We start from the raw sequence: 288,358 nt of genomic DNA on the forward strand, positions 1-288,358 counted from the left end.
GGAGATGTGGGTTCAGTCCCTGGGTCGGGAAGATCCCCTGGAGGAGGAAATGGCAACTCACCTCACTTTAACAATATATATAAAGCATGTCATGATAGGTGCATTTTACCAAGGGCAGTGTTACAGAGGTCATTCTGTATTTCAGTGTTTGCAGCCCATGGAAATTTCAAGGATGGAGGAGCCTGGCGGGCTACAGTCCATAGGGCCACAAGGAGTCGGACACAACCGAGCATGCATGCATGCTATGCTAGAAATTATTCTTTATTTGTCTGAAACTCAAATTTAACTGAGCATCTGGGATTTTTTCTGATAATTCTACCAGGACGGTAAGTTTTTGTCCTTGAAGGTATACAAGCCGAGTCTGGAGCACCACTTAGAAGACCACTGGTTGAGATAACAGATGGTGGGCTTGGGTTGAAGAGCCCCACCCCACCTCCAATCGGGCATCCAGTTTCCCCAGTTTTCCTGGGACAGAGTATCAGGCATGGGGCATCCTCTCTGCTCCCCAAGAAGGATTGAATTCCCTGTCCCTGAGCCTGGCAGCTCCTTGTTTAGAGCTTGTCCTTCAATTGCCTGCAGCAGCATCCCACACCCTGTAACCCCATCCAAGAGCAGCTAGCCTGGGGCAGGGGTGTGTGTATGTGTGTGTGTGTGTGTGTGTGAGCTTGCACACGCGCGCTGCCTTAGGTCATCTCTCCGCTGGGCACAGACGTGGACCCACTCACCCACCCCTCCCACACCAGGGCTGGGCTCCCTCCCCCAGTGCACCTGATTGAGCCCCTCTCCTGGGTGGCCAGCCGTCACCCACCCCTGGGCTGCCCCCTCGGCCTGCCATCACCACGAGCACTCGATTAGGGGATCTGAGTGACTTACAGGGGCTCCTCTTCCCCAGGGTCGGTATTTGCATTAGGTGATGGATGTTGAGATGTCATCTAAACACATCTGCACTTTGCATTTTAAACAAAGCAATTTCCAGAGGAAGCTGGGGGAGCTTTGTCTCCTTCCAGGAACATTTCCTCTGAGTCAAATTCTTTTTTTTAGGGGGGGTGGGCGGCAGTACTTTTCCTCTACTGGTCTCCTGTTTACTCCCCTCCCCCACCCCACCCTCCTGGTAGTGACCCTGGTGTGGAGCAGGAGATTACTTGTGTCAGAGGATGCAGAGGACATAGAATGAAGGGCCAGGCAGGGACCACCTAGCTCCTCCTCCGTGGCAGACACTGGCACCCCCTCCCCATGTCCACGCTGCAGGAGACCTGTGACCAGGAAAGTGACCTTTGACAGAACCAACCACACACCAGGCATGATTTGAGGGACACAAAATACCTGCTCCCGCATCCCTGTCCACCTCCACCACCCAGGGTACCCTCAGATCCTCTATGTTTTATTTGGGAACATAAGATCCCTTCTGTCTAAGCTCTGACCTCTGATAGCATATAACCAAGGCTTTTCCTCTGATAAATGAGTCTACCCCTTCCATCCAGGGATCTTATTCCTGGAATTTTGTCCCTAGTAGTATTGCTTTCTTGGTGGCTCAGATGGTAAAGAATCTGCCTGCAAAGCAGTGACCTGGGTCTGATCCCTGGGTCAGGAAGGTCCCTTGGGGAAGGGAATGGCTACCCACTCAGTATTCTTGCCTGGAGAAATTCCATGGAAAGAGGAGTCTGGCGGGCTACAGTCCCTGGGGTCAAAAAGAGTCGGACACGACTGAGCGACTGACACACGTTCACGCACACAATGTGGTCAGAAGGCCAGCAGCATCACCCCAGCTCAGTGACCTACAAGGGGCGTGATTTAGGGCAACGTCACTTAACTGGCAAAGCAAGGGCCCCTCCAGAGGCCCCACTGTGATCGTACACGTGGGCTGCACGGCACAGAAGCCTCCCTGTCCAGCTGAAATACTGAATATTAGTGAGCTGACCTGGCTGGGCAGCAAGCTGGCCCTGGCGGGGGCGTGGGGGGAGAGCAGACATCTGTGGTTCACATGGCTTCTGTGAGGTCTTGTGGCTCTCTGATGTGGGAGAGATCGGGGAAAGGACACTCACTGAGTGCCTGCTATGTGTCTGGCCCTTAAATAATCAGTCTGAAATATGGTGTGGTGGTTAAGAGAGATTTTAATTGAACTCAATACAATGAAAAGTGAAAGTCACTCAGTCGTGTCCGACTCTTTGCGACCCCATGGACTACACAGTCCATGGAATTCTCCAGGCCAGAATACTGGAGTGGGTAGCCTTTCCCTTCTTCAGGGCATCTTCCCAACCCAGGGATTGAACCCAGGTCTCCCACATTGCAGACAGATTCTTTACCAGCTGAGCCACAAGGGAAGGCGCTAACTCAATACAGACTTGGATTCCACTCTGAGCTCTGTGACCTTATGCGAGTTGATGAACCTTTCTGAGCTTTAGTCACCCACAGCATGAAAGCAGCAGCATTCACGTCAAACACCCATCATGAAGAACAAACAGGGCAACGTGTGTAATTGGGATGTAGCTGTGGTCCCACTAACATGTAACCCGTTAGCACCTTTACAGGGTACGGTAAGCTCCGTTGTGCAGATGGGAGGGGAGGTGCCTCACTGTGACCACACTGCCAGTGAGAGCAGAGCAGGGACTTCTGAGCCTGGGCCAGTCTGAATCCAAAGCCTGTGCTTCATGTCCATTACAGGTCCATGGAGGATGGAAAGTTTGACCCACAGTCTGTAATTGCAGAGACAGACCTGACAATGGCCCTTCCCTGCTTGGAACACTGCCACACTTTCCCACTTGTTCTGGGATAGACAGCAATGTCCTCAACTAGACTGACTGTGCCATGTGCAGTCTGGCCCCTCTGATTTCCAGCCTTCTCTCTTCTGCCCCTTTGCCACCAACTAAGCAATCAATCCCTCATAGCTCAGTGGGTAAAGAATCTGCCTGAAAGGCAGGAGACTCGGGTTCGATTCCTGGGTTGGGAAGATTCCCTGGAGAAGGAAATGGCAACCCACTCCAGTATTCTTGCCTGGAGAATCCCATGGGCAGAAGAGCCTGGCAGGTTACAGTCCATGGGGTCTCAAGAGTTGGACATGACTTAGCGACTCAACCAACCAATCAAATGATCTTCCAGTTGCTTGGGCAAGCCCAGAGCATATCAACCTCTCTCTGTGTATGTCTCTCTCCCGGAAATGCTCTCCCCAACCTCACCTGGCTTCCTCCTCTCCTATAGATCTCAGCCTCTACCTGCTCCTGAAGGATGGTTACTTATACAAACCCTGCTCCTCCAAAGACCAGGTTGGTTGCCCTATTACATGTGCTCATATATTGCTGAAAGTCTCCTGGATAAGATGCCCTCATAAACCATTAGTTCGATATCTATCTTCTCTGCTAAACCAGGGGTCCCCACCATACCCCAAAATCTAGTCCTGTGCCAGGTGATGAATGAGTAAAGAGAGGGGGCCAAAGTCATTAGAATTTGTCAGGCCTCACTAAGAAAAGATGGTACATCCTGGATCAGAAAAGATTTGCCTTTCTGGGTGTTCCCCTAAAATAGTCACTGGCCTTTGAGTTTGGAGGTGGGTCCTTGGAAGGGCATTTCCTGGGTCTGTGGAACCACAGAGTGTACAGTGGAACCTCAGGGCAGCTTAGGGTCAGCTCTCTGAGATTCCAGGTAGCATCTGTTCTTTGGGGTGAAGTGAATTTGCATCTGAGGCAAAATGAAGTATATGACATGGTGAGGTTTTCAGTCTTCCTCCACTGCACTCCGCCCATGCCCTCTGCTCAAGAAGAGACTCTGCTTATTGGATCAGCTTGTAGGTCCTCTTTAGCTTGTGCAGGAAAGTGGAAAGAAACTGGAGAGGCTGAGCTGATCTAGGTAACAAAGAGCTGAATCAGGGACGGGGCAGCTGAGAAGGGGCACCCCGAAGGTTGAGTTAGGGGGAGCTGGGCTGGGACAGAGTGCACAAGAAAGATTTCCATCAGCAGGTGCTGCCTAGGAGAGAGAGAGATGAAAAAAGAGGTTTCTGATGAGGTTTTGCTGTGCATTGATCATTTAACATCCCACTGGTGGTGGTAAGGGTATGCCAAGGGTAAGACTAATGTCACTTTTTAATTATTTGTGGTTGCTGGACTGTTGTTTCTTTGGAAGTGACCCAAGAACAGGCACTGAATGTGGCATTGTGGCTTCATCTGTAACATGTAATTTAATGAGTCTTGAGAAGGGGGCCAGTGTAGTCCGCGTGGCCCATGTGTTGCTCTGGAATCTTCTCTCCTGTATGTCAGACCCTGGCTCAGCCTTGCTCCAAACTTGATGTAGAGCTTGTCATGTGCGTCTGTGGGAGGAGGGGATGGGAGGCCCCTGTGGTCCATCTTCTCCATAGGGGAGGTGGGGAGAGACTCCTCAGTAGCTGAGTGCAAGCCACAGTGTCCTGGCTTTGGCTTGTGACAGCTGCCAATGGGGTCTTTGCACCGATGAGCTAAGGACTGGGGCTGAGAAGCGGGGAAATGGCTGCAGAACTTCCTGGGAAAAATAAGTTGGAAAAAGGTCTCCTCTTGTAGAGAAGACTTGCCTTCCAAACCGTAAGACATGGGACTTGGGCTATGCCCCAGGTTCCCAGCCCATCCCAGGCCAGGGAAGGAAACGATAAGCCCACAAACAGAGCCAAACATGTAAGGACAGTCATGGGGAGGGTCATGTGGGGCCAAGAGGAAGAGGAGGTGGAGGCACCTACGTTCTTGTTCTTCATCCTCAAACAGGGAGCACGTGGTCTACTACAAAGGCTCCCCACTGCTTCCAGACTTGAAGCCATAGGTGCTATCTTTCTTCCCCCCAAAATGTTTGCTATTAACGGCAACCAGATCGGCCTGACTGCAGAGACTGCAGAACTGAAGCCCTCTTTCCTCGCACCTCTAGGTTGAGTCTGAGTAGGAACGGTTCACACAGAGTGTGGGATGCTTGCCCCAGCCAGACCTGTTGGGGTCAGAGCAAGACCAGGTAAGGGAGAGGTGGCATCTTGGGGGCAGGAAGAGCTTGGGAATGACAGTTGACACCTCCAAATTCTGTTCCCTGCAACCCTAGGGTTATTTATTTTTTTTCCTGATAATGCCCAGAATATATGTAAATCACAGTTTCTCAACCTCAGGACTCTTGACATTTGGGGTCAGATTGTCGTTTGTTGTGGGGCTGGCCTGTTGCAACCTGTGATGTCCAGCAGCATCCCTGGCTTGCACCCGAGATACCAGTAGTGCCCCCAGTGTGGCTACAAAAGATGCAGATATTGCCAGATATACCCTTGGGGGCAAAATTGGCCCCATTTGCGAACTTCTAGTCTAAATCGAGTCAAGCAGTCCATCGCCCCACAGTTTTTGAGATTCAAGGGTGAGATTATAATTTAGGCTCATTTCTCACAACTGTCAAGTAGGGATATAAAATGGTAACTACTAAGCCCCTTCTGCTCCCCCAAATCTGTGTTTCTAAGATGAATTCTACTTTACTGCCTTTGAGGCTAGGTAGAGAGCCAAGGTGGCTGTTGGCTCGATGAAAGAGAGCTCACGGCTGGTGAAGATGGTCAGTGCTGACATCTGCTCTCTAGGGAGCCGCATTCTTTCTTCCCTATTTAGCCGACCTGACACCTGGCACCTTCTTGATATCTCCCCTGGATCTTCAATGGCCTCTCAAAGTAACAGAGTTAATTCTCCCAGCCAGCCCCTAGAGTTGCCTCCACCGAGTATTCTCACCTTATTGGATGACAACGCTGTTTCTAGTTGTTGGGGCTAGAATCTCTGAAATCACAAGTCCCCCTTTTCCCACACACACTCCATATCCAACATTATCACCAAATTCTGGCGGCTTCAAAACTGATCCAAAACCCAAGCATTTCTTAGCCAAGCTCTTCCCATATCCTGGTCTAAGCCATGGTCACCCCACCTGTGGTCTCTTAATTGGTCTTCCTGCTTTTATCCTTGTCCTTCTCTGACCTGTCATCAACACATCAGCCAAAGGCTCCCGTTGAAATGAGATCATAGCTCTTCTTTAATCAAAACCTTCCACTTAAAGTGAAAGCCACACCTCCTGTGGCCCCAAGCCCCCAGGTGGTTTGTGCTCCCTCCCCCATGCCTCTCCCATTGCTTCCACCCACCCTCGTTTTCTTGATGTTCACTGAGCATACCAGGCATACTCCTACCTCAGGGCCTTTGTACGTGCTGGTCCCTCTGCTTGGAGAGTTCTTCCTACAGATGCCCACGTGACCCTCACCTTTCAACTTTCTATTCATTGAAACATTCTCAGTGAGGCTGCCCTGACCACTCCTTTTAAAATGATATCACCACTTCCTTTTCTTGTTCCATCCACCCCTCCCCTCCACAGCCTGTCTTTTTCCCCTCATGGAACTTATCACATCCTGCCCAACTTAGAACCTGGTTATTTTTGCTCATTGTCTCTCTCTTCCTCCCACTAGACTGTGTTCACTATGAAGATAGAGACTGTGCCTTTTCTCTTTACTAAGGTAGTCTCTTTGCCCAGAAAAGTGTCTGGCACAGGACAGACCCTCAGTACATATTTGTTGAATGAATGAATGACCCTTCCCCTTTGATGCTTCAAATCCTTTGCTAACACAAAACGGGGATATTTGGGTGGACAAATTAAGAAAGATAAAGAAATGGATGAAAAAATGAGCTCTTAGCTAGCCTGATCACAATTATCTAGGCAAATTGAAGTACAGAAAATCCTAAAATACAGCCCAATAAAAATTTCTATTTTTATTACATTATATAATGCTATGGCTGACTGTTTTTCATAACTGTTTAATACCAGCTGTGTGTGTGGAAGGGCCGTGGGTATACATACATGTGCACATGCACCAGATGTAGGTGAATTGAGAATTTACCTAAAATAATCCACATCGGGTACTTTCACTTCCATGAATACTTAACTCATGCTCAAGACTTGCTAGGTGTTGATTCAGAGACTGCCATGTGTCTTTTCTCTTCCAAGAGCTTCAGGGAACTTGACTGCTCACTGAAAGTTGATCAGACCTTGAGCTGTCTAGGTGTGTGGGTTCTGTGGGTATCATAGCTGGTTGGTTGCCTCCTAGACTTTCAAACCAACTCTTTTTTGAGGCTGCTAGACTGATGTCTGCTACTGGCCTCACCCCAAGGTGGTCACAGTGAGGACAGGCACAAAATTCACTGGGATTCAGAATGAAGCCCAGATATTTTCCATGGTTGTAGGAAGATTTTTTTCCCCCTCTCTATCCATGATGCAAAATAAAAAGTTGGCAGTCTTCTTGTTACTATTAAAGAGGTTAGTGTGAAGACAAAGCATACAGACAGAAGAGGGCAGAACTGAGAGAATCAGAGGCATAGAGCCAGGGTTCCATTGACTTTGTGAACCTCTGGATCAAACCCTACCTGATGCCTGCCCCCATTTATAGATTTCACATCTATCCAATGCAGTGAGTCCAGGAAGCCCATATAAGCTGGGATGTTTTTACCTGCAACAAAAAGCATCCTGATACAGTCCTCTTGCTTTCTTTCAGGCCCTTCCTTCTGCCTCTCACAGGACCTGAGTGTGCGCTGAGGGTACAACACGAGGGTATCCTGCACGGTCTGTGTCACATGCATACATACAGACGCACTTCAAAGTCCTAAGGCAATGGATTGTTTCTGGTTCACGTATATCTGATGCTCCATTTTTCTGACACAAAGGAAAATAATAAAGGGCCTCACTTTTATTGTTTCAAAGCCTGAAAAGAAGTAGACGGGATTTTCAGACCGCTTAATTTACATCCCTGAATTTTGCCGCTGAACACATTTTAATGCCCATTTGAACCCCCAGAGAACCCCGAGGCCAAGTTGGTTCTCCCGATGGCCTCTCCTAGCATCAGCCTGAGACCTGCAGGCAGTGCTGTCCAGCGGACAGCCCGCCAGCCAAGATAATGTGTTAAGAGACTCTCTTGATAGGCTGTTCCTTATTTATTAGATTCCAGATACATGGGACCAGGATGGGAAGACTCCTAGGGCATTTGGGAGAGCACATACAGAGGTGGGAGTATGTACAGGGTGGTGATGCAATAAGGGACCGTCATTTTAAAAAATATATACATCTTAAGAAGCCATTCCAGCCACATTATCCTTATTAGAAAATAAAACAATCTCCACATAGTGCTTTTCTTTGGTGCTCTTCCGTGGCACGGGCCTCTGTCCCCTCGCCACAACCCCCTCTGCCTTCTGTTGAGGGGCTGGGGGGACCCTGGAGGGAAGGGTGGCCCCTGACCCAGGGGGCGGGTGCAGACTCCAGCTCCTCTAAGGCCCTGCCACTGCCTCCCACCCAACATCCTGCTCTGGTCTTCCTACTCGGTTCTTAAATTGTGCCCTGGGGAATCACTGAAGCTTCCTCTGTACCAAAACTGCGAGCCCTTATCAAGGTTCACATGTGCCAAAGCCAGTCTAGAATCTCGAGAAAGTGTGGGGACACGGGCACCAAACAAAACCCAGCCAATACCACCTTCTCTGTGGTTGGATTTTTTTTCCATTTTATTTCTTGGTTCATTTCAATGACCTGTATCATGAGAGTACAACTGAGAAGGGTTATGTCCTCTTTACAGATTTCCAAGGAACAGTGGATTTGGGGGGAAAACTTCAGTTTTGTTCTGTTTAGGTGGGATGGGGTGTCCTAAACTCTCCTCGCTTCACATCCTCCGCTAAGTCACCCCCCTCCCAACTTCCTCCCCACTTCCCAGGGAGGTCCCAAAAGCTGGCTAGGCTCCCAACTAAGAAGTTGGCCTGTAAACTTCTCTGAATGCCAATGGATCCATCAAGTACGCACCAGGGCCTTCCCCACTGAACAGACTTCTCATCGTTCCCGGTACATTTCCTGTTGCCATGAGAGTTTTTTAATGTAAAAGCAGCAGCCACCTCAGTGGCACCAAGCCATCAGGATCATGGCCACCCTCTGGTATAAAGGGGCTCTAACGCTGGCACACTGGCAGATGCATGAACTCCGGCAAGGCAAAGCTGCCCTGTATATGCAACAACCACCGCCCACAAACCACCTGTTGCACTGTTAATCAGAGGTGCTTTTTCTAGAAAAGATGGACAGTGACGACCAGTTGTGAACTAGCCCCTGCAGCGGCTCACAGCTCAGGTCCTCACGCTCGAGCAGTGACTCTAACACAGAACGGGGGTGATGAGATGCGACCCTCTGCTCCCTGCCTCCTTGAGCACACAACTCAGTGAGAGGCTAAGGGAGTCAATGAATGGCCCCCAACAGCTAAGCAGGCCTGGGTTTTACCCCTGGTCCCTCAGAGGCACCTGCGCATCTATCCGCCCAGATCAGAGACTGCACAGGATGCTAGCAGCACCCTGGATCATTCCAGTGCTGCCAGACAAATGACTCTGGCCTTGAAGACTCCATAGACAAAAAAGGGAGGGAGCATACTTCGCTGGTTTGGAACCCCTGACATTTTCTCCATGAAGGTATCTGAGAGCAGCAGATGGGATTTAGCCAGCTCTCATGCCTGGGGTGACCTTAGCACATCCTGGAAGAAAAAGTTCAGAAGGAGCCGTGTCTGGGTGTGGAGAGGCAGAACCAGCTGCTTCCCTCGGAAGGCTGCGAGGCTGTGGAGGAGGATGCCTGGCCTCCTGGTCCTGGGGCTAGGTGGGTGGAGCTGCCTGCCTTTCAAAGTGACAAGAGGTCGGGGGTAGAATGTGTTGGACTCCCCGGGAAAGTGTCCCTGGCAGGACTGCTCTGATCTCTGCTTTAGAAGACAGCTGATTGGATGGATGCTTGAAACTCCTTCAGCCATGGGAGGTCCTGTAAACTGCTCTCAGCCAACCCCATGAGCCCCAGATGGTGTGTTCAAGTTGCCCTCCCCCCAGTCCGAGTGGGTTATAACGAACTTTTATAGCCGCTCACTGAAATGGGTGACCCACTGTTCCCATTCGGCCAGGACTGGACGGTTTCCTGGCAAATAGACTCTCAATGCCAAAACGGGTCCTGGGCAAACTGGGGTGGTTGGCACCTTACACAACAGCCTGATGGACTGGTAGGGGGTGGGGGTCTCCTGCCAGAAAGCTGGCATCTGAGCACCCGGGGAGCTACGCTCTACCTCCTTAGTCCAAGGATGGCGGGTGCAAACCCTCCTGCAGCACTGGCTCACCCTGCCCTTTGGAGGGCAAGGGAGGGGGCATCCTGGTGTCCACTGATCAGGCAGGCTGGTGACCTCTGTGGAGCCCCTGTCTTCAGAGTTCCCTTGCCTGCTCATCTCTGCTTCTGGGCCTTTCTGTGCTCAGCAAAGCTTGGTCTGGGCCTCTCCCTATTCCACCCGGGTCCTCCTAGAGCTGCCAGCCTAGAATCAAGTGCCCAGGGTGCCCTCGGAGGGGCCAGGTCCCTGCATATCCCTCAGTACCCCAGGCCCACCTGCTCTGGACTGCCCCCAGGGAGCGGGAGAAGCCTGCAGAAGAGGGGGCGCTGGGGCGTGGTATCTTGGACCCTGCTCTGCTCTGAGCCAGCACCGTCCCCACCTGTGGGCCCTGAAGTCTTGGCTGGTGGAACCCACAGTGGGGGTGAGCTCTGAGGTCGGGCAGGAAGTTGCAGTGGGGTTCCTGGGGTGCCGGGGTGGAGAGGGAGGGGACCCTGGGGCAGCAATGGAAGGCGGGTGGGGGGCGCACCAAGGGGGCGGGGTGACTAGGAAAATCCAGGAGCTCTGGCGGCTAGTCCCTGATGGTGAGCTGGGCTGGCCTGGGAGCCTAGGTGAAGACTGGAGGGAGGAAACCTTCTGGACTGCGGAAGGCGTGGGGCCTCCTGGGGGGCAGAACCTCAGAGTAGGCAGGGCCTCTGGAAGAAAGTACCTGCTTTCTGGGAGAGGAAAGCCTCCGAAGGTATACCCCCGCCTGAGTATGCCAGAGTCCTGGCACTAAACACTGCCCGCCCAGGCCGTGGGTGGAGGCTGGGATGGGTGGGTGGGGATGTCGGAGAAGTGGTTACGAAATGTATGTGCTGCCTCCTGCTGATCAGGTGGGGAGAAGTTGCCTTTCCTCCTTGGTGGTCTCCGGCCTCAGGGGGGAGTGAGCTCTGGCCCAGGCCTTGGCATTGCCATGGCGGAGGAAAAAAACACAACATACCAAATGAAAAAAAAAAAAAAAGAGCCAGTTACAGATGAGCCCCGCACCTGCCTTTCCATCCCCGTACCCCCCGCCCCTCCAGCACCCGGGACTCTGCACACAGCCAGGAGGCGAGGAGCCCCTTCCGCCGCGACGGCTCACGGCCATGATACAGGACTTGAATGTTGAGGCTGGTGGCTGTGGAGGTGTTTGCGTCGGTCCATCCGACTGTCCTTGGGCGGGAGTCCGTCCGTGGGCCGGGCCATCAGACCTTGGCCTCCAGCATCTCCAGGAAGAGTTTGTGCATGGGCACCTTGCCTTGCAGTTTGATGCTGTAGAAGTGCTGCACCGCCTTGGCGGCCGTCTGCCGCAGCAGGGGCAGCGTCAGCAGCAACTTGCCCGTCCTCCGAGGCTCCTCGTGGCGCTGGCTCAGCTCGTAGTCCTGCAGCGCCTCGTGCAGCAGGTCCTGCAGCTTCTGGACCGCCTCCAAATCCTCAATGTACATGGAATCTGCGGACACAGTGGGGTGGGCATTAGCGGTACGACTGCGGAGCGCAGCCCCGGGTGTAGGGGGCCCCCATCACTGCTTTCAGAGCCTTCCAGACCCTCACGTTACAGAGACAAAACCAGGCTCAGAAAGGTTAAGAAACAGGTCTGAAGTCTCAGAAGCCAGTGACTAGAGCTGGGGTTCACACCCAAGGAGAGATCTGTGCCTATGGAAGACTTTTCTTAGATAACCACCAGGAGGCGGCAGTGAAGGGTTTGAACAGGAGCAGTGAAGGGTTTGCCCCAGAGGTGGGGCGGGGTGAGGGGGAGAACCTCTGGCGCCAAAGTGGTGGAATTGTGATCTTGCCCCCTCACTTGCTAGCTCTGTGACTTTCAGCAAGTTGTTTCATTTGCACCTCATGTTCCTCATTTGTGAAAGGCCATAATACCTAGATCTACCTTGAGAGGCTAAATGAGTTAGTACCCATCAAGGGCTTAAAATAGTACTTGTCACAACTATGATACCATCATCACCAGAACCATCACCACTACCACCATTATCTTATACCTTCACAATCGTCAGCTTATCACCACTGTCATATCACCACCACCATCACCATACCATCACCACCGCCACCACCATACCATCACCACCGCCATAACCACCACCACCACCATAAATACCACCACCATCACCATCTTATCACCACCATCATCAACTTATCACCATCATGATCATCAGTTTATCACCACTGTCATATCACCACCATCATCATCACCACCATCACCTCCATCATCACCATCAGCATCTTATCAGCATCATGATATCAGCTTATCAGTCATATGATGTGATCAGTCATATCACCGCCATCATCATCATTATAGTCACCATCATGATTTTATTGTTACTGCTCCCACTCGGCACCAGCTCGAGTCTTCAGTGCACTCCCTAACCTTACAGAACAGTTGTTACAGTTGCATGTACACAGATAAAGGGGCTGAGTTCTGCGTCTGGGTGCCCTGAGGTGGGGCGTATGGGGGAACTGAGATCGCTTGGCTGGACAGGTAGGGCACAAAGAAGGGAGATGCTATTGGGAGTTCTAGAAAATCCTGGGGAGGGCTTTGGACTCTGGCCATGAATTCCAAGTGAAATTTACCTAAATCGCAGAGGGGCAAGGAGGTGCCGGCCGATGGCTGGGTTACAGGTGGGTCCAAGTCAAAGCAAAGTGGAGCCCACTTCCTGGCCTCTGGAAAAATAACCCACCTTCTTCTGACATTCCTTAAAGATATTGAGCCTCCACCCTGAAGTGCAGCACCCAAGGCCTGTCCAAGGTGGGAGGATAAGGGTGCATGTGGGTCAAGTGAACTGGAAGCTCGGGGTGGGTCACCACGGACGGCTGAGCAGGTTTCCCAGACTCCTCAAAGGAACAGCGCAGTTCTTTGCATGCTGTGTTTGCTAATTTTTTTTCCTTTCTATGCTGTGTTTGTTTAGCTACCAGACTGCTGAGGGCAGCTGTACCAACTGGCTGACCCCAGTGATGCCCTCTGACCTTGTGGCCCCTGCACTCAGCCCATGCCTCCACAGGCCCTGCCTCTTTCTCTTACGAGAACAGCAGTAGAGTGAGGTGGATGAGACTCTGGAGCCTTAGATGCTGTGTGACTTTGGCCAAGTTACTTAGGCTCTGAGATTGTTTCCTTGTCCATGACACAGAGCACATGAGGGTGCACGCCTTACAGGTGAGGGCTAAATGAGCCAGCACGTCATTAGGCACTCAGTAAGCAACTAATAAATGTTGTTATTATCGTTACTTTGAGAACTCAGAAGGCAGGAGATGCCCTTGAGGGGCTGGCCCCATACCTGAGATTCCCCCACAGTCTTCTGCTCCTTGTTGCTAAGGCAGTGAGGACTCTTCCTTTTGGCAGTTGGGGGAGAAACCTGGCTCCATTCCTACACTCTTGGCTGATTTCAGAGCATGGTCCCTGTAAGGCTGTGACCTGTCCATCCAGACCCCATGCCTCCTGCCAGCTTCCTCTCCCCATCACCCCGCCCTCCCCAAGGAGGCCAAAATTGGCAGCTGCCTTCGACCGAAAATGAAATAAAATAACATTGCAAGATTAATTTCTTTGCAATCTATCAGCGAGTCTGTATTGATGGCATTGATAAACTGTTAATTACAAAATCAATGGCTATGAATTTTTTTCTGCTGTCAAGGAGCCTTGGAGAGGCCAGGAGGGGGTGAAAGACAGCCAGCTGGCTCCCGAGGGGCTGTGTTTTGGGGCAATAGCCTCTGAGGTGCTCCGGCCCACGTAACCTCAGCAGAGGCACCCACAGTGGGTTGCCTCCAGGCAATGATCTCCTAGCCCTTCTCTCCTCCAGCTAACACACTATCTGCCTGGATGACTTCCCCCTGGCTGCTGGGAACAGGCCATGTCCCCGGAGGCTTTCAAGGCTCCCTATACCAACCCCATTCCACTCCACTCCCTTCACAGTCCTGGAGCTCCGGTCTAATACCAACAGCTCTTCTAGCCTAATCTCTCAACAGGCCTGTTCTTTCTGTTTCCTGCCTGCACCTGGTCACTCCATGACTCAGCCAAGGTTGTGGGCATCACAAACTCCTCTTTTCCCACTTAGAGCTCTTGGATCTGCAGAGAGCTGCAGGATGGCCTGGTAAACACCACGGGGCCAAGAAGTCCAAGTTCCCGGCACTCTGTCGCTCACGACAAAGCATGTACTCAGGTAAGCTTGATGCTAGCTGAAGTTCCTGATGGGCTCTGTCAGTCTTTGCATGGGTGCTCAGTCACTTCATTCATGTCCGGCTCTGTGACCCTGTGGACTGGAGCCCACCAGGCTCTCCTGTCCATGAGATTCTCCAGGCAAGAATACTGGAGTGGGTTGCCACACCCTTCTTTCTCCAGGGTATCTTCCTGACTCAGGGATCAAACCCAGGTCTCCTGTGTCTCCTGCGTTGCAGGCAGATTCTTTACCACTGAGACACCAGGGAAGCCCGTCAGTCCTTAGGAGTTTCATGTGTGTGTGTGTGTGTGTGTGTGTGTGTGCGCATGCATGCACTTGGATATGCATGTGTGCATGTCTGTCTGTATGTATTGAGATCAAGACAAGAGTAGCTGGCAGAGCTGAATAGTCCTCGGAGAGCCCTTGCAGTTTGTCCGTGGGGGGTGAGGTGACCACTGAGCGGCCTCCTACCTCTTCACACTCCTCTCCTGGTCCGGGCAAGCTTGAGCTCCTGGTCTCTTTCATGAGAAGTGGTCAGGAGACTCCAACAACAAGGATGTGCCCTTGAGGGTCTGGCCAGCCCTGCTGCGTCTCTCTGTGCTCCCCAGTGTCCTCTGCTCTTATTGATTTCCTCTCCTCCTCTGCCCTCGCAAACCCCCAGCCCCTCTATGACCACTGACTACAATGCCTCCCTTTGAATAGGAGAGCGTGCAGGGCTGTGAGGGTGTGAGACTCGGCTGTATGACGTGTGATGACCGAGATCTGTCCCCTACATTTGTCAAAACAGATAGAACCGGACAACACAAAGAGTGCGCTCTGCTGGCAACTCTGGACTTTGGTTAATAATAATGTATCAACATTGGCTCATTAATTGTAACAAATTACCACACTAAGCCGAGATGTTAATAATAGGGGAAATGGTAACAGGGATTGGAGGACATGGGTGGGCTGGTGTGTGGAACTCTATGGAACTGTACCTGATCAGTTACTCTGTCAACCTGAAACTGTATGAAAAAATCCCAACAGCATTAGCATTCTCTAACAAAGACTACATTGCAATTTTGGAATCCCAAGGTGTGGGTAAATGGTCTCTACAGAGGTATGTAAAATGTTTAATTCTTATTTTACATTAGTTTTTTTTTTTTTTAATAAAAGGGATTTGAACTAAAAAAAAAAAGCTTCCCTCTGTCTATTAGGTTGGGTTTCTTAGAAGCAGAGACCGACACAGGGGTTCAGGTGCAGGGGATTTGTGGAGAGTGTGCTTTCAGGAGAAAAGGTGGGAGGTAGGATAGAGCAAGGGTAGGAGCAAGCAAGGTAGGGAGGCAGCCTGCTTGGCTCTGATCCCACTCCAGGAGTCCAGCCTTTTGTTCTCCTGTGTGTGTCTGCCATTGGCTGAAGGTGTGTGTGGGGTGTGGGGAGTTGATGGAATCCTCCAAACAAGGCAGATAAAGGTAGGTCTCTGGTGAAGGGAGAAGCTATGAGCTATTAGCAGCAAAATTCAGCAGCTGGGGCACGGGTGTGTTAAGCTAGTGAGGGGGGGTCTGAGTGGGGCACCAACGGCAACCCCTGCCTTCTCCATGAAGCCATTTGTTAGGGGGCCAGCTGTCCTGCTTTTCCAGGAACTGCTGTTTCTCAGGACATGGAACTTCCAGTGAAAGTGCGACAGCATCAAGCAAACCAGCTGGTTATCCTGTCTGTACATCTGGAACCAGCTCTCCTTCTTCCACACACTGATAACACTTGTTTCCTCAAATATTAATAATAATGACAATAATTGATATTTATTGAACATTTCCTCTAGGCAAAGCACAGAGGTAAGTGCTTATTTAAAAAACATTTAAAAAACAAAAGTGCTCAGAGGAGGGACAGAGATGTTCCCACTTTACACACGGGACAGAGCTACGGAAGGTTGCCACACTGCTACTAAATATCACAGCTAGAATTCAAACTTGGGTCCCATTTCCACTTGACTGAGACTTGAGCAATTGACTACTACATGCGCCCAGCAGCAGAATTAAGTGTCTGCGTGCCTGACACTCTTTCTTTAGGAGAGGGAGCCTACCTTTCTCCTTCTTCTGCAATCCCCACCCCAACCCCCGGCACTTGGCCTGGTACCTGCAGAGGGCGGACACCTTCTGAGTGTGGACACAGGTTATATTTAAGCTCCCAGATAGTCTAGTCGGAAGTTGGTAGGTAGAGGCTAAAACAACTGGAGTGAAGCCTCCTTTTTAATGCCAGGAGGGTTTTCTCTCTTGGGCCTGGGCAATTTGAGCAGGAGATTTAAGGAGCCTGTATAAGCTTGGAGTTGGTTTTGGAATCTGGGGACCTGGGCTTAGGTCCCAGTACTCTTTGGCTGTGTGACCCTGGGCAATGTGCTTCAGCTTTCCAAGCCCCCAGTTTCTCCATTTGTAAAGTGGGCTTAAAATGATAAGACCGTTGCTCATAGGGTTGAATTGTAAGACAAAATCGGTTCACGGCTAATTGATTTAATAGGCTGCATACTTAAGTGCCAGGCATGTTGTAAGCATAATTTTACAGAAATAAATCCCTTCCATAGTCTTCTGGGGTGGAATCTTCTGGACTGTTTGCTATTCCCATTTTACTGATGAAGAAACTGAGGCACAGAGTGACGTGAGGCACAGACTTGCTCAAGTGACAGGATTTGACTCTTAGCAACTGGGTTCTGCTCAAACGGTAAAGCATCTTTCTACAATGCGGGAGACTACTCGAGCCCTGGGTTGGGAAGATCCCTTGAAGAAGGAAATGGCAATCCACTCCAGGACTATTGCCTGGAGAATCCCATGGACAGAGAAGCCTGGTAGGCTACAGTCCATGGGGTTGCAAAGAGTCGGACACGACTGAGCGACTTCACTCACTCACTCAACTGGGCTCTAGAATCTGTGCCCTTAACCCTCGTGCTGATCTGCATGGCAAGGGCCCAGCAGAGGGCTTAGGAAATACTGAACCAATGCCAGCCTTCGTCACCACCTTTGCGACTCCGGGCCACCTCATGCACAACCTTTGGTGGCAAGAAGCTCTAGCATCATCATGCCACTCCTGCTCCTTAGAGCCACCCTAATCGCTGGCCCCAGAGCTGTGCATGCTCCCCTGGGCCCCAAGACCTGTCTGAGCTCCCCTGCAGGCCCCACCCTTGCCCGTACCTGAGTTGGCCAGGGCCAGGGCCTTGAGCGTCACGAACTCCTCCTTCTCCACCTTGAGCTTCTTGTACCTGCGCACCAGCTGCAGGATGGCCCGGTAGAGCTCCAGCAGCCCCGCGAGGCGGGAGTGCTCCTCGTCCATGATGTAGTCCTCCGCATACACCAGCTTGTCGTCGTAGGGCAGCGAGCGGTACACGATGCCCAGGATAAGGATCTCCATCCAGGCGCTCTGCAGCAGGCTCATCTGGTCCCCCAGCGAGAGGTTGGAGAAGCCTGCCGGGAGAGGGGGCCAGCAGGGTGGCAGCGGTCAGGTGGGTGGGCTGGGGTGGAGGGCAGAGGGGGAGGGGAACCTCTGCCTGCCCCTCCCTTCCACCTGCTGGACTCACGGTCCTTCCTTGGTGAATGAGTCAGATGCGGAATTCATGGAAAAGACTTATATAACGAGAGCTCAGTCAACGTTGACAGTTGTTATTGTCCTTGTCCTTGTTAGTTCTATATATTTTTCAAATGTGCGACGAGGCTTTTTGATTAACCAAAGGCATTTGTAATTTAAGGAGCTCCTGAATACATAGTAGAATCAGGAAGTGGCAGGACAGGGTCCCCTCCACTGAGAAGCTTCCAGATCCCCCTCTCTGCTCAAAGCAGGGGAGGCGTGGGGGTTTTAGAGTGACATCTGATCCTTAAGGTGGAGTCTCAGCTGTACGGAAGCAAGGGGCCCAACCAGGAAGGAGGAAATCACCTGCTCCCAGCCAGTGACCCCCTAGTGACCACAGCTGGGGCTGCTAAGTGCTCAAGAGCCCTCGGAGTCAGGGGGCACTTTATCACGGGCAGCCTATCCTCCCAGAAGTCAGCCCCGCTGGCCTGGCCATCACTCTTCACCTAATGATGTCCTAAGCAGTCCTGTATCCTGTGAGCTTGGATCATGGCCGTTTCCCCTTTGGAAAAGACCCTGATGCTGGGAAAGACTGAGGGCAGGAGGAGAAGGGGGAGACAGAGGATAAGATGGTTGGATGGCATCACCAAACATGAGTTTGAGCAAAGTCTGGGAGATAGTGAAGGACAGGGAAGCCTGGCGTGCTGCAGTTCATGGGGTTGCAAAAAGTCAGGCACGATTTAGCGTTAAACAACAAGCATGGAGTCCAGAGTGAAAGAAGGTTAGGGGCGGGGATGGCTCCAGAATTATGACACCGTCTTGTTCAGTGTGCTCTGGAGATTGCCTGGGCTTGAATCCCCATTCCTCATTTACTACCTGTAGGCTGACCTTGGAGGAGCTGTGCTACTTCCCCAAACCTCAGCTTGCTCATCTGTGAAATGGGTACAACAGTAGTGCCTGTTTCAGAGAGCTGCTGTGAGGCCTAAATGAGACGACAATTATGCAACATACATTTACTGAGCTCTTGCTATTATTAGTGATGAGATGAAAAGTCTTTATCTGCGAAATGAGAAGGATACACTGGAACTGAGTTACATGTGCACTTAACTTGCTGCTGCTGCTGCTAAGTCGCTTTAGTAATGTTCGACTCTGCGACCCCATAGACGGCAGCCCACCAGGCTCCGATTTAAAAGAAAGAAAAACTAAAGGAAGGAAAGAAGGAAAAGAAGGAGGGAGGAAGAAAGCTGATTTTCAAATATCTTGATTACTAAACGCAAGGCAGTAACTTCCACCGAAACTCAGGAGTGGATTCCAACACCAACTGCGCCAGACACACCAAAAAGGAAAGGTACCCACAGAGTCATGGCACCCCACGTCTGTCACGGACAACTGAGATTAAGAGATCTCCCTAGGAGTAACTCTTCTTGCGTAGGACTCTTGCTGACCTAGAACCTCAGCCCGCTTAGATGCAGGGTTCTGATTTGGGGTGAGAGAACAAAGAGAGATGGCATGTAGGAAATACTTAGCACCTCCCCCCTGTACCCCCAAATTCCCCTGCCACCCCAGCCACACACACAATCAGTGCTCAGCAAACCTGAACCAGGAAGGTGGCGATGGCTGTAGCTGTCACTGTCGTTGTAGTTGTTGGCATGCTACTGACACGACTCTTCTCCCCTAAAGCCTGGAGGTCCTGGGGGTCCCAAGCTTCCAGACTGGCCCACTGACCTGGGTTTCCACGGAGTCTACTCCACTCTCACCTGCTGTCCTGTCTCTGAGAGCCACTGTCCCTCCCTACTTTCCAACCAGTGTAACCAACCAGTGCTCAACTTTAGGGGGTTCCCAGGGGATGAAGCCCCCTTCACTAGCAGGTCCCCCGTTCCCAGTGAACACCCTTCTTAGTCTGATCACTGCGGTTCACAGGCTGATCTGTAGCCCTGGGGCCTGGGATCACCACCCGGCTGCTGGCACCCCCAGGTGACCGCCCACAGAGCTGGAGTGATTACTCTGAGGCCACGGGGCAAGCGTGGATGGCTGCGCCTTCCCGGGGGACAGGCTGTGGCACACAGGGGTCGGGGGCGTGTGCTGTCGTCCAGACCCAGCGTGGGAGCAGAGGACGTGCGGCTGCCTGCAGTGGTGGGGAGAGCCGGGAGGTAATGAAAGATAGATAGAAATGGACATCCAATTTCCCTTATCGAGCCTCTGAGCGGGAGAGGCCTGGGGTGACATTAATTAACAGATACCAATCAGCCAGCATGGGGGTGTGTGTGTGTGTGTGTGTGTATGCACGGACGTGTGGACTGCACTGGGGGTGTGGGTCTCAAGGCAGACAGACTGGGAGGGAAGATGTAGGAGGTGGATGGGGCGAAATTAATAGACAATTGAATTGGAAGGTGGCAGAGAAGGAAGGCGAGCTGGGCTTCTGGAAAAGAAGGAGAAAAGACCCGTACGAGGTTCATCACTAGGAGACCATGAGCTCTGCCCCTCTGTTCACCCCACAAATACTTACTGAGCACCTACTAAGTGCCAGGCCCTGTGCTGGGCACTGGGGACAGACCGGCCAGCTTGAACCAGGGCCAGGCCCTGCCTTCATGAGCTCGGTCAAAAGGGAAAGACACACCCCAGTGTGTGTCTTGTGAGGTTTAGGGCTGTCAGAAAAGCTACCCCGAGAGGAAGGGCTGAAGATATGCAAAGGGGGAGTTTGGCCCAAATGAGAGAGAGTCCAGGCGGCTTTACAGGAGAGGAAGCTTTGGGGCCGAGCTCTGAAAGGCAAGTGGGGTGTGTCTGCGTGGACGGCTGTCACCTCTGGGCTCCTGAGAGCATGGTCTCCCCCACTGCCCAGCACCTGGCCTGCGGCAGAGGGGCTCCACAAACATTCCCAGCACAGAGGAGGGAACGGACAGACGCCACTGGGCCTCGAGTCCCGGGTGATGAGAAAACAGGCCAAAAGAACAGGGTTGGACCCTCTTAGTCCTCTGGGCAGGATTCCAGGTTGAGCTGCCTTTGCTGATCCTGTGTGAGTCAGAGACAGGCCTGCAGGGCAGGGGGTGTGGTGGAGGTGTGGTGGCGGGATGAGTGCCTCCGGGACGTAGGGTCAGCACCTGAGGGTGCCCTGGGGCCTGTGCACACACCCCCGGCTAGGATGGTTTGGGGAGTGACTCAGCCCCTGACTCTCTTTCTCCTTCAGAAGGAGCTGGAAATAGTGTTCAAAATCCAGCTGCATGCTCCGAAGTGCTGCCCGGCGGACAGAAGCGGCTTCATGTTGCAGGGATGTGGGGAGGGGGGAAATAGACTGGATATTTTCTAATATTTGAAACAGTCTGAATATTTTCTAATGTTTGAAAAAAAGAAACACTAGAAAAAAAAAAAGAGAAGTAAAAATGACCTCTAGGAGACAGGAGGGGGAGGGGGTGGGGATGGACCTAAGAGTTCTCCATACACATTTTTGCCTAGTTTGATTTGCATGTTGAAGAAGTAAGATTAAATTAACCGTAACATAAAAGGCATGTTCCTATCCACCTAGCCATCTCACTATTAGGAATTTCTCCTAGAAAGAGAAGTATGTATAAACACACAAAGGTACATGTGGAAGGGATGTTGGCTAGATCCATTTGTAAGGACCCAAAGCAGGCAACAAGCTACACGCAACCCATGTCCTTAAATAGAAATGTACTAAATGTAATTATTAGCTAGGTGAGTGGTACATTAGAAGCCACTAGAGAGAACCACTTGTGCAGATGTGGAAAGATACCCATTGCCCAAGAAGGATGCAACTGTTAAGGGCGTAGATGCCAGAGCCAGCCTGTCTGTCGGAATCGCAGCTCTGCTGACCCCTTGGCTGTGACCCTGGGCACATTTTTCTGTGCCTAAAATGGGAATAATACTACTACTTACCCCAAGGGTTTGTTTGGGTTAAATGAGCTAATGCATAGACCACTTAGAAGAACACGTCTTAGCACACAGTAATGGCTACTAGTTCATATAACTAAATGAACACAGCAGAGTGTAAAGCAGTGTTACAGGAGGAGTCACGGTGGGGAGGGGACACACACGCGCGCAGGCACACCCACATACACATACGACGCTACTTAAGAAAGATGGGTATTTGGAATACATCACTTCCACCCCTCTACTGGAAGCAGTATTCTTTTATTAAACCCAAACAAAGGAGCTGAAGCTCTCTTCCCTGCCCTTCAGCAATGCACCCTTCACTTCTGCATTTCTGTGCTGGGCTGGGTCTGCCCCTCCATCAGGTGACCAGCAATACCGAGGCAGAGGGGGCTGCTGGGGGAAGCTGCGTGGGGGGCTGCCCACTGCCCCTCTCTTCCCATCTGTCCTACCTTGAGCTCTGCTGCCCCCCCGGAAAGTTGCTTTATCGGCACCAACTGATCTAATAACATTCAGGCTCTTCCCAAGACCCCATCCCCCAGTGATTTGACAGCATGAGCTCCTAGAATTAAAAAAAAAAAGAGCACATAATTTGTGGCAAGTGGAGTTCATAATCTGTTAATTTATTATCGTTTCTGTCGACCTGGAGGGCCATTAGCAGAGGTAATAAAGGGAGATATAATTATAGGATCTGAGGCCACTCCAGACACAGCTGCTGTCACTCGGCAGCCCATATTTCATCGGCCGCTGGCGTTCTTTCCCCAGGGTGAGCCAGACGGTGGCTACCTGGGCGCAGGGCAGCCCAGGGACCCTCTGTGAGGAGGCCTTTTGGGGGGCTCCCCTGCAGAAGTTGTGCACATGTCAACCTGGGCCGGGCAGGGCCGGCTGGGGGGAGGCTGTCTGACTGGGGCACCCTTGGGGCTGCCTGAGCTGGGAGGATAACAGTTAATAACATCTGGGGGCGGCAATTCATCAAGTGATACCCACTGCCTGTGCTGCCTCTTGTTCTCATCTCTCCCTGCCGGGGAACCAGAGGTGGACACTCTAAAGACTTGGGCTTGTCCTCTGGGCAACCTAATACTTGGAAAATTCAACTCAAGGGGATGGGCAACTTCAGACTGACTTAAACAAAAGGACAGCTGCTATTCTGAAGGAGTCTGAATCACCCCCAAGCTAATCCACTGGACACACCCTTGCAGAAGAGTGTGTTCAGAACCACCACTTCGTGGCAAATAGATGGAGAAACAATGGAAACCATAGCTCCAAAATCACTGCAGATGGTGACTGCAGTCATGAAATTAAAAGATGCTTACTCCTTGGAAAAATGCTATGACAAACCTAGACAGCGTATTAAAAAGCAGAGACATACTTTGCCGACAAAAGTCCGTCTAGTCAAAGCTGTGGTTTTTCCAGTAGTCATGTATGGATGTGAGAGTTGGACTATAAAGAAAGTTGAGTGCCGAAGAATTGATGCTTCTGAACTGTGGTGCTGGAGAAGACTCTTGAGAGTCCCTTGGACTGCAAGGAGATTCAAACAGTCCATCCTAAAGGAAATCAGTTCTGAAAACTCATCGGAAGGACAGATGCTGAAGCTGAAACTCCAATACTTTGTCCACCTGATGGGAAGAACTGACTGATTGGAAAAGACCCCGATGCTGGGAAAGATTGAAGGCGGGAGGAGAAGGGGATGACAGAGGATGAGATGGTTGGATGGCATCATTGACTCGATGGACATGAGTTTGAGCAAGCTCCAGGAGATGGTGAAAGACAGGGGAGCCTGGGGTGTTGCAGTCCATGGGGTCGCAAAGGATTGGACACTGAATTGAACTGAAAACTATGGAGGAAATGCAGGGAGGTGCCAGCAATGAGTTTATGCTCAGATGACCCTTCCTTCTGGCTAAGCTGGTGGCTCAGTGCCGCATGAGTATGTCTGCTTCCGTGCACAGCACCTAATGCCCTTCTGGACTTTTCCTCCATGGCCACTGCCCATCAATCCTGAAGACCTAGCTCAACTCATGTGCTGAAGCCCGTGGCATCCCTCCTGCCTCTGTGTTCCATCCTGTGGTTTTTCCTGATGCATTTGATAACTAAGCCTCTTCCTTCGCATGAGTGAGATACAGGAGGTGGGAGATGGGTGAGTAGACAGGAAACAAGATTGGTCTTCGGGGGTAATTGTTGAAACAAGGTAATGAAGGTTCATGATACTATTTGGTCTACTCTCCCCTTGAAATTTTCCGTGAAAAAAATCTTTTTAAAGTTATCTATATTATTCCCAAAGGAGACCCTTAGACCCTTAGGGCTCCAGAGGTGGAGCTTAGGGCAGAAATGAATGGAATTATTTGTATCAGCCACAACTCCAAGCAAGAGTGTGTACGTGCATGCTAAATCGCTTTAGTCGTGTCCGACTCTGTGCAACCCTCTGGACTGTAGCCCACCAGGCTCCTCTGTCCACGAGGAGTCTCCAGGCAAGAATACTGGAATGTGTTGCCATGCCCTCCTCCCGGAGATCCTCCTGGCCCAGGAATCAAACCCAAGTCTCCTGCATTGGCATGTGGGTTCTTCACCACGAACGCCATCTGGGAAGCCCTCAAAAGAGCTCACGTACAGTTCATGTGCAATGTGTGAACATGCAATTTCGCTTCAATAAGTGCAGCAAAAGCAGATCTGAAGCACCCTTTGTGTTAGGCTCTGGACCAGACGACACTGAGGCGTGAGGTATGGTTTCCTGTGCTTAATTCAGGGCAGCGGGTTGGGTTCCTCTCCAGGGCACTAAACTGAGCCGATGTAAGAAGCCAGTCCTTCTGTCTGTCCAGGAACCAAGATGGACAGTTGATGACTCAAGCCCCAGGATGGGGCCCTGACTTGTATAAGCCTGCTCTTTCTCATTCTAAGGGCCAGTGAGCAGGTCTTCAGATAAGTTTTCCATCTAATCTGAGATGGGATTAAGTCAATTAGTTTAACTGAATCAGGTACTTGATTATGTCATCACCCTTAATATGAAGTTTACATGCAGTGGCAGAAGACCCTATTAATTAATTTTACCTTAAACACTAGAAGGTCAGGCCCAAATAATTCAGCATGCAAATGTATGCAAAATAGGCAAATTAGCATTTGAGACAGACAAATGAGCCCCTATGTTTATTTTATTTTTTAATCAAAAGGAATTCAGCTCTGGACAAGGAGAAATGATGTGAAAGGAGGCTTTTAATACTATTAGCAACGACAACAACCATGGTCATGGTCTCTGCCATTTATCAAGTGCCCACTATGTGTGGGGGCTGGGCTAAATGTGCCATAGCCTCCCAGCAACCCAAAGGAGTGGGGGGTTGGGGGGCTGTTATTCACAGGTGGGGACTCTGAAGCACAGAAAAATGAAGCATCTCACACTGGGGCACCAAGTATCTCTCTCTAAACCAGTTAGGACCGAGCTGGGAGGAGGGCCCAGGTCTGCCTGAATCCTCAGCAACCATCCTGCTCTGCTCACTGCCCTCTTGGCTGGGCACAGACAAGAAGTGGAGCTGGGGGGGTGAGAAGGAAAATGGGCGCAGGGGACGCAGTGACTCCTGGTTCTTCTCCACCCCTGGGAGGCACTGTGGGCATGAGGTGGTCAAAAAAGGAGGCAGTGACCTGCGGGTCCACCAGGAGCCACTCCTGAGCCATTGCTGCGATGCAGTTATCTGGTCAGGCTGGAAGAGGAGCATGTGATGGGAAGCGGGGTGTGCGGGGGGGCCGTGCCCCATTTGGCCCTGGGTTAGTGGAGCAATCCAGGCTGAGGTGTCTTAAGCAGTGGCCTGACCCCACATTGTTGCTGAATCAGCACAGGGCAGATTCAAAAACTACTGAGTGTGTAATCCTAAGAGGCTGAGCTCCTTAGTAAGGGCGCTCCAGCCCAGATCCCCGGGGAGCCCAGCCCTGAGTCAGGGAGTCCCTGCTGAAGGAATTCTAGGCTTCCTGCCAACGGTGATACCAGCAACATCTCTGAGCTGTTATCCGCAGGAAGGCTCACTCCCATAAGTTGTGCACATAGCATTTTATATAAGGACTTTCTGACCTGCCCCAATCAACTGTGGGCCTTGGCATCTGAGGTTTAGGACACCTTTGCTACAGAACCACGAATGCTGTATTCATCTTTCAGAGCCAGTGGCAAACACAGAAGGGATCTACAGACAGGAAGATAAACTGTCCCATGTCACATAGCTAGGAAGAATCCGAGTCCACCATAGGTCACTGCCAGAGGGGAACAGGCTGTTTCCCCGACATTATGAACCAAGCCGTGAGAACTGTAAAGGAGCAAACTGCACAGACTTTAGAAAGCCCCTCAGCAAAGGTGTGATGTAGAGGATGTGGGTATCTGTGTCTACATAAACAAATTATAAAAGTCAGCTCCTTCCTTTTATCCAGTTTTAAAAGGCTGAAGGGAGGGTCTGGAGCCACAGGCAATGAAGAGAAGTCTGGATCACCCAAGACCTGTTCATTACATATACTTCTCATGCCAGAAATGATCTTAAAATCACAGGATCCAAATTAAGAGACTGGCCTCCCTTAAGATCAGGCAAAAGGGAATAGCGAGCATATGGCAGATGTCAAGGACATATCAAAAGCATCCCACACCTGCTTGCATTTCATCCGCATGTCAAAGTGCACGAAGGAGGTAGTGCTGGTATTCCCTGTGTGCAGAGAGGTCAGGTGACCTGCCCTGGGTCACGCAGCTAGGAAGTTGCAGACCTAGAACTCGAACCCCAATCTGATTCCCAAGCCCACGCTCTTAACCACTCCACTTCACTAGTAGGAAACAAGAGAGTCAATGCCTCTTCTATTTCCCAGTATATGATCAATATGGAGAAAACCCTGTTCTTTGGCCTTTAAGGATCCAAAGAACTTGCTTTGATTGTTACCTAATGTAGAAGCAATCATAGCCCCACTAGAATGCTAATCAGGAGCATCACTGGACCCTCCAAATGCCTGCTCACCTCCAATCTCACAAAGAGAGAAAGGATCCCAGAGAAGAACAGGCTTGCCAAGATCCCACATGGCTCCTGGATTCCGGGCTCCCACGCATCAGAACCAGAGCCATGGGGAGAAGAGCTGCTAGTCTCTGCCTACACCCTCCCCCAGTCCCGTGTCTCTGTGGGACTCACCTGGGATGTGCTTGGCCCAGCCAATGATGACCACGAGCTCCCTGTCTGCCAGGTCACAGAGAGTGGTCAGAGCCTTGATGTCGCCCTCTGGCATGCCGGGTGGAGGCATGGCATACAGTTTGTCCGGCTCAGCCACCAGCAGGTAGGAGACGATTTTAGTCACTGCAAAGACCAAGGGGAGAATGTAAATGCCTGGGGAAAGAGGAAAGAGGCCAAGGCGGAGCCTGAGATGGCTCTGGAAGAAAATCTGGGTCCCAGGGAGCCCTAGGAAGGTCAAACATGTCTCAACCCTACTCCCTCCCTCCCACCCTGCCTCCCCCTCTCCCTTTCTTCCTTTTTTTTTTTTTTAAATTTTACTGATGTATAGTTAATTTACAATGCTGTGTTAATTTTTGCTGTATAACAAAGTGACACAGTTTTATGTATACATATATATATATATACACACATATACATACATATACACACACACACACATATATATATATACACACACATTCTTTTTTATATTCGTTATATTGGTTTATCCCGGGACATTGGCTATAGTTCCTCGTGCTTACAGTAAGACCTTGTCATCCATCCCCATTCGATGTGTAATAGCTTGCATCCCTTCCAACCCCCAACTCCCTCCGTCCTTCTCGCACACCCCCTCCCTTTCCGACTCCATAAAGTTGCTGGCAGTGATGATTTGGGCTGCTGGGAAATATCCCAACAAGGGAAGCTGCCTGGTAAATTCTCTTGAGAGGACCCTGATTCAAGTGGGAGGTGAGGGGACATGCTCTGGAGACTGGAATCATGCTGCATTTAGAATCCCGTTCTGTACTTCCTGGTGACTCAGATGGTAAAGAATCTGCCTGCAATGCAGGAGGCCCGGGTTCTATCCCTGGGTTGGGAAGATTCCCTGGAGAAGAGAATGGCAACCCATTCCAGTATTCTTGCCTGGAGAATTCCATGGACAGAGGAGCCTGGTGAGTTAGACTGAGCGACTAACACCTTCACTTTCTATAAATCCCATAGGAAAGATCTTCTGAATGAAGCAATGAAGCCTAAAGTACTTGATGCCAAGGCCAGACCCTGGTGCCCCTCCTCGGTGGTCCTCAGTGCCCCCATAACCTAGTGATGTGAAGGCAGCATTTCCCCAAAGGACGCCAGATGTTCCAGCAACAGAGGCTGGCAAAAGGGGTGCGGACTGCCCTGCACTCACATGGCTTTTTAGCAGGAGGAGAAATCTGTAAGCTCAGGTATGGGCTGCTCTCTGAGTCCAGCCGTCGCTTGTATTTCTGGCGGCCTCCACGCACTCGGTCGAGGCGCACACCTGTTGGAGAGGAAAAGAAGGTCTCAGAGTTGTTCAACATCACCAGCAGTGTCAGCGCTGACTTCAGAATACCAGTAATGGCTAAATCTTTCAGGGCTACATCCCGATGGCTGTTTGCACCTGTCCCATGGCCAGCCTCAGGCCAGGTGGTTGGACAATCCTAAGATAATCGTCTTCACAGTAATGACCCATCCCGGTTTCCCCTAGGCCTGGCCTGCCTTTCTGGAGTCAGCATCCTCCTGAAATCCCTTCCAAGCAGACTTCAGCTCTTGAGTCTTTCTGTCCAGAAGGCAAAGCACAGCAAAAGCACTCCTCCAAGTGTTGGGGAAAGACAACGCATCATTTTAGATCTGCTGTGAATCCAAGCAGGACTGAGTTAGCTTGCCAAGAGAGGAAAGAAATCCCTGCCATGAGTGATACATCCAAAGAGCTAAATAAAATAATGACCTTCAAACTTTTCACACAAGAAGCGTCTAGATGGAAGGCACTCATCACAAGCGTCAATTTCTGGATCCTGCCCTCAGAAATTCTAGGGTTCAGTTCTGAAGTCTGTCTTCTACATAAATGCAGACGTAAATGTCTTCTACACAAACACCACCAGATGGGAATCAGGTGGTCCTGGTCACACCTGGAACATCAGTGCCGAGAAGGATGTGAACAGCAAGTGCAAAAGCAGGTGTGGCCACACCACACTGACACCCGTTTCCAGTGGAGTAAGGCCCGACCCTAGGGAGACCCTTTATTGTCACCGAGTCCATACCACCTTCATGAAACCCACCCCACTCCCAGCTCCTGCATTCTGGATACACATATTGTTACCACTTGACACTCCCACCAGCAGGCAGGGCGGACAGGCCCTCCTGTGGGTTCCTCACCCAAGGGCACACACACCTACTTGTAGCCACCAACTTGTATGGCCTGCCCTAAAAAGATGGCTGGAGCCCATCGACTTAGCTCCAAGTGAGAACACCATAAGCAAAGTGGCTCTCCTTGCCTCACCACGAGACGGACCGTGACTGGAACACGCAGGAAGTCAAAGACAGAGTCCAAGGCCCCAGAGGAGCAAGCTCGGGGGCTTCACCTTCTCGTCCTTTCGCCAAAGGTCAACAGCATCACAATACGGAGCTCCAGCCAGTTGGTCTTCAGGGCCCTGTCTTTCCCTGGTACTTCCTCCTGCCGGTCCTACCTTCTGCCACCTTCCCGGCCCACAGGGGAGTGCCAAGGGCCTGGAGGCTGCTGTAAGCACACCCAGCCAGGCTGCCCAGAGGGAATGTCTTTTAGGGGGCAGTCACTGCTCGGCATTTCGTCAGCAGTGTCCATTTTACTGCACAACTGGCGCTTTTGTATCTGACGATGAACATGGCTGTAGTAAGTTTTTCCTTTTCCAGGACAGGGTCTACCCAGCGTCCCACCCCTGCTTCCTATTTCAAGGCAGCTCCTCTCTTGTCTTCTTATTAAGGAGGCCAGCAGTATTACACTCAGCCACCGGGGTGTGGGCAGCCCTGGGCCAGACTTTCTTGGTTAGGGCATCTCCCGTGCCTGGGCTCTCAGAGGCTTTCCTTGGTCCTTGTCTGGCTAAGTGTGGTCCTTAAGCCTCCTGACGAGTTTCCAATGAACTTCCCTTCTGCGTCAAGAGTCAGAATGGTTTGCAACTGGCCACATCTATAGTGGGTGCTCCAGGACCAGATGCTGAGATAAGGCGGGCAGTTTATCTGGGAGGCGATCGCAGGAAGGAAGTCAATACAAGTGTGTTCCTGAGTGGACCACTGCTGTGGGCAACCGGCTCAGCCTCACTGCAGACCCGGGGAGGCAGTGTAGAACATGCCTTAGCTACGGTGCTGGGGACAAGGGCCACTGGGGCGTTTAGCCACTTCTCCCACAGTCACTGGCAAGTCACAGGTCCGGGTTGAGCAAGCTCTGGTGGCCAGAGAAAGCCCTGGGCAGAGCCGCAGTCATGAGGTGGCGGGTTAGCACACAGTCGATAGAACCCTATGTAGGTGTGTGTGGGGCACCAACCGCTGCCTCCTTCTCGAAGTGTGGTCTGTGACCAGCAACAGCAGTAGCAGGGCAGAGCTTCTTAGAATGCAAGCTCTCGGGGCTGGCCCTGGGCGGAAGCTGAGCTAGCATTTCAGCAGGGTGATTCGTAGGCACAGGAAGAGTTTGAGCTGGGCTGCACCACAGCCTCCGAGCAGACGTGGCTGAATAATCCACTTCCATCAGCACCTCGGGAACTTGAAGGGGCAGCTGAATCCCATTCAGCAAAAGACCAAGACCCGTGTGCCAATGGGACTCACCCCTCCCAGCCCCTTCTGGGAGGGCAGAAGGAGCAAGAACATGAAGGCAGGAAGGATGGTCCCCCGTTCCCTGAAGAGTCTTCCTGACCCCGTCCTGTGACCCAGCCTGAAGGCACCTCAGCCCTGCCTACTACCCCCGAGGAGAATCCAACCCTCCACCAGGCTTCTCCGCCTGGAAAGCTGGCAAGACCGTGAGTGAAAACGCCAGGCAGCAGGCACAGAGGACCGTGAGGACCCCCGTCTCCTGAGCACCTACTATGTCCTAGGGTCTGACCTGGAGTCCAGAGTGGGCCCCTTCTCCACTTCACTGGCTTTCTCTGCTAGAAGCCAGTCTCATGAAGTCCCCCCTCCCACCCAAGCTGCCTGATCCCAGACAGCTGTCAACAGGACAGGGAGCTGCTCAACAGGGAGAAAAGGAGGCACCCACCCCTCAGCGGGGCAAGGAGCTGGGCATATGCCACCTCCGTCCCTGCCTCCCCGTCTAATACACTCTGTCCTCACACAGGGCCTGGCACTTCGTGGGTGTTCAAGAAAATCTTGATACATGCATGAATGGACCTGCCTCCAACCCCCACCCCCCAGCCCCCATCCAGGCTGGGTGCTTCTTCCCGGGCTCCAATAACACACTGGGCTTCTTCTAATTAGGCACCCCTTACGACCAGGGGCCGCTCACCATCCTACTCCAGGGGTGCCATGGCACCCAGTGCACCACGTGGGTGCTTAGAAAACAGAGCTGTTAGTATGATCATCACCATCATTAGTACTCTTCCCCCAAGTTGTGTGCAGCCCTCTGGTAAATCACATCGACAATGAGAATGTGAACAACCAAGCTTATGGTGGAATTTCTCTATGTGCTGCCATATTTAGCCCACAAGGTATACAGCTGGGGTTATTATCCCCATTTTATAAGACAAACTGAGGCTCACAGAGATTTAGTAATTTGCCCAATAAATGAACCAATACCCAAGCTCTTTGCCATTCCAGGGTATGACATCCTAGGGCACAGCAGGTATAACTTCTCTAAATTTTCTCCTCTAGATCTTGACAGCACAACGGTCAATAGCTGCAATCAATAAGTGTATTGATTATCAGGTTATTCTGTTTAAAAAAAAAAAAGGAGCCTGTAGGGTTTGATTATGCACAAATTGATATCTGGCATCGAGGTTTGTTTGCTCTCCTTGCTTCCCGTCTGCTTTTCCAAGTCGTGCTCAGCTCACAAACCCAAATCCCTCCAGCCCACAGGATCCAGTGATCGAGGTCCCACGCCGGCTCCGCCCTTACAGGTTGGGCAGCCTCAGCCACGTTGGCTCTCACGGCCTTGGTCTCAGTGTAGAGATGGAAGCTGTGGTTATACCAACTCTGCTCGCAGCATGTGGCTTTTGCAACAAGAGACAAAATAGTGGGGAAATGGTTGGTAAATCGGAAAGTGGTTTCAGTAGCCGAGCGAGGCCATTACTCCCATGGCTCTGGGTCCCAGCACTTCACGTGCCACCTCCAACTCAACAGGCTTTTAGTGGCCAGGGTCCCGTCTGCCCCAGTTCTGAGATCTCCCTTCCCCATAACACTGCCCCACAGTCAGGGTGTATCAATGACCATTTAGGGTAGAGCTGTCCAGGGTCATAGATCCTGGTTGGGGTTGGGCAGATGGGCCCCCATCTAAATGAATAGCCCAAACCATCCCAAAGGCAGTTCATATCCTGGACGCACCTTTGAAGGCCCAGTTCAAGTATTATCTCTACTGGGAAACCTTTCCAGACTCCCCTGGCAGAGCTGACCATGCCATTCTTGGGCTCCCTTTGTCCTTTCTGTGGTACAGCCACCAAGGTCAAAACAACTCTTCACCATTGTACACCATGCGCCCATCTCCCTGGTGGATTGTGGGCAACTCCTGGACAAGGACTTTCATTTATCATTGCAGTCCCGGTTCAGCACCCAGCTTATGGGAGGCAATCAAGTGTCTTAGTAAAGTGATGTGCCCGTTAAAATGAAGCCCTTCCGACTAAAGAAACAAGAGACTGTCCAGGTCTGATCCTTTCCCAGCTTCCATTTGTCTCTCCAGCCTCCAGAAATTCACTCTCTCAAGGCAGCCCATTCCTCCTGAAAATTTCCCCTGGTACTGACCTAAATTCTGTCCCCAGATCACTTCCTACCCTGCATTCCATCCACAGGATTAACTCCCTTCCACAAGACAACGCTTTATGGACTTGAACATCCTTGGACACCCTCCTTCCATTAAGCCAAGCGCCCTTTATTTCTTACATTTGTACAGTGTTTTCAGACCAGTCACCTCCTCACCTTCTATGCATTTGTCTTTATTGATATGATCTGCTCTGCCCTGAGAAGGTTCAGCCCCTCAGGGGCAGAGACAGTGCACAGAGATCTGCATTCCTTGGCACTCGGCCAAACAGACATTGGTCTGTGCTTATACTTACTATCTGCCAATGTGCGTGTTTTTTTCCTTGACTCTGCTGCACATATTTAGTGAACAAGAAGCAGCCCCTTCCCAAGAGGTAATGGTATGGACTGGGTTCTCATCCAGAGAGATACAGCAGCATCCTGCTGCTGCTGCTAAGTCACTTCAGTCGTGTTCAACTCTGTGCGACCCCATAGATGGCAGCCCACCAGGCTCCCCCGTCCCTGGGATTCTCCAGGCAAGAACACTGGAGTGGGTTGCCATTTCCTTCTCCAATGCATGAAAGTGAAAAGTGAAAATGAAGTCGCTCAGTCGTGTCCGACTCTTAGCGACCCCATGGACTGCAGCCCACCAGGCTCCTCTGTCCATGGGATTTTCCAGGCAAGAGTACTGGAGTGGGTTGCCATTGCCTTCTCCGAGCATGTTGTATCATGAATCCTTTAGAGGTGGATCACCAAATTCTAACCATTGGGTCTAATAGACATTCTTAGTTGTCTACCCAATTTTCATTCCATTCCCCCTTTTCCATGCTAACAGGATCCAGATTTTCTTCATACACACAATAAGCCCTAGCTAGTCTGAGCAATTTTGTTTCCTACATTTTCAGTCTCCCTGGTAACCGAGGCTGGTCATATGGCCTGGTTCTGGCCCATGGGATATAAGGGGAAGCCCATGGTGGGAGCTTCTGGGAATGGTTTTGCTTTTCTGATAAAAGAGACAGACATTGTTGGTGCAGCTCTTTTTGCCTTTCTTCTGCCCTGACCTGGAAGATGAACCCTAGAGCTGTGGCAACCACCTTGCAACCATGAAGCAGCCATGTGAAGATACCAAACACCAGAGAAGAAAGGCAGAGCCTGAGCCCCTGATGCTGTGACCGAGAAGTCCATGCAATCGCCCATCTCTGGACTTCTTGTTTGGCGGGGAAATCAATCTCATTTATTGATGCTTAAGCCACTAGCAGTCAAGTTCTCTGTAACTTGCAGCAAAAAGCAATTTTCACTGATACGATGTGCAATTACTTTTTAAATTAGGATACTTAAGTCTTAACAAACAGCAAATGGAAAGAAAATAAAGGTGGGGATTCGAACCTGAAATGAGAGTAGACTTATTGTTTGTGTTCTTATATTAGTGAAATATATAAAAGGCAGGCTTAGGGAGCATATTAAAATACTAAGTAATTTACAGTTACTGTCTGGGATTATTACATTGTATCATCTTATTGATACTTTCTGAATTTAAAGAGGCATCAATAATATTCTCAGGTAAAGTATACCAGATCTCCAAATACTATAATAAATACTTATCCTTTGCTTTAATGACTGTTCAGTACAGTTTAATCCCTTAACATGTGCAGGCCAAAATAAAGTATTCATAAGTGTGTCATTTGAATACAAAAAAGGTTGATAATTGCTGGAATACATGTACCATGAAGACTGAGGCCTTTAGCTGAGCCCAGGCCCGGATAAGAACCTCTCCTCCTTCTTGGCCAACATGGTAACCCCCTTAAATCTAACAGACATAAGTATAAGATGAAGTTCACCTCTCCTGACCAGTTGCTCCCTGGTGCTGCCCCTGCTGTAAATGCTGCATGTGTATTATTTCATTTAGGGATTGCAACAACCCTATGAGGGAGCTTCTATTATTATCCCATTTACAGATGGGGGAAAATGAGTCACTTGCCAAAGCCTCATAGGAAGGAATGTGATCTGACGCCAGAGCCCAGGCTCTCAACCACTCCTGCATGCTACGTCTCTCAAGGGGCCCTGAGTCACTGTGGTGGTAGAAGAAATGCAGTGGGGGGCCAGGGCCACACTGCACGCCCCTGGGGACCATTCACCTGCAATTCCATCTGAATGTGCCCTGGAGCTGTGCCTCCCAGCGCCCTGCAGTCTGTGTGTAATACACCTAGAACCACTGAATTGTACACTTTACCTGGGTGAATTATATCTCAGTATAGTAATCATATAATCATATATAAATATATAATTACTACCTGCTTTTTTCATTTGAAAAGCCCCTGATGCTGGGAAAGATTGAAGGCAGGAGAAGGAGATGACAAAGGATGAGATGGTTGGATGGCATCACCGACTCAATGGACATGAGTTCGAGTAAACTACAGGAGTTGGTGATGGACAGGGAGGCCTGTCCATGGGGTCGCAAAGAGTCGGACACGACTGAGTGACTGAACTGAACGGATAGTAATTGTATCTCAAAATAGTAATATGCCCGGTACGCAGTAGGCACTTAGTAGGAATCTCTTTCCTTTCTTTGCCTAGGAAAGTGGTAGTGTCTGCCTTGAACTGCCTCATGGGAAGAGAGAGAAACACACCCCCTTAGTTATAACTACTGTGGGTCAGATGTGTTAAACAAAACCTCTCAAGAAACCAAGATTCAGAGACGCAGAGTACTGTGCCCAAGGGCACACGGTGCCAACACAGGTACCCCCCTGAATGTGCTCAGCTGAGCCCACACAGTCCCCAACCCCCAGGAGCCTTATCCCTGGGCTGGTCTCCCTACACTTGCAATGCCCAACCCCACTTCCCAGCTCAGGGCACAGGAAAGAGCAAAGAAGCTGCTGGGCTGCTCTGGGAAGAAACTGCTTGGAGGTGGGGGGGATAGGGGGGTGCTCCCCCAAGCCTCTGCCCCATCTGCTGACCTCTCCAACCGACCACAGGCATGTCAGAGCAGCCAGGGCTGACGGCTGCTGCGCCCTAGATCAGATGACCACTTGCTGACTTGTAAGATCAGGCTTCTGACTTTTTTCTTAATGAAAGTAAATAACTCCTGCACCCCCCACCCCTCAACTCCCCGCTTTCTTCTCCAGTGCCCTCCCTAAGCTGGCCGAGATCCCAGCCTTTCGGAAGTAAAAATAGCAGAGTATGCAGGGGCGGCAGCAGCTGCGGGGTAGGGGTGGGGGGCAGTTTAAGTTTCTTTCTTTTATCCCAAGAACTAAAAATAACCAGGTAAAGCTGGGGAAAGCATGGCCCCGCACCTGGCCCACAGCCTGTCCCTGTGACAGGCACTGAGGGTCACATTTCTCTTCCCACAGGAAACGCTCAGGCAAGGTTCTGAGCCTGGGTCTTCTCCTGTCCTGACACTGCAAAATTGTCATAGTCAAGACCCTTCTCTTCCCCCTAGAAATCCCCCCCCCAACCCGGCTCCCACCCACACCCACCCAATTGAATGTCCTTGGTTTATTAATGATGTATACAATGCTGTGCAGTTTGCAAAGCTCTTTCCACATCTCATTTGATCTGTGTCACAAAATTGAGGGAGAGAGAATATGTGATTATTACCATGCCCAAGTGAGAACTGAGGCTCAGAAAGGTCAGAGAACTCTCTCAGGGACGCACAGCCAGGAAAGGTCAGAGGGAGGATCTGAATCTTGATCTCCAAGGTTCTATCATCTGCTCTGAACTTGAGACCACCCATCCCGTATGACCATCAGAATGTCCTGAGAGCCTTTGAACGACACAGACCTTAAGGGCTTACCCCCTTCAAGGTTCTGAGTCAACTGGTTCTAAGTTAATAGGGGAGATATACAGGAAACGGTAATTTTGCAATCACTCCTCTAGTGACTCAGATTATCTACCAGGCCTGGGAAGCACTGCACTAAACCTGTTTTACACGGTACTTTTGTCTAAGCAGTGTTCCTTCCAGGAGGCTTCGATGTTGACTCTGTACCTATAAGTTCTACCAAACTATAGCTGACCCCTCTCCAGAAAGAGAAGCAACCCCCTCTAAAGGTGATAGGAGGACCCTGGGCTCCGGAGGGCCCAGGGACTGTGGGTCACGTGGACATGCTGATGCCCACCTAGCAGCCTAGAAGAATGCCCTAAACACTCATCCACAGCCCCTGCACAATCTGGGCTCCCTCCAGCCACCTGTCCTGCAGGGGTTTCTGGGTGACAGGTGAGCTCACCTTGCTGTCTCAGGCAGGACAGCTATCTTGGGCTGCCTTTCACCCTGCTGCCGTATCATAATATGAAGTGTGCCTCGCACTTGGCCCCCTACAAGCTCAGAGAATGAAACCTTGCAGGTGGATAAACACACATGCCGCCTAGTTCTCCAGGGCTTGTGCCAGCTGCTCCAGAGTGGGTGAGATGGCACTGGGGGATGAGGTCCTAGCCTTCTGCCTTTTAAAGAAGTGTCCACTCTCTTGCTGCTCTCTCCTCCGGACCCTTCCCACCCAGAGCACTATGTCCCCAAAGACATTTTGGCAGGGCTGAGTTATCCTTGCATTCCCACCTACCAAGAAGTCTCTAAAACTGAACACCTAACCAGGAAAAGCTGTTTCAGCCCAGTCTCTCTTTCCATTCCCTTCCTCTTCTTCTCATCTGGGGACAGGCTCTAGGCTACTGGCCAAGGCATCTACAATGAGTTGGACTGGGCTTCTTAGGAGGAATTCCTGGGACTTCCCTGGTGACCTAGTGGTTAAAACTCTGCCATGCAATGCAGGGGACAAGGGTTTGAAGCCCGCTCATTGCAACTACTGAGCTTGTGCACTCTGAAGCCTGTGTGCTGCAATTACTAAAGCCCAGGCACTCTGGAGCCCACACAACACAACTAGAGAGCCCGAGAACCACAGCGAAAGATCCCACACGATACAGTGAATATCTCATATACCACAACCAAGACCCAACACAGCTAAATACATTTTAAAAAAAAAGAATGAATTCCTGTATAACCAAGGAGACTAGATTCCCCCCAACTTGATTATTTACTAGCTGTGTGGCCTTGGGCAAATCACTTGAACTCAGCTGCACTAGATCAGTCATGGCAAAAAGCTGTGAGCTACACCACCACCCTCCATTTCCTAGTCTGTGGCAGACATTGCTAATCAACCACGACACTCTTGCCTACTGATTCCGGGTTCTGCCTAAGAAGCCTTTCAATCACGCATTCTAGGCAGCTGCCCCACACCCTAGAGTTGACAGTTCACCTAAAAGCAGTTTGCCATCCTGGAGCCAGCTCACTGTACTCAAAAGTCCAGTCCAGCAAAATCCAAGACCAACATGGGGAAGGCAGATCAGGTATGCATCTTTACAGTAGCAGGTTAAGAAAACACATTTAAAAAAAAAAATTGACACAGAAGTACAAACTGTAAAGGAAAAAACTGATAAATTCAATTTATTAATATTACTAACTTCTGTCCATCAAAGACTCCATAAAGAGAAGAAAGCTGCAAATGAGAAAAATGACTAGTAAAATGGCCAGAATATATGGAAAAATTGGGGACAGGCTCAGATAAGCACCTCGTGGAGCACAGCCCTGTGCTGGGAAAGATTGAGGGCAGGAGGAAAAGGGGATGACAGAGGACAAGATGGTTGGAGGGCATCACTGACTCAATGGACATGAGTTTAAGCAAGCTCCAGGAGATGGTGAAGGACAGGGAAGCCTGGCGTGCTGCAGTGCATGGGGTCACAAAGAGTTGGACACAACTGAGCGGCTGAACAACAAGAACAGCATATCGTCTGTGGCCGTGTTCACATTACAACAGCAGAGTTAAACAGACAGAGACCTTGTGGCCCACAAAGCCAAATGTGTGTATCCGGCTCCTATAATACAGAAATGAAAATAAATGAATTACAGAACCACACAAAAAGAAGCATTCATCTCAGAAATACTGACTAAAATAACCAAGATGCAGAAGAATATGTACAGTATAATTTCATTTAAAACTAAAAAACATGATATGATTCAAGATACAAACCTATGATAAAACTACAAAGAAAGGCAAGGAAAAATAATGTGAAATCAGGATAATAGTTGCCCCTGAAAGTAATGAATGGGGGCTTAGACACAGAGGGAACCTCAAAAGTAAGGGTAAAATTTCTTTTTCTTAGATCGTATGGACAGGACCAGTAGTCTTCCTACTTTACATGTGTTTTTGGCAAATAACAATGCCTGTCCTTTAAGATACGTTCTTTTCTTTTTCCATGCTGACACAGTTTTAGTTGGACACATGGCAGTCCCAGCTAAAGACTACAGTTCCCAGACATCCTTGCACAGATGTGTGGCCATGTGACTAGATTCCACCAATGGGCTGTAAATGGAAGGAACTTGTGCCACTCTGGCTCCAGCCATTGGAATGATTTGATGTAATGATTTATCTCCCAGACATGGGGATAACTGGGTCCACTTGCTAAGGATGCTAAAGCTGCCTAAACAGTCCTGGATCACCCTTGGCTCTTTGGACTATTTAATGAGAAAGAATTAAAATTTCATCTTGCTTAAGTCTGAGTTTTTTGTTTTGAGGAAGGCAGTCTCTTTGTACAGAAGTTTAGACTTACCTTAACTAATACAATATACTGTAAATATTTTTCTGGATCTACTAGATGCTTACTTTTTAAGGGATTGTTTTGCTTGTTTTTGTTTGTTTTTATTTTTAAAGTGGATGGATATACTAAGTGCTGTCAACTCTTCAGGAAAGTTGCATTGAGAAAGGCAACAGGGTAAGACAGCAGTAGCTGAACAGAGATAAAGTCTGGATCAAAGTCCAGATGTGAAAGTGAAAGTTGCTCAGTTGTGTCCAGCTCTTTGCAACCCCATGGACTATACAGTCCATGGAATTCTCCAGGCCAGAATACTGGAGTGGGCAGTTCCCTTCTCCAAGGGATCTTCCCAACACAGGGATTGAACCCAGGTCTCCCATATTGTAGGCGGATTCTTTGCCAGCTGAGCCACCAGGGAAGCCCAAGAATACTGGAGTGGGTAGCCTATCCCTTCTCCCACAGATTTTCCTGACCCAGGAATCAAACAGGGGTCTCCTGCATTGAAGGTAGATTCTTTACCAGCTGAGCTACCAGGGAAGCCCTAAGTATAGTTGTGGGTTTTTTAAATTAAATTTTGTTTCTGTGCCGATGAAAATGATCCAGCAGTGAGGAAGGTTTGATGGGGCTGGAAGCAGACATGATACTATGTGAAGTCCCTGATAAAGAGGAATGCAAGTTAGAGCAGAGGTGGGGAGATTGACTTTTGATAGGAATAGAAATACTTCTAACAAGAGTGAAGATGGAAAACAAGTGGGAAGGTTTGTGGATTCAACAGCAGGAAGTTTAGAAATTCCCTATTTAACTGTTTCTATTTTCTCAAGCAAATATGAAGCAAGGTCATCAGCCAAGGAGCAGGGAGGGAGGCTACGGGAGATTCAAAACTGCCCTCTGGAACACAGAAGAAATCAATGATTTAGCACAATGTGGAGTCTCTCAAATCAATGACCGACATCTTACTTTGTGGTACAACTCTAGGGGCTTTCTCCAGTGAATGGAGAGCAAGATGAATCAGGCGCTATCATCATTTCCGTTTTACAGAGGAGAGGGAGGCTTAAGACGTAAATCACCCAAGGAGCTGATAGATGTGCTACTGGGGTTTTACAGGGTCTATATGACCATTGAACCTGTTATCCAATGTCCAATGAGCCAAAGCCCTGAATGAACAGTAAGAAGAGCTCAGCACAGACAAGACCATCCTCTGCGACTTCGTTCAATCAACACAGTTCCTCACCAGAGTCATCAAGTCATCGAGGCTGAGTGGCCCCAGGTGTGAGGCCACACGGGAAGATATTGGGAGCCATCAGCTAGCTGTGTGTGCCTGTGCATATGTGCCTGTAGGGTGGAAAGTGGTTCAGGGCGATACAAACATCCATCAGAGTTCTTGGGCTCTAGTTCAAAACTGTTCTCTGAAGTGCTCAAGAGTTGTTTTGTTTCAGGACACTAATGTATTTTAGAAAAGAAAGAGAATTTTTAAAGGCAAGTCATCTCTCATCCTCTTTCTTCATTCATAGGGCCAGAGAAGTGGTATTTCTGGCATGGGCTAGAGGCAGGAGACTATAAATACAAAGCCATTAAATCCCATGCAGCAGGAACCTGATCGGGGCTGCCTTTTAATTTCCTGACATGAGCTGGCCACTAACCCAATTACCCAGAATCCCTGGAGGAGCCCTCTGCCTTCCCAACAAGCACAAAGAGAGTGAGAGCGTATTGCATGGACGGCAGCCCAGCTTTCACGGAAATCAAATATCTTTTAGAAAACACTTGGGGAAAGGCAGGCCAGGGGCTGAGGGGAGGAGGAAAGGGAGCAGACCTGGGAGGCTGGGGGCCTGAGGGAGGTAAAGTGAGCTGAGGAGAAGAAGTGTGCAGGGACAATCTGTGCAGGGTGATTTGCTGAATTTCCAGATGTGGGGGTGGGGGAGGGGGGTGCTGTGAAATGTAGCAAATGGTTTTCCAGGTACTCCTGGCTTAGGGGCCATGAGGCCACACCCTCACCCATCAGGGGAGACTGTCTCCACAGTCGTCCCAAGGGAGACCCTCTCATCCTCATTTTAGACCCCAGATGGGGTCCGCCCAAGGCAGATGCCGCCTCTAAGACTCCCACGAGCAAATCCAGGAAGAGAATCAGGGCAGCTGGACACCAATGTGCCCCGCCTAACACAGTGGTTGGATTTTCGAAAAGTTGAGACCATCTTTGAATCAAATACTGTTTGAATGTACCAGGGAAGCTGACCTCTTAAAGCAAGCCCACAGTGGATCTTACCAAGGAATTGTCCCATCTGGGCCTCACCTTGGCCTGGTGATGGAGAACAGGTTTCAGCATCAACACCCCTGCTCCACAGGTGAAGAAACAGGCGTCAAAGAAACAGCAGACACGGCAAGGACACCTCAGAGTCAGGAGAGGACGTGGGCACCAACTCAGCCCAGAGCAGATTTTGTATTCAGTTTCTTATAAAGAGAACCATCACCCTTTCCCCTGAAGATACAGATTTTCAAACACTGGGTTAAAGTGAGACAGACCCTTGGACATCACCTAGGTTCCACAGCTGAAGCTTCCAGAGCCAACAGCAGCCTCGAGGCAGAGGCTGAGCCAAAGAAAGCCCCACTTCTGACTTCCCTGGCAGGTGCTAGCCACCCACCCCCCGGCCCCACAATCACATGGCAACCTCTCAGTCATTTTACTTAAGAAAGAAAGACTGTAAAAGGCAACCAGAGCTGCTAGATAGAAGAGGGAAACGGGTGGGGAGGAGGGGGAAGGTGGCCTTCCATTCCCCACTTCCCCGGACCCCTCCCCCAGAAGACCCAGGAGCCCAGAGCCTGGCTCCCCAACACCCGAGGCCCGCCATGGAGCCTTGAAGATGGCAGGCCACCTTGGGGAAGACTGGAGTCTGCATTTCAGGGGTCAGGTCAGAGTCTGAAAGGAATCAGAGGGAGGCAAGGAGTCTGTGCTGACTCTGGGGACCTGGGCTCCCTGCTCATGGTGGGGGCCAAAGTGGAGGGGGGTGGCACCCCCCAAACAAAAGTAGGAGCCAGGGTAGCTGCCAAGAGCTACTGCCTGGCAGAGACCCAGGCTCGGCAATAAGGTACGTTCCTCCTAAGGGACCGGTCCCCGTGGAGCTCCTGATCCCAGCACCTTGCCAAGATTCGGCACCATGGGACAAGCTCAATGAGCTAAACGGAAGCCTTGGAGCCTTTGTGTCACCTTCCCTCGCCAACTACGGGGGCAGGGCAGAGCGGGGAGGGGAGCGTTCTAGGGTCCGCACCTCCTCCTGGGGCCCAAGCTCCTGAGGGGCCTAGGGCCGGACCCCAGGAAGCTCACCATGCTCCCCCACCCCCCAGCAGCCCATGCCAACATCCCGGGGCACACAGCATCCATCTCACTCCTCTTAAATGGCTGGGCTGCTGTTGCCGATGGATTGCGCCCTTGGCATCTGCTTCCTGGCCTGTGTGGATCTCCCTCATCATTCCCCTTTTCTGGAGGTCACTAGGAAGTACCCCGACTCTCTTCCCATCACTGGGTAGTCCCTAAAAAAAACTCTGTTCAAGGGCTGCCAAGTGGCCTGGGGACTGAGCGGCCATCCCCACTTTTTCCTTCTCTCTCTGTCCCTGGGACTGGCAGCCTCCCCAAGCCCTGACCTGTGCCATGGGGAGGAGACACAGCAGAGCAGAGAAGCTCCAGGCCCTAGGCTCCGGGACGCACACCCCTCAAACCAGCGTGAGTCCTCACAGGACTTGGGTTTGTACCCTTCAAATTCAGGAGTATATTGACAGCAATCAGCTTCCTTCAGCTCCCAGTTCTTCGGATGCTGTGAAATATGCTGAGAAAGGCTATGCACCCCACCCAGGAAAGGCTGCTGGACATTTGGTCCCCAGCTTGAGTCAGGACCCTCACACCAGCTTCCCAGAACATCCTCACAAGCTTAAGTGCAAGGAGTCTCTCCAAGGCTGAGAAAGCCTCTGATAGGTTCCTTGCAGGATGCAGGAGAGAAGTCAGGAGACCAGTGCTAAGGCGCGCCTCTGTGGACATTTGTTCACAGTTTCCTCATCTGTGGACCCCAGGATGCTTTGGAGGAGCAGAAAGAACCTGGTGCAGAAATCAGGGGACCTGGTTCGGCCACTAGCTTGAGTCCCTCCTACGGAGGGGTGGACCAAAATTGGGTAGAATCAAATAGACAAGCCTTTCAGCAGGTCCAGTGCAGCCTGTTTCTAATCTAGAAAGAGGACTGACTCTGTGGTCGATTCCTCCACTCCCACTTCGCAGAGCAGCTGGCCTGTGAGTAAGAGTTGAGTGGCCTTCTCCATCTCAAAAGTGTTACATGAAGCAACGAGTAAGACACGCAGTTTAAAAGCTGATGAGACATGTCGACACTGGGGTGGTGGAAGAACTGGGCTGGGCCGAGGTGAAGGAGAAGCCCAGATTGGAAGACAGAGGGAGGGAGTCCCGATTTGCACATCACAACAGTATCCAAGTCATCCTACTAACAAAGCACCTCCAATTTGGGCCCTCTGGCCCAGGGGGCGTGGAGAAGAGGCTGGGAAAAGGGCCCTGGTCTCCTCAAGGCTGGGCTGTAGAAGCCTCTTCCAGCAAGGGCCTGCGTTCCTATCCTGTCCCTTCCTCTTCTCTCCTAGCCCCTCAGGATCAGATCATCTGATCATCAGCACACACCGTTTTTCCTGCCTCCTCCCATTTCTGGAAGGATCCTAGGGCCCCAAACCATAGAAGCTAATCTGTAAGAATTGTCACTGGTTCCCCTTCAAAGCGGAGGAAGGAGAGAAACACACACAGACCCCATTTCCAAGTACGCTACTCAATGAGGGTCATCAGCCTGAGCAGATGGACGGGGAAGGTGGTGGAGAGACCGAGAGCTGTGCTGTCCTAATAACGAGAAGCACGGTCACTTTAAATTTTCTACTCGCCACCCTAAAGAAGGTTAAAAAGAAGCTGGTGATGTCAATGTCATAATATGGTTTGTTTAACCCAGTATACCCGGATTATCATCATCTCAACACGTAACCATTTTTAAAATTGTTACTGCCGTATTTCATAGGCCTTTTCACCATCTTAGTGAGTTTTCGAAGTCTGGGGTGTGTTTTACACTTAGAAGGCGAGGCTCATGCCGTGTTGGATGGCACGGTGCTAGAGGAGAAGCGGAGGCATGGGTCAGAGAAGGGGAGGGCAGGGGACAGGGGAGGGGACCACACTCGCCAGGTGACGGCCACGTCCAGGGCACCTGCCGAAGCAGAGGCTGACCGCGGCAGGTGAAGAGTACAGGACTTGCCATCCTCGGTCTCAAAGTCTCTGCACCCCCACACTCCATGGGCCACTGAGCATCTCAAGCCTTCCTTCCCTGGGAGAAGAGAGAGGCTGCCTGTTCCCGAGGACAGCCTTTCCCAGAAGCACCAAGCCAGCTTTCTAAGGGCCGAGTGGGGCTGTGATTCCCCAAAGGACCGTTGGTGGAGAATGTCCAACCTCCTGCCTCCCAAACCCCTCCACCCGAGGGCGTGGAGAGCTCTGCAGAGGCTGGGGGGCTGCACATCTGCCTGCAGGGGATGTGAGATGGCAACCCCAGGGACGGGGCCCTCACCTGGGCTGCAGGGAGAGACCGGTGTCTGGGTGCTGCCCGGGGAGAATGTCCAGAGCTTGCTGGCATCTCCCAGGGGATCTGAGCCTCCTCAGGGGAAGGCGAGTTCACCCGCGACCCGGGCCTCGGTTTGGCCCCATGTGGCCGAAGAGGGGCTCTTACCTTCCTTCAACATCCCCACTTTGAGGCATTTCATGAAGCGACAGGCCTGGCAGGACTTGCGCCTCCGTTTCGTGATCTCACACTCGTTGGTGGCCGGGCAGCTGTACTCGATGTTGCCTGGAAGCAGACACAGAAGGGTTGCCGGATGTGTCGGGGCCCCCCGCCCCAACCCACTGGCCACAGGCTAGATGGGGATTCACTGATCAGCTCACCATTCCCCCCACCACCCCGAGGTCCCCACGGGGCAGTGGCTGTCAAAGGATAAAGCACTCCGAGGCACTTTTCAGGGTGTTTCCAGCTCTCTTAAACACAGAGACCCCAGGGCCAGAGGTCAGGTCGGCCAAGCAGCCACAGCTTTGAAGAACGGTCACCCAGTTTCAAACAAGCTCAGCACAAGATGTGAGGGTTTTTTTTAATGAAAAAGAATTTTTTTTTTTACATGCACTCAGTGCTCTATTTATTTATGGCTGCGCTGGGTCTCCACTGCTGCGTGGGCTTTCTCTAGTTGAGGCCAGCTGGGGCTATTCCCTAGTTGCGGTGCAGGCTTATGGCTGTGGGCATGTGAGATGGCTTTCTCTTGTTGCAGGGCACAGGCTCTAGGCATGGGCGCCTCAGTCGTTGTGGCTCGCGGACTTAGGTGCTCCGCAGCACATGGAATCCTCCCAGACCACGGCTTGAATCCGTGTCCCCTGCACCGCCAGATGGACTGCCATCCACTGTGTCACCAGGGAAGCCCTGGTCACCCACAGTCTTGAAGCCACCACTGACCTGGGACCTCGAAACTCACTGAGCTGACATTTTATCCAAGGCAAAGAAATTTTATCCCCCTGCTGACTGGTCCTCTGCCCTCCAGCCTGGGCCCCAACTCATGGGAAAAGCCTCTTGGCAGCTCTGAGCCCTCAGGTGCCAGGGGCCTACCTCCCACATCCCACGGCTGAGGCCCAGGCCACCCAGCTTGGCTGACCTTGAGAAAAATCACTTTTCTATCACCAAGTCACAGTTTCCTCATCTGCAAAACAGTGTAATAACTGCTAAATGAAGGATCAAGTAAGACCATGGATATAAAACTGCTTTAAAAATCGTAAAGCGCGATTCAACGGGAGCTGGTGAATTTATAAGCACAGTTCCTCACTGCAGAGGGAATTTGTGATTAATTTTCCATGTCACCCCTTAAATGGGTGATAATGATGAGTTCCATGAACCTGGCCCCATGCCACAGAGGCTGTGAACCCCCAAAAGACAAGAGGTGTGCTGCTCACCAGGTCATTACAATGGCCTGAAACCAGCTCCTGCCGCACAGAAGGCAGGCAAGACAAACTTGCGGAACGAACGATCGACCAAATGCTCACAGCAATTCCATGAAGTCAGTGCTCACACCATCCCGTTTACAGATGAGAAACCAGAGGTTTCCAGAGTGGTTCTGAGCCAAGTAACTGTATAAGTCTTGCTCAAAATGAAAGTGAAAGTGTCTGACTCTTTTGCCACCCCATGGACTGCAGCCCGCCAGGCTCCTCTGTCCATGGGATTCTCCAGGCAAGAATACTGGAGAGGGTTGTCATTCCCTTCTCCAGGGGAATCTTCCCGACCTAGGGGGTCAAACCTCGGTCTCCCGCATTGCAGGCAGACTCTTTACCGTCTGAGCCAATTAACTGATGTTCAAATGCTCTGGGAAGGCCACTATTCCTCTTCAGGCCTCTTCCTGGGAGGGCTGACAGCACAATTAGGAGAAGCTGCAGCTGCCTTTCTTATTTATTTTTTTTCCTTAAATTTTTTTGTTGTTGTTCATCATGAATTTTTTGCATCATTTCTTATTTTTATTTATTTTTTGGCCACTTCTCGCGGCATGTAGGATCTTAGTTCCCCAACCAGGGATTCAACTCACGCTCCCTGGGCTGGAAGCATAGAGTCTTAACCCCTCGGCCACCAGGGCAGTCCCTGGAGCTGCCTTTCTAACGTTGGGGGTGCAGCCTCTGTCCTGAGCACCCCCGTGGTCCACATTCATCTCACTAATGTGCACTGTGCAGCCATAACAAGCCTCGAGGCCAGAGGAAAGGCAATGGGGTTGGGGGGAGGGCAGGCGGGGTGGAACTGTCAGAGGAGCAGGGGAGGCAGGCACGAGGAAGACACAGCACAGGCCCGTGGACGGCAGGGGACCGCAGAGGACCGCAGGGGACCGCAGCGCTGTTTTGTGCCTATTTTGCCTCCTCAGCACCCGTCCCCCTTCCCAGTTGGTGCAGTCTGCTTGAGTCTGTGGTTTTCAGAGAACAGACTCTGAACTGGTACAGACCGTCCGTCCCCACCCCCATCCAGGTGCCACCTCCTCATGGAGCAGGGATAAGTAATGCCCATCACACCACCTGCCCGGATTTCCCTCCGGAACCCAGCTCGCCCAGCAAGGATGCTGCCTGGCACAGAGCAGCCTCCAAAAGGCCACACCCAGCCCAGGAAAGGGCTCAAAAGGGCAACTCCCAGGCCTGCCTGTCCTCGTAATCCCCCACGCATAACCCCCTCCATTTTAGCAGTAATAACAGCCACTTTTATTGTGCACCTACTATGCGCTCCCTCCATCCTCACGATGACCCTCTGGGACCCACTGGTGCCCCATTTCACAGATCAAGAAACTGAGGCCTGGGGAGCTGAAGTGAGTTACCCGAGGCCACACAGAGCCCCTGTGCCACCCCTGAACCCCACAAGGAGCTTGAGCACCTCAGACAGGCCCCTGTACCAACGCAGCAACTGAGCTGGTCTAGAGACAGGGGGGACTGCCCTCAGGTGTCCCTCAGTCTCCCCAGGTTGCATTTGGAAACCACTTACTATTGGATTTTCTGAGAACAAGGATGAACCATTTCCACCACCAAAAACTGCTTTGAGTAATGACACTGAATGAGTGAAACTCGCTCAGCCGTGTCGGACTCTTAGCGACCCCATGGACTGTAACCCACCAGGTTCCTCCGTCCATGGGATTCTTCAGACAAGAATACTGGAGTGGGTTGCCATTTCCTTCTCCAGGGGATCTTCTCGACCCAGGGATTGAACCCAGGTCTCCTGCATTGTAGGCAGATTCATTATTGTCTGAGCCACCAGGGAAGCCTGACCTCCCCAAGTAATGACATTATTGAGCTGCAATTACAAGGTGCCTAATATAGAGTACTCACCACAGCTCAGTGAGGATTCTGATTCCCATTTTTCACCAGTAAGAAGACTGAGGCTCACAGATGTCTATTTGCCTGGAACACCTTACAGATCCCTCCTATTCTTTTTTTTTTTCCTTAATTTTTGGCTCCAATATACGGCATGCGGGATCCTGGTTTCCTAACCAGGGATTGAACCTGCACCCCCTGCATTGGAAGCATGAAGTCTTAACCACTAGACCACCAGGGAAATTCTTCTCATTCTCATTCTTAAGTCCAGCCAGCACCATCTTTCTGCAGGGAGGGGGTCCAAAGGTCATTCTCTGTGGAGGATGGGAGGTAAAGAGGATAAAGATTTTGTGTGCCCCTCCCTTCTGTGACTTCCATAATCATCTCATAGGTAACTTGTGTAACTTCAGGGGAAATAACTTCAATATTCACATAAGCATGATAAAGTTAAAAGAGAAACAAGGAAGGGATAAATCAGGAGCTTGGGATGAACAGATACAAACTCTTATATATAAAACAGATAACAAGGACCTGCGTATAGCCCAAAGGACTATATTCAATACCCTGTAATAACCTATAAGGAAAAGAATCTGAAAAAGAATATATTTGTGTATAACAATCACTTTGCTGTATGGCAGAAATTAACACATTGTAAAAAAGAGAGAGAGAAAGGAGGAAACCCCATATATAAACCAATTCATCTGTCCTGGCTTAGAAGGCTCTGCAGAGTCTGTCCCTGGCCTCCATCCCACTCCCTCACCTCACCTCCAGCCTCACCTTCCAGTGCTCTAGTAACTATCAGTTCAGGGACTCCCTAGGCCCCCAGGCCTTTGTGCCGTAGAACAAGCCCACCCTGATCCCTCCACCCTCCTCCCTCCACCTCTTCGCCTCAGCTGCCCGCACCTCCAGGACCCCCTTGAGAAGGTGCTCCTTCTGTCCATCACCCGGATCACTGCTGTCTGTCTCCTCCTCCCAGACCACTCCTCCCCATAGTCCCCGTGCCTGGCACACAGTAGGCGCTCAACATACACTGAGATCTGACACTGACGAGGGTTTGTTATGAAGCAGCTGCAGTTCTGCTTTTCATATGTTGAATCTTTCCCTTTCCCAAGGTGAACATCTTCCTCTCCTATAGGTGAGAAGCTTGAGGCTCTGGTTCTGCTCTGCTCCACTGGGCTGTGGGCTCACTGGGCCTGGGGCATGGGGACTCGGGCCACCTTGAGATGTCACTTCCAGGCAGCTAAGTGTTTGCATTCACTGGTCTCAGCCCCTCGGCCAGCCCTGTCAATCCCTTGAAGGACAGATCCTGGGTTTCTCGGGGTTGTCACTCTAGCCTGGGGTCAATAAGTGTCTGTTGATTTGGTACCAGTGTTCTCCCTGGACAAGAGACTAAGCATTAACAACAAGAACCTAGAGATGTTCTTGACCCTGTGTGTGTGTGTGTGTGTGAGAGAGACAGAAATCTAATTTTATTTATTTATTTTTGTTCTCTTCAATTTGTTTTATGGCCCCAGCGGCTGGCTGCCAGCAAACCCAGGCTGGTGGCCTTGCCTTGTAATTTCTGTAAGTGCCTTCTCGATAAAGTGATGAGATTAATTCATCAGAATTCCTGTGGTCTCTGGAGGGCAGTCTAGGAGAGCACAGGGGCAGGGAGGGGGATACACACACACTCACACACACACACACACACTCATCACGGCTGAGGGGTAGCAGGGTTGGGGGTGGGCTCTCCCAAGACACGGACACGGCCAGCATCCAGCATAAATTCAGCATTCTGACTTGGGAGTGTGCCCAGCATAGACGCATGCAGACTCCACCTCGGGCAAAATCACTCGACTTCTCTGGGCCCCAATTTTCTCATCTGTCAAATGGGCACAGTATGTTCCCATCTCCTAAAGTCCTATGGATTCAGTGACAGAAAGCACATCCAGGGCGTGGTGAAATGCATGCACTGGGTAGCAAGCAATCAAAGTGAACACGCTCATTTTCACATCCATCAGGGCTGTCAGGGTACATGTAGACAGAGGACTCCAGGATGACTCCTTTCTAGGTGTCAGACCTGAGGCTAGCCACCAGCTCTGACATCTAGAACATGAGGACCGGGTCTCCCATGGATAGATCTCAGAGCTGATGCTGTATGTGTGCCTGTGGGAGGGGGCCAGGAATGATCTGGATTTTCAGTGAGATCTCGAGTTAAAGGGGGACCCTCCACCATCGACTCTCTTTGTGCCCCAGGAGACAGAAAAGCCCAGGGGCAACCCCATCAGCTGTCCTTAAACAGTTGCAGAAAAGCGGGTAAGTCCTCTCCCGGGGCTCAGGGATGGGGGCTGCAGGGCTTAGATAAACAGTTCTTGAGGAATTTATGGGCTCGGAGTCTGCTGGCTAAAACCAGAGCCTGAATGGCCACCGTCTTCAGCTCTGGAGTGATGGGGCTGGGCTGGTCCCACTTGGTCCCACTCCCTTATTTATATGACTCCTGAGGGACAGAGATTATCCCTGCCATCGGCATGGTCTTCAGCTCTCCACCCTTCCCCTCCTCCTTACCCTCCAGCTGATGATCTGATTCATGCCGCTGGCTTCAGCTGACGTAATTGGCAAGGACAAGGCAGCATGAAACTCTTACATCTACCTGCCTGCCGGATCCCTCCACCTGGAGTTCCCTTGGATTTCTCATACTTCCTCCAGCTGAACCTGTCCTCACCCAGACTTGCTCATACTCTGTCCCTTGTCTCAGCAAAGCCATCACTAAGCCACCTGCCACCTGGGTCAGAAACTGAGGGGGCATCATCGATGCATCCCTCTCTCTCTGTTACTTCTAAGGTCTTTTTCATCCTACTTGCCTGGTACTTCCTGCCTCCTTCCCCTTCTGCTGCAGGTCATTTCCATGACCATCATCTCTTGCCTCACCTTTGCACTTGCCTCCTTTTTTTGGTTGTGCCATTTGGCATATGGGCTCTTAGTTCCCCAACCAAGGACTGCACCTGTGTCCCCTGCAATGGAACTGCAGAGTCTTAACCATTGGACTGCCAGGGAAGTCCCTTCACTTGCCTCCTCCTGTTTCCGTTGTCCTTTCCAGTCTGTCTTTAGAGGAGGAAATGGCAACCCACTCCAGTATTCTTGCTGGAGAACTCCATGGACAGAGAAGCCTGGAGGGCTACAGTCCATGGGGTCGCAAAGAGTGGGACACAACTGAGCGACTATCATTCACTCACTTCCAGTCTCTCTACCCCCACACTGACCCTGGAGAGATGGAATTAACTTTCCTGTGCAAAATGCCTCACCGGATCTCTGGCTCATCACACACACTGACACTTAAGTCTGCAGGCCTTCCCAAGAGCCCACTAAAGGGCAGTCGGGGAGTGAGAATTGTCACCAAAGAATGAAGGAAGTTGAAACCAAAGAAGCCAGAGGGGATTCCAGATAAGAAAGAAGCCCTTTGTACTGCAGGACCTCAAAAGCCTCAGGTGTTGAACACACAGCAGAAGATGGAGGGAGGTATGGGATTGAAAATGGGAATTTGCTGGAAGTCTGTATTTAAGGAGCACCACTCCATGTGGCCACCAAGAATCTCCCCACAGCCTGCACAAGAGAAGCCAACTTAATTTCTGGAGAGCATAAGTAAGAGAATCGGGACTCAGGAATATGAGGCTCAGCAGAGGGCAGAGGGAAGCTGAAGCTGAAAAGAGGATGACTGAATATTGCAGACCAAACAGTGAGACCACTCAGCCTCACTCCCCAAGCCCACCTCCAGAATTCTAGCAGCCAGATGGACACTCCACCCACCACTCCCATCCTCCACCTCCTACTCTCCGACCTGAAGATGGGAAGAATGAACAGCATCAGAGGAAAGACAAGCAGATAAAAATAAGCCAAAGGAGAGCTCCTTCTGTACTTTTAATCCCTGTTGGCCAAGGATCATCACTACATTTTGGGAAAGCCTTCACTATAAGAACCAACTGGAATAATCAGGAGGAAAAATATGTGGAAAGAAACCAGGACAAAGCAAAGAGTATTAAAACCTCTACAAGCAATCGTCAGTATACTGTTTACTTGAGAAGGTAAAAATACTGTACTCAGGGATTCTCTGGAGAAGGAAATGGCAACCCACTCCAGTGTTCTTGCCTGGAGAATCCCGTGGACAGAGGAGCCTGGTGGGCTGCTGTCCATAGAGTTGCACAGAGTCGGACACGACTGAAGTGACTTAGCATGCATGCATGCATTCTTAGATAAGGAAATGGCAACGCACTCCAGTATTCTTGCCTGGAGAATCCCAGGGACAGAGGAGCCTGGTGGGCTGCTGTCTATAGGGTCGCACAGAGTCGGACTGAAGTGACTTAGCAGCAGCAGCAGCAGGGATTCCCTGGTGGCACAGTGGTAAAGAATCCACCTGCCGATGCAGGGGACATGGGTTTGATCCCTCGTCCAGAAAGATCCCACATGCTGTGGAGCGACTAAGCCTGCATGCCACAAATTTTGAGCCTGTGCTCTAGAGCCCAGGAGCAACCACTGAAGCCTGAGCACTCCAGAGCCTGTGCTTGGCAACAAGAGAAGCCACTGCCATGAGAAGCCCAAGGTCCACAACTAGAGCATAGACCGTGCTCGCCAAAACTAGAGGAAAGCCCACGCAGCAACAAAGACCCAGTACAGCCAAAAATAAATTAATTTAAAAAGTACTGTACTCATGAAACAAGAACAGCATGTGATAAAAGGGAAATATAAAATGGAGGGTATAGAAATTAAAATTATAAAAAATTTTGGACAGTAGGCTAGAAAAGATGTAGGAATTAGAAGATTGATCCTGGAAGCTGAAGATCCGACTCTTAGGAGTTTTGGAAAGAGCAGATAGTGGAGAGGAAGTTATTACCAAGGGAGAAAGGGAGGGAGAGAAGGAGGGAGGGATGAAAATGTTTAAGACCTAAAGAATATGTGTTTCTAGATCAAAAGGCCTGTTGAGAGTCCAAGAATGAATGAAAAAAGAGCTTGACAAAATAATAGAGGTGGAGAACAAATTAGTGACTGCAAGGCCAGGGAGGGGAGAAAACAGAAGGTGGTGTGCCTGTAGATAAAAGGGTGGTGCCAGGAACCCTGTGTAATGGAACTCTTTTGTGTCTTTTTTGTCTTGAAAGACAAAAAAAAAAAAAAAGATACTAAAAACTTTCAGTGAGAGAGTAAAAACAAGTCAAATACAAAGGATCAAGAGTAAGATTGGCCATCATATCTCAAACCACAAGGGGGAAAACTCTCTGTGCATACACAAATGCAAAAAACTCACGTGCACGTTCCCCACTCTTTTTTTCTACTCAGCACTCATCACCTTTGTTTATTTAGGTTGGTTATTGTCAGCTCTGTTTGCTGCTATTTTCAAACACCTAGAACCATACCTGGGAAAGAGTGAGGCTCAATATACACTTTCTAAGCGAATGAATCAAACTTCTTGACAACAGCACCAGAAGTTAGAAGGCAAAGCAGCAGTGGTATCCAAATTCTGGGGAGAAACTAGTTTCAACTAGCATCTAATATACGGGTTGAAGGATTGAGTAAAGGCATTTCTGCACTTCCAGGATGTCAACAATTTCCCCTGTGCTGTGCCTTCTAGCATGAGCCCCCTCCCCCACCCCCCAAAAGGGAAGGGCCGAAAAGAGGAAGAGCTACGATCTGGAGAAGAGAGGGTCCAACCGGGAGGAAAGACAAGGGAACATCCAGGAGGAATAGGCAGTAGGCAAATAGATTGACCGAAAAGTGTGATATAACCACATTCAGACAACGGGGAGATGGGGAAACGTATGTGTGTTGGGAGGGTTTGTATAATCGGAACTAACTCTTCATCCTCCATAACAGAAGTAAAGAGAAAATGGGAAATTGCTAAGTCAGTAAGTAAAGCTGTAAAGTCAAACTAGTAACTAAGAAGATAAAGGGCTGGAAGAAAGATTTTCTTAAACGACTAACTTCAGATTACAGGGGAAGGGGAGAGAGGTAGGGTCAGGGACTGTTATTTTTCATTATGAGTTATGCTTTGAGTCTTTTTAAACTATGTGCACGCATTATTTGGATAAAAGTTAAAAATGAATTTAACACTAATTGTAAAATTAATTAAAATTAAGTGCAAAATTAATTGTAAAGATAAAATATAACCTCCAGGGAAAAGCGCATGAGGCACTTTATGGTCTGGCTACCTCTGACCAGTCCACTCTGACTTTGCTTCCACCTAAGCCCCAGTCTTTCGGCTCCAGGAGACCACACGAAGCCTCTGAGCTGTTTCATACCTCCCTCCAGCTGAAACCCCTCCTGGTAAAGTCTTCCACATCCTTGGAGCCTCTGCACTCCCAGGGCCTTTTTTGGTGAGACCCTCTTGTTTTCTGTCCCAGGCAGGTTTATATGCCCCTTCCTGTTCGCCCCCAACAGGCCTCACCCATCACTCCCCTCCCCACCCCACTCCCAACTGAAAGCAACAGCTTAATGTTTCATCCTCAGGATTTTGCAAGCTGTCCTCCCTTCCGAACCATGTGCTTACTGGAGATAGAGACAGGTAGGTCTTTTAATTCTGTATCTCAAGTACAGTGCCGGCCACCTGAAATACCTGTTAATCAAATGAATTTAAAGCAAGAGCCCCCATGCAGAGAAACCTAGAATTCAAGGGTGACCTCCCAGTTGCCAAATGCAATCCCCTCCCCGGCCCTCCCTTCCTGGTCCTTCCTGAAGCAGCAGACGCCCATCACACCTCTTAAAACCCACTCCTCTGTTAGATTTCATCTCCCTTCTCTGCAGGGACTCTTGCAAGGTCTCTGACCGCTTCTGTTTTTATTGCATAGAATCTAAGATGCTTTCAACAGTAAGACTGCACCATTATTTTATATACCACCAAGAAAGAGAGAGAAAACATCTGCCAATCAAAGTTTGGCTGAGCTTCCTTGCCACTAGCATTTTCTTTCCCCCTTATTAAGAGCTTTCTGAGATTTAGGTTCAGATTTAATCATATAGCATTCTTGTGCATACATGAAAGGGAATAGATAAGAAAAGTAAATTGAAGATATTGCTAAAATTTCTCAGTGTGACTCTCCCGAATGAATCATTTTTGACCAAAGTCATTATTTTCATGTTTTTCCACGGAACTGTCATCTCTGCTAACAAAGGAGCTGATGATGCTGTGCTTTTCAAGTGTCCCTTGTTGTCTTGGGGCTTTCATTCCAGGTCACTGGCCCCTTTCTGCAAGTTTTTAAGGCGTTTGTGAAGGCAGTGACAACCCATACAGTTATCACGTAACAGACAGTAATCGGCCCAATTCAGAGATGTTATATGGCGGGAGGGCTTCCCAAGCGGCTCAGTGGTAAAGAATCCACCTGCCAATGCAGGAGATGCAGGTTCAATCCCTGGGTTGGGAAGATCCTCTGGAGAAGGAAATGGCAACCCACTCCAGTATATTCTTGCTTGGGAAATCCTATGGGCAGAGGAGCCTGGTGGGCTATGTCCATGGAGGTCGCAAAAGAGTCAGACACAACCGAGTGACTAAGCAACAACTAAGTAGGCTGTTAACTAGATCTCCTAACTGGACCATTAAAATCACCTCTTATCTGGTTTGCCTGACCTTAAACGCTCCCACTTCATTGCCAGAATTACCTTTCTAAAAGGAGATGTGATTAACTCCCTGCTCAGAAACCTTCAATGGCTTCTCATTGCCAAATATAAATAACGAAGAACAAATCCTATTTATTTAATACCAGGCACTAAGCTGTCATATACCAGACGCTAAGGTACACACTGTACTTGCCTGCCTCGTTTAATTTCTACAAGAATATCCTGGAAGCAGGAGGTATTTAGTAGCCCCGTCAATCCCATTTTATTGACAAGAAAATTAAGGCCCAAAGAAACTCAATAACTTGTCCAAGTTGACACCACTAAGAAATTATAAAGTTGGGAGTCTAAACCATCTGAAGCAGCTCATGCCAAAGTATTCCTCTGTTTCTGCCTCGTGGCTCAGAGGTTAAAGCGTCTGCCTGCAATGTGGGAGATCTGGGTTCGATCCCTGGGTCGGGAATATTCCCTGGAGAAGGAAATGGCAACCCACTCCAGTATTCTTGCCTGGAGAATCCCATGGACAGAGGAGCCTGGTTCATGGGGTTCGCAAAGAGTAGGAAACGACTGAGCGATTTCACTTTCACTTCCTTCACTTCCTTGAAGCCCTCCCATCAAAGGGTTTGTGAAGCCCTTTGACATCCGGTCTGACGCTCTGTTTCAGCCCCTTACCTACTCACTTCCTGAGCAGAGGGCACTCAACTCCTGTGGGCCTGTTTTGCTGTTCTTTCTACCAAGCACTTTCACTCCTCACTCCTGCTTAGCTGCCCCTTCCTCTGGGAAGTCCTCCCTGCTCTGCGTGGCTGACTTTCAACCTGTGTCTCACCTGACTTTCACCCTGGCTATGCCTCTGAAAAAAGGATCTGTGATAGTTCTTCCTCTCCCTCCCTCAGTGCCTTGAAGATAGTAACATTTTTGTGGGTTTAATTGATTCTTTTTGTGCACATGAGGAAATTGTCCAGAGCACCCCAGGCCCTGCTCAAGGTCAGCTGCTGGCTGGCGAGTGTCAGGGCTGGGCTGGGACAGCACCCCACTCCCAGCTCCTACTTACTCCTGGCTTTTTCTCTGCATCCTTGTCATAGTCTCTTTCCCCTGGGATCGCAGGCCTCCTTCTCCAGGACAAAAGGCCTGGCTGCCGTCCAAGGCAGGATAACACATCAATCACCCCCCCGCCCCCTCCCCCGCCCCCGCCCCGCCCAGTCTCCTCGGGGAGTTTCCTTCCAGGCTTGCAATCTGGGCCCCAGGTGAACAGAGGAAGCTTGGTTCCAGGGCCTCTTTCTTGTTCCTCCCCATCTTAAGGAGCTGCTCCAGGGGCCTCCTGGTGACCTGCAAAGTTGGCCACGTGCCCTGGGAACGCAGGGAGGGGACAGGGTGGTCGTACCCTCCGCATAGCCCTCATGGCCGAGCAGCGTGTGTTGTCAACAGCTTCCATTCCATCTAGAAGGAAATTCAAATGCGACTCTCACCAGGGCGCAGAACTGTGTCAGCCTCTCAGCCTCTTCTGCTTAGCCCTCACTCACTCACAACAGCCACAGTGGCCCTCCTCCTGGTCCTGAAACAAGCCTGCTGGTTCCTCTGCCTGGAATGCTGGCTCCAGGATTCAGTCACCTTCTGAACGTGGCCTTACCTAATCCTCAGACTAAATTAGGCCCCCTCTCTCAGCCACCTTGGGCTTCCCGAGTAGCTCAGCTGGTAAAGAATCTGCCTGCAATGCAGGAGACCTGGGTTCGATCCCTGGGTTGGGAAGATCCCCTGGAGAAGGAAATAGCAACCCACTCAGTATTCTGGCCTGGAGAATTCCACGGACTGTATAGTCCACGGCGCTTGTCTGGGTCTGTCATAATGCTCAAAATTCTCCAAGCCAGGCTTCAGCAATATGTGAACCGTGAACTTCCTGATGTTCAAGCTGGTTTTAGAAAAGGCAGAGGAACCAGAGACCAAATTGCCAACATCCGCTGGATCATGGAAAAAGCAAGAGAGTTCCAGAAAAACATCTATCTCTGCTTTATTGACTATGCCAAAGCCTTTGACTGTGTGGACCACAATAAACTGTGGAAAATTCTGAAAGAGATGGGAATACCAGACCACCTGACCTGCCTCTTGAGAAATTTGTATGCAGGTCAGGAAGCAACAGTTAGAACTGGACATGGAACAACAGACTGGTTCCAGTTAGGAAAAGGAGTATATCAAGGCTGTATATTGTCACCCTGTTTATTTAACTTATATGCAGAGTACATCATGAGAAACGCTGGACTGGAAGAAACACAAGCTGCAATCAAGATTGCCGGGAGAAATATCAATAACCTCAGATATGCAGATGACACCACCCTTATGGCAGAAAGGGAAGAGGAACTCAAAAGCCTCTTGATGAAAGTGAAAGTGGAGAGTGAAAAAGTTGGCTTAAAGCTCAACATTCAGAAAACGAAGATCATGGCATCCGGTCCCATCACTTCATGGGAAATTGATGGGGAAACAGTGGAAACAGTGTCAGACTTTATTTTGGGGGGCTCCAAAATCACTTCAGATGGTGACTGCAGCCATGAAATTAAAAGACACTTACTCCTTGGAAGGAAAGTTATGACCAACCTAGATAGCATATACAAAAGCAGAGACATTACTTTGCCAACAAGGGTCTGTCTGGTCAACGCTATGGTTTTTCCTGTGGTCATGTATGGATGTGAGAGTTGGACTGTGAAGAAGGCTGAGCGCCGAAGAATTGATGCTTTTGAACTGTGGTGTTGGAGAAGACTCTTGAGAGTCCCTTGGACTGCAAGGAGATCCAACCAGTCCATTCTGAAGGAGATCAGCCCTGGGATTTCTTTGGAAGGAATGATGCTAAAGCTGAAACTCCAGTACTTTGGCCACCTCATGCAAAGAGTTGACTCATTGGAAAAGACTCTGATGCTGGGAGGGATTGGGGGCAGGAGGAGAAGGGGACAACAGAGGATGAGATGGCTGGATGGCATCACTGACTCGATGGACATGAGTCTGAGTGAACTCTGGGAGTTGGTGATGGACAGGGAGGCCTGGCGTGCTGCGATTCATGGGGTCGCAAAGAGTTAGACGTGACTGAGCGACTGATCTGATATGATCTGATATTTACTGTCTTGCTTACCCACAGCTCCTGGCACAAAGGTTGGGACTCCATAAAGTTTCACGAAAGAACCAAACAACTGCTTCACAAGCTTCGATGTAAGGCAGCAGGTCCCCTCAAACATTGCTCTTTAGAAAATAGCAAGTTGCTTTATATCTGGGTCTTTGTGAGGTGTCTCTCATATCAGAGGTGCTGTGTCAGTCACTTCATACTGAACAGCAATTTGAGGAGACCCATTGCCCCAAGAAGACCCCAATTAAGGCCTGTCACCCAACTAAATCAATAACAAAGGCAGGAAGAAATTTAAAACAATTTTAGTTATTCCCAGGAACAGGAGTCACGATAGCAAACACTGAGAGTGAAAAGCAGTAGGTACCTGATATGTTGTGGAAACCATAATTATAAATTGACTCAACTACTTTTTTGCGTGCTAAGTCACTTAGTCATGTCCAACTCTGAGAGACCCCATGGACTGTAGCCAGCCAGGCTCCTATGTCTGTGGGATTCTCCAGGCAAGAAAACTGGAGTAGGTTGCTGAGCCCTCCTCCAGGGGATCTTCCCAACCCAGGGATTGAACCTGCATCTCTTACGTCTCCTGCACTGGCAGGTGGGTTCTTTACCACTAGTACCAGCTGGGAAGCCTAACTATATAAAATACGTAACGACAGACTTACTACCTAGCACAGGGAACTATGCTTAATATAATCACCTATACTGGGGCAGAGGAGAAGGCAACGGCCCCCCACTCCAGTACTCTTGCCTGGAAAATCCCATGGATGGAGGAGCCTAGTAGGCTGCAGTCCATGGGGTCGCTAAGAGCCAGACACGACTGAGCGACTTCACTTTCACTTTTCACTTTCATGCATTGGAGAAGGAAATGGCAACCCACTCCAGTGTTCTTGCCTGGTGAATCCCAGGGACAGGGGAGCCTGGTGGGCTGCCGTCTATGGGGTCGCACAGAGTCGGACACGACTGAAGTGACTTTGCAGTTAGCAATGGGGAAGAATCTGAAAAAGAATATATGTGTTTAACTGAATCATTTTGCTGTACACTTGAAACTAACACAACATCATAAATTAACCATATTTCAATTTTTTAAAACTGACACAACTGAAAAAGAACTATCCTAATGATCTAGGAAATGTACTTAGGGCTCCAAATAGAACTTTGAGAGACGGCAGCATATCCAGGCTCACAAAATCTCCCATAACAGAGATGGAGTGTGTGGAACAGAGGTGGAAGGAAGTATGCTCTGAAACACCACGCTGAGCAACTCGACCCAGAAAGTGGCTCTGGAGAAGGCAAAGACACTTTCATCAAAGAGTCATGCGAAACTTTGGGTAAACCCTGCCTTTTGAAAAGGAAAAGGTTTTTCAAAAAAGAATACATGGTCTTACAGAATGTGACTGAAAATATGCAAGCATAACAAACAAGCATGCTTATAAGTAAACGTGACTATTTTATCTAGATCCTAAAGGCTTACATACACACATTAGCCAAGTGTCTTTGGTTTGCCCTCATTGGGAAAATGAGAGATCACTTCAGGGATTGCCTTCTACTCAGACACATTGAGAACTTCCTACAGGCCAGGTACTGTGGAACGGCATGGGGCTCGGCGGAAAAATCGAGATAAATGTAATGCCTCAGGAGATGCCGGGGAAGCAGATGACCAACAGCAGTGACGGTACAGTGTAGGAAGTATCATCCGCGTGCAGAAGCTTCGCAGGAGCACACGGAGGGGCAATCAGCGGAACAGAAAGCAGGGTCCTTGCTGAGAGGGTCAGGGTTTGGAGGTACAGCTTAGCATGGACGCCTGGGTGGTCCCTCAAAAGGGCCCCTCACCACTGCAGTACTCATGACAAAGGTTTTCACTACTGTGGGTCAGTACCACAGCCCAGAAACCTGTGTGGGCCAGCCACAGAAAGGGGCTCCATCTCTCACAGGCCGACTCATATTGTCCAAATTCAGGGACTTGATGGATAAGCCTGGGGATGCCAGCACACTCAAGGAAAAATTGATCTGTCCAACCAGATTCTGCCTAACCATCAAGTTCACAGAGCAGAAGACCTATGAGGGACCTAATGCCAAAGTGCAGGGGGTTGTAAGTCCCCCCCACCGCCCCCCCCACCCCGCCGCAAAAAGTCAGAAAAATGTAAATCCTTTACGCTTTGTGGCCTGAAGGTCTGACTACTACTCTACCAAAGCACCAACACAGAGACAATATGTAAACAAACAGGTGTGGCCCTGTTCTAAGACGGCTGGATTCACAAAAGCAGAAAGCTGCCTGCAAACTGCACTTTGCCCACCTCCCCCATCCCCAAAGAGGCAGCCCCAGCACGGCGCAGAGTACTGAGAGCCCAGTAAGCAGTGAGCGCTCAGTAAATATTTGTAGGCAGGGAATGGGATTCTGAGGGCTTTCTCCCTAAGTCTCTTGTGACTCCTTGGTTCCCATAAATTTCTTCTATTGTCCAAATTCAGTGTAACCACTGAATGGAGCACATGGAAGGAACCTAAAGAGGGAAGGGAGGCTGTGAGCTAGCATGATTTTCAGACCTGTCCTGGCATTTACTTTGTAAATGGATTATTATTGCATGTGACTAAAGGCCCTGTTCAAAATGGCCTGAACATCCTCCTTAACTAGGGAGGTGCTTAGGAGACTACGCCCTGGGCTGGCAGCCTAAGGCAATGCCTGTAGCCTCGCCTGCTCTAAACCTTTGATTCTGGCATCTAGAGGGCAGGTACTCTGTGTCTCTCCCTGAAGCTCCTTACTCAGGAAAGTAAAGTCAAGTCGCTCAGTTGTGTCCAGCTCTTTGTGACCCTATGGACTGTAGCTCACCAGGCTCCTCTGTCCCTGGGGCTTCTCCAGGCAAGAATACTGGAGTGGGTTGCCATTTCCTTCTCCAGGGGATCTTCCCAACCCAGGGATTGAACCCGGGTCTCCCACATTGCAGGCAGACTCTTTATCCCTCTGAGCCACCAGGGAAGCCCCTAACTCAGCGCAGGGACTCAATTAATGCTCTCTTGGTTCTAAGCTCATCTCTGGGGTTGTCCAATTGTAGGTAATTTGTTTCCTCTTTATATTTTCCCCATATCTCTAAATTTCCTACAACTGTTATGCTCAGAAACAACAAAATCAAAATCTTTGTTAGAACAAAATCAAAGAATTGATGAAATAGCCAGAGCAATCCATCAGCTTTAGATGGACAGTCCCTGTTCCAAACATATATGTCTTTCTGGTTGAAAATGAATAACTCTTCCTGTGACTAAGAAAAGGGACAAGAGCAGGCCAGTTCCGATGGCACTAAATGCTCTGTTTGTCTTTGGGCTTCTAGGAAAAGATCGTTATCCTATTCGTGGGAGCAAATAATGAAGACTATTTACAAATCCTTCCTGTGGGCCCTTGCTGAGAATGTTCTTAACACCCAGGTTGCTGTCGAGGGTGTAGCAGGATTCTTGAGTCGACACCAGCCTCTGCTTTCAGAAAATTTGATCCAGAATTCTCCAGCACATTAAGGAATAAGGAGAGAAGAAAATGTAATTGTCTCTTAAAAGACAATTTTTCAAAAACTGACCTTCAGGAGTCTAAAATAGTGGCAATCTTACCAAGATTACATCCCAATTTTAGAAGAAAAACACTGCTCTTTCAGTGGCTTAAATTGTTTTAAACATCTCATGTTTATCCTTCCAATATCCAATGATATTAATTGGATATTGAACTGGGGGTTTTCAAGCCTGGCTGAGACTTAGAACTGCATATAGTGCTTTTCACATCTAGAAATTCCAGGGCCTCTTCCCAGACTGGGGGATGTGAAGCTAGCAGGGACCAGCATACATCCATTCACGGTGCTGAAGGCTAGCGCAGTGCCGGACAGAAAAGGGTTCCGTCAGTATTTGCTGAGAGAAGTTGGTACCACGCTCCTTCTGGGAAAGGTACAGGGAACTGGGGGCCTGGGGTTCTAGGAAAACTTACTTTTTTACTGTTGGAATAAAACAGTAAAAAATTCCTATGTACTATTTGCATATTTGCCATGCTTATATTTTTAAAGGGTCCATTTAATAAAGAAATTTATCTATAGCTAAAATGGTTTAAATCCTGTTAAGTTAAAATAATAATTGTACTCTTTAAATTAATGAGATCACAAAAACCTGCTTTGTAAGATAAAACAGATTATGTCTGTTGTCTAAGTAATAGTGTCTTAAGGGATACTAGGAAAGTGAAAATAATAACTGCAGACATTTATTTAGTACTTACTAAGTGCCAGGCCAAAACATAAGTGCTCTCTCTCTATATATATATATATATACACACACACACATATATATAAAATGCATTACTTACATATGTGCTTTATATATATATAATGCATCATATATAATGTATTTTATATATATAATACATACAATGCATTATATATATATATATAGTATATAATTAAGCCTCTTTTTAACAGCTCTATGTGAGGTAGCCATGACACCATCTCACCTTTCCTGGGAACAAACTAAAGCAGAGAAACTGAGGCAGCCCCCAAGGGCACTGAGCAGTAAGGTAAGGGATGGAGCTGTGCGACCCAGAAGCCCACCCAGCAGTTGGACAGGTCAACACACCGTTTCAACTAACACGTTAAACTGGAAACATCCTAGGACCCTTAATTAGTTTAATAAATAACTTCTCACAAGAAATTTAAGCAAATACTTGTTGACTGAACAAGCGAAGAATCATCCATGGAAGCTCAGCTTGCCTCTTCTAAAAGAGAAATAGGGGAGGAGGGCAAGGGAGGATACCCCTGGACCGCCAGGCAGGGCAGGGACAGGAAAGCACCCCTGAGTTTTCTCTAGTCTGGTCTGCAGTCTCTGTCCCCAGGGGACAGCATCTGCTCATCTCAGTGACCTCCACGAGCAGGGCTTTTGGTCTATCCTAGCGTCAGGCTGGCACTTAGTAGGAACTCACAGATAGTCAGTGGGATGCATGAAGCAAGGGCTCTACCTGTGACCTACTGTAGTAAGAATCTTGGTTACCATGCGCAGCCATCATTATCCCCTATTTACCTAGGACTCACTTCTCAGCCCTGGAGGGCTCTTTCCCACCCATTGAGAGAGGCAGCTACCCCATGGCCTTCGGAACATGACTCAGCCGATAAGCACACACTTTGTGAAAAGCCCTCAAAGATGGGCCACTCCAGGATGGGACAGGATGAGTGGTCAGGGTGCAGTGGGGGGGTGGGCGGCAGGGGGAGATCCCCTTGCTCTTCCCTGACTCTTTAAAGATGAAGAGGGTAGTCACAGTCCACTTGCGCAATTACAAAGTGAAAGTGAAGTTACTCAGCTGAGTCTGACTCTTTGCAACCCCATGGACTGTAGCCTACCAGGCTCCTCCATCTGTGGGATTTTCCAGGCCAGAATAATGGAGTGGGTTGTCATTTCCTTCTCCAGATGATCTTCCCAACCCAGGGATTGAACCCAGGTCTCCTGCACTGTAGGCAGATGCTTTACTGTCTGAGCCACCAGGGAACAAAACGAGAGACCCATTACAGTTCAAGAGGTCTGGAATTGCAGGGCAAATAGGGCTGCTAACATTTTCCCCCCTAAAATCAGCTCTTTAGGGTCACACATTGGACAGTGTTTCCCATCCTAGGCACACCTAGGCATTTGTGCAGATCTTCCGGGGTCCCCTAAGGGGCGGAATGCCATTTCAACAACAGCCTGCTAGTTAGAGCCCACATCCAGAATCCCAGGATGAGAAGCCCTGGGGAGACCGAAAGGAGAGTCTCCAGAACCTGGCATTCAGAGGCGCCCAGCCCTGCGCCGGCAGCTGGCTCTGGGGGATCACTGGCTCCCTGCCGGGCCGTACCCCCACCCCTCCCCGGCCCGGCCGGCGGCCCCGTACCTTGGATGGTCCTCTTGAAGAAAGCCTTGCAGGCCTCGCAGGAGGCCACGCCGTAGTGGTAGCCGGAGGCGATGTCCCCGCACACGAGGCACAGGCGCTTGGGGATGGCGTTGAGCATGTACTCGCACTTGATGGCCGAGTCCTCCATGAGGCCTCCGGCACAGTCCTCGTAGCCCTTGCGGCACGGGGTGCCTCCCAGCCCGGCGCCCGCGAACATGGGCGGCGAGTCCAGACCGTTGGCGTGGGCGCCCAGGGCTAGACCGAAACCGCCGCTGGCGTCCGACGAGCCGCTGGGGCTGTGGTGGCTGAGGGCATCAATCCCCGAGGACGGGCTGGACGGCTCGGTCTTGATGAAGGAGCCGCAGCTGGAGCCCAGGTGCCGGTCGTCTGCGGACATCCTGTTCAGCAGCCTGGGGACAGAGAGAGCAGGAGTCAGCTCGGAGAGGGTGCGGTGCGTGTGACGTCCCCAGGAATTAGCTCTGGGCTCCGGGCACCGGGTGGGTGGGGTGGCTGGGAGGGGCCTTATGCTAGGTATTGGTGAGATAAAATGCTGGCGGGGGTGGGGGAGAGGTCAATTGGGCTGGGGGGAAAAGGAAAAAACGGCACAGGCCACAGTGAGTTTCTGGCATTACCCCCCAGAACCTTCTGAGTCCTCAAAATGAAAACTCTGTTTGATCAACTTCAGATGAGGCACCCCACCCCTCTGCAAACTGCTAGTCTAAAGGGTGAAAAACGTGGTAACCTTCAGCCAAAATATCTGGCCAAGCTTCCCACGCAACAGTAATAGATTTGAAGTCCGAAGGCAACAGCTCTCGGACCAGACACCCTCAGAACCAGATCCGATGACCCAGTTCACCTGATCCACTCCCCATCCCCACCCCGACCCTGGGGCAGCAGGTAACCCAGCCTCGGAGCTTCCCCCGAAGGCCACCATCACTGAGACTGGGACCAGAGGTGCCACGTCACCTGACCAGGGCAAGAGGCAGGGCTTGTGGCTAAGGCATCAGCCAAATTGGCTGCCCCCTGGGGACCCCCTCTGCACCGGGGCACATCTGGAGGGTGGCCCCAAGGCCCCCTCTCTCATTCCCCTCTATCGCCCCAGAAGAGGTTGGCCTCCCCCTCAAGAGACTGTGCCTCCATCATGCAACACGAGGGAGCCCTCCAACCCCAACTCTGAGCATCACCTCGCTGATTCTTAACCGTAAGTTTCCACCTCTAAGCGCCCCTGCCTCACTGGAGAGTCAAAGGAGCAAGAACAGCAAGGCAGGATCACCACAAAGGGTCATAAAACATTTCCCATAAGGAAAATCCCTCCTCCCAGAACCACGATGGGTGGGTGGGAAGGCAGGCGAAGTATGACCCCCAGGACCAGGGGAGGGGCTTCTCTCCCATGTGAGCGAGAAGAGTGAAGGGCAGGGAAGTGCACTCAGGGAAGCCCAGCCACAGCCCACACTCAAGAGCTCTGGGCCAGGCAGGCCCTGGAGTCAGGAGGCTGGGTCAGGGTCCAGCTGTCCATCTGTCCATGTCCTGGCCTCACCTGGTGGAGGTACAGAGGAGGCCACGGCAGATGCCTGAGCAGCAGGTGGAAGTTAAGAAGGAAAGGTCCTGGAGAATGAAGGGGGCTGGAGAGGGTGGGAGTACAGCCCCGTTCATGGGAAGATGTCCCGGCTGGGAGGGAGGGAGGGTCCCAGTGCTGGAGGAGCTGGGAGTGCCAGTGCTGGAGTCCTACCTCCAGTGATGCTCAGAGGGAGCCCCCTGTTTTCTGAGCAGCTCACTGAAGAAAGCATTGGTCCCCGAGTGGGGAAGGGCTCTCCTATCACACCCACAAAGCCCACCCTCACAACACAACCTTGGCCACACTTAGCCACAACACCCAAGGCAGTCACAATGGGGAGGGGCCTCCCTTGTTCCCGGTCCCACCAATGATCTCATAGTCACTGCCCCTCCCAGAGGGCTGTTCCATCCGTCTACACTTGAACGTGTCCGGAGGCATTGCCCCGCAGACAGTTCTAATCAGAAGCTGGGAGCTCTCTCTGATAAGGATAAAAGATCCCTAAAAGGCTCCTACTGTCAAGAAGTTTATTATCTACTGGAATGTAGTGTTTGAAGATAGAGGCTCTCAGGTCTCTCTGGTTTCAAACTGAATATTCCTGAGTCTTCTGAGACACTTCTTCCGCTAGCTCCAGGTTCCCTTACACCTCTGACTGGTGCCCTGTCATGTCCCCAGGCTCCACATGGTCACCTGCCTCCCGTCCATCTATCAGCAGGTCCCTGGCGTGTCCTCAGGAAACCCCATCGGCCTGAGCAGGCACAGAGGCGCCTGTGGGTTCACCCCCTATGATGCCCTTGCGCTGGACCTGCAGGGAGAGTGGACTAGGTGCTCTTACCTTTATAATCCCCTCCCACTGCTGCTTTGTTGTTCAGAGGCTAAGTCATGTCTGACTTTGCGACCCCATGGACTGCAGCACGCCCGGCTATGCTGTGCTTCGCTATCTCCCAGAGTTGGCTCAAACGCATGTCCACTGAGTTGGTGATGCCCTCTAACCATCTTATCCTCTGTCACCCCTTCTCCTCCTGCCCTCAATCTTTCCCAGCATCAGGGTCTTTTCCAGTGAGTCAGTTCTTTGGATCAGGTGGCCAAAGTACTGGAGTTTTGGCTTCACCATCAGTCCTTCCAATGAATATTCAGGACTGATCTCCTTTAGGATGGACTAGTTGGATCTCCTTGCAGTCCAAGGGACTCTCAAGAGTCCTCTCCAGCACCACAGTTCAAAAGCATCAATTCTTCGGCACTCAGCTTTATGATCCAACTCTCACATCCGTACGTGACTACTGGAAAAACCACAGCTTTAACTATAGGGACCTTTGTTGGCAAAGCGATGTCTCTGCTTTTTAACATGCTGTCTAGGTTTGTCACGGCTTTTTTCCCAAGGGGCAAGCGTTAGGGCCCTGCCGTTCCCAGAAACATCCCAGGCCTGCTGTGACGAACACTGCAGGACAAGTCAGCTCCCAGACCCAAGCCCTCCTCCCTCAGGCTTACGAGTGCCCCAGAGGTTTTGGAAGACACATTTGAAGTCAACAGAAATTATTGCAACTGCTACTTAGTGAGCACATTTTATATACCACCCACTTCAGGTCTGTCTCTCGGGTGTACAAGAAGCTCGTGCCCAAGGGAAGCAATTGGAGAGCTCTACAGCCACGTCCAGTGAACAATTTTCCAAGTGTCTTCCCCAACCCCACGGCTCAGCCAGCCCTGATGGACACCCAGGCCAGGCAGCGGTTTCATGCCCTAAGCCTTGGTTTTCCCTCCTAGCCCTCTCCTTGAAGGCTTCAAGGGGCACAGGCACAAAGCAGTCTTTAGTGGGCTGAACAGCCAAGATGCACCCTGTCCAGGCCACCGCCTCCAGGCCCTGGCCAAGTGACTCTAGGACTGAGAAGGAAGCAAACTTGCCCCTCACCTCAGAGTTGGGACAGAAATCCAGCCACTAATTTAGAGCCTGGGCTCCAGCTGAGAGTCTGATGATTTCATTCCTGCAGGCTTCTCCTTTCGTGACCCTTATTTTGGCCCCAGGAGGAGACTGGTGGGCTGCAGTCCATGGGGTCGCTAAGAGTCGGACACGACCGAGCGAATTCCCTTTCACTTTTCACTTTCATGCATTTGAGAGGGAAATGGCAACCCACTCCAGTGTTCTTGCCTGGAGAATCCCAGGGATGGGGGAGCCTGGTGGGCTGCCGTCTGTGGGGTCGTGCAGAGTCAGACACGACTGAAGCGACTTAGCAGCAGTAGCAGCAGCAGAATGTCTATGCCAAGGAGCTTCAACATGTACTCCGGGCACCAGGGTGCCAAAGGCTGACCAGATAGGAGGACATGCCCAGCGCAGCTCATGATGTCAAGAAGCTCATCCTCCCACCAGGACAGACACTAAACAAACACATGTGTGCAGAGCGCCAGCAAGCCCGGGGGTGGGTGGGAAACTGCACTAATAGGGGCTCCCCGCTGCCCCTCCGGTCCGGTTTCATTCATTCGCTCTTTCATTTGCATTCTTTTTCCCTCCAGGAAACCTGCCCCTCCCCCCACCCATCCTTAACCTCTCTTTAATTCAAAAGCAAAACGTAAAGACAAAGGGAAAGAAAAGGGCCAAGAAGTAGTGGCCAGAGGAGCTGAGAAGAGAGAGTGAGTTGTGGACGTGCAGTGAAGACAGCCCTCGAGAAGGGGGTGGCGGCAGGTACGTGCAGCCGCAAAGTCAGGGGAAGTCAGGAGTGCACGTGTCCCCTTCAGTGAGCCGTCAGGATGTGGCTGGTGACGTCCCCAGAGCAGTGTCCTGGCATGGGCGGGGGTCGGGGGGGGGGGGCGGTGGTAGGAGCCACACAGGCCAGAGCTGCAAAAGGCCCGGGAGGCAGACAATCTTTCTGGAAGCCCGGGCAGAGGAGAGGGTAGGGGTAGGGGCTTCCTTGCACACCTTTACACAACACCGTCCACTTGAACTCAGGGGTGGTGGAGGCAGAGAAGGAATGTTTTTGTTGTTACTGGCGGTAATTTATCTGCTTCTTTGATGAGGGGGAGGTGTGTCAAGAATGTAAGGAACTTAAGAAATTTAAAAATTACTTTCCAGTTTGCCTGAAGCGACCCTGATCCCACCTACTGACCCAATATAATTATCCACCACTCCCCATGTCTCCCCAGAGGAGACAATGAATTCTATGTGAGTCTATGTTACATGCTAATGGTAAAGAGCAAATCAAGATGGAGAGGTTGAGATGACCAAAGATGAGTATCAGCTTTTCTCAAATTCTGGTCCAGCCTTCATCAGAGTCAGCCAAGGTGCTGGTTGAACAGGTAGCTTCCTGGACTGACCCCATGTTTTTGCTTAGTCGATAAGCCGTGTCCGACTCTTTTGCGATGCCATGAGCTGTAGCCCTCCAGGCTCCTCTGTCCATGGGATTTCCCAGCGAAGAATACTGGGGTGGGTTACCATTTCCTTCTTCTGGGCATCTTCCTGACCCAGTGATTGAATCTATGTCTCCTGAATTGGCAGGCAGATTTTTTTTTTTTTTACCACTGAGCCACCTGGGAAGCCCAGTCATATTTTGAACATTCATCCCTGTAGGTGGGGCCCAGAAGTCTACATTTTTGGTTCTGTATGTTGGTTTGTTTTTAGCACCGCAGCTGTGATTCTCAGAGGAGTTAAGTTGGAAACCTACAGGAATAACACAGGTGGTCAGGGGACCCGGTTGAAGTCCTCAAGGAATCTGGATGCCCCGGAAGAGAACTGAGCCGAGGCAGTACAAGGGGGAGGGAAGGTTGGCTGTGCAGAGGGGAAGTTTGGAGGTGGTCTCTCTCATCCCCCAGGCAGCCTTTCCTCATTCCATGGAAGGGGAGGTGAGGTCCAGAGATCTAGCGAAAGGAAGAAAGTTTTTAACAGCAACTGCAGGAGGAAGAGAGAACAGAAATCAGGAGCATAGAGGCTTACCAGGCCCCTTAACTCAGCCTGCAAGGCAGCAACACGGAAAGCTTCGGCCTGCGTTTCTCAGCTCAGGCATTAGTGACATTTGGGGCTGGTCATTCCTCACTGGGGGCCAGCCTGTACACCGTAGGTCGGTCAGCAGCATCCTTGCCTCTGGAAGCCAGTAGCACCCCCACCCCCAGAGACAACAACCCAAACCTCCAGGCACGGCCAGATGGTCCCTGGGGGACAAATTGCCCCTAGTTAAGCATCACTGACTTGGCTATTGGAGGGAAGGGGGAAGGCAAAGGGCCCGGAAGCTGAGGGTGTCGTTCGGAGATGGAACAATGTCAGAAAGCACAGAATTGGAAGACGGAAGGCCAGAGGGTGAGTAGGTGGAGTTTCCAGTGGGTGGAGGCTAAAGTACAGAAGGAAGAAGAACCCGGACAGCTGGAAGGATGGGAGGCTGGGTCAGGGAAGATCTCAGAGATTGGAGCCAGGATGCCAAGGCTCAGTAGGATGTGGCCATGGGGCTAGTGGCCAGGACGGGATGCAGGAAGAACGTAGCGTGGGGATGAGGTGGAGGTGTCGACACTTGCGCCCTGGGGAGGAGAGGGTCATGTGGAGTACACCATCTGTGGTTGGCTGGGGCCCAGTTCCCAACTGGTCGATGACTATTGACTTTATGGGAGGGGCCCACTGCCCAATCTGAGCTGCCTTTGAAAGAGCAATAGTCAGTGGTCTAAGTTCCCGGAGGCATTCTCTTCCCTCTAATTCAGCTCGTATCAGGAACACAGTTAGAGCTGCCCTGGGCCTCAATGTCACCACCATCTGATTAAAATGGCCCCCCAGTGCCAACCCAGGCCTGCCCCTGTTCGCGTCCAATGTGGGGCCCTTACCCCAGAGGGACCTGACCTCCTGGGATGCCTGAGCTTACTCTCTGCCTCTGCCAGATAATCACTTTGCTGGACAGCAAAGTGGGTTGGAGGTTTTCCTAGTACAGAGACCAACAGCACCTTGGAAGTTCTGAAAGAAACCCAAACCATTCAGCTCTTCTGTCATGAACCTAACCCTAACCCTAGAGGAACAGAAACTCCAGGGAATCAACAAGAAAGCGATCATCAGTTTTTTAAGCTGGAATCCCAGGGGTCTACCCCCTTCAGGGCCACTTGCTGGTGGGCTGGCAGAAGAAGCTTCTGGAGGAAAGAAGCCTCCTGGAGGGAAGAGGGATGGGCCAGCCTGATGAGCCTAGGGCCTGGCTCTCTGTCCTCTGCAGAGTAGAGTCCAGCCACCACACGCCAGAATTGGGGTCACACATAGAGGGGCTACCCTCAGAATCAGCTTTTGGCTCTGTGCCAGGCTGCCCTATAAGAGCAGAAACAAGCCCCCAAGTCACTTAATGGTTACAAGCCATTGCTCTGATGTGAGCCAGTCATAGTAGCTGTTGACTTTGAGTAAACAGGTCAACCTCTCTGGGCCTCAAGGTTCCTCATCTGTAAAATGGCCCCATCACAGCACCTCCTTCATAGGGCTGTTCTGGGTGAGCAGGGCCTAGATTGAGGGCCGGAGGAGGAGGCGGCGACAGAAGATGAGATGGTTGGATGGCATCACCAACTCAGTGGACGTGCGTTTGAGCCAACTCTGGGAGATAGCGAAGCACAGCATAGCCGGGCGTGCTGCAGTCCATGGGGTCACAAAGAGCCAGACGCGACTGAGCGACTGAACAACAACAATAATGTAGGCAAAATGAACATGCTGGGGCCCAGCACGCTCTCAGTGGACGGTGTCTGTCTTGTGATTCTCCTAGGAAACCCCTCCCAGAAAATCCAGCAGCTGGCTGCAGCCTGGGGTGAGCCCCAGCAAAGCTCTTCCCTCAACCAAGTCTAGAACTGAGGATAATTCCACAAGGAACTTACCATTTACCAGGAGAGAAAAGTAGTGGGTTAGGAAAATTAAGAGGATAAATAAGCCTGAAACGGGAATCCACTCTACAGAAGAAAAATAGCTTCTGAACACTTGAGAGACTCTTATGTACATTTCCATAATTAATTTGCTAACCAGAAGCCACTGAGCTGTTCATTAAAGCAGACCCTCAGATCCTCCAGCAAGGCTTTATTTGTTATGAATCAGCCCGCCAGGCACTTGAAAGTAACAGAGCTAAACTTCCTTTACAAATAATGTTAGAGAACGCAGAATGAGCCTTTATTGGAGGGATAAGATGAGGACCACGTGGCTAAATGTGAGTAATTGACAAGGTCCCCAGCATTCCTGTTGGGACATGGATTCATGAGGACTTATCACATGAGAGGGAGGGAAGAAAGGAAGGAAGGCGGAAGGAAGGGAGGGGCGGAGGGTGAGGAGGAAAGAAGTATCATGAATCAAGGCTTCTAATTAATCCAATTTCATGCATCTGAGTCCATTCTTCAGTCCATTCATATATATATATATATGCTTTTTCCCCTTACACTTATATATTTCTTTAATTCAAACTGACCTTCTCCTGCAGTAGTCTGAAACACCCATTTCAATACATAGTATTTTTATCTCTCATGAAATCTCGCAAGGCATATCTTTCAACGCTGGACCCATTTTCCTGGACAGACACCAGCACAGCGGGAATCAGCGCCTGAAAAATACTCAGAGATTCTCCTGCCTGACCTGGTGACCTTCAGAGGAGGAGCTGAAGACCCCAGAAGTTGTGACTCACTTAAAGACACTTACTAGAGAGCCAGGCTGGCTGGGGGCTGCCTGGAGACACAGCGGGGGGAGGTGACCTGTGCAGGGGAACAGGGTGACCCCACCCACCTGTCACCCTCCATCACCGCGTCCACTACTGCACCACCGGTCCCCACGTCCACTACTGCACCATCGGTCCTGTGCTGGTTTGATTTTTGTCTGGTCTCCTTAGGAATGCTTTCCTCATGCTCTCTTTCTCTCTCTTCCCTTAAGACTGGGACTTAAGACAACAAAATGACCCGGTTGCAAACTGGCTTCAGTAAGAGCCCGCCTATCCCTCTGTATGCTGCAGCTCAGGCAAAAATCTGTAATTAAGCATCTTGTCGTTAGAAAGATTAGTCAAAACCAGGCTGATCCCAGACAACTGATTGAAATCTCGTTCCACACAAATTACGGCACGGAAAATAATGATGGGTAATTAGTGCCCTTCAATCGGGGTTTTTATCCATGATGTCCCAGGCTGCATCCATCATCATGAGAAGAGAGAAGCTTCGCCAAAGCAGGAGGAGACTGCTGGGCACTGAGGGGCTGCCCCGGCACAGCGGGAGGGCCGGGTCCCCTGGCAGAGTTCCAGCCCACAGTGGACAGCCACTGGCTCTTCTTGTAGCTGTGTGCAGATTAGACAGAGGGTCCCCCTCTGGGCAGACCAATTCAAAACTTCAGTCCTCACCCCGGTCCTCTCAGGGGAGTGCCTTCATGCAGGGCCCCAAAATACCTAATGGCTCTCACTTTAGCCCATCTGGCTAAACTCTGGCCTCTGACACCACAAACAGATGTGTCTGGAGGAAGGACAGCTCATAATTTCAAAAGATGCCCCCAAACACACCTTGAGCGATCTTCCTTTCAATTGCTATTGGAGATCTGACATCCAGGAATCTAAACTCTTCTCGAGTCTGTTTTTATTTTCACCCCATAATACGCAGTGATACGGCATAAATATCCCACCTACTCTCACTGAACAAATTCGGCAGTTTTCAGATGACATTTAATCCTAGAGGTGCCGTGGTGTTGGGCCATAGACCTTAGTGGTTGGAGCTGGATTGCCTGACTTTGAATTCCAGTTCTGTCTCTCACACGTAATTTAATCTCTCTGAGCCTCAGTTTATTCATCTGTAAAATGGGGATGGTGATAATTATCCTGTGTATCTCATAGGGTAGTCCTGAGGATTAGTGAGTTAACACAGAAAAGAGCTTAGAACTATACCTGGGGAAAGTGCTCAGTAAGTACCACTAGCAGTTGCTACTAGCACTCTTTTGGTAATGAGGAGACAGTTTCCATTCAGTCTCTAATAAGTTCTGTCCCACAGCAAGCAAGCCTGTCTTGCTCCCTCTCCCCTTCCCATCATTCATCCATCGTGCATCCACCCATCCACCATTTAATCAGGCAATTGTGTGCTTCTCTGCATGCTGCAACTTCCACCGAGAAAGTCCCTTTTCAGACAAAGGGGTTCCTTATTCAGGCGCTACTAGAACCAACTGTTAGAACTAACCAGCCTCTCTTCTGGGAGCTGCCAACCAGCTCCAGCATTCTCTCTGTCTCATTCCCACACGCACACCGAGATGCCATAGGAACTGCCACATGTGTAAGGCTCTCTACCTGCTGGCCCAGCAGAGTGACCCAGAGCTGTGCTCGTGACCCATGCTGGGCAGTGTCTCTCCCTTGAGACCTTGGTGTCACAGCTGCCTCTCCAGGGACAAAGGCCGTTAAGATAGACATTTCCAAGTGTGAGCAAGGTCATACTTCACACCATGGTACAGCAAGAAAGACGAATATGGAAGCTGGCAGTAGAGAAGGGTGCCGGCCAGGGGCAGAGCCCCAGGAGCCTCAGTTGGCAGCTACCAGACAGCATGGCAGTGCCTATGTTCAGGGGAGCGATGATGCATGATTCCTTGCTGTGGCAGCTCAAATGGGGTGTTGTGACAGCTAACCACTCCCCCGCCATCTCATCCGTTCATCCACTCGCCCTCTCCCTCCTTCATTCATTTCAACTATTTCTTGAATATCCATGGTGTGCCAGATACCATTCTAGCCCCCAGGATGGATTGGTGTCCAAGGTGGACAGGTTTCTGTCCTCAAGGAGTGGCAACACTGTATTTCATTGACTTTAAGCTATACCCTTTTATTCACTTTTTTGTTTTTTTGGTCTAGTTTCTGTTTTTCTCCCCACATTTTAACATCTTGGCAATCAGAATGCATCTTGAATCGATGGCATGCCATAGCTTCATTTAATTAGCGGTTATAAAAATATGGTGTCTATGATGTCATAGATTTAATGAAATATGATAATAAGTATAGCTGAGATGGCCACGAGTTCACCAAAAGCAGCTTCACGTTCTGTCTAGACACAGGAAGACCACACTTCTCAGTCTCCCTTGCAGTCAACTGTGCCCATAGACTGGGTCCTGGCCAAGGGCATGTGGGCAAAGAGATGTGAGCCACTTCCCCATCTGGCCCATAAGAATCTCCCCTGGCCACTCCCTGCCCCGACTCCTCTCTCTCTCTGTCCTTCCCCATCTGCAGGCCACACAGGGTCCAGGTAGAGGCTCCAGGAGGGGATTCCAGTGCCCAGGGGCATGGCAGAGCCACAAGTTGGAAGGACCCTGGGCCCATGAAAAACTTCACGAAAGGCTATCCACCAAGCAGCTTCCCCAAAATGTTAGGTGGGCACGGTATCACCTGTCATGTTAAGCCACTGAAACAGGGGTTGTACTGAATATATGACAATAACCAGTGTTACCCACTCTAACAAACACAACCGGTAAAACAGCACAGTGATGAGCACTATGAAGAAGGCAGGAGGAGGAGGGGACGACAGAGGATGAGATGGTTGGATGGCATCACTGACTCAATGGACATGAGTTTGAGCAAGCTCCGGGAGTTGGTGATGGACAGGGAGGCCTGGAGTGCTGCAGGCCATGGGGTCACAGAGAGTCGGACACAACTGAGTGACTGAACTGAACTGAACTGAACTATGAAGAAAGAGAAGGGCCAGGGCACAGATGGCAGAAGAGAACAGTATCCGGACACAGTAGTCAGAAAAGGCTTCTCTGAGGAGGCGACAATTTTAGCAAAGCCGGAGCAAAGACAGGGTGAGAAGCATGGCGGGAGAGCTCTGAGTTGGAGGAACAGCAGAAAGACACGGGGAGGCCCGCGGACAGGGCCCTCTCCCAGCCGGTGGCACTTGGACCAGGCAGGAAATCGAAGCGCCCCTGCTCTGTCCCGGGGCCACCTGCCTGGGCTGAAGCCCCCAGTGATAAGGAGGTCAGTACTTTAGGTGGCAGCTGCTTCCATCTTTAGACAACTTAGATTTTTTTTGCAAGTTCTTTGTCAAGAGCCAAAATATTTCTTCTCTCTGGAGCTTTCGGTTATAGTTTGTACAACTCCCTCCCTCAGGACCTACGGAACAAGTCTAACCCGCTTCCACCTGACAGGCCTGCAGACGGCTAAAGGCGGCTTCCTGCTCCTTGCTGAGTCCTGTCCTCGCCGGAACACATCTCCTGGACCTAGAATCACTCCTGCTCACATTTTGCCCTCCTTTGAGAATAACCCATCTGCTCTGTTTACTCCTTATAAAAAGGAACATCAGAACAGAGCACAGGGACTTCCGTGGCAGTCAAGTGGATAAGAGTCTGCCAATGCAGCGCACATGGGTTTGATCCCTCGTCGGGGAAGATTCCACGTGCAGCAGAGCAACTAAACTCATGCACCACAGCTACCGAGCCCGTGCACTGCAGTGAAGAGTAGCCCCCACTCTCGGCAACTAGAGAAAGCCTTCACATAGCAATGAAGACTCAGCACAGCTAACAATTAATAAACTTTTTAAAAAAGACTTTGCCTTTCAATGCAGGGTGCTACGGGTTTGATGCCTGGTTGGGGAGCTAAGAACACGCATGCCTTGTGGCCAAAAAAAAAAAACCAAAACACTAAAACAGAAGCAATATTGTAACAATTTAATAAAGACTTTAAATTTGGTCCACATCAAAAAAATAAAAAGAAAAATCTTAAAAAAAAAAAAAAAAAAAGAGCACAGCCTTCAGGTGAGTTCTGACCAGTGCAGAGCAGTTCTGACACCTCCTTCATCCTCGATACCTTACTTCTGTTGATGCAACCCTAAATGGAATCGGCATTTAACTTGGCTCACACTGCTGACTTCTACTCTGCTCCTTGTGCGATCACACGCCTGAGGCTCTTTTGCCTGTGCTATTTATTCCTGGGCCTCACTGCCCGCTTCCTATGTGCATTCCTGCAGGGCAGTGTGCGGACCCAGTGAGAGAGACCACACTTCCATCCGCCACCTGGTCACAGCAGCGGCCCTTTGCATGTGGCCTTATCCACCGCGGGGATGACACAGGAAGCCTGGGGATCCCAGCATCCACTTCTCTCCCTGACTCAATTTTCCAGCCTTCATGCCAACGGGCAGCCTGGGCAGATGACAAAGAGATGTCTTAACTCATTGGACAGCTGAGAACCTGGCATTGCTGCCAACTGGGAACCCGCTCCTGAGCTCTGTAATGGTGACCATAGGAGGGCTCATTCTGTGCTGGTCACAAAACTACATGCACGACATTCCTGTCAACAACCTGTTATTCCCCCATTTTGCAGATGAGGAAACAAGGCCCAGAGGGGCTAAATATCTTGGCAGGGAACACATGGCCAGAAAGTGCAGGAGTGAGTTACAAGACGAAGGGGAGAAAGTTACAACATTCCTTGGTTCAATACAGCCAGGGCGTCCCTATCACAGCTTCAGGAAGGCAGGGGTCCTTTCCGCAGCTGCCCACTCCTCCCTGGGGTCACTTCAGGCCAGCCACACTGGCCTCCTGTGCCCTCCCACCACACCCCACCCCGTACATGAAAGCAGGGACTGTGTCTGCTTTCTCTGCTGTTCTCCACAATCAAGGACGCTTCCCAGTACAACAGATGTTCAGAAAATATTTGTTAAGTGAAGGAGACAGTGAGAGTTGGGTGGGATGTGAGGCTTACCCAAGGTCTGCCCCTCTGGCTGAGACAGGAGCAGGCCTGAGCCACAAAACAGAGCCAGAGTCAGGGCAAGGGAGCCAGCCAGCACCTCCGGAGCAGAGACCTCGCCCACCGTCCCACTGGAAGGACCTAACACTTGCCCTCAGTTCCCACCAAACTCCACTAGTCCTGGTGGAAAGAATTTGTGAATGATGTATGCATTTTTCTTACTTTTATTTATTTAAGTGCCCCAAACCATGTAATATGTTTGGAAGCAGCTTCGAGAAGCTAGCCTCTTAGATCCCCTGATCAAGAAATCTAGTTCTGAAACGTTAAAGAAGATATTTTAACACAAGAAGCAATGTAATCAATAAAAACCTGTGGGATGTAGGGTCAGAAAAAGCATGCCTCACCCTCGGAGCCAGGACCCTAACTCTGTATAAGTGAAAAAAAGCCATGACTGCTCCCTGCCCTCCCTGAGGGGACAGAAGCAGGCCCAGGCACAAGGGTTCTGGGCCCAGATCACCCAGGTTTGAATCCTGGCTTTGTCACTCATTGTCTGTGCTACCTTCTCCATGCCTCAGTTTCTTCATCTGCAAAATGGGTACTATAAAGATATTAATACTTACCTCTGAGAACTGTTCTGAGGATGAAATGACACAATAAATGGGAAACACCAACAGAGTGTCAGGGGAAACACTAACTGAAACTACCTGCCCTGGCCAGGCACCATAGTAACCATTTGCATGAGTTATTTTACGACAGGAGATCCCAGTAAGGAACACAGAACTAACAAGCCACCACCAACCGGAAGAACTTGGGAAAGGTCAAAAGTAGACAGGAAATGCCAGTCCATATACCCTCCCGGAATCTTTGTCGCTGGAATCCATTTTGGTTGAGTGATGTGTGCACGAGGAAGGACCCTGAATCAGAATGATTGGCCAGAGATAACCTGGAAACGAATCCCGTCACCATAAAACCTGAAACTGCAAGCCACATGGCAGAGCGTCTTCCTGGGCTCCCTCACCCTCCTGCTCTCTGGTGTGCCTTCCCAATGAGGTCAGCACATGCATCTCCTCGAACAATTCACTTCCGAGTGTCAGACAAGACCCACCCTCGGGCCCTGGAAGAGGTCCCCGTTCCCGCAACGGCAGCGCCTGTATGTGGTAAGTGCTCAATAAACATGCGCTGTTGCTATGATTCCCCAGAACTTGGGTGCAGGTCCTTCCAGCCAGAGCAGGAACGGTCTGATAATTTGGGTCTCAATGGTACCCCACTCCAGTACTCTTGCCTGGAGAATCCCAGGGACAGAGGAGCCTGGTGGGCTGCCGTCTATGGGGTCGCACAGAGTCGGACACGACTGAAGTGACTTAGCAGTAGCAGTAGTAGCAGTCTCTTCTAAAAACTGCATGTAAGAAGAAAGGCCGAAGCAGAAGTGACTCACTCCCAGGCTCCTGGGCCTTCCCTTAATCTGAGCCTTTGGGAGTGAGGAGGGGCTGGATTCACCAGGCTTGCCCTTGGAAGTGCTGTCACTTATCAGGAGGACTCCTCCAGATGGGGCATTTTGACTATTGATCTGATAAATAAACAGCCTGCTGGCTCGATCAAAATGTTATTTTGCATTTCAATGACTGCTCACTAATGCAACCTTCATCCCACCAAGATGCTGCTGGCAATGACACCAGCCCTGCCACTGGCTTGAGAGGTGGAGCCACCCCCTGCCAGTACCAAACAGGATTAGGGCCCTTCTCCCTAGGAAGTTCAGTTTCCTGGTGGCTCAGGCAGCAAAGAATCTGTCTGCAGTGCAGGAGACTCAGGTTCGATCCCCGGGTGGGGAAGATCCCCTGGAGAAGGAAATGGCAACCCACTCCGGTATTCTTGCCTGGAGAATTCCATGGACAGAGGATCCTGGCAGCTACAGCCCATGGGGTCACAAACAGTTGGACTGAGTGACTAATACTTTCACTTTCCCTGGGAAGTCAGAGTGGGGTGGGGAGGACAGCTGCTCCCGGAAGGGGAGGCAGGAGGATGAGCAGAAACGTCCTTGTCCTTGGTGATGGAGCACTGGAGGGGCAGGGGCTGCTGTCATGCCTGCAGGAAAGGCCCTTGGGGCGGCACGTGTGCCAGATTAGGACACCCCTGGGACCACAGGGTCAGGCCTTAGGGTCCCCACTGCTTTGTTGAGTGGCCTTGGACAAGCCACTACACTCCCTGCATCTCAGGTGCCACACTGGTAAACTGGACCCAAGAAAAACCACCCTATTTTCCTGGTTGGATGTAAAGACTCCATAAGAAAACAGACATGGAAGCCCTTTAGAGATTAAAAAAAAAAAAAAAAAAAAAGAATGCTGCTGTATTATTTAATGCAATAATTATACTAAATTTCCTTTCCCGGGCTTCCTGGTGGTCCAGTGGTTAAGAATCCGCCTTGGTTCAGGAAGATCCCACATACTGCGGGGCAACCAAGCCTGTGTGCCCCAACTACTGAAGCCTGCATGCCCCTTAGAGTCCGTGCTCTGCAACAAGGAGAGCCGCAGCAGCCAGAAGCCCGAGCACCACCCACTGCTGGACAGTAGCCCCCACTTGCCACGACTAGAGAAAACCTGTGCATGGCAACAATGACCCAGCACAGTCAAAATAAATAAATATTTTTTTAAATTTCTTTTCTTGTTTTTCCTTTCTTGTTTCGTGTTTGTGACCACCCGAGATGGCATATTAAAAAGCAAAGACATTACTTTGCTGATAAAAGTCCATCTAGAAATGGCAACCCACTCCAGTGTTCTTGCCTGGAGAATCCCAGGGACGGGGGAGCCTGGTGGGCTGCCATCTATGGGTTGCACAGAGTCGGACACGACTGAAGCGACTTAGCAGCAGCAGTAGCAGCAGTAGTCAAAGCTATAGTTTTTCCAGTAGTCATGTATGGACGTGAGAGTTGGACTATAAAGAAAGCTGAGTGCCGAAGAATTGATGCCTTTGAACTGTGGTGTTGGAGAAGACTCTTGAGAGTCCCTTGGACTGCAAGGAGATCCAACCAGTCCATCCTAAGGAGATCAGTCCTGAGTGTTCATTGGAAGGACTGATATTGAAGCTGAAACTCCAATACTTTGGTCACCTGATGTGAAGAACTGACTCACTGGGAATTGACCCTGATGCTGGGAATGATTGAAGGCGGGAGGAGAAGGGGACGACAGAGGATGAGATGGTTGGATGGTGTCATCGGCTCAATGGACATGAGTTTGAGCAAGCTCCAGAAGTTGGTGATGGACAGGGAAGCCTGGCGTGCTACAGTCCATGGGGTCACAAAGAATCAGACACGACTGAGCGAATGAACTGAACCGAACTGAACTTTCTTGTTTTGTAGGCACTTACTACGCACAAAGTACTTTGCACATACAAACTTATTTAATCCTCCCAATAACTCTGGATTTCTAGTCCTGTTTTACGGTGGGAGGATCTATGGGAGCACAGGTGGTGAGCCTCCCAGGCCACACAGCTGCTATGGTACATCGAAGGGTTGGTCTTGAATGCTCACCCATCCTGACACCCACTTTGGGGGATTCAATCACTCTGCCCAGAAGAAATGTGATGACTCAAAACAGCTACTTCTTCCTTTTCTTGGCCAGACAGGTTTTTAAAGGGGGCAGAAGAGAAACTCTTTCTCCTAGTGAGTCCTAGCTGGGAGGAGAGGCAGAAATTACTGACATTCAGAAAGAAGACAGCAGGTGTCATAGACACAATGTGTATGTCCTCCCCACAAAATACATATGTGGAGACCTAACCCCCAATGTGATGGTACTGGGGGCCTATGGAAGGTGACTGGGCATAAGGGTGGAGCCCTCATAAATCAGATCAGTGTCTTTATAAAGGAGACCACGGAGAGCTCCCTGCCCTCAGATCATGTGAGGACACAGTGAAAAGACTGCTCTCTATGAACCAGTAAGTGGCCCCTCACCAGACACTGAATTACCAGCACCTTGATCTTGGACTTGAAAGAAATAAATTTCTGTTGTTCCTAAGCCACCCAATCTATGGCATTTTGTTACAGCATCCTGAGCAGACAGACTAAGACCGCAGGCCTCCGCAAAAACACTTCTCTGGACCACCCAGGTATGGGGACCTGTGTCCCAAGGCCAGATACCAGGGCTAAGAGGATGAGGTGGCTGGTGAACACTCAGCCTGCTCAGTGAGATGCTAGGCCACTCAGAGATCTGAAAACTGGGCACAACTCATTAATGGGGGACTCGCAGAAGAGACGTCACACAGAACCAGAATTGCCAGGGCCTTGTCATTTCTGGGCAGAGCTACAGGGTGGTGGCCCTGAATGTAGAAAGTGCGAAGTGGATAGAATGGGAACCCAAATGTCAAGGGAAAGGCAGTCACAGGCCTCAGAGGCTCCTTTAGAAAGGACAGCCCACCCCTTCACCCTCTATGTGTCGTGGTGGGATTGAGGGTAGGCATTATCTTCCCTGATGGCTCAGATGGTAAAGAACCTGCCTGCAATGCAGGAGACCCTGGGTTGCGAAGATCCCCTGGAGAAAGGCATGAGTACCCACTCCAGTATTCTTGCTTGGAGAATCCTATGAACAGAGGAGCCTGTTGGACTATAGTCCATGGGGCCGCAAAGAGTCGGACACGACTGAGCAACTGACACTTCAGCTGTTTGACCTAAATGCCAAAATTGCTTTGTTCTTTGTCCTCATAGTATACACACACACACAAAGCTCCCCTTTTCAAAGGTGGAACATTTTGTAGTTTACATTTCAAGGTTTTAAAGAAATAAACAGCAACAAGGGTCTTCTGAGGTTCTTATTATGCTGAGCAGAAAGAGCCCAGTGAGTGATGAGGCTTCTGCTCTGGCTCCAAGGCTGTGTGTTCTTGAGACAGTCACTTGCCCTCTCTGGTCTCAGTCACTTCATTTCCCTTTCTGGAAAATGGAGACAGCCTAGCCATCTGCTGGAGGGGCCAGAAGACACAAGACACCAGAAAGAACACTGGTCCCAAGGTGTCCCTGGGAAGCAGGCCCCCGTCATAAGCCTTCTGCTCATCCTGGTTTCACAGGTAATTCAAGGGTTAAAAATGAAATCGCCCAAAGAAAAAGAGAAAACCCACATTACAAAAGGAAACACTGCCTGTTCTACAAGGCCTAAGATAAGACAACCTGGAGAGACTGGGAATCCATAAGTCTCCACTCTCTTGCCCTGTCATGTCCACCTGTCCCAGCCAAACGCCAGTCTGCCTGCTCCACACGACAGACCCCCTCCAGCCCAGGATCAGGGGAGCACGACTTCTGCACCCACATCCACTCCAGGGCTGCCTGCCCTGCCCACCAGCCAGCTCGGGCCAGGCTGAGCTGGGAGGAACACCAAATCCGGGCTCTCTCAGTTCAAGTCTCAGCTCTGCCCTTTCCTTCTTCCATGACCTTTAGCAGATTCTTGATGGTCTCTGAGCCTCAGTTTCTTCATCTCTTCAGTTCAGTTCAGTTCAGTGGCTCAGTCATGTCTGATTCTTTGTGACCCCATGGACTGCAGCACGCCAGGCCTCCCTGTCCATCACCAACTCCCGGAGTTTACTCAAACTCATGTCCTTTGAGTCGGTGATGCTATCCAACCATCTCATCCTCTGTTGTCCCCTTCTCCACCTGCCCTCAATCCTTCCCAGAGGTGGCTAAAGTATTGGAGTTTCAGTTTCAACATCAGTCCTTCCAATGAACACTCAGGACTGATCTCCTCTAGGATGGACTGGTTGGATCTCCTTGCAGTCCAAGGGACTCTAACAAGTCTAACCCATCTCACTGCCTCATGGAGTTACTGTGGGGACCAAATTATGATCTTATTTTCAAATCTTTGCAAAGTGTCTGCTTCCTGAAAAGTTGTCACACCCTCCCCATCATCCTCCTCACTCTGGCATTTCATAACCCTGGCTCCTGGAGAGGAGTGAACAAGGTCTTCAGGGCCATTGGTCCCACCAGGTGTCCCCCATAAAGGAAACCTGAATTTCTGAGCACTTTAGCATCCATCCAGGGAGCCATCACCAGGTCCTCCCTTCCCGAGGGAGGCAGGCTCACCCACTGTAAGGGGAGAGAAACCGAGAAATGGAAGGGTTTTTCGTGGGTAGGGGCACAGTCAGGATTTGAACCCAGGCCCTTCCAACTCCTGCATTCTGAGCTTGACCTCTGCCGTTTCTCCACCTCTCAACATCGTGATTCCCAATGGCAAAAGAAAGTTTAAAAAATACAAAAGCAAAATACTCAGCCAGCAAGCTTCAAAGCGGTCAAGGTCATGAAAACTAAGAAAAGTCTGAGAAGCTGTCACAGACCAGAGGAGATTAAGGAGATGCGACTACGGGATGCAGGGCGGCGAGGTGGGCTGAGTCCTGGAAGAGAAGAGGGACGGCAGTGCGAAGCGGACGAAGCCTGAACAGAGTTCAGCATTTAGTTAATAGCAACGTCCCATTGCCATTTTCGGCATTGTGACAAACACACCGTAGAAACGTCCAAAGTCCGTGAGAGGGAATGCTGGAAAGGGGTGCACAGGAACAGTCTGCAATATCTTTGCAAGTTTTCTGCAAAGGCAAAACTATTCTAGTAAAAAGTTTTTTAAAAAACTGGAAAAAATGTAAAAGCTCCAACTTTGCATCTTGAAGAAAAGATGAAGGGCCATGCGTGCTGACCTGTCTTTTGGATACATCTACCCCCAGCCACCCACTCCTCCTTCAGGGCCAGAGGCCTCCAGACAAGCCTTCCTCTTCCTGACTCTGCTTCTCCGCACACAGAGACCTGCTGGCACAGAGAGACCTTCTCCTCTCTCCACCACAAGTCACACACCAGTCTAGTCACACAGGTGATCACACACCAAACCTGTCACCTCAATTCCTACTGCTTCAGACTAAAGAAGTTGACCAGGAAAGTCCCCTGGCAGTCCAGTGTTTAGGACTCGGTGTTCTCCCTGCCAGGCCTGGGTTTGATCCTTGGCTGGAGAACCCGGATCCTGCAAGCCGCATAGTGTGGCCAAAAAAAAAGAAAAAGAAAGTTCACAAGAAGTGAAAGCCACAAGCTTGAAATGTGACGGTGACACGTAATAGTCACTTCAAAAGCACACACACACATACCCCACTGAAAACAACTTCAATGTTGGGAAATAAAGCCACACCCAGTGGGTTGAATTGTGGATGTTAGAAACAACAGGGACTGGAAGACAATGGTGAAAGCTGTTAGGGATAAAGCCCAGCCCCTGCCACGGTCTGCAAAGCTCTCCATGCCCTAGCCCTGGCTGCCTTTCCAACTTCACCTTCCATCTTCTCCCCACGATCCAGCCTCCTTTCTTGTCCCCACATATGCCAAGGGCATCATCACCTCAGGGCCTGTGCCCTGGAAAGATATACACGTCTATTCACAGTATAAAGAGTATGCATGGAAGATAGCATGCAAAAATGAAAAGAGAAACGATATTTGGGGAAATTAGCTGACCTTTCAAAAAACTTTTCTCAAACTATTGAACACGTACATGGTAGGAAACTGCATTAAAGACATGCTTTAATATCGTTCAGATGTCATTTACTTGCTGTGTGGCAAGCCACTTAGCCTCTCTGAGCTTCAACTGCTTCTTCTATAAAGTCGCTATTACATTCTGCTAGTCACAGGGTTGCTGTCAGGATTAGAGAAAATGAGAAGAAAGAGATAAGCACAGTATTTGGCACAGAGGGGTGACCTCCATCAGGGTCACTTCTCTCCATCACAGTCTGTTTTGTTTTGCTGTGGACTGAGGTCACCCCCTTCCCACAGCTTTTTCCCCCCTAGGGACTCCCCTCTGAAACCCTGTTGAACTTAAACCACAGGTAAGTTATCAATGCCGCAGTCTGCTGCTTATCGGGCTCCTGGAAGGCGGGGCCCGGGTCTCACTCACATCTGGACCTCATGGCACCTGGCTAAGTGCTGGGCACAGGCTCTCAGTGATGCTGAATGAATGAATGATTCACAGACCAAGGCAGGGGCGGGGGATGGTGGTATTTAGTTGTAGAGTTTTCATAGAAGTTTTGGGCGGAAAGGGACAAGAACACTCATGGAGTTCAATCTCCTTTCTACAGAGGAAGAAACACAGGTTCAGAGAGGGTAAGGAACTCACCCCAAGCCACTCAGCCAGGCAGGGCCAGGTGCCAGTCTCCACCAAGCCACGCCTCTGCCTCTCTGCAGCAGGTGCCCTGGACCCCAACAACCAGCCCAGGTCCTCTCTGTGGGGGAAGGTACAGACTGGAGGGAGGAGAGGGTTACAGAGTATCTCCTTCCAGTCAGTGATGGTGCTGATCAATCAACTCAATTAAATCTCGAACACGTCAAAAAAAAGTAATAAACATAAACAGCAGCAGAAAGTGATGACTAATAATCAAGTAAAATTGGATTACTTCCATGCTGACTGGTTAGGGCAGGGAGAGAAGTGAGAAAGTTCACTGGAGCCAGGGAAGAGAGAGAAACGGCAAGCTCAGCAACCCCAGGGGGCGCGGGGAGCCTGGGGAGGAGCTGCAGGGGCAGGATTCCAGACTCTTCCATAATGACACCTACCACCCAGCTTGGAACAATGTCCAGGTACTACTCCAAGTGCAGCCCTTACTTCATCTTAGCAGCAACCCTAAGAGGTCAGAACTACTCAGCCCCATTTTAAAGATGGGGAAACTGAGGGACACAGCAGTTTGGTCACACAGCTGGTGTAGAATAAGTGCTCATTTGGAGCCCTGTGGTCTAACACCAGGGTTTGGCTCTTAAGGACATGCTGTTTGCTCCCTGGGTTGTGGGGGTGGGGGTAGCTCTATGTGCCTGGGGATGAAGCACATTTACCTCACATAAAAAATAGTTACTACCTATTTATTTAACTTCATTTAGCACAAACTGACTGAGTCAAATAAATGAATGTTGATGATAAAGTGCCCAATACTGTTATGATAGCGTCACACCTGCCTATGAACTGGACCTTTGAAGCAGAAAGCAAGGGTGTCTAACCGTCCTCAAGGGAAGGAGGTCAGGGAAGGCTTCCTGGAGGAGGTGTCATCCTCTAGGCTGCCTTGAAGGACAAGTAAAGTGTTAGCCAGGCCAATAAGGAAAGCGGGTGTGGCATGGCCTCTAGGCAGCCCCACCACCAGGCGAAAATCACAGGTGGGAAACGGGAATAAGAATCAGAGATATCCTGGGATGGCTGGGACAGGGGTGTGTAGCAGCCAGGCAACTGAAGGCGTGACAGGCGTGACGGAGAGGCGGGAGGGGGCTCGTTCCAGAAAAATCCCTGGGGGCTTCATTAGGGAGCCTGGAAGTTGAAACATTGACGGGGCGGCTGCGGGGCTCCGGAGCATCTGCTGGGCTGCTGCTGCACACCCACACCCTCGGGGCGGGTCTGACCCGCCTGACGCAGTTCCAGCCGCACAGCCCTGACCCAGCGGCACCTCAGGGCCGCTGCTCCTCTCTTCCATCAAGGAAACTGAGGCTCCTCGCAGTCCCGGCCCCTTTTTTGGCCCACCCCCCTTTCTTTACAGTACAGATGCATGAGCAAAGCCGGCTATTTAAAGGAACCCCGCGGCTAATCCTTGGGTAAGCGGAAAATCTTTAAGCAAAGCTAATAATCGCCCCGTAATCCAGCTGTTACATAATTCTGAGTTTTACTCTACAGCATCAGAGCTGAGGTCCTCTGGTCCCTGCAAAACCTTTCACATGGGAAGTTTTACCCCTTTTACCCACTCTTTCCCCGAACCCTGCCCTCCCTCCGCCCCGCCCCTCTGGACTGCATTGATTTTCCCTGTTCTCCTTCACCCCTGGAGAAATTAAGATTCAGAATGGAGACAAAAGAGAACCAAGATCTTGATTTAAAGCTGGTAAATGGAAGGGAACAAAAATGTGAGATCATATTTCTTGAGCGTTTCTTGTCTGCCTGTCATTACACTAATTCTGCTTTTAAAAAACTCTACTATGTAATTCGGCTTTCCAGGTGGCACAGCGGTAAAGAATCCGCCTGCCAATGCAGGAGATGGGGGTTCGATCCTTGGGTCGGGAAGATGCCCTAGAGAAGGAAATGGCAACCCACTCTAGTATTCTTGCCAGGACAGTTCCATGGACAGAGGAGCCTGGTGGGCTACAGTCCATGGGGTTGCAGAGTCAGACTGAGTACAGCACTGTGTAAATAGAATTATATTTTAAATAATATTAGCTATGAAGTAATAGCAAAGTAATATAAGAACAGTACTATTCTTATATTCTGGTTGAGGTAACTTATACAGAGTAAATGAATAATGTATGAAGGGTGACCTTGACAGTATTACTAATAATTGCTAATATTTATTGAGAGCTTACCATGGGCCAGGTACCATGCCATCATAGCATTCAGACCTCCCAAGAACCTTATGAGGTTTATACCATTGCCATCTATAACCAACCGGGACCATCTGTAATCAACGGGCAGCTGATCTTAGGTTCTAAGACGCACAAGTATTGTATAGCACACACGGTCACTCAAACAAACCTTCATCCCCTTCCACACACACAAGTGCCTGGCAGAGAAGGGGACAGAAGGAAGACACCCATGAGATCCTGATGAAACAGAGAAGGATTCGCTCAACACCCTCTCCTGAGGGCTGCTGAATTGAAGGAGTCTCCCACCAAGATGCCCTTGCAAGTTTCCCCTCTTGTTTTGAACTTTCTTGGACACACACAGGCAAAATGGCAGCACAGCTCTTCAAGAGAAGAGCTGGAGAAATAAAAATCCAAGGGCTTAGGTTTGAGCAGACCTCTCTCTTTTCAGGACTGGCATGTGATGCCGAAAAGACCCCAGGACTTAAAGCCAGACCATTGACAACTTGGATCCTGGCCCCACCACTCCCCAACTGGCACTTTACCAATCCTAGCCTCCATTTCTCTATCTGTGAAATGAGACATCCAGGCTTCTCTTGCAGGTTTCTGGGGGGGGATTAAGAAAGCTGTTTATGCACACTGAAAACCTGAGAAAACATACAAGGTTCACAGAAAACTTAGTAACAGTGGTCACTATGGCGAGGGTGACTGTGAGACCAAGGACTAGGGGAGAAAGAATGACTCACTAGTCATTGCCTGTGCTCTCAAAGTGTTTGACTTTTTTGGTTATACATGTGAACATTAGCAGGCTTCCCTGGTGGCTTAGAGGGTAAAGAATCCGCTTGCAATGCAGGAGACCCAGGTTCAATCCCTGGGTCAGGAAGATCCCCTGGAGAAGCGACTGGCTACCCACTCCAGTATTCTTGCCTGGAGAATCCCATGAACAGAGGAGCCTGGTGGGCTACCGTCTACGGGGTCGCAAAGAGTCAGACACGACTGAGGGACTAACACCACCACCACCACCTCCCTGGTGGCTCATCAGTAAAGAATCCGGCTGCCAATGGAGGAGACACAGGTTTGATCCCTGGCTTGGAAAGATCTGGAGAAGGAATTGGCAACCCGCTCCAGTATTCTTGCCTAGGAAAAATCTCATGGACAGAGGAGGCTGGTGGGTACAGTCCATGAGGTCGTGAAAGAGTCAGCCATGATTTAACGACTAAACAAAACAATTACTTTTTAGAAAAATTTGAAAAATGAAAAAAAAGATACATATAGGGGCTTAATAAACTGGCAAGGAATGCAAGTTGCTTTAAAAGTTTGCTTCATTCTCCTGGCTCAGCTAAAATCATCAGAAATGCACTCCCTTGGCAATCCTGGGTACAGAGACACCCAGAACCTGGGCAGAAAGCACCTCTTTCATTTCCCCAGCCTTCCTACCATCTCCCTGCCCGACCCTCCCCAAACCCTCTCCCCACAGAAGCCCCCTCAGCTTGTTTGGCTAATGTATTTGCAAACCAAATTAGGGGCCCTGGCTCCCCAGGAGGTCCCCAAGCCAGTTGCTAGATGCAGGGAATTAGATACCATCTAGTGCTCAAATCCGATTAGGTTCCCCCCACCCCCACCCCACATGCAAAAGCCCACTTTCTAATCAATTTTACAAAGGGCCCTCTGCAGATAGACACTAATGGTATTGAGCTGAGATCTTTAAACCAAGTCTGCAAGAAGTTTGCAGAGATAAAATGTACACATTTTATAAGGAGAAGGCCTGTGGCCCCAGCGTCCTTCCCCTCAAAGAGAGAGGGGTGGGTGGGGTGGGTGGGGGCAGGTGGAGTGGGGTCACGGTGGGGCGGGGGACTGTCCACTACAGACAGATGCCATCCCTTCTCCAGGGACACCAGCCTCAACTTCTCTTTTTCCTCCCAAACTGAAGGCTCACCCCAGGTCATTCACGTTAAGGTTCCTTGTCATTTAACCAAACCAGAGGCCCAAGAAATGATCCAGCGACTGGTGTGTTCTCCTCTCCTAATTCTTGGTCCCCTACTCAGCCTCCCCACCGTAACCCCTGCTACCAAGCTGTCTGTGAATCTTGTATCTTTTGAGAAATTTTCCATGTGTATTCGTGCATAACTTTCTTTATCCCTCAGGGAAACCCCACAAAAGAAGCCTGGGTATCCCGTTTTACAGATGGTAAAATCAAGGCTCAGATTGACCAAGTACCAATTGGTGAGTGGTATAACACCTGGCTCTACCATTTACTACCTGCATGGGCTGCAGCATTAACTTAACCTCTCTGGGCCTCAGGCTCTGCAGCTGTATAATGGGGTGATAGCAATCTCCAAGGGTTAAAGAAATTGCTATCACTCCCTTTATATAGTTGCATCACCTGAGGGTTAAGAGCATGTGTAATGTGCTCAGAACATTGCCTGGTTGGGACTCAATGTTTAATAAAAGTGAGCTCTTACTTCTTTCCTTTACACCACCACCCTCACCAAATTTCTTGACACGCCTCAAATATTTTATAACTCTGACCCCTTTGTCTGGAATGCCTTTTCCCTCTTTCCTTGAGAAGCCTTCCCTTGCACTGTTTTCCCTCCTTCCTTCTTCCTCCTCAATGTTCTCCTGCACCTCGAGCTCTTCAAAAGAGATTTACTAGGCACCTAATGTGTGCACTGATGCTGAAGCTGAAGCTCCAGTGCTTTGGCTGCCTGATGCGAAGAACGGACTCACTGGAAAAGATCCTGATGCTGGGAAAGACTGAAGGCAGGAGGAGAAGGGGACGACAGGATGAGATGGTTGGATGGTATCATCGGCTCAATGGACATGAGTTTGAGCAAGCTCCAGGAGTTAGTGATGGACAGGGAAGCCTGGCATGCTGCAGTCTATGGGGTTGCAAAGAGTCAGACACGACTGAGCGACTGAACTGAACTGAACTGTGTGCAGCACTATGAATGCAGTGGCTGCCTGCAGCTCTGTAAATGCTTGTACCTCGGGGCATCATTTATCGGTTAAGTCCCTGAGGACAGAGACTGTCTCCTGCATCTCTGTGTCCTCACCGAAGGTGCCTGATACATCTCTGTGGAATGAACAAAAGAAGGAATCGGTGAGTGAGGCCAGCGGATTGGCAGCTGCCACCTGCGCTTTTTTGGGCCAAGGCCTGATGGCCCCTCAAACCTGCCTCCCGACCTGGGGATCCCAAGTCTGCTCTGCAGATGTCACTGCGGCTGGACACCCTGTCCTCGCAGGTGGCTGGTACCGTTGTGGCCCGCACAGTGTCTGCTGCTTGGAATCCGTCAGAGGCCTGGGTGGCCAGGAGCCACGGCCCAGTGTCAATAACCACCCAGCCAGGGGTTGTACCAGAGGGATTCGCAAGCCCTTTGCACAAGCACATCAGGTTGGGAGGATCTGTCGTGCTTCAGAGAAGCAGCCAACCAGCTGCCTCCACCCACACTGGGCTCCTTAGCTTTGGGCTGCTTCAGCTTCCGATGCCAGCAGCTCTGTGCCCTGTGCCAAGGTCATCAGGCAGTCACCGGTTACCCCTGCCCTCCTGGGGGCACCGAGACCCGCTCCTCCCAGATAGCACAGCCACTGTCACTGCTCAGAGATGAAGGCTGCAGCTAGTGTAAGCCAGGCTGGCCCTGCAGGACGTGATGTGCATCCCTGAGCTGCCTGTGTGACTGGCAGTGCCTCGATCCTCTGGTCTAAAAAGAAGAAACAGGGCGACTAGGACTAGGGATGCCAAAACCAGTCACATTTCTCCGTGCAGAGGACTCAGTGCCCCTGGAGAGGGGCAGCCCCCTGGCCCCATCAACCACCAAATCTGGAACCGTGGGCTCCAAGGTCACACTATGTTCCAGCTTGAGACAGCCCAGGGGCTCTGGGTTCTTGTCTTGATCTGCAAAATGCAGTGAAAGTTACAACTGGTACTCAGGGAGGGCTTCACCCAGTGTGGTCTACTGACCAATAGCAACAGTATCACACAGAGGGTTTGTTCAATTCAGATGCCGAGGCTCTGCACCTGACCCATGGAATCAGGGTTTGGGGCATGAGGCTTCAACATACACTTTAATATGTTTTCTGTGTGTGCATGCTCAGTTGCTCAGTTATATCTGACTCTTTGCGTCCCCAAGGACTCTAGCCCACCAGGCTCCTCTGTCCATGGGATTTTGCAGGCAAGAATACTGGAATGGGCTGCCTTTTCCTACTTCAAGGGATCTTCCTTACTCAGGGATTGAACCCGAGTCTCCTACATTGTCTCCTGCATTAGCAGGTGGATTCTTTATCACTGCACCACCTGTGAAACCCTAATATGCTCTCTGTTACCAAGACAGAAGTTTGAGAACCGCTGTCTGTGAGCCATGTAGTGAACACTCGGAAACCTCTCTGCAAACAGAAAATGTGTTCTGACTCCTGGGGCCACTGGCGCATTAGTTTATCATTTGAAGAGTGCATCTTCCTCACCTGAATCTCCCAACAGCCGCTGGAGGCGGGCAAAGATTCTCGCTCATTTAGGGGGTCCACAAGTAGCGTGGAGTTACTAGGTGCAGACACTGTCCAAGGTGCTGGAGACACCACCGTGAACAAAACACAATCCCATTCGGCAAGAGGCTCCAGACAGATCATGTGCAAGTAAACCAATGCACAGCAGAGGACCCTCCCTACTCCTTTGTCCTCAAAGTATTAATGGGTCCTTAACATTGCATCAAGTTAAGTCGCTCAGTCGTGTCCAACTCTTTGTGATCCCATGGACTGTAGCCTACCAGGCTCCTCCGTCCATGGGATTTCCAGGCAAGAGTACTGGAGTGGGTTGCCATTGCCTTTTCCAGGGGATCTTCCCAACCCAGGGATCGAACTCGGGTCTCCCATGTTGCAGGCAGACACTTCACCATCTGAGCCACAGAATCAAGCATCATATACTGGAGAAGGATGAAGGGCCATTTTAACTAAGATGACATTTTTTCTAAGTTGCTTTCTTTCTTTCTTTTTTTTTTTTGTATTGGGGTATAGCCAGGTGGCACTAGTGATAAGGAACCCGCCTGCCACTGCAGGAGACATAAGAGACATGGGTTCAATCCCTGGGTTGAGAAGATCCCCTGGAGGAGGAAATGGCAACCCACTCCAGTATTCTTGCCTGGAGAATCCCACGGACAGAGGAGCCTGGTGGGCTACGGTCCGTGGGGTTGCAGAGAGTCGGACATGACTGAAAAGACTTAGCAGCACCAGCGGCATAGCCCATTAACAGTGTTGTGACAGTCTCAGGTGAACAGCGAGGGAACTCAGCCATACATATGCATGTGTCCATTTGTGTAGGGGCTTGAATGAAGAGAAGGGGGGAGCTAAATGAGCATCTAGAGGGCTAGAGGAGAAGCACCCCAGGCAAGAGAACACGGCATCAAAGCCCTTTTACACGTGAGATCAACTAAACATCAGAGAAGAATCCAGAACACAGCCCCCCAACTCCTAGCCCCAGCTCCACCCACCATCCCAGGTGGCTCTCTGGAGACCCTGGGCTTCTCTAGGCATCACTTCCTCCTTCTTCCCCTCCCCATCCAGCCCCTTCCCTACCCTGAAATTCCCCAGGGTGGAACAGGGTTGGTCTGTCCACTCAGCTCTATATATACAGAACCCCTGGCCTGTGAACTTTTTCACAGACCCTCACATGTTTGAAATATGCAAAATATTATTCATCCCCAATATGAAAAGGAAAAACATGCAAAATCAAAAAAGTTTTAATGTTTAATTGCTACTGCTGGTGCTACTAAGTCACTTCAGTCGTGTCCAACTCTGCGCGACCCCATAGACGGCAGCCCACCAGGCTCCTCCATCCATGGGATTTTCCAGGCAAGAGTACTGGAGTGGGGTGCCATTGCCTTCTCCGAATGTTTAATTAAATGTCCACAAAATATAACATGATGTCAACTTGCCTTGTTAATGATGTATTCATAAACATTTCATCACACCTGAAAATAATCGGTAGGTTAATTTTTTTTTTTTTGGTAAGAATTTCTGAGTTGACTTAATGATTTGCAAGAAATCAGAGGTTATTGTAAAGTCAATGAGTTATTTGCATCACCACAATTCCAAAGGGTTTTTAACCTTTCCAAGCAACTTTTACAATAAAAATCATTTTAGTGAGGTATTTAATACAGAGGCTGTGACATAATTTGTGAAGATTTTAAACACCCTTGTTGGGGAGCGTGCAAGGGATCCAAACCTGGCTCATCACCCAGGGCCCCCCGATCTGCTCCCAGAGCTTGAGCAGGAAGTGGCCATGCAGCCCAAGGGTAGACAGAAAGGCAACCTGCCCTGCAAGAGGTAGTCCGGGAGGCAGGACACCGCCATTCTATCCCACTCCAACTATGCCCAGGGGTAGCAGGGCGAACCCCTGGGAGCAACCTCCACCTCTGCAGGGGTCCATCATCACAGGGAAAGGGCCTGGCCTCCTAGGTAGCTGCTCTCCCAGGCAGGTAGTGAGCACAAGGTGAAATCAGAGGCACACACAAGAAAAAGAGGAAATCAGAGTGGGAGGAGTTCCTGCCAAGGCCCCACAGAGACACGTGAAAGGCAGAGAAGCTTGGCAGAGAAGAAGACCTAACTTAACCTTGGTTTGCCAACGTGACCACAGGCCCTTGGAGATGCGAGGCTTTGTCTGTTTCCCTCTCCCCTCTGGGATCTGTTTGCTAAAATTCATGGATGTCTCACCCCAGATTCACTAGGAAAAACTGCCGGGCACACTCTACCCTCTCCGATCACGCCCATAACCTCAGCATGTATGTGTCTGTGTGTTAGTCGCTCAGTCGTGCCCGACTCTTTGTGAAACTATGGACTGCAGCCCGCCAGGTTCCTCTGTCCATGGAATTCTCCAGGCAAGAACACTGGAGTGGGTTGCCATTTCTAAACTCAACACTTAAGCTCCCAAACCACCTCACAGGAGAACTTAGAAGGCAGTTCCTCCCACTCTCTGGGCACTGGGCCATCTTCAAAAAAGTATTAATATTCAAAAAAAATATTAGTCTGACTACTACACCTCATTTATCATCTCTGGGTTAGTGACCAACTCGGCCAACAAACCAGCTCATGTGCTTGGTTCCAAATGACTTTTGTTTCTGATTGGGGGTGGGGGGGAGGTAAAAATCATTAAGGATATTCAAGACGCTGGGCTGGAGCCAGAGATGACTCTGAGCACCAGGGACCTAGAGGGGATACTGAGCAAGAGGGAGGAGAAGAGGGGGAGGGGAGGGAGACCAAGAAGGGGGAGGGGAAGAGGGGGAGGGGAAGGGAGACCTAAAAGGGGGAGGGGAGGAGGGGAAGGGGAAAGGAGACCTAAAAGGGGGAGGGGGAGGGGAGGGAGCCCTAAAAGGGGGAGGGGAGGGGGAGGGAAGAGGGAAGGAGAGGGGAGGGGAAATGAGAACTGGAGGAAAGGAGGGGATGGGAGGATGGAGGGAGGGAGACACAGAGAAAGGGGGGAGGGAGGAGGAGTTGGAGGAGGGGAGGAAGGAGAGGGGAAGGGGAAGAAGGCTGGGAGAGCTACCTGAAGTTTCCTGAGTGTGCGTGTGCTAAGTTGCTTCAGTCGTGTCCGACTCTTTGAGACCCCATGGACTGTAGCCCGCCAGGCTCCTCTATCCATGGGATTCTCCAGGCAGGAATACTGGAGTGGGTTGCCTTGCCCTCCTCCAGGGGATCTTCCCAACCCAGGGATGGAACCCATGTCTCTTACATCTCCTGCACTGGCAGGCAGGCTCTTTACCCCTAGCGCCACCTGGGAAGCCCCAGGTGAAGTTTCCTAAGGGGCTCTGCTAAAGGGGTGCAGTTCATACGAAGGTGTCAATTTTTCAAGGCATTTACTAAAAGATGACACTGAGTGGGCTGTCCATCCATTCATTCATTCATATTTATTGGCTACTTCAGTGCTCTGGATACTGCCTGGGAGTGAAAATAAGGTCTGTGATCTCAGGCAGCTTTTATTCTCTTGGGAGAGACAGATGATTCACAAGGATATAATACAATATAAACAATATAATACATACTTATAATTGAAATAATTTAAAAGTACTGTGTGATGCAGGAACACATTTACATGTGGTATGTGTGTACACACCTATGCAGACACATTCCCGTGGGCACCTCTGTGCCAGGAGCCAGCCCCTCCCTGATGGGTACCAACTGCTGAAGATAGATGTGGTCACACGTGTACACACACACACAGCTCCTCCTCTGTGGATCGTGTATGTGTGCTTGGTCGCTTCAGTCGTGTCTGTCTCTTTGCAACCCCATGGACTCTAGCCCACCAGGCTCCTCTGTCCATGGGATTCCCCAGGCAAGACTCTTGAGAGTCCCTTGGACTGAAACGAGATCAAACCAGTCAATCCTAGAGGAAATCAACCCTGGATATTCATTGGAAGGACTGATGCTGAAGCTGAAGCTCCAATACTTTGGCCACCTGATGCAAAGAGCCGACTCTGGATAAGACCCTGATGCTGGGAAAGATTGAAGGCAGGAGGAGAAGGGGATAACAGAGGATGAGATAGTTGGATGGCATCACCGATTCAATGGACATGAGTTTGAGCAAGCTCTGGGAGATGGTGAAGGACAAGGAAGCCTGGCATGCTGCCGTCCATGGGGTCGCAAAGAGTCAGACACGACTGAGCGACTGAACAACAAAATGTGCTTACATTTCAGAGGGAAAGGCAGAAGAGCTTTGGCTTAGAGTGTCCTGGCCCATGGTCCCCTTGCTGGTGACAGACCCTGCTCAGCTATGCATTTCACTGGGTGCATGAATGGCCCAGTGGCCCCAGGCTACAGTCCATGGGGTCTCAAAAGAGTCAGACACTACTTAGTGACTGAACAACAACATATATACATATATGTATATATACATGTGTGCATACACACTCACACACACACACTATTTGTTCTGATTCTCTGGAGAACCTGCAACCCCAGAAACCTTTTTCTCTTGAGAGCATCTTGCAGCCCTTCAGTTTCACAAATGCTTCAGGGAATGCTGCAGTTGAGGGTCAGAACTGAAGAAGGCTGTAGGCCTTGGCTCCCTCCCACTGCCCAGAAAGTGGGGCTACCCTCACCCTAAACCCTGGGGTGCTCTCTGTAGCAATGTGTCACTATGGATATGTGTCATATCCTATTCATCAGGATCCTTTAATCTGAAGGCTTCCCTGGTGGCTCAGATGGTAAAGAATCTGCGTGCAATGTGGGAGACCCAGGTTTGATCCCTGGGCTGGAAAGATTCCCTGGAGAAGGAAATGGCAACCCACTCCAGTATTCTTTCCTGGAGAATCCCATGGACAGAGGAGCCTGGTGGGCTACAGTCTATGGGGTTGCAAAGAGTCAGACTGAGTGACTCACACTTTCCACTTTCCAGGCTGGAAAGGCTGGAATGGGGATGAAGAAGGTGTGCTCTTTCATGGGGCTTCCCTGACAGCTCAGTTGGTAAAGAATCCACCTGCAATGCAGGAGACCTGGGTTCAATTCCTGGGTCGGGAGGATCCGCTGGAGAAGGGATAGGCTACCCACTCCAGTGTTCTTGGGCTTCCCTTGTGGCTCAGCTGGTAAATAATCCGCCCACAATGAGGGAGACCTGGGTTCGATCCCTGGGTTGGGGAGATCCCCCTGGAGAAGGGAAAGGCTACCCACTCCAGTATTCTGGCCTGGAGCATCCCATGGGCTGTACAGTCCTAGGGGCCGCAAAGAGTCGGACACGCCTAAGCTCTTTCACGAATGGCAGTCCCCAGTCTGTTTCAGGCTCCCCTCTTCTCTTTTGACACAAGCTGACACTAGGGGTTGAGCGCTTTTCTCCTCTGGATCCTCTCACAGGAGCATCTGGGGCTGCGGTGGCCGGTACAGTGGCCTGGCCCTGAACTGCCGTCACCACGACGGGTAACAGGAGCCTTTCTTCTCAGACATGCAGCTGAGACATGCATCTCCCCCCACTCCTCCTTGCAGGAGGCCAGGGGTGGAATCCAGGGAGGGTGAGGATGGCGCTTGGCCAAAGCAGAGAACTCTCCCCTCTCTGGGATTTCCAATCAGCTGCCCCTGGAACATCACAGAGCAGAGCTTAAGGGGGAAGAGCTTGCCTGGGTGGACGGAGCCCCCCTCTCACAGGAGCCTCTCCCTTGAAAAGTATCAGCTAGGAGCGCTTGCATCCTGTGTCCAGCACTCGCTGCCCAGGTTCCCTACAAAGCCTGTGGTCTAGCTGGTGGATGCCTGGAGTCTGGGTTCTGGGTCCTAGGCCAGTGGTTCCCCATTTTTCAGTCTCACAGAACAAACCCCATTCAAGCCACTACCACCGAATTTGGGAACCAATACAAAGTTGACTATTCTGTCAAGTAAGAAGTTTAATGGGGGCTGGGGTTGGGGAAGAACCCAGAATGACAATCATTTCATAAAAGAAGAGCCATTTTCTTAAAAAAAGAAAGAAAGAAAAGCCATTTTAGCATCCCAAATGAGGAAGGCCGTCATCTCAGAATCATGGAGACAACCTCGCCCTTGAAGTGACCGCCTTTAGAAGGCTCCGCTGCTACTCTTCCTTGCCTCATTTTGTTCTTATCTCTAACAGCCTTCAGACCAGCCTCTGAGGTCCATCTGCCGCTATTCGGGGTTCTCTGCCTTTCTCCCCAAGTTATGTTCTTGGCTTGCCATTTTCTTATATAGAACTTCTGAATTTTTACCTTTCCCAGAAGGGCTCCTCTGGAAGTTTTCCCAGAAGCAAAAAGGGCTCCTCTGGAAGTTTTCCCAGAAGCAAAATGCCAGCGGACGGCAGTACAAGAAAAGGGGATTTAAACACCCACTTTTAGGGCTCCCACTGCAGGCTAATTCTCAAGAGCAAATGATGTTCCAGCAGTTGGGATGGGGTGGGTGTCCTTCTTCCCTTTTGCCTCCAGCTAGACTCTCCAAAGCTCTGGCTTATTTGGCCCTCCTGGCTGAAGCAGCATGGGTTCTGCTCGGTAATTTGCAGATCTGCCTGGTAACACGGTAAGTTACAGGCATCTTGCTGGGCCGTGACTCATTCTGCACGGAGCAGGCACTGAACCTGACCCGTGGCTACCGCAGTTACCCAAGTTCCCCCGGACACCTGCTCGAACCACCCCGCCCCCGCCCTGGCCTTGGTGCTCCAAGTCTGCTCTACCAACAGTGGCAGCTGGTCAGGAGCAGCGGGGCGTGACTGTGAAGTCAGGAGACCACTTGTGACCGACTGATATTTATACACCCAGAGAGCGCTGTCCCCTTCCACGTGGTCACCTTGGGCATCTCTTCCCAGGTCCTGGCGATGCTGTCTTTGGTCAAAGCATTATTAAAAGCCCCTCTTGGGAACTGCCTTGAGAGCCAGATTATCTGAGACAGTCACACACTCACTTTTTCTTTGTAATCAGAAATCGCTTTGTCACCCAGCTAATTCCCCACACTTGCCTTCCAATGACCTTGGTTGCATTGAAAATGAAATCCACCCCCTTGGGGAGAAGACTTGCCAGCAGCAGGCATGCTTAGGGAAGATGATACAGATTTTGAGGGCCCATCACGGAGGAGTGAGGGATGGAGACACTGCTAGGCTGTGCCTTGCAGGGAGTCAAGTCTCACCATGGTTAGAGACTTGATTCACCCAGCCCTCCCATGTACCCAAAGAGCTGGGTGTGCTATTATCCCCATTATCCAGAGGCTAACGTCTAGTTATGATGACAGATCTACCAAAGGGGCTAAGCTAGGGCCTCAGACTCCCACACAGGGAGCTTCCTGTTGGACTGGTCAAAACATTCCACCTGTTTAAATCAAGATGTGAGTGCCGATTTAAAAAAATTAAGTAAAACATCTAACCAACAGATCATCCAGTCTCCTCCCCTTGTGCACAGTCATGTGACCATTTCCTCCCAAATGATCGGCATCTGCTGATTGGACATCTCTGCAAAGAGGGAAGACTGGAGCTAGGGGACACAGAGAGGCCTGATGGTAAGTTGGGTCCCCAACTTCTGTCCCCAACAAGACACTCTGGGGCCTTGGGGTCTGCACCTGCAAAGGGGGATTAGGATGGCCTTCATCCACCTATGCAAACGCACCCTTTCTGCTCCCCTACACCCCTTCAACAACACAGCAGAGGCCGAGCTGCATAAAATGCAGGAAGGCAGTGGAGAGACGGTTAGGAATCACGTAGACCCTTATCTGAATCCGACTCCACTGTCCACTAGCTGATCAACCGTGCAGTCAGTCTGGGCTTTGGTTTCAGTGTTTGCACAGCAAGGTATCCTGGGCTGTTGCAAGGATTCGGTGAGCATGTGTGTCTGATGCCTGAGAAGGCTGTCTCTGAATGAGATGCCCAACCCTAAGCACCTCCAGTCCCAGATGAATGTCCCCTTACTGCCAAGGGTGAGCCCTTGGGCACCCTCCCCTGCAGCCCTGACCCCCTCCCACCCCTAGACCCGCCAAGGCAGTGAGCAGCAAAGTGGAGACCACCCAGTTTCTTGACTGCCTCTAAACTCTGATAATATAAACAGTGACAAAAAGGGGGAGCAAACAATTTCCGACAGGGAGCAAAGAATACAAGGGGAACCATTTGTCACCCACGAGGGTGTCCAGCAAAGCAGACAGTGAGGCAGTTCTGGGTTCAAATCCTGGCTTTGCCTTGTTATTAGCTCTGTGACTTTGGGGATACTACTCAACCTCTCCGAGCTCTGGTCTTCTCATCTGTCAAATGAGAAAAATATGTGTGCCTACTCTCTAGTGCTGAGGGGGTGCAAAGACAAAAAAAAAACATAAAAACGTGCAGTGCCGTGCTTGGCATATAGTAAACACTTAGATATGTGTTAGCTCTTAGGGTGAGTGAACCAACTTTCTAATAAGTGCAATTTAGCTCAGGAGGTGCTGCCCCATGCTGTAAAGGTCAGAAGTAAAAAGGTGAGATGCTGTCCAACGTGGCCCTATGCAGGTCCACCACCTGCTCCCCACTGATGTGAAATGAAGGGTTTTTTTTTCCTAAAGGGCAAAGTGTACAACAGCGAGCTCAATCCAAACAGATTCTCCTTCCACTTACATACCCCTAACAACGGAGAACTCACTGCTCAGAAAGACAGTACACTTCTGAGGACCAAACATCTAGGTTAATCAAAGACACTCTCCTTTGCCCCAAATTACCCTACCCCCAATAATTCTATTATGGAATGAATCTAAAGCCAGCAACTTCTGACTTCTTAAAGCAAATACGGATCTGAGACTAAAGCCAAGATTCCCACGCCAGGGTCAAACTCTGCACAGTGTCACGAACTTTGCTGACACCCCAGATTGGGTACCTGGTGCTTTGGCTGTTTTGTGTGGGAAGAGGTCAGGATGCGGGGAAGGAAGCAGAGAGCTGGTAGCCCCAGGAAGTTCTGGTCCCTGGCCTGGCCCTGAATAGAGTCTTGTGGTCCTGAATCTCCCAGTGTAAACCCCCCACCACCCTGAGGTATCCACAGGATGGGCGGCCCTAGGCCCCCCAGGCAGCCTCTGGAGGCAGCATCTACCTGTGACCTTGAATCTGAAGGCCCGGCCCAAGGAATAACAATAAGAAATGTCACCAGACACAGCTCTCTTTGAGGGGTCCCGACCTGGGGAATTGGTGTCAGAAGACACGCGGAAAAGCCAGATGGTATGTTCCAGGGTCGCAGTCCACCACGGAGAGAAGCCCAGGGCCCCTTTCATGTCCTTTTCCAGTCTGTCTGCGCCAGGGAGGTGGGGTGGGAGGCAGAGGAGACACAAGATTAATGGTTTCCGAGGCAGGGGGCCAGCCGCCCACTCGTCCAATCACGCTCCTCCAGCGACTCCCCCAACCTGGCTCTGCCAGGCGTGAAGCCGAGAAAGACTCTGGGAAAAGGGGGAGGCCAACCCTTGCCTGCCCAGGAGAGCCGGGCTGCCTCATCCACTGTCAGCTCTACCCCTGGGAGCCCAGCCTGCAGGCAGACCAGCACCAGGTTTGTCTCAGCAGTTGCTGTGGGCCGAGGGATGACCCACCCTGGCGTGCTGAGCTGAGCACCGCAGGGGCCAAGGGGGAGCAGGTGGGCAGGGAAGCAGAGAAGGACAGAACTCTTTCTGGAAGTCCGTCTGTCCAGAGCAGTTGCTTCCAAGTTTGTAGAGGATCCTTTTTTCATTTTGATGTTTTTTCTTAGGCGCATTTGTGAGCATGCTTGCTTAAGTCAATCTCCTTAACTTTTAAATTAAAATTGTTTTCATAGAGAGCACATACTTCCATACAACCAAAAGGGTAAGGTCAAAAGAAAAACATCTTTCCCAATTCCAGGATTCCTAAGAAGGTTCCCCAGAGGTAACTCAAAGGACAGCTTTTTGTGTCTCCTTCCAGAAATTCCCAAAGCATATGCCCAGGATTTGGAACTTAAAAAATCTATACCTATGATTTGACTATATATGTTACTCAGCCATCTGCTTTTTTCCACTTAACTCTATGCTGTCTGTATTTCCAAGGGCTTCCCTGGTGGCTCAGGGGTAAAGAACCTGCCTGCAATGTAGGAGACGTGGATTCAATACCTGGGTTGGGAAAATCCCCTGGAGAACGGAATGGCAACCCACCCCAGTATTCTTGCCTGGAGAATTCCACGGACAGAGGAGCCTGGAGGGCTACAGTCCGTGGGGTTGTGAAGAGTCGGACACGACTGAGCGCCTAACACTTTCACACTTTTCATATGAACCTTGGGCTTTCCTGGTAGTTCAGCGGGGAAAGCATCCGCCTGCAATGCCTAGGAGGGTTTTTTAACATCAAAATTTTTCTTTCCCCTCTATCATAATCCTGGTACCTGTATTCTTCATCAGTTGGAAAATACATAGTAAACTCACAATTCAGTCATACTTTAACATGAGTTTGCAGGTTTCCTTTCAATGATCGCAGAATGTTTACAGATAATGCTTGGGCGTCGTGGACTTTGTGAGGTCCTGACAATATCCCTGTGTGAGCATTTAATAAGCACTATTGTAATAAAGTTTCCCATAGCCCTGTAAGGGAAGGGTTATCATTTCTATTTTTCGGACAATACCAGTGTGGCACAGAGAGGTTAGGTGACTCATCAAGACTGCACAAGGGGAGCCAGGGGTGCCGATGAATTCAGCCCAGTCTGACATCAAAGGCTCTGCCCTCTGCACCGCATCACAGAAGGGCAGTCTACTCCTGCGGGTCCACTAGCGCGTGAGTCAGGTGTCAGGAAAGGATTCCTTCTCCTTCCTCCATCGGAGGCCTCTATCGCCAGCCCGGCCAGGTGTATTTATGAATACTGCAGACCCTGATGCTGACATCAGGTCGGGGCTGGCCAGTTAGGTGCTGACCTCGGCCACGGACTGCAGCAGCTGGGGTGCTGCCTGAAAGTGCCCACAGGGTGGGCAACAGGGCAATGCATTCTTTTTTTGTTTGTTTTTGGTGCAAGCCATGGAGTGAGACACCAGGAGGGCACGTGGGAGCCAGACAGAGGACGTGGTCTTTACTGCCACCTGCCTCAAATCTCCCACCTTCTCCTCCACATGCGCTGGGAGAGGAATTCCTTGCCGTCTCCATCTTGGTCACCAAGATCAGAGCACCACCTAAGCGATGTGCCAGGAAGGAAGTGGGCCCCCAGGCCTGCATCGGGGACGGATGGCAGGGGAACCATGCGGCGGGGAGGTCTCCTTGCCTAGGACCGCCAGCTCATCTCTCATCCTGCCGGTTTCCATCTATTGAAACCCTCAATTCTCTGATATTTTAAAAAGGTTGGAATTGTTGAGTCTGTCCAGCACCCCTACGATTCTCTGTCTGGCTCCCGCAGTCTCGTTGCTGACCTGGGCATGTGCACACAGTGTGACAGCGGAACAGAGAGACGGTGACAAGCCCTGGTTGGTCCCGAGGCTCACAGATCAGGTCTTCCGGACCATGAGGCCTGGAAGCCCTCCCTGAAGCTAGAGGACCAGGAGGGTTTACATCAGAAAGTCAGGCCGTGCACAGCCCAGCGTGGGGCGAGGCCTGGCCTGGGTTCTGCACGTGAGCTGCAGGGCTATAGACAAGGCCCTCACCCGCCCAGGGCCTCAGTTTGCCCATCTGTCAAATGCCGGCCAAGGCAACCATGAGCCTCCTGGGTCTTCCCCAGCCGGGAAGGAAGGATCCTGCCCCCAGCGGGGGAAAGATCTGCCTTCTCCCTCTGGGAAGTAGGGAGTCCCACCTACTCCCCATGTGGGGCACTCAGGGGCTGAGTGGGCTTGGCCTGGCTGCCAGGGGTCCCTATTTTCTGGGACCCCTCTGACCAGGTAACTTTAATCTCCTGCCATAAAGGTATTCCATGCAACATCTAGATGTCATAACGTGTAACATTTTTTAGACAAATATATTTACAGACCCCCTTCAAAAAAAAATCCATTTCAGACCACTGTAACTATTTTCTTTTTTTTTCACTATCACCACCATAAAGCACTGGCAGAGTAAAGACTTAGGAAGTCAGGAGGGGCAGCAGAAGGGTGAATAAGGCTGACAGCCATGGGCACACTTGGGGCATCTAATCAGGCCAGGCTGGGGCCCTTCCCAAGGCAATGAGAGCCTTTTTACTGAGGGGTGCCAGTCCCGAGGGGGTGGGGGCAGGCAAGGCAGGTCCCCCACTGTGGTCCCTAGTCCTTCCTGGGATTGCTTTGCTGGTCAGGGGTGGAGCTGGGGAGGAGGACGCTGGATTTACACGAGAGAGAAAACCTCAAAGCCAAACCCAGGCCTGCTAAACACCGGCCACAGCATCAGACAAACCAAAGCTGGCTCCCTCTCCCCATGCCCCAAAGGCCACGTGCAGGAAACTGGCCCTTGGCACGTCCCCTCTGCACAGGCTGCGTGGAGGCCCTCGGAGGCACCGGCCAGGGGCCCGAGCTCCAGCTCAGGCAGGAGGACCGCTCTTGGCTGCTCTTTCCCAAGAAGGCTGACGCTGTCCTGGGCAGCGGAGCTGGGAGCCGCGAAGGGGTGGGACTTCATTCCTCTTCTTGCCCAATGGGCACGGATGTCCACACTTCTGGAGGCCTTGACCCTCTTGCTCAGCTGCCCCGGGGTCAGCTCAAGAGCCACGTGCCCTTCTCAGGGCTGTGCTTCCCCTTTCTGGGGCAGCTTGGGACCACGTTATCAGGGCGGGGGACATATCAAGAAGGGCAGGTCTGGAGGGCTGCGCTGTTTCGGCCAGACCTGGAATTGCAGCCTGGCTCTTCAAGTGGATCCCCTTGTCACTGTGAGCAATTCGCTCAACCTCTCTGGACCTCAGGGTCCTCTTCCATAAAAGGTGGATAGGGACCCCTAATTTACTGAGGCGTCACTGATAAAGAGATCATGCCAGCGAGCCCTGATCAAATACCAACAAAGCAGCTCCCTTCCCTTCCAAGTGGCTAAGATCTGGCACTTCCCGAAATCTACTCACATGGCCCAGGGACCATGTGACACTCTCCCTCCAGCATCCCTGAAGGCCAGGGTTCCTGCCTGCCCACACTCACATACCACCAGGCCCCTTGAGTCTGGGAACGCAGGGGCCCAGCCCATGGCTGCTCATGGGCATGCTATAACAGCAGCGGCAAGAGCAGGGCATGGGGGCCCCTTCCTGGTCCCACCTGCTTGCGGGGACCCACTCAGAACTGCAGTAACACAGGACAGAAAGCCTTCTGAAGACTTATCAGGCTCTAAATCCAGGCTGCAAGGATGGTGCTGGGCAGACGGAAATATGGTGGCCTTTAGAGAACCAGGGCATGTGTAAGTCAGAGGGGTGCTCCAGTGTGTCTCAGGGCTCAGGACCCCCCAGCCCCTCTAGGCCCTGAATACTCACAGCTTAACCCCCTGCCATGTATTCCCTGGGGAGAAACAGAAAAACTAGTTTCAGACCTCACCCACTCCCTCAAGCAGGCACTCTTGGTCAGTGGACCACCTGTGCAACTGTACAGGTGGCCCACTGTCCAATGCACAGATTTTCTCAAAAAGTATCCAAGCTTTCACCTTGTATTTATTGAAGGTTCCTCCACACCTGGCCCTGTGCTGCAGATTCACAAATAAATGGGACTCAGGCCTTTAAGGGGCTCGGGGTGATAGGACACACTCACGAAGAGGTGGGAAGGAGGGTGTAATTCTCAAGGCTGCCTCCTCCTTGGCAAAGTCATTTCTCAACAAACCAGGGATTCAGAGAATGAAGCGAGCTCCCATTGACGAGATGCACCCTTGGTCTGCAAAGCCATGCGGGTCTAGCTAGTCCCATGTCTGCAGGCTGGCGGTCCTCTCACCGCTGAAAGCAGGCTGTCTGTGACTGACTCTCTGAGCTGGGCCTCTCGATGCCAAAGGTCTGAGCCCGAAGCAATTTCCAGGGAACCGCCAGTGCAGAGACCTTCTCTGCGGCCAGAGAGGGCTGGGGTCTGAGAAACCGGTTGAGATGGAGTCTAGGAGAGCCTGGCGCACTCTGGCCCCCTCCTGGGCCGCTGCTGCGCTGGGAGCTGTGGACCACAAGCTCTCTCCTTCCCATTCTCCTGCAGCTTCCCCAGCAATTGCAACATGGCCAATGTAACCCCAGGGCAAGCTGATTACAGCATATGCACTAACGTGGAGATGCTCTGGAATAAATATTCCCCCCAACTCCCCAAACCAGAGGAGCCCTTGCCTCCTCCGGCATGACTGCGCTTCCCGGCATTTCCAGGAAGAGGAGCCGCCCCCTCATATGATCTAAGGGACCCACTGCAGCCACCTGGAGTGTGGCTATCCTTAGCATCTGCTCCATTTCTCTCCTGACCTCACCTGTGCCCGCCTCACCCATTCAGCACATTAGTGACTGCAGGGGTTCCAGTTCCTCTCCTGGCCTGGAGGCTTGAGCGCACCTCTCCACCAGGGCCCTTCCCCCCTGGAAAACGAGTGCTTTCTGCCTCCTGCTTTAGACTACTACAGTTAAACCCCATGGGCAAGGGTTCAGTAGGGAAAAAGCAATCATCTTACTGTCTAAGGAGAAAACTCACCTTCTGCTATCCGGGAAGGTCATGAGTTTTGATAAAATTTCAACAGGGACATGCCTGGAGCCGTGGGAAAGAAATACTAAAAAAACAGCCAACATTTCTTGAGCACTTACTCTGTACCAGTGTCTGCTTTAACTACTTTATATTGATCAACTTTTAATCTTTACAGCAATGAAGGGGGTCACTGATGATGAATCTGAGGCACAGAGAGATTAAGTAACTTATCCGGGATCACAGAGCTGGGATGTCATGAAGCCAGACAACAAACAGTATGATGGTAAATATTTAAGAACTGGCTGGAAAAGGCGGACTGATTTGCCTGCTTCTGTGGTATAAATACTCCCATCGTGGCCAGTTTCAAGCTACCAGTGTGACATGACTCGTGCTCTGCTGCTGTGCAGAGATAGGCAGTAACATAAAGTATTCCCACCATACGCACAGATTAGACGCAAATTTAGTTCAAGTACATAAAGGCAGTAAAATATTAGAAGTAGTGACTTTTGCTTTTTCATCCTGTTCATGGGGTTCTCACGACAAGAATAATGGAAATGTTAATGACCCAGATGACCACGATGGTGTGGTCACTCACCTAGAGTCAGACATCCTGGAGTGTGACGTCTAGTGGGCCTGAGGAAGCATCACTATGAACAAGGCTAGTGGAGGTGACGGAATTCCAGCTGAGCTATTTTAAATTCTAAAAGGTGATGCTGTTAAAGTGCTGCACTCAATACGCCAGCAAATTTGGAAAACTCAGCAGTGGCCACAGGACTGGAAAAGGTTGGTTTTCTTCCCAATCCCAAAAAAGGGCAATGCCAAAGAATGTGCAAACTACCATACAATGGTGCTCATTTCACATGCTAGCAAGGTTATGCTCAAAATCCTTCAAACTAGGCTTCAGCAGTATGTGAACCAAGAAATTCCAGCTGTACAAGCTGTGCTTAGAAAAGGCAGAGGAACCAGAGTTCAAATTGCCAACAGTCTTTGGATCATAGAGAAAGCAACAAAAATCCAGAAAAACATCTACTTCTGTTTCACTGACTATGGTAAAGCCTTTGACTGTGTGGATCACAACAAACCGTGGAAAACTCTTAAGGAGATGAGAATACCAAACCACCTTACGTGCCTCCTGAGAAACGTGTATGCAGGTCAAGAAGCAACAGTTAGAACTGGATATGGAACAACGGACTAGTTCAAAATTCGGAAAGGAGTACATCAAGGATGTATATTGTCAAACTGCCTATTTAACTTACAGGCAGAGTACATCATGCGAAATGCTGGGCTGGGTGAAGCACAAGCTGGGATCAAGATTGCCAGGAGAAATATTGACAACCTCAGATATGCAGATGACACCATTCTTATAGCAGAAAGTGAAGAGAAACTAAACAGCCTCTTGATGACGGTGAAAAAGGAGAGTGAAAAAGCTGGCTTAAAACTCAGCCATTCAAAAAACTAAGATCATGGCATCCAGTCCCATCACTTTGTGGCAATAGATGGGGAAAAAGTGGAAACAGTGACAGATTTTGTTTTCTTGGGCTCCAAAATCATTGCTGATGGTGACTGCAGCCGTGAAATTAAAACACACTTACTTCTTAGAAGAAAAGCTATGAGAAAACTAGACAGCATATTAGAAAGCACAGACATCACTTTGCTGACAAAGGTCTGTATAGTCAAAGCTATGGCTTTTCCCGTAGCCATGTATGGATGTGACAACTGGACCATAAAGAAGGCTGAATGCCAAAGAATCGAGGTGTTGGATTTTGGAAATTGTGGTGTTGGAGAAGACTCTTGAGAGTCCCTTGGACAGCAAGAAGATCAAACCAGTCAATTCTAAAGGAAATCAAGCCTGAATATATCAAGCCTGATGCTAAAGCTGAAGCTCCAATACTTTGCCCACCTTATGGGAAGAGTGGACTCACTGGAAAAGACCCTAATGGTGGGAAAGATTGAAGGCTAAAGGAGAAGAGGGTGGGAGAGGATGAGACAGTTGGATGGCATCACCGATTCATAAGTGGATATGAGTTTGAGCAAACTCCGGGAGATGGTGAAGGACAGGGAAGCCTGGTGTGCTGCAGTCCACGGGGCGGCAGAATCAGACGTAGGTACTGAACCGAACAACAACCAAGTGAGCTTTGAGTACTTATTACCTTTGTTTTTAAGACAATGTATTAACTAGTAAGTTTATAGAATTTCATTTTTAATGATTGTGTTTAACCATCAGCTACAAAATTCCTAAATATTTAATGCTCGATTCTACTGAGCCAGTTTGAGCTGGTTCCTCCACACTACTGGGGCCAAGATTTAGACTCAGTCAGTCTGGAGCCAGAGCATTCCCTCCTACTCATTACACTATACTGCCCCCAAGAAGGGCACAGAGGTCCACCTAGCCAGGTCCACCTCATCCATCAACGGGGCAATAGCTGCCGCGGGGCCAGGGCCCTCCCGGCACTGCTGTTCCCAAGGCCATCTACTTCCCTCTTATGCCCCCAGAATGCCCCTTTACCTATATCGTATCTCCCTAAATTAACCCCGCCAGCACGCATCAAACACCTACTCCATGCCAGGTTCTGCTCTAGGCAGTGGGGACAGAGATGAAGCTGGTATTCCAGGGGCCAATGATGTAGTGGGAAAAGATAAGCAGATATTCAAATCCAACAAGTTACAACCCAGGCAGGAGCAGGGGCCAGACTGTCGCTGCAAAAAGAGAGATCCCTTCCTGGAAAGGGTCAGGGATGGCTTCATCAGGAGGGGAACATATGAGCAGGGTTTTAAAAGATAAATAGAAAGTTGCCCGGCAGACTGAGGGTTGGGGATATCCAACGGTACAAAGAGAGGAGAGTAGACCTGAAGCGTCTATTTAGATAGACGTCAGCCATAAAAAAAAGAATGAAATAATCCCATTTATGGCAGCATGGATGGATCTAGAGATTGTCATACTAAGTGAACCAAGTCAAACAGAGAGACAAATGGCGTATGATATCACTTATGTGTGAAATCTAAAATATGACACTTATTTATAAAACAGAAACAGACTCACAGACATAGAAAACAAACCTGTGATTACTGAAGGGGGAATGGGGAGTAGAAAACAAAAAAAAATAGACGGATGTGTTGTCCAGCTGAGGAGGGGACCAGACAATGAAAGAGAGGCAGAGGGGCTGAAAACACACTCTGTTTCCTGGCTGGGGGTCTCTGCATCAGTGGAGGGAGAGACAAGGAAGACACAGGGAGAAGCAATCCGGAGGACGATGCTGCAATTCTGTTTTGCATATGCTGGTGGGAGGTCCACCCGGGAGCCCAAGCCGGACACAAGAGTAGGATTCTGAGATTCAGACTTAGGAGTTATTGGAGAGCAGGTGATGAGAGAATGGGGGAGGGCTTGAGATGGGAGAAAATACAGCTTCAGCATCTGTTGATGACAGACTCAGAGGGAGGCATGAACCTCTGGAGGTTGCCCATGGTCCCTTGGAGGATGAGGTCAGGAAGACCGAAAGTTCCTTTCTCCAGCTTTCCTTTCCAGCCTGTGGCCCATGACACAGACTGAGGGCGTGGGGGGCGGGAACAAGGTCCAGTTCACTGTGGGCATTCTGCCTCTGCCTTTTTAGAATAAGCCATGTCCAAGTTTCCTCTTCTGCCTCCTCTCCAAACTGTGTGTCCGACCCACACAGTTAAGAAGGGGTGGTCTGAAAGCTGGAGTTAGAAGGCTAAAACTCTAGACCCAGTGAGTGACGTGTAACACTGGTTAGACTGCAGGTACACAGCAACCCAGCCCCTGAGCAAATCCCAGCTTTGTCAGCTCCGTGACCTTGGGCAAGTGACCTAGCATCTCTGTACCTTTGTTTCCTTCCCTGTGAAATGGGGATGGTGATAGGACCTAGTTCCTATTTTCCGATTAACCCCAATAGGGTTATTGTGAGGAGGCAGTGAGTTAACACGTGAAATGATCTTACAACAAAGCCTGGTACCCAGTAAGTACTCAATAAATGTTAACAACGGTTACTATTACTATTATTACAATTGTCCACCTCTGACTCTGCAGTTTATTTTCAGCTCTCTCCTCTTCCCCAGACTTTTCTTCCAGCAAATCCTAAAATGATCCCCAGGGAGTCAGATATCTTAGGAGAATTTGAACAGCAAGTGTCAATCAGGCCCTGAAAATGGTGCTAGCCATGGTGGTTCTGCACTTCCAGCAGCTGGAGGGAGGGCTTTCCTCGGGCTGAGTGAGGCCTGAGCACTGCCCAGCCTGTCTGGAGGTCACGGCAAGCCATGGAGGCGGTGAGCGTCCTGCGTCTGTCCGCGGGCATAGCGGGAGGTCATTGGCATACCAGACTAGGAAGTAACTACAGTGCTAAAAAGCGTGGAGTGTGGATCCGAAAAGCAGTTCTGAAACCAGAGCTGCTTTCTGAAGCCGGGGTTCTGCACCCAGTCCTCTAGGATCCTGCGTTTCTACAGGTTCACCTTCTGATATCCTCCACACTCCGTCCCACCCTCAGGAGGCTCTGTAGTGGGACGGTCACCCATGAGGTGCAGTGCCATTTATGGCCTGCAGGGGGCTCTAGAGCTCTTCCATTCCCCATACTCTGGGTGGTGAGGGTACCCCGCATAAAACAATGGTTGTGTTTCCCCGGGCTGAACTACTATGCCGCCCTGGGAGGTAGGCGAAGAAAAGCTGGGGTTCGCTGGTCCCCCGTTGGTGTGTCCCAGTTCACGCATGCCCTCAGCCTGCTGTATCAGGTTCGGGCCGTTGTCCTTGTCACATTACCACCTAACACTGATCTGGGCTGTTTCCTCCACACCCTCTTAGGGGATGTCTCCGAAGGGCCAGCCTCCTGTCCCTGTGTGGGAAGGCAGGAAGAGGTTGTTGCTGCTTTGGCCTTCAAGGTGCCGCAAGTGTAGCCTCCAATTGCTGGGGTGTCAGCCTCTAGTAATCCAGTCCCTCAACCTGTTTGTCAGAGAAACATCATGCAGAGACAAGTTCCCTAAAAGACTCTGCTTACCCTGTTCGTCCCCAAAGCAACATTCAGTAGCTCTGGGTGCTACGCTAGAAGACTTCATTCAGCAGACGTGTTTACCTGATTGCTACTCTATCGATATATTTGGATGACGGAAATGACTTGTACCCACTAACGTCTAAGGATATGACCAACCTAACAAGTTAACATCTGCAAAAAGTTAAAGATAGTCATTTAAAAAACAGTTTGAAAAAACTGCATATAATCATTCTTTGAAGCTTTGTCAAAAGTAGAAAAAAATAAGGGAAATGTGTTTCTTGATCAGATCAGTTTAAGAAAAACACCCATGGGTAGGGTTGCCAGATTTAGCAAATATCACATGGGACATACTTACACTAAAAAAATATTTGTTGTTTATCTAAAATTCAAATGCAACCAAGGGTCCTGTATTTTACTGGGCAACTTTACCCACAGTCCAAGGATAGAGGGATTCATTCAGAGGAAATTTCCTATTCACCACCTTGGGTCCCAAGTCATAATTCCTTCTATAATCCCCTTGTGTTACATATGGAAACCCAAGCCACATTGATCGCATTAAACCAAGTAATCGGTTCAAGCACCCCAATCTCGCTCCTGAGTAGGAAGGACTCTCATTGTGAAGTTGTATCAAAGGAATGAAAAGTAACTCCCAATAGATAACATAAAAAAATTAATAAGAACATCAAACATTTAATGTACTCCCACTATGTGCCTGACACTTGTGAATTACCTCTGTTTAATCTTCACAGCCACCCTGGGAAGTAGATACTATTCTGGAAACTAAAAGAGTATCTACAAGTCTAATTTCAGTACTTCTTGCAAAGACATGTAAATTTCTGGTCAATTACTTCCCAGGGAAAGAAAGGGGAGGGAAACAGAGAGACAGACTCCACTCCATCAACAAACCAGCTTATTCATAATGCAATGCCAGGTCTGTTGCTATTTGATGATGTGCCGATTCCACAGGAAACTGTCTTAATTTCAATGAATTATCACTGATTTGTATGGGTCTGTGGGAGAGAATTGGGTGGGAAACCCGTGTAACAACCTCCAGTAAGTTGGCCTTACAACTGAGGAAGACGTGTTACCCTTCGGGATAATAAACAGCTCATTTGCTGTGAATAAAGGCACACTCAAGCCACCCCGAACACTCGGTGACAATGACACGCAGATTCCAAATGTTCTCTGTAAGAAAAAACACCCTTTCTCCTAATCCTTCTTAAACTCAACAAGACTGATTGGTTTTTATTATTCATGAATTAATTTTTTACTCAGGGTCCAACAAGGGAATTCAAGCTATAACGTTTCTCACCGATGGAGGGGGCGAAGAAAGCAGATCTCAGCCTGAGCGGCACAGCCAGAGTGTTGCTGGGATTCCTTGTGGGGTAGGACGTCTTGTTTGTTAAATCAGATAATAATCAATTAATAACCCAAAGCTTTGGGTTGTTGGGTATTTGGCGGGGTGGGGGGTGGTGGTGGTAGAAATTGAGTAAGAATATTGAAGTAGAAAAAAATTACAGACAGTCCTGGGACCTTGGTATACTCAGGTGGCTCCGATTATGTTTGGCTGATAGTATTAGGCTGGTGTCTGAGGCTGTCTCCTATTTCCAAGGCACACAAACAAAAAAAGGGGGGCAGGGATGAGAGAGGAAATAACAAAGGCCAAGCCAATTTCAAAAGTAATGCACAGATGAGTAGTTTGCACGTGAGCAGGTTCAGATCTGGGTATCGCCATGAAAATTCACAAAAGGGTCACAGGAATCCAGAGGGGATGGCTTCCGGACACGGTCCCTCCGATCTTTGCATCCAGAGAGCAGGCTGGGATACCCAGGAACAGAGACAGAAAGCCCTGGGAGACGCTGAACGGCCGAGAAGGCGATCAAGGGTGGCAAGGTGACTTTGCCTCTCTCTTCACCCAGCTCTGTTCCCAGCTCTTCACATGTGCCAAGTCATAACCCCCTTGTCCTCTGTGTGCCTTTGGTCTGCAAACTTCTCCTGAGATCGCAGCCAGAGGCACTAAGGAACACTGGGGGCAAGGAGAGGCAGAGCACGGCATGGGTCTCAGCTGATCGTGACAGGAAGGTCAGAATCCTTTACAAGAAACATCTCTGCCTTACCAGTTCAAAGGCAACACACCTGGCATTTCTCAAGGGGGCTGTGTGTCGGACACTGTATTCTCCTTTACCTTTGTCTGTTCATATTTCAGACACCAGGCATTTTCTTTGCCCCTGGATGAATTTAGACATGCAAACCTGAAGCCTTGGCATGTTATGCTTGCAGAAAAACATTTACGTTTGGAGGCAAGACACAGCAACCCTCATACAGTTACTATGAGGGAATGGTTATGAGAATTGCTTGGCGCTTTGGGGGAAGAAAAAGCTACAAGCTGTTATTACTGTTATAATTATTACAACCATTGCATTCTTGCTATCATTTCTGTGAAAGCGGTGTTCTTTCTGCCAAAGCTTGTTAGCCTGACTGCTTAGGTAGACAATGTCAACATACCCACGGGACAAATGACAAAGAGTGAGGCTAAAGGAAAAGGCTGGATACTGCACTCTGCATGCAGGCTGAAGAGATGTCTCACCATCAAAAGCAATGTTTCCTCCCGATCGATTAGGAGGGCAAAAACAAAAGCATAGACCAGCTCATTCACTCACATCACCAGGATCCCAAACTAGAGCTCCAAGTGTGAGGAAGTGAGGTGAGAGAGCAGAGAGATGGAAAAGTTGGCTTCGAATAAAGTGTGGGGCATCCTGATCGCCTCTCACCCGTACCTCCTCGGGTAACAGACAATCAACCTGCAATGTGCTTTCAACAGGAGGTTTTTACCCTCTTTGATTTCCCTACCAAATGCAACCAGTGGGTCAAGGTCTTAATGGCTGAAGTAGAATGAGGTGGCCCGTAACAGCCATTCTGCTTTGGGACTTCTCTCAACCAATCATGCTCAGCACCTCAAAACAATTCCAACACACCCGAGCACTCACACACACATACTTACAAATGTGCTCAGGTAGACACACACACACACACACACACACACACACACGTACCCTATATGCCTTCCTCTAAAACATATAAAACCAAAGAGGGATAAATAAGCTAGAGCAAGTTGGAATGAAAATAGAGGGAAAACATAAGTAAAGACAAAGGACAATGTTAAATAGAGAGATACGAGAGAATTTCATTCGAAACATCACCCTTCACATCGTCAACCCCCCAACTACAGCATTTCCTTAGGACTGTATTTTCTTGTTCTCTGTCTTTCGGAAACCAAGAACACAGGAAAAGACCAGTGATGCTCAAAAACCTCTTGCTGGGTATCTTTTTAAAAATACAAGCCAGGTAAAAACACCAAAAACGTAAAGGTAAGTAAATATAATACTTTAAGAATTATATAACAAGAAAAGGGAAAAACATTATGAACGTAAGTTATTTTGAGCAGTTAAAAAAATAAAGTTAAAATAACACTTAGCATTGGGGTTTTGAAACTCACAGCTTCCTCCATAGGAAGACCTGACTCTAATTGGGCACTTCACATTGGTGCAATTTTAATGCAGTGTTTCAGTAAACACTCACGGTCAGGCGTGAGGCTGGCTGCTACTGTAATTGGCAGGAGAGGATTCTGATGTAGTTTAAAATGAAAACTGATCACATTTAAAACCAGGAGATAAAAACAAAAGCTTGTTGGAGTTTGTTTAACTGCCTTTTGACCTCCGGATGAAATGACATTGAGAAGCAAAATAACATTATCCAGAAAACCATTCCCAGAAAAGGCTCAATCCTGGGGACGCTGAATGACAGTGTTGAAAAGACGAATATTTTTTAAAGTCATAAGGAACAGAGGAGAGAAATTTAAAGGCGGGCAGGCGGGGGTGTGGAGAGGAAGAGAAGGAAAACAAAATTCTTTGGGACAAAACGTGTGTAGGTTAAAAAGCATGGCAAATGAAGATGTAAAAACAATTATGTCTCTAACCCCCAGGAAAACTTTTATTTGGAGCTTATTTTAACCCGAGACCACACAATCCTGAATTTAAGGCATTTAGCCAATAGATTTTTTTTTTTTAACCTCATCCAGTTTCATATCGAAAGTCCCATGGGCAAATGAAAACCAGTCTGATTTTCCTTGACGTAAGAATACATTTGACCTTTAGCGATAAGACTGTTGATGGCCATATCCAGGGAGAGAAGGGTTAGTCGGGGACCTGGGGAAGAACCGCCTGCCTCTTTGAGTGTGGCCATCTGTTCTCCGGGAGAAGAGCAGGCCGGCCTGCTCGCCCTCTCCAGGGTCTGCCAGCCCTACCCAGGCCCAGAAAACTGAAGAGAGCCTCTTAGGAAAAACTGAACTCCTCCGATGGCAGGGACAGCCAGCCCTGTTGGGTTGCTCTGGGCTCCCTCCCACACCACGGAAAAACCCCAAGGCGCACAGCCCCTCGCTGGAATGTGGCCACAGCCTGACCTCAATCCAGGCAAGGGGTAAAAGGCAGGCCAGCAGGGGCCGGCTTTAAACAGCAGAGCCCCTCGTCTCCCATCTGAAAGGGGAGCCCGCCGTGGCTCTCACACACGTGCACACACAGACACTTTCCTAGGAACAGATGCGGCTTTTGGTGCCTCGGCATTTGCAGACATCCTCTGTATCAGGGGTGTTAACGGCAACAAAAAAGAGCTTGACACTCTCTTAAGCCAATGCTTATAAGTAGAGGGGCTATTAAAATCCTTTCTGTTCTAATCCTGATCTACAGAAAGGCACTCTAGGTAGGCAGACACATCAGTGCACTCACAGGAGGGGTGGGGGGCTGGGGCCATACGTGGGCTCCAAGTTTCCCACTTGTCTGGTTTGTCCATGTCTTTTGCTGGGTGGTTGATCGTGGCAGTGCAAAGGGCTGGGGTGGTCTCTGCTCCCAGGGACAAATTGAGCCCGTGTTCTCCTACAGTCTGCCCCCACACACACATCGAGAGTGAGGGTACCCCCGCAGAACCTGCGAGCCAGCTGGCAGTCACAGGTGCAAGGAGGCCCCTCCAGAGCCCTGCTTCCCCCAGCGAAGCCCCTAGAGCCACTGACCAGCATGCACCCACAGTCCTCCAGTGACCTCCTTCCAGTGTGGCCCAGTAAGTGTGCCAGGAAATGCTCCAGCCTGCCACAGGGGGGGCGGGTCACACTGTCACAAGTGGTGAGGGTCACATGCCCAGTGGCCTAGGGAAGAAACACGCCCCCAGTGACTGACCTCTCCCAGGCACTGCCCTGACAACTGCTCCCAGAAAGCAGTCTGGCCCTCCCACCCCCTTCCCCGGGACAGCCCTGTCATTATCAGGGAAAGGTCAGCGGCCTCACTAGAGGTAGGGGGAGCGTGTGTGGGTGGGTGGGCGTGCTGGCCCAGGAAGGGTTAATCTGCCGGCCAGCCAGCACAGGGGTCACTCTGATGTACAGAGAAGTTGAGCATCCCAGTCCCCCAGAGCTGGTCTGCTAATTACATTTGCAATTATAAACACCGCAACCTCCCTGTGCAGGGACCTGGCCATACCAGCGGATGGGACAACCAGGATGTGAGCCTGCTGCAAGCCACCCCAGCCACACCAGGGGACACCGGGGGCAGTAGAAGCCCATGGGGCCCGTGGACCCCTCCTCCGAGGAATGATCATGCATTGACAGTTCCCCGGAGGTCCAACGCTCCTGAGCCTGAGAAAGGGGATGGTCAGCAGAGAGGAAGTCCAATCAGGAGTCACCAGCACTTGGACCTTTGTTTATCCCTAGAAGTCAGCAAATGGCCCCAGGGGCAGGAGGTGAGCTCAGATATGTCTGCTTCCAGTCCATTCTCCAGCTGAGCCCTTCGGGGCTTCCTGGCCTGGTCTGTGGACCCTCTGCTGGCGCCCCACACATCCTCTGGGAACCATGGCCACGGTGGAGGACATCGGAGGTTCAGCACTCAAGCTGTGCAATCCCCAGGGGACTGTTCTGCCAAAAGCCACCCAGCTTCAAGCCAGAAGCTCCCAGCAAAGTTGGGAGGAGTCCTAACGAATTCTGGGCAGACCTCCTGGTCAAGCTGGAAGAGACTGGGAGGACTGGAGCTTGCAGAGACAAAGAGCTGAATGATGGCTGGTAGGTGTGAAAAGGCACCAGCCTGGGGTGTTCAGGGTGTGGGCTGGACTTGACTTTGAAGAGGTGGATTAGGCTCTGCATCCCTGCTATTCTGTCCTCGTAAATGAGAACCACAAAGAAATCATACTGAGAAAACCACCTAAAGCGTCCAGAAGACACGTTCTAAGGAAGGGCGCTGCAGAACCGGGTCAAAAGCATCTCAGCTCTTGTCTAAATGTTTGACTGAACTCGCTTTCCTTTTGAATTCTGCTCATTCACACAGCCAGCTCCATAGCCCACCTCCCATGCAAACACCCTGACAATGTCTCTCCACCCCACACCTTCCTTTGGGCTGCCAGACTTGTACAGAGCTTCCCAGTTCCTGTGCTCAAAAGAAGCTGGGCATTTTGTAGAGGACTGAAGAAGGAGACAAACTCTCACTGAGTTTAGATTATCTTAAAATTAAAAAAAAGAAAAGAAAGCATTTGGCAATATGTCCCATTATCAGGAACACAAATCAAGCAGACAGAGTCACAAGGGCCCCCTGGGCTAGAGCCGGGACACTTCGAGAAGGCGGGGTTGTGACATGAAATCCCTACCACAGCCACTTCCCTCACAGAGCTTTCCCCGTAAGTCCCCTCTGTCTCTCCTCTCCCGGACTAAATGGAATATGTATTGATTCCTCCAAATCAATAGAATGAAAAGGTTCTTGTTTGGTGGGTCAGTCTGTTTCTTCATATACATTTGTTTAAGAAACATCTTTTTCGTATGTTCCAATTGTTGGTAAAAATTGAGGACTGTTTCTAAAATGGAGTTGCGGAAATAAGCTCCGAGAGGAAATTTCCAGTTGATGTCAAGATCTCACTCAGCTGGAAAGGGCCTTGCCCAGGACTGGGGCCCTCTGATTTCCTGCTAAGCTTGTCGCCCTCAGGCCTGAACAAGCCCATCCTCTTCCACGGCAGCCCACACCTTCCAGAGGGGGCTGCAGACACCGAAAGGTTTATTTCCTGGAGCCCCTCCCTCAGAAAACCAAGATGAATGTCCTCCCGTGATTTATTTTTAAATGTACCATTAAAAATTAATTCCCCCCTTTGTTTTTCTCTGGGTCACTGATTCTGAATTACCATGTGGCATTTTTCCTACTTGTGAACCCACATATTTTACCTTTGGGACAGTTTGTTCTCTGTTTCTTTAACATCAGCAAAGTGGTCATCGGATGGTGGGTGACGAAGCCCCCCCGCAACTCCCCAGATTGTCTGCCAAGGATCTCCATCGGGTCCGTCCCCAACGCATTTGTACACAGGCCCACACAAGCCAGCGCACTCACTCCGACTCTGCTGATTATATATGTACATAAAATATTGATTAGAAATGGTAATGGAGTCACCTACAGGATTGGCTACAGGAAAATGAAAATGAAGGAGAGAAAGGTATGAAGGTCCCAGTGTATCTGTGTGTGTGTGTGTGAAAGTGAATTTCTCACCTGGAAAGTGAAAATAACTCTAAAATATTAAAGATCGCTCTCTGTATATTAGCAGGTGAAAGGGAAGTCTGGGGAGTTCTTCCTCGCTGGACTGTGGTCCCTGCGCCCTTGAGTTTTTTTTTCAAGTCCGGGAATGTCAACTAAGGCAAATAGGTAGAAACTATCTGTACAGAGCACTCGAACCCACCCAGTCTCGTATAGGTTCCAGAGAAACCTCGGCACCATAATGGATGGATTCATTCTACCGTCCTTCCAACAAACCAGAGAATGCAGTCCTGTGTCTTGTCACTTTGCTACCAGGGGGCTCTAAAGCTACTTGTTGTGAAGCAGAGAAACACCGGGGGGTGGTGGTCAGAAAGCTGCCTCCCCCAACAGCAGCCTCCGACCTCTACAAGCTCGTCCTTGGCAATTTTGTACCCCAGTAACCACAGCAGAGGTATGCCTTCTCCAGAAGGCACGCACCTGTGTATGGGGGCCCGGCTCACTAACGCTTGGACTGCAGCCCAGCAGGTTTGGGGCTCTGAGAAACGGCATCTCACCGGGATGCTTAGATCCTCCGTAGAAGAAGCAGGCACGTTTCTGGCTTTTCCTGTGCCCCATGGAGTGAGAAGCTAATTCTTTGCAAAAACAAACAAACAAAAACAAGAAGGCTAGGGAGTCCAAATCCAGATCACTATCAGGCTTACTTTATAATTGATTTCCACTTCAAACCCTTCCCAGGCACCCAGGACCTCGGCTACCTCATTCCCCTTTGCTGCTTCCCTGACATTCCTTCTTTGCCCATATTTCTCCTCAAACTCAAGCCAGGGTTGCCGTCAACTCGATGAATTACCCAGCTGCTAAATCCCCCATCTCTCTTTGCTTTCCTGGTCAACATAATCAAAAGATGTACTTCCCCCATACAAAATTTCATATTTATTGACTGTGACTTGATCCAGGGACAAATACATAGATATTTCAAGCTCAACTAAAGAAGTCACCTCTGGAGAGATGAAAACTAAATAATTTAAATATCCAATATTTGTCGTACTTGGTAATTTTATGTGCGGAAATGCCCCACGAGCATCATACACAGTTCACAGTCTCACCCACCCAGGAGGTTTCTTTGGGGGCTCCCCCTCCCTTAGGGAGGGACCACCATACTGTGAAATGGGCCCCCACCCCAACTGCACCAGCCATACAAGCTGGGATCAGTATAACCTTTAAAGAGAATTAAAAGCCACTTTTCACACTGATGGAAATCTGAATCCAAGATCCCCCTCATCTCCTAATCCAATCGCCTTCTTCTGACACTCTGTTTCAATTCTGGCGGCACTGAAAGGACTCTCTGCCCAGGGAAACCCCAAAACTGGAATCAAAAATGTCAGCGTGGAGGCTGGACCCTGCGGTCGCCCCTCAGGAGACGCTGCTGTGAAGTTGCCTTCTCTCTTAGGCGCGGTCCACCTGGGGTTGGAGGTATTCAGTTCAGCGCTGGGCGTAATCACACTCACTGGGACCCCACGATATCCAGAGTATTGTTTTAGGGATGTCGTGGTTCCTGGGAGGAGGGGGTGGTACAAAAAACGAAAGGATGACCGAAGGAGAACTGACTTTAGTAGTTCAGCTTGCTTGGGTGGGGGGTGGGGGTGGGGGAGAGGAGGAAGAATAGCGAGAAGTTAAGCAGATCCACGAGAATCTAGAGTTTTCATTGTAGTATTATCTGAAGCCTTCCGGGGGAACCACATGGAGTGCGCCCACACCCAGACGCCCCGGACACCTGCCCGGAGCGCGGCGGCGCCTGGAGCGCCCGCGGGGAGCCCGGGACAGGTACCTGGGCAGGTGGGACGACGACCGCGGAGGGCCTGGGAGGGGAACGGCGGGTGGCCGGAGCAGGACCTCGCAAAGTCAAGGATGGTCGCGCGGGGCAGCGTTCGACCGTTTGGGGGATCAGTTGTGCGCGTCCCCACTCCGCGCACTCGGCAAGCTGCCCAAGTCCGGGGATCTGCGGTTACCCGGTGTCTAGCCCCGCAGCCCCCGCCGACCACCCGCGTGCAAGCGACTCAGACCACCCCAGGTTCCAGGGAGGCGAGCGCAAAGCCGCCCCGGGGCACGGAAATCACCCAGCACCGCCTTGCCTAAAGCCGAGAGCCAACTTTGCTTCCGCTGCAGCGTCCAGCCGTTTGTCCCCACTCCTGGAGGGAGGCGGGCATCCCGTGGCGGGGCATGCGGGGCGCAGTCTAACCCGGCCGCGCCGCCCGCACCCCTGGGAGCAGGTGGCGGGGGGGCTTGGGTCCACCGCGCCGCGTGCGCGCCCTCGGGGAGCCGCTCTGGGACCGTAGCGCGGGACCGTGCTCGCCTCTCTGTTTCCAAACCTGCGCGGCACGTTCAGTTTCGCTCCCTTGCCTGGACCGCTTCTGGTCCCCCGTATGAAAATAAACATTAAAGTCAAAGGGCCCGCAGGGACGCTTTCCCGAGTGGGGACGGGACATCCTTGAGACATTACCGCACCTGTTCTGGGCTCGCTCCTCCCCATTCCACAGAAACTCAAATATTTTCTCCCCGCGGGGGACGATCGGAGTGAATGCGAAAAGCTTTGCTCTTACCTAAGAGTGAGGGTTTGTCAAAATGCGGGATGGCGGGGCGGGGGGGAGGGGCGGGTGAGGGAAAAGTTAGAGTCGGGTTCACCCCCAGAAGGAAACCCAGAAAAGTGTGCGGTTTTCCCCTTCCGACGTCCCCCCCAAGTGCCCTCACCTCCCCCCCGCCACCCCCGGGGTCCCTGCCACTTCAAGAATGCCTAGAAGAACTGCGACACTCAAGACAGACGGCCGGACAGGCAGAAGGACAGACACAGACGGAGAAGCCGAGCACCTACTGGTTGTGGTAGCCGAGGGGGTCAGGGACGCAGAGTTCGGACACGTCCATCAGTCCCGTTTTAGCATTCCCAGTTGGTAGAGAAAAGGCGGCGGGGAGATCACGCGGAAGAGCGAGTGAAGGGCACCGGCGAGGTGCGAGTCCGGGTAGGGGCACGGTGAGCCGGCCAAGGCGGAGTGGGTGGATGGAAGCGCCGCGGCGGGGCGCGAGGGAGGCCGAGAGCCGTGCGCGCCCAGCCCAGAGCTCCCGCACTCGGGCACACACTCCTGTGCGGGCAGAGGGGATGCGAAGCGGTGGAGGCGGCTCGGGCACCAGAGACTTGGAGCCCGCTAACCCTACTGTAGCTTTAAGGCTGGGAGACTGATGTATGGTTTGGCTCCTATTGGCTATCTCTCAGGGGCTGGACTTAAAGTGACAGAATCGAGCTGGGGTGGGGGGAGGGGGGTGAGCCAGAGAGACTTCAATGGAACCAGGCGCTCGCGCGAGGTCCCCACCTCAGGAGGAGTAGGAGAACTGTGCTGTAGAGCCGCAAGGCCTGTCCTCTCGCCATTAAAGAAAAAAAAAATTTTTTTTTTAGCCCAACTGGCTGGTGGGGCTGGGGACTTGAAAGGTGTGCCCCTTATATATCCTCTCCACCCCCAACCCCCAGTCTGATCTTTTAACTGGCAAGTCCAGCAAACTCATCTCAGCCTTTTGGAAGGGGTCTTTTTTAAATTTAAAAACGAGACCCATTTCTCCTCCCGCCTATCAAAAAGAAGAGGCCAGCTCCTTAGAAATTCAGAGCCTCACACCTGGTGTTTGGTGCATAAAAGTGCAAAGGGTCAGGCCTGTAGGTGAGCCCCAGCAAGAGAGGGGATGCTTCCCTTCCCAGCTCTCATCACCTGGGCCAGTGGGTTCTGAACAGCTCTCACAGGACTAGACGGCAGGGCTTGATGCTATAAAACACTCAAGATGTATACAGTGATGTTCTCTTCATTGGCAACCCTCAGAAATGTTCCCAGGACACAGACACAAGCAAATAAATTCCTGTCTGCTTAGAAAAACACAACTATGGTTAAAACAACCAACTTACCAGCCACATCCACTTCACGGCACAAGTAGACACTTCAACATACACACCTGAATCCCCAGCTACGAACATACCTGCATCCCTGTCTGCTGCTGTCTCCATGAACCCGAGTATTACTGTACCAAAACCAGCTGTAAGTCGAGCCCCAGTCCTTCTTCTGGGGCTTGTCATCTTTTGAGATGTGCCAGCCACAGGGATAATAATCAATCTGATGATTCAAATGAGTGTGGGGAGGGGATAGGTATAGAATTATTTAAAAGGGAGGGGAAAAAAAGCCCTCAAGAGAGACCATCACCTTATTCTCCTATAGTCTACAAAAGACAATGAGCAGTAGGGGGGAAAACATCATTTTATCATCAGAATAAAGTCTAAATGGATTGTAACTGCAGGCAGTGTTCAAGCACTTCAGGAATAAAAGCAGGAGGGTTGTGAGAAACCCCAGGAGGGGCCGGCCGCCGGGGAGGGGCTGGGGAATGGGCGGCAGGACGGCAGATGATACTTGACTTGGATAAATGGAAGCTCGTGCAGGCTGGGAAACCGAGCTGAGGTTTTTCCTCTGTGCTGAAGTGGAGGACCGCGTGGGATTCTCCAGGCTCGGGGCGCTGGCAGGTATCTCACAGAGAGATGGATGAAGATGTCGGCTCTGTCAGTAGAGCCCCCAGCAGCCCTGGATTTTTTTTGTAATCACATAGGTACTTGGTTACATCGGAAATGGAAAGAGGGGTGCAGAGATCCAACCACCATGTCTTGCCAAGACCTCAGACTGGCTTCTCTGCATCCTTTCTGGCCCCTGGAAATCCACTCGCTAAGCACTTAGCAGCCAGGGAGCGCTTTGTAAAATGAACATCCAAAGTCCCCTTCGAAATTTGTTGCATTTAGGAAAGAGACCCCAGTCCTTCCCCATGGCCAACCAGCACCCCCCAGATAACAAGCGCCTATGTGTCTCCACGCCCTGTCTCAGCCCGTGAGGTGGCCCCCTCAGGCTTTGTCCCTGCCACCGAGGACGTCCCAGCTTCCAGATCACATCAGAAGCTTCTGCTATTTGCCTTGCTTCAGGTAATTTATTAGTTTGCAATTATACATATATTGGTATGACAAATACCACCCCCTGAATGCATGTGCGCGTGCGCGCGTGCACACACACACACACACACACACACACACACGCACCACTAGACTGTAAGCTCTGTAAGGGCAGGGACCTTGTCTGTTTTTGTTCACTGGAGAATCCCCAGTGTTTACCAGTGCCTGGCACATGGCAGTTGCTTGATTAAAAACTCTGTTGAATGAAATGTCAGACCATAGCAGTTTAGAGTGGGGCGGGGGCCGTCTGCTGTGGGGACAGGCTGGCTGCCCCTCAGGGACTTAGCTCCTAACAGGTTGTTTGAGATCCACTGGGTATTTTCGGGGGTGCACTTTTTGTAAACTGGAGATAGAGCACACTCAGTGGAGTGTGAAAAGAAAGACAACTTCACAGCTTGGAGTGGATGCAAAGCCACTGGGTGCAAATGAGGGAAAACAGAAAGTCTGTGTTGGTTCAAAACATATACACACTACTGTATATAAAATAGATAACAAGTACCTACTGTATAGCAGAAGGAACTCTGCTCAATATTCTGTAATGGCCTATATGGGAAGAGCATCTACACAAAAGCGGGTATATCTATAACTGATTTGCGTGGCTATGCAGCAGAGAAACACAACACTGTAAATCAACTATACTCCAGTAAAAATTAACATGAAAAAAGCCAGGCTCACGCCCGCACAACTGCTGTCAGCATACAAGGCACAGGGGCACAGGTAGCTAAGGGCCTCACCCCTGTGCCCTAGCTGAGTGTCCTCCAGGGCGAGAAAGAGGTCCCTGAGCTCCAGCCCTCTTTGGTCGTCCTCCTCTGCAGTGACTGTCCAGCCCCATCACACACGGCCCTGGAGCAGAGTTCTTCCTCCCTTCCCTCCATGGCAAGTGTGAGCCTGCAGACTCCACTGCAGGGGAGGAGAGGGCCCACCGGCACGGACACCCTGGGGAACCTGATCCAGCTGGCAGGGCCAGGCTTCTCCTGTGGTTTCCCAGGCAAGTGCGGCCAGGACACACACTCTTTGTGGGACCAGTTTTTCTCCTCCCCTCTGTCCCCAGCCAGCTCATGGCGGGTGGGGTTCCTTCCCAAAGCCAGGGTGGGTTCCGGGCCTCTAGCTGGAGGGCGAGTGCAGAGGATGCCTGGGCTCTGGTCCTGACCATTTTGCATGGCCTGGCCGAAGTCATCTCTTCTCCAGAAAGCAAAGGTGGTACTGGGGGGTAGAGTCAGGGTGGGCAGATCTCTTGGGCTCCCGCAAGCTCGGAAGTCGTTCGGCCCATCATCTTCTCAATCTTCCACTGCCCACCCGGAGCAGGTACTATTTCTAGCCCACCCCCACCCCAGCAAAAAGCTCTAAGCCACCTCTTTACTCTCCTCTGTCCCCATATTGGCACCCCCAGGTGGGCAAGTCAGCCCAAGGAGAATGGAACAAAAAGCATCGGACACAGGAATTGTGGAGGGTAGAAGGGGAACAGCAACTGACATATTTCTTGTGACACACTCCTTTAAATGGACATTTCTTACATTCACAAGACCTTATGGCTGGGGGGCGGGGGGTGGGAGTGGGGAGGGTTCGGGCAATCATTTAGAACCATCATCAGACTTTATAAATAAGGAAATTTTTAAGTGGCCCTGTGTGGTGGAGTGACCTACCCAAGGTCACACAGTGAAGAACTGACAAAGCATGGATTTCTACTTATTCTATTCCTAGTTCTTTGTATGCAGGTCTCTTCACTTTCCCTCCTCCCTCCTTCCCCAAGTTCAAGCTCTCTCCTAAGGAATATTCCACTCTTCCCCAAGTGGAAGAGTGTGGACCCTTCCCCAAGTGGTTTCCTTGGGGTTGGGTTCCAGGAGGCAGATAAATAGGAAAAGATTCCCAGACACTGCTCTGCCTGTTCTGTCCCCCAAACCTATGTTTCCCTGGATACAAAAAGCACCCAGTGTCTCACAAATAGCCGAACCCAGGTCCACACTATCCACCCGCTCTTTCCCATCCCAGTCTGGCTAAGTCCTAGAATGGGCTGTCTGAATGCCTGCACCTGGATCTTGAGGACCACTCAAGCTGCCTAGCCATAATCTATGCAGCTGAACCCAGAGCATCACCCGTCGCCGCAAATGTGGTGAAGATCTCCGCCCTTGGAGTGTGTGCTGTCTCGAGGTGCCTCCCCACCCTGCTCTGACACTGATCTTTTCTGCACAGGAAACAACAGCAGCAAGCAATGTCTCTCAGATTTCTGAATCCCCTCCCTGCACTGGCTACTCTCCAGCCCAACAATGAGGAGGCTTTTCTCCTCTTTCAAGCCAGGCAACCCAGCAGGAGGACCTGATGGCCTCATCACAAAAGACAAGACCCAATAGGAGTTTCTGGAGATTCTGCCACATTCTCCCTAAGCACAGTGAACGCGAGACACTAATTGTTTATAGCATCCCTGTCCCTCGACAGCATCCACCTTCACCGCACCAAGTTTCCAGGTGAGAACGATGCCTACAAGGCGTGTAGTTACTCCTTACCACCAGCCCAGGAAGGAGAGGGTGCCTCCATGGAACTGTCTGATCACAATCCACGCCAGGGTAAGCACTGTTCCACCCCAGGGTGAGCACTGGGGGAGGTGAGCTGGGAGAGTGCATCCATTGATGGTCCGTGAGGACTAAGATGGGCCCAGCCTGGACAGTGAGCCTGACCTGGGCATCTCTGGGGATCTTGCTGATCAAGCCAGGGCTCTGTGAACTCCTGGCCAGAGAAAATGTCCCCGACCACACACCCCTGTGGGCCCGCTGTCTTCTCAAGGCTTGAATTTTGGGATGTGGAGTTATATCCCCCTGTGCTGGTCAGCAGACTGGCAGCCCACTGGCTGGCACACGTCCCAAGGATCATAATGAACTGATAACGCTAATACAATGCGAGTTTGTGCTCCCATAATAGTCTCCTGCTGACAGATAAATGCTGCGGAAACATGATGGCTTTTCCTGAAGCTGTAAGGGGCTATTATTGGGGCAAGAAGGCTCGTGTCCTGTTGGCATTGCCACTGTGACACCAAAGATGAAATGTGAAGGGGGCTACGTCTTGAGTGGATAAATGCTTGGGGTCCCTCCCACCACTACTATCCACTTCATTATCTGAAACCCCTACCAGGGGTCTTGGAGGAATAACTTCCAGATATTTCAAAGCTCTGTGATTATCATTTTTTTTTCCCTGAGTCTCAAGATTCCATTCTCACTAACACAGCTGCATGGCATATTGAAGTTCTCTGTGTGCCCAAAAGATTCCTTTCCCTGTGCAAGACGGCAACTGCAGTGAGCAGGCAGGAAGGTGAGACGTGTCCCTCCAAAGAAACAGAGATCTTTCCCCTTCCTCATCTCCCGGAGAATAGGAACACATCATGACTCTAAGAGCTTTGCCACCTGCCCAATTTTGGGAAGAAGAGAGAGGAACAGGAGGGGGAGTACAAAGAGAGGAAGAAAGAGGAGGTACAGAATGAGGAGGAGGGTCAGTGGAGAAGAAGAATGTACCTTGATAGCACCTGGTACCTAAAAGGCATTAAACGTCTCGCTATTGACTGAATGAATGAACTGCCTAATTAAGTATTTTCCATTACAGTGGATGGTGGATTTTTATCAAAACTAATAACAAAGAAATCTGACCTTATTTTCATCTGTGTCACATATTAATTTATCACCCAATTTCTTGTGACTTTTGCATCAGTTTGTGCATAAAACATGGTTGATTTCAAATATCAAACAAGCGGTTTGTTTCTAGGGCCTTATCATCAGTAAAAGGCCAGATTTTCTTTGATGATAGCTTTTTTTTTTAATATATTTGTATTTTTTTCAGAGTTATGTTTTATTCAGTGGGAATTTTTAGAACTGCAAGCCCCCAAGACAGCATCTCAAGTGGCCCAGACAGAACCGCTCTGAGGAGGCGAGGGAAGGAGCCAAAACATACAGAAGTTTTGCAACGAAGGACAGGTGGGCTGAACATCAAAAGATGATTGTTAATTCAAGGAAGCCAATATCTCGAGTTAAGGAATTTAGCGTTTTTCTATGTATGGGAAGATGCAAGAGTCTGAGCTCACTGAAATCATTCCCTTCCTGTGCTGGATGACAGTTTTAACTGCCAAAGTCTCATGGTCAACAACTGGCCACAGAAAGAATGAAGAATTTGTTTGGCAAACTCAACAAATTATGCCTCCCGGTACATTTCTACTCTCAGAGACAATTACCTCAAAGAAATTATTAAATATGTGAAACTTTGGGAAAATTAATTGTAAGCTAACACACACGTGTTAAGTGTTGCCATTTAGTGGGAAACAAAGAAACGTGTTGGCTGAGCCTGTCTCCCTAGCGTTAATGATATAAAAGTCAACACGGGGAACGCTGAAACACGATTTCATTTCCTAATGGCTCAATTAAGGTAGAACTTCTTATTTCATTATTCTTTAGAATAAAATGCATTTCATTTTTGCTCTAGTAAAATGTTTTATGGAGAGGGAAAAACAGCGCATGCTTTTAGGTTTTAGGAAAAATCAAATGTAAGTGTTTTATAAACTGTAAAGTGCTCAAGCTATGTAAAACATGATTAAGATGAGAGCTTTCGACTGTGTTTTTACATCAGAAACGTGCTGGCCAGCAGTTACCTTCCCAAATGTAAATTGTAATGAAGCCAGTCGCATCAGTGAAGTCCGCACCGCCCGGAAAGAGGTAATTATGAGTGTGTGCTTGTTAAGCCACTTCACTCAGGTCCCACTCTTTGTGATCCCATGGACCGTAGCCTCCCAGGCTCCTCTGCCCATGGGATTCTCCAGGCAGGAATACCAGAGTGAATTGCCATGCTCTCCTCCAGGGGATCTTCCAAACCCAGGAATCAAACAAACCTGCCTCTCTTACGGCTCCTGCATTGGCAGGTGGGTTCTTTACCACTAGCGCCACCTGGGAAGCAGTTATGAACGGGTTAGTACCAATTCCAGATGAAGGCTCCAGCCTTGGGGCCAGGGCCTCCCCTTACAACTTCATCCCTCGTAAACAATTAGCAACAAGCTTCACTAGAACTCCTGTCTTAGAAGGCTTTGCCTTTCCAGGAAGAACTAGGCAAGGCAGGAAGGGAAACTGCAGGAGGACCAAAGAAGGTTTAGAGAAATAGAGAAGAAGGCAGTCAACGGTACAAGATTTAATATGGATAAACACCGGTAATACACTTGTCAGCAATGACCCTAGAATGAGCCAGACTGTAGGAGAGCTGGTGGAAGGGCAGCGATGCAGAGAGAGATCGGGGTCAGGACAGATAGCACATCAAGCATGGGCCTCCAGCTCAATGGCATGATAAACACTGCTTTGGGGTAATTCTACAAAACCCAGCCGAGCAAGGAGCAGCCATAATTCCTCTTTACTCTCTCTTACTACAGGCACTGATGGAATTTTATGCGCAGCCCAAGGGACTTGCTTTGAAAGCAGACTGGAAGGGTGATGAGGAAAGGACTGGAAGACTGGTGAAGAAGGTGTCGAGGCCTCCCGAAGGCTGTCTGAGCCCCACACGGCGAGGGACAGACGTGGGACCATGTGGGATGGGTTGCCCCTCTGCACTGAAGGTCAACACCTGTGTTCAGAGCCCGAGTCGCACGCGCACACTGCAGGCGTCGTCGCTGGTCCCCTCGACCGCCTCCTTTTTCTCTCTGGTTCAGCACCCCACTCAGGCTGAGTCTCACCTCCACGTCCAGTCCATGAGGGCTGGTTTAGTGAGGGTCCCAGACGATGCACCCTAGAAGCTCAGGAGGGTAGCTCCCTGAATTCTTCCCTTTTTTTCCCTGCCCTCTGAGCACTGTTTCCTGGTGTGGTTTCTCTTTATACGCCCTCCGGAAGAGACATGCACGCCAGACACCCTGCTAAGCAGGTGGTGGCCAGCACAGTAGGCATCACATCACTTTGCTTGGCATCTGACCTGACCTCCCTCCCCTTCCCGTCGCCCTCCTTTCCCAGGCCTTATACTTCTCCAATGAAGTGTCAGCATTTTGTGTGTGTGTTTCTTCTTTTTCTGTCTTTTATTTATTTTAATTGGAGGATAATTACTTTACAATATTGTGATGGCTTTTGCCGTACATCAACAAGAATCAGCTGGCCTCCGGCTCTGTTTTCTAGCTGAGATCAAGACTGAATCAGCAAGTGGCTCAGGGCCACTGACTTTCTCACAGTTCACACTATTTTATTATTTACTATGCCTTGCTTGGTTGGGGAGGAGGAGCGTAATGAGTGCGATGATTGATGGGTTATGACGGGTGGGCACTGCACTAGTAACAGCCTCACTGGCTTACAAAGGCGTAGGTGGACCTTGCCACACCCACCCATTCACCCATCCATTCAGTCTGCTTGGTTCCAGTTCAGTTGCCAAGACATTCAAGTCAATGGTGTCGTCTGAAGCCAACCGTCAGGACCCCTGGCCCAGCATCCCTTCTCCACCGCCCTCTCTTCCAGTACATGCTGTGCTCTCCCTTCTCCCTGGTTTTCTTCATCCTGAGCTGAGCCACTTCCTGGGGTGACCACGTGTGCACCCACCCAACTCTGTGCTTAGTTTTAGCCTCAAGCACCGGGAAAGTCCAGGGGCTTCAGGAATAGGTCTATGGTCTCACATGGCAAAGTCTCCAGGGGCAGGTGGTTTCCTCTTTTGGGTGGGCTGTCCTTAGCATACTGGCTGTCACCTTCGCCTGATCCCCCTAGAGGTGAAGCTTGCTTCTCGTGGCGTAGGTACCACTTCCTCACCCAACGTGTCCAAAGCTGGGAAGAGGGTGTGTGCATATGTGAGTTTATGCTGGGAGAAATGTCCCCCCTGTGTCTCTAGTTTGTTTGTCTTGATTTGATTTGATTCCAGAGGAAAATCTTTCTTCCCCACTGCAGCAGACTTATCCTCACGTCTTCTCAGCCAGAATCCAGAACCACACTCACCCTAAACCAGTCACTGTCAGAGGAGAAATGATTGCCGTGATTGGTTTAAAATACATTTACTCCCTGAAGTGGGGGGAGAGGCTCTCTGCTCCTGAGAACATTAATGTTCAGTGACAAGCAAGATTCCCTTCTGTTACAGGAGGAAGCAGGAAAGGCTATTGGGTGAGCAACCAACAGTGTCTGCCACACCTGGGCCGTACCATCGGCAAATTGGTGGCGACTGGCTGCCCATGGATGCAAGCAAGAAGGGGGTCACCATCTGACGGGATGTAAAAACAGTGTAAAGCTAACTCTTAAGCCATGCTACGTTGTGTTCTCACCTTGCTGCAGCAAGTCGAAACAATGTCAGTGATAAAACGCTCTTCCCAGGACTTCCCTGAAATCTAGTGGTTCAGACTCTGCTTTCAGTGCATCCTATGCAGGGTGTGTGGGTTCGATCCCCGGTCAGGGAATTAAGAACCCACATGCTGTGTGGCATGGGCCAAAAAAAGGCAAAACAAAACTGTTGCAGTTGCTGTTGGGTTTTAATAATATATGTACTCTTCAAAATAACATATTCTTATTACTTGTCCTTTAATACAAATTGCATTCCACCTGAAGGTAATAAGTCAGCCACACACACACAAACTTAGCTCTAGGGGTGTTTCAAGAGTCCATTCTTAAAAACGTGGGTTCAACCAATCTCACTTAAGGCCTGTCTGTGTCTTGACCCCTGTGGTACTTCCTAAACACATCCTTGTGTTTAAATGGTAAATTCAAAGTAAACAGTGACAGCACAGGGATTTCTAGAGACAGGGAAAGAACTCGACTTACTTCAGTCTTGTTATTCTATGTGAAATTTTTATTTGCATTTAAAATTTAAAACAGTGAAACAGAACTGTGAGATGTAATATTCGCAAGCTCAAATATTAGTTTTTACATGAAAAATCTTTCTGGATTTGAATAATAACATTGAAACATTGAAATGTGTTCATGATTTTGAACTGTTTATTTTTAGATTATCAACAGTCAGGAAAATAATGATTATTATAATGACCACTTGATTATATCCCAGTGTAAATTGGTTGTAGAGGATGGCAGATCCGGGTATCAAATATTCAGGGTCTGCCCACCCTATTATCTGTTGTTCTGTCTCTTCCTGCCCCCAGCTGGGCTGGCGGTCCTGAGAAACAGAGAAAGGTGACTGACCACATTTTCCTAGGGTATCTTTAAGGGATACCTCCCTTGTGGCTCATCTGGTAAAGAATCCACCTGCAATGCACAAAACCTGGGTTTGATCCCTGGGTTGGAAAGATCCTCCGGAGAAGGGAAAGGCTACCCACTCCAGTATTCTAGCCTGGAGAACTCTGTGGATTGTATGGTCCTTGGGGTCGCAAATAATCGGACACGACTGAGCGACTTTCACTTTCACCTTCATCTTTAAGGGAACCATCTCCAAATAGGTCATCAGTAACCATCCCTGTGGGCTTCCCTGGAACCTGTGGGCTTCTCTGGTAGCTCAGCTGGTAAAGAATCAGCCTGCAATGCAGGAGACCCTGGTTCAATTCCTGAGTCTGGAAGATCTACTGGAGAAGGGATAGGCTACCCACTCCAGTATTCTTGAGCTTCCCTAGTGGCTCAGATGATAAAGAATCTGCCTGCAATGTGAGAGACCTGGGTTCAATCCCTGGGTTGGGAAGGTCCCCTGGAGGAGGGCATGGCAACCACTCCAGTATTCTTGCCTGGAGATTTCTGTGGACAGAGGAACCTGGTAGGCTACAGTCCATGCAGTCTCAAAGAGGTGGACATGACTGAGTGACTTACACTTTCACTTCAACCATCCTTGAGCCCAGAAAGTGTCCACACAGCCCCTCAGCACCTTCAGTTTGTCTCCATTTACTCTATCTTCCTCCAATTGAATAATTCTGCCTGTGATCTCATACCAACAATAAAGACAGAAACTCTATTTCTTATTTATGATACGATAGATTCTTTCTTTTCGTCCATCACTAATATTGTAGCATTTTCATTTTCTCCTCTTTTTCCATTGCTCACTGAAGAACACCAACTCTAATATGACTGACTGTTCAGTGATGGGGGTGGAGGGGTGGTGGGGAAGGACCATTTATTGAGCATCACTCTGTGCTGGGCACTCAGCACTGTTCTGTTCTGACTCAAGGTTATCCACCCCACTTCACATCTGAGCTGGGTGTCAATACTTTCATTTTATCTGTTGAGGAGGGACTGGCTACCCAGTCCAGTATTTTTGCCTGGACAATCCCATGAACAGAGGAGCCTGATGGGCTACAGTCCATGGGGTTGCAAAGAATCAGACATGACTAAAATGACTGAGCACTAGCACACAGCCGATTAACAACGTTGTGATAGCTTCAGGTTAACAGCGAAGGGACTCAGCCAGCCATCCATATATATGCATCTATTCTCCCCCATCTATTTGCCATGAAATGATGGGACCGGATGCCATGATCTTAGTTTTCTGAATGTTGACTTTTAAGCCAGCTTTTTCACTCTCCTCTCTCACTTTCATTAAGAGGCTCTTTAGTTTTTCTTTACTTTCTGCAATAAGGGTGGTGTCATCTGCATATCTGAGGTTATTGATCATGATCACGGCATCTGGTCCCATCACTTCATGGCAAAGAGATGGGGAAACAATCAAAACAATGACAGATTTTATTTTGGGGGGCTCCAAAATCACTGCAGATGGTGATTGCAGCCATGAAATTAAAAGACACTTGCTCCTTGGAAGAAAAGCTATGACAAACCTAGACAGCATATTGAAAAGCAGAGACACTACTTTACCGACAAAGGTCCATCTAGTCAAGGCTATGGTTTTTCCAGGAGTCATGTATGGATGTGGGAGTTGGACTATAAAGAAAGCTGAGTACCGAAGAATTGATGCTTTTGAACCGTGATGTTGGAGAAGACTCTTGAGAGTCCCTTGAACTGCAAGGAAATCCAACCAGTCCATCCTAAAGGAAATCAGTCCTGAATATTCATTGGAAGGACTGATGCTGAAGCTGAAACTCCAATACTTGGGCCACCTGATTTGAAGAACCAACTCCTTGGAAAAGACCCTGATGCTGGGAAAAATTGAAGGCAGGAGGAGAAGGGGACGACAGAGGATGAGATAGTTGGATGGCATCACCAACATGATGGACATGAGTTTGAGTAAGCTCCAGGAGTTGGTGATGGACAGGGAGGCCTGGCGTGCTGCAGTCCATGGGGTCACAACGAGTCAGACACGACTGAGCGACTGAACTGAACTGATTCTCCCTAAACTTGCCTCCCATCTAGGCTGCCGCATAACTTTGAGCAGAATGCCAAAGGGTGAATTTTAACTTTCTATGACTTGGAGAAGGTGAAGGCAGCAGGAAGAAGACAGGAGTGGTGAAAAGAAAGTCTACTGCCAAGCCCCGCTTTGGCCCCATTAGGGCCAATTTGCTTGGTTGGAGCAGGTTCAAATCGGCAGCAATTCTGAAATCACCTGGATGCATGGGAATAGTTTCCGCAAACACCCAAGATAGCAGGATGCCCCCTCTGGATGGAGAATAAAGTCCCTAATAAAACAAGGAGGGCTCCTTACCCCATATTCCCTCCCTTTACAGTCTGAAAGGCCATCATGATATCAAACAGGTGGATTTATTTTCCTGTTTCTTCCAACACCCACCAATGCACATTCCCTTTTGTTCCTTGGAGCCTAGCTACCCCAGCCACTCTACCAGGGAGACTCACTTCTTGCCCCAGAAAATGCGTCTGTACAGAAATTTAGATTCAGAAACTCTTAACTGACAGCCAGTATGAGGGGTCACGGGAGAGGGACTTGCCCATCAACAGGAATGTTTTTGCCTATGGGATCATAAAGCATCATTTTAAAGCAGTGGTTTTCAAACTTCAAAAAAGAGCCCCAAAGAGTCTTTCATGGGATGGAAGTGTACGCAGCACTGTTACATAAAGCAGCAAAAAGCAGCTTGTTATGTTTGATGAGTTATCCCAGTCTCAGTCCTTCACCAACACCTCCAGGAAGTCCATGAACCACCTCTATGGAACCTCCAAGCCCCCTTGGAACATTCTTTGACAAAACGATCTCTCTAAAAATCAGTGTTCTCTCCCCTCCTACATTGTTGGTGGGAAGGTAAATTGGTACAGCCTCATGGAGAACAGTACGGAGGTTCCTTAAAAAAATAAAAATATAGCTACCATATGACCCTGCAGTCCCACCCCTAGGCATATATCTGGAGAAAAACATGATCCGAAAGGATACAAGCACCCCAATTGCAACACTGTTAAATTGCAACACTGTTTAAGATAGCCAAGATGTGAAAGAAACCTAAACATCAATCACCAGAGGAATGGTTAAAGAAGATACACACACACACACACACACACACACACACACACAGGAATATTACTCAGTCGTCAAAACAGAATGTAATAATGCCATTTGGAGCAACATGGATGGATCTAGAGATAGTCATACTGAGTGAAGTAAGTCAGACAGAGAAGGAGAAATATTGCATGGCATCCTATATGTGGAATCTAAAAAGAAATTGTACAAATGAACTTATTTATGAAAGAGACTCACAGACTTAGAGAACGAACTTACGGTTGCTGGGGGGGTGGCGGTGAAGAATGGGAGGAAGGGATAATTAGGGAATCTGGGATCGACATACACATGACTATGTTTAAAATGGATAACCAACAAACACCTACCATATAGCACATGGAACTCTGCTTAACGTTATGTGGCAGCCTGCATTGCAGGTGGATTCTTTATCGCTGAGCCCCTGGGGAAGCGACTTTGTACCATACCTGATTTGAAATCCACCTGTACTTCATGACACTGTTTGAGAACCAGCCACGGTTCGATACTCATACAGTACATGGTACCTGTACTGTACCCATCATGGGGGGAGGAGTTTTGGGGAGAACGGATACATGTATATGTATGGCTGAGTCCCTTTGATTGTTAGTTGGCTATGGTGAAAGTGAAGTTGCTCAGTCATGTATGACTCTTTGCGATCCCATTGACTGTAGCCTACCAGGCTCCTCTGTCCACAGCATTTTCCAGGCAAGAGTACTGGAGTGAGTTGCCATTTCCTTCTCTAGGGGATCTTCCCGACTCAGGGATCGAACCCAGTCTCCCACATTGCCGGCAATCGCTTTACCCTCTGAGCCACCAGGGAAGCTCCCTGTTGGTTGGCTATACCCTGATACAAAATAAAAGTTTTTTTTTTTTTAAGAACAGGAAAAGGTATATTAAAAAACAACAACAACACTGTTCTCCAAACAGCATTGAATCAATCAACAAATAAATAAATAAAACAAGAAACAGCTCTACTACAAATCAGACCCTGGCCTAGAATGGCATCCCCTTTGGAGGGGAAGTTAGAGGAAAAGTTGCAACCTGCCCAAACACCTTGCTTTTTTGTATCAATGCCCTTTGCCACTCAGAATGAGACCAACCCCATTCAGGTGGCCGCATATGTGAGCGAGGACCAAACTTGTCATCATGGGTAGTACAACTGGCTGGTTCCCAAACAGTGTCATGATGTACAGGTGGATTTCAAACCAGGTATGATATGAAGACGCTTCCCCAGTGACTCAGCGGTAAAGAGTCTGCCTGCAGTGCAGGAGACGCAGGAGAGATGGGTTCAGTCCCTGGGTTGGGAAGATCCTCTGGAGGAAGAAAGGGCAACCCACTTCAGTATTCTTGCTCGGAAAATCCTGTGGAGAGAGGAGCCTGGTAGGCTACAGCCCATTGGGTTGCAAAGAGTCGGACACGACTGATGTCTGAGCACACACACACAATATGAAGTCAGTTACCAGGAATGTTAATATTGGTAAAGTCTCCAGATTTGCAAGCATAATATTCGTAATCATTTAGTATGTAGTACTATTAAATGGCACTTAATAATATCACTTGCATTCACTTGTGTGGGAAGTGCTTTTTTGAGTAAGAGCAGAAGGTGTGAATCAAGATACAACTAATGTTTGTGAATTACAAGGAATGCTCTGATGCTGATGGGAAACAACCTCCAGGGAAATGCCTCCTGCTGTCTGTGTCGGGGGAAGCAGTTAGGAAGCACCAGTGAAGAGTCTGCCACTGGCGTCGGGGTGGTCTGAGCTCCAGCTCTCACTCTGTCCTTCATCAGCTCCGTGATCCCGGGATAACATGTAACCCTCTTATTCACGTTTCCTCTGTCTTTAAAATGGTTTGTTGCATGGTAGTGTGGGTACACACTTCTGTGGTGACTCAGACAGCAAGGGGTCCACCTGCCGTGCGGGAGCCCCGGGTTCCATCCCTGGGTCGGGAAGATCCCCTGGAGAAGGAAATGGCAACCCACTCCAGTTTTCTTGCCTGGAAAAATCCCATGGATGGAGGAGCCTGGGAGGCCCCAGTCCGTGGGGTCACAAAGAGTCGGACAAGACTGAGCGGCTTCACTTTCAGGCTTTCAGTGTGGTGTAATGCTCTTTGCTCAGTCGCTGGCACAGAATCTGTGACCAACAGACATTGGCTCCACCCTGTCCTTTCCCAAATGGGGGTCCAGACCTCAACTCTGTCTCTCCTAGGGATATCTTCTCCCCAGAACACATTCACTGTCCACATTGCATTTAGCCCTCCAGAAAACACGACAACTGAGGCTAAGGTGGTTGTTGTTGTTTAGTTGCTAAGTCATGTCTGACTCTTTGGGAACCCATGGGCTGCAGCCCAGCAGACTCCTCCGTCCATGGGATTTCCCAGGCAAGAATACTGGAGTGGGTTGCCACTTCCTCCTCCAGGGGATCTTCGAAACCCAGGGATCGAACCTACTTCTCCAGCATTGGCAGGAGGATTCTTTACCACTGAGCCACTGAGCCAGCCCATACAAGTCCCGCTCACAGCGTCCCTCTCTGCTCTACTGCTGCTCCTGATCCTGTGGGTCTGGAGATGGAAGGCTTTGCAGCAGCATCTTCCAAGCTGTGATGGGAGCACGACTCCTCTTAGCCTGGCCACCCTCTGCCCATCCCTCACCATGAGCTTCCCAACCGCAGAGTCCAAGTGTGGAATGCCTGGTCTATCATGGTGAGCTGCAGATTCTCATGCAATATCAAGGTCAAGACCACACAGTTAGGACCACCCACTAGAGATGCCTTTGAGTCTGCTTTTAATTTTTGCTGTGATTCAAACTTGGAATTTCATGCCTACCCAACACTCCACTGGAATCTGAGTCTTTCAACAGGGGTCAAAGGAACTGCCATTCCTATAGACTCTGAGGCTTACTCCATCCTTGTAAATCCTCTTACACACCAGTTAATAGCATCAGGTGTCACCCAGGCAACCCTCAGAAATGTGCATACTACTCTCACTTCTTAATCTTGGAAGAAGAGCCATCAATACGTGAAAATCCACCTCCTGGCCATTCCTTCTCCAAAGGACCAGTTAAGAGGTAATGAAGAGACCAGAGTGGCATAGTCTCCTACAGCTGGACTCACTTCACCTCACTGAGTGGCAGAGAAGGGACTGACTACCTGAGCTGGCCTTGCACCCCAGCCTCTCGTCTCAAGCGACCTCTCAACACCTTGAATGGCCTTAGACAGGAGCCCAGGCAGAGAGGTGTGTGAGCCCTGGACCCCACCTGTCTGGGCCCTGGGTAACCGAGTCATCTTGGAGATGTGTTGGGACCATCTCCAATGTAGGAAGGTCTTGGTGTAATGAAAACACAGGAATGGCTTCTCAAATGTATCCTTTCACGATTCCATGACCAACAATGTGAGACAGTCTGCAGGAAGGCCGAATGGCAGCCGCTCCAAGCAGGGTGCAAGCTGTGTGTGGGGGTGGGGGCGGTGGCGGCGAGGGGCTTGCCATCTCAAAGCCCCTGCTGGACACTATCTCGTGGGTCTAGTGAGGTCGTGATCAGAGGCACAGCAGTACCTTCCATCTGGTGAGGGGGAAATAAAGAAAGTCAGGCCACCTTCTGGGTAACACTCCTGGGTCCCTTCTTGCTGCTGTGTGTGTGGGGTGGGGGTTGTGGAATAAACAGATAATAAAGATTAATAGCGTGTCCTTGCAGTTCAGGATGGAACAACTCAGAAAGGCAGGCATGTGCAAACAGATCTGAGACCAGGGGACAGAACCAGAGTGAATCTTTATCTTCTGTTAAGGCTGCTTCCATGAAATGCCAGCCAATACAACAGAGCTTCATGATACAGCAGTCCACGAAGCAGCAGACTGGATGGGGTGCCCCACAGTCTCTGAGGTGCCTCGTTGACTCGATGAGGTGCCCTAAAGAGGAAGGGAGACCATTAGCCCCTGCCCGAACGTTCACAGGTGAGCAGGCCAGGATCCGCTGCAGAGACCCAGGTGTCTCAGATCCTCAGGGAGGGAGCAGGGGTGAAGAACAAGAACCCACAGGAGGAAATCTGGGTACCAACAGGAGCCCTACAGAGTCATGTAACCATCAGGCGGAGCTGCGTGGGGTGGGATCGCCACCCTCACACTCCAGGTGGCCCCCAGAGAAGAAGAGCAACACGACAGGGTGACAAGGATGCCAGTAGAGCACTCTCAGCTGGTCACCCTCTCCCAGAGGAGGCAGGAAGAGCAGCCTCTGGAGACCTTCCCACCCATGAGGCCTCAAAGGGCTTCTGCAGCACCCTCAGGCCACCCTAGACTGACCCCAGCCCGCCCAATCTTCAGTTCAGTTCAGTGCTCAGTCGTGTCCGACTCTCTGCGACCCCATGGACTGCAGCACGCCAGGCTTCCCTGTCCATCACCAACTCCCAAGTTTACTCAAACTTATGTCCATTGAGTTGGTGATGCCATCCAGCCATCTCATCCTCTATTGTCCCCTTCTCCTCCTGCCCTCAATCTTTTCCAGCATCAGAGTCTTTTCCAAGGAGTCAGTTCTTCGCATCAGGTGGCCAAAGTATTGGAGTTTCAGCTTCAGTATCAGTCTTTCCAATTAATATTCAGGACTGATTTCCTTTAGGATGGACTGGTTGGATCTCCCTGGAGTCCAAGGGACCCTCAAGAATCTTCTCCAACACCACAGTTCAAAAGCATCAATTCTTCGGTGCTCAGTTTTCTTTACAGTCCAACTCTCACATCCATACCTGACTACTGCCTGATCGTAGCCACTCCTTTTTTCCTAATACATCCCTTGTAGAAAAGTCAGAAAGTAAGGAGGGGTGGCCCTGGATCCAGCCACACCTGAGGACAGGATCTGCAGAGAAGTGAGCCTTGGGCTTCTGCTTCTCTCAGTTGGATTTCTTCCATTCCGTCTAAGCCACCAGGGAAGCCCTCTTTCATCCCCAAGGCCCAGCACACCCAGCTCTTTGTGTCTTGCTTCCTGGATGGTTCCCCACCGCTCACCTCCGCCACCCTGTTGTCCCCTTCTCCTGTCTTCTCCGGCCTGCCTTCCCTAGGGACTCCCTCCTCCACCAACCCCACCTACGGAGTCCATCCTTTCCCTGGGCTGCCCACGCAGCCTGCCCTGGGATCTACTCCCTGCCACTGCTGCAGACAGTTCCAAGAAGGGGGAGCGTGGTGACTGGGTGCCCACCAGCTCTGCCTGCACAGGGCCAGGGGGAGCGTGGTGACTGGGTGCCCACCAGCTCTGCCTGCACAGGGCCACATGCTCTGCTCCTGGGCCCCCGTCCATACATCCATGTGTAAGCCACAGGGCTTTGGGTGGGCCACAGGGACAGTGACCCTACTGACCTTGGAGGGTGGTTCTGAGGATGAACTGAGACGAGGCACACACAGCTCCCAGCATAGTGACTGGCCTAGGGTAAGTCCTCAATAAACTACTGTTCCTTCACCCCCTAAAAAGACACTCACCTGAGTTTAAAGGTACAATACCAGGCATCCTGATTTGTACCTCCCTCATTCTTGAATGCTTTTGCCTCTATGTCCCTTTCACATCTGGCAACACCAACATGAGCTTTGGCTAGAGTTTTTGGAAGGCATCGGTAAGGCCAATGAAAATCAATTCCTTCCGCACAGAGCCAAGTGCCAGATGACTGGAGGCACTGACACCTTCTGGTGTGATAGAATTATGATCAGCAAGACCTAACACCAGCTTTGGTTTTGCAGAAGGAAGACACTCATGGCCTTCCCCTACCATTGTGCTTGGAATCCCAGAGGGTTATCTTAGGGCAGTGACTCTCAAAGTGGGTTCCACAGACCAGCAGCGTCACCATCACCTGGGAATTTGCTAGAAATGCAAATTCCTAGGCCCACCCTAGACCTAGGTGGGATCCAACACTACATATTAACAAGCAGTCAAGTCATCCAGAAGATTTGGATGCATGTTCTGGTTTGGAAACCACAAATCTGAGGTTTCACAGCCATTAGGTACTGCTGCTGCTACTGCTAAGTCACTTCAGTCGTGTCCGACTCTGTGTGACCCCATAGACGGCAGCCCACCAGGCTCCCCCATCCCTTGGACTCTCCAGGCAAGAACACTGGAGTGGGTTGCCATTTCCTTCTCCAATGCATGAAAGTGAAAAGTGAAAGTGAAATCGCTCAGTCGTGTCCGACCCTCATCGACCCCATGGACTACAGCCTTCCAGGCTTCTCCATCCATAGGATTTTCCAGGCAAGAGTGCTGGAGTGGGGTGCCATTGCCTTCTCAGCCTTCCTGTTGTCCAGGTCTTTGGCTTCAAAGGATCCCAGAGAAAAGGACTTTTAAAAACAGTGATTACTAATTTTTAACAAAAGGAAATTTTAGGAGAAAAAGAAACCCTTACTAATCATTAGGCTACAGTTCAGAGTGTGTCCAATTAAACATGAAGTGGTCAGCCTTTCTGTGTTTTAATATATCATTTTTTTTCTTTTCGTTTTCAGCTTCTCGTTGAAGTAACATACGTACAGAAATGTCCACATATCCCAAGTGTACAGTACATGGAATGCTCATGACATGAATACATCTATGTACCCAGCACCTGGGTGCAGACGTTGAACACTGTCAGCAGTCCAGATGCCCCTTTCTGGCCACCATCCCTGCCTCATTCGTTTCCTTTTTTTTTTTTTTTAATTGTAGGAGTATTTCAATCACAGACAATTATTTTAAAGAAAAAAGAAAAAAAGGAAAGTGAAGTCGCTCAGTCATGTCCAACTCTTTGCAACCCCATGGACTGTAGCATGTCAGGCTCCTCCGTCCGTGGGATTTTCCAGGCAAGAAATTTTAAAGAAAGTCACCATACACCAGAATTACTGCGGTTGTCACTCATTCCCTTCGGCACACACATTTTATGTCGTTTAATATTTTAGCTGCGATGCACACATGTTCCCAGTTGTCACACACACTTCATAAGCATCACTGTAAAAGAGTCCAAGGACTTCCGTGGTGGTCCAGTGGTTAGGACTCTGCCTTCCAATGCAGGGGACACGCGTTGGATCCCTGGTTAGGACGTTAAGATCCCACATGCTGCAGGGCAACTAAGCCCATGCACCCCAATGAAAGGTCTCATGAGCCACAGCTAAGACCCACCACAACCAAATCCATAAATAAAAGGATCCAGTGTGATACCAGCACATCAAAGTCTCCATTTATTTCACCATTCTCCCATATTTAGGTTGTCTCCAACTGTTCGCTTCTGTAATGAACCTCTCTGGGCCTCCTGCTTCCTTCTTCCCTGGAATGAGACTGCCTTAGAATCAGCTCTCATAAGTGACATTACTGAGTCAAAGGCTCTGAATATTTTACTGGGGCTCTTTATTATTTGTACTGTTTTTTAAATACAAACTTCATTTCGTTTTGGTTAATAGTTCTGCACATTTCTGAGCTCCTCCCAGCATCTTACATTTCTGGGTAGAGATTCTTCTCTCCCACCCTTCTGTGAACTCAGAAGACTTTTGATAACCAAGGGGAGGAGTGGGGAATGCTAGTAAATTACAGCGCCTTCACATTAAGCTGCTGAGCAGCTGGGCAGGACATCAGGCAGGAGCCCAGACCACCCTCTCCCAGGTGCATGTGGGGAGGAGGGGGCTTTCCAGGATAGTGGAAGCCTTCCCTGGGGACCATCCCTCCTGGTGGTTCAGCTGGTAAAGCAACCACCTGCAAAGCAGGAGCCCCGGGTTTGATCCCTGGGTTGGGAGGATCTCCTGGAGAAGGAAATGGCAATCCACTCCAGTGCTCTTGCCTGTAAAATCCCATGGATGGAGGAGCCTGGTAGGCTACACAGTCCATGTGGTCGAAAAGAGTCGGACACAAATGAGCGACTTCACTTTCACTTTCCCCAGAGAGCCCCTCAGGAAGCTCTTAGTGGCCACGGGAGGTTGAACAAACCTGTTCCTCTCCTCAGGAGACAGAGATCGTGATGCAGACAGTTGGACAAGGGAGCTGCTGCTGCTGCTGCTAAGTTGTTTCAGTCGTGTCCGACTCTGCTCGATCCCATAGACGGCAGCCCACCAGGCTCCCCCATCCCTGGGATTCTCCAGGCAAGAACACTTGTGTGGGTTGCCATTTCCTTGTGTGGGTTGCCATTTCCTTCTCCAATGCATGAAAGTGAAAAGTGAAAGTGAAGTCGCTCAGTCGTGTCTGACTCTCAGCGACCCCATGGACTGCAGCCTTCCAGGCTCCTCCATCCATGGGATTTTCCAGGCAAGAGTGCTGGAGTGGGGTGCCATTGCCTTCTCCAGGACAAGGGAGTAGGACCCAGTTAAAGCCACAGAGCGATTGCAGGGCTGCGTGTGGGCCAGGTGGGACAGGAGTGTTCCTTATCCATGTGCTGCTTCTTCTCATTCCCAGGGACTCTCCTCTTCCCCTTGAGGGATGGGCAGTGCCAGGAGGGTAGGATGAGTCTCAGGGAAGCTCAGAGCTGGGAGGTCTGAGTGGAGAGCACTCATCTGGGGCCATGAGACACTGGCAGGCCCCCCTAACCCCTAGCCCAGGCCATGAGCCAAAAAGGTGGGATGGAAAAGATAGGCTGTGGGGTGTAAATGAAAACTTTCATTCTGTCATCCTGGAGACAGAATAACAGTGGTGGAGAGCAGTTTCCAGAGTTAATTCTCTGAGCTTCCTTGTGTATGAGGTGAGGTGAAGCCACTCAGTCGTGTCCGACTCTTTGCGACCCCATGGACTGTAGCCTACCAGGCTCCTCTGTTCATGGGATTCTCCAGGCAAGAGTACTGGAGTGGGTTACCATTTCCTTCTCCAGGGGATCTTCCCGACCCAGGGATCGAACCCGGGTCTCCTGCATTGGAGGCAGACTCTTTAACCTCTGAGCCACAGGGTTCTTATGAGGATGAATGAGTCAACATGAGGAAATAACTTAAGCACATCCAGTAAACCCCCCTGTCCACACCATGGGGGCCTATGCTTTGACTTGAAGACACGGCCGGTGGAGAAGGGTAAGACGTGTCTGTGATGCCCTTCCCGCCATCACTCATGAAATCTTAACCCTGTCCCCAGCTCCCCTGCCCCCACATTCATTCATTAGTCCATTTCTGGTGGAGGGGGGACGGGGGCCCCGGAGCAGATAAAGTCCATGACCGCCACGCTGGCAACTTCTATCTCAGCCTCCTTGGCTCCAGCTGGATGCTGACAGGACACTCCACTTTGCTGGGGCCTAGGGAGTCCCCAGCCCTTCCCTCCTTCCAGTCCCCTGAGGTTGCAAAGGAGAGGGCATCTGAACCTCTGAACACCAGCCACCAGGCTCCAAGGTAGTAGGTTCTACTTGCCCCCAATCAGAGCAGGGAGCGGGGGGCTGAGCCAGCCTGATTTGACAGGGGGGGCTTCCCTGGTGGCTCAGTGGTAAAGAATCTGCCAGCAATGCAGGAGATCCTGGGTTCGATCCCTGGGTCTGGAAGATCCCCTGGAGAAAGGAATGGCTACCCACTCCAGTATTCTTGCCTGGAGAATCCCTTGTACAGAGAAGCCTGGTAGGCTACATTCCATGGGGTCACAAAGAGTGGGACATGGCTGAGCGACTAACATATCCACACACACACAGGAAACTAACATTGAACACTTGTTTCCTGTGTGCTGGGTCCCGTGCAAGGGACTCTGACGCAGGCAGTTTCACACCTATGGACATATTATTCCCATTTTACAGAAGAGGAAACTGAGGCTAAAATAAATTAAGCTACTTGTCTTCTCTTGAGCATCCACTAGTGCCCAGCATGGCGCTGGCCACTGAAGGGAAGCAAATAGGACAGAAGACCTAATTTTTATCTTAAAGAAGTGTCCACTAGGGCAGGAGAAACAGGACCAGCCCAGAAATTCCTGCTGTGGTCCACATGCACACCAAGTCAGTGCTTAGCGGTGTGGCTCAGTGGAGTTCGGTGGGGACGCAGTAGAGGTGTGGTGAGGCTTGGACTGGGAGGGAGAATGAGGCAACCACTGCAGTCGTTAAGGGGCACAGGGAGTGAGACACGCCAGGGCCCATCTTGCATCCCGGGTCCCCAGCTGCCCTGGGTTCTCAACTCCTCCAGCCCCTGCTTGGCCCCCTCCACTGCCTTGGTCACGTGGCCCCCTTCAGCCTGCACAGAAGTCTACTGAAAAGGAAGCAGGATGGACCCAAAGGATGAGATCTTTCAAGAGGAGATCCTAGTGAATAAAACAAGTACTGATTTTAAATCTTCCCCTCCTTTGGCCTGGCAGACAAAGCCCAGGACCTCCCCCAACAAACCCTTCCACTCTCCATCCTCATGAGTGGCCCACCTCACAGGTCCTCATGGGTCAGCTCCTCACCTTATCCTTGTCTCTCACTCCCCCCTGGTCTGAGAAGCGGAGCACAGAACAATGCACTGTGTACGCACACCTGTTTGGTTCAGCCTGTGGAGTTGGTTGGATCCCTCAAAGGCAATACGCCCTCAGTCTTTCCATCTCTAAAATGGGACTAATGTGCATTTCCTCCCACTTCAGAGGCAATGGTGAGACATGTCCCTGGAGAAGGCAGCTGCTGTTTGAGCCTGGCTTCATCCAGTGGGCACCTGCTGTGTGCCTGTCACTGACAGAGCAAAGATAAACAGCAAGTGGCCCCAGCTGTCAGAGACTCCCGGCCCCCAGTCAGCAGAGGCAAACAAGTGACAGGCACCTGGAGAGAGGGGCCGGGGGCAGGGCTGGGCCAAGGGACGCAGGGAAGAACTCACAGGGGAGCCTGCCACGTGGGCGTCCTAGGGGTGAGGATGGGCAGTCCAGATGGACAGGCGGGGCATCCACGTACAAGGGCAGGCGTGCAGTGCCACAGCACAGAATTCACCAGGGGGGCGGCAGGACCCTGTGGTGCTGACATCAGTCTGGAGCCAGACTGCTAGGATTCCAAACCCTCATTCTGTTTGATCTTCCAGACGTCCCTAAGGTCTCTGAGCCTCAGTTTCCTCCTAGGTGTTACTATCCCTCTAGGTCTGACTTTTTTTTTCAGGGTAAAAGGAGTTATGCACATAAAGTGCTTAGAAGCCTGCCTGCCTGGCATGGGCTTGCTGCCAGATAACATTAGAGGTGATGATGAAATCCGAGGCTGGAATGCCCAAATAGGTCCACATAACAGGGCATGAACTCCAGCCTTAGGGGTTGGAAATGTCTAGATAGTCCAAGGTACGTGGGGTGAACCCCAAAGGGGCAAATTTGCAGACATCAGGGTCTTTTAGCCGTCCAGTCGATTTCAACATCACATTAAGGAAAAAAGTATTTGGATGAGGAGGTGTTTAAGAGTCACTCCTCAGATCCCTCCTTTCGGCAGAACCAGGATGAGGAGGGGGCCCTCTGCCCGTCCTCTCCTGCTCTCTGGAGGCTGGGTCGGCCCCTGGACTCTCCAAACCAGCTGCCCCGCGCACGAGGAAGGCCGCAGAGAGACACAGCTTTTCCTGTAGCTCTCTCGCAGGGAGGAAAGCCGCGGTCAAGGGGACCTCAGAACCGGAAGCCTCCGAGCCCGAGGACTCGCCCACACAGGAGTCTTCAGCGCGGCCGGCCCGTCCCAGGCCGAGCGCCACCAGAGGGCGCGCTGGATCTCAGAGTGCGCGGAGCTGCGGGCGCGGGTGGGGCGGGCGCGGGTGGGCCGGTGCGGTGCGCGCCACGCGCGCGGGGCTGGCGTGGCGTGGGGCCTGGGGACCAGAAAGAGAGCCTGTGTCCCCAGAAGTCAGCCCGGGAACGCAAGCACCAGGTTTTCCAGGGACCTAGTCCGGAGCAATCAGGGCAGAGGGCTTACAAAAGTGATACTGATCATACTAAATGTACATACTGCTCACTATGTACCACACACTGCAGTTAATCTTCACTAGGAGAAGGAAATGGCAACCCACTCCAGTGTTCTTGCCTGGAGAATCCCAGGGATGGGGGAGCCTGGTGGGCTGCCGTCTATGGGGTCGCACAGAGTCAGACACGACTGAAGCGACTTAGCAGCAGCAGCAGAACCCTAGGAGAATGATGCTACTTCTGCCCCGCTTTAGAGATGGAGAAACTGAGTCTCAGCACAGCTGGGATTTGAACCCCCAGGGACGGTCACAGACAGAGTCCGTGTCCTTATGCATCACACTGTACTATCTCTCTAGCAAGGCCTTCTCCTCCTTCTGCCTGAGGGTTCATCTCTTTCTCACTGGCAGGTCACTGGTTAAAGCAGCTCACCCCTTTCCTGCAGGAAAGAAGTGCGGAGCTACACTTCCACTCTGCAGGTCGGCATCACTCCAGCTGTAAAACTCCAAGAGCACACCACTGCCTCCAAGAGATTCTGATTTAGTTAGCATTTACTGAACACTTACTGTGTGCCTTACTGTGGGCTTCCCTTGTGGCTCAGCTGGTAAAGAATCTGCCGGCAATGTAGCAGATCTGGGTTCAATCCCTGGATTGGGAAGATCCCCTGGAGAAGGGAAAGGCTACCCACTCCAGTATTCTGGCCTGGAGAATTCCATGGACTGTGTAGTCCATGGGATTGCAGAGTTGGACACGATTGAGCGACTTTCGCTTCACTCACTACTGTGTGCCAGGAAGTGAATGAATGCCTTGACATCAGTCCCACACCATACTCCTGATAATGTGTGGATTGCGCGTCCTCATTTCCATTTTACGCCTGAGTCAGGGAGGTAAGAGAATTCTATGCGGTCACACAGTTACCCCTGACCGCCTCTGCCGCTCCCACCACCAACATGCATTTGTTCAGCAAATCCTTATCGAGCACTTACTCTGGGCCAGGTGCTGTTTAGATGCTGGGGACTCAACAGGACTGATGAAAACTCCTGCTTTCTTGGAGCTGACCTTCTTCATCAGCTCTTGGGAGTCCCCAGGGGCATTAACTCAGTTCTTTTTTCTAGATGCCTCATGAGAAAAGGCCGTGTGGATTGAACAGAAAGGAAACCAAGCTTTCTGCATAGGGTGCCACCTATGAGATAATACTCCTGACTTTCTCCTGGAAGAAAGGGCACCAATGGTTATTATGGGTAGAATTGTATCCCTGGTAGCTCAGTTGGTAAAGAAACTGCCTGCAATAACAAAGGTCCGTCTAGTCAAAGCTATGGTTTTTCCAGTAGGTCATGTATGGATGTGAGAGTTGGACTATAAAGAAAGCTGAATGCCAAAGAATTGATGCTTTTGAACTGTGCTGTTGGAGAAGACTCTTGAGGGTCCCTTGGACTGCAAGAAGATCCAACCAGTCCATCCTAAAGGAAATCAGTCCTGAATATTCATTGGAAGGACTGATGCTGAAGCTGAAACTCCAATATTTGGGCCACCCATGCAAAGAATGACTCATTGGAAAGGACCCTGATACTGGGAAAGATTGAAGGCAGGAGGAGAAGGGGACGACAGAGGATGAGATGGTTGGATGGGATCACTGACTGGATAGACATGAATTTGAGTAAACTCTGGGAGTTGGTGATGGACAGGGAAGCCTGGCATGCTGCAGTCCATGGGGTCGCAAAGAGTCAGACACGACTGAGCGACTGAACAGGAAGGTGGTTTATGAAAATCTAACCCCCATGATCAGGAATGTGACTTCATTTGGAAATATGGCTTCTGCGGATGTAATCAAGTTAAGATGAGGTCATAGCGGAGTACGAGATGGGCCCTCATCCAATGTGACTCATGTCCTTATAAGGAGAGAAGAGACGGACACACACATTCACACACATGCAGGGCGAGGCCACGTGACGGTGGGGATACAGGCTGAAGAGCTGCCACTGTACGACAGGAAACTCCAGGGCCTGCAGGCTCTCACCAGAAGCTAGGAAGAGGCAAGCAAGGCTCTTGCCTCTAGGTTTCAGAGAGAGCATGGTCCTGCTGAGACCCTGATTTCAGACTTCTAGCTTCCAGAGCTGTGAGACAGTACATCGCTGCTGTTTTAAGCCACCCCGTATGTGGTAGTTGGTTACGGCTGCCCTTGGAAACTAATGGTATTAACTTTTTTCCCCATCAGTGGGGATAAATCTGGCTTATCCACCCACTGGTTTCCTCACCCCATCCCTATAATGGTCAAGGTCAAGGTTTCCTGGTGTAGAGCTTGCGGGCTGCGACAACATCAGTCCCCAGCCTGTGGTCTCAGCACGGCCGTCCTCTACCTGTCTGAACTAGCCCATGATTCCCCCCAGGATGAGAAAGGTGCTTCCAGTTGGCAGAGGCAGGGCCGACAGCAGGCAGGTGTGCCCAGGCCCCCACACCTCACCTGCCAGCCTGGCTCTGCCAACTGCACTCAGCATCGCCAAAGCCCCGCATTACTGCTGTACTGCTTGTGGATTCCGGGGAGGGGAGAGGCAAAGGGAGGGGCAGCCTCACGCCAGTCCATCCAGCTGTGTCCAGGTGGCCCACGACAGGGGCAGACAGAGGGCACGAGCTTCGTGGGGAGTCACACATGGCCCAGCCCCCGTCTTAGCGACCACCCCACAAAGTGCCTTCAGGTAGCTGTCATTGTGCCTGGTTTGCCTGAGAGCTCCAGGTTCTGGGAGGCAGAATACGGACTCTATTGGCGTAGCATATTCTGGTTTGGTGATGCGAAAAGTGCCAGGTCTCAGAATGGTAGAGAGCCCCAGTCCCTCAGGGTGAAGGTATGGACACATGGGGACCTAGTGGCCTCTGTTATCCTGGGAGGTTGGGGCCCTTGCAACACTCACCTGGACTCTCCTAGACGGTCCTGTAGGCCTCCCTGAGGCCCTTCACCTCACTGAAATGACTGGGCAGCCTGGCTTTCAGAGGCAGCCCTGAGAGACCGCTAATTTGGTAAGGGCAGGGGCTCACAGTGACTTCCTCCGTCAAAGGAAGCTGGGCACGTGGCCCACCCTGCCCACTGCTGAGTCCTTCTGGATCGTCCGGTCCAGTTTACATGGGAAGGAAAAGAGCAGAGGTTCCATTCAGATGTCCCACCTGGGACTAGGGACGGCTTTGGCTGGAACCTCCCCTGGGGTGGATATTTCAGAAATCAGAGCAGGTTGGTAGGCGGCAGCAAGGGGAAGGATGCAGAGAAGAGACCTCCACAGCATTTGCTAAGAGAACGCTTGTCTTCCTCGTGAACAGGTACCCGATGAATAGGGTGAGGATGAGGAAGGGAGGACGGTTCGGGGAAGCTGGCATGGCTCTCACCAGACCCTGCTTCTCATCAAGGCCCCCAGATGCATGGATTCCCCTGGCACACCCCTATTCCTTCCCTCCCTCCCTCCCTTCTTCCCTTCCTTCCTTCCTTCTCTGTTGACTCATCATGTAACGAAACTTTAATGAGTTCTACTCTGTACCAGATAGGCCTCTAGGTGCTAGGGACTCAGCAGTGAGAAAGCAGACAAGACACCCTGCCTTTGTGGAATTTACCCCAGCGGACTCACCTCTCCCTTTGCCTTTTACCAACTCATTGCCTGCATTCTTCTCTTACAACCCACCCAGCTATTGGCAGCCACAATAAACACCAATTGGAGAGTCTAAGCCTCATTCACTCATTCATCCAAAGCCGTCAATGAAGTGCCTACAATGTGCAGGCACCATTATAGGCCCTGGACATCTTGGGCATTTGTCATGAGGCCACACCTCTCTGGGTGAAGAGCAATTGAAGAGAATTACCCCTCCCCGCCAGACCAGTCCATCTCGCTAGGCACAGAGAACACACAGGAAATGCTTGATTATTTGTGCAAATTGTACACAGAATCCAAAGGACAGTGGAAAAGCCAGTATTAAGCCAAAGTATGGAACTAGTTTGGAGAGCCAAGGAGGCCTTCCCCTCCTCCCTGGCTTCCTCTCCCGGCTCAGACCAGGATCATGCCTTGGTGACCACGGTCCCCTTGCACCCTTTGGAGCCCAGCAGACCACAGCCGGAAGCTGGTCTGCACTGGGCTCTGTGCCTCCTGGGAGTCATCTCCCCGCTGCTGCAGCCAGGCTGCTCTGGACTCAGGCCGCACCCCGCATCCCTCCCTCCTCACTTTAATTAACTCCACCCGGATGCGCTGACTCACTCGTGGGCTCTGTGACCTGCCTGGCTGCAGAGGACACCTCCTCAGACACAATTACATTTGAGGATGAAGCATTTCCTCTGGGCACAGAACAAGCCTGTGAAAGCTTTTGCAGGGGGAGTGGGGAGGGGGTCTGTTTGGAGATGACTCACGGAACAGGCCTCGAGGTGAGGGTGCGTCTCACTCAGACATTATCCGCCCGGTGGCTTCATGACTCTATGGCAGTTTCTCTTCTTGGGGGGAAGAAGGAATGTGTCTACCTTTCCAGACAAAAGGGGCCTAGTATACACATTGACGGAGTCATATCCAGCCCCAGCCAAGACACCTATGCTTAGAATTTCCTAAGCTCCATGTGGCAACCAACAGGTCCGTATGTATTTGACACTCTCTGTGTGCCTGGGGCGACACAAAAGACATGGAATATGATCCTTTATCCTAGAGGACTCCAAACTCCATAACATCCATCCCTGATATCCCTGAGATATTCTTAGTCCCATTTTCTGGATCAGGAAATCAAGGCTGGGAGAGACCAAGGGACCTGCTTTCTCAGGAACCACACTGCCTTGAAGAATGAAATTAGCTAAGAATGATTCTGCGGTCTAGCGCTGGTGACTGTGGAATAGCCAAGAAAAAATAGCCCAGTCCCCCTTCCTGATTTGTGTTTTGAAGACGCAGGAGAGAAACCTAGGAAATCAGCCTGCAGGGTTGCGATGGGACAGTGTTCTGGTGGGGTCTCTGTTGCCTTCAAAGCCCAGCCCTTTGCAAGTCTCTGGGGACCAGCCAGCCAGACCCCATGCCGGGGCCAGTCCAGCTCTGTGCCTGGCAGCATGGTGGGAGGTGGGGAAGGTCATTGGTGTTTCCTTTGCTGGGAGCCAGCATCTCTATCTAAATTAAAGCAGAGGAGTTTGCATTTTAATGATGATTTTTCCAGGTTTGTGCCACTTTGAAGTGGCTGTTATTAAGAATAGCGGACAAGAGAGGTCCAGCGGGAGATGTGGCACATATTTAATTCGAAATACACTCAGACACTTTTCCTATGAAGCTGATAGGGATGTATCCATCCACCCATCTGACCACCCAGGTACTTCCTGCCCAGGATTCAGGTTCGGGGAGATCAGTGAGCTAGACACACACGGTGCAAACCCTCCACAGCTAACCGTCTGGTGGGCAGCTGTAAGTCAGAGATACTCCGTACAAAAAGGCAAAAATCGAATCTGCTCCACCCCTAACCTCTCACTAGCCCTGAGCAACAAGATCAGGGTTTAAGCTCCACAGGAGGAGAAATGTCCCTCTGAACAGACCCTGCATGAGCAGGAGAGAGGAAGAAAGGAGGGGGCCACTGCTTTGGCCATTGACTGGGTGGTGACTCGGTGGGGGAGAAAGGCTCCTTCTGAACTGTTTGCTTGGAGTCCTTGACCTCGAAGTTGGCCTAACAGAGATGTCCTGGACCTTGGGGCCTGTTGGGACTGGCTTTGTGTCCTGCCTGGCTCCATCACTTAATAGCTGTGCAACTTTGAACAAATTACCTAGCCTCTCTGAGCCTGGAGTTCTTGATATGCAAAATGCAGTCATATCTGCCTGGAAGAGTTGCTGGGCAGATCAGTGAGTTAGTTCAGTACCTGCGCTATACCTGCCGTAGCATTAAGCATCCATAATAATAGCTAATAGTACGTAGCCTGTGCTGAGGGCTTCACTTGAATTCTTATTTAATTATCCTTCTCCCTATCTTCCCTGGTAGCTCAGTTGGTAAAGAATCCTGCAATGCAGGAGACCCCGGTTCTATTCCTGGGTCAGGAAGATCCCTTGGAGAAGGGATAGGCTACCCACTCCAGTATTCTGGCCTGGAGAATTCCATGGATAGAGGAGCCTGGAGGGCTAATGTCCATGGGGTTGCAAAGAGTCAGACACAACTGAGTGACTTTGACTTTCCCACTATCTTTCGTCCTCTCTCTCTCATACGCACACATTCATGAATGGATGCTATTATTACTTCACTTTACAGATGAGGAAACAGGACTCGGGGAACAGTAGCCAGCACAGGTAGTGAGAGACCTCGCTGGGATTTAAGCCCCATCTCTCTGGCCCCAGGGCCTGTGCCCAATATTTGTCCTTCTCACCACCTGCATGCACAGCATAGCCTGACAGCAGGTTAGGCTGGAGGCTGGACTCCTCCTTAAACCCACGGAGAATAACCCCCAGTTGGATGAGAAAAAAAAAAAAAACACATAGTCTAAATGAAACCATCTCCTTTCCGAGCGAGGCTGCTGCCCAGGCAGCCAGACCCCTAGCTTGTTCCAAGGGGCGGGGGCCGGGGGGGTGGGGAGACGGGATGGGGAGGCTCCCTTCCTGCTGTCTCCCCGGCAGTGGCACCTGGAGACCCAGCACATGTGCGCTGTGGGCAGTGTTTGCACCAGCGCGTGCCTGTGAGCGTGTGTGTTGGGGGCGATGTTATTCACAGCCGCTGGCCAACAGTAAATAAGACAGTGGGGCTTGATTCATGAGGTCTGACAGGAAATCTATAGCATGTGGTGTCTATAATCCGCACGCTACGACGTGGCAAAATGAACGAACAACAGTCCAATTACGGGATCCTGGTTGATCCCGGGCACACTCCTTAGACCGTGCAGGGCCTGACTCAGCCTGGCGGGGGGACAGCCCGTAGGAACGGCCGGTCTGATGCCCCCAGGTCTGGCCATGTGGACCCCAGCCCCCTGGAAGCGGCAGAGACGGTTGCCTGGGACACGGGAAGGGGTGGTCTGGGGGTGACGTTCCCAGCCGGCTCGCTGAGCACCTAGTGCCCTGGCATCCTGAGGCCTCGCCCCAGAAGACTCCCTCAGGCAGACAAAAAAGCTCCTATCCTCTCCGCCTCCTGTTTTAGAACCCAGGAAGCCCAGTGTGTTGCCCTGGCTGGGCGGAGTCATTTCAAGGTCTGGCCTTTAAAGTACTGAGAGAAGGCTGGGTTCTAGGGGCTCAGTGGGTTGGGGGTGTTAAGTCTCCCCTGAGGGCACATAGCAGTTCCCCGCCAGGTGTGACAGTTTTCCATGTAGCAGCTCTCCTTCACCTGTAGGGCAGAACCTGTAGCTCTTCTACCCTTTCGCCCCGATAACGGCCCTGACAATGTACTGCATCCAGTGAACATCCACGAGTGCAAGTGACCTTATTTAGAAACAGCATCTCTGCAGATGTCACCAAGTTAAGGAGAGGGCATGCTGGATTAGGGTGGCCCTAACATCCTTATGTATGTAGCTCAGCTGGTAAAGAATCTGCCTGCAATGCGGGAGACCTGGGTTCGATCCCTGGGTTGGGAAGATCCCCTGGAGAAGGGAAAGGTTACCCACTCCAGTGTTCTGGCCTGGAGAATCCCATGGACTGTGTAGACCATGGGGACACGAATGAGCTACTTTCACTTTCACTAACACCCTTATAAGAAGAGGGAAATCTGGACGCGGAAACACAGACACACAGAGAAGGCCACGTCAGACAGAGGCCGAGATGGGAATGATGCATCCAGAAGCTGAGGAATGCCAACGATTCTGGTCGCCACCAGAAGCTAGGAGAGAGGCACAGAACAGACCCTTCCCCAAAGTCTGCAGAACGAGCATGGCCCTGCCAGACACCTTGATGTGGGACTTCCAGCCTCCAGAATTGTGAGAGAATAAATGTCCGTGGCTTGAAGTCACCAGTTTGTGTGCTTTGTGACAGCAGCCTCAGGAAATGAGCATAGGCAGTGTCCTGCACACAGCAAATGCCCAAGCAGAAATGTGTGCGGAGCACCCGGAAGGTCTAAATTCAAGTCCTGGCTCGACCATTTAATTGGATCTCTCTGATCCTTCTCAAGTCATCCTGCAAGGCCCCCACACGGCAGCCAGAGCAAGGGTTCAATAGCAAAGATCTGATAGTTAACAGGGCAGGCTTTGCATGCATGCTATGTGCCAGGCCCTGTTCCCATCCTTTACAGGCAAGAGTTACGTTGACTTCATCCTCACAATTACCAATACGAACCATTTTACAGATGAGGAAACTGAGCCCAGAGAGGTTATGAAACACCCAAAGTAGCAAGCTAGTAAGTTCAGGGACTGAAATCCAGGCAGCTTAATTTCAGAATACAGGCTATCATCCACCACAGTTGTCATTGCCCCATTTAAAATCACCCAGTGTGACTTCACACCACACTTAGAATAAGATAAAAATTCCTTACAGTGACTGACAAGGCTTTGCCTAATCTATGTCTGACCTAACCTACCTCCCCAGACTCCCCGGTACATGGTTACAAATTCTTTATTATTCCTCCTGTTATGAAATGGAGCCTAATTCCTGTCCTCTTGAATCTGGACTGGCCCCAGGGTCAGGAAGATATCCTGGAGAAGGGAATGGCAACCCACTCCAGTATTCTTGTCTGGAGAATCCCCACCAGACAGAGGAGCCTGGTGGGCTACAGTCCATGGGGTCGCAGAGAGTCGGACACAACTGAGCGGCTAAACAGCAGCAGTGGCTAGCTTAGTCAACAGAATGAGGCAGAAGTGATGAGATGTGATTTCTAAAGCCAGATCAGAAGCAGCCATCAGCTTGGAATATTCGCTCTTGGAACCCAAGCGCCATGCTGTGAGGATGCCCAAGCAGCAGAGACTCATGTGGGAAGAACCTGAGGCTGCCAGTGGACAGTCCAGCCACCGGCCAGACCACTTGCTAGATACGTGGGGGAACCATCCACTCCAGCTCAACCCCAGTTTGATGTTTGAAAAGCAGCCATAAACCATTCTCCCCAAGCCTTAATCCCATGTTTCAGATTTGTGAGCAAGATGAATGATTTTTGCTGTTTCAAATACTTCGTTTGGGGAGGGGTTGATTACACAAGACTGGGATCCCGACAGCCTGGCTTCAAGACTCCGTGCTCGGAAGCACTGCATCACACCATCTCACCTGTTCTTAAAGCCACTCCAGGAGTTCACACCAAGTTCAGAAAAAACCACCAGCTCCTCACCATGACCTACAAGGCCCCGTGGATCCGTCTGTCCAGTTTCTTCTTGGACCACACTCCTCCTCACTGCCTTCCACCCGTTTCTGTCGCTCAACCTTCTCAGGCCTTTGCACAGGCTGTTCCCTCTACCTGGGCTGCTCTTGGCACCCCTGGGTCATTCTCACACTTTGTGCAGACGTCAAAAAGTACTGAACGGCCTTCCTTGCCCACCCTGTCTAGATGACCCTCCGTCTCCCCAGCCCCTGTCTCCCACCCTGTCTAGATGACCCTCCGTCCCTGCAGCCCCTGTCTCCCACCCTGTCTAGATGACCCTCCGTCTCTGCAGCCCCTGTCTCCCACCCTGTCTAGATGACCCTCCTGTCTCCCACCCTGTCTACATGACCCTCCTGTCTCCCACCCTGTCTACATGACCCTCTGTCTCCCCAGCCCCTGTCTCCCACCCTGTCTAGATGACCCTCCGTCCCCGCAGCCCCTGTCTCCCACCACCCTGTTAGATTCCTCTGTTGCTGTTTATTCCACTTTGCAGGGATCTCGCTCTGTTTACTCAGTCACGTTCCCATCTCCCCACTAGAACATAAGTGCCTCAAGTGTAGGAACTTGGCTGTCAAGTTTGCTGCTGCAATCCCAGGACCTGGCACCATGCCTGGCATGGAGTAGGTGCTTGGCAAGTATTTTCTTGATGGGTGAACGAGCGAATGAATGAATGAAGAATCCAGGCAGTTACTATTTATCACGTTCTTACTCTGTGCCAGAAAACATGCTAAGTAATGTGTTTTCTAACATGTAACTAACAGCTCTGTGGCATGGATGTTACTCTTGCCATTTTACAGATGAGAAAATCGAAGCTCACGTGGACCGAATTCAAACCAGGACTCTATGGTCCCATAGCCCATGCTCCGAGGCACTTGTTTCCTCACTGGGATGAAAGGGGATGATCCTATCACCTCTCAGGGTGGCCAGTGACAGGGGAAGGACGCAGGTGGAGCTACGTGTCAGGTGCTGTGAGTCAGGTGAAGGGATGCCTTTAGTGATCGGCAGTGTTTTCCTGATCTTGGAAAGGCCAGGAGCTCAGTGGGCTTCTCCCGCAGGCCTGCCTAGGGCTCTCGCCAAATTTCCCCTGATCCCCAATCTTGCTCATGATGTTCCTTCTTTCCTGCTAGGATGCCACCTCTTCTGAAAGGTGTGTGATCTGGAAAGGCAGAGGGGAGAAGGTGGCTCACAGCCACTTGGGACGGTGTCCTGGCTCATGGCTCACTCCTTCTCATGAACACCCATTCTGCCGCCCAGCAAGCTCTTCTCTGTTCTCTGGTGGGTCCATGTGTTAGCTCCTCCTCTGCACATACACCCTGATATGTCTAAGGTGAGGCTGAGGCTTACCCCACTGTACACCTTCATGGCCTCTTCCACCACCTGTCCTTCTGTGTCCCAACCAGCCTGGCATTCCGAAACTCCACCCTGGGGTCCCAATCAGCCCACGCCCAGGGTCAATGGCCTCATGAGGCGTCCTTGGGGACCATGAACTCTGCCTCCCAGAGCACCACCTCCTATGCCATTCTCCAACAGATTAGGGGCTGTCCCTTTAGAGAAAGGTGAGTCTGGGTTTGTTAAAAGCATAGCCCAAGAATTATCATCTAGGGACATTCTCGGATTCTCCCCAAGCCTGTGGTGCCCTGTCTCTTTGAGTTTTGAATGTTAGCCACTTGCTTGTCTGAGTGGTTTAAAGGAGATAACTTGACCACTAGAGGTAGGTTCAGATGCCAGCTCTGAGAGACAGTGGGTGAATTTATTCATCTCTCTGAGCAGGGATTAAGGTCTCTGTCGAGAAAGGCAATTTTGATCAGTTAAATGCTTTGTAAAGAGCTAGCACAGAACCTCTGTCCTCCACTCTATTCCGGAACCCTGAACCCATTCCTTCCTGGGACCCTGCAGGATGGAAGCACTGGAAAGCTTTTAAGCCAAGTCTGTCCGCCTCTCACTCCTGACCGAGGGGCCCGGAGACAAGTTCCCAGTGGTGTCAGAAGAGCTGGGAAGCCTTGGGGGACAGGAGGCCCCAGAGAGTGATCTCAGAACTGGTTATCGGGGGCCTGGGCCAAGGGATGTGAATCTGGGGTATCTGTGAAGGAGGCTACGGTGTGATATGTGGGGAAGGGGCCAGCCTCAGCCCCCAGCCTGAGAACCAGCAAATGAGGACCTGGGATGTTGTCTAGACAGGTGAGCGCCATGCAGGCTACTCTTCTGAGAAACACCAGGTCTCAGAAGGTGCCAGACACCTTCTGGATTAGAAGAGGGGGTCAGGCAATCACAGTCAATCTCAATTAACCCAAACAGCAGCTCCCTGGGTGTGGGGCCGGGCTGAATTTGGGTTCTTCATGTGCCACCTCTCCAGCCCCAAGACAGAGCAGTGATTATACCCATTCTCGTGAGGAAACTGAGGCTCAGAGAGAATAAACCATTCAACACACTCATGAGAGCACAAGCATCCGTGCCACCGGCTGTGTGGTTTCTGTCACCTCTGAGCCAGCGGACCTCACCCAAGGCAGGAGCCGCCAGCCCGCTGCCCTACACCTCATTTTCCACCCCCAAGTCCATCGTCCCTGATGATTTTCAACACTGCTGAACAGAAGACTCACCCCAGAAGGGCAGGCGGCCTCATCCTTGGCCTTTGATTATGTCAGCTGTCCCCACTCCCTAATAAAAGCTGCTCACCAGATGGATGGGAGGGGCAGGAAGACAGGCAAGGAGGGAAGCATGCACTTGCGCACACGCATTCAGTTCACGGCACAGCAATCCCACGAGTGGGCCTGACTCCCCCCATTTTGCAGTGAAGGTCACTTGAGCCCAGAGAAGTCAAGCTTCTTGTCTAAGGTCATAGGGACTGACTGACATGGAACCAAGAAGCCAGGCCATAACCTTCAAACCGAGAATTCCCTTGCTCTTTCTACTATGTTATTAAAAACACTGAGCAAAAAAAAAAAAAAGAAAAAGAAATTCAGAGTTAAAGGAAAGAAGAAGCATGCGTCAGGAGCTCAGAGGGTGGAGATGGGGACACTGACGTCTGTCCATCTCCTGGCCCAGCCTGCAATCATTCCGAGGGCTGTTAATCTGAGTCCACGTCCCTCCCGCCCCTGGGTAGCAGAGCCAGAGCCATTTCTTCCAGGTCGTTTGGGAAGGATGCTCTCCTTGGGGGGGACGGCCACTCGCCAGACCCTGCTGTCCTTTCCTTGCCTCCTGGGCTCCCCAGCCTGCCCCCCGGTTGTTATCTGTCAGTACACGGTAATTAGAGATGAGGCATGCTTGATAAAGATTGCCGCCTGCCCCAAGATGGAGCTGCCCTCTCGGACGTGTCTAATTAAAGTCCTGATTGATAAGATGAAGAAATCCCACCCGGATGGGATGTGTGCCGGCCTCTCCCCTCCTCTGTGCGTGCGGCCTCTTCGTTACAGTGGCGAGGGAGAGAGATATAAAGGACCCCAGGAAACGCTCCTACAAACCAATCAATACGTCCTTTTGTGCGACGTGGTGGGGCTGGGGCGCGAGGCTCAGCCTTTTGAACGCTTTCTGGGGCCGTGGAGGCAGCCACGCAGCTGGAAGAGCCCCTGTTGCCTCAGGCTGGTCAGGCTGGAAGCTGATCTTCCACTGGGCTTAGGTCTGCTCCCGGGATACCTGGCCCAATCCTCCCACTCAACCTGCTTTCTCTGTACAGCGAATCATAGTTTCTAGGATTCCTTGCAAAGCATACCCATGTCCACGCAGCTGGACACCGCACATCCTTCAGCAGCCTCGAGCTGGATGGGCGTGAACCCGTACACCAGGGGTGGAGCCCAGAAGCCACACAGGCCCCTCGACGGTGCAAGCGGAGTGCAAGAGAGAGGATGGCAGTGACAATGTCTTTCATCTGTCAGCACTCACCCCTGCCAGGCACATGCTGAGTGCATTTGTTACACCTCACTTCCTCCTCACCACACATCTTATCAGGTGGGTGCTGTTATTATTCCCAATTTAGAGGTGGGGAAACTGAGGCACAGGGAAGGTAGGTGTCTCACCCAGGGTCACAGAGCTGCAAGCCACCAATTTGATGCCAGAATCTATGCTGACTGACACCCATGATGCTACGGAGAGGAAATAAGCCATTGCACCCAGTAGACTGTCCTTGGATACACATATGTTATTTTAAAGAATTTTTAAGGGCCTAGAAGGATGGATAATAAATTCATGATACTTGTCACTGGCAAGGGAGGGAAATAATGGAGCTGGGGGTTGGGCGCAAAGGAGTCTCTGATTTACTTGTGAATTCTGTTATTAAATCAAGAAACACAAATAACATAGTTATCAGTTGTCAGTTTGGGGTGGTGGATACATAGTATTTTCTGTATTATTTTCTTAAAAATATTATTTTCTGTTTTTAAAGAAAACCTACTGGCCAAAGGGAAACAAAATATTCTGTTCTCATCTCTCCCAAAGTAGGGGAGAATGCATATGTTACATGCAATAGACTGCAATTTCCTTCTCAGCTCTGCCAAGAACAGGCAGTGTGGGGCTGAGATGCGCCCTCTGTCTATGAGAACACGCAGGTACCTGCGAGGGGCCATCACTGCCGAGTAATAGATGATTAGGGTTAGGTGTCCCGATAGCTCATCCCGGCTCTTCTGCAGGGCTGGACTGATCCTAAGGTGCCAGCTGGGGGCACAGGGGCTGGGCTGCGGGCTGGGCAGCCAGCATCGCCCTCCTCCAGCAGTCAGGGTGCTCTGTCCCTGCCCATCCCAGGCCTCGGCTCGATGGGATGACATAGTGCTGTACCAGCTAACAAACAGAAGTAATTTGATTAGCTTTCTCTAACTGGTGATAAGATCCTGACAAACCCTTTTTAATGCGTTTCTGGAGCAGGATGAAATCGTTTCATTCGGAGAGTAGGGGCCCCCCCCGGGAGGGAGTCGCCTTGAAGCTCCTTTAGTGAGAGGTAAAAATATGCCAATCATTAATGAGGGGAGAATTACGGAGACTTTAATACAATCAGAAAGAGGAGCCCTCAGGCAGCTCGGGAATAAAACCTGCCCTTAAATCTGAGAGAGAGAGAGAGAGAGAGAGAGAGAGAGGGCGGCTGGAGGCAGGAAGGAGGAGGCAACAGAAACACAGAAAGCAGAAGCCTCAGGCTCCACTGGGCAAAACAGCCCATAGCCCTGTGGCTGGTGTCCCCATGGGACCCTGAATCACATTAGGGACTCCTACCTCCCGGCAAGCAGGAGACACAGGCCAGGGTGGTAAATAATGAGGTTGTGTTCACTGAGCGTCCCCCTGGGGACAGTCCCCTCAAAACAATGACCAGGAGCTCATAAGTTCCTAGAAAAAGTCAGTGACTGACTGAAGCCTCCTTCCTAGCACCGCTGTGAGAACAAGAGCTTTGAAAATTTCTTTTCTGGAGTGAAGGGAAAGATCGTTTCTGGTGTCAAGAATTCCAGGTGGTGGAGCTTCAGTCAGATGAAAAAGCAAGCACCTGCCTCTTCCACAGCACACTCCCTGTCCCCTAAAAAGTGCTCTGCGTCCCACCTACAGCGCCATGGAAGGTGAGAGGAGGACCAGGGGTGTAAGAGACCAGTCTTCTTCCAGAACTCCGTTAGTCAAGAGGAGGGGCTGGAAAGACGGAAACTTTCCAAGACTTCCGGAAAGTCTTTCAGAAAGACGGTGTCCTTTTTCTGCCTGCCAGTGGTTTTCACAAACCCTCTTGTATATCTTGAGCCTCTCACTAAGGGGCAGCTCAGGGAGACCGACTCTGTGGTGAAAGTCCTCCACCCACTGGACGGGCAGCCTCAGGGCTGATTCCTGTCTCTCAGGGACACCGTCAGTCAACAGCATCAGAGGGTGTTCATCCATCTTTGGAGGCTCACTCTCTCACGGCATCTCCTTCTACACTTCTCATTGGCTCCACAGCAGCTACCAGCCTCCTTGCTGTATCTTGAACACACTGGGCCCGTTTCTACCTCAGGACCTTTGCACTTGCTGTGTGTGCCCTATGTCTGACACACTCTTCTCTGGACTTTTGCAGGGCTCCCTCCCTGACCTCCTCAGGTCGCTACTCAACCATAGCTAGGGCTCTTGGGGTCCCTTGCTTTCCTATTTCTCCATGAACTTACCTTTGTAATATACTAAATGCATTTATTGTCTTAGGTTTGGTTCTGTTTTGTTTTTATCTGTCCCCCTCAACACACATGAATGCTAAGCTCCTCAAGAAAAAGGATTTCCGTCTGTCTTGTTGACTACTGTTTCCCCTTGCCTAGGACAGGCTAGCACATGTGTTGGGATGGATGAAGAGTGAGGAGGGTCCTTGGGGCAGACTCCCTACTCCCATTCCTGACTTTGGCCATGTGGGGAGAAGCATGGGCTATCTGGCACTCCGGGGGAAGACAATGGAAGGGAGGGAGGAGATGCCAGCTATGAAGTAGGGGGTGTAGGGTGAGGAGGGCAGAGAGCTGAGTGCCCAAAAACCCAGAAATAAGGTCAGGGGAGCTCAAGGACTGCTGAGAGGTAGTGTAGACTCAAGGGGTCAGGGACTGCTCACAGGCCTCTCTGCCCCTCCATCTCAGACTGGTGGCTGTCTGCCACCCAGTCTCTACAAGCCCCTCTAAAACAGCGCTCAGGAAGTCATCCCAAGGCTGGGGCTAGCCTGGGGCAGGAAAGCTGCTCAGTCAAGACTTCGTCTTAAGCCCTTGGGCCGGTCCCTTCCCATCACTGGCCCTTGTTTCCTCTGGCTGAAACATGAGAGCAGGGCAGGAGACACCTCGGAGGCCCCCTAGCACTGCCTTCTGTGACTCCTGGAGGGCGTGGTACACAGCCTAGATGTAGCTAGCGATGGCTGCCAACTAAAAGGCAGCAAGTTTCTGCCAATGGGGTGAAAAAAAGGTCTTTGTGATCTATTTTACATGTGATAGGAGGCAGATGCCAGGTGACACAGTGTAGATTAGAGCAGAGTTGGGTCAGAATGTGTGTGTGTGTGTTAGGCGCTCAGTCGTGTCCGACTCCTTGCGACCCCATGAACTGTAGCCCACCAGGCTCTTCTGTCCCTGGGATTCTCCAGGCAAGAATACTGGAGTGGGTTCCTTCTCCAGGGGGTCTTCCTGACCCAGGGATTGAACCCGGGTCTTCTGCATTGCAGGTGGATGGTTAACTGTCTGAGCTACTAGGAAAGCCCAGTGCCTAGGTTTATATCCCAGCTCTGTCCTTTACTTGCTGTGCAACCTCAGACAAGTGGCTTAACCTCTCTGTGCCTGATGTTCTTCTTTGATAAAAATGGGTTGAATAATAGTACCTAGTCCATGGAGTTGTAAAGATTAAATAATATTGTATTACCTCTATTGGCAAAGTGTTTAGCACCTGACACATAAGGAGAACCTAATAAATGTCAGTGGGTGCTGTTATTAATTTATCACACCTGAGATCAGAGCTAGCTGAAGCAGGGCAGGGGCCTCCTGGCAGGACCCAGCCTCATAAATGTAAAGCAAGGGGGTGGAAGGTGGCACAGTCCGAGTATCAGGCAACTTAGAACAAACCAGCCAGCAAGCATTTATTGAGCACCTGCTGTGTACAAGACACAGTGGCAGATATAAAAGGAAGAATGGGACACCTGTTGATTTGTTTCATCTTCTCCACCAAACTGTAAACTCTGTGAACGTAGAGACATGTGTTTTCTGCATCACTGTGGCTGCCACACCCAGCAGTGCCTGGCACGTAGTTGGTCCTTCCTAAATGCTGGTGAAGATAACAGCAGGTGTGCATGAGAGCATCCTGTCCCCTGTGTCCCCACAGCCTCTTTTATGCCTCCCGCTACAGCACCTGCCATCTAGTGAAAAGGTTTATGGCTGACCATTTGCCTTCCCCACTAGATGGGGCCAGCAGGCAGAGCGCCTGGTGCATACCGGGCGCTCAGAGATTGGGAGATGGACAGAGGGATGCTCTGAGGACAGCAGAAGGGCCTGGGGGAGGTGCAGATGTGGGTAATGTGTTCGGAGAGGAGAGCAGGAGTTGGTTTATGGTGATTGTTGTGGTGGTCGAGCAATCAGGGAAGGCTCACTGATGAGATGGGATGAAAGCTGGACTCTCAACGATATCGGGAAGGGTGAAGAGCATTCCAGACTGACCTGGTGCAATGCTGGTCACCAAACAGGATGGGCTAGGAGGGCAGAAGGTGATCCAATAGAGAGCCGAGGTGCCACCTCCATCAGAGAAGGGCCAGTCAATCACCAGGTACCACCATGGCGAGGTCAGCCCAGAAGGCCAGCTCTGTGTACCCACCCCCAAGCCTGCTAGAAGCTCAGAGAAAGAAGAGTGACTCCAGGCCTGAAAGGCCAGGCAGGATGAATCCTCTACAGCCTCCACACCCATACAGTCCCTCACCACCCCCCTGGTCCCTTGTCCTTCCTGTAGATCAACTGAACCCTTAGTGAAAGTGCAAGTGCAAGTCGTGTCCGAATCTTAGCGACCCCATGGACTATCCATGGAATTCTCCAGGCCAGAATACTGGAGTGGGTAGCCTATCCTTTCTCCAGGGATCTTCCCAACCCAGGGATCGAACTAGGGTCTCCTGCATTGCAGGTGGATCTTTACCAACTGAGCTATGAGGGAACCCTTAGGGAGATGGTCAAGTCTCTGCCACTCCCAGCTTCTAGCAGCCATAGCTGATGGGCACCATCAAGCGTTTCGGGTTCCCCCAACCCCATGGCCTGCTTCTAGAGGAGTCACAGCCCAGAGAGAATGGCTTGCAGGGCATGGCACAGTCAGAGACTGGCCCTCTCTGAAGTCAAGGAGCAGCCCTGGCAGCAGAATGGGGACTGTCTTGTGGGCTGGGAAGCCAGCTCCCCTCCCCCCAAGCAGACCCTTCACGGGGCGGGGTTGGGGGGTGGGCAGCCAGCAGGGGCTGCCTTGCTGCAAATGACTCCCTTTGTCATTCTGTTTTGTTATGATTAAAAATGCATGTCGCAGGCGAGGCCCTGGAGTGGAACCCGGTTGAAAATTGAATCATTAATATTCCCCCTCCAGCTGATGCCCCGGTGCTTCCCAGACGGCTGTGAGTGGGAGGTATGCAACAGTTTCAGAGTCAAGCAAGATGGGGAAGACTGAGGGTTACACAAGGCCCCCAGCCAGGGCTCACACCCAAACCCTTGAGATGGGAACAGGTGTCAGGCCAGATCTCAGCACCTAGAATTTTCTCTCCAATACTTTGGTCACCTGATGCGAAGAGCTGACTCATTTGAAAAGACCCTGATGATGGGAAAGATTGAAGGCAGGAGGAGAAGGCGACGATAGGGGATGAGATGGTTGGATGGCATCATCAATTAAATGGACATGAATTTGGGTAAACTCCGGGAGTTGGTGATGGACAGGGAGGCCTGGCGTGCTGCAGTCCATGGGGTTGCAGAGAGTCGGACACGACTGAGCGACTGAACTGAACAGATCTCAGGCTCTGCTCACGGAGCTGTAAAGGAAACTGGCCTCTTGAAGACTGGACGTGGCGGTGGCCACCCCGCTGGCTTCCTCTGCTGCCTCTCAACATGCTGCCTGGCCACCAGCCTTTCCACTCTTCCTGCTGCTCTTTGTTTTCTGCCTTGACTGCTCTTCCTTCAGAGATTTATTATTCTCAGTTTTCTAATTCTTCTTATTAATATCTAACATCTAATAGCACTTTCTGCCTGCCAGGCATTGTTTTAGGTCTTTATGTTTATGAGCTTAATTCTCATAAGAAACTCAAGGGGCAGAGTCTATGGACTGCTCCATTTTGCAGATAAAGAAACCTAAGCATAGAGTGGTTTAGCAACTTGCCCAAGGTCACACAGCTAGCAAGCGGCTCCAGACTTTGTATCCTTAATCCCTGGATTTTCGCTTAGCTTAGCGGCAGCCACCCACTGAGTCCTTGAAATGTAGTTAGTCCGAACTGAAAAGGGCTGTGAGTGTAAAACAGACACAGAGTTCAAAGACATGGTACAAGAAGAAGAATTTAAAATATCTCAGCAATAGCTTTTATACTGATTACACATTGATAACATTTTGCTATATTGAGTTAAGTAAAATATAAAATGAATTTAACTTGTTTATTTTGACTTTTTAAAAATGTGGCCACTAGAAAATGTTAAATGACCCCTGTGGCTTCTATTTGTGGCCTGCATTCTATTTCCATTGGACAGCACCGTTCTAGCCCACACGGACCCTAATCTAGCTCTCTCCCAGTTACTCAGGCTGAAGCTTAAATGTCACCTTCTCGGAGTGGCGGGCTCCATCCTCAGAGAGAGGGTGCCCCACCATCCTCTCATGTACTCAGGTAGCGTTGGTTCCTCCCTCTAGTCACACAATAGATGCTCCATAAATATTTGGGCAAAGAATGATCTGTAAAGTGGCGGCGGGTGAGGGAGGCAGCGCAGTAGGTGAGGCTTTTTTATTTTCTTGACCCTTAAGCTGAGTTGAGAGGCAGGGAACCAATGCTACCTGCCCCAAGGCAATGACCATTGACCTGTGGGCCAGACCAAGTCTAAGAGCAAGGAGACTCCTAGTCAGCACAGCCAGGGAGGCACCCCTCTCAGCCTTCGGGTCTAGGAACCAGCCGCAGGGCCTCCCCTTCAGAACTACACAGACAGGGGCAGGGCTGAGAGGGAACAAGGCTGGGCCTCCACCTACAGGTCAATGTGGAGATCTCCAGGTTAGCCCCTGGACAAGAGAACCAGAGAAGGCAATGGCACCCCACTCCAGTACTCTTGCCTGGAAATTCCCATGGACAGAGGAGCCTGGTGGGCTGCAGTCCATGAGGTCACTAAGAGTCAGACACAACTAAAGTGACTTAGCAGCAGCAGCAGCAAAAGGACAGGCTGCTACAGAGCCCGCCCCACCTCACCTCACCACATCATCCTTCAACCTGAGAACCTCGGAGGGTCCAAGTTCAGTCTCCACCATCCCACTACACTTGGAGGGAAAAAAAATAAAGGATGAAGGCAGGATCTCGACACTCTGAAATCTCCTCTCCACCCCATGTGGTTTTTTCATTGAGCTACAGTTGACTTACGATATTATATGTTTCAGGTGTACAACATATGAGTCAGAGTTTTTAAAGATTATACCCTACTTATAGTTATTACAAGTGCAAGGAGATCAAACCAGTCAATCCTAAAGGAAATCAGTCCTGGATGTTCATTGGAAGGACTGATGTTGAAGCTGAAACTCCAATACTTTGGCCACCTGATATGAAGAACTGACTCACTGGAAAAGACCCTGATGCTGGGAAGGATTGAAGGCAGGAGGAGAAGGGGATGACAGAGGATGAGATGGTTGGATGGCATCACTGAATCAATGGATATGAGTTTGAGCAAGCTTTGGGACTTGGTGATGAACAGGGAAGCCTGGCGTGCCATGGGGTCACGAAGACTCAGACACAACTGAGCGACTGAACGGAACTGATAGTTATGATGAAGTGTTGCCTCTCTTCCCTGTGCTAGCATATATCCTATTAGCTTACTTACTGATGGCTCAGACAGTGAAGAGTCGGCCAGCAGTGCAGGAGACCCAGATTCCATCCCTGGGTGGGGAAGATCCCCTGGAGAAGGACATGGCAACCAACTCTAGTATTCTTGCCTGGAGAATCCTATGAACAGAGGAGCCTGGCAGGCTACAGTCCATGGAGTTGCAAAGACTCAGACATGACTGAGCGACTCACACTTTCACTCTACTTTTCAGTCGGTACCTCTTAATCCCATCCCGATGTCTTTAAGAGCAGGCACTAGGCAGCTGGAGCCCTCCCCACTGCTGGCTCTGTGCTATGAACCTCACAGATGTTAACTCGTGAGAGCCAGGGACTCTTTCATCTCAAATGTACAGATGAAGAAATTGGGGCGCACAAAGGTGCCTAGCTGATGGAGCCAGGATATGATCTCAGGTTTTCTGATTCTAGAGCCCCCAATCCTAACCACTGGGTGGTCACCACCGGGCACTAAGGCCAGGGGAAAACACTCAGCTCAGAGACAGGCTGTGAGGAGTCAGGCAAGGGCTGGTCCATTTCTAACGACCCCTCAAGTTCTACCGGGTGGATTTGAGATGGCAGCTATAGGGGAGAGGGAGGAGGCTGGGAAAGCCTAGCCCTCTTGTGTTAGCCCTTGGAGGTCTGTGCTCCCGTTCAGGCCATTTTCCTTGAATTCCGAGCTGAGGTTTACCCTAACACCTTTCCTCCGGGGCAGGGCAAAGCCACCCACGGACTCTCTAGCAGGGCTGTGTCACTGTTGATCTGGGGGCACAAGAGATGAAGGTTGCAGTCCATGCAGTCCATGGGGTCACAAAGAGTCGGACACAATTGAGCGATGGAACTGAACTCAACTGAGATGAAGGCTGAGCCCTCCATTGCCAGTCAGGCCCTCCACAGGCCAGCCAGAATCTCCCGTGTGCCCTCGGCCTGCCCCCTCACCCACCCCCATCCCACAGGACCAGCCTCTTCTCGCTCCCCCAGTCCTGGAATTCACTCTGTGCCTTTGCTCCTGCTGTTTCCCCCACTGGGGACACCCCCCACCCCCCACCTCCACTCCTGCCTCTCCTGTATTTGGTTTCAGATGGAAGCTTAGCTGGAATTCCGAATGCCTCACAGAGTCACCTGACTACCGCACCTGACTGAGGACCCACAGCCGCCAGGGGACAGAGGGCCTCTCCAAACATTGACTCCCAGGCACCTGCTTGACTGCGGGAGAAACGAGGCAGGGAGAGTGTCCCACATAGGGCAGGGGTGGCCCCAGCCTGGGGCCCCCTCAGCCTCACTTCAGGGACGCACTCAGCCACCTGTGTGGCCCCTGCAGACTTGGAGGGGTCTTTAGGTGGTCACCCACACGGTTCTGCCAACTGAAGTACAAGGCCGTTCTTTGGAGACATTCTCAGTGGCCACCTCCATCACCGTGTCCAGGCTGGATGCCAGTCAAGGCGCAGGGGTTCGGCCCTCCGGGAGACAGACACCTGCCTCTGGGGGCCCCCACTCTTAAGATTTCTGGGCCTTAGCCCTCAGGCCCTGGAGGGTCATAGAGTGTAAGCTTCTCAGAGCCCAGAGCCTATTCAGAAACCCAGGGCCCCTCCCTGCACCATGGAAAGTCCGGACGCCTTGCCACGAGGTGGCTGCCGCCCGAGGGCTGGCAAGCCGGTGTCAGGCACCCGCCCGTGGGAAGTGGGTGCCCAGCCAGTGGGGGAGACTGGCGCGGGCAGGGGCGTCGCTCATTGGCTCCTCCGGTCCCCACCCCTTCGCCCCAGACCCTCACCCCGCCCCGCCCCCGGCCCCGCTCCGTCCCCTCCCTGCCTCCCCTGCCCCCACCTCCCGAAGGACGAGCCAAGTTATTACAATAATGAATTAGCCAAGCCGCCTACTGCCGCCACTGGCGAAGACAATTATCCCCCCGCACATCCCTAGCCGCTGCCGGCTCCCTCATAAAGACAGGCTTTTGGGGCCGCTTTGTGCTTTGATTGGAAATGAAGAGATTGCTAATTAGGGAACACCTGCTGGGACCCGGGCTGGCTGGAACAAACGGCAGGACCGGGACGGACTGAGCGGCCATTTAAGCAGGGGCTGCGAGCGCCTGAGAACACCGGGGTCAGCTCGTCCCCCGCACCCCGGGGGTGGGGTGGAGAGAGCCCGAGCCACATGGGCACCCCAGCAATTTAACCCACCTCCCCACCCGACTCTGTCACCCCCACCTCGAAGCCGTAAACAAAGCCCAGACATTTTATGGAGCTTTTCACCTTTTAAAGGATGCTAATTTGTTTACAGGCGACTGTAATTCTGCTTGGGTTTGCATAGGTCAGTGCGTGGCTGGTGCCGGACACAGTTTGTGCTGCGCACAGCCGTTTCCAGCTGCGTGGCCGGTGTGGAAGGGCGCAGCGCCTCCAGCTCCCCGCAGAGGGACAGGGTTGGGGAAGGGGCGCACGGAGGTGACCTGCTGGCACCAGGAGGGCCTGGTGGCAGTGCCAGTCAAGGGCATGAGGTCACAGGGGGATTAAACCTGAGACTGAGTCGATTATTTACTCTTCAGCCGGCAACCACCTCCTTCTCCTCACTCCTTCCTGGGCCCTGGGAAAAACAAGCCCATCGGTGGCCCCTTTCCCAGAATGAAAAATCCAATTTAACACTGGAGTTAGTGGGGCCTGGTGGCCAAACAGACAGCCAGATGTTTTTTTTTTTTTCTGGCTATCTGAGGAGGAATCCCTAGGGAGCTCAGTGGTAAAGAATCCACTTGCCTAAGCAAGGAGATGTGAGTTCGATCCTTGGCTTGGGAAGATCCCCTGGAGGATGGCAGGGCATCCTACTTCAGTATTCTTGCTGGGGAAAAATCCCATGGACAGAGGAGCCTGGTGGGTCATGGGGACACGACTGAGCGACTGAGTCTACAGGCGCTGAATAAGAAACTCCCAACTCTCTCCAGCTATGCTGAGCAGACAGTTCCCTTCACAACATGACTTTTCAGTCATTGCTGTCTCTCTGAACTGGACTCACAAAAGTGTTTTGAGTAACAATTGTGTGCACTGAGGATTCCACACACACACACACACATCGCCTTAGGACATTCTTTTAAATGTTTATAACACAGTTTTAAGAGATCTCAGCTTTGGCAGGAAGACAAGTAGCTGTAAGTTTCCCGGGAGACTGTAGAAGGGGGTTCAGGGTCCAGGATGACCCGGTCCCTAGAGGTGACATCTAGGAGAGGGAATGTGAGAGAAGTCTTCTCTGAGAAGGGGATAAACAGTCGTAAATGTGTCTGTGGGAGCCGGGACATGGGACACAGGAGTGCCACCCAGCCTGGCCCGCGTTCAGGAAAATAGAGTGCTTCAGCAGAGCTAGCGCCTGGGGCTGAAGGGCAGCGAAGGGCAGGAGGGAGGTGCAGGTGAGGGCAGGGCCTAGGAGGTGTGCTGAGGGCCCAGGGGGGCCCTAGCCACGGTGGGGTTTGCAGACACCCACACTTTTTTAGGCTGCCTGCTGCTCTTGTGCCTGGATTAGGAGTATCATCCAAAGTCTTCCAGAGATGGTGGTTGTGGACCCCGACTCGGAGGTTGGGGGGGGTTCAGTGGCCTTCCAGCAGCACATCGTACTGCTGAGCCAATACTACACTTCTGATTCCTAAAACACAGGAGTGCATTTGGAGCACTGGTGAAGATGCGTGAGAAGTGTCTCAGTAACCCCTCTGCTGTCCCCAGGAGATGAGGATCATCACAAAGTCCTGCATCGGCGTGAGCCCTGGACTGACAGTCCTGAGCACTGGCCTCAGTTTTCCCGTCTACAGAATGGGGACGTATTCGTTACTCGTTTGGGTCTCCTACAGCTTTGATATTCCATAATTCCACTAAGCAGTGCAGTGTTGAGCCGCTGTGTAAGAAAGGCAGTTAGAAGTGTAAGTGTTACCAGAAATAAATCCTGGCAGATATGGCCAAATGACTTTCAATGAGGGTGTCAAGACCATTCAATAAGGAAATAGTCTTCAACAAACGGTGCTGGGAAAACTGGATATCCACATGCAAAAGAAGGAAGTCAGACCCTTAGCCAACACCGAACACAAAAATTCACCTGAAGACCTAAATGTAAGACCTAAAACTATAAGACTCTTAGAAGAAAACATAGGCAAAGCCTCATTACAATAGATATGCAATGATTTCTTGAATATGACACCAAAGGCACAAATGGGACAAATGGGGGGAAAAAAGACAAATTGGAATTCATAAAGATTAAAAACTTCCGTGCATGAAAGGACATCGTCAGGGGCTTCCCTGGTGGCTCAGTGGCAAAGACTCTGCCTGCCAATACAGGAGACACGGGTTCGATCCCTGATCTGGGAAGATGCCACATGCTGCAGAGCAACTTGGCCAGCGCACCACAACTATTGAGCCTGTGCTCTAGAGCCCAGGAGCCCCAGCTACTGAAGCCTTCACACCCTAGAGCCCATGTTCTGCAGAACAGAAGCCACCGCAATGAGGCACCTTCACACTGCAACTAAAGAATAGCCCCCCACTTGCCACAACTAGAGAAAAGCCCACGCAGCAATGAAGAGGCAGCACAGTCAAAATAAATATATAAAATACTAATAATCATTTTAAAAAACCAAAGGACTCCATCAACAGGGTGAAAAGGCAACCTACCAAATGGGAAAAAGTGTTTGCAAATCATATATTTGATAAGGGATTAATAACCAGAATACATAGAGAACTCAAAACTCAACAGCAAAAAGCCCTAAACAACACAATTAAAAAATAGGCAAAGAACTTGATTAGCTATTTCTCCAAAGAAGGTGTACAAATGGCCAATACGCACGTGGAAAGACCATCATCCCTACTCTTTAGGGAAACACAAGGCAAAAACACAATGAAATAACACCTCACATCCATTAGGACGGCTACTGTCAAAAAACCCCCAAATAAACAAATTTAAAAAATGGAAAAAATTAAGCGTTGATGAGGATGTGGAGAAATTAGAACCTTTGTGCACTGTTCGTGAGAATGTAATATCACACAGTCACTGTGGAAACAGTATGGCAGTTCCCCAGAACATTAATAATAGGGTTACCATACAATCAGGTGATTCAATTTCTGGGCATATAATCCAGAATAATTGAAAGCAGAGTCTCAACGTTATCTATACACCATTGTTCATAGCAGCATTATTTACTAAATAATGTAGAAACAGCCCGAGTGTCCACTGGCAGAGGAAGAGCTAAACAATTAGTGGTATAGGAAATGGCAACCCACTCCAGTGTTCTTGCCTGGAGAATCCCAGGGACGGGGGAGCCTGGTGGGCTGCGGTCTATGAGGTCTCACAGAGTCGGACACGACTGAAGCGACTTAGCAGCAGCACACACACAGTGGAACACTTTGTTGTTGTTGATCCGTGTCGGACTCTTTGCCACTTCATGGACTGCAGCATGCCAGACCTCCCTGTCTTTCACGATGGAATACTATTCAGCCTTTAAAAAAAAGAAGGAAATTCTACTTTATCCTACAATATGGATGAGCCTGGAGGACATTATGCTAGTGGAATAAGTCAGTCACAAAAAGACAAATACTGTATGATTCTGCTTATGTAAAGTAATCAAGGCGGTCTTCATCATGGAGACAGAAAATAGAACCATTATTGCCAGGGGCTGAGGTGAACGGGGATGGGAAGTATTGTTTAATGGCCACAGAGTTTCAGTTTCACAAGATGAGAAGAGTTCTGGAGATAGATAGTGATGAGAGTTGCACAACGTGAATGAGCTTAAAATATCACTTAAAGATGGTTAAGATGATAAATCTTACATTATATACATGTTATAATAAAGAAAAAAGCTGGAAAACAAAACAAAGCAAGAAAAGTGCAACATAGACTATCAACCACTTACTTTTTAAAATTTTTAAATATTATATATACACTTGTGGTTCAAATATTGAAATGTATATAAAAGTATGCAAAAAAAAAAAAAAGAAAGCATACATGTTAGAGAGAGAGACTAGCCTCAACTCCTGTGGCTGCCACTCAGCAGCTGTGTGGCTTAGGATCGTTGGTTTAACTCCTCTGGGCCTCACCGTTCTCATCTGTACAATGGGGGCATTGTAGTGCCTGCTTCCTAGGGTTGCTGAGTTTGAGAAGGAACGCCAGGACACTGGAGCACCAAGCACAGTGTGTGCTCGCTTAGTAAGGGGACTGCCTCTTCCTCCCTTTCTTCCTCTTGCTCCCTTCCCTCCTCTTGCTCCCTTCCCCATCATCATCACAAGCTATAAACTTATACATGCAGTCAGGGTAGAAAAAACTCATCCCTAGATTAGTGTCAATATCCTTTCAGTACAATTTATCACATATCTCTGCTTTTAGAGTCAGCTATACCATTATCCCCTTTGGCTAATGTGTGAATGGATATCTTCTTTAAGGAGTTTCTAGACCTGTCAGGGGCTTTCTCGGGCGGCTCAGTGGTAAAGAATCTGCCTGCCAATGCAGGAGATGTGGGTTCAACCCCTAGGCAGGGAAGATCCCCGGGAGAAGGAAATGGCAACTCACTCCAGTTTTCTTGCCTGGAAAATTCCAGGGACAGAGGAGCCTGGCAGGCTACAGTCCATGGGATCACAAAGAGTCAGACATGACTGAGCAACTGAGCATACATGCACGCAGAGCTGTCAGAGAGAAATGAAAAAGCTGGTAGAGCCCCCGCTTGACCTGGGGTCTGTGCCCCGGTGGGACACGCAGGCAGACAGGGGTGTGAGAGGGCCTTCCGGTTGAGGATCCTTCACCAAATGCTGGCACAGGCTGGGCAATGTGAGCCTCTGGTATTGAAAGACAGTGGGCCTTCTGCCAGGCAACCCAGATAGGCCCCCAAGAGATATAGAAACATAAGCCCCCGATGGGCTGAAGGCACAGCTGTGAGGTCACTCAGCCCAGGCAACTGCCAAAAGCTGGGGCTGGGGTCCTGGAGACCACCCCAGCACAGTGACTCCAGCAGATGGTGGCTGTGGACCCCAAAGCCCTCCATCTACCCAGGGAAGCAAACGTGCCAGGCTCTGGGAAGAGCTGCTGGCAGGAAGGTGCTTTCTTCTCCACTCGGTGCCTGGCCCAGCCAGGGATGAAACCTGTGTGGCCTTTGCAATGTGTCATGGGGTCCTGAAGGAGGAGGAGGCTCAAGGGATCCCTTGGCGACGTCTTCCAAAGCAAACCTCATTCCCACTCTCTTCCCGCATCTGTGATCACCTTCTGGAGTCAGCAGGAGTTCAGACTAGACTAATGCTGTTGTCACTGAGCCTCCCCCAACCCCGGCGGGTTTGTGTCTAGGAAAACCTTATGGTACTCGCGTGTGTGTGCATGCTCAGTCGCTCAGTCGTGTCTGACTCTCTGCTACCCCATGGACTGTAGCCCAACAGCCTCCTCTGTCCATGGGATTCTCCAGGCAAAAATACTGGAGTGGGTTGCCATGCCCTCCTCCAGGGGATCTTCCTGACCCAGGGATCAAACTGGAATCTCTTGTGTCTTTTGGACTGCAGACAGATTCTTTACCACTGTGGCACCTGGGAATTCCCATGGAACTCATGGTCTGAGAACTTCAGACGCTGAGCCATGGGGAAGGCAGAGCTCCTAAGCCCAGCCCTGAGCCCACGCTTCCTCCTGCCTCACCTCGCTTCATCCTCACAACTACCCCACAAGACTGGACTTGATCACCCTCTTTGCACATGTGAGAAAAAGTGCAAAGAGGCACGTGAACTTGCCAGAGACAATGAACTGAAGACAAGGCAGAGCCAGTCCTGGAGCCTGGGTTCGCCCTAGTCTAAAACCTAAACAACATATGAAGTAGCACAGACATCACTTTGCAGACAAAGGTCCGTATAGTCAAAGTTATGGTTTTTCCAGTAGTCATGTACAGATATAAGAGCTGGACCATAAAGAAGGCTGAGCACCGAAGAAAAGATGCTTTTGAATTGTGGTGCTGGTGAAGATTCTTGAGAGTCCCTTGGACAGCAAGCAGATGAAATCAGTCAATCCTAAAGGAAATCAACCCTGGATATTCATTGGAAAGACTGATGCTGAAGCTGTATCTCTGATACTTTGGCCATCTGGTAGGAAGACCCTGATGCTGGGAAACATCAAGCGTAGGAGGAGAAGGGGATAACAGAGGATGTGATGGTTGGATGGTATTATGGACTCAATGAACATGAGTTTGAGCAAGCTCGGGGAGATAGTGAAGGACAGCGAAGCCTGGGATGCTGCAGTTCATGGGGTTGCAGAAAGTCAGACACGACTGAGAGACTGAACCACAGCAATGCTGACATCAGGCTACCAGGTAGGTTCCTTCAGCACAGTGGCGTCTCTGTGTCTTGAAGTTCTGTTTTTGTTTTGATAGTACAGAATACAGACCATGTTGGGGACAGACTTGTGGGTGGCATTCTGGGTGGATGTGTAAGGAAGGGCTGAGCAGGGAATTCCCTGGTGGTCCAGGGGTTAGAACTCGGTGCTTTCACTACCGAGGCCTGGGTTCAATCCCCGGTTGAGGATCTAAGATCCCGCAAGCTGCGTGACCAAAAGGGCTGAACAGCTGGCACACAGAGTGAACGCCTGTATCCATGAGCACAGCCGTGAACATCTTTATGCTCTGCGTGCACGATACCATGTGGGAACCACGATGGGTGCTGAACATTCGGGATTGGGCTTTACACCATTAGGGCAGTTCTGCAGTGGAAGTGTCTGAAAATATCAGAGAAGATGTGTTTCGGCATCTTCTGGGGGAGGGGTCGGGGAAGGTGCAGGATGGATGTGCATGACGGTGGGTGGATGAGAGGAGGGCAGAGGCGCTCATGGAGGAGAAGCATCAAGCCCTTGGGGACTGTGATGAGCTGGGGAACCTGGACTTGCTGGGCCAGCATACCCCTCAGGGACCTGACCCCAGTGTCCCCAGAATCGGGTACCCAAGCCCTGTTGATTTAGTAATGAGATAATGTGGACTAAAGAGGGAACGAAAGATGATTTGAAACTCATATTTGCCATTGTTAGGTCTGCAGTGCTCTCAGGTAGGCTGATGCGAGAGCCTGTGTTCCTTCAGCTGCACGTTGGAGGTTACAAGTCCTTCAGGGTTTGCGGTGGCCATCAGATGCGGTAATACACAAAGACCCTGCCCCGTTCCCTAAGCATGGTCCCTCAGCATACAAGGTCTCCACCCCCAGGTTTCTGCTTTCCTTACACATCCCCTGGTCTCTCCCCTGAGGCAGCCAGACAGGCTACAACCCCGTGCAAGTATGCAGGTGACCCCCCTCCTTCTCAAGCCCCCTCCAACAAATTTTGAACTCAAGAACAAAATCTGAGAACTGCTCTTTCCGTGCGTTCTCCACACAGAGCCAGGCGTATGGCCGTTTATAAGTATGCTGCTTGGTAAGGGGGCTTCCGAGGTGGTGCAGGGGTGAAGAATACACCTGCCAATGCCAGAGACGCAGGAGACACAGGTTTGATCCCTGGGTCAGGAAGATTGCCTAAAGAAGGAAATGGCAATCCACTCCAGTATTCTCACCTGAGAAATCCCATGGACGGAGGAGACTAGTGGGCTATAGTCCACGGGGTTGCAAAAGAGTCGGACATGACTGAGGGACTGAGCTCAGCACACACACAGTAACAGGTAGTGCTTACATGCCCCATCCTGGCCTTTGGCTCAAGCCATATCACAGGCCAGAAGTCCCTGCTATGAGGAGACTCTTAATTCCATTCAAGGGACCTAGAGGGAAGCCATCCTTTGTGGAAAAGGAAGAGAATATTTCTGGATCTGTTTCCAGCTCCCACAGGCAGGAGGTGGCGAGTGATTCCCTCTTCCTCTGCCTTTGCTGAGCAAAACCAGCCGTGTAAGAGCTGGAAGGCAGCTCCGGGTTTTGGCATCTTCAGAGTCCCTGGGTTTGTAACCTGCAACACCCAGGTGCTTTGCAACGGCTCTTCCTGGGGCTCCTCCTGGGTAGTGATGAAATCCACCATCAAATTCCAGAGAGACCCACAAGGAGGCGCAGAGACTGAGGCCCCCACCGGACCCTGCCTCATAGCCCCTCTCTGTAGTAGATGGTGCTGGTGTCCTGCTCAGATCCATTGGCCCCCACACCCCTGGTGTGCCTGGCCATCTCTAGCTTCTAAGGACTACAGCCTTCTCCTGGGAACTGCCCTTGACCAGTGGGAGCCTTCTTGGTCCAGGGGGTCTGGGATGTTCCTCCCTCACCTTGGGACAGTTCCCAACCTACAACTGACTCATATGGTGGTGCAGCTGGCCAGTACTCTTGCCTCAAGGTGGGACAACCGTGGAGTGTAATTCATGCTCCAGAGCTCCCCATGGAGTCGGGCTGAAGCTAGATCTCAGCTGAATTTACACCCTTACTCAGTCCCTCCCCAGCCCTCCTTTCCTCACTCCCTTACAGATGTCTCCAGGCAGCACCCTCTCAATACAACTCTTGCCTGGAATTTCCATTTCAGGCTCTGCTTCTAGGGACACTGACCAAAGACACTCTCCTCCCCCACCTCTGAGGAGTCTTCCCCAAACAGCCAGGGTGATGGTGGTGTTGCAGGAAGGGGGACTCTGCAGGCTCTTGTCTAACAGTCAGAAATGCATTGTCCGAGGAGACACACGTGCTCACACAGCAACAGACTTTCTGGGGAAGGGACGTGGGCAGAGAGCAGCAGAGTAAGGGAGCCCAGGAGAACTGCTCTGCTACGTGGCTCGTAGTCCTGGGTTTTATGGTGAGGGGATTTGTTGTCGGGTTTTCTCTGGACAATCACTCTGACGCAGGGTCCTTCCTGGTGGTGCACACATTGCTCCGCCAAGTTGGATGCCAGCGGGAAGGGTTCTGGGAGGCGGTGGGACATGTGGTGTCTCCTTTTGACCTTCCCCAAATTCTCCCGGTTGGTGGTGGCCTATTAGTTCCATCTTCTTTACCAAGTGCTCCTGTTGTAAAATAACTCCTGCTGATGGTCACTGTGGTGCCTGGCCAGGATGAGTGGTTTCACTGTGGTTCCCCTAAGAGTGGAACCACAAACAAGGCAAATGCCAAAATATCTAGAAGAGACAGCTGCACACCCGTCAGATGAAGAGGCGACAGTTTAAGCAAAAGACTCACCCAATCTGGGGAAAATGCTGGCCTTGGATCTGCAAAGGCCCCAGAGGTAGGAGACAGCACTACTGGTGTTCTCTGTGTCACTCTTATCGGGGAAGCAGAGCCTGGGTCAAGGCCATGATTCAGGAGACCAGCAGATTCTGCAGTTCACACTAACACCTTGTCTGACGCAGCTGGGGACTCAGTGGCCTCCACCAAGAACCACCATAGTCCCGTCAAACAAGCAGCTCCCTTCCCAACACACACAGAACTTCCATATTCTTCCTGAAATGCAGATGGAGGGCTGGAGACCCCAAGAACCTCAGACAAGGCGGGAAACAGAGTCCCCAAGGCAAGCAAGTACTTCAGAGAAATTCTGTACTGGCTTGTCTAAGCAACTTCAGTGGAGGTTCTCAGGATGACACCATGGCCTGGGGACAAGGGGGAAGTGCTAAACATCGGGAATCATAGCAGCGACTAAGACATCCGTTAGCATTTCATTGCAAAGCCCAGATGACCACCCGTCACCCTCCACCCACTGTATTCAGAAGGCAGATTGCAGGCTGTGAGGATCCCTTAAAGATGAGTGAAGCCAGAGGAAAGTCAGAAACCCGATGAACCTGTATCCATGGAAGCTCATGGACAGGCGAATGATAAACACTTTATCTCAGCCAGTGAGCACACGCTGGACTCCACCCAAGGTGGGGAGATATTATAACTCTGCTCTGGAATGTGATTAGCATCCCAGAGCCACATGAGTGGATCAAGAGGAGCTAAAGGTCACAGGAGACTAGGCAGGAAGTCCAGACATCCAAGGCTGTGGTATTGGCATTGGTGAGAGACCGCTCCTCCCTCATCTCACTCCCTCAATTAAAAAAAAAAAAAGTGTGGATTACAGATGGCGCAGCCCAGACAAGAGGGAAGGATGAACAGCAACCCACGGGAAGTCAGGAGAGGGGTGCAGCTCAAGTGTCAAATTTATAAAGTAGATGTAGCTCTCGGAAGACAAAGTCAAGACAGATGACGTGTGGCTAGAGCAAGGTGGGGAAAAAGACAAAACGGGAAACATAAAGTGAAAACACTCTTGATGGGCTAGCTGGAGGGAGGATATAAAGGCAGACATGGGAAAGATGATGGGGGAGCAGGCAAGCAACAGTCAGAATAAAGCAGGAGAAACAAAATGTGCTTTCTGAGAGAGCACACTGCATCATGGGAGCCTTGAAAGTCTGCCCATTTTAGCCACAGGTTGGGTCTACATGTTACGAATATAGTTACCAGTTCCCCCGGAGAGGTTTAAAACACTGATGTAGGGGAAAGACTGTTAGCAGTGTCAAAGGAGAGCTAAGGGGTAATCAGCAGAGGTCTCCCTTGACGGAAGCATCTGCATTGTAATATTTACAAGGACACGGGGACTTGGGGAAGAAGAGCTAGAATTGTAGGCTCTTCCGTCAGGTCTGTTAAGGGACACAGCTGACACATTTCAGGAAAAAAAATAAAAACACTACAACTTCAACAATGTTGGACCAAGTTCACTGTTGGTGTAAATGATGCCCCAGGGCACTGGTGTGGTTTTCTCTGGTTGGGTGCTTGCACTTAGTCCTGCACTGTGTTGTACTACGTAGGGTGATATCAGACCCCACAACTTATTCCCTTAAGTTGGGTCACCTTAAGTAAGGTCCTCAGTGCCTCTGTCTCCTCTTCTGTAAAATGGGAATAATGATAAAACTTACATCTTTCAGTCGTTACAGAGACAAAGTAAGATAAGCTCTGTAAAGTTTCCGGCATATACCAGGCCCTTGATAAAGACCTTTCCTTCTCCCATACTCTGAAGAGTAGTTGCAGAGACAGAACATGTGGAAAAGTCAAAAAACGAAGCAAGCAGTAAACAACAATACAAGGAAACTGTAAAGGAATGTTTTAAGGAAATGTCATATTTAGGTTCTAGGTAATGGTACTGTTAACATTCGATGAGATTATTGTCAGGAAAAAAAATGGAACCCTTCACAACATGGAGCAAAAGAATGATGCTGAAGATTTTTTTAAGGCTTTAAATTCGTAATGTGGTTCATGTGCAATGGGAAAACTGCTGGTTAAAGAAAATATGAGGTTTTAGGGGATAGAGAACAAAGCATGTCCCCAGGCTCAGTATGGAAATGACAGCAACCCAAGACCACCTGAGCTGCGGAAGTCCAATTGTCAGAACCGTCCTTCTGGGAGATTTTGGTGGAGGACTCGGAAAGGGGCCTGAGATCAAGGGTCCAGCTTATAAAGGAATCACTTCATAAGTTTCATGAAACGGCAAAGACAGAAGTGAAAGGGGCACAAGGGATCAATGGAAGTAGAGTTGGGGACTTACGGGAGACTATTTTAGAAATACGTTAGAGAAAAAGAATTGTCACACAGAGATTAATGATAAAATCAAGGCCATTTAGTTAAAAAAATAAGAAAAAAATATCTGCATAAGGAAGCACATAGGGACCCAGAAAATGGATAAGGGATATTTTGTGCTCTGAGGTCTCTTTATTTAGCAAGTCTCCAAGTTTAATATTTTTAAATTAATAGACTATGAGGGAGAGAGGGGAAAAAAAAGAACAGAAGCAGACAGCAAAATGGTCATACAAAGAAGTAGGTACAGCAGTTGGGAAATCATGTCATTCCTAAAAGGTGTTTTCAGTGGGTTGGTTTTCAGCAGCTCAATTTGCTTCTGCTGCTGCTAAGTCACTTCAGTCGTGTCCGACTCTGTGTGACCCCATAGACATCAGCCCACCAGGCTCCCCCATCCCTGGGATTCTCAAGGTAAGAACACTGGAGTGGGTTGCCATTTCCTTCTCCAATGCATGAAAGTGAAAAGTGAAAGTGAAGCCGCTCAGTTGTGTCCGACTCTTAGCGACCTCATGGACTGCAGCCTACCAGGCTCCTCCATCCATGGGATTTTCCAGGCAACAGTACTGGAGTGAGGTGCCATTGCCTTCTCCGGCAGCTCAATTTATATGTTGCTAAAAGATTTTCCAGTTCACACCACGGAGGCACGAACCACCACCCCTGACCAATGAGGGAGAACACAGAGGGGAGAAATTTAAGCCATGGGGAACCATCAGCCAGGCCTGTGGCATTTCTGGAAGCAGCCAAGTCGATACTCGGGTTGGGGGCGTGGGCACTCACTTGTGCCAGTTCTTTCGTTAGTACCTTCAAAGGCAAGGTGGGTGCTTGTCATGTCCAGGTAGTGCTGGGTTATAGCACCAGCAGTCCCTGCCCACGGAGCCTTCATGCTGAATGGGAAACCACCACACAGACAGCTGTGGTTCAGGATGACCACTGCCTGGGCGGGGCACAGGGGAGGTTTGGAGCCACACACCCAAGCGGGCACTTGGAGGTGAGCCAGTCCACCCATTCCTTTTACATGAAAAGAAACAGAGGCAGAGAGAACCCAAGCAGCTTGTACAAAGTCATCAGGCAGTGGCAGAGCTGGGAGCAGGACAGTGGCTTCTGAGGAAAAAATGTAAGAGCTTGCTCCATATGCTGCCACACAAATCAGTTTCATTTCCATAAACGGTTTGGTAGTCTCCACAACAGTGTCCAGCCGCATCATCGGTAGAGTGTCACATTTCAAGGTACTATATCAATCTGATATTTTTAGCAGATGGATTCCACAAGTCTTGTTATAATGCATCCACCTGGCTTCCCTCTGCCCCCACTCCCCACTTTCAGTAATCAGGCAAATTCACCACCCCCTCCCTCAAATGCTGAGGTACAGCATCTTTGCATGTTTTCAACTTTTTATAAATGCTACAATCCTATCTCTAGAATTCTCCTGAATGCTTCTCTTTTATCAACGCTGCTGACTCTTCAAATACACTAAGATGGCCCATTAGATTAACCCAGTAGTTGCTTCTGACCCTAAGGGCACAGAGCCAAGGGAACATTCTGACGAGAAAGAAGCCACCACCCTGTCTCTGTTGTTCAAGAGCAGACCTTGAACTTGCAGGGACCAATATCCATCTCCTGATCCTTTTCCACGTGGTGCTTGGTTCCCACTGACTTCCAGAGGAGCAACAGCAGATGGGCATCCGAAGGCAGAATTAACTCAAGAGTCATTACATGAGGGTGTTCTCAATTGAGTGCCCTGGAGTAAATAGTAATTACATGTTCCTTTAAGATTACTCTCAGCCTGAGATGGGGAAAGAAGAGAGTCATGGCTGACTGACCACAATACCCTTAATGAGCACACATGCGCACGAGCACACAGGCCGGTCGCAAGTCTGGATTTGGAAATTTCCCCTAAGATTACGTGATGTCGCTTCTACAAGTCCCTTGAAATGTACCAATTGGGCCCCCTTGGAGACATCAGAAATTACTCTTCTCTCTTCCCATTTTTCTTTCCTCGCTAAGCACTCCCTAAATATGCACCATCAAATATGTGGAAAATAAGCTCTCCCCACTCCGTTACGTTGTACAAGAGAAGGAATTGTCTCTGTGCAGAAACACACTCCAGTGACACCACTGCACTCCTGGACACACCAGACAACCCATCTCAGAGACATCCCTGGTGGTCCCGTGGTTAAGACTCCACGCTCCCAGTGCAGGGGCCTGGGTTCGACCCCTGGTGAGGGAACTAGATCCCACACCCATAATGACGGCCACATGCTGCAACTAAGAGCCCGCAGGCTGCAATGAAGATCCTGTGAGCTACAACTCAACCTGGTGTAGCCGAAAAGAAAGAAAACCCATCTAAACCATTCCAGTCTCACACCTGGACTTCAGCAGCCATCTGTGCTAGGCCATGGAGAACAGATTTCCATGAGGGAGAACACATTTGGCCAGACCACACCGAGGCCCAAGCAGACACTGGGAGGACGCCGACTTGATTATGGGATATGACCATGCAGGGAATTGCGGGGGCCAGGGATGTATTAAGGAGAAGGCAATGGCACCCCACGCCAGTACTCTTGCCTGGAAAATCCCATGGACGGTGCAGCCTGGTAGGCTGCAGTCCATGAGGTCGCTAAGAGTCGGACACGACTGAGCGACTTCACTTTCACTTTTCACTTTCATGCATTGGAGAAGGAAATGGCAACCCACTCCAGTGTTCTTGCCTGGAGAATCCCAGGGACGGGGGAGCCTGGTGGGCTGCACAGGCTCTATGGGGTCGCACAGAGTCAGATACGACTGAAATGACTTAGCAGGGATGTATTCAAAACACCTCTAGAGTAGCATCTTCTGCTGCATTTGTAAGCAGCTTGGGCAGGGGTTGGGAGGAATGTAGGGACTTTGGAAGTTTCCACCCTCTTGACCTTTTCTGCACAGGACCCAGAAAATGATGACCACAACAACCAAAATGTCATCACCCTCAACAACAGCTTTCCAAATTTGCTATTGAGCAGGCACTGTTCCAGGGCTTTTATAAGGGTCTCCTTAAACCTTTACAACAGCTCCACAAGGCTGGTGCTCTTACCATACCCATTATACAGATGAGGAGACCGAGTGTGGGGTAGAGAAGGTGGGAAGCTTGTCCAGGTTGTGGCAGGCACGAGGTGGACGTGGCTCCAGAAACATGGTTCCAGCACGCGTTTTGTCTAACAGCACCCAAACCACTGCATGGAGCTCACCGTGCAGGAGAATGAGCTAGTCTAAAACGGTAAGCACGTCCCTTTCTTAAGGAACGCTTGCCCTCTGATTCTTTTTCTTTTTTCTTTTGCCCTCTGATTCTTTTTCTTTTTTCTTTTGCCCTCTGAATCTTATGCTAGTTTCCCACCAATCTTGTGAGGCCCTCAGCCCAGATTTCAGCCCCTTTTGCTGGTGAAGGAATGAAGGTAGGTAGGGGTTAGGGACTTGCCAAGGTCACCGTGCTTGGAAACTCTCTTCCCAAATCTCAACTGTGCTCCCACCAAAGGATTTGAGTAAACCTTGAAGAGCAGGCTTCTGGGGCTTCTCCAGATGCCGAGGGGCCCGGATGCAACTTCTGGGGCCAAGGATGGTGAGGGAGGGATATCAGGACCGCAGAGGCATAAAACCATGGTGGTGACAAATTGAAAGCAAAATTTAAAATGCAGTGTTTATATACTTGTTTTTGAAAAAGAAGGCCTGACCAGTTTCCTGCTCACTGTCCCGGTATACTTACAGATAGAGGGAGGTGAGGAGTGAAACAGGCCTAGAAGATGCTGGACAGTAGGGACTGACTGAGTTGGTAAAGGCACAGAGCCCCCCAAAAGCCATGTCTGACCCCAGGGTTTTCTATTAAAGGATGGGGTGGGGACTTCCCTGGTGGCCCAGTGGTTACGAATCTGCCTGCCAGTGCAGGGACATGGGTTCGATCCCTGGTCCGGGAAGATCCCACATGCCGCAGAGTGACTAGGTCCCTGTGCTGCAGCTACTGAAGCCTGCCCACCCTGGAGTTCATGCTCTGCAACAAGAGAAACCACTGCAAGGAGAAGCTCGGGCACCACAGCTAGAGAGCAGCCCCTATTCACCGCAACTAGAGAAAAGCCCGCTGGCAGCAATGGAGACTCAGCACAATCAAAAATTAATTAATTATTTTAAAGGAACCCGAGCAGGCTGAGCTGTAATTATCAGTTACGTCAGGAGCACCACAAACCAGGTTCACCATGAGCAATGGTTTTAAAATGTAACCTTTTAGAGCTGGAGGGCCTAAGAGATCTTGTCCATTCCTTCAAGTTATGATGTAGGGAACTGAGGCCCTGTGCACCTTAATTATCACTGACCTGGGGGTGAACTGGACTGAACCCACCTGGCACCTGCCTCTGCCCGGGGTACTTGGCTGCTACCTCCATCCACTAGAGACACAGACGGAAGCAACCCTCCACAGTGGACTTCCTCCCGTTGACTTCGGTTTTTAACATTTTTTTGGGCCATGCCACACAGCATGCCACATCTTAGTCCCCCAACTAGGGATCGAACTCGGCCCTGGCAGGGGAAGCTTGGAGTCTGAACTGCTGGACTGCCAGGGAACTCTTGGTTTTTAATTAATAACTTTGATTTCAGAGTAATTCTAATGTCACAGGAAGTTGAAAAGAAAGCGAACAGGAGGTTCTGTGCACCACTCAGTCTGCCCTTCCAGCTGACTTGTACCCACACAGAGTTCTAAGACAATTGCAGATACACGTGGGGTGACAGGTCTCTTCCTGAGACTCATTATGGAGCAAACAATTCCTAACATTGCTTTCTCAGATCATATGCTACTCCCCTCACAGCCGTGAACCCTAACACACACACACACACACACACACACACACACACAGCCTAGTCAGCAATAATTTCACTCCTGAATATTGCTAGAAAGATCACTAAGCCAAGCTAATCAATTGTCTCAGCCAGCAACCAGTCCCCGAGAGATGCCTAGACTTTTCACTGTTCTCATTTAACCCTTGGCAGCCTGAGTTTTTCCTCCCCAGTCTTCCCAGAGAGCACAAACGCTGTTCTGGGAAGAATCCAGTATCGAAGATGATGTTCCCCAGTTGCCACCTTTCCAAAGCCTTTCTGTGCTAATGGAAGCAGACACTCTGGAACACTTCAGAAGGAGGGTCTCCCTCTCATGTGCATCGCCTGGGACCAGCGTGGTTAAAGCAAAGGAGAGGGACGCGGGGCCCCACGCAGAACAGCCAGAGGAAGCAGGTACCAACCAGAAAGGGAGTGGGGAGGGAAACCGTCACAGGAGAGATACCAGTTTAGCAATTAAATCTGACATCAACTTAGACAAAGCTTCTTTACTAAACAGCATGAAATTCTAGCGAAGATTTGTCCACATGTGCATAAAAGACACAGCTCATTCTCTCTCTTGCTCTCTTTTGTTTTTCCTGGATGGAGGAACGTGAAGAGCAACAGAGAAGGGTGGGGGCAAGACCATAGTCAACAGGTCATGAGCTGATGTAGTTAAGGCAGCTGAACATTCATAGCTTGAAGTCACTTCCTGCTCCCATGATGGAAGGATGGGAGGGCCCCCTTGTGAGGAGAGACTCCGTGCAAGTCACGTCACATGCATTCATTGAGCACACGCTGTGCGTCATGCATTGCGCTTGGCACTGGGGCCTCAAAAGCTGATAGCAAGGAGGCAAAAGGGAGGCTGTGACAATTTTAGGAGAGCAGAGAGGAGGCAGGGAGAGGAACATGGGTGGCACCGCATTCCTACTCCGATCCCCTGATCAGTGGGGGAAGAAAAAGAGGAGGGCTCACTGCCTTGAGGCATAGTCTCTGCAAAGACACACAGGGAGGGTCAAGGGCATCGGCACTGGGTGCGGCCCAGGAGAGGACACCTCAGGGGTGAGGCCCACGTGGCCTTTGGATTCACTGGTCAAGTGACCCTGTTGAGAGAAAGGACCGAGCAGGCGGCTGCTGCCTAGAAAACACAGCCCGGTGGGCTTCACAGCTGGGATTGCTCTGCCCTGCTCTGGGGGTCGAGCCTGAACTGCCATGTGAGAATACAGGATGGAGAAGGTGCAGGAGAGACTTGGAGAGCCAAGAACAAAAGCTGCTCATTGGAATGTGAGTGGGGCCAAGAGAGTTGACCAAATTCTGACCCTACAGAGCAGAAGAGTCAGGCCTTATTCCCGGACTTAGGACTGTGGTCCAGCCCTCCCACGCTCTGCTCTTGACCATGGTTTAAAGCCCCAGGTTCCTTCCAGGGTGAGGCAGGGTATGTTCCCAATGTGCCTTGAACTCTGATTTCCAGTTGGAATAGCTCGCTGGAGGGTGAAGCTGGAAGTCTTGCTGACACCAGACTCTGCTCACCAAAACTCAGGGAAAACAGCCTGTTACGGACTGAATGAGTCCCCACCCAGATTCATGTGCCGGAGCCCTTGTTCCCAATGTGATGGTATTTGGAGGTGGGACCTTCAGGAGGTAACTAGGGTTAGATGAGGTCATGAGGGTGGAGCCCCATTGATGGGATTAGTGTCCTTTTGAGAAGAGGAAGAAAGCGGAGCTCTCACTCTCACCTCCATATGAGGACACGGCAAGAAGACAGTCCACCAGGAGAAGGTTCCTCCCTGGGACCTGACCATGCTGGCATCCTGATCTTGGACCAGCCTCCAGAACTGCAAGAAAATTAATTTCTATTGCTGAAGCCACCATCTGTGGTGTTTTGTCATGGCAGTCCAAGCCAAGATATGCCTTAGTGGGAGGCATAGGGGCCTGTTTTTAGTGGTGTGACAAGGTGTGGGCAGAAGTGACTGGTCTGTGCTGAGCAAATAAAATGGCCAAGACTTACTGGGTAAAAGGCTAACATTCCACATGCATGTCATCTTCCCAACAATTCTATGGGGTAGGTTCTATGTGTGCGTGCATGCTAAGTCGCTTCAATCGTGTCTGACTCTTTGCGACCCTATGGTCCATGAGCCTGCCAGGCTCCTCTGTCCATGGGATTCTCCAGGCAAGAATACTGGAGTCGGTAGTCACTCCCTCCTCCAGGGGATCTTCCCAACCCAGGGACAGAACCTGAGTATCTTAGTCTCCTGCACTGGCAGGCAGGTTCTTCACCGGTTCTATAATTACCCCCATTTAACAGATGAGAAAATGGAGACCTTAAGAGATTAAGTAGCTCAAGTCTCACAGCTGAGAAAAGGTAACGTTGGAACTTGAACTCTGGCTGTCTGACTCAGAATGTATGCTATTAACCACAGCTCTGTGCCGTCCACCGAGGCACTTGTCAGGGCAGGAGGACAGGAATGATCGACAGTGAGCTGGGCTTACAGAGAGGAATGTTATGTGGTCCCTACATTTAGGGGGTTCCTGATGCAGTGAGGGCGACCGACAGGAGCAGTCCTCCTGTGGGGGTGAATGAAATGATGGCGGGACATCAACTGGGGCCCCAAGAAGAGGAAGATGCCAACCAGGTAAGGAAGACTTCACAGAAGAGCTGGTGTGGATGCGTTACAAGTCCACCTTGACCCGAGGGCTCACGGCCACTAAGAAACATGAAGAGAAAGGACGGTGGCCAGGTCAGAGGGAAACAAAAGGCCAGAGGACCCTGTGGACAGAAAGGCAGCTTTTGGAGCCTCTGCTGACTTCATGGAGCAGTGGAAAAGAGCCAAGTGAAAGGACTAGAAACTGCTCACTTGATTGGTGGAGAAAAAATGCCAAGTGTACAGAGCACTCAGAATCCTCCAGTATCAGGGATTCCTGCCCTTATCCCCAAAGCTGGAGAAGGGGACTACAGTCCAGGGGAGCCATATGGCTCCAGCATTCCCCTCTCCTCTACTGTACACTTGCCCGGAACTTAGACTCCTGACCTCAGTTTGGCCTTGACCTTGCTTGACCTTGGCCAAATTGCTCCATGCCTTCTCTGGCTGGAGATGGGAGTTTTCCACCTGCTTTCTCCTAGGCACAGTGAACCAGATGGGTTTTGAGGTCCTGGTGTGCAGTGCCTGGAGCTGAGGGACTCAGACTGATCACGGGGCAAAGGGGAAGCCAGTGGGGGTGCGAATTTGCTCTTGAGGGGGAAGCCCGCCCTCTGCATTTCAGAGACAGGGCCAAAGTGGGGGAGACCCTCTCCACCAGCTCCACCAGGCAGCTGGGGGGACTCTCCTGCTGCCTGTAAATTGAGCCATTCTCCTGTCTCCACGTGCCCACCTCCAGACTGGAAGAGAATTGATTTGGGGAGCTGAAGGCACACAGCCCCTCCAGGGCCTCAGTGAACCCAGGATCCGTGTCTGCTACGGGGGGCTCTTTTTCTGAACACAGCACAGCTTCTGCCACGGTTTCCATCTTCGCTTTGTGAAATGATCCCCTCTCTCTCTCTCCTCCACCTTCCACTTTGCCCAAGTTGTACAGCAGCCTGGAAATGCTGATGGCTTAACTGGTTTAATTTTTTTCTCCAGCAGCCCTGAGGGGTTTTAACTCTTTCCTCCTGCAGAAACCCTGCTTTTGGAGTTGAATGTTTAAATTCTCACTGGGAGACTCATAAATATTCGGAGTCACTCTCTCCCTCTCTGTTTGATTAGGAAATGAGCCTTTAACTCAATGTAATCCCCAAGCCATTAACAAAAAAGCCCTCAACAGCTCCACTATTAGAATTTCACTCTTAACCCGCTGAGGATTGAATTAGATTAACATAACTACCCACAATCTGAGTTTATTTTCTGTGCCAGATAGAAATGTGTTTTTCAGGGAAGGCGAGAAGGGGGAGGGAAGGGAGGGGGGAGACAGAGAGCGCGAGAGAGCACAGGAGGATAATGAAATGTAAAAATAGAGATAAGAAAAAGATGGACAGATACACTGTAGAGGTGAAGTGATGGGGAGAAACAGCTGTACTTAGTCTTTGGTTGAAAAATCCTGCCAGCTGCCATTTTTTACTTGTGGGATATTTGGAGGGGAAATCGTTTGAATGAGGGGAGCGCTTTCCAGGTATTTGCAATTCCTTCTTCCTCGAGATTGATGGCCTTGCACCTGAGCCTGCTGTAGTCCAAAGCACCTGCTCACTGGCCCCACTGTCCCCAGTTTGGGAAGAGGTCGGGGCTGGGTTTCTACGAGCTGGAGGGAGGGGGGCACGCATAAAACAACAGCATGTACGCAGGCGACTGTGAATTTACATCAAAGAAATAAACAACGATGAGGATGGAATGGGGGAGATTTTACAGACTTGAAGTCACAGACAGCCCCGTGACCAATTACATGTAAGAAATCAGTTAGAAAAAAAAAAAACAAATGAGTTTGACAGGAGCTTGGTCCACATAAAATTAATTGTTATTGAAGCAGAAACTAAGTAATCAGAGGCTGCCTTATGCAAAAGCATTGCAGTTTCCGCGCCTGCATCTCTATACACAAGTCCAGAGGGGCAAAACCACATCCTGAACTTGGGGGAGAAAGCCAGGCCTTCCATCACACTGCCAAACAAGCCCCCACCTCACCTAAAAGCATCCACAGGTGGCCAAAGGAAGGAGCAGTTCTTGTCTATATATGACAACAAGTATTCTCCCGTCTTAACCACTAACGCTAATGAGAACACAGGACTTGTTCAGAGCGCGGGACTCACCCCCACTGCATTTAATCAGGGACCGGCAGGCTCCAGAATGCATGCTGAGGAGGGGAGGGAACGGCTTGCTCTTGTATGAAAAGGTTTGGAGAATTTCACACTTCCTAAAAAGCCACTGAGATCAGACAGTCCTAACAGTTCAATTTTGCCAACAGCTGGCTGCTGAGGTTTCTGAATGCAATGTCTCAATCACTTGGTTCACTTGAGCTTTAATTAACAATCACCCACCAAATCCCACTTCAGTATTATTATGGGAAACCTTTGCAGGATATGTTTATCAAAACAGAGTCTGTGGACTAGAAAAAGTAATAATGCTACATATAGAATATGCCCAATTCCTTTTTTTTCCCTCTCTATTTCTGGGACTTTACTTTCCCTACTAGTTTTGAAATAATGACATTTCTTCTGATTTTACACAAAACTCTTTCTTCTAATTTCTCTAGCAGTGAATATAGTGAACATATAAAGTTTACTTTCAAATCCTAATGGGGATCAGGAAGGAATAAGAGATTAGAAAGTAAACTTCACATGTTCTGTCCTCCAAAATAATAAATGAATGGATTAAAGGCATTAATAATCTTAAGTAAACACTGATAAAAATACAGAACCAAGAGGAGGAAACTGAAAGTTTCATAAAAGTCAAAATAAAAATGAGATCAAACCGCCTCTCTAAATATATGTGGGCATCCATATTATTTAACTTTCTTCAAGTCAGTTTTGCTGCTAAAATGATTTTGTTTTTAATCAAAACAGTCCAGACATATCTATTTTGTTTACTGCCTTTAAATTATTGGAAAGATGATGAGTTGGGACCTTGTTTTCCCAAAGAAATCAAGAAGTAGTGCTTAGCAATGTAGCTTATGGGAAGCATTGTATTAGTAAATAGAAACTCAGGTATTATTTGTCTCGTAAAAAAGGATGCATTTTAAAGTTGTACATCATATACGTTAAGCATCATCACTCCCCACCCCCCCCAAATTTAGGGCTTCTATTTCTTCATACATAATATATAAAAAAATCTCCCCAACTGCAGCATTTTTAGCTAACGCTATGCAGTTTCCAGAAACTAAAGCCCCAATGTTCCACAGGAAGCTGGTGGCGTGTTAAGCGGTGTGGACCAGCAGACGGTATCTGGGGACTGCTGTCTCTAGGAGTTGCCGGCGTGCTCACAGAGGCTGTGCTCTGCTTGTCTGAAACAAGTATGGCTTTGACAAGGACCCTCATATTAACTTTCTTCCTTCTCGAAGGATGCGGAGCGACGACTCCACGGCACTCCACACCCAGCTTCTGTCCTCTCGGATGCTCTTCCACTCCCAGCCCCCTACCCCAGTTCCCCTTTCAGGATGAAGAAAACACACCAAATGAGTGAGCCAACAAAAGCCCGCAAGGCAAGACAAAGTGTCAGCTCTCATCCCAACTTCTCAAAGCAAACTCCGCGCAAAAAAAAGAAAAGTCATTTTCCTTTAAGGCGCTATAGAAAAGCTGGCTATCGGGACTGTCACGATTCCCTCCCTGAACCAGGAAGCTCCCGGGCTGTGCCGAGTCTGCTGGGAGCCCTCCATCATCACCTGTCCTGTGTGAACTGGATCTTTGCTCTGTAACCTTCCCAGCTCACCCAGAGCCGGAGCTGCCAAGCAAATGAAAGTTTTCACGCTGGGAGACATAACCACCCCGCGGAGTCGCATGTAAACTTTCCCTTGCCCTTTTGATTTACTTACTTTTTCTCAGTGAAAACAAATAAAAAAACTAAAAGAGGACTGACCTACTGATTTCTAAATGAGTTTGTGTAACTGTCCCTCCCCACCCTTCTGGGTCCCTCTGACCTTCCCAGGACAAGTCTGCGAGAAGCAACATTTTCCTCTGGGTCACCCAGAGATGCTCAAGGGTGCCGAGATCCAGGATGAGAGAGAGCAGGCAAGGGGAAAGATATTTTCGTCCATAAAAAAGACAGAGGGAGAGAGAGAGAGAGAAGAAAGCAGCGTGGTGTGGGGCAAAGGACCGAAAGGTCCAGGGCAGAGTCGGGGGCAGAGGGTAGGAAGAGTCCGGTACTTACATGCTTGGGGCTGGGGAAGGGACAGGATGGCGGGGAAGGGGCTCCCCTCAGCTGTTTCCAGTCGCTGATGGCTCGTTGCTCAGCTCCTCCAGCACCAGCTGACAGTCCCCTGTCTGTGTCTCTTTGTGACTAAGGACACAGTACTCCCAACCTATAAATAGATCCCGACTCCGTGATTGATATAACAGGCAGCTGACAAAAAAAAAAAAAAAAAAAAATCCCACAACCATAACCAGGTCTTAAACAAAACAGCAAAAAAAAGCTCTAGACTTTCAACCCCACTGAGCTCCATGCAGACTCCATGCAGATGGGCACTGGAAAGCCGGGAAGAAAAATATACAATGAAGGGCAGGAGGAAATGGGGAGGTAGGGGGACAAAAACCAGGGAAAGGGTGAAATGCAGTTACTTCTCCAGTGGAGGACTTGGGGTCACTGGAGAACTGAGGGGTGATGGTCAGCCGAGAGAGCAAGGAGGGAAACGGGCAGGAGGGTCTGACCTCCCCACCCCCATCCCCACCCTGAGCTCCTGGCCTGATCAGGGCTGGAGTCAAAGTCCTGACTTGGGAGCATTCGTCAGCCCAAGTGCTTTCCACGAAAGTTTCCATGCCTCCTGCCAGATCAAGAGGCAGGGAGGGAGCAGACAGAGCTTTCCGAGCTCAGAGGCCAGGCAGGCTTTTCGGGGGGACACACAGGACGTTCCTGGACTAGCGAAAGGGGAGAGGACGTGTAGGTGAGGGGCTGGGACTGGAGCCACCTGTGCCTGGAGTGGCAGGGCCCAGTGGGCCGCTCGCAGCCCCTAATGGGTTTCTAAAAGGATGGGGGTGACATTTGGACAGAATTGCCCAAGGTTGAAAGGCCATGGGGGCCTTGCTGTCTCTGCTTCTTCCAGAAAGATTTCCTAGGAGACTCAATTGTTTGACAAAGCTTCTTGGGGAAAAGAGTTCCAGTCTTTGGGATAGTAAGGAGTCTCTAAGAAACACTGGCTGCTCCAGTTTGTGCAAAGATGGGGCAGCCTCTCCAGGGCGGTCCAGCCCAACTCTGAAAGCTGAGGCATGGGGCAAAGTTTCGAGAAGACAGGAGAATAATGGAGAAATGACGGAAGTGTGGACTGTCCACACACTCCTGGTCACCCCAGGCACTCCTGCCATCTGTAGGCTACCTCCTCTGATCACAGCAGGGTCCTCTGTCTTGGTGCTCTGGTTACCTGTGCTCAGAGATTTAGGTAGAATTTCAGATGAGGCTCCCTGTTCAGGAAGGGTCATGGATGCGCCCAGTCCCTTGCTGGGTGTGATGAGGGACAGGCATTTTATCATCCCTTAGAACATCCTCATCTCTAACTTTTAAAAAAATGAAGTGGAATTTCCTCCTCACGTTACATCTAATTCTTTACTCTCCAGATTAACCGATAATCTGAGGCTAGGGGTACCCAGTCTGTTAAAGTCAAAACCTATTTAATATGCACGACCTCAAACATTTGCACAAATAGTCTGCCATTGGAATACAAGCTCCCAGAGGGGAAAGACATGTGTCCATCTTATTTAGCACTGCATGTCCAGCTCTACAATGATACCTGACACTTAGGAAGACTTTCCTGAAGTATGGATTGATTGACAACTAATTGAATAAATGAGTGAAGAGTGATGCGTAAGATACCCACCATCTGAATCACTCATTTGGACCAAGACATTCACTCTAGAAACGTCTGTATTATGAGAGTGCCCTGGGGAAGGGAGAGAATTAGGAATGGGACAATAGGCAGATAGAGTCTGACTGGCCTACCACTGAGCCATGATTTCACCATGATTTCACCTGCTCTGAGCACCAGGCCAGTGGGGCCGCCAAGCACTTCCCTCCAGTCAGGCCTGAAGGGCTTCCCTGCTGGCTCAGGAGTTAAGGATCCACCGGCCAATGCAGGAGACATGGGATCCCTGGTCCAGGAAGATCCCATATGCTGAGGGGGAGCGGCACCACCACTACCGAGCCTGTGCTCCTCAGCCCGGAAATTACAACCACTGAAGCCCCAGAGCCCTTGAGCCCATGCTCTGCAGCAAGAGAAGCCACCACAATGAGAAACGTGTGCACCGCAACTAGAGAGTAGCCCCCCGCTCGCTGCAAGTAGAGAAAAGCCCATGCAGCAGTGAAGACCCAGCGCAGCCAAAAATAAAGAAATAACCAGGCTTGATCACTCATGGGGTTCTCAGCGAACACAGTTGCTAGGAAGGCGGATGACCCAGCCAAGAGGCAGGGGGCTCTAGACCAGTTCCCGTGCTGACGACTGGGGCTATGGCCACTTGGGTGCACATTCATTCCAGTCTCCTTCCCAGGGGAAAACCTTTCTCTTCTGATGCAGACTTATCTGCTCTCTCTCCTAATCCTCCAGCTGTGTCCATTCAGACTCTTGCTGACCCTGCCCAGACTTCCGGCAGAAATCACGTGTGAGTCTTTGTGGCTGGATCCTCTCCTAGCGCCTCACTCTCTCCAAACCCCCGCCACCCACCGGCTTCTAACTCCATGCCTCATCTGCCGTAATCAGTGAATGGGGTGAACTAAGCCATGCCTCCTTCAAGGCATCCTCCTTAGGAAACCCCTGTGTGTGTGTGTGTGTGTGTGTGTACTAAGTTGTTCATTGTATCCGACTCTCTGAGACCCCTTGGACTATATTGTCCACCAGGCTCCTCTGTCCATGGAATTTCCCAGGCAAGAATCCTGGAACAGGTTGCCATTTCCTACTGCAGGGGATCTTCCTGACCCAGGGACTGAATCTGCAACTCTTGCATATCCTGCAATGGCAGGCAGATTCTTCACCACTCTGCCCCCTGGAAAGACCAGAAAGCCCCCGTGGCACCTTGATTTTGGCTTTTCACTGTCAGGTCCTTCTCTGAATCACTCCCAGCGATTCAGCTCTCCCAGCTGAACCAAGTCTTGGTGTCTGCTCCCAGCTAAGTGGCCTGGGGAGACCAGCTAATAACCAGCGGGCCTCCCTCTGATCACACGGGGCTCCTGTGAAATGCTAGTCATTATCACAGGAGGCCATAGGCCTTTGCTTTCAGGAGGCTTTTTATAGCCCCATTTTCTCATTGTAAAGCATCTCCAGCTTCCAGAGCCAGGCCCCCTGGGCAGACGCACACACAGACACACACACCCAAGCAGTTAAAATGCAGACACTGGATCAGGACTCCCAGGGTTGGAATCTTGCCTCTTCCACTTATTATTGGGAAACTGGTGAAATCCCGTAACTTCTCAGTGCTTCAGTTTCCCATCCGCAGGGTGGAAATTCTAAGTGTCAGCCTCTTCAGATCGTCACTTGGACAAAATGACTCAGTGCAAGGAGGTGTTTAGCACAGTGCCTGGCCTTGAGAATCCTCCATCAGCGTTTCAGGGAGCATTACCTTCCCCCGTGTACGCCTCTTTGCCACCTCACTGGAGCTTGCTTTGGCTCCTCCGCACAGCTTGAGGAGGGAGAGCTGGAAGGGCCAGCACTTGAGCGAAGAAAGGGCTCTGCCTGGCCAGAGGTCAGAGGTCAGGAAGACTGTGTGGAATCTTTGGACATATAGCTTGTGAGCCCAGGGGCAGGGGGAGAAGGCAGTGGCAATCCACTCCAGTACTCTTGCCTGGAAAATCCCATGGTCGGTGAAGCCTGGTGGGCTGCAGTCCATGGGGTCGCTAGGAATCAGACACGACTGAGCAACTTCACTTTTCACTTTCATGCATTGGAGAAGAAAATGGCAACCCACTCCAGTATTCTTGCCTGGAGAATCCCAGGGATGGGGGAGCCTGGTGGGCTGCCGTCTATGGGGTCACACAGAGTCGGACACGACTGAAGTGATTTAGCAGCAGCTAGGGGCAGGTGAGGACAAGAATAGAAGGGTCCAGGGGACCTTGACCCCTTTACACCCAAACAGCCAGGTCTATAGCCTGCTCACGTCTCCCTTGACCATCCCCTCCCTTTCTGCAAGAGATTCTCTGCCCACCTTGGGTATTCTGAGCGTTCTGTATCTCAGTGTCCCAGAAGACTTAGAGTCTTTCCTCAAGCTACTATCCAGCAGCTGACCAGAATGTGGCTTTGAAAAAAATGACCAAAGTGTCACTGAAACCCCAGTCACTGAACCTATCATTCTATGCGAGTATGAGCTCTACTCCTTCCTTCAAAGGTGACCTCAATTCTGGAATTTCTTGAGTTTTCGGTACTAACTTTTTAAGCACGCGATATATATACTTTTTATTACTATTTAAAATTCACATGTGGTGTTGGAGAAGACTCTTCAGAGTTCCTGGATTGCAAGAAGATCCAACCAGTCCATCCTAAAGATCAGTCCTGGGTGTTCATTTGAAGGACTGATGCTGAAGCTGAAACTCCAATACTTTGGCCATCTGATGCAAAGAGCTGACTCATTGGAAAAGACCCTGATGCTGGGAGAGATTGAAGGCAGGAGGAGAAGGGGATGACAGAGGATGAGATGGTTGGATGGCATCACCGACTCAATGGACATGAGTTTGGGTAAATTCCAGGAGCTGGTGATGGACAGGGAGGCCTGGCGTGCTGCAGTCCATGGGGTCGCAAAGAGTCACACAAGACTGAGTGGCTGAACTGACTGAAAATTCACACGACACACAGTTTACTCATTTCCCGACTCCACAGTGCATAGTTCAGTGGCGCTGGATACAGTCACAAGGTGGGGCAACCATCCCCACTGTCTGGATCCAGAACATTTTCATCTCCCGCAAAAGAGACACTGTGCCCATTAGCAGCCACTTCCTATTTCTCCCTCCCCCAGCAACCACCAATCTGCTTTTCTTTTTCTAAAGATTTTTTTGATGTGGACCGTTTTTAAAGTCTTTATTGAATTTGTCACACTACTGCTTCGGTTTTCTATTTTGGTTTTTTGGCCACCAGGGAGGTGGGGTCTTAGCTCTTCAACCAGGGTTCTCACCTGCATCGCCTGCATTATAAGGTGAAGACTCAACCACTGGACCACCAGGGAAGTCTCAAATCTGTTTTCTGTCTGAATGGATTCCCTGTTGTGGACATTTCCTATATATAAACGGACTCAGATAATATGTGGCCTCCTCCTAACCCCTTGCCCCCACATGTCTGTCCTGTACAAACAAGGAGCCTGACCATTCGTCAGCACCTCTTGTTTTACACGGTCTCTATCTGTTGGCCTCTACCCTGGTCTTGGTCCCTGTGGCTAGGGGTGAGCCTCCTGGCTTAAAGACCTGATAACTCCCCAGGAGCACCCACAATGTGCCACTTCCTCTTATGGGGTTCCTGGTGACAGTGGCAGGCAATTATTATTTTCTGTATTAGTTTGCTAGGGCTGCCATATCGAAGTATCCAAAATTGGGTGGTTTACAACAACAGAAATTGATTGTCCCACATTCCTAGAAGTTAAAAGCCCAAGATCAACATGTTGGCAGAGTTGGTTCCTTCTGAGGGAATTTCAGTCAGTTCAGTTGCTCAGTCATGTCCAACTCTTTGCAACCCCATGGACTGCAGCATGCCAGGCTTCCCTGTCCATCACCAACTCCCAGAGCTTGCTCAAACTCATGTCCATCGAGTTGGTGTTGCCATCCAACCATCTCATCCTCTGCCATCCCCTTCTCCTCCTGCCTTCAATCTTGCCCAGCATCAGGGTCTTTTCCAATGAGTCAGTTCTTTGCATCAGGTGGCCAAAATATTGGGGCTTCAGCTTCAGCATCAGTCCCTCCAATGAATATTCAGAAATGATTTCCTTTAGAATGGACTGGTTTGATCTCCTTGCAGTCCAAGGGGAAGGATCTTCCCAGGCCTCTCTCCTTGTTCCTGGTGGTTTGCTAGGAAACTTTGACTTGTAGAAGCATCAGCCCAACCTCTGCTTTCTCGGTCATACGGCATTCACCCCATGCACATTGTCTGTTTGGGGGTCCAAATTTCCCCTTTTCATAAGGACACAGTCATACTGGATTCGGGCCCACTCTAATCTCACCCGGACAGGATCATCTGCAAAGACCCTATTCCAAATAAGGTCATGTTCACAGGTCTTGAGGGCTAGGACTTCAACATCTTTTGGAGGAACACAATTCAACCTGTAGCATCGCTTCTTACAGAGGACAGCTGCATGTCTTGTCCTCCTCAGCATGAGTCACAGCTGAGTGAGCATCACCACAGGAGAGACACAGGCAGACAGAGGTGAAGCCTTGACAGCCCATCTCCATGCCACGGGCACGCAGATTGCCACCCTGGCTCGGTGCCACCAGACTCCGTTTGGCTTGCTCCAGCGTCATTAGTCCCAGCACATCAAGGTGACTTTACACTGTTCGCAAGGTCCCCTGAAGGTAGAGTCACCGCTGTCCCACCAGCTTATCAACTCATTTACCTTTCAGAGTTGCCTCCTGCTGTCGGGAGGGGCGGGCAGGGACCCGCAGCCTGGAGAAGGGCTGCCTTCATTTGATCTGGAAAGAAAAATCTATCTTCTCAGGAATAGGCCTAAATACAACACGTCAGTGCAGCTGGGTCATTAATCATCTCCCGCCGAGACACGGAGACCAGGGAGCGGCCATCGCGGGCACTGGCGTTCCACACGAGGGTCGGGTAGAGTTGGGGACAGCCTGCTCTTCCCTCTGGGAGCGTTCCACAGGCATGTAGACTGGGGACAAACCCAGCTCCAGTCTGGGATGTCCTGCAAGGGAGGAACCAGGAGGAGGGGTCGATCTCCTCCTAGACAGTCGGGCATGAAATGAGGTGCCCCAGTGAAGCAAATATGGCTCTCCCCACTGGAAGCAGGACTTCTTGACCAGGAACCCCACTTGTCTGGGAACTGTCAGGCCCAGGATTTTGACCTGCAACCATCTTGGGGGATTCTACACTCTTAGAGGAGGGGCACGTACCAGGACAGGGTTGGGGGAACAATGGGAGAAGTAATGCGGGGCCAAGTCAACAAATCAAAGACCTCCAGGCCCAGCCCTGCCCCCAGTTTCTCCCATTTCTTTACTCCAAGTGATCCCACCCTGCTGCTCATCCAGCCTGCTTGGGGTCCCATCAACAAACACTCCCTGCAGGGTGCATTCCTAGCTCCCTTGCCTTCCCTCTCTGTTCCCTAATTTCTGTTCATTCTTCATGGTCCAGCTCATGTGTGATGTCCTGCCTGTCCACTCCCTGCCCACCAGGCCCCTACCTGCAGGTCGCCCACCACCAACTGTGCATCTCCTTCCAGCCACCGCCCTCATCCCACTTTGCCCTGAGTTGTGTGCTGTCTTCTTGGGTGTGTTTACCTCATGCCACAGCAAAGTCGGGGCTTCCCTGATGGCTCAGCAGTAAAGAATCCACCTGCAATGTAGGAGCCACAGGGGAGATAGGTTCGATCCCTGGGTCGGGAAGATCCCTTGGAGAAGGGCATGGCAACCCACTCCAGTATTCATGCCCGGAGAATCCCATGGACAGAGGAGCCTATGGCAGGTTGTCGTCCATAGGGTCACAAAGAGTTGGACATGACAGGCAATTTAGTTGGTATACACTGCCTAACTGAAAAGGCTGTGCTCCTACCTAGCCACTGTCGGAGTCATCTCTGCCATGGAGCCCTGCTTGAATGGTTCTCTATGTTCCTCGGGAAAAAATTCAAGTCCTGGGACTTCCCTGGGGGTCCATTAGTTGGGACTCTGTGCTCCCAGTGCAGGGGCTGCAGGTCTGTGATCGATCCCTAGTCTGCGAATTAAGATCCCACATGTGTGCTACACCGCACAGCCCAAAATAAAGACACGAAATTTTAAAAATCATGTATTAAAAAAATCCAGGTCCCTAGCCTGGCTCTAACTATACTGAACAATTCTGCTCTAGACTGGATGAGATGGTTGGATGGCAACACCGACTCAATGGACATGAGTTTGAGCAAATTCCGGGAGATGGTGAAGGACAGGGAGGCCTGGCATGCTGCAGTCCATAGGGTTGCAAAGAGTCGGACACAACTGAGCAGCAAGACTGGTCACATCACTCATTGTATCCTGACTTGTGGAGCTTTTTCTTCTACAACATTGCATTCTGTTTTATCCTTCTGCCTGAAACAAAGCCTGCAACCTTCAAAACCCAGTTTCAATGTCGCCTCCTTTGGAAGCCCTTCCCAACTTCAGCCACTCCTTCCTCTGTATTCCTACAGGACTGTGTGGCACGCTTGACCACAGCACTTATCACACAGTCAATATTTGCTCACATATCAGTCTCCACTCCTAGAATGCAGCTTCTAGAGGATGAGGATTTGCTTTTTGCATGTTTATTTCATCCTCTGTCCCACCACCAGGTTCCCTGGTGTTTCAAACAGCAAAGAATGCTCCTGCAATGCAGGATACCTAGGTTCTATCCTTGGGTCAGGAAGATCCCCTGAGAAGGGAATGGCAACTCACTCCAACATTCTTGCCTAGAAAATTCCATGGACAGAGGAGCCTGGTGGGCTACAGTCCATGAGGTAGCAGAGAGTCAGACACGACTAAGCAACTAATGCACACATTTCATCCTCTGCATGGCCACTGAACAATGCCTATCCCAGGTCCTAGCATTTATTAGGTGATCAATAAATGCTTATTGACTACATGAACGAAAACTAATGAATTAGGAAATTAGTGAGAAGGTGGAGGGTGAGGTCAGAGATCAATGTAGGTTGAGTGAGAAATGGTCCACAGGCATGCTGGTGGAGTAGGTTGTGTAGTACACAATCCCAGGAGGCACCGTGTGTGTGCGATGGTCCACACGAACTTCCTAAAATCAAGCAGATCACAACCTCTGCAGGAATATGTAACAGCTCCAGACTTAGGAACCTACAGACCCTCTGCCAAGGAAAAAATAGCCAACCAGTTAATGTGAATTGGAAGTGACTTTGGGGAGAGGGAACAAGGATGAGAATTGTAGAAGAGGAGCTTGAGTGATCAGTTGGCTACAGTCTTCTCCCACTGCGTTTCATCGCTGGCTGGACCCAGCATATACTATAAGGTCTGAAAATGCCACTTGTTTTACCCAGACCCCTGACAGGGCTAGAGGTTGCCCTGTGTCCCAGTTAGACAATGAGACTTAAGGGTGAGTCTGGGGAGAGGGACATTTGGGCAATATTTTCCTCCATGATTGAGAGAGAGAGGGAAGGAGAGAGGGTTAGGAAATGCTGCAAAGGCCATCTTGCAACCATGAAGAAAGAAGCTTGAAGACAAAAAGCCAGTATGCAAAGGATAGCAGAGCACAAGAAGGGAAAAGGCATGGGTCCTTAAGAGCATCGGTGCCCTGCTGAACCAAAATCAACCCAGGAATCACATACTTCTCATTATAGGAGATGATGTGTGTTTTAATCACTTACATCATCATTAGTTATTACCTAATAACTACACCACCATTAGTAATATGTATCCACAACCTACATCCCAAAGTGTTCTAAGTGAGGTATTGGGAGGGGAAGGTAATGTTAAATATGGCAATGCAAACTGGGAGCCAGTCAATGTAAACTGTATATAAATGAGCAGAAAGTCCTGAGACCTCACAGGTTAAGAATCCCTGAACACAAACATTCATCAATATCAGTGGTGTGAATTTGATTTCATAGTTTTGGTTTTCCAGTTCTCTGACTTTGATGATAAGTTGTCCCTGTCTCCCCCTAGTTGTGATTCAAGCCCCCACCTTTACCTTGCCCCACATGGTTAGTCTTTGGGCCAGAAAAAAAGCCTGCATATTTTTGTAACACTTTACAAAATGATATTCATTTAGTTAAGTCACAATAGCCAGAACAATACAAAGAAATAGAGGAAAACAATAGAATCGGAATGACTAGAGGTCTCTTCAAGATAACTGGAGAGATCAAGGGAACTTTTCATTCAAGGATGAGCATGATAAAAGACAGAAATGGTAAGGACCTAATAGAAGCAGAAGAGATTAAGACGACATGGCAAGAATCCACATAAGAACTATACAAAAAGGTCTTAATGATCCAGATAACCATGATGGTGTGATCACTCACCTAGAGCCAGACATCTTGGAATGTGAAGTCAAGTGGGCCTTAGGAAGCATTACTAAGAACAAAGCTAGTGGAGGAAAAGGAATTCCAGCTGAGCTATTTCAAATCCTAAAAGATGGTATCTTAAAGTGCTGCACTCAATACGTCAGCAAATTTGGAAAATCCAGCAGTGGCCACAGGACTGAAAAAGGTCAGTTTTCATTCCAATCACAAAGGAAGGCAACCAAAGAAGGTTCAAACTACCATACAATTTCACTCATTTTGAATGTTAGTAAGGTTATGTTCAAAATCCTTCAAGCTAGGCTTCAGCAGTACGTGAACCAAGAACTTCCTGATGTACAAGCTGGGTTTAGAAAAGGCAGAAGAACCAGAAATCAAACTCATTGAATCACAGATAAAGTAAGGGAGTTCAGAAAAACATCTACTTCTGTTTCGTTGACTACACAAACACCTTTGATTGTGTGGATCACAACAAACTGGAAAATTCTTAAAGAGATGGGAGTACCAGACCACCTTACCTGTCTCCTGAGAAACCTGTATGTAGGCCAAGAAGCAACAGTTGGAACCAAACATGGAACACAGACCGGTTTAAAATTGGGACAGGAATAAGACAAGGCTGTGTATTGTCACCCTGTTTATTTAGCTTATATGCAGAGTTCATCATGCAGAAGGCCAGGCTGGATAAATCACAAGCTGGAATCAAGATTGCTGGGAGAAATATCAACAGCCTCAGATATGCAGATGATACCACTCTAGTGGCAGAAAGTGAACAGGAACTAAAGAGCCTCTTGATGAAAGTGAAAGAGGAGAGTCAAAAAGCTGGCTTGAAACTCAACATTTAAAAAACTAAGATCATGGCATCTGGTCCCATCACTTCATGACAAATAGAAGGGTAAAAAGTGGAATCAGTGACAGATTTTATTTTCTCGGGCTCTGAAATCACTGCAGATGGTGACTGCAGCCATGAAATTAAATGACACTTACCCCTTGGAAGAAAAATTATGACAAATCCAGACTGTGTATTAAAAAGCAATGACATCACTTTGCCATATAATCAAAGCTATGGTTTTTCCAGTAGTCACGTATGGATGTGATAACTGAACCATAAAGAAGTCTGAGCACTGAAGAACTGATGCTTTCAAATTGTGGTGTTGGAGAAGATTCTTGAGAGTGCCTTGGACGGCAAGGAGAGCAAACCAGTCAATCCCAGGAAATCAACCCTAAATATTCATTGGAAGAACCAATGCTGAAACTGAAGCTCCAATACTTTATCCCACATGATGTGAAGAGCTGACTCAATGGAAAAGACCCTGATGCGGGGAAGGACTGAAGGCAAAAGGAGAAGAGGGTGGCAGAGGATGAGACGGTTAGATAGCAGCACTAACTCATAGGACATGAATTTGAGCAAACTTTGGGAAATAGTGAAGGACAAGGAAGCCTGGCGTGCTACAGTCCATGAGGTGGCAAAGGGTGGTACACGACTTAGTGACTGAACAACAAAAAGCCCCCAGGCAGATGGGACAGAGGTGAGGAAATAGCCAAGGGACAAGTGGCGGCAATGAATATCACAGTCTAAATCAGCTGGGTCTCGTGGATGAGTTTCTTGCAGAGTTCCTTTTATACCTGAGCACTTTCTAAGTACCTGTTCTAAGTACTTTATATGTGTTAGCTTCTCTGATCCTCATAGAATCCTATGAAATGGAGACACTATTCTTACCCCCACTTTACAGGTGAGGAGACTGAGGCAGAGGGAAGCCCTGTAACATTCCCACCTTGAAAGAGGCAGAACTGGGATATGAATCAAGTCAGTTCCCCTCCAGACCTACACTTCCCCCAACAACCTGCTCAATGAGGGGTGGGGCATCTCCTTCCTGGAAAGAAAAGGAAACTGCTGTGTTTATGACTCTGTGTTCCTCCAGGAAGAACCCTTGAGTTTCAGGAGGAGCTAAGCATCCCTCCATCTTGGCCAGTCTTTGTATAAGGGTTCTGCCATCCCCCTGCTGGCATACTCCAAAATGTAGACTTTTCTACTTGGGTTTCCCTCCCCCAAGGGGTAGGTATGAGGGGTGAGGTTACCACTGCCACCCCAAGGGCTACCAAGGCTTACTTAATAAATAACCTGGAACTCCATAATCTTTCCCCATAGATTGCTTGGTATTTGCCTTCGGTAGATTCAGAAGTAATTAAATTACCAGGCAACCAGCCTGCAAGTCTCAGGAAAAGACCTGAACTAAAGTAAAGCTTTACTAATTCAGATAAATGGAAGGAGGGAGGAGGAAAAGCCAGAAGGAACTGTGGCTTTCCTCTGAAAAGAAACACATTTTTTATATTTCTAGTACTTACAGTAAATCACGCTAAACATTAACAGCAGCCAAATGGGGTTCTTGCTGAGTTTGCATGAATGAATAAATAAAACTAATTTTAATTAACATACTCCTTGTATGCAAATATCTTCTATTAATACTCTTTTGAGAGCTTGTTGCTTGAAGGTTAAACATTCATTCATTCATCCAACAGGCATCACGGAGAATCATTACTGAGAATCTACAATGTGCTACTATGTGCTCTGTGCCAGAAACCAAGGATAAAGAGTTGAATGATGCCTTGGAAGGCTCTATGTGTGCAAACAAATAAACTATGATACAATATGCTAAGAGTTATTAGAAATATATAAGCATTGTACTGAGTAACCACCATCCACAGAACATCTGACTCTCCTTAAGTTGAGGTAAAAGAAGGTTTCTGGGGACTTCTCTCGTGGTCCAGTGGCTAAGACTCCATGCTCCCAATGCAGGGGTCCTGGGTTCGATCCCTGGTCAGGGAACCAAGATCCCATATGCTGCAACTAAGACCTGGCACAGCCAAATACATTCACTAAATAAATAAAAAGAAAAAAAATTAGAAGGCTTCTGGGAAGGTGTTATTTGAGCTGGGTTTTGAAGCATGAATAAGAGTCTGCTGGGAAAAGAAGAGGAGAAAGACTTGAGTGGCCACAAGACAAGGGTCAGAGAATCATTCACGGACCCAGAGTGGATGCTTCAAGGTTTTCACTCATCATTCATATGAGCTACATCTCACATGTCACAAATTGTGAATTGTTGAAGTAGAACTTTTCAGTTAGATGATTTCATGCAGAAAGCTTTTTTGACACAGAAAAGAATTCCAAAGGTAATAAATACCCATGCACTCATGACCAAAAGGAAGAAGTTAACTTTATGTCATTAGTTACAGATTCTTTTTTTTTTTTTTTTTAGGAAACAAAAGTTTCTATCATTAAGGCACTGACCCTGCTCATCAGGTGTTCTGGAACCTCTTCCAATGGCCCCTTCCCTGACTGCCTTCAACAGAGCAGATTCCCTGCCTCTCTCCTTTGTCAGGGGCCTCTGCTTATTTCCCTTCGAGCATCTCTCAAGATCTGAGGTCACCACGTTGACTTCTTGACTCGCCCCCCTCCCCACTGTGAGGTCATCACTGTAAAACAGCTGCCTGGAATGACTTATTTACCACAGGCCTCTCTGTGCTGACCTGTGTTAGACGCTCACCGAAGGAGAGGAAGGAAAGGTGGGCAAGCTTCTCGGTTAGTGTAATCTTTCCTAGGAGACAGAAACCATCTTCGAACGAAGGAAACTTAGCAGAAAAAGGGACAGCAATTTGGTTTAACTCTGCCGGCATTCTTTGAGCACCTCCAATGTATGAGACGTAGGCCCTGCTCCCAAGGCTTTTACCCTCAAAGAATATCCAAGGCTCTTAGAAGCTGGCCCCTGGGTGAGGGTGGTTTGGGGGGGCGTATCTGGGGGATTGGAAATCTAGCCTTGGTCAGGCTCCTGGGGCTGGAGACAAGGTGTTAAAGTCCCTGTCAATCAAAATGACGCCTAGGTGGCCAGGCTGGTAAAGTATCTGCAGGGGATCTGGAACTGTGCATTGTAACCAAGGAGACCGAACAAGGTGAACGTGTTACTGGCAAATAAAAGAAACGGACATTCAGGAAAGGTGACCAGTTATACATTAAACCATGGAATGGGAGAGGCTAAACCTCCGCCACGGTGTATCCCCAAAGTCCCGCTTTTGTGCTCAGCACGCAGAAGAAAGTCTCTCCCTTTCCAGGCACTTGTACCATTTCCCTTCCTGGTACTCCTGGAGATGAGGAGCTGGGTGGCGGGGTGTGAGGACTTGATGGCAATGGCTCAGGAGGAGGAGCCAACCCTGGCTCCTTATCCTGGCCACCTGCCCAACTTATGCTTCTCCTGGGACAAATGTTGAGCATCTACTATTTGAGCTGGGCTTTGAAGTCTATAGAGGACATTTCGATCATATAGGGGGGTGAGAGCTGTTTTCCAGGTCCAGAGAAACAAAAGCATAAAAAGCTCTGGCTTGCCCAGGAAGAAGGAGTAGGGAGGGGAAGGGAGTGGCAGGAATTGGTCCCTGTGCCTAAAACATTCAGCTTTGCCCGGCAGGCTCCTCCTTGTCATTTAGATCTCCGCTTCGTGGTTACCTCCTCCAAGACACCTTCCCAAGCTACACACCTGTCGGAGAGTGTGTAAGGTAACTGAAGACCCCAGCATGAAACTATGGTATTATGTGTGTGAGACTTGGGTTAAGACCTAGGGACTGGCTAGCATTTCGATCAAGAATGCACAGTATGGGATGAGGCTTGCCAGTTAGCTGGGAAGCCCATGGTGAGAGCACCTGGTATTTATGTCTAGATCAACAAGAAACACTTGGCTAAGTAGCACAGTGTCAGAAATGTGATTTTATTAGTAAACTAGAAATAAGTTCTGCTGTGAAATTTTCAAGATCCCTGTGAGAGGGTACCCTTCCCCATCACCCTTCTGCCCATTTGGGTTCACCTGCATTTAAATGTGCAACAGCTTGGTCACCTCCCACCTGAAGCCACTGTATCTTTTTTTCTGCTTGACTCTCGTCTGCTGCCCCTAGAGCTTGCTCTGCTAAAAGCAGGTTCAGGCAGGAGAGTCAGTGTCCCCAGAGGCAATCTTCAACTGATAGGGGATGGGAGTTGTTGGATAAATACCCGAGTCTGTCCGTCCTTTGGTGGAAAGATTCTGAAGTTTGCTCTTTGTGATGTCCCAAAGGGTCCTTGATGGGTTAAGTTCCAACCACTCACAGCAATGGACATGAACTAGGGCAAACTCCAGAAGATAGTAAGGGACAAGGAGGTTGGCATGCTGCAGTCCACGGGGTCGCAAAGAGTCAGACGTGACTTAGCAACTGAACAACAATACTCACAGCAATAACTCTCTCCCTACCAAAATCTTTGCCGTCTCTCCTCTCTTCCCTCTTCCTCTTTCCCTACTTCCTTACTTGTGCTTCCTGAAATCATCTTAGAAATAACATACCTGTACCCACGGTTTTGTCTCAGGGTCTGTTTCTGGGAGAACCCCAAATAAGACAACACCTGTGCTAGCTAACATGTATGAAAACATTCCCTCACATGCATGTTCAGAGGACACAAGACCAGTGGCGTCTGTAGGTTTTACCCATTGAGGAGACTCTCTAAGTCAAACCCCAAGTTATTCTACCATTAGCCAGCTGTGAATTGTAGAAGATTCCGGTTGCTATTGGGCTTTCAGGATAGCAAGAATCCTGACTCTGGAATCTTGGTATTTTGGGGAGCACTTAAAATGACAGAGAGCTGAGATTTCTTTGAGCCTACAAAATAGGTATATGACATTTAGTGCTTCACTCCTGGTAGGAGTTTAGTTCATGAATGTCTCTATCAGGGTGTGGCTAATCTTATAACATGGTTGTGAAATCATGGGGGATAGCTAACACTCATCCTCTTCAAGCTTCTTTAGCCTCTCCCATTAAAAATAATCTCAGAGTTATTATTAACCAACTGACCTAGTTCAGTTTACAATACCACCTAAAGTAACCTCTCACTACCATTCATATAATCTTACTTCCATTTCCCAAGTGGCACTTACTGGTTTTTAAAAAATATATTATTCTCTTTATGTATCTCTTGCTTTCTGTTTCCATATCCTCTCTCAGCCCTTAATGAAAGGTGAGTTCTGTCTGTTTATCCCCATTTTCTCCAGCACACACAACAACGCCCAGCACGGAGTAGCACAATAAGACTTGGCTCAAAAGATGTTCTGTTAAATGTTGAGGCATAACAGCAGGTGCTGCTGCTGCTGCTGCTAAGTTGCCCTGTCGTGTCTGACTCTGTGCGACCCCATAGATGGAAGCCCACCAGGCTCCCCCGACAGCAGGTACACCTGAAGTCAAATGACAGTGGACCTTATATTCTAAAGAAAGGAGATGGCATGTTACCCTTCAAGCCTGTGATTCTTAGACTGTGGAGGTAAAGGACACCTCCAAAAATCTGAACAAAGCTATGTGCCAATGCTTAGAGAAAAAAAAATGCACGCACAAGGATGCACATTAAGTTGTACCTGAGATTTCAGGGATTGTGTAGGTCCTAGGTTCCAATTTCCTCCTTCTAGCCATGCACAAGCCAGAAAAGGCTTTTAAACAGATGTGTGACAAATCCAGCTTTGTTTTTTAAGAGGATGACTCTAGTGGTCCTGTAATAACGGAGGAGCAGAGGGAAGAGGAGAGGGAGGTCTTGAGACAGACAAAGAGGAGGAAGACGTGGGCGTGGATTTAGGCAGTGCTGAGGGAGTGGAGAGGAATGAGGATCTGGAGTAAACATCCCTGAAACAGAGACTTGATCACTGACCGGTTGCTGGAGGTGGCTGAGGGAAGAGGCAAGGTAGCTGTGAAAGTCCTGGCCTGGGACCCTGGTGGGTGGTGACCACCTGAGCCAAGGCTGAGATGGGTGCACTCCGTCCTCTGTGATGGCCTGACCTTCAGGGCTGAGTCATAACCGCAGACTTGGGTCTCGCCTCAGGTTGCCCTGCAGTTCCCGGGAAATAGCCTGAACCAAAGGACATGGGCAGGGGAGAAGGAACCTGCTTCTTCTGTTTATGAAGGCGCCACCTTCCCTTGGCACCAGTTCCCCTCCCCCCCCGCCCTTTTGTTGACTCTTTGCTGGAGGAGCCAACTATTTAGCATTGAAATGCAAGTGAAATATAGAGGTCGTAGGATGATCACATCAGAAACCTTATTCTTCTTGGATATCCGTGGGCTAAAGCAGCCTTTGGTTTCCGCCACGTAACTATTGCTGAAATGTCTGTGTTCCTTTCTGAGACAGCCCACCGGTGCACAGTTCCCGGCCCCCTTTCAAAGACATTGCTACTAATTCTGCCCTCTTTCTCCTGCATCATCAATTTCCCCCTCCACTAGACCATTCCAACCAGCATAGCAAACATGCCATTTTTTACTCTAATTTGAAAAAACTCTCTCTAATCTCTCTCCAGTGCAGCTTCTGCCCTTCTTCTTTCTCCTGCTTTATTGCAAAGTTCCTGAAGAGGTGCCCATACTTACTGTCTACAATTTCTCTTCTGTAATCTCTCTTGAACCCATATATAAGAGGCTTTCCTCTGGATGGGAGGGGGGTTGGGGGCAAAATGGATACATACATGTATGCATGGCTGAGTCTCTTCACTGTTCACCTGAAAGTACCACACACTGTGAATCGGCTACGCCCCAAGACAAAATGCTTTTGGTGTTAAAAAAATTAAAGAGAAATGGGTAGTGAAGGAATGATGAGTTGAAGGGCAAGTTCATGAAGTTTTCTCTTAGTTAATAGATTCTTAATCTCTCTGCATTGCTTAATTGCTTATTAAAAGTGCATTTGTTAGTCACTCTGTTTAGTTACTGTTAGTCACTCTGTTAGTGACTCTGTTAGTCACTCATTTGTTAGTGTCCGACTCTTTGCAGCCCCATAACTTCAGCCCACCAGATTCGTCTGTCCATGGGATTCCCCAGGAAAGAATACTGGAATGGATTGCCATTTCCCTCTTGATCTTCCTGACCCAGGTCTCCTGCATTGCAGGCAGATTCTTTACCATCTGAGCCACCACGGAAGCCATTAAAAGTGGAGCCCCAACACATGTATACCTGTGGCGGATTCATTTTGATATTTTGCAAAACTAATACAATTATGTAAAGTTTAAAAATAAAATAAAATTAGAGAAAAAATAAATAAATAAATAAAAAAAAAAAAGAGTGGAGCCCTAAAACAGCAAAATTCTGTAAAGCAATTATCCTTCAATAAAAAATAAATTAATTAAAAAAAAGTGGAGCCCCTGAAGAAAAAAAAAAGAGGCTTTCCTTCCTACTGTGACAGCAAAAGGCCCTTACCAGGATCACCGATTGCTTCCAGGTCACTGAATCCAGTCATCAGTGGCCCATTCTCATCTAATTGGGCCTTGGTGACATAGTTGGTCACTCCTCCTGGACATCATTCTCCAAATATGTCTTTTCATTTCCCTAATATGTCTCTGACAGAGAAGGCAATGGCATCCCACTCCAGTACTCTTGCCTGGAAACTCCCATGGATGGAGGAGCCTGGTAGGCTGCAGTCCGTGGGGTCGAGAAGAGTTGGACACGACTGAGTGACTTCACTTTCACTTTTCACTTTCATGCATTGGAGAAGGAAATGGCAACCCACTCCAGTGTTCTTGCCTGGAGAATCCCAGGGACGGGGGAGCCTGATGGGCTGCAGTCTATGGGGTCACACAGAGTTGGACACGACTGAAGCGACTTAGCAGCAGCAGCAGCAGCAGCAGCAGCAATATGTCTCTGAACGTTCCTTCCGAGTCTCCTTTGCTGATTTTTCCACATCTCCTGGACCTCTAACTGTTGGAGGAGTCTAGGGATCAGTCTTTACCTCTTTCCTACCTGTATCTGTCTTGGAGACATTCTCCAGTCTCATAGCTTTCATTACTAGCTATGTGCGGATGCCTCCTAAACTTACATTTCCAGCCCAGCCCTCTCCCCTGAACATGAATATTTTTGTATTCAACCATCTGATTCCATTTGAATATCTAACAGACATTTCCAATCATCATTCAAAGCTGAGCTTCAGCAATCTCCCCTCTGGCCTCTGCAAACCTGTTCTTCTCATGTTGGTATATCGTTTTCCCATTCTGTCAATTGCTCAGGCCAAAAATCTTGGCTGTCTTTCACCCGCCTCTTTCTCATCCCAGATCTCATCCTGTGGGCTCTGTTTTCGTACTTCTTTACATCCTGAGCCAAGACCTTTTCTACTTAGATTATTGCCTTCTGACAAGGCTCCTTGCTTCCTTTGTCTCCCTTCTATCTTTTCACTACAGAGTAACCAGAGTGAACCTGTCCGATCATAAATCAGTCATCTCATGTTTATGCTTAAAACTCTCCTATGGCTTCCCAACTTATTTACAGTAAAGCCAAGGTCCTTACCTCCTTTGCTGAAAAACCAGCAAAGGAGACTAGGAAGGAATGTTCAGATCATGGAGCATGGGCTCTGGAGCACCCAGGCTCAGGAGTTACAGCATGTGGGCTTCTCTCTAGTTGCAGCTCATGGACTTAGTTTCCCTGTGGCATGTGGAATCTTAGTTCCCCCATCAGGGATCGAACCCATGACCCCTGCATTGGAAAGTCAATTCTTAACCACTGGACCACCAAGGAAGTCCCTATATATTTTACTTAATAACTTCACCAACTTTCTGTCTTGCCCACTAAAATACAAGCACCACATGTACAGGATACCTCATTTTATTGTGCTTCACTTTCTCACACTTTGCAGATATTTCATTATTATTATGAATTTTTTTTAACAGATTGGAGGTTTGTGGCTACCACGCATCAAGCAAGTCTATTGGCACCATTTTTCTAACCGTATTTGTTTGCTTTGGGTCTCTGCATCACATTTTATTAATTCTTACAATATTTCAAACTTTCCCTTTATTGGTCTATTTGTTATGCTGGTCTGTGAGCTTTAGCGTTACTGCTGTAGTTGGAGCACCAAGAACCCCACTAATATAAGATAGTGAATTTGGTTGATAAATGTTGTATGAGTTCTGACTGCACCAAAGTCTGGACGTTTGCTGTCTCTCCCCTTCTCCTTGGGCCCCCATATTCACTGAGACACAACAAAATTACAATTAGGCGAATTAACAAGCCTACTACTGCTGCTGCTGCGTCGCTTTAGTCGTGTCCGACTCTGTGTGACCCCATAGACGGCAGCCCACCAGGCTTCCCCGTCCCTGGGATTCTCCAGGCGAGAACACTGGAGTGGGTTGCCATTTCCTTCTCCAATGCATGAAAGTGAAAAGTGAAAGTGAAGTCGCTAAGTCATGTCCGACTCTAGCGACCCCATGGACTGCAGCCTACCAGGATCCTCCGTCCATGGGACCCTCCAGGCATAAGTACTGGAGTGGGGTGCCATTGCCTTCTCCGTAACAAGCCTACAGTGGCCTCTAAATATTCAAGCAAAAGGAAGAGTCGATTAATTTACTTTAAATCAAAAGTTAAAAATGATTAAGCTTAATAAGGAAGGATATTGAAAGGCTAGACAGGCCAAAAATTAGGCCTCTTGCCCCCAACAGTTAGAGAAGTTTCCAATGCAAAGGAAAAGATCTTGAAGGAAATTGAAACTGCCACTCCCGTGAACACACTAATGATAAGAAAGAGAAACAGCCTTATTGCTCACTGGGAGGAAGTTGTAGTGGTCTGCTTAATAGATCATACCAGTTTCAGAATTCCCTTAAGCCAAAACCTAATCCAGAGCAAGGCCCTGACTCTCTTCAATTCTATGAAGGCTGAGAGAGGTGGAGAAGCTACAGAAGAAAAGTTTGAAGGTAGTAGAGGTCGGTTCATGAAGTTTAAGGAAAGAAGCTGTCTTTATAACACAGAAGTGCAAGCGGAGGCAGTAAGTGCTGATGTAGAAGCTACAGCAAGTTATCCCGATCTAGCTAATGAATGAATGAATGAGAAACGTGGGGCTGGAGGAAGCACAAGCTGGAATTGCCGGGAGAAACATCAATAACCTCAGATATGCAGATGACACCACTCTTATGGCAGAAAGTGAAGAGGAGCTAAAAAGCCTCTTGATGAAAGTGAAAGAGGAGAGTAAAAAAGTTGGCTTAAAGCTCAACATTCAGAAAACGAAGATCATGGCATCTGGTCCCATCACTTCATGGGAAATAGATGGGGAAACAGTGGAAACAGTGTCAGACTTTATTTTGGGGGGCTCCAAAATCACTGCAGATGGTGATTGCAGCCATGAAATTAAAAGACGCTTACTCCTTGGAAGGAAAGTTATGACCAACCTAGATAGTATATTCAAAAGCAGAGACATTACTTTGCCAACAAAGGTCTGTCTAGTCAAGGTTATGGTTTTTCCTGTGGTCATGTATGGATGTGAGAGTTGGCCTGTGAAGAAAGCTGAGCGCTGAAGAATTGATGCTTTTGAACTGTGGTGTTGGAGAAGACTCTTGAGAGTCCCTTGGACTGCAAGGAGATCCAACCAGTCCATTCTAAAGGCAATCAGTCCTGGGTGTTCTTTGGAAGGAGTGATGCTGAAGCTGAAACTCCAATACTTTGGCTACCTCATGCAAACAGTTGACTCATTGGAAAAGACCCTGATGCTGGGAGGGATTGGGGGCAGGAGGAGAAGGGGACGCCAGAGGATGAGATGGCTGGATGGCATCACTGACTCAATGGACGTGAGTCTGAGTGAACTCCGGGAGTTGGTGATGGACAGGGAGGCCTGGCGTGCTGCAATTCATGGGGTCGCAAAGAGTTGGACATGACTGAGCGACTGATCTGATCTGAAATGAATGAATGAAGGTGGCAACACTAAACAACAGATTTTCACTGTAGACAAGACAGCCTCATAGTGGAGGAAGATGCTGTCTAGGGCTTCCATAGCTAGAGAGGAGAAGTCAGTAACTGCCTTCAAAGCTTCAAATAGACTGATTCTCCAATTAGGAGCTAATGTACCTGGTGACTTTGAATTGAAGGCAATACTCCCTTACTATCCCCCATATCCTAGGGCCCTTAAACTTATACTAAATTTATTCTGCTCTATAAATGGATTGAATGGAATGACAGCACATCTGTTTACAACATTTTATTGAATATTTTAAGCTCAGTGTTGAGACTTATTGCTCAAAAAAAAAAAAGATTATTTTCAAAATATTATGGCTCACTGACAATGGACCTGGTCACCCAAGAGTGCTGATGGATGTACAAATAGATGAATATTTTCATGTCTACTAAAATAACATCTATGCTGCAATCATGGATCAAGGAGTAATTTCGATTTTCAAGTCTTACTATATAAGAACACATTTAGTAAGGCTTTAGCTGCCATAGACTGTGATTCTCCTGATGGATCTGGACAAACTAAGTTGAAAACCTTCTGGAAAATACTCACCATTCTAGAAGCCAATGAGAATGTTTGTGACTCATTGGAAGGGGTCCAGATACCAACATTAACAGGAGTTTGCAAAAAGCTAATTCCAACCCACATGGATGACTTTAAGGAGTTAAAGACTTCAGTGGAGGAAGTAACTGCAGATGTGGTGGGAATAGGAAGAAAAGTAGGATTAGAAGTGAAGCTTGAAGATGTGACTGTACTGCTTCAATCTCATGATAATCTTTTTGAGAATTAGTATGTTTTGGTTTTTTAATGTGCTTAACATTTGCCATTTTGATTTTTTTATTGGAAGATAATTGCTTTACAATTTTTTGGTGGTCTTCGCCGTATATCAACACAAGTCAGTCATAATTATATATATATACACACCCCCTCCCTCCAGAGGCTCCCTCCCCCATCCCACCCTTCTAGGCCATCGCAGAGTATCAGCTGGGATCCCTGTGTTATACAGCGACTGCGGCGAGTTGCCTTGTTATCATTTACACATGACGGTGTACATATGCCAATGCCACTCTCTCCATTGGTCCCACCCTCTCCTTCCCCCGCTGTGCCCACCAGTCTGTCCTCTACATCCGGTCTCCATTTCTTCTCTATAAGTAGGTTCATCAGTGCTATTGTTCTAGATTCCATATACATGCATTAATATATATAAGCTGTTTTTCTCTTTCTGACTTACTTTACTCGTGTAACAGGCTCTAGGTTCATCCGCCTCACTACAACTAACTCAAATTCATTCCTTTTTATGGCTAATGGTCTATTGTATATATGCACCACAACTTCATTACAATCTCATGATAAATTTTCAACAGATGAGGAGTTGTTTCTTACGGAAGAGCAAAGAATGTGGCTTCTTAGGATAGAATCTACTCCTGGTGAAGATATTGTGAAGACAGGTGAAATGACAACAAAGAATTTGGAATGTGACATAAACCTGGTTGACAGAGCAATGGCAAGATTTGAGAGAACTGATGCCAATTTTGAAGGAGGCTCTACTGTGGGTAAAATGCTATCAAAGAGCATTGTCTGCCACAGAGAAATCATTCATGAAAGGAAGAGTCAATCAATGCAGCAAACTTGACTGTCATCTTATTTTAAGAAAGTGCTGCAGCCACCCCAGCCTTCAGCACTGATTAGTCAGCAGCCGTCAGTATCATAGCAAGACCCTCCATCAGCCAAAAGATAGCATTTTTTAGCAATAAAGCATTTTTAATTTGAGATATGCACATTTTTTTTAGACATAATGCTATAGCATAGACTACAATATAATGTACACGTGATTTTTACATGCACTAGGAAACGAAAAACTTTATGACTCTACTTACTGTAACATTAGCTTTCTTGTGGTGGTCTGGAACTAAACCCACTGTATCTCCAAGGTACACTTGTACAATGATTTTTGCTCTTTATTTCCTGCTGTAACTCCAGCAAAAAACAAACAAGCAAAAACACAGTGCCTAAAATTATAAGTAGAAACTTGATAAATATTGTTCAGAAAATGTATGAATTCTAGTCATGGATCAGAGCCTAAATGTAGTTCTAGAGATTATAAAAAGAATATTTTCTATATTTTGCTTCTCACTAGGATGCAGTGGCTTATATTAGACCAGTGTCCCCACCAAGAACAAATAGAAAAGCTGGATAAAATACAAAATTCTATTTGAGTGTATTGGAGAGCTTCCGAAACAGTTGGGCATTAGGGAGGGGCCTTGAAACATCCTGAACTCCCAGTTGGAACCTTTGAAGGGCTACACCCTAAGAGTAAGAAGCATTAGAGGTAGAACAAAACTTTAAAAGTCTAAATCCAGCTTTGTGTCATCTCAGTCTCTAATTGAATTGAGGTAATCTGCCTGCCTTAGCTGCCTTCCGGATGATAGAGTTAACCTTTTCTGTAGGAAGTTAACTCTGCCCAGAGCCTCCATGATTGTTCTTACACAAATCTGGTATCGAAGAAAATTTTCCCGGCACACAAACGAAGAGGACAGGGCACTTCCCTGGCAGCCAGTGGTTAAGACGTCACCTTCCAATGCAGAGGGTGTGGGTTCGGTCCCTGGTCACTTAAAAGCCCACATGCCTCATGGTCAAAAAACCAGAACTTAGAACCTATACTGTAATAAACTCAATAACTACTTTAAAAATGGTCCACATCAAAATATATTTTGAAAAAGGAAAAGGACAAATAGAAGCAGATCCACAGATGAGCCAGATATTAACATTATTAGACATAGGTTTTAAAACAAACTGAGAATAAATGAGAGCTTCCTTACTATGTAAATGGGTATCCATCTAAAGTTTACAAAAAACCTTATGCTTAATCATAAATTATTAAGACCCTTCCTCCCTCTATGAAATTGACAGTGAGGTAGGATTCCACTAAAATTACTTGTTTAGTATTGTGCTGGGATAATAGAGCAGTAAGGCAAAGAAAAGAAATATAAGAATTGGAAGCAAAATAAGAATGTCACTATTTGCAGGTAATATGATTATGCAGAAAATACAAAAACAATACAGATAAACTATCAGAATAAGTGAATTTGGCAAGGTCTTTGGATATGGCCAATCCATGAGAGCTAATTTTGCCTCTGTATACTAGAACCAAACAATTAGAAAGCATAGTTTAAAAAGATATCATTTACGGACTTCCCTGGTGGTACAGTGGATAAGAATCCACCTACCAACTCAGCGGACATGGGTTCGATCCCCAGTCCGGGAAGATTTCACATGCTGCAGAGCAACGAAGCCCATGTGCCACAACTACTGAGCCAGCGCTGCACAGCCTGCACGCTGCTAACCACGGAGCCCACGTGTCACAGCTACTGAAGCTCGTGTGCCTAGAGTCTCTGATCTGCAACAAGATAAGCCACTGGAATGAGAAGCCTGTGCCCCACTACTAGAGTAGCATCAGCTCACCACAACTAGGGAAAGTCTGAGCTGTGATGAAAATCCAGTGGAGCCAAAAATGAATAAATAAATAATTTTAAAATATATATCAATTACAATAGGATTTTCCCTGGTGGCTCAGATGGTAGAAAATCTGTCTGCAATGCAGGAGACCCAGACTCGATCCCTGGGTTGGGAAGATCTCCTGGAGAAGGGAATGGCTGCCCACCAGCATTCTGGCCTGGAGAATTCCATGAATAGAGGAGCCTGGTAGGCTATATAGTCCATGGGGTCACAAAGAGTTGGACATGACCGAGCGACTAACACACACAAACACACATACGCAATAGCATTTTAAAAATCAGATACTTGAAAGTAAATATAATGAAAGATATTCAAAAATTTTTTACATAAAAAATTACCAAGTTATTGAGAGAAAGTGAAATACAAATAAATGGAGGGATAATAAATATTCATGAATTATAAACAGGGTAATTGTTCATTGATTGATGTATATATTCAGTGTCATCCCAATCAGATCCCAAACAGTTTTTTTAAGAAATTGACAAGCTGATTCTAAAATTTATATGAAAATGCAAAGGCTCAAAAGAATCCCCTAATGTTGAAGGAAAACAAAATTTGAGGACTTATTAAAAGATATGAAGAATTTTTACAAAATTCCACTAATTAAGATAGTAGGCACACTTCTAAATAACACATGGGTCAAAGAAGGAATCTCAAGAGAAATTTTAAAACATTTTGAATGAAATGAAAATGAATACATAACTTATCAAAATCTGTGGGATGCAGTAAAAATAGTGCTTAGAGGGCAATTTATAGTATTGAATCCATATGTTAGAAAAGATCTAAAATCATTTATCTAAGCTTCCATTTTAGAAAATTAGAAAAAGAATAAGAAATTAAATCCAAAGCAAGCAGAAGAAAAGAAATAATAAAAGTTTGAGTAGAAATCAATGAAATTGAAAACAGAAAATCGATAGAGAAAAATCAGTGAAACCAAAGCTGTTCTCTGATAAGATCGATAAAATCAATAAGCCTCTAGCCAGAAAAAAAAGAAACTAAGAAAAAAAAGACAGGGCACAAATTACTAATATCAGAAATGAAAAAGAATATATCATACAGACCTAATGGACATTAAAATGTTAATCAAGGAATACTATGAACAACTCTATACTCACAACTTTGATAACCTATATGAAATGGACCAGTTCTTTGAAAGACAAAATCTGCTAAAACTCACACAAGAAGAAATATACAATCTTAATAGGCCTATACTATTAAAGACGGAGAAGGCGATGGCACCCCACTCCAGTACTCTTGCCTGGAGAATCCCAGGGACGGGGGAGCCTGGTGGGCTGCCGTCTATGGGGTCGCAGAGAGTCGGACACGACTGAAGCAACTTAGCAGCAGCAACATACTATTAAAGAAAATTAATCAATAATTAATAACCTTCTAAGACATAAAGCACCAGGTCCAGATGAATTACAGTGAATTCTACCTAACATTTGAGGGAAATTATACCAACTCACTACAGTCTCTTTCAGAAGATAGAAGAAAAGGGAATTTATGGTAATGCATTCTATGAGGCCAGCTTTGCCCTAATATCAAAACCAAACAACGACATTATAAGAAAAGGACAATATAGGATTGATACAAAGACAGAAAATGAGACCAACGGAACAGAATAGATCCACACATGGGTTACTGATTTATGACGATGATGTAGTTGCCGTGAAGTAGGAAACTGTTGCCTTTTCAACACACAGGATTGGGTCACTTGGATATCCATTCACAGAAGCCATTTCCAGATTTAACAACTAAAAGTGAAAGATACATTAATAAGGCTCTTTGAAGAAAACAGGGCAATATCTTTATAACCTTGGAGGAGTAGGTAAAGATGCCTTAAACAGGTCATAGGAAGCACCAACCGTAGAGGAAAATATTGATAAGTTGGACTGCATTAAAATCAAGAGCTCTGTTCATGAAAAGACACCATTCAGAGAGCATAAAGTCTCATACTGATTAGAATGGCCATCATCAAAAAGTCTACAAATAATAACTGCTGGAGAGGGTATAGAGAAAAGGGAACCTTCCTACACTCTTGGTGGGAATGTAAATTAATTGGTGCAGCCACTGTGGAAAACAGGATGGAGGGTTCTTAAAAAAACTAAAAGTAGAGATACCATATGATCCAGCAATTCAACTCCTGGGCATTTATTTGGGAAAGACAAATACACTAATTTGAAAAGATACCTGCACCTCAATGTTAAGGAACATGTATTTACACTTACAATGTTAAGAAGCACTGTTTACAATAAAGGAAGCAAACTAAATGTCCATCAACAGATGAATGGATAAAGAAGATGCTGTACCTATATGAGTATTATTTAGCCAGAAGAAGAATGAAATAATGCCATTTGCAGCATCATGGACGGACCCAGAGATGATCATACTAAGTGAAGTAAGTCAGAGGTAAGTCTCATATGATATCACTTATATGTGGGATCTAAAAAAGTGATACAGATGAGCTTATTTGCAAAGTAGAAATAGACTCACAGACATAGAAAACAAACTTATGGTTACCGAAGAGGAAACAGGAGCGGGTGGGGGATGAGAGCAAATTAGGTGTTCAGGATTAACAGATACAAATATACACAAAATAGGTAAACAGCAATATTTACCAAAGTCTAATTCTCAATGGTATAGTAAATCTCTGTTTAACTTTATAAGGAACTAGCTATTTTCCAAAGTGGTTGAACATTTTGTATTCCCACCAGTAATAAATGAGTGTCCTGATTGGTTCACCTTCTCATTAACTCTTGGTATTGGCAATCTTTTCAATTTTAGCCATTGTAATGATCATGAGAGAGTATCTTGTGGTTTTAATTTGCATTTTCCTGATAATTAATGATATTATGCATCTATTTGTGTGCTTATTGGCCTTTTGTATATCTTCTTTTGTCTGTTTGAATCTTTTGTCGATTTTTAAATTGGATTGTTTGTCTTATTATTGAGCTATAAAACCTTATGTATTCTTGGTCCAAATCCTATGTGTGCGTGTTTTCTCAATGGTATCTGTATTAGTTTTCTATTGATGTTGTAACTAGTTATCACAAACCTAGTGGCTAATAACAACTCAGATTTATTGCTTTATAGTTTTGGAGATCAATTCCACAGGTCTAAAATCAAGGTGTTGGCAGGGCAGCATTCCTCCTGGAAGTTTGAAAAGAACTGATTTTCTAGTTTCTAGTAGCTGCATACACTCTCTGGCTGGTGGCCCTGCATCATTGCAACCTCTGGTTCCATCATCACATCTCCTCTTTGTCTCTGACTCTCCTGCCTCCCTCTTAAAAGGGCCTTTGCAATCATATGAGGCCCGCTGGATACCCCAGGAACATATCCATATCTCAGGATTCGTAATGAAATCTCATCTGTAAAGTCTCTGTTACCATGTAAGGTAACATATTCACCAGTTCCAAGATTCGGACATGGACATTTTGGGGAGGCCAACATTCAATCTAGCACTGTGTCTTTCAATGAAGAAAAATTGTTTTGTTTTGTTTTTTTCCATATTAGGGTTCTCCAGAGAAACAGAACCAATAGGAGATATAGCTGCATCTTTATGGAAAGAGATTTATTATAAGGAATTGGCTCTTGGAAACATGGAAGTTGACAAGTCTCAGGATCTTCAGAGTGAGTTGGCAAGCTGGAGACCCAGGAAGAACTGATGTTTCATTCAAGTCCAAGGGCAAGACAAAGTCAATGTCTCAGCTCAAAGGCAAGAAATAGAAGGAATCCTTTCTCACTCAAGGGAGTATAAGATATTTGTTGTATTCGGGCTTTCAACTGATTGGATGAATCTGCTTTACTCAGTTTGCTGATTTTAATGTTAATCATATCCAAAACATCCTCAGAGAAACATGCAGGATACTGGTTGACCAAATATCTGGGCAGCCCAGTCAAGCTGACACGTAAAATTAGCCATCATGAATCTATAGTCCATTTTGAGTTAATTTCTGTATATGGTATAAGGTAAGAAGAATTGAGGTTTTGTAGTTTTTCCAAATGGATATTCAGCCATTCTAGCATGATCTGTTGAAAAGACTCTCCTTTCCCCACTGAAAATCTTGGCCCTTATGTAGAAAATCACCCTAAAATATCTATAGGTCTACATTTGAACTCTCCATTCTAATTCATTCATTAATAGGTCTATCCTTACACCAGTACTTTACTGCTGTAACTTTTAAGTCTTGAAATCTAGTAGTACAGCTCTTTCATCTTTGGTTTATTATGAGGACTTTGGATTTCTATATACATTTTGGAATATGCTCATCAATTTCTATTTTTTTAAAAAAATGGTAGTTTGGGATTTCATTAAATCTACAGATCAATTTTGGGAAAATTAGCATCTTTAATTTGAGTTCTTTTTTAAAGTAATATTCTGTTAGTAATCTGAAGGTCCTCCCTGTTGACGCTGTTCAAAACAAATGATAATTAAAAACATAGCTCTAGTTCACTGAGCTTAGCCTTGTACAGACTCAAGATGGCTCAGATGGTAAAGCGTCCGCCTGCAATGCAGGAGACCTGGGTTCGATCCCTGGGTTGGGAAGATTCCCTGGAGAAGGAAATGGCAACCCACTCCAGTATTCTTGCCTGGAAAATCCCATGGAAGGAGCAGCCTAGTTGGCTACTGTCCGTGAGGTTGCAAAGAATTGGACACAACTGAGCGAATTCACTTAGCCTTGTACAGGTACTCTCTATGTATAATTTTACTTAATAATCCCAACAATTGTATGAGATAGGTATTATTACCCCCATTTTAAAAATTGTTATAGGGATTTCCTTAGTGGTCCAGTGTCTAAGACTCCATTGTGTCTAAGAGCCCCCAGTGCAGGGGGGCTCAATCCATGGCCAGGGAACTAGATTCCACATGCTGCAACTAAAAAAAACAAACAAACTCGCATGCCACAACACAGATGGAAGATCTTGCATGCCACAAATAAGACTTGGTGCAGCCAAATAAATAAATGAAAATAAACATTTAAAAATTTTTATAGAGGCTCCTGAGGGAGGAGATGTTTGTGTACTTATGGCTGATTCATGTTGATGTATGGCAGAAACCAACACAGTATTGTAAAGCAATTATCTTCCAATTAAAAAATACATTTAAAAATTTATAGAAGACAGTGATTCTGACAAGTGATTTACCTGAGGTTACAGTGTTAGCAAACAGCTGAGTTAGGATTTGAACCCCAGGCTTCCTAACTCCAAAAATCCATCTTCTTTCTTAAAAAACATGAATGGCTGCTTTATTTTATATTTCTCACTCCCTGCCTCTTCCCACCCTGATTTCACTCCCACCCAATTGACTCCCTAGTTAACATGTATTACGCATCTACTATGGGTGCCTGGTGCTGGGTGAGGTCATTTATATACCCCTTTCCATCAGAGAGACACATATTCTTACAGATCTATGGGTACTTGTTTGTATATATATGCCCTTTCCACTGAACTCTCCCGTGACTGGAGTGAGGTTCTGCCCTCCATCACCTGTGCCATAGAGGCAGGAGGAGAAGTTCCTAGGCCTGCCTGCCTGCCCCCAGCCAGCCCCAGGCCTCTGGCTTTCATAAGACTCGAGCTCAGCTGCTCTGTCTGGTCGCTCATTGTAGGAGTTGTAGATTTCTGTCTTCAGGTGAATGATTTGATTCTTTTCTCTGACCCTCAATAAATAAGCAAATGTGCACAAACCAGGCAAGAGGATGCACAGAAGACCCACCTCCAAACGTGGGAAACCAACGCTGCTATTTTTAGGTAACCCACTTGCTCTGCAACCTCACCCCTCTGTGGATAGATTCCTTCTGCTCACACACGACTCGCTCCGAGGAAGCAGGTCTTCCGGACACTCTTTTGTTCCCAGCCACTCCAGCCATCAGCCTTCCCATGCCAGGCCTTTAGGTCTGGATCTACTTCAAAAGCCCAGTAGTGCCTGAACTCTAGTCACCGTCTGCAGCAGTAGCAACTCCTCTGTTCCAAAGTCCCTACTCTTCCAACGTTAAGAGGGAACTTGGATGCGCACAGGTAAAATGGCATCTTGGGGGCGCTGTCATCTTCCTGCCACACTTACTTAGCAGAGAATTCTTAAGACGCTCCAGTACTGGTGTCTGGTGCAATACTACAAATTAGGGAGACATTTGGAGGCAGGCTGGATGTGAGCCAAATAAGAGTCATCCAGGCATTTACCCCACTCATTTGACAAACATTCATGGAACACTCACCATGAGGTTCCTGGGACAATATTACATTCAGGGAACACAAAAGTGAACAGGACAGAGTCTCTGGCCTCAAGAAACTTACCAGCTTGTCCACAGGCTGCAATTGTTGTTGTTCATTTCCTAAGTCGGGTCTGGCTCTTTGCGACCCCATTGACCACAGCGCGCCAGACCACAAAGAGCTACTTTTATAGCAGGAGGAGCTTAAAGAAACAACCAGAACTCACCAGGCAGGAGATCGAACCAGAGAGCAGAAGGGTGGCACCCTGTGGTCCCACACTGCTCACAGGGAAAGGGTGCAGGGTGGAGGATGGACCGGCCCAGGAGAGGACATAGCCATGAGCTACTTTGCACAGCAGCTGATTCACTCGCTGCCCTGTCTGCAATGAGAGAATGTCAGGAAACAGGCGAACTCCTCATGTGCACAATGTAGATGACCTGAGGGCGCTGCCAGTGGAACTGAACCCTCCTGTTCAGTTCTGTAACATAGGGCGCTGGATGGTGGCTTCAGGCCTCGGGAAACACGGTGGTTGCCCTCCTGGAGGACATTTAAAGTTCCCGCATGTGACATACTGAAAAACATGCCTCGAGAACTTGAGGACAGAATTAGGGAACTTGAGCAAAGGAAGACAAGGTCTTTATTGAATATGCATTATCCATTGAACAGTGATGAAGGGCAGGCAGGACTGGAATCAAGACCGCTTGAGGTTCGAAATTCAGTTTCACTACTTCTTATTTGCTGTGTGACTACAGACAAGTTACTTCACCTCTCGGAGCTCCAATTTCCTCATCTATAAAAGGGGCTAAAATACTTTCTCCCTAGTTCCGAGAAACGAGGAGGAAAATGAATGTCAATCTCTCATCCTTTCCCCATCCATCATTTCATACTTGAATGAATGAAGTGCTACAGGGAGGTAGTAAACACTCAAAAAGCACCCATTGTCATTATTGTCCTCATTCAAATTCCCACCTAGAGCTTCCCAGTGGCTCGCCATTCTATGCATACTTTGAGAGTTAGAAAGCCTCACACATTGCAAACCCAAGTGCAGTTCTTGGCCAAGTGCTGTATGCTAATCAGAGCACTGCTTCTCTTCTGTCAGCTCCCCTTTGGGTTTTGGACCCAGGTCTCCTTTCTAATTTCAGCCAATAGCTTCCTACAATGAGCGGAGAGGATCCTGGCCTGTACCTCTCTCTCTCTCTCTGTTTCTCTCCCCTCCTCCCTCCTCCTTTATTTTGGCCCAGGAACGTGTCCCCAGCATGTCAACAGCAGTGGAAGTAACCTAATTAGTAGTTAGTTGATAGACTGCCCACCCTCGTGTCCCACTGGCAATCCAGCAGCCTTTTTCTGCAGACAGGAAAATATTTCCTTGCTAATTAATCTGAGCACAGGGATTTGAGTTTGGACCAAGGCAGGGAAATCCATCTCCAGGAGTCTTGTTCAATTGCATCTGTTTCTCCGGCAATCATTTCCTTCCCGCCCCCACCCCCGCCCCGACTCCCCCTGTTCCAGCTCACCCCTCTGGCCTTTCATCTTCTACCTTTATTAAGGCTGGTTACCCTGATGACTTTCCTGCCTGCACCCCCCTCCCCGTGGCCCCTCTCAAGAAGAGGCAGCCTGCTCTCTGAGGACTTGCTCTGGGCTGATTTTGTTCCAGCGCCAGGTGCTGCCCAAGGAGAAGAGAGTTCACGCCGATCGGCTTGGGGTCTCGGCTTGGGGTGGCTGAGACCCCGACGGCCCCACCACGGCGCCCCCTGCCCCCACGATCCACACTGCCAAACAAATACAGACATCTCACTGTCATTTTTAAATAAGGCTCAGCATCTGTCCCTGGGCCCTGCCCTGGTCCTCTGCAGAATCGTTGCTTTGCATCTGAAGTGGTTCCTGAGAAAGGGTAACCGTACCCATGGTTTTACGTTTGCTTCCTCCCTCGTCTCTTCTGCCTGGTCCTGTTAGGTCTCCAGGACACACACTGAACACAGGCAGGGGGAAAGGGACTGGGTGTGGGACTCCTTGACGGGAAGGAGGCTCTCCATGACACAGAGGTGATGAGCTCATGTCTGTGGGGTAAGCTTGGGCTCCAACGTGAGAGAGGTAAAGGACCGTTTCCCCGCTGCCAGCCCTTGAGTGCTTATATAGACCATAGGAGGCCGCCTTGGCTTGGAAGCATTCTTGAGGATGCTATCAGAGATTCCTCTCAGCAGGGCCCCCTGATGACACCACCTTTTTCACAAAGGCGAGCTCTTTCCTTCCCTGTGTGTGTGCTAAGTCGCTTCAGTCATGTCCGACTCTTTGCGACACTGTGGACCGTAGCCCACCAGGCTCCTCTGTACAGGGGACTTTCCAGGCAAGAATACTGAAGTGGGTTGCCATGCCTTCCTCCAGGGGATCTTCCCGACCCAGGGATCAAACCCGTTTCTCTGTGACTCCTGCATTGACAGGTGGGTTCCTTACCATTAGCGTCACTTGGGAAGCCCCTTTCCTTGCTTATCAGCTGCCTAAAGAAGAAAGCTTCTCTAGACCTAAACCTAGAGCCAGACATCCTGGAATGTGAAGTCAAGTGGGCCTTAGAAAGCATCACTACGAACAAAGCCAGTGGAGGTGATGGAATTCCAGTGGAGCTATTTCAAATCCTGAAAGATGGTGCTGTGAAAGTGCTGCACTCAATATGCCAGCAAATTTGGAAAACTCAGCAGTGGCCACAGGACTGGAAAAGGTCACTTTTCATTCCAATCCCAAAGAAAGGCAATGCCAAAGAATGCTCAAACTACTGCACCATTGCACTCATCTCACATGCTAGTAAAGTAATGCTCAAAATTCTTCAAGCCAGGCTTCAGCAATACGTGAACTGTGAACTTCCAGATGTTCAAGCTGGTTTTAGAAAAGGCAGAGGAACCAGAGATCAAATTGCCAACATCCGCTGGATCATGGAAAAAAAAGCAAGAGAGTTCCAGAAAAACATCTATTTCTGCTTTATTGACTATGCCAAAGCCTTTGACTGTGTGGATCACAATAAACTGGAAAATTCTGAAAGAGATGGGAATACCAGACCACCTAACCTGCCTCTTGAGAAACATGTATGCAGGTCAGGAAGCAACAGTTAGAAGTGGACATGGAACAACAGACTGGTTCCAAATAGGAAAAGGAGTACGTCAAGGCTGTATATTGTCACCCTGCTTATTTAACTTCTATGTAGAGTACATCATGAGAAACACTGGGCTGGAAGAAGCATAAGCTGGAATCAAGATTGCCGGGAGAAACATCAATAACCTCAGATATGCAGATGACACCACCCTTATGGCAGAAAGGGAAGAGGAACTAAAAAGCCTCTTGATGAAAGTGAAAGTGGAGAGTGAAAAAGTTGGCTTAAAGCTCAACATTCAGAAAACGAAGATCATGGCATCTGGTCCCATCACTTCATGGCAAATAAATGGGGAACCAGTGGAAAAAGTGTCAGACTATTTTTGGGGCTCCAAAATCACTGCAGATGGTGACTGCAGCCATGAAATTAAAAAACGCTTACTCCTTGGAAGGAAAGTTATGACCAACCTAGATAGCATATTCAAAAGCAGAGACATTACTTTGCCAACAAAGGTCCGTCTAGTCAAGGCTATGGTTTTTCCAGTGATCATGTATGGATGTGAGAGTTGGACTGTGAAGAAAGCTGAGTCCCGAAGAATTGATGCTTTTGAACTGTGGTGTTGGAGAAGACTCTTGAGAGTCCCTTGGACTGCAAGGAGATCCAACCAGTCCATTCTAAAGGAGATCAGTCCTGGGTGTTCATTGGAAGGACTGATGCTGAAGCTGAAACTCCAATACTTTGGCCACCTCATGCAAAGAGTTGACTCACTGGAAAAGAACCTGATGCTGGGAGGGATTGGGGACAGGAGGAGAAGAGGACGACAGAGGATGAGATGGTTGGATGGCATCACCGACTCAATGGACATGAGTTTGGGTAAACTCCGGGAGTTGGTGATGGACAGGGAGGCCTGGCGTGCTGCGATTCATGGGGTCGCAAAGAGTCGGACACGACTGAGCGACTGAACTGAACTAAACTGAGACCTAAACAATACGTATCTCTCCTCTTTCTCTTGGACAGGGTTAAATTAACCCTAAGGGGCTATGGGAGAAGAGACTTTGTCCAGGTGGTGGTTGCAAGTTACTTCTCAGCAGGACATTTCTTTTTATTTATCTATTTTAATTGGAGGCTAATTACTTTACAATATTGTGGTGGTTTTTGCCATACACTGAGAAGAATCAGCCATGGGTGTACATGTGTCCCCCCATCCTGAACCCCCCCTCCCATTTCCCTCCCCATCCCATCCCTCAGGGTTGTCCCAGTGCACTGGCTTTGAGTGCCCTGTTTCACGCATCGAACTTGCACTGGTCCTCTATTTCACATATGGAAATATACATGTTTCAGTGCTATTCTCTCAAACCAGGATATTTCTTTAAGAGCAGTCTGAATCTGTGATAACATGAAAAGCTATGTGAGCTTGCTTGCCCATCTCAGACAGGACTGAAGAACTGAGCGGCTGAGCTCCAGAGGACTCCTCAGGGCCCAGGGAGCAAAGCGGTCAAGAGCGTAGGCTCTGGAGTCAGGTTGCCCAGGTCCAAATACGGACTCAGCTATTATGAGCTGTGTGGGTTCTTTACTGCTGTGTGACAAATTCTCTCGAAGTCGGCAGCTTAAAACATGTATTATCTTATTGGTTTTGGGGGCCTGGACCTTCCTGGCTGGGTCCTCTGACTCAGCATCTCTCACAAGGTGACCTTCAAAGTGTGTCTGACTAGGTGCTGCAGACGCCTGAGGGCCCCGCTGGGGATGATCTGCATCCAAACCAACTCCCAGCATTGTTGGCAGCTTTTGGCTCCGCATGAGCTGTTAACCAGAGGCTGCCCTCAATGCCCTGAAGCCTCTCCAGACAGCAGCTCACAGCCCAGCAGCTGGCTTCCCCAGGGCAAGGGACCAGACCGAAGCTAGGAAGAGACTGAACAGTTGTCAGAGTCTTCTAGGACCTAATCTCTAAAGTGGCATCCATCACTTTGTCTTACTCTGTTCACTAGAAGCAAGAATGAACAGGTCCAGCCCTCATCCAAGGCCAGAGGATCAGTGTGAATGCCTGAGGCAGAGACCAATGAGGGCATCTTCGAGGCTGCCCACCACATTAGCCATGTGGCTTTGGCAAGTTATCTAACCTCCCAGGGCCTCAGGTTCCTCATCTGTAAAATGGGTATGTTACTAATTAATAGCACATAGCCTGTGGGGATAAAGTTTCCCTGGTGGCTCAGATGGTAAAAGAACCTGCCTACAGGCTGATTCATGTTGAGGTCTGACAGAAAACAACAAAATTCTGTAAAGCAATTATCCTTCAATTAAAAATTAATTAATTAAAAAAAAAAAAGAACCTGCCTGCAATGCAGGAGTTCGGGTCCGATCCTTGGGTCAGGAAGATCCCCTAGAGAAAGGAATGACTACACATTCCAGTATTCTTGCCTGGAGAAGTCCATGGACAGAGGAGCCTGGTGGGCTGCAGTCTGTGAGGTCACAAAGAGTCAGACATGACTGAGCAAATAACATTCCACTTTTTCAGCCTATGGAGATATTACATGGATGAAATACTGGTGAAGAACCTAAAACAGTGGCTGGGAAGTGTATGTTCAATACACATGAGCAGTTACAAGGATTAGAAGACAGAACTACCAGAAAGTGGATCTGAGCTAGTAACATGCACCCATCAAATCAAGCATCTGTCTGCTTTCTGCAGCTGGAGGTACCAGGACATACTAGAGAGGGGGAGGGGAGCAGGAGGCTGCAGGTCAGCAGGATGAGGATGCCAAGGGTGGCGAAAGGAACCTGGCAAGCAGGGCTATTCCTGGAGCCCAGGTCTTTATCTCCTAAAGGGGTCCAGGGCTTATGTTTGTCTCCTGTGTAGCGTCTACATACACTGGGTCTTTCCTGTATACAGGAGACTATGTCCAGTGCTCTGCATGCCTTATCTCATTTAATCTTCATAACACACCTGTGAGGCAGGTACTGGTCCTCTCCTCCATTTACAGATCGTGCACACTCTTAGCGGGAGGATTGTAAATTGGAGATTTAGAGGTTGAAAATTAAAGCCCAGAGAGGTTCAGAAACTTGCCTGGGGTCACACAGCTTCAAAGTGGCAGTGCGAGGAGTCGGATCGAGGTCTGTCTGATTCAGTAGCCACTGGGCGAGCAGGCAGGGGCCGGCAGAGAACAAAGAACACAGCGGCAGCATCTCTGATCTCATACCTGGAATCCCACTCCCTGGCCTCCCAAGATCTGCACAAGCTGTGATGCCGCCCCCGACCCCCAACCCCTGCAACGTAAATGTGGTCCTTAGTAGGGTCTAGCTCTGGACCACCCGACTCAGCCTCCCTAAGGGGCCCCTCCACCAGAATCTCAGCATCATTCTTAGAGCCCTAGTCTGCTTCTTGGGCTTCCTCACAGTTGGCACAACCTGACTCCGTGCGCCTCCCAAAGTCACCTTTCTTCTCCACCCTCATGCTAACCTCTTTCTCCAGACTGTGTTCATCTGTCTTGAGCTCACAAGCTGCCCTTGCTGACCCCTGATTCTTCCAACATCACCGAGAGGCTCCCTCCCACCGACCACCACATCCAAACCCCTCATCACACAGCCCCCAAGCCACACCAGAGAGAGGCCCACCGCCCTGACAAGAGGGCCTCCTGGAAGAGAGGAGAATTTTCGCTGCTCATTGCCAAGACGGAAGAGAAGGCCAAGGCCTCGAGGAGGGACGAGAGAATGATGGAGCCCCGGGGTGTAGACGCCAGGGGAGAGAGTGTGCTTCAGGGGGGCTATAAATTCCCTTCTAATTCCAAATAATTCCGATTACATGGATGAGTAGTTTTCAATCAGGAAGATAATCTCAGAGATAGATGGCAGGATAATTGTTCGTAGCGCCGACGTAAATATTGTGTCGTTTCTATTAATCTCCGCGAATCGGCTGTCAGAGGTGTCACTCATTCATCACAACAAATTAAAAATAAAATTTTAAGAGAGAAAATCATGCCTAGCGGGGTGGTGGTGGAAGAGGCTGGGGTTACTGTGAGAACTGTGAAAAAGAGGGGGAGGTGTAGCCAGCAAGCTGTTGCTGGAAATAAATTTGGCTTCCCTATTTAATATATTTATTTATGAAAGCAAATGGGAACGAGGGCTGTAGATCTCTATTAACCTCCCCGTAGGGTGTGCACACATGTGAGCCTGTGCATGCGTGCACACACATGGGGGCCACCCTGCTAGCATTGCCCAGAGGTGAGCCAGGCCCTCAGACCCACCTGGACAGAGCATGTATTTATACATCCCAGAGGCACGTTGTCTCTGTGAACCGCACACCCCAGCCTCACCCAGCCACCAAGGGGTGGTGGGGTAGAGGGTGGATCTGGGCGGTGAGACCCCCTTTCACAGCAACTATCAGCCATTGAGAGAAACAGTATCTGGACCTAAATTGTCACTCCTGAAATGGGCTGGCAATTTTCTGTAACACCCTGGTCTTGCAGGGTAACTCAGGCACCTAGGAGCCTAGATTCAGAGGAAAGACTCTCCTGAGAGATACCTGAGAAGGAAGACTGTGAGCCCATTCCTTTGTCTCTCTCCTATTTAAATTCCTCAAGGTATGAGGTCCCTCTAGGAGAAGGCACACATTTCTCTAACCCACCCCTCCCTACACCGTGCACCCGCATCCCACCCCCAGCCTAACCATCTGTGGTGGCAGGTGTACTAAAACATCACTAGAATTTAGCCCCCGCAGTGAGGTCCATTCTCCAGCATCACAGTGGGATAATCAGCTCTAATCTTTGTACATGTTCATTTCTATCAACTGTACACCTGCATATACTTTCAAAACATGTTTCAGGATGCCTACCAGAATGCACACAGTGCCAGAGTGTAGGGACAAGAGGAGGAAGTCCAGGACCCCGACACTGATTCCACCGTCTGGTACGCAAAGTGCCTTCAGTCCACCTACGTTTGCTGAAAGAATGACTGAGTGGATCAATGGGTGGAAACCAGGGTGATACTGAAACAATGTGCTCAGTCACTCAGTCATGTCCGGCTCTTTGCAGCTCCAAGGACCGCAGGTTGCCAGGCTACACAGTCCATGGGATTTTCCAGGCAAGAATTCTGGAGAGGGTTACCATTTCCTACTCCAGGGGATCTTCCTGGCCCAAGGATTGAACCCCCAACTCTGTGTCTCGTGCACTGGCAGGTCGATTCTTGACCTCAAGCACCACCTGGCAGACATGAACTCAGGGAGGAATTTAGCGTCCAGAGATACATACCGGAGTGCTCCACACAACTTCTTGAGCTAGGCAGAATATTTGGAGTTATATATTCCAGAGACAAAGCAAAGGAGGACGTTCCCTTCGTTACAAGATTCACAGTGTTAGTAAGATGGTGTTCTGGGCTGTTCAGCAGAAGCTCAACTAAGGTCTGAGAGAGGGCACCTTGCCATAAAGGAAACAGCAAGCTCCTGGCGGTCTGTTGGTTTCATGGGTTTCCTCAGAGAGGACACTGTCGCTCTCCAGCTTGGTTTATATAACAAACCTGACTGCTGGAGCTCTGGGATCCTGTTGGGAAAGGCCTAGAGGGGGTTAACCCTCAGTGTGCCAATTTGCACTTAGTGCTTCTGTTGTCCACGGGGACCCCTGCCCTAAGGGGTGTCCAGAGGCAGAAGTCCAGAGCCTTTCTGGCTCAGTTTCTCTAGAAGATAAACCTCTCTTCTTTTGTTGGGGTGGGGTAGAGAAATCGGTTGCCCACGTGTCAGGGAGGGTACTTCTCCAAATGCAAACCCATCCTTCTGTCTTTAGCACCATCTGTCTGCTCACTGTCCAAATACTACCTTGTGCCCCGGCACCTAAGCCTTTCTGGAATTGGGCTTAACCTGCCTCTGGGCTCCTCTGTCAGTCTTCTACCTCTGCTCCCACTCCTGACCTAGGCTTCAGCTTTCCCAGCAGTAGCCAGTAACCACTTGTTTGTTCATTTCCAGCCTCCAAAATCTAATTGCTATTGTCTGTTTCTCATTCTCTTTGTCCTTAAGGGTTCATAGCTTTCGAAAATCCATTTACCGTACTTTGAGCTGGGTTTGGGGAAGGACTAGCAATAAATGCACGTGTTTCTATCTGTTATACTTAATCTGATGTCTCAACAGCCTTTTTATAATGAATAGGCTTGTGCTTTTCCTACACCTAATGTGACAGCTGAAGCTGAAACTCCAATACTCTGGCCACCTGATGCGAAGAACTGACTCATTGGAAAAGACCCTGATGCTGGGAAAGATTGAAGGCAGGAGAAGGGGAGGACAGAAGATAAGATGGCTGGATGGCATCACTGACTCAATGGACATGAGTTTGAGCAAGCTCTGGGAGTTAGTGAAGGACAGGGAAGCCTGGCGTGTTGCAGTCCATGGGGTCACAAAGAGTTGGACACGACTGAGCAACTGAACTGAAGCTGAATGTGACAGACAGTGCTCTAGGCTCACCAACCTGTGTTCTCCTCCAGGGCACTCGGGGAGATGACATTTCCCAGACTCCCTTTTAGTTTGGGATCATGCAGCTGAATTTTCAGGAAAAAAATGTGTCAGTGAATTCTACTCACTGTTTTCATTCCTTTCAGCCTCTTCATCCTTAAGAATGAAAGAAAAGAAATCAGAGACAGCTGAGGCGCCAGGTAGAAGCAGTTTAGATTCCTAAGTCTCTCTGGGAGAAGGATCGCCTGACCCACATCTGACTGCAAGGTGAACACAAAGTCAACCTTTATTGTTCTAAACCCCTGAGGACTCAGGGTTTATTTGTTGTTGCATCTTGGCCTGGGATATCCTGACTAATACAACAGCTTTTTATAGCACACTTCAGCAAAAGCCAACAGCATGTTCCCAAGAGATGGTTGTACACGGAGCCAAAACCATACAATTGAAGTAGCCGTATGGTTCTCGGGTAGTTCTGGCTAGGCCCAGGGTTGCAGTCTGGAATATCCAGGGAAGCGATCACACTCTAAGTGCTCCAGACAGTCTCCATATGAATTACATTTTGAAATAAAAATTTTTTTTATCAGAGTTGGCCAGTTAAATCTTTGGGATTATATTCCTTATTAAGAATGTATCATGCAGATACTGTGTTTCCAGTGAAGTGCTGAAACATACACTTTGAAAATGAGCCCGATGAGAAGTAGGATTAACATTCTCTTAGAAAGATACAGTTGCTAACCGGTACTGAGGCTTGAATAGGAGGATAGCTTTGGGGAAAACAGCAGACTAAGGAGATCTATCAAACCAAGGAGATACAGCGGCCAAGGAGTTCCCCAAATAAGAGTTTTGAAATTTCTCCAAGACCTGTATGAGGAAGGTAGAGGCCCAAGGTGGACGGTCAGAGTGGACATCTGTGTGTTCTCTGCCTGTTGGTTCTTCTTTCCCTGGGAAAGAACTTCTTTGTTTTCCTTTGAGGGAGCTCCCCTCCTTCCCTTTCCATCAATGCGTGTGAGGTGGGGCTGACTTCACCTACCCACAGACGTGTGACCCCAGTCTGAGCAATCAGCACGCTGCATTCTCCAGGCCCCAGGGATGGTTCAGGATGCAGATGAAGTCTAGGTATACCAAAGGAGAGTGGACCCGGGGCTTTCGCTGAAACTACTGGGGAAGAATTATAGTTCCCCAGGGGTTGTTAAGCTGAATGATTATGGCCTTGGGATTGCTGAAAACCCTGCTGTCACCATGAGAGGGGCAAGTTTCCTGCAAATAAAACTAACGCAAGAGGAAAGCCAAGCTAAGAGGTATCGGGCCCAGGACCAACTTCACTGGAGACCCCAGATCCAGACAAACTTAAATTCCACTCTATCTCTGGATCTGGGAGCTATATTTCCTTTTTCTTTTTTTTTGTCTTTGCCAGTCTCCATTTTGTTTCTGCTCTCACAATGAGGAGGGTCTTGGCTCACAGAAAGACCTTTCGACCCACCTGTGGCTCATAGTAAACTTCAAAGACATTCCTGGATTCACAAATAAGAATGAAGAGCTGGAACAGAAGGGGCCACTAGTCACCACCTGGACCCCAAGGGTTTCCTTTGCTTTCCCTTCAGCATAATTAACCCCCTTTGCTGTCAATATTGGTATAAGACCTGCAACTCCATTATGCTTTTGGCTGGTGTGAGTTGGTTTTTTTTAAACCAGCCGCCTTGGTATTCAGAGAAACATTCAGGAATGTACATGGAGACAGACCATTAAAAAAAAATCTACCTAGTACAGGGAGAGAAGGTAACATCTCAAGTCCTCAAAGTCTGTAATTTCACTAGCACCTGTGATTCCTGGTATCTGTCTCTACATTTTATAATTCAAGTCATTTTTAAAAATGGAGTAGTAGCAAGAGCTGCTATCTTTTTTTTTTTTTTTTTTTTTAGCCATGCTGGGTCTTCACTGTGGCACACGCAAGCTTTCTCTAGTGGTGAAGCCCAGGCTTTCTCTAGCTGAGAACTGCCCCACTGCTTGTGGGAATCTTAGTTCCATGACCAGGGATCGAACCCACGTCTCCTGCAATGGAAGGTGGATTCTTAACCGCTGGGTCACCAGGGAAGGCCCTGAATGCTCATTATAAATCAGGCCCCTTGACTTTCCCAATGACACTATGGGGTTGGTATCATTATCCCCATTTTACAGAAGGGGATACTCAGTCAAAAAGTAACTTGTCAAGATCTGTCAGCTAGTGAGTGGAATAATTAGGATTTCTGAAGCTGCTTTACTGAGGTATAATTTACATGCCATAAACTTACCCACTGTGAGTGCACAATCTAACAATTTCTAGTAAGTTTATGAAGCTGTGCAGCCCTCACTGCTTAGCTTTAGAACATTTTCCACCTCCTTAAGAAGATCACCTTTGTCCCGCCTTGCAGTCACTCCCTGTCCACCCCCACCCCTTGTCCTGGCCCCTGGCAACCCCTCATCTCCTTTCTGTATCCAGACATTTGCCTTTTCCGGACCTTTGAGATAAATGAAATCATGCAGCATGGGAGCTTGTGCATCTGGCTTCCTTCACTCAGCTAATGCTCTCAGGTTCATCCATGTTGTAGCACGTGCCAGCACTCTACTCCTGCATGTTGTTGAATTGTAGTCTACCGTATTGATACATTAGATTTCGTCTGTCCATTCATCAGTTGAGAGTCATTTGAATTGTTTCCAGTTTTTGCTATTATGCATAATGCTACTATGGACATTTGCATACATGACAGATATTTTCATTTCCCTTCGGAAGACATCTAGGAATGGAATCACTGGATCATATTTGGATTTCAGATCCAGGTGTGTTTGACCCCAAAGCTTTAACTCGCCACCCTATGCTCGTCTGTTTCTCCTCCCTGAAAATCAGTCTCTGGCAGTTCACACCCTTAACCAGGGCATCCCCTTCCTCTCATCACCTTACTCCTACAGTGGGAGCTATGGTTTCTGCTGGGTGAGACATTGAGGAGACATATTCTGATGGTAGGTCTAGGAAAGAAAACGACTCTCTTCAAAAGCACAGGCAGAAAGGACTTTCCTGTGGCTGAGGTCCAATAGGTGAGAATCTGCCCACCAATGCAAGGGATGCAGGTTCGATCCCTGGTCTGGGAGGATCCCACCTGCAGAGGGGCAGCTGGGCTCGTGTTCCACAATGACTGAGCCCTCAGGCCACAACTACCGAAGCCCGCGCACTCTGGAGTTCGTGCTCTGCAACAAGAGAAGTCATTGCAATGAGAAGCCCGCACAATGCAACCAGAGAGTAACCCCTGCTCACTGCAATTAGAGAAAGCCCACAAGCAGCAATGAAGACCCAATGCAGCCCCCCAAAAAGGATACGGCATGGGCAGAGAGAAGTGCTGCAGATGAGGGACCTGTGACCCCCACTCCCTTCATCCTCAAGGGTGGGGGCAGCTACACACCCCTGGGCTGTTTCAGCACAGCTGCCCGTGTCCTCTGGCCACACCTGACCCCCATTGCTGGTAAACCGGCAGCCTGATGCCTGGCTCCTCTCCCCACCTCCCTCCCTCCATGCTTTCCAAACTGAAGTGACACTGGGAGGTTGTGTGTGCATGTTGGGGGTGGGGGTGGAGGGAGGAATGGAGAGCTGACAGATACCAGCTGTCAAGAGCTGTCAAAATAATGCTGACAATAAGACGTGCTCCCCAGGTCAGGTTCAGGACGAACACTGCTGCTTTCTGCCTGCAGGGACCAGCTCTCAATGAAGTCTTTGATGAGCAGCCCAGCATTTGTCATCATGGTATCTGGCCTGCGGGGAGGATTCAGGGGCTCCTGCTGCAGGCACTGGGGACGGGTGGTGAGAGAGAATAGCATGGATGTCTGTGGGTTGGGGGAGCTATAGAAGAGAGTGATTTGGCTTCCCCACCAGACTGTAAGTTTCTTGAGGGCAAGGACTGCTTGCCAAACCCATGGGGACCGCATAGTACCTGGCATATGGCAGTGATCAATAAATATTTGTGGGATGAAGCAATGGGTGAGGGAATGAATGACTGTGTGGATGGCTTCAGTGAGGCAAGTTTAAGGAAGTCCGACATAGGAGGTGGCCGGTTGGTTGATTTAGTCGCTAAGTCGTGTCCAACTCTTGCGACCCCATGGACTGCAGCCTGCCAGGCTGCTCTGTCCATGGGATTCTCCAGGCAAGAATAATAATCATGGTCATGCTCCAGTTAGTTGGGGATGGGGTGTCTCTTCAGAACACAAAAAACATGGGAAACCAGGGTTGGAGGGAGAAGCCACTTCTGTTCACAGACCCCCAGGGTGAAGACAGGAGTGCAGCCAAGGCCACCACAGAATTCAGGCCTCTCTGCGACTCTGCCGGGGCTGCTTGCTTAGAGAAAGGGGCCTCGGTGGCTTAAGTACCAATCAGTTCTCACCCGTCCTCCTGCTTTCCGCTTCTCCTCTCCTGCACCATCCGCATAGGGTGCGGCCATCAGTGTGGTTGAGATGAGGCTCTGTGCCCTCTTCTGCCATCAGGAAAGATCTTCCCTGAGAACTTGAGCCCTAAGGGCAGCTGGGACACATTGATGACACTGTTGCTCAGTCGTGTTCCACTCTTTGCGGCCCCATGGACTGTAGACCACCAGGCTCCTCTTGTCCATGGAATTTTCCAGGAAAAAATATTGGAATGGGGTGCCATTCCTTTCTCCAGGGGATCTTCATGACCCAGGGATTGAACCCGAGTTTCTTATGGTCCTGAACTGGCAGGCAGATTCTTACCACTAGGGCCATCTGGAAAGACCCAAGACATGAAGAGTCATCGTTAGAACCTTCCCTCCCTTGCCGCATAAGACTGACCTTCTTTCTTTAGGAAATGGAATCCTAGTGCTCACCCTACACTTATCTCCAACCCTACCACACTGTCACTGCACCACACAAAATATAATGCATTCTTGGCATCTGTACCCCTCCCAGAACTTAGTCTTGAATCCTTCTGTAACCCACCCCAATGGTTAGTATCAGGTGCCAATACAGTCTGAAACAGAGATGCCTGTGACTCCTTGATGCAAAAGCTATAAAATTTATATGCAGAGTACATCATGCAAAATGCTGGGTGATGAGCACCGCTGGAATCAAGATTGCCAGGAGAAATATAAATAACCTCAGATATGCAGATAACACCACCCTTATGGCAGAAAGTGAAGAAGAACTAAAGAGTCTCTTGATGAAAGTGAAAGAAGAGAGTGAAAAAGCTGGCTTAAAACTCAACATTCAAAAACTAAGATCATGGCATCTGGTCCCATCACTTCATGGCAAATAGATGGACAAACAATGGAAACAGTGAGAGGCTTTATTTTCTTGGGCTCTGAAATCGCTGCAGATGGTGACTGCAGCCATGAAATTAAAAGAAACTTGCTCCTTGGAAGAAAAGCTATGACAAACCTAGACAGCATATTAAAAAGCAGAGACATTACTTTACCAACAAAGGTCCATATGGTCAAAGCTATGGTTTTTCCAGTAGTCATGTATGGATGTGAGAGTTGAACCATAAAGAAGGCTGAGCACCGAAGAATTGATGCTTTTGAACCGTGGTGCTGGAGAAGACACTTGAGAGTCCCTTGGATAGCAAGGAGACCAAAGCAGTCGACCCTATAAGAAATCAACCCTGAATATTCATTGGAAGGACTGATGCTGAAGCTGAAACTCCAATGCTTTGGCCACCTGATGTGAAGAACTGACTCATTTGAAAAGACCCTGATGCTGGGAAAGATTGAGGGTGGGAGGAGAAGGGGATGACGGAGGATGAGATGGACGGATGGCATCATCGACTCCATGGATATGAGTTTGAGCAAGGTCTGGAAGTTGGTGATGGATAGGGGAGCCTGGCTTGCTGTAGTCTATGGGGTCTCAAAGAGTTGGATACTACTGAGCAACTGAACTGAACTGAACTGAAAACTATAAATCAAAACTTCAACTCTCCCCAACAGCATCCTCTAGTCAGCCTTGACCACCACCATGGTCATTACTATTTTCACAGTTTGCTCAGGCACATTTCACTCTGCTATGATAGCAGTCATTAATATGACAAACAAATCTTCTGAAAGTCAGCAGGCAGCCCTCCAAGAACTCAAATGGCATCTCTTCAGGTGATTCTGCATTTTTAAAATAATGAATGTTTTTAAATGAATGTTTTTCCAAATACCAAAGTGGAAAATACTGAGACACTGTGCCCTGCTCTGTCTGAGGGCTTTTGTCCCTCTATCAATTTAGGAGAAGACTTGGCTTAACAGACTCCTGCATTTTTTAGGCTTCGTTTACCAAGTGATGAGGATTCCTGGCAATAAATTTGAACACCTTCCATTGCTCAAAACAGACCTAAATAGGGAATTTGTCATTTTATTGGCTGTCCAGCATATAATCCCCCTTCCTGCTATTATCCCAATATGGAAAATTCACATTGGATGTCTTCTTGGGAAAGAGAACTCCTGCCCATCAAAATGGGGAATCGCCCACAGGGTGACATCCTAGGGGTAGAGGAGGACCTGTCCATCATTGTTTGTTGTTGTTCAGTCAGTAAGCTGTGTCCAACTCTTCGCGACCCCATACACTACAGCATGCCAGGTTTCCCTGACTTTCACTATCTCCAGAAGTTTGCTCAAACTCATGTCCATCATTAAGGAAGCTCAATCTTGACTCTTTTGATCCATCCTCAAAGATGGGCGAAGATGGGTGAGTTCAAATTTGGCCAATGGGACCCTCTCTCCCTGGAGCAAGTGATTCAAGTGTGTGGGGCAGCTGGAGGCTGTGTTTATCTCAGCAGTCACTTTAGGGCCCAGACCTGCCAGTTCCTGCTCAGGTGGGCTTGGTCGGAGTTCCTGCTGCACAGTCCCTGGCTCTCCTGGCTCCTAAAAAATTTGTGAGCCCTTGATATCCCTTTAGAAAATTCCCTTTTACCCATTAGAGAACCACAGCCAATTTCTGTTGGTTGCAACCAAGAACCTTCCCTGACACAATTTGCATTATAAGAGCGATCATTCATTCAGCACCTTCTGAATGTGAAACATTGTACACTTTGCAGTTTGACTACAGCTACCTTTGTATGAATTACAAGATACCCCCTATGGTGGCGGGTGGGGGGGGGACTTGAAATGCCCCTTCCTCCATGGTGACACAGCATAGAGTGGGGCATAGAGTGGGCTGGTCCCTTTGGGTTTGAGCAACTTGCATGGTCATACCTGCCTGCTTTGCTGTAATTTCTGTAACTACCCCTCAATGTTATCAACAGTTTCTGGGAAACCAAGGCTCAGAGATGTTAAGCAATTGCTCGTTTCACTAGTAAGTGGCAGAGCCAGAGACAGACCAAATCTGCTTGACTCCAAAGCTTGCCAATTACACAACACCCACTGCCTGCTGCATCAGAGATGGACCTAACCTAACCATCCAGTTAGAGAACTGGACAGAAAGACATTTCCCTGGTGATCCAGTGGTTAAAAGTCTGTCCTTCCAGTGCAGAGAGTACAGGTTCCATCCTTTGTCTGGGAATTATGACCCCACGTGCTGCAGTGTGGCCAAAAGGAAAAAAAAGAACGGATAGGAAATGAAGCCAAGCAAAGACGATTTTAGGGTAAGAGCCAGCCCTTCTAGTCAGAAGCACCCTACTGAGCAACGTCCACAAGCATTTGTTCAGGGCTGTCTGATCAGAACCACCAGAGTGGGGGCAGGACCTAAATACACTACACCCACTGAAGTTTATCAGAAAAGACAGCAAAGCCATGAGCGGGTGAGAGTCCATCTCCCCGCTGCTTCTCTTTCACTAGAAGCCAGAGTAAAAGTACATGAATTTCCCTATGACCCAGCACTTCCACTCCTAGATAATTACCCAAAAGAAAACACAGATCTATAAAAAGATTTTGACACATATTCATAGCAGTTTGCTCTTAACAATCCCAAACTGGAAACAACCCAAGGTCCACCAACTAAAACAGAATAAACAAATTATATACATTCACAGAGTGGATGATAGTGAATGATAGTGATTCTGTTCAGTGAATGATAGCAGCCAAATGCAAAAGACTTCATAGAGCGTGATTTCATGTAACTGAAATACAACCTATGGTGACTAACCTATGGCAACGATACTAACCTGTGATGATTGAAGTCAGAACATCGGTTTTTCTATGGTGGGGTGGGGGCAGGGGAATAAGAGAACTTTCTGGAATAAAGGAACTGTTCTATATCATATCAATTTCATAGGTATTGTTGTTCAGTTGCTAAGTTGGGTCCGACTCTTTGTGAACCCGTGGACTGCAGCACACCAGGCTTCTCTGTCCTTCACTATCTCCCTGAGTTTGCTCAAACCCATGTCCATTGAGTTGGTAATGTCATCCAGCCATCTCATCCTCTGTTGCCCCCTTCTCCTCTTGCCCTCAATCTTTCCTAGCATCAGGGTCTTTTCCAATGAGTTAGCTCTTCGCATCAGGTGACCAAAGAATTGGAGCTTCAGCTTCAGCAACAGTCCTTCCAATGAATATTCAGGGTTGATTTCCTACAGGACTGACTGCTTTGATCTTGCCATCCAAGGGACTCTCAAGAGTCTTCTCCAGCACCACAGTTGGAAAGTGTCAATTCTTTGACACTCAACCTTCTTTATGGTCCAACTCTCACATCCATACATGACTACTGGAAAAACATGGTCATAATCCATGGAGCTAAGCTTAAGAGCTACTCACTTTATTATACGTAAATTATACTTGAATTGTTTTTTCTAATGTCAGTTAAAAAGAAAAAAAGAATAAAGGCCAGAAGCTGCTCTTCCCTGGGGCTCAGAAGGCCACTTCTCCCCCCCCACCCCACAGGTGTGGCCATCCTACTGACACTTGGCACTTCCCGACCTGCTCTCTGGCCCCCAGGCGGGTCCACTTATCCTCAGCCTCCAGACTTATCGCTCCTTCCCCCAGCTGGTGATGGAATTATCTCCACAGGATTCTAGCTGGGAAGAAAGACATTATAAAGAAACCTCTCAACATCCAAAGGAACTCCGCAGCTTTGGTTACAACTGCCCTCTGTAAGCTGCCCGTCCATGTGAGCTGCCTCGTGGACAGACAGCCTCAGAGGGGGAAGAGATAGCTTGGGTCCTGTGGTCCAAAGTATTCCTTGGGGAAAGAGAAAGACCCATTGTCTCAACGCAAACTGAAGAAGGCAGATGAAATTCCAACCGCCTGTCCGGGCCCTCGATGAAGTGTTGGAAATAGAAGTGGGGGAGAAAACGCCTCTTTTCTGAGAGGCTTTGTGGTATGAGAGAAAGAGCATGCACTCTGAGGCAGGGACAGGGGTTCAAACCCCAGCTGTGCTACTTATCAGGAGTGTGACTGGGAGCAGGTGACAGCCTCTGAGCTGGGAATGACGCACGCTTAGAATCCTACCCATAAAGCCTCATCCCCTCACCTGAGCTAAGCACATGGCATATGAGGATCGTTGCAACCTTCCTGCAGACACGCAGTAACACACATGTGCAGAGGTAACCTGTGTACATGAACAGGCAAAGTCCTCCCCCTTCTTTGCATCTCAGGCTGAAGGTCAGTTCCTCAGTGATGGCTTCTTGGGCCTCTTGCAAACCAAATTAAACCCCCCTCCCAAATTCTCTCTCAAGCACTTATTCCAAATTATTATTACATATTCATCTGGGCTCATATCTCCCTTGTCCCCAGGCTACTATTTTCATGAAGGCAGAGACTACATCTGCTCTCTTTATCCACCCTTCCAGTAAACACATAACACAGAGCAGGGCACGTAGTGAGTGTTCAGTACATATTGTGAGTGAAGAAACTCAGATCCATGCTAAAAGATGGTTTGAAATGTATTCTCTCCAGAATCTGGAATGTGACGAAACTCAGTATGCAGCTACACATGGCAAAAGATACGAGATGTTTCTGCACGAAGATACGTGTTCATGGAGACTATCATTAAAGTGAAACCCACAAAACTTTATTCCTGGTTGGCATCCAGCCGTAAACTGGCATCTGGCAAAAGCACCATTTTTCATTCTAACAACCTGCATCTGTAAGCGGCACGTGCTCATAACAGAGCATATGCCTTTCACTCTGAAAAGCTCAATAAATCACTTGTGATATTTTTAATGGAGATGAAATTAAATTAAAACTATCAGCTTTTATTTTTTATGCAGTTCGCATTTTCAACATTTATTTTAGAATAGTTCAAGATCTGTAAAACCTGGGGCTTTGGTCTGAGGTTTCAGAGTTAATTTCCATATTAATTTAAACTGCAAACATGATTTGGAAGTAAATCTACTGCCAAATATATATATACATACATGTACATTCAGAAATCAAAGGTGCTTTTGGGATTATCAGTGGATATAGACTTCCAAGGCAGAGGAGCCTTGGAACTTAATTAATATTGCGGGGGAGGGGGTGTAAAATTGTTTTTACGAGTTAAATTTTTAAGGAGGTCAGCTTCTGAAGTATCATGCCACCCTATTAATCAACAACTTTCCTTTCTTCAGATCATTCTCTATGACTCACTTCTTCTGAGAAGCCTATTCTAAGTCCTCTTCAAGGAAAATAAACTCAGACATAATCCTGACCACCTGCCAGTGAGCTCTCCCCAAAAGGAGGCAGTAACGCTGAGCTGGGCTTGCAGGAACACTCTGAACAAGGAGCCTGCTCACCTTTGCTCACCAGGGTCTTTGCCCCAGCCAGGCTTCTCTGGCTGAGTCAGTCACACCTGGCCTGTTTATTTCTGAGCACACACAGTGAGTGGAACCCTGTGCTGAGAAGGTTTAGCAGCTTAGCTCTGTAAGGTCACCCTCTTTCTCTCCTCATCTTATACAGAAAGAAATAGAAGCCCAGAGAGGTTAAATAACTTGCCCAAGGCAACTGAACTGAACTGAGTGGAGTAGGGGGTGTGTGGGGGATGCCAAGGTCAGGCTAATCAGAATCTTAGTGATTGGTGAAGAGAGGGGTACCTAGTCAGCGCCAATGAGAACTGGTCCTGGGATTTCTCCTGGTACCTCTGAGAGAGAAGATTTCTTGTTCCTAGAGTTGCTGAGTGGGCAGAAGACAAGCCAAGAGCTATGACAGCTATCTTGCCACCAAGGAAAGGAATGATGTCAGCACGGAAGACATGGAGATGAGGAAGGGAAGGCACAAGGTTCTAGATAACATGGGGTGCCTGGACCTAGTTCTAACAATTTGATCAACCACAACTTTTCAGATACTAGGGGTGATACTTCTCTCTTTGGCTTTATCCACTGTGAGTTGGCCACTGTGCTGTGCTTAGTCACTCAGTCTTGTCTGACTCTTTGTGACCCCATGGACTATAGCCCACCAGGCTCCTCTGTCCTTGAACTTTTCCAGGCAAGAATATTGGAGTGGTTTGCCATGCCCGTCTCTAGGGGATCTTCCCAACCCAAGGATAGAACCCAGGTCTACTGCATTGCAGGCAGATTCTTTATCGTATCAGGGTAACCCCAGTTGCCTGATCACTATTATGGGCTAAAACGTGTCCCCCCTAAATTCATAGGTTTCAGCTTTAACCCCCAGTACTTTAGAATGTGGCTGGATTTGGAGATACGGACTTTTAGAGAGAGGTGATAAGTTGAAATGTAGCTGTGAGGGTGGGCCCTAACCCACTCTGACTAGTATCCTTATAAGAGGAGGAAATTGCATGTACAGAGAGGTCCCACAGCCTCAGGCAAACGAGGAAAAGGCCCTGGGAGGATGCAGTGTGTAGGTAGCCATCGGCAAGCCAAGCATAGAGGCCTCAGAAGAAACCAGACTGCTGACACCTTGATCTTAGAATTCTAGCCTCCAGAACTATGAGAAATAAATGTCTGTTGTGTAAGTCAGCAGTATTTCGTTGTTGCCGCCATGATGATTACTTCTTTGTGTCAATCTGACAGTCCTAAGGGAATGCCCAGATAGCAGGATTTCTGGGTGTGTCTGGGAGGGTGTTTCTGGAAGAGATTAGCATTCGATTCAGAAAACAGTAAAGCGATTCACTCTCTCCAGGGTGCGTGTGTAATTAGTCGCTCAGTCATTCGTGTCTGACTCTTTGTGACCCCGTGGACTATAGCCTGCCAGGCTCCTCTGTCCATGGGATTCTCCAGGTAAGAATACTGGAGTGGGTTGCCATTTCCTCCTCCAGGGGATCTTCCTGACCCAGGGATCAAACCAGTGTCTCTTATGTCTCCTGCATTGGCAGGCGGGTTCTTTACCACTAGCGCCACCTGGGAATCTGTTGGGGGCCTGAATGGAACAAAAAGGTCAAGGAAGGTGAATTCTCTCTCTTCCTGAAAGAAGAATGTCCATTGTTTTCTGCCATAGACATCGTAGTTCCTGGTTCTCAGACCTTCAGATTCCAGGACCTAGAACTGGAGTTACACCCCCAGTTTTCCTGGTTCTGGCTTGCAGATGGCAGAGTGTAGGACTTCTCAGCTCCATAACAGCCTGAGCCAGCTAATAAATCTCCTCTTATTTATCAGTCTATCTATGCATCCATCCTATTTGTTCTGTTTCTCTGGAGAACCCTGACTAATACAGTTGTTGTTGTCCAGTCACTCTGGGACCCCGTGGACTGCAGAACTCCAGGCTCCTCTGTCCTCCAGTATCTCCTGGAGTTTGCTCAAATTCATGTCCATTGAGTCAGTGATGCTATCTAACCATTTCATCCTAGCAAACTAATACAGCTACCAAAAGAATCTTGGTTTTCCTTTTGCTCAATCTATGGGAAGAACCATAAAAAGCAGCTTTTCAATACTGGATAAAAATACAGGAAGAGCTTCAGAAATGAGGGGGAACAGGGTGCTGAAATAGTCAGAAAGGACTTGGGTTGGGGGAAAGATGAAACTGGGGTTGGAAGTGAGCATTTTATGTATAGTAGATAAGTAAACTAGCCAGGGCTTCCCGGGTGGTGCTAGTGGTAAAGAATCTGCCTGCCAGTGCAGGAGACAAAAGAGACAAGGGTTTGATCCCTGGGTCAGAAAGATCCCCTGGAAGAGGGCATGGCAACACACTCCAGTATTCTTGCCTGGAGAATCCAATGGACAGAGGAGCCTGGCGGGCTATCGTCCATAGCGTCGCAAAGAGTCAAACATGACTGAAGCGACTTGGCACACATGCAAGCAAACTGACCAGAGAATAGCTGGGAGAGAAAAGGAAAAGTGGGTATTTAGGGGTTAGATTAGGGAACGGTTTAAAGTCCCGTCTAAGGAGTTTGGAATGTATGTTGTAGATGACAAGGGTTGGGGTAGAGGAGGGACAGTTTGAAGGTGGTGTCAGGGACAGGGAGAGACCAGAGTCAGGGAAGTCGTGACTGAAATAAGGATCACTCCCAGAATCGCACTGGGGGATGGAGAGAGAAGGAGGCAACCCATGAGTTTGCTTGAGACAAGGCCCAGTTCCAGGCTAAGGAGCCCCTGTGAGTCGCCTGGAAAGCTCTGGGGTTAGACTCAGTGAAAGCTTCAGTCTGCAAATGCTCTCTACACTTCTACACTTGCCTCCCCTCAGGGGCACAGCTGGAGGCCACTGTCACTGCCAAGGGCACGCAGCTAACTCCCCCACCATTTCTGCCCCACCCTTAATGCCAGTCACTGTCAGAGCTTCCCAGTTCCACTAACGCCCATGGCCTTTGTGCGTATGCCTAATATAGACAATAAAGCTTTACTGCCCCAACAAAACTCCCCTGGGTCCAAAACACCCTCTAGATCCAGCCTCCAACCTGGAAGAGGGGTGAAACCGTCCTCTTCCCATAGCCTTCCACCGTGGCAACTCTGCAGAAACCAGCGCCAGGGCCCTTTCACTCAACAAGTACTTGCTGTATATCTACAACATGCCAAGCCCTGTGATAGGCGTTGGGCACTGAAATACAGGATTCAGGTAAGATCTGGGTGGGAGTTCATCCACTGCGAATAAGACATTACAAAGCCGTCATAATTAAGATTTTATAGAATTGGCTCAAAAATGGGCAAATGGGCCAGTGGAACTAAATAGGGTCCAAAAACAGACCCGTATTTATAGGGTCATTTGATTTACAACAAAAGTGGTATTGCAGATCAGTGGGGAAAAGATGGTCTTTTGAATAAATGGTGCTGGGTCCAATCAATTTCAGTAAGGAAAATAAAAAGAAAATTAAGACCACCCATACCTCTTATCATACACAAGAATCAACTCCAAATGGACTATAACGAAAACAGAACAGCAAAACTTTTAGGATAGTATGTAAGAAAACAGCACTGCCTATAGAGAAAGAGATCAATATATTTAACTTCGTTAAAATTAAGAAACTGTTCTCCAACTTTGATGGAACTGTTCTCTAACTTTGATCAAAGACCCCATCGAGACAGTGAAAAGCAAGCAACGTGGCAAGAGAAGATTCTTACCAGGAATCAACCATATAACCAGCATAGGACTTACATTCAGACATATAACTCCCTCATATCACTTATTTTAAAAGCCAAACACACAAAAAAGAAAAATGGGCAAGATACTTGAACAGGCAATTCAGAAAGAGTATTCCAGTGAGCCAGTAAAGATGAAAATGTTGACCTCATTACAAATCTGGGAGATGCAAATTAAGGCTGGAATGAGTTACCTCCATCTATTTAAAAAAACCTGACGTCTTTGTTCTAGAGAAATGTGAAACAACAGGGACTTCCATGCAATGCTGGGGGAGGGAAACTTGTAAAAACAAAGTGAACACTTTGATTCAGAAAGTCCTCTCTTGGATCCACAGCTAAGAAAAATGTGTGCACAGGAACACCGAAGACGTGGACACAAATGTTTATAGTTTATAGCAAGCCTTTTCATAATATTCAAAAGCTAAAAACTGCTCAAATATCCATCAACAATAGTTTAGATAAACTGTTGGGCAAGTTCCTACAATAGAGTACATACCCAGGTGAAAATAAATTAATTACAGCTAACCGTAACAAAACTGAGCTGAGCAAAAGAGACCAGGCACAAAAGAGAATTTATGTTATGATCCCAAGTTGCTCTGGTTCAGAAATAGACCAGACTAACAGTCGTGTTAGAGGTCAAGGGAATTGTTGCTTGCAGAGGAAAGGAGGGGTAAGGATTGAGAGGGAATGGAGGGAATTTTCTGGGTTGCTGGCAATGTCTGGGCAGTGAACACAGAATTTTGTTTTACAATAATTCATTGCATTTTATCCTTTATGTTTTGCGCAATTCTCTGTATATGTGCTGTATTTTATAAATTGTTTTTTTAACTGAATGTTTATACAGCCAACAAATTCACAATCGAGCTGGAAAAGCAGAAATGTAATCAGACACTTATAACACAGTGAGATAAATGTGCTGATGAGCCAGGCCTGGCCTCCCCTCCCAGCTTTGCCACATCCGAGTCATGTGATGACAAGTGAATTAGCCTCTGCTGGTCTTTTCCTCTTGTTTAAATGGGAATGATTATTATGCTCACCTCATGGGGTTGTTTAAATGAGTAAATAATAGGTAATACGGCTAGAATATACCTTGTATACAGTAAATGATTGATATTCCTGTTAACTTTTATCATCATTGGGCTTTCCTGATGGCTCAGATGGTAAACAATCTGCCTGCAGTGCAGGAGACCTGGGTTCAATCCCTTGGTCGGGAAGATCCTCTAGAGAAGGGAATGGCAGCCACTTCAGTATTCTTGCCTGGAGACTTTCATGGACAGGGGAGCCTGGTGGGCTATAGTTCATGGGGTTGAAAAGGGTTGGACTCAACTGAACGACTAACATTTCCACTTTTTTTTCCCCAATTATCATCACTACTAGTTTCACTTTCACTATATCACAGGAGCTTAAAAAAGGAGCACGCAACCCACACAAAAGGCAGTAGAGTTTCGTTAATCTCTTCTGTCTGCTCTTGATCACTCTTCAGCCAGCTTTGGTACCCAGATGGCTTCCCTGGTGGCTCAGATGGTAAAGAATGTATCTGCCTCCAATGCAGGAGACATGGGTTGGATTCCCAGGTCTGGAAAAGCCCCTGGAGAAGGGAATAGCTACTAACTCCGGTATTCAGGAAGGTGGAAGAGAAAGGCACAGCATTATATTCCCCTGCCCTGTCTGCAAGGTCTTGGAATCAGCCACGGCAAGCAATTCTCAACCTCACTTGCCTCAGGATCAGGCAGAGGAACGCCAGAGTCACTACCAATGCTTGAGCCATCCTGCCCGTGCCCTGCGCACAGCAGGTGCTCAAGAAATGTATATTGAAGGACTGTAAAATAAGGGGAGGAGCATGAAAGGGGAAAGCGGGTGAGTGAGTGAGCAAAGCAAGCTGAAGAGCAGGCAGGAAACCCACGTGTACCAACAACTGTGACTAGGAACAGATGTCGGACATCCTTTGGCCACCTCCCTTTCCCTCCTTGTGGCCAGAATCTTTGCTCTTCCCTGTCCCTCATCCTGCTCAAACCTGCTGCTCACCCAGACTAGAGGTCACATCGTGATCCACCGAGCCACCTACTGCTCAGACGGCCATGTGAGGGAGTTGCTATTTATCTTTGTTACTGCTGCAAGTGTCCGAGAAAAAACAGCTTCAGAGATCACGTCTGTTGGGATAACCTATTGATTTGTGTCACATTTCTCCCAATCCCCATTTTATTGTTGTTCAAGACGGGGTCAGGGCAGGTCAAAAATAACTCTTTCCAGTGGAGGCAACAGACTGGGGAATTCTAACAGGAATTCTGAATTCTCTAAAAGGTGTGGCCTGTGGAAGTAACGGAAGACCAAGGTAACCCGCTGCCAAATGGGTGGGTGAGGGGGTCAGAATGAGGCCTGTGACATTCAGGCTGAGGGAGAAAAGACAAAATTAACTAGGAAGATAGAATGGATTTACAACTTAGGATCGATACTCAGTACAAGATTTGAGAAGTCTTTTTAAAATTAGTTTTTCATACTGGACACACCAGTTTGCTGAATATAGTCCAAGTATTAGCCAACTATTCTATGGTCAATGAAAGGGAAGACATTTCATATTTATGAATACCAGATCATCTGCCAAATACTTCATCTATAGGATCAGTCGGCAAAATATGACCAAATCCAACCACTGGCTGTTTTTGTAAACAAAGTTTTCTTGGACCACAGTCATGTTCATTCATTTATATATTGTCTATGGCTGTTTTACTACTAATAGAGTTGAGTATCAACTCTAAGACCATATGGTCTGCAAAGCCTTAAATATTTACCATCTGGCCTGTTGCAGAAAACATCTATAGGATCTTGGTTAATTGCCACATTTCCATTTTACATAAGAAAACTTTAACTCATGAGTTAAATAACTTATTCAAGATCAGATTTAAGGGTAGTCCTGGGATTTGAATACAAGTCTGCTTGATGCAAAAAAAGTTCCTATAGATATGTGCCATTTTCCAAAGAAGAAGATATTATGTTCAATCTTAACAATGCTATTTATTTAAGGCAAATATCTACACAAATCACAACTCTACAAGTCAAATTTGGCCCAAGGACTGCTTAAACCCCACTCTTTCAATTGAGTGGTTTTTGAGGTTAAGGAAGATTTCTTTAGGTTTAGAAGTCTTTTGATTATGCTGAGATTTCAGGGTAATGGTATTTGTCATTTAGTTAACTTATGGTCCATTTCATCTTAATTAGCTCTACGTTCCTCCTTAATCTTGACCAATACTAACCAGTAAGATGGGGGGACAAATATGAATCCCCTCTTGAAGGAGGCTAAGTAGGGGCATGAAAAGGCAGTGACAAGGCATAATCAGTAGTGATTTAGGCACAGCTCAAGTCTTCTCTGTGTTCGTCTTTCATCTTCACTCCCTCCCCTGGCAGAAGAGTCATCCCGTCAGACACCGGGCATAGCTGTCATGATATTCAGGAGGGAGGAGGTAGAAAATTGCAGAACTTTTTCAGAATGCAACACTTTCCAAAGAATCTCTGATTCTCTCATATAACTGATAGGAACAGATAGGATACCTCATAGGAACTGATGACTGATAACTCAAAGTGGGAGAAAAAAAACCCTCATTGTGGTCAGAATGGAATGAGGAAATATGCTACTGTTTGGAAAAAAAAAAGTATTAAGTGAGGAAGAAAAGGCAAGTACAGAGAGATTCTCAAAGGACATGACATGACATCAGCATCTTGAGAGAGATTATTTAGGAATAACTGAGAAGAAATAATTCATAGAATGTGATTTTTTAATAGATCCAAAGGACATTAAGGTAAACCCCTGGTCCCCTGTGCCCTGTAGCTCTTCTGGAACCATTTGTCCAGTGCTGTGAGTATGGAGTTTGCAAAAAAAAAAAAAAGATACCTGGGAATTATGGAAGGATCTCAAAGGAAAGGAAAGAAAAACCATGGGGGTATTTTATTGGATGATGTAGAATAAAATCCATCAGTGCAATTGATGGCAGTTCCCCATCACTGCCAACCCTAATTCTGAAGCAAAGTACCTTCAGGAATGTACTTCTATTCAAAGTCAACCTGGGGACCCCTGAGAGACACTAACCTTACCGATCTTTGGAGAAGGGATGCTCCAGGGTTAAGCTTGCCCTTTTCCAGCTGCCCCAGACATCCTAGTTCTCATCCCACAGTTGGATCCCTCCCTCACATATTCTTGGACCAGCCTTTTCTTCCCACCTCCACACTAGCTGCAGGGCGTGGACCATATGACCACGTACACATCCTGTTCTTGCCATACAGCTTCCCTACCTAGAACTGTTTGTGGGAGAGCAGCCCTATTGATACTCCAGAGCAAGTTTAGAGAGAACGATGGGAAAACCAGGAAGGCCCAGGCATGGGCAAAGCCCATGAAACTGACAAACACACTAAGAAATGTCTTTAATGTCAAATCTAGCCCTGTTTTCTGTCCCGCTCAAGACCACCTTTTCCAAGCAAGGAACTTAAGCCCCATTACAGTCTTTGAACGCTGCTGGGGATCGCAACTTCAGAACCGAAGCAGCTCTGGTCCCAGGCCGAGGCACCTCAGGAGTTAACCAGGGGTATTTATTTACAGGTTAAAGAGGCCAGCTCCAGAGTGCGCGCTGTGCTGAGGAGACGCGGAGCGTGAGCTAACAAGACGCTCTCTCTAGCGGCATTCTGGGCGATTACTCCCGAGCACCCAGCCATACCAAAATCAATAAACAATTTCAGCGCAGCCCAGGGAACTTTGCCACACTTAATAAAAGTCTCCAGCTGCAGTTATGGCTTCATTTCACCTTAACGTCTTCTTTAACTGTCCCTTCTTTTCAAGATCAATTAGAGGTACATGCAAAGAGAATAAAGAAATCCGCACGTGCAGACGCCCACACGCTAACACACACATGGCCAGCAAACAAGGTCAAAACTGGTAATGAGGGCAGATGGACTCTCCCCTCGTTGCTCTAATTCCCAGCTTTAGGGTGAGTGATGGTGGATATGTCTAGGCACACGGTTGGGGGAGTGGGGTTGGGTTTTGGGGGAGAAAGGAGAGGGAGAGAATGGGGGGATTTGTCCCCTAGTTCCTAAGTACATATAACTAATCTAAATACAGAAAGCGCTCCTACTCTATAGTCAAAGTGTTAGTCGCTCTGTCGGGTCTGACTCTTTGCGACCCCGTGGACTCTAGCCCAGCAAGCTCCTCTGTCCTTGAACTTTTCCAGGCAAGAATGCTGGAGTGGGTTGCCATTCCCTTCTCCAGGGGATCTTCCCAACCCAGGGCTTGAACCCAGGTCTCCTGCACTGCAGGCAGATTCTTTACTGTCTGAGCCACAGGGAAGCCCATGGGTGTCCAAGGAGCTCTGCTTTTCTGGAAACTGCTCATGATGCTTTGCTTTTGATTGTTCATTGACTCCCCAGAATATCAATTTAAGAATAGACAGAAATGGAACTTCCCTGGCGGTCCAGTGGTTAAGACAACGTGCTCCCACAGCAGGGGTTAGGGTGTACCTCTCTGGTCGGGGAACTAAGATCCTGTATGCCACAGGGTCCAGGTGTGCAAAAGGAGAAAGAAAGAAAGAAGAGAGAGAAAAAGAGGAAATGAGGCCAAACTGTGTTGATTGTATTGCTAGTGACTTGAATTAAAAGTTAAGAGACGTTGCTTGGAGCAGTGAGGCTGGATGGAGAAGAAGAGCTTTAATCTATGGACCAAAATGATGCGTGTTGTTGGGGTGTTTGTCTCACACACATGAGAAGCCCACCGTCACACTAGCTCTGGCACTTGTATTAGTGTCTGCTTAACTGACCAGAGTTGTTAGCCATTTTCCAGGCTTGATTGGATATGTGACGAAACTAAATGAGAATCTGTTTAATTTTTTAAGCATGGTCCCAGTGTGTGGTACATTCTATATATTAGAAAGTTCATTACATATGCACGTGTCTACATGCACAAACCCTTTTCTCTCACTTTGGAAAATTACTGGACTCTGTGAGATGAACCACTCACCCTTTTAGGAAGTCAATAACACTAATTAATTCATCATCTTTCTTGGATTCTTTGCCACTGAAGTGTGGTTAGAAACAAGTAGAAAGCTTTATCTGCAAGAAGCAAGAAGATAAAGACCTTCCATGAAACATCCTTTACAAAAAAAAAAAGAAGCCACTCAGATGATGGGAATAGAGATAGTGTTAGGACTTTTAGAGTGAATAGTTCCCTTTCTCTGACTATAACTCTGAGCAGTAAGTGCCAAGAGACATCAAGCTGACCATCTTCCTTCAGGTAGAGAAGTCCTTTTGGAAGAAGAGATAGTGACTCTAATTGCTAGATGCGCTGTCCTTTCCCTAGACTGTAAAGGCACCCTTGCCATTGAGTATGTGAAAAGTGGACACACACGTGAAGAGGAAGTTTTTTTTACCAAGGACTCTTGATCCCAGAATCCGCTCTACCTCCAGGTGTGTCGGTACATTGGTGCTGCTTCTCTGAGCTACAGGCTTTCTCCACTTTTCCAAGGATTTGACTCCATCATCAGAACAGCTTCATCCTCTACTCAATTCTATGCTTCTCTCTCCAACTCCACACATTCTCATTCCTGCCTGCCACTCTCCAGTAGACTTTCACACCTCACCAGTCATCTTCCAATCAAGCTTTGGGAGACCCCAAGCATTTGGAAGGGTACAAGACATTTAAGTGGCAATTATAGCAAAGTTCATATTTCCCCCTGCCAGTATAGGAAGTGGCTCTGTGTAAAAGTTCTGTTCCTAGGGGTAGAAAGAATTAATTGTATTTGACAACTTCTAATGCAGTTACAACAGGTTGGAATGCTAAAATTTGCAGTTTGGGAGAATATTCTTTAGCACTTCAGAGTAAAGAATAAAGACATACCAACCACAGAAATAAAGCAGACTTTCTAAATTTGTCTATTTTTGTTCTGAGACCAAACTAGATATGTCGACAAGTCAATTACAGAGCTGTCCACACACTAGGCACTTCCTCAGGTCCCGGTGGCCTTCCATCACTTACTAGCATGACAGGTCCCTGACATCTAGTTAACACATGAGGCAGGAAATCCTAAGCCTACTGGTAGCTAACATAGGATAAACCACAGGTGCACCTACCTTTCTAAAACTCAGTCAATAAACACATTTGTAAAAATATTCCACAAAATGTAGACGGATCTGCAGGTTCTAGCGGAAAAGCCCAACTACAAAGGTGTGTGTTCTTATGCCTTCTTCATGCCTCTAGCCTATTTAATATTTTCATGGTGAGCACAGAGGGGGAGGCTCATGTCTAATTCTGTCTTTTGATTTCCTGCAGGAGCTCAGGATGTGCAACTATCTTTATAAGCAACCTTCACAAGCACACTCGTTTAAAAAATAATCAACTGGGAATCTGGTTAGAGTAATGCTTAGTGGTTGAGGACTAAGAAAGGCAAGGTGGAGATTAATGCAAAATATATTAGGTAGCTAAAAAAGAGAGAAATTGGACACCTGGGTATCTGAAGGCCTCCTTTATTTTGAGAATACATAAGACTTGTAAGATAATACACCTTCAAGTGGTGATTCAAATAGTATAATTCACCAAATTCACAAATGACAAGATCTGATATTTGTATATTTTCTGATCTCTGTATGGTTCTGTATATCATGTAGAGCTTTGAAATATATATTTGGAACCAAATAACATGGAAACTGGCTTCATCTGTAAATCAATTCCAGGGTTACTGATTGCCTTTTAAGGAAATTATTTGATAATTAAGTGTATATATGAGCTATGACAGGTGATTGAAAATCACCTAGAGAGAAGACTAGAAATAATCAGTCAATGTGCTGACCTGGCCTCTCCCAACCTAGGCTACCCTCAACACCCACACTCACCCCACTATAACATGCATGATAATTGATCACCTCACACCCAAGTCTCAACCAAACTCACTTAGCTGCTGATATTGGGTTTCTGTGTAGACATAGCTAGCACTGTACTCCATGCTCTTTTAGGGCATGTCTTGTAACCTATTCCATTTAAACTTCTGCGCAAAGAGGACTGGGGCTTCCACTCATTTCTATAACAATATAGGACTCTGATTCTCAGAAGGTCTACATCCAACTGCTGCATTGTGTAGGGTTCCCTTTGGGTCAAGGACTAGCACAAGTTCTTTCTTGGTTCTTCTCAGGGCAAATAACGAACAATTACAAAGACTTTTTTTTTTTTTTCCACATGACTAAGGCTACTATGGCTCAGTGGTAAAGAGTACACCTGCAACGCAGGAGACACAGGAGACATGAGTTTGATTCCTGGGTCGGGAAGATCCCCTGCAGGAGGAAATGGCAACCCACTCTGGTATTCTTGCCTGAATAATCCCATGGAAGGAAGAGCCTGATTGGCTAATAGTCCAAAGGGTCACCAAGAGTTGGACATGACTGAGCACAGCACACGTACAAGGCGTTCTTACTCAGTTCAGTTCAGTCGATCAGTCGTGTCTGACTCTTTGTGACCCCATGAATCGCAGCACGCCAGCCTCCCTGTCCATCACCAACTCTCAGAGTTCACTCAGACTCACGTCCATTGAGTCAGTGATGCCATCCAGCCATCTCATCCTCTGTCGTCCCCTTCTCCTGCTCCCCATCCCTCCCAGCATCAGAGTCTTTTCCAATGAGTCAACTCTTTGCATGAGGTGGCCAAAGTACTGGAGTTTCAGCTTTAGCATCATTCCTTCAAGAAAATCAGAGATACCAAGGGAACATTTCATGCAAAGATGGGCTCGATAAAGGACAGAAATGGTATGGACCTAACAGAAGCAGAAGATATTAAGAAGAGGTGGCAAGAATACACAGAAGAACTGTACAAAAAAGATTTTCACGACTCAGATAATCACGATGGTGTGATCACTCACCTAGAGCCAGACATCCTGGAATGTGAAGTCAAGTGGGCCTTGGAAAGCATCACTATGAACAAAGCTAGTGGAGGTGATGGAATTCCAGTTGAGCTATTCCAAATCCTGAAAGAGGATGCTGTGAAAGTGCTGCACTCAATATGCCAGCGAATTTGGAAAACTCAGCAGTGGCCACAGGACTGGAAAAGGTCACTTTTCATTCCAATTCCAAAGAAAGGCAATGTCAAAGAATGCTCAAACTACTGCACAATTGCACTCATTTCACATGCTAGTAAAGTAATGCTCAAAATTCTCCAAGCCAGGTTTCAGCAATATGTGCACCGTGAACTTCCTGATGTTCAAGCTGGTTTTAGAAAAGGCAGAGGAACCAGAGATCAAATTGCCAACATCCACTGGATCATGGAAAAAGCAAGAGAGTTCCAGAAAAACATCTATTTCTGCTTTATTGACTATGCCAAAGCCTTTGACTGTGTGGATCACAATAAACTGTGGAAAATTCTGAAAGAGATGGGAATACCAGACCACCTGACCTGCCTCTTGAGAAACATGTATGCAGGTCAGGAAGCAACAGTTAGAACTGGACATGGAACAACAGACTGGTTCCAAATAGGAAAAGGAGTACGTCAAGGCTGTATATTGTCACCCTGCTTATTTAACTTCTATGTAGAGTACATCATGAGAAACGCTGGGCTGGAAGAAACACAAGCTGGAATCAAGATTGCCGGGAGAAATATCAATCACCTCAGATATGCAGATGACACCACCCTTATGGCAGAAAGGGAAGAGGAACTCAAAAGCCTCTTGATGAAAGTGAAAGTGGAGAGTGAAAAAGTTGGCTTAAAGGTCAACATTCAGAAAACGAAGACCATGGCATCCAGTCCCATCACTTCATGGGAAATAGATGGGGAAACAGTGGAAACAGTGTCAGACTTTATTTTTTGGGCTCCAAAATCACTGCAGATGGTGACTGCAGCCATGAAATTAAAAGATGCTTACTCCTTGGAAGGAAAGTTATGACCAACCTAGATAGCATATTCAAAAGCAGAGACATTACTTTGCCAACAAAGGTCCGTCTAGTCAAGGCTACGGTTTTTCTTGTGGTCATGTATGGATGTGAGAGTTGGACTGTGAAGAAGGCTGAGCGCCGAAGAATTGATGCTTTTGAACTGTGGTGTTGGAGAAGACTCTTGAAAGTCCCTTGGACTGCAAGGAGATCTAACTAGTCCATTCTGAAGGAGATCAGCCCTGGGATTTCTTTAGAAGGAATGATGCTAAAGCTGAAACTCCAGTACTTTGGCCACCTCATGTGAAGAGTTGACTCATTGGAAAAGACTCTGATGCTGGGAGGGATTGGGGGCAAGAGGAGAAGGGGACGACAGAGGATGAGATGGCTGGATGGCATCATTGACTCGATGGGCGTGAGTTTCGGTGAACTCCGGGAGTTGGTGATGGACAGGGAGGCCTGGCGTGCTCTGATTCATGGGGTCGCAAAGAGTCAGACACGACTGAGTGACTGATCTGATCTGATCTTCCAAAGAAATCCCAGGGCTGATCTCCTTCAGAGTGGACTGGTTGGATCTCCTTGCAGTCCAAGGGACTCTCAAGAGTCTTCTCCAACACCACAGTTCAAAAGCATCAATTCTTCGGCGCTCAGCTTTCTTCACAGTCCAACTCTCACATCCATACATGACCACTGGAAAAACCATAGCCTTGACTAGACGGACCTTTGTTGGCAAAGTAATGTCTCTGCTTTTGAATATGCTATCTAGGTTGGTCATAACTTTCCTTCCAAGGAGTAAGCGTCTTAATTTCATGGCTGCAGTCACCATCTGCAGTGATTTTGGAGCCCAAAAAATAAAGTCTGACACTGTTTCCACTGTTTCCCCATCTATTTCCCATGAAGTGATGGGACTGGATGCCATGGTCTTCGTTTTCTGAATGTTGACCTTTAAGCCAACTTTTTCACTCTCCACTTTCACTTTCATCAAGAGGCTTTTGAGTTCCTCTTCCCTTTCTGCCATAAGGGTGGTGTCATCTGCATATCTGAGGTGATTGATATTTCTCCCGGCAATCTTGATTCCAGCTTGTGTTTCTTCCAGCCCAGCGTTTCTCATGATGTACTCTACATAGAAGTTAAATAAGCAGGGTGACAATATACAGCCTTGACGTACTCCTTTTCCTATTTGGAACCAGTCTGTTGTTCCATGTCCAGTTCTAACTGTTGCTTCCTGACCTGCATACATGTTTCTCAAGAGGCAGGTCAGGTGGTCTGGTATTCCCATCTCTTTCAGAATTTTCCACAGTTTATTGTGATCCACACAGTCAAAGGCTTTGGCATAGCCAATAAAGCAGAAATAGATGTTTTTCTGGAACTCTCTTGCTTTTTCCATGATCCAGTGGATGTTGGCAATTTGATCTCTGGTTCCTCTGCCTTTTCTAAAACCAGCTTGAACATCAGGAAGTTCACGGTGCACATATTGCTGAAACCTGGCTTGGAGAATTTTGAGCATTACTTTACTAGCGTGTGAAATGAGTGCAATTGTGCAGTAGTTTGAACATTCTTTGACATTGCCTTTCTTTGGAATTGGAATGAAAAGTGACCTTTTCCAGTCCTGTGGCCACTGCTGAGTTTTCCAAATTCGCTGGCATATTGAGTGCAGCACTTTCACATCATCATCTTTCAGGATTTGGAATAGCTCAACTGGAATTCCATCACCTCCACTAGCTTTGTTCAGTAGTGATGCTTTCTAAGGCTCACTTGACTTCACAGTCCAGGATGTCTGGCTCTAGGTGAGTGATCACACTATTGTGATTATCTGGGTCATGAAGATCTTTTTTGTACAATTCTTCTGTGTATTCTTGCCACCTCTTCTTAATATCTTCTGCTTCTGTTAGGTCCATACCATTTCTGTCCTTTATCGAGCCCATCTTTGCATGAAATGTTCCCTTGGTATCTCTAATTTTCTTGAAGAGATCTCTAGTCTTTCCCATTCTGTTGTTTTCCTCTATTTCTTTGCATTGATCGCTGAGGAAGGCTTTCTTATCTCTTCTTGTTCTTTGAACCTCTGCATTCAGATGCTTATATCTTTCCTTTTCTCCTTTGCTTTTCGCTTTTCTTCTTTTCACAGCTATTTGTAAGGCGTTCTTATAGTAATCCCTTAAAAGTGAAAAGTGAAAGTGTTAGTCGCTCAGTCGTGTCTGACTCTTTGCGACCCGGTGGACTGTAGCCCTCCAGGCTCCTCTGTCCATGGGATTCTCCAGGCAAGAATACTGAATGGGTTACCGCACCCTTCTCTAGGGCATCTTCCCAACCCAGGGATCAAACCCACATCTCTTATGTCTCCTGTATTGCCAGGTAGGTTCTTTACCACTAGAGCCACCTGGGAGGCCCGAACATGGATGCATAAAGTCCCACAGCTTTTGAAAAGGACAATTTATTATCACTGTGCCGTCAGTCATTAATGCTATCCTAAGTCGATCAGCGTTTTTAAGACTCATCCTTCTTTCTTTTAAATTATTAATGACTGGGTTTGGTTTCAAAAATTTCAACTTTGTTATGAATTTTGTAGTATTCTCTGATACACACGTGCAGATTTGCTTGGAATCTGCAGTTTTTGCAATTATTTAACTTAAAGACCTGCAATGTTGCTGTTCAGTGAACCATCCATATCCCTTACGAAAAAAGGTAGATTGATGAATCCCCACCACATACACACAATTTCACTGTAAGAGATCCTCAACTGTGATTATCGAGTTCTATTTTCCAACAGAAACTGAACACAGGTAGGTGATCAGCCAAAGTCACAGATTCTAGCCCTTTTCATGAGCACACAGGGTACCTGGATACTAATAGCTTAAGAAAGAGATTCAGCATCAATGAGAAATAATATGTTTCTTAGTGACATTAAATTTGTGCATGAGACCAGTCAGGATGGAAGCAAATTACAGTACACATTTTAGAGTTCTCCTGTGATTAAAAAAAAAAATCCCCCAATGTTGTAATATTTCCACTTATAGAAATTCTGAAATTTGTTCCTAGTTTTGGAAGACAGTTCACAGAAGAGCTATGGTAATGTCACTGTACAAACCAAGTCCTTTCTAAAGGCTGAATCAGAAAACACATTCAGGAAAGGGTAGTTTGTGGAAATGAAAATTATTCTAGGAAAATCAATACACCATCTAAGAGCCTTGGCTTGGAGGCTCTTTGCTGCATTGTTCCCTCACTGAAGATCTCGTTCCTCTTCTCCAAGCATCCCACCATGGACCTTTCATTCCCATTCCACCACTATGGAGGAAAGATAACCTTTCTCTTCATTAACTTCACTTCCTTCCAAAGGTTTGCTTCCATTTGGTCAACTAACACAAGAAAGAAGTTGCACCAACTTCTAGAATTCAGACAAAGGGCAACCGCAATACACCGATAAATGAGTCCTTTGCTGACCCAAATTTCAGGTGGGAATGGGGACTCCCCCAGTCACCCTCAGCTGACCTCGCACCCTTTGTGACTCCAGCATAGCATGTTTGACTGTTGACTTACTAGGGTTATTATTATATTTAACTCTATTAGATACAGCAAGGAAAGGCATAGATAAAGATATAGACACACATATGTAATACACCTGGAGAAGGGCATGGCAGTCCTCTCCAGTATTCTTGCCTGGAGAATCCCATGGACAGAGGAGCCTGAAGGGCTACAGTCCACGAATTGCAAAGAGTTGGACACGGCTGAGCAACTAACACACACACATGCAATACACAATATTATATAATGATTTTTCATTAAGTATCCATTGTGTGCAAAGTAGGTTCTTTGAAGGGAGAATGACACGAGGGTGAGAAATGTAAGTGGATGACTAAGAAGACAATATCTGAAAAACCGTTTGGCGTTATAGATATCAAAACTGAACATACACTTTTAAGAGGTTACTCTATGACCCATCAACCTAGCCCTGAGGTATGCATACGTATATTCACCAGAAGAATGGACAAGAATGTTCACAGCAACACTCTCTGTCACAGTCTCAAACTGGACACAACGTGGGTGTCCATCAACAGGAGCATGAACACAGAAACTGTGGTATATTTATACAGGGCAATGCTATTGCAATGAGAACGGACGACTGATCCATGTAACAAACTGAGTGAATCTCACAGACATAATAACAAGCTAAAGAAACCAGACCAAAAACATAGCACTAGGCATAGAGAATAGACTTATGGACCTGGGGAGAGGGGAGGAGAGGGTGAGATGTAGGGAAAGAGTAACATGGAAACTTACATTACTCTATGTAAAACAGATAGTCGATGGGAATTTGCTCAGGAAACTCAAACAGGGGCTCTGTGTCAACCTAGAGGGGTGGGATGGGGAGGGAGATGGGATGGAGGCTCAGGAGGGAGGGGATATATGTATACCTATGGCTGATTCATATTGAGGTTTGACAGAAAACAACAAAATTCTGTAAAGCAATTACCCTTCAATAAAAAAATAAAAAGAAAAAATACATAGCACTGTATACTTCCATTTGCATGAAATTTAAAAATAGACAAAACTGACCCATGTATTTAGAAGTAAGGATAGCAGTTATCCTTGAGAGGGGCTGGTGATTAAAAGTGGATAAGGAAAAGAATGAGAAAGGGAAAGTAAAAACTTTACTTGTACTTACTCTTTCAAAATAAAAATTAGATATATTTAAAATGTACAACATGATGTTTTGATATGAACGTACATAGTGAAATGGTTACTAGAGTCAGATCAGATCAGATCAGATCAGTTGCTCAGTCGTGTCTGACTCTTTGTGACCCCATGAATCGCAGCACGCCAGGCCTCCCTGTCCATCACCAACTCCTGGAGTTCACTCAGACTCACGTCCATCAAGTCAGTGATGCCATCCAGCCATCTCATCCTCTGTCATCCCCTTCTCCTCTTGCCCCCAATCCCTCCCAGCATCAGAGTCTTTTCCAATGAGTCAACTCTTCGCACGAGGTGGCCAAAGTACTGGAGTTTCAGCTTTAGCATCATTCCTTCCAAAGAAATCCCAGGGCTGATCTCCTTCAGAATGGACTAGTTGGATCTCCTTGCAGTCCAAGGGACTCTCAAGATTCTTCTCCAACACCACAGTTCAAAAGCATCAATTCTTCGGTGCTCAGCCTTCTTCACAGTCCAACTCTCACATCCATACATAACCATAGGAAGAACCATAGCCTTGACTAGACGAACTTTTGTTGGCAAAGTAATGTCTCTGCTTTTGAATATGCTATCTAGGTTGGTCATAACTTTCCTTCCAAGGAGTAAACATCTTTTAATTTCATACTAGAGTCAAGCTAATTACATTTCTGTTTACAAGGTTACCATTTTTTTGTGTATGGCAAAAGCACCTGAGATCTATTCTCTTACCAAATTTTCGGTATACAATACATTATTATTAACTTTAATCATCATTCTGTACGTTAGCTCTCTAGACTATTCAGCTTACATAACTGCAACTTTGGACCCTTTGACCAACATCTCTGTTTTTGCCTGGCCTTCCCTCCCTGGTTCTACTTTTGGCTTCTATGTATTCAACTTTTTAAGATCCGCTATATACGTGAGATCATACGGTCTTTTTCTTCCTGTTTCTGGCTTATTCCACTTGTATGATGTCCTCCAGTTTCACTTATGATGTAGGAAACGGATACATAGATGTAATTCAGTACATTCCTTTGTCCACTCATCAGCTGATGGACATTTAAGTTGCTTCCATATCTTGACTACTGTGAATAATGCTGCAATGGACACAGACATCTCGTCAAAATACTGATTTCATTTCCTTTTGGCATATACCCAGAAGAGGGATTTCTGGGTCATCTGGTAAGTTTTAATTTTCTGAGGAACTTCTGTACTGTTTGCCATAATGACTATACCAATTTATATTCCCATCAACAGTGTGCCAGGGTTTCCTTTCCTTCACATCCTAACACTTATCTTTTATCTTTTGATAATAGCCACCCGTACAGGTGAGGTGATAGTTCACTGCGGCTTTGATTTGCATTTCCCTAATGATTAGTGATGTGGAACAACTTTTCATGGTGGCCATCTGCAGATCTTCTCTGGGAAAAGTGTCTATCAAGTTTCTGTGTGGTCAGACCACTCAAGAGGGCTGTCCTCTTGCTCTTTGTACGCTGCCTGCTTGGCTAGTCCCAGCTTCACCTACACTCTACTCGCATAAGCACGCTTGCCCCCTCCCCCCAGCTAGTGACTGTTCTAATCCTCAGGCCAGAATGGCTGCACCTGCTAGTTTACTAAAGGGAACTATCTGACCTCTTGAGGGTCATTCATCTGAGGGGCTGAAAAACATGCCCCAGTTGCTGGTTTCCCTGGCAACTGATGAGCCAACCTGATGTCAATTCCCCCTATAAATGTTAGTAGCCTCTTTTCCTGGAGAAGGCAATGGCACCCCACTGCAGTACTCTTGCCTGGAGAATCCCACGGACAGAGGAGCCTGGTAGGCTGCAGTCCATGGGGTCTCGAAGAGTCAGACATGACTGAGCAACTTCACTCTCACTTTTCACTTTCATGCATTGGAGAAGGAAATGGCAACCCACTCCGGTGTTCTTGCCTGGAGAATCCCAGGGGCGGGGGAGCCTGGTGGGCTGCCGTCTATGGGATCGCACAGAGTCAGACACGACTGAAGCGACTTAGCAGCAGCAGCCTCTTTCCCCACCAAGAAGCAACAGAGGCTGCCATGGTCCATTTGCTGGCCACCGTACACAGTGAGTGTCACTCCAGGAGCTTTTGGTACAGGCCGGTAAGATTCCCATCCAATAATCCATTGATGTCTCTTTCACCAACTCCGGGCTCTGTCTTCAGTCCCCAGGCTGGGCAACTACAAGGTTTGTTGGCCTGTAGGGTGCAGCCCAACCACTGAAGAGCCAGTCAGGAGGCCAAGGAAACTCCCATGAGCACTGAGATGTCAAGAAATATGGAAGGGAATGGAAAATTGCAGGGGTAATCCCGAGGTGGCCGTCCACCAGCATGCAGGGCCCTGTGGCAGCTGACCACTACGGGAGACATCTTTCTCTTCTATTATATTGGTGGTGTCCTGTTAAACCTCAGAGTCTCTTTCTAGCTTAAAAGTAGCAGCCCCAAGGTCCTGGCTCATCTGACTCCACGGGGGTGGCTGGTGAACACAGACAAAATCTCAAGGACTGAGATTATCTGTCAAATACTTAGGTGTTATCTGACCCCTAAATAGTTACGGACACAGGCTGTAGGGATATTGATTCAGGGACAGACTTGTGAGTTGGACATGGCCAGTTACCTAGAAGGGTTTGCTTGGGTCCTGTGGCAAGAGCAAAGTAGTAAGAGTATCCTTGGGCCTCTGGGGCAGCTACAGATGTAGGCAGAGCTGTCATAGAGTGTGATGGGTACCAGCCCTGTGCATCTACAGAGCATTATAGCAGGTGGAAGACCTTACTAATGGTCTACCTGGGTCATCAAGTAATGCAGAAAATCATTATTCAGGGTCTGAAACAGCTGTGTATAATGTAAGGGCTGCCTCCCCCCCACTCCATTGGATAGCAACCCAGGAATCCTCTTTAACAGCCATGAAGTTCAGAAATGGGCTGATAAAAATGACCAACACTGGCACTTCCACCTGTCCACAGCCCCACCGCTGTCTGGCTAATTGGAAAGATGAACAAACTACCTAAACAAGAGTTGAGATGGGAAACCTGCTCTCCTAACACAAGGAGCAGAGGGCTGACTGGAGCCCTACTGCTGTAACTGAACATCCCAGGAGCAGTCATCCTGGTGCCGTGCTGTGTTAACCCACAGAGGCAACTAGTCAACACCATCTGAGTTCAACCCCTGACCACGGAGGGACCCCTGCCAACTATCGGTCAGGACAGTGACTCAGGTTTCCTCTTGCCACAGGACCCACCTGGGGGATCACATTATAAAAAGCCGTGGGACAGGAGGATAGGTCCCTGGTGGTTTGGGTTTGCACCCCGTGGGGAACAGGAGTAGAAGAGAACTTAGATTTCACCTTCTACCTGCCCCACTCAAGACCACTCAGGAGGCTAGGCACCATCATATTAACCCTGTGCTCTGCTGTTAATCCACCTCTCCAGTACTTGGCATCAACTGTGGGGACTGAAAGGGCTGGCCAGGACAGAGACCTCAGGTTGGGGCGGTGTTACCTCAGAGTGCTGCCATGGCTTGTATTCTGCTTAATGATCATGGTCTCCCTTGTATTATGCCTGTTAAACATCTTCCATTTCACCCCTAGTCTGAGTAGAGGGAAATCTGTTTGCAGACTGGGTGACAATGGTGGCCTCACTATGAAATGAGTCTGATGGCTGGGTCTGCAGTGAGATGCCGTTGTTTTCCTACAAAGCTTGCAGGCCTGCAGGTGTAGCCCAACAGGTCCTTTGATCTTTTTCTTTTTTTTTTTTAGATCGGATCATTTAGCTTTTTTCACTGTTGAGTTGTACGAGTCCCTTTGTATTTTTTGGATATCGGCGGTTCATTGGATACATGGTTTGCAAATATTTCTCTCGGTCCATAGGTTGCTTTTTCACTGTGGTGATTGCTTGCTTTTTCACCGTGTTGGTTGTAGATGCTTTTTAAAATATATTTCTATTTATTACTTATGTTTGGCTGCGCTGGGTCTTCGTTGCTGATACAGGCTTCTCTAGCTGCAGTGCACAACCGTCTCGTGGTGGTGGCTTCTCTTGTTGCAGAGCGCAGGCTCTAGGGCAGGGGTGCCGTAGTCGTCGTGCGCGGGCTTAGTTGCCCTGTGGCGTGTGGAATCTTCCCAGACCAGGGACTGAACCCATGTCCTTTGCATTGGCAGGTGGATTTCTTAACCAATGGACCACGAGGAAAATCCTGTGTGGATGTTTTTTAGTCTGATATAGTCTCACTTGTTTATATTTGCTTTTGATGTTGTATTCAAAAATCATCACCAGGGCAATATCAAGAAGCTTTTCCCATATATTTCCTTCTAGGAGTTTTTATGGTTTCAGGTCTTATATTCATTTCAGGTCTTTAATCCATTTTTAAGTTGATTCTTGTTTATGATGTAAGATGAGTCTGATTTAACTCTCTTGTATGTAAATATCATGTTCCCAGCATCATTTATTGAAGACATTATCCTTCTACCATTGTGTATTCTCGGTGCCCTTGTCAAAAATGTGTTGACTGTATATGCTTGAGTTTATTTCTGGACTCTCAATTCTGTTCCATTGACCTATGTATCTGACTTTACGCAGTACCATACTGTTTTTTGGTACAGTGGGCATGCATTTATTTAGAAATCTGTATTTTCATCAATAAAAATGAGACTACATATAAAGATATAAAGTGGGGGGTGGGGGAAGAGAGGGGAAAACTAACAATAGCAACAGAAATGGTAAACTACTTAGGAATAAGATTACCAAAACTTCATATACTCCTATAAAAGATCTAAAACATTAGAGAAACACAATGACTTGAACTGGAAAGACATGCCATGTTGGAGAGGAAGAAATTTTCCTCTACCCTTCTAGATTCTTCTGGCTGATCTAAGAATTAAACTGACATGAGACTGATTAACAGAAGAAAATCAGACTTTTAATAACATCTTCCCAGGTGGCTCAGAGGTAAAGAATCAGAAGACAGAGGAGACACAGGTTTGATCCTTGGATTGGTGAGATCCCCTGGGGAAGTAAATGGCAACCCACTCCAGAATTCTTGCTGGGAAAATCCCATGGATGGAGGAGCCTGGTTGGCTACAGTCCAAGGGGTTGCAAAGAGTTGGATATAACTGAACACACACACAACAGCCAGAGTGGCCAACTGCCCTAGGAATGCAAGGTGTTAGGTGGCTAAAAAATCATGTCCCTACATGCTCTTTGTCCTCTCTAAGCCCTCTTCAGTTGATGAAACTGGCCAGACTCTGGCCAAAATGAATGCTGACTAGCAAGTTCTTTTAGTTTCAGATGACAGTATTGGGAATAGAGCCTGGATCTTTCCTCAGCAAATTAAATCTTTTAGCCCACCACCTGTATTGACATGTTTTCCACACATGTGGATAATGTTTCTCTCATTTTGAGAACTTTCTCTAGCATCTAAGCATTATCTCATGGCTTTTTGCCCAATGAGAACTGTGGAAAAATCCAGCACTAGTCTGTATAGAGTATGTATGCTCACAAGTTCTAAATCTGTGCCCCCCTGCGACTCCACAGGGAGCTACTCTAAACTGTGTCCAGACAGAGCCCTAGTTTGGGTTAAGAATAAAGCCGGAAGACGGAGGCTATTTTTGGCTGGTTTTCCCTTTTTCATTTTGAACATGAAAAAAATGGGATGGGAACTCCCAGATGTACATTAACTGGCTGCCCAGCTTAGGATGGCTTAGGGAAAAGGAAGTTTTTCTAGAATGCTGCTGCTGCTGCTGCTGCTGCTAAGTCGCTTCACTCGTGTCCGACTCTGTGTGACCCCATAGACGGCAGCCCACCAGGCTCTCCCGTCCCTGGGATTCTCCAGGCAAGAACACTGGAGTGGGCTGCCATTTCCTTCTCCAGTGTATGAAAGTGAAAAGTGAAAGTGAAGTCACTCAGGCGTGTCCGACTCTTAGTGACCCCATGGACTGCAGCCTACCAGGCTCCTCCGTCCATGGGATTTTCCAGGCAAGAGTATTGGAGTGGGTTGCCATTGTCTTCTCTGTTTTCTAGAATAGGGGTTCTCAAAGCTTGATCCGTGGACAAAGAGCAACAGCACTATTAGAAACTTAGGAGGAATGCAAAGTCTCAGATCCACCTGGACCTACTGAGTCAAACTCTGGAGGTGGAGCCTGGCCATTTGTGTCTTAACAAGCATTTTAGGAGATTCTGATATTTGTTCAAGCTTTAGAAAAATCCTACCCTCAACTTACAGCATGTAATTGATAATCACTTGGTTAAGTAACTGGACTGGATACGTTTCATTTACTCTAGTTTGTGCACAAACAATGGTAGAAACACAGAGATCAGGACGTGTGGCTTGTAGTCAGATAACTGCTTAGAATTAGCAGCAGAGCCTAGGTCCTTGATTTCCAGAAAGTGGAAAATGTCTAGTCTTTTAAGAAGAATAAGGCGGTGTGAGGGAGGCACAGAAGAAAAGGAGAGGGAGGAGGAAAGAAAAATCATGTATTTCAGTCCTGGTTCCCTAAGACATCAATTCTTAAGACAATCAGAGAATTCAAACACCAGTGATCTTCAAGACAGACTTAAAGTTAAACATTTTCAACAATCCTATGCCCCACGACACTCAGCATTACTGAGGGCGTTGTTCACATCTTCGAGGGAACAAACATCCCACCAGAGATGTGTCTGGTGCTTCAGAACTTTCTCCCAAACAACTCATTTGCTTTTATCTCCTAGACACTGAGAAGGGAATTGTCAATTATGCTTCCTTCTTCTGGAAAACTCAGAATCAAATTAGCAAGTGCACATCAATCGGCCTTTGGTAGAACAGCCTCGTGTGGCTGTCTTGTTTTCCTACCTCTATTTCCCCTGCCTGATGTTGCTCCCTGACCGACTACCTTGCTGCCTTGTTCGTAGTTTTGTCAGACATCTCTAATCCTTTTAGGAACAAGACTGGCGATATGAATTCAAAAGGTGGAGGGATTCTTTTCCCAAGCAAACTGAAAACCTGGGAGGAGCAGAAGGGTGACAAGCCACCGGTCCAACGGGAACTTCCCTGACCCCCTCCAGCAGTGGTGGCCGAGGGCATAGCAATCCAGATCAGCCTTCGAAAAAGCAAGAGCAAACACAGGGAAAGACAGCTGTTAGTGGCAGAAAAGCTTTGTGCAAGTTGGTTTCCAGAGTTGAGAAAGGGGGAGGCGGAGAGGAAATTGGGTTCTAGCTTCTCCATCTCATGAAATGGACCTACTTTTGTCTTCCTTTGTCTAAAGACTAAGTCGGCATCCACACAAAACTGGCCTACCTTCTGGACCCAAGCCTTTCTCCCTTTGAGTATAATGAACCAGCTACAGGGACAGACCACCCTGCTTCCACTTGGCTCAGAGTTCCCAGGGAGACGGGCTGGCTTCAGGACAGGGAAGCATAGACAATTAAAGGCCTCTGGTTCAGGCTTATTGCAAAACTGAAAGAATATTGCTTTGATTTCCTATCTAGTTTGGAACAGGTCAAGGGTATCTTCCCTGGGTAGCTGTCTTGGAGGGACTTATTTCAGCTTCAAGGCAGGCTGACTGGAAAGGACTCAGGAGTCAGCCACGGAACAGGGTGGTGGGGGCTGTGTGGAGCGGCCCACTCCCCCAGCCAGGAAAATTTCCATCCACAGCTCCATCAGAACTGCAGCGTCAACCTTGATCAGTCCCTTCTGAGACCAGTTACATCCATAATGACACCTCTGCACCTTCCCCTTCCCCCAGGGGCATGACAGATGACAGGCTTCATGGAACAGGTCCCTGAGCCGCGATGGGAATCCGTCTCGCTCCACTGCAGGAAAATATATATCCCTGAACAGCTGGGAGGAATTCTTTCATTATTCACCTGCGGTCTTATGGCTAGTCCTCACTTCCTCATTTTACAAGAAAAAAAAAGAAAACCGATTGAATGGCATATTCTGACAAGGCTTGTTTTTAAACACCAGGCTGGATGGAATAGGGGAGGTGGTGGAAAGAGCACTAGGAACAGAGGGTTTGTGAAGCCCAGGGACCTGGAGACGAAGAGTAGAGCTGCCCCTGCAGGTGGGAGGCAAGGAAGATTCCCAGGGTGGCCTGTACGCGTGGTGAGCACACAGGGTCAGCTCAAGAACGCAGGCTTATGTCCCCCTCAAAAGCTTTTTGTTGGGAGCAGTTCACAACCATCCAGAAATCAGACTAGGGGAGCTGTGTAGAGAGGAGAAGACAAATTATATCAAAGGCAGAGATAGTCACAGTGTGAATAAAGTGCAAGGTAGACACCCAAAACCCACACACTCAGTGTCGTCCACAACAGAAGGAAGCACGGGCATATTGAGAAGGTGGAAATCCTTAGAGTTCTCATGAGGCTTACCCTCCAGAAGCTCATCCTAAGGTCAGGGGAAGCAGGCCAAGAGGAGATCATGGGGGAAGCAGCAGGGAAGGCAAGTTGGGTGGAGTATACCACAGTCATCCTGGCTAGGAGGAGGATCTGGCCAACTCAACCAGTGCCCATAGGGGTCACACTACCACCTCCAAGGCAATATGGTGGTGATGGTGATATTTGACCATCTGGTCAAAGGCTGCAAGACTCATTCAGCTAGAGGCAGAGTATCTGACCAGTTCTTAACTAGCCTTCAGTATTAAACTGAGGCTTAGCAAACATCCACCATATTCATTTTCTATGCCATTTAACTAACTACCACAAACTTAGCATATGGGGGCTCAGATGGTGAAGAGTCTGCCCGTAATGCAGGAGACACGGGTTCGATTCCTGGTTCAGGAAGATCCCCTGGAGAAGGAAATGGCACTCCACTCCAGTGTTCTTACCTGGGAAATCCCATGGATGGAGGAACCTGGTGGGCTATAGTCCACGGGCTCACAGAGAGTTGGCCGTGACTGAGCAACTTTCAGTAGCATCTTTAAAGACACATTCACCCTGTATGGTCTCTGTGGGTCAGAAGTCTGCACACAGTCTGAGTTCTTTGCTGAAGGGCCTCAGGTGTCACTTAGGGCTGTGCTCTCTTGAGAGGCTCAACCAAGGGACCTGCTGCCAGGCTCCTTCAGATTATTAGCGGATATCATGTCCTTGTAGTTTCCAGAGTGTGGGTTTTAGTTTCTTGCTGGAATCTACCCTCATCTCCTAGCGACTGAGCACTGTCCCTTGTCACCTGATCTGCTTGCTTCCTGCAGCTAGCTTCTCCAAAGCCAGCAACAGAGAGAGGGTGGGGTGGCGAGGAGAGGGAGACCGAGGAAGAGAAAGGTGGCCAGCAAGATGGTGTCTCACATAGCATAATCATGGGTGCCACAGCCATTGCCTTTACCGTATTGTATTTGTAGAAGGAAGTCAGTCAAGCGGAGGGGGTTACACAAAGGTATAAACATAGGGAGGACAGCCGTGAACAAGCCGTGTCTTAGAGGGAGGCGAGAACAAAGTTACCTCTAAGAGGGAGGCAGAGAAGCAGGAGGGTGAGAGAGTCTGGAAATTAAAGAACGTGTGAGATTTAAAACTATACCTGCAAACCTCAGTATCTGGACTGCATTTGGATCCTGATGTTTTTCATGTTTAAAAAACCTGTTGATTATGAAACAATTGGAAACTTGAATATCAATTGGATATTTGAAGACATTAAGAAATTATTACTTTTTGAAATTATATTTGTGGACTTTTAACGAGCCCTTACCTTCTAGAAATTCATCTGAAATATAAAAGATAAAATGATATGCTAAGAGATTTTTCTTTACAAAGCTACGGGAATAAGAGAAGGTAGAGCTATGAATGAGGTAGGAGCCCCAGAGGCTGATGTGGGGCTGGGATGATGGGCACATGGGAGTTCATTAAGTTACTAAGCTTTCATAGATACTCAAGATCCTGCATAATAAAAGCTTAAAAATAAGCATGAGTATATACCCTTATTGGTAATCATTATTAGTCATTTCCAGGGGATCTTCCCTACCCAGAGCTCGAACCCAGGTCTCCTGCATTGCAGGCAGATCCTTTACCATCTGAGCCACCAGAGAAGCCCCATTAGTAATCACAGACAAGCAAAAACCATGTTAGATCACTTTGTGTCTATCAAATTGCCAGAAATTTTTTTACGTGACAGTACCCATTGCAAAATGAGGATGTGATGAAACAGGGGCTCGATGTGCTGCTGCGTGGGGATGGAGAGGGGGTGGAGTGTAAGAAATCATCTTGATAATATGTATCAAGGGTCTTAAATGTTCAATATCCGTTGATCCAATAATTCCATTTCTAGGAATTTACCCTAAAGGAATAGCCCTCAAAATGGACAAAACTTATGCACAAAGATAGTCACTACAAGACGTATACCAAAGAGCAGTCCAGCCCTGGCCACTGAAAAGTCTAACGCTGTGATTTATGATGGGTGCTTTGGGCCAAGTAGGGGCTTCCCTGGTGGCTCAGCTGGTGAAGAATCCCCCTGCAATGTGGGAGACCTGGGTTTGATCCCAGGGCTGGGAAGATCTCCTGGAGAAGGGAATGGCTACCCACTCCAGGGTTCTGGCCTGGAGGATTCCATGGACTGTGTAGTCCATGGGGTCACAAAGAGTCGGACACAACTGAGTGACTTTCACATTTTTTGTTGGGCTAACTGGTGTCCACTCTGTGTCTGGAAGGACTGGAGACTAAAGGGGCATTCTCCCAGGGAGCCTCTGGATATGGTTTACCTGTAATCTCTGGACATCAAGGCTCAGGTGAGCTTCCTTGGTTGGCAGTACTGATACATGTTACACACCGTTGCCGGAAAAGTAACACTGTCTGTGACTCCATGGGAAGAAGACTGCTGGAAGCTCTTCCTCTGGCTGATTTTCATCTTTATTTTGAGCTGTGATAAACCATGGCCACAAGTATAACAGCCATCAGTGAGTTCTGTGAGTCCTACAGTGAATTATGGAAACTCAAGGTGGTCTTGAGGACCCCTAAATTTACAAGGGTGTCACAAGTGAGGGTGGTCATGTGAACTGTTCCCTAACTTTGCAGTTAGTGTCAGAAGTTAAGGCAGTCTTGTGGATTGTGCCCCCTCTAACCTCACATGGGGTTATCTATTAAAAAAAAATTTCCCAGGTATGACTTCAGTGTTCCATAATGGAACAGACTTATGCAATATTATGCAGATATTAAATGTAGCAATCATAAAGAATTTGTGTTACTAAGAGGGAGGGTATGTTACATGTCCCAAACTAAAAGTTTGATTTATGGTATTTTTACTACACACATGTAAGATTTTGAAATACAGGTAGAATAATGTGTACATGAAGTACACCAAAATGCCAATGGGTAGCTGTTATGGGCTAGTAAGATTGTGATTTTGTTTTTTCTACTTCTCTGAACAATTGATGCTTTTGAACTGTGGTGTTGGAGATTTTTCTACTTCTCTAAACTTAAATGGCCCATAGTACGCCAATAAGTATAACTTACTTTGATAATCAGAAATGTGTGTTTAATCCCTCAGTTCTGGCAATGATTCCATAGCATAAGGTAGCTCGTGATTGGGAAACTCTCAAAAGCTCAAACCTGACTATAAAACTAAAAATGTCACCAAAAGGAAAGAAAGGAAGACGGACTGTAAGGAAATCTAAGCAGTTGCAAGAGGAACTCTGACAAGCACAAATATAAAGGGTAGAGAGAAGAAACACGAAACAAGGGACCTACATAACTCTGCGAACAGTGACAGGCAGTGCTATAGAAGAGAAGTCTGTGATGACAAGGTGATGTGTGTCTATAATGGGGGCTGTGCCCTGGTAAACCCTTCGGATCACTTCCAGATTAACACTAACAGCAGAGCCTTCAGTCCTTAGGTGAAGCAATGGGGCCTTGAGTTGACACAGTACTCAAAACACTTTCCCAAACACTGCCTCTATTCTCAGGGGCTTCTGTTCTTCAAAATCTTAGCAGAGCTGAATGTGAATAAACACTTTAATGAACAAGATGAGTTGCGGTTAAAGGGTCAGATGGCTGAAGCCAGCAATAAGGGGAAAAAGATGCCATGGGCACTGTTGTGGAATGATGGAGATTTTTTATCAGAAATAAGGCAGAACTTCTACATCCCCTAATTTGCTTCCCTCTTTACTGTCCAATAAAATCTTTTACCATGAAATGTGTAACACAAATGTTGATAAGAGGGAATCAAAGCCCTGAGTGAAGAGATTATAAAAAGTGCACCTGTTTTCCAGCTACTCTAATGAATTAAAGTCGCTTACCTCAATGAATTATTCTCCTAGATGCTGATAACTCTAGCAAATGGGATTGCTAACTTATTGTCAAGGATCTTGGATATAACTGGAAGAACAGAAGATTCTAGAAGATGCAGGTTGGGGCTTTTGTAACAAGGGTAGCGTAGATCTAATGCATTATGTTTCACTAAGTATCTTCATACAGATTCTTGCCTGTTCTTTGCAGCAAACAAGTATAGTTGGATCAAGTGAGAATAAATGCTAAATGATAAAGCTGCATACAGAAGCTTGAAAGTGTAAGTGGGAGGGATTTAACTGTTCCATTCATCTTACAGATGAGGAGGCTGAGGTTCTAACAGACCTGCTAAATGTCCCACTGCTAGTTTACTTTGCAAATAAAGGAGCTTATTACTGCCACCCAAACAAGAGTATCAAATTCCAAGTAAGCTCCAAGCACTAGAATACAAAATGGTGAACCTCAGGATGCTGTATGGATTCAAGTATAAACATACCCACGAAACATCAGATTGACATCATTTCTGTCTTTGTCGTGATTGTTAGGCTCTCTGATATGGCATATCTATAATTCAACAAAGGGATTTCCTGATCCCCTTCCTCCAGGCACAAGGCTGACTGTCCTTATGGATGTGGATATGTGTCAGAGGCATCACCCAGGAAACCTGGAAAGTTGTGTTAATGGGGACCTAAAGCTGAATTAAGGAAAGCTAGGTCAGAACCTGGTAACAACCAAAACCTGTACTTTATTCTTTTTAGTTATATTGCAACAAGCAATAGACTCTCTCATAATTTTAAGGGGAAAGTGGAAGAAGTATGGTAAGTCTGGGAGAACTTGTGGAATTAGTAGGAAGGTGGAGAGGCCGGGCAAGGATGAGCAGGACTCAACTGGCTAGAGCTGTCTGGTCAGGCACTCCCGCTGGAACGCGTGGATGTGCTGTTGTCTCTGGCGGAGGGGACACTGTCCTTATTTCGTGACTCAAGATGGCTAGCAGTGGAACTCACTGTCCCAACCTTCCATTTAGTGGGCCCACCCCTTGAGCCTGGAGAAGGGGAGGAGACATTTCATCTAAACTTCATGAAGTGAGAGCAGAGGAGGACAGATCCCCAAAGAACAGAAATGTTGCTGGAAATAAGGTGAATGAACTACGTTTGGACCCCTGGGGTAATCTGCCTTCTGGGCCTGTGCTTATATGTGGAGTATTTTAGCGAGAACACACTCCTCTACCCGTGAGAGAGTTGAGATAGGACTGAATGAGAGAATGCACAGCAAAGTGATTCATAAATGGAAAGATGCCACAAAAGGCGTAATATTATTAATTGGACAGAAGGAGCGAAACTTCTCTGGCGCACTTTGAGAAGGAGCAGAGAGTGTCCATCAGCCCCCCTGGGTTCTCTTGAAGCCTGCCTGCCCAGTGGGAGTCGCTGCTCTGTTAGGTAGTAACAGGGTGGGATGGGCTAAGCCGGCATCTTGGTCTCCGTCTCTCTGATAACTGGATCTGTCTCTCATTTGGTCCTCAAGTTGGGAAGGAAAATGGATCTCAACCATCCACTTCCAGCCCCATCAAACCCAATCTCAGGGAAATCAGGGGAGCCAATGAGCAAGCCACAGTGAAGGCCGCAGGTGGAAGGCAAGCTGGAACGGGTCCCCAAGGCGGGGCTCCATGCTCATGGTGACTTTGATCTAGCTCTCACACTGGCTTGCATAAGCCTGCAGCTGCTCAAGGTCCCAGAGTACCCACACATGACATGGAATTTCACAGTGCAGTGGATGAGATATCGACATAAGAGTGGGCAACAGCACAGACTCCATCAGAACACTTGGGGTCAAATTTTGGCTCTGCTCGGTGGTCTCAGGCAACTTAATTAACCTCTTTGTGTCTTATCTGTTTAATGGGAATAGTGACAGTACCAACTCCACTGGGTTATTATGCAGATTAAATGAGACAAGTCTGGCACATAGTAAGGCTCAGTAAAGTAATCATCATTATTAAGAAAACAGCATATGCAACTAGAGATTATCACACTAAGTGAAGTCAGTCAGAAAGAGAAATGCCATATGATATCACTTATGTGGAATCTAAAATGTTCCACAAAATATGTGACACAAATGAAACAGAAACAGAATCAGGGACATAGAGAACAGACTAAGTGTTGCCAGTGGGCAGGGGGTTGGGGAAAGGAGGGGTTTCAAGGTACTAAAGTATAACACAAATAACTATAGTCAATATGCTAAGTCACTTCAGTCATGTCCGACTCTGTGTGACCCCATAGACGGCAGCCCACCAGGCTCCCCCATCCTTGGGATTCTCCAGGCAAGAACACTGGAGTGGGTTGTCATTTCCTTCTCCAATGCATGAAAGTGAAAAGTGAAAGTGAAGTCGCTCAGTTGTATCCAATTCTTAGCGACCCCATGGACTGCAGCCTACCAGGCTCCTCCATCCATGGGATTTTCCAAGCAAGAGTACTGGAGTGGGGTGTCATTGCCTTCTCTGACTGTAGTCAATATTCCATGATAAACCATAATGGAAAATATTTTTTTAAAAAGAATGTATATACACGTGCAACTGAATCACTTTGCTGAACAGCTGTAATTAACACAGCATTGTAAATCAACTATACTTCAGTTTAAACAAATAAAAATTAAAAATATAGCACAGCTGCTAGTTTAATTAGGGGAGTCAGTAACTACCATACCCAGTGGGATTGCCTCAGAGATATTAACTAAAGGAAGTTTTTAAAGGTTATTCAAGGACCCTGTCCTGGATGCCATCCTCTCATTTTTGCCAGTGATGGAGAGCAAGACAGAAAAAGGTATGCTTATCAAAGTGCAGGAAAACCAAAGCTGCAGATGAAGGTACACGCTTGCAATGGCAGGATATTCAGGATCTTAAAAAGGTGGATCCACAAACCAATCTAACAAGACAAAATGGAATAGTAATAGTAATTGTACTGTTCTTCATGTAGATCCAAATGTAATCAAATCATATGAGCACAGGGTAGACAAACAGCTTTGCAGCATGTATTAGAAATGCAAAGAGATTTTAGATTAGAGCTGTTTTAAAACTAATCCAAAGGATGTCTTCCAAAGCCCGCTTACTGACCACCAGTACAGAAAATGGAAGGGGATGCCTCTCACTTACCTCTGGGCTGATGATGGGGGATTAGGCAGGAGCAGGAAGGCTACTCAAGGAATTTGAAAGGAGAAGGACCAGGGGTATGCTTCCAAACCAGACTCTTTGATGAGTAACCAAATATAAGGGTTAAATCTAAAGGAACTTAACAGGATTATGAATGGGAAAGAATCAGAAGAGGTTGGGAACCAAGTGCAAATAGGATCTAAGTGAAAGTGGAGGGGCATTTGAAGAGGAAATTATGAGTGATGTCCACGAGCAGCATAGAACAGATTTGGGCTAGTGTGAGAACATACTTTCTAAGAGTTGAGTTTTCTGACAATGGATGAGCAACACTGTGAGGCAGTAGTATTCAGGAAACCATTGGGTTTACCTGATGGGGTAAATTATATAAATTTCATAAATCGGATGGGGAATAGGGCCGGGCCACAGATTTAAGTCCCTGTCAATTCTGAATTTCTGTGATTCTATCATGAAACCATGAATACACAGCCTTGTTCTGACAGCAAGCATAGCATCTATCATATTAAGGGACATCAATCCATTATGTAACCCAGAAATTAAAGTTCAGTAAAGCCACTCCTAAGCTGCCATGTTTGATAGTTAGCTGAGCTCCTAACCCAAGAGTTCAAAGAAATTGAAGTCATGTTTTCTCTTGATGCCCGTAGAGAGTTTGCAATCACCTGGCTGCGGGCTGCAGCCCTCTGGATGGAAAGCATGTCTGAGTCAGTGCCTGTGTCAGGAGACAGATGGAAGCTGGCCACATGACCTCTGGTCCCACATCCATTCCACCAAATGGAGAGACATGACAAGCCTTTTATTTTCAGGACAGAGCGCCATTGATTATTCCCTGTTAATGCTTCCCTGTCGATGGCGGGCAGGGACTAGAGGGAAATGGAAGGATGTGATATCCGGGCCCCCAAAGGGAAAATCAATGTGATATGGTTTGTATTTCATCCTAGGATAACCTCTTTCTCTGAGTTCCAACCCACAGGCCACTGTTTTTCTCCACCAACTCCTCCAGACACTGTCATGTCCTTTCACACTCATTAAAGGACAGGGAGGAAGGGGAGAGCAGATAAGGAACAGGCACCGGGAATTATTAAACTCAGCTTTCATTTTCTTTTTGGAATTCACAGTCACTAAACAGGCTACAGGATACACGGAAACTTCCTCAGCAGGTTCAGATCAGAGGGGAAGAGCCAAATAAGTCAGCCGAAGAAACCCTTGTCTGACTTATTACTGATGCATCCGGCAGTCAGCTAGTCTCAAAGGATGACCTTGGAAAACTGACAACCTAGAAACTGCATGCCCCCTGGCACAATGCTGAAAGTTACAAGTTCAGAGAAAGAGGCAGAGACTTGTAATGTGGGGAGGTGAGAGGGAAGGAGCAACCTTTCTTTGTGTACACACACACACACACACACACACACAAATCAAACACCAAAACTGTTTATGTTCCTCCCTCTGCAAAAGGAACTCAACATTTTGAAACAAAATGCTTGAGATTCTGGGATCTTCCCTGTGGGGTCTGGGGGAAGAGAACGCAACACTACCTTACTGTCTTTTTAAGTAGAGATGCAAACCAGAAATATCCTGATACCTAGAACTTATACTTACCCTCTAGTTCCAGACAGGGCTTTTTATTAGCATTTAACCTCCTCAGAGTTGAAGCCACAGAGACCCATAAGGCCGTGTTGCTTCTGGAAAGCTACAGGATTATCTACTGCTATTTTCCCCTTTCATGTAGGAATTGACCCAGGAGAACTGAATAGACATTTTAACTCCACTTACTTTATGTCCTAGGTCCAGGAATCATGGACCAAGCCCTCTGGTTGGGGGAGGCTGGACCAGGTGACCTCCAATGAACTTTCCAACTCTCAGCCTCTACGTAGGGTCTCTGTGGTGATGGCCAGAGTGGCCAGGATTAGGAGGCTGTTCTCTGCTTGTAGGTAGAATTGAGTAGCCCATGTTTTACATACCTACACATGTGGATACCAGTTCCACTGGTTACAGGCAGTACTCTTCCCAGTACTACAGGTATAGGATCATATCTGTGTTACAAACATGAGCTACTTTTAAATAACTTAGAGAAAGCATGTGTCCCTAGCAGGAGCATGATTCATTTTATGTTACTCAATTCACAAATGACTTGCAAGCAATGCCACCAGAGAGGCTGTGGATCATGAATATCCTAGAATGGTCTTGAGGCCATGTCTCCACATGTTCCCGGATACAACTCCCCACAGTGGGTCAAGTTCATTCATGCCTTGGGTTCTAACCCCGTCAGCTGGTCACAGTAACTTCTGCCTGAGTCCTTCTCCCCTGGGCTTTGGGGCTCCATTAGTCTTGCTTCCCTATTGCCTAGGTGATTTCCCCTCTACTCCACAATGGCCAGATAGGCACTTTGAAGTTGGGGGGAGGAGGAGCTAAAGACCTCCATGAGCAATTGCTTAGGCCAACACCAGAGATAATACTTTGGCTACTTGTGAAGAGCCAACTCACTGGAAAGACCCTGATTCTGGGAAAAGATTGAGGGCAGGAGGAGAAGGGAGTGACAGAGGATGAGATAGTGAGATGGCATTACTGACTCAATGGACATGAGTTTTGGCAAACTCCGGGAGATAGTGAAGGACAGGGAAGCCTGGCGTGCAGCAGTCCATGGGGTCGCAAAGAGTTAGACATGACTTAGTGACCAAACACCAACACTACCAGCGATAATTCTATAGGGAAAGCAATTATTCTAGAGAAAGATGCTGGCCAGAAGCCTGGGGTGCTGAGTCCCAGCATGGCCTTCACTGTGGAAGACCTTTTTCAAACAGCATGGAGAATTACATATGGCCCCATGATGTATTCTAAAAGGAAATGCCAGAGCCCCTCAAGGATCCCCAAATGGCAGGGGGGAGGACCCCTCAAGGTGGTCCAGGAGGGCCTCTGAGCAGTACTTCCTGCCCATTTCCTGAGTGTCAAGGGGAGGTGAGGTCTATAATGCCCTGGCTCTCAGACATCCCCCTATACCCCTGCTCACAGACATTTTTTGTTTGTTTTGTGTTGTTTTTATTGACTATAACATATCTCCAGAAAAATGCACATCACGTTTCTGAGCTGTATTCATGTTGCTTCATGTCGTTTATTAATCTTTATATGTATTAATATTATTCCACTGTATGACTATATCACAATATATGAATTCATTCTGTTGATGGATTTTTGTATCATTTTAAGTTTGGGTGACTATGTATAGGGCGGCTATGTCCCTGTGGTTTGGGACACATGTGTACACGTTTGTATTTCATATATAGCTAAGAATGGTATTCCTGTGTGGCTAGGTTTGCATATGTTTAGCTTTAGTTCAGTTCAGTCGCTCAGTCGTGTCTGACTCTTTGCAACCCCATGAATCGCAGCACGCCAGGCCTCCCTGTCCATCACCAACCCCCAGAGTTCACTCAGACTCACGTCCATCAAGTCAGTGATGCCATCCAGCCATCTCATCCTCTGTCGTCCCCTTCTCCTCCTGCCCCCAATCCTTCCCAGCATCAGTCTTTTCCAATGAGTCAACTCTTCACTTGAGGTGGCCAAAGTACTGGAGTTTCAGCTTTAGCATCATTCCTTCCAAAGAAATCCCAGGGCTGATCTCCTTCAGAATGGACTGGTTGGATCTCCTTGCAGTCCAAGGGACTCTCAAGAGTCTTCTCCAACACCACAGTTCAAAAGCATCAATTCTTTGGTGCTCAGCCTTCTTCACAGTCCAACTCTCACATCACATGATCACAGGAAAAACCATAGCCTTGACTAGACGAACCTTTGTTGGCAAAGTAATGTCTCTGCTTTTGAATATGCTATCCAGGTTGGTCAAAACTTTCCTTCCAAGGAGTTAAGCGTCTTTTAATTTCATGGCTGCAGTCACCATCTGCAGTGATTTTGGAGCCCAGAAAAATAAAGTCTGGTACTGTTTCCACTGTTTCCCCATCTATTTCCCATGAAGTGATGGGACCAGATGCCATGATCTTCGTTTTCTGAATGTTGAGCTGTAAGCCAACTTTTTCACTCTCCACTTTCACTTTCATCAAGAGGCTTTTTAGTTCCTCTTCACTTTAGCTTTAGTGGATATTGTCAAATAACCATCTAGGTGGCTAGACCAGTATACACCCTTGCTGGCAGTTTAGGGGATTGTCTGTTGTTCCGCATCCTTACCAGCACTCATTGTCAGTACTGTCAGTCTTTTTCATTTTAGCCATTCTGTTAAGAGTGTGTGGTTTCGTGGTTTTAATTAACATTTCATGAATGACTAATGATGTTTAACAAACCTCTTTCATACACTTACTGACCATTTGGATATCCTTTTTTGTGATGTTTTCTACAAGTCATTTGCCTGGTGTTGGATTATCTACTTATTTAATTGATCTGTAGCCGTTTCTAAAATAGACTGTGGATGCAAGCCTTTTCTCAAGTATTTGTATTGCAAGTATAATCTCCTACCCTGTGGCTGACTTTTTTTTTTTTACCCTTAATTGAGTTCTTCAAATAGAAAAATTTTAATTTAACCTGATACATCAGTCTTTATCTTGCTGGGTAGTACTTGTTATTTTGCATAAGAAATATTTACCTACTTCAAGGTAATGAAGACATTTTCCTGGTTTTACTTTTGTTTTTCTTTTGGAAGCCTTATTGTTTTATGCTTTCACCTTTATAATACAATTTTTTATGGAACTGGTTTTGTTTAATTGGTAAAGATAGGGTCCAGAGAAGGCAGTGGCCACCCACTCCAGTACTCTTGCCTGGAAAATCCCATGGATGGAGGAGCCTGGTGGGCTGCAGTCCATGGGGTCGCGAAGAGTCAGACACAACTGAGCGACTTCATTTTCACTTTTCACTTTCCTGCACTGGAGAAGGAAATGGCAACCCACTCCAGTGTTCTTGCCTGGAGAATCCCAGGGATGGGGGAACCTGGTGGTATGCTGTCTATGGGGTCACACAGAGTCAGACACGACTGAAGCGACTTAGCAGCAGCAGCAGCAAAGATAGGGTCAAGATTTATATTGCAAGTAAATATTCAGCTGAATGAGCACCTTTATGAAAGATCATCCATTCCTCACTACACTACATAATCATCTTTGTCCTTAGCAAGGGATTGTATGTATATGGGTCACTTCTTATCTCTATTCTATGCCATTGGTCTACTTGTCTATGTGTACATCAATACCGCATAGCACTACAGCTTTATAAGTCCTGATACCTGGCAGTATAAGTCTTCCAGCTTTGTTCCTTCAAGACTATCTTCTCTATTCTTGGTCCTTAACATTTTCATATAAATATTAAAATTAGCTTGTTAATTTCCCCCTCCCAACACCCTCCCCACCCCACCCCTCTGCCCCCGCAAAAGCTGATTTTGACTGGATTGCAATCCTTCTAAAAACAGATATTTGAGCCTTCAATTCATGAACACAGTGACTTTCTCCATAAGGTCTTTTTAATCTTTCAATGTTTTCTCTGTAAAGGTCTTGTATATATTTCATTAGATATATTTCCAGGTATTTTGTATCTTTGATACTATTATAAATAGTATTTTAAATTTTCATTTTCAGTTTATTATAGGTATGTAGAAACATGTATTTCTTTAATCCAGAGACCTTTCTATATTCATTTTTAATAATTCTAGCTATAGATTCCTTAGAATTTTCTACCTTAAGCAATACTTTTATCCGTGAATAAGGACAGTTTAATTTCTTCCTTTCTAGTTTTTCTAGAATCCACCTGCAATGCAGGAGACCTGGGTTTGATCCCTGGGTTAGGAAGATCTGCTGGAAAAGGGATAGGCTACCCACTCCGGTATTCTTAGGCTTCCCTGGTGGTTCAGCTGGTAAAGAATCCACCTGCAATGTGGGAGACCTGGGTTTGATCCCTGGGTTGGGAAGATCCCTTGGAGAAGGGAAAGGCTACCCACTCCAGTACTCTGGCCTGGAAAATTACATGGGCTGTATACTCAGGGGGTCCCAAAGAGTTGGACGTGACTGAGCGACTTTCACTTCTGGTTTTTATAACTTTTTTTCTTGTTACAATGGTTAGACTCACTAATTCTTTTTTCTCTTGTTATAATCGTTAGAATCACTAGAATTCCTAACCTAGTACAATATTGAATAGAAGGAATATTAAGAGGTATTCCTAATTTCAGGGTGAAGGCATTCAGTATCTATTAACTATGATACTCTCTGTAAGATTTTTACAGATGATCTTTACCAGCTTAGTGGAGTTTCCTTCTATTCTTAGTGTATTAAGAGTATTTGTCATGAAAAGTATTTGATTTTATTAAATGCTTTTTCTATATCTATCTATATCATTTGGGGCTTCCCAGGTGGCACTAGTGGTAAAGAACCCACCTGCCAATGCGGGAGATGCAAGAGACACGGATTCAATCCCTGGATCGGGAAGATCCCCTGGAGTAAGAAATGGCACCCACTCTAGTATTCTTGCCTGGAGAATTCCAAGGACAGAGGAACCTGGTGGGCTACAGTCCATGGGGCCTCAAAGAGTCCAACACGACCAAGCACATACTTACATATTTCATTCTACTGAGATGATCTTATCCTTTTTCTATGTTTTTATGTTAATTTGGTTAAACAGACTCATTTTTAAATTGAGATATAATTCATTTACTACAATAGTGATCCTTTTAAAGTGTACAGTTCTGTGGTCTTTCAGGATATTTATAAAGTTGTACAAGCATCACCAGTATCTAATTCCAGGACATTTCAACCACCCCCAGAAAGAAACTCCCTACCCATCAGCAATCATTCCTCATTAACTTCTCCCTCCCAGACTGTCGTGGCCACTAACCTACTTTCCGTCTCTGTAGATTTGCCTTTTCTAGACACTTCATATAAGGAGAGTCATATGTGGCCTTTTGTGTCTGACTTCTTTCACTTAGCACAGTGTTATCAAGGTTCACTCATGTTGTATTATGAGTCAGTATTTCATCCCCTTTCGTGGCTGAATAATATTCCATCATACGGATGGAGCACCTTTTGTTTGTCCATTCATTAGTCAGTGGGCATCTAGATTGTCTCCACTCCTATTATTAATCATGCTGCTATGCACACGGGACAGAGGTTCATAGGTTTTTAGTTCTTGAGTAAACAGCTAGGAGTAAAGCTGCTGGGTCATACGGTAACCTGTGATTAACCTTTTGAGGAACTGTCCAGCTCTTTTCCAGGGTGGCTTATACCACTTTACATTCCCACAGCAATTTGTGAGAGTTCCAATTTCTTCACATCCTTGCCTTACTCATTATTGCCTCCCTCTCTCTCTCTCTCTCTCTCTCTCTCTCTCTATATATATATATATATATTATTACTGTCTTCTTCATGGGTGTGAAGTAATGTATCATTGTGATTTTGACTTACATTTCCGTAACGACTAATAATGTTGAGCATCTTTTCCTGGCTTGTTGGCCATTTGTATATTTTCTTTAGAGAAATGTGTACTCAAGTCCTTTGCCATTTTTTTTTTAAAGTTGGGTTGTATGTCTTTTTGTTGTTTAGTTGTAAGAAAAACTTAAATATTCTGAATTTAGACCCTTATCTGATATATGAATTGCAAATATTTTCTCCTGCTTTGTGGGTTATCTCTTCATGTTCTTTATAGAGTTTTGGAGGACAAAAATCTAAACTTTTGATGAAGCTCAGTTTATCTTTTTTCATCTTTTGCTCGCTTGTGCTTTTGGTGTCATATCTAAGGAACCATTGCCTAACAATGTCATGAAGATTTACATTTGTATTTTCTTCTAAGAGTTTTATGTTTCAGCTCTTACGTTTAGATTTTTGATCCATTTTGAGTTAATTTTTACATATGGTATATGGAGATCCAACTTTTTTTTTTTTAACATGTGGCTATCCAGTTGTGCCAGCACCATTTGGTGAAAACAGTTTGATTTTGTAATGTTAAGCCAAGCCTGCATCCCTAAAATAAATCATATAATTGGACACTACTTGTTAATTTTGTTTAGTATAGTTGTAAATATGTTCATGAGAAATATTAGTCTATAATTCTGCTTATTATAGCATACTAGTCACCCTTTGGTATTAAAATTATGAGTTGGAAATTGTCTCTTATTTTTCTATTATTTGGAAGTTTGTGTAAGATTATGGACATTTCTTTAAATATTTAGACAAAATTGCTAGTTTCAGTTACAGATTCAACTTCTTTTTTTTTTTTTTTTTTTTCAGATTCAACTTCTTAAACAAACATAAAACATTTAGATTTTCTTTTTCCTCTTCAGTTGGTTGTGTTTTCCTAGAAATTTCATGTAGATTTTCAATTTATAGGCATGAAGTTCTTTGTAGTATCTACTTACGACACTGATAACTTATACCTTCTTTCTTCTTCTTTATTTTCTTCATCTGGCAGTTTCCCCTTGTTAGCAGTTATTAATAATATTGGTCTTCTCAAAGAACCCACCTCTGGATTTGTCGACTTCCTTTTACCTATTTTTCTGTTTCATTACTTTCTGCTAGTATTTTCATATCTTCAGTTTTTTCCTCCACTCTTCTATCTTTGGATTTAATGTACTATTATTTTTCTACTTTCTGAGATGGACACTTAGCTTGATTTTTAACCTTTATTATCTTTTATTATATGAAATTTTAAAGAAACAAATTTCCCTATAAGTACAGCTTTAGTTTTGTTCTTTAAATTTTTATACACATTTTATTGTTATTTAGCTCAAAATACTAATATTCATTGTAATTTCTTTTGAATTATTATTTAGAAATATATTGCTTGATTTCCAAATATGTGAGGGTTTTCTAGTTACCTTTATGTTATTGATTACTACCTCAATCCCACTTTGGTCAAAGAATGTATTTTGGATGGTTTTACCTTTTGGAACTTGTTAGAACTTACCAGCATGGTAAATGTCCCACAATTACTTAGAAAGAATACATACTCAGATAAGGTTGACTGTAGTATGGTATGTGTGTCAATTAGATTTAATTTATTACTCACGTAGTTGCAATCTCCTGCGTGTGCACTCAGTTGCTCAGTCATGGCTGATTTTTTGTGACCCCATGGACTGTAGCCCGCCAGGTGCCTCTCTCCCATCTTCTTTTTTTTTTCACTCTTTATTCCATCAGTTCCCTATAGTTCTGTGATTGTGCTTTTAAAACTGAATTAAGTGCATCAAAATACAAAATTATTATATCTTCCTGATAGACTTATCTTTATGAACTGATCTTCTATCTTTAGTAATACTTCTTGACTTACATTTACCTTGACTGCTCTTTGTATGGCTACATCTCCTTTGGGTTAGTCTTTGCTGGGTGTATTTTTTCATTGCTTTGCTTTCAATCTTTCTTTGTCTTTACACTTAAAAGTGTCTCTCTTGAAAGCAGTATACAGTTAGGTTTTTAAAATGTTTTTCCACGTAGTAAGTAGTTTCTTTAAGACGATTCCAAATGATCTTCACCTCTTGTCATTCGAGCCCTTGTATAATCTCCTCCCCCTTGCGCGTGCACTGAGCCTGACACACCTCTAGTGAATTCTAATGACCAGCAGTCAGGAGTTATGTATGTGAAAACACATACACAGTTGTATCTTAGGAAAGAAGCATGGCTGTAATTTTTTTCCAGAATACCATTCAGTGGTCCCCACTTCTTGAATATTTTCCCCACTGAATGAAAAGCTGCCCTAATCATAAACTCCTATTTCTGAACTGTTTTGTTTTGCTGATCTAAAGTATGACCACACTGTTTTAACTGCTGTAAATTTACAAGTTTTAAAACATCTATGGAGTTAATCTCCCTCTATTACCATCCCTCTTTCTTGTATATTCTTGC

General features: G+C 48.5%; 1 protein-coding gene across 2 annotated transcripts; it reads right to left on the reverse strand.

Annotated features, from left to right (window-relative positions):
* Positions 1-11,184: 11,184 nt before the first annotated feature.
* ESRRB (estrogen related receptor beta) lies at positions 11,185-193,485 on the reverse strand. 2 transcript variants are annotated; one of them, XM_070378460.1, is made up of 7 exons: positions 193,356-193,485; positions 64,566-64,975; positions 44,879-44,995; positions 28,045-28,155; positions 26,841-27,002; positions 17,448-17,717; positions 11,185-11,576 (listed from the first exon to the last, which is right to left on the reverse strand). In XM_070378460.1, coding segments are annotated over exons 1-7 (1,317 nt in total). In that variant the 5' UTR covers positions 193,358-193,485; the 3' UTR covers positions 11,185-11,331. The 2 variants fall into 2 exon arrangements, with proteins under 2 accessions (XP_070234561.1, XP_070234560.1); XM_070378459.1 differs by lacking the exon at positions 193,356-193,485 and adding an exon at positions 122,379-122,675.
* Between the last annotated feature and the right edge of the window lie 94,873 nt (positions 193,486-288,358).

This window comes from Bos mutus, chromosome 10, assembly GCF_027580195.1.
Source record: "Bos mutus isolate GX-2022 chromosome 10, NWIPB_WYAK_1.1, whole genome shotgun sequence".
NCBI classification, from domain to species: domain Eukaryota; kingdom Metazoa; phylum Chordata; class Mammalia; order Artiodactyla; family Bovidae; genus Bos; species Bos mutus.

Coding starts and splice junctions, on each gene's coding strand:
- ESRRB (XM_070378459.1), bottom strand. CDS start 122,428: ATGGACGTGTCCGAACTCTGCGTCCCTGACCCCCTCGGCTACCACAAC. Junction 28,156..44,878: donor AGTGGGGATGTTGAAGGAAG/GTAAGAGCCCCT, acceptor CCTCTCCAACAG/GTGTGCGCCTCGACCGAGTG. Junction 27,003..28,044: donor TCCTCCTGCTAAAAAGCCAT/GTGAGTGCAGGG, acceptor TGGTCTTTGCAG/TGACTAAAATCGTCTCCTAC.